This window comes from Drosophila sechellia, chromosome 2L (assembly GCF_004382195.2).
Source record: "Drosophila sechellia strain sech25 chromosome 2L, ASM438219v1, whole genome shotgun sequence".
NCBI classification, from domain to species: Eukaryota; Metazoa; Arthropoda; class Insecta; order Diptera; family Drosophilidae; genus Drosophila; species Drosophila sechellia.
In genome coordinates, this window is record NC_045949.1 from 14,554,264 (window position 1) to 14,835,674 (window position 281,411).

The following is a 281,411-nucleotide window of genomic DNA, read 5'->3' on the forward strand; positions in this document are numbered from 1 at the left end:
AAAAGGAGAACATAAGAAAATGTAGTTCAAAATGATTCCGCACTTCTGAATGCTTATTCTATGAGTGTGCCGCTTCAACAGTACAACTTTCTTTTGCCGGGAGAAGCTGCAGAGTCCAGTATATCCATGTCCTGACCGCCTCAAAGGATCCCTTGGTTTTTGTGGCCAGGCCAGAAATCATTTCAGACCTTGCCCAATCCCTCTCTATCTCCGACTCGACTCCGGCTACTCACATGTTATGTGCACGGTAATCTCCTTTATTACTGCGGCAACTTTTGTGAGGAGCTGGAATGGGAGTTGGGCATAAAATAGTATATGCAGGAGCTATGCCAGAGGACTCTTCGCCGTCCTTGTCGTTTACAACTTTTGCATAACAGGCAATGGGACAAACTGTGAGCATTACGCAAATGTTTATTTGCGGGTTCAAAAAGCCACGGAACCATAAAACAAAGTTTTCCTCAAATTATATATTTGACAAATCCCATAAATGTTCCAAGCTGAGCGCTAATTGAAAATGATTCTGGGCCACTTATTTGTCTTTTTTCTGGTGCTCAGTGAACGGTAGATAGTCTAGCTCTTCAATGGTTTCTTAAATTGTTATAAATATGTCGGTAGATGGACTGAATTATTCAATTGGTTTAGTCTGATCGGGATGACACTTACAGTGGAAGGAAAAAACCAATTTCTTTCTTCTAAAGAAAAAGAAGTTTTCGTATTATTTTCATTTTCTGGTACCTCTCCTTTATTTCGTTTCTTTTTCCCTTATTTGTCACTTAAAATACTACTACTATTAACATTTCTTTTTTATGTAGGAATTAATGATTAAGAATGATACATTAATATGTAATCCAAAAACTTGCCGGATACAATGTCAAAATTCAGACAGCCATAACTAGTTTAGTACAAAGAAAATATTAGAGGATAATAAGAACTGCATTAAAAGCGCCCTCGGCTTCCGGAGGAGCAGTGAAAAGTGGCAGGAGGAGATGCAGCAGAAAGCCGCCATTTTTCTGGCTTGTTTGACAATTGTTGTGGTTGGTGCATGGAGCAGGGAACTTGGAACATGGCCGCTATTCATCGTCCGTTCGTGCGGAGCGCCGGCCGGAAGCACCACCAGATGCTGAACGTGACCATGACAACGATTCCTCCAGTACACTCATAAAAACATACGGTATTTCAAAGTTCGGAAATTATCATCGATGATGAGATCATATTTTAATTTAGATAAAAGATTTTGGTATTGAATCTTAAGCAGTTCCACAATTAAATTTTATATCAATCATACGCAGTGTTGCCCTTCATATGTTTTAAAACTGAAATGCCAATGTTAATATTATTTAAGTTTTCATGTCGATTTTGGTTTGATTATATTCCCTAAAGCTCGAGACCAAAACTTTTTAATAATAATATAAATTCCCTCAGTGCATCGCTGTATGGATACAAGACCCAGCGAACCACTAATGCTGTGCTAGTTGTGTTGACTGTTGTTCGACTCAAAGAGGCATGCAATGCAAGTTGTTATAGTTAGCTGACTCTTGTGGTGCGTGCAGTTCGCAAGTTTCTCGCTGTAAGTTGGGTGTTCTTCAAATTCTCGGACAGTGGCTCTGTCAAACCAATTGGCTCGGCGAGGAGTGCAAAAAGTGTAAACTTGGATTTCGAGAATTTTCGGGGTATACACACCAATAACTTGCTGCGTCGTTAGGGCCCTTACCTTTCGTCGATCCCTCCCGACTGAAAGCTAAAAGTATTCCCTAAGACAAAGCCATCGTTTTTTTGTATTCTTTTGACTGCTTCCTTTTTAAGGCTTCTTTTCGCTTAATTGTTTTCGGCACGTTGAGTGTGAAAATGGAAATGTGTCTGAAAGGCGTTCAAGTTGTCAAGGGTTAAGGCGCTGGGCGAAATCCGAGCTCGCTTAGATGCATCGCCAGACTTTTGTCTTCTGCTGCCTTTGATGGGGAGCGCCTAATTAGCAACGGGCCGAAACAAATTGCTTGTTAATTAAATAACGCCAAAACATGAAAAGGATTTCGCCTTTTTGTCGTTTCTTTCATGCAAACTGCTTCAAGTGGCATCGAACCCATTGACAGGCACTTTAGAATCCGTTGGAAGGGGAATGAAATCAGTTTGGAGCAGTCGAAATGATAGGAATCCGTCCTAAGAATCTGGCAATGAATATAAGAAAAAGTTAAAAAGGTTACCTTCAGTTATTTTTAGGATTCTTTGATTGCTGTAAGAGAAGTAGAGAACGCGGTAAATCAAACATAAATGTTATGCTCTTGCAAATTAAACTATACAAATATCAAGTATACGTCATGTGGACTTTAAAGGCAGTCCAGTGGCACGATTCTTATCCTCGTCCAGAACTAGAAATTTCTATTGATACTTAAAATGGGGATAAAAAGAGACTTGACTTGAGCGGTTCTAATTATATTTTCACCAAGTTGAACTGAAAACTTGTGCCACTTGACTGAAAAAGACACCAACGTCTGCGTTTGAGTGACCAACTTCCGCTGCCCCTAGAAAATTAGAACTGCGAACCGATAAACTGCAATGACCGTCTGTATACTGGCTTGTGAATGGGCCATCGAGTGGTTTGGGGTTTTGTCCGTACTGCGATGGCAATTTTATGTCAGCTGCAGTGCAATATGCAAAAGGAGGCGGTGGCCCGAAATTTCGTAAGCGTCCATTGTCGCGGGTCATTAGAGACACGCGATGCCTGCAACTAGTGCGAGGAAATCGTAGAATCGAAACCAAAAAGGGTCTGGCTGGCGGGGAAAAGGGCCAAATTGGAGCACAATACGAAAAGCAAACCGCAATTGATGGTTAGGAAAATGCGTAGGAAAAGCTGACCGAAAATCGTAGTTTTAAGTGCCTCGAACTGAAATCAAACATTAAAGGCAGTAACTATTTATTTGACGATTTCTGCATTTCTTGAACCCCAATACAAGATTTCACCTTTGTAGTCCTATACCATTGTTGTGCCCACATCTGTCGCTGTCGTTGCCAGGAGGGCATTTCTGTTATTGCCATTTGTGATGTTGTGGCTGTGAAGCAGCAGGTGCACGGATCTAAACGGTTTCCTATTCGCTTTGGCCTAATGCGTGTATGAATGTTTGGGCGGGTGTGCACGTGAATGTGAACTCAATTCAAAAATACTTAACAAACATTTATTTGAATTTTTCCCTACCCATACCCGTCTTCTTTTATTATTTGCAGCTCCAACTGCGCTCGCAGTTGTTGTAATAAAAATGCAAATAACTCGAACTCGAATGGGTTTTGGCTAGTCGTATGCAAAGTGCCAAAAGCTTCGAAAATATCTCCCTTATTTTTCTGAATATTTTCTGTTTCGCTCACGAGCATGCACATAATTTTAATGCCAATTCAATTTAATGGTTCATTTCATATGAAAATTGTAAAAAGTCATTGCTGCTGCGGCCGAAAAAAGGGGAGAATCCAGTTCAAAATTTCTTCGAATATTTGGTTGCTGCTGCTGTAAATATCGTTGTTGGTGGCTCTTTGGCATTTTGTCATGCGTGATTTTAGGTAAGGGGTTTTTTGGGGTCTGCGTATTTTCTCTATTGTGTTGCTGCAACCAACAACAGCAACGGGTCTTTGCCTCCGAACATATATTTTTCCTATTTATTTTTATTTAACTCATATTTTTGTGCGCTTGCTAGGGTGCACTTAGGAATAAAGGTCGATAGGACTTAAAGATTAAAGACAGATTACGATAAACTAAGTGGTGTTGGATGCAACTAGGAAAACGGCGTAATGATAGCAAAATATTTTATTAAAGCTTCAACTTTTAGGGTAGGTAATTTTCGAATCAAAAAACATCATTCATACTTTTTTTATCGGGCACGTAATAAATATGCGGAAATGCATTTGCATTTTGATTTTCCCACGGCACACATACACAGATGGTCTTTACATTGTGTAAATATAGCCCATTATATATAAATTGAAAGCACTCTTACATGCATTTCTAAATATATGGATGAATGAAAATTTCCCACCCATCTACATTTTTCTTCTGCTTTTTGACATATTTGATTTATTTTTTGCATTTATTTGATTTCCATACAAAATTATATTCAATTATTGTTGCTATGACAGCATTCTTGCCATCTGACATGTCAAACAGTTCTTTCTGCCGATAAGGAGCAGCATGGGTAGCAAGGGGCATATATGCTTTCATCCATTTTTAACAATAATTATATGCGTAGTTATCAGAACAAACTAACTAAACGTATCAATCGTCAAAGTACAAAAAATATATATGTATATAAAGCCACCAATCTCTATTCTTACAACTTAAAATAAAAAAATTCTCTTAAATATATAACTATATTTGACAAAAAAATATTTATTTTCGGTAATGTAATATCATAAAATAAAATTCACAAATCATTCTTCGTCTTGAGACTTTTAATCAAGCGACTAATCTACATATGTGCTTCAAGAGAAATGTTTTTTCTAGGACTGGTTTGTTGGCATTTAATTTCCCTTGAAAAAATAATTTATAACACGTTCTTTACAGGGAACTTTGTTGGGTTGAACTTTCCAATTTGTTGCAGCCAAACAAGCGTTACTTACTTTTACTCACATTCACCCACCCTACGCATGTTCTCAGAAAGTTGTATTTTTTTTAAGTCCCGGAATAATCCTGTTTCTGGAAGTCAGCACCATAACTGCCGTTGGTGAGGTTTCTCAGCAATTTGTTCGTTGCATTCTTTTTGCTTTTTCTCGTGGTGGGTCATGGGGAAAGGAACCCAGATCAAAGCCGCTGGAAACTACATTTAGCTAGTTGTGATTGGAGAGAGCATCAGGTCTTGATTTTCTTCTCGATATGTCATATTCGTCCAGGAAAAATGTTAAAGCAATGACAGGTAAAAAAGCCCGTTCGAAATTTAGTTTGATTATCTTATTTTTTGATTATTTCACTTCAAATTAGGTTTCTTGAACACTAAACTACTTTAATAATCAATTCCATGTTATGAACTTAAAAGGAAAACTTTGCCATGCAGAACAGGTACTGAGAAATTTAACAGTTTCCCTCGGTTAATTGATACTCTACCCCAAGGGCTTTAATCGCCAACAGTTTAAATCCTTTTCATTTTCAGTCCGCTACACAAAATCCGATGCTCAGTTGCGGCCTTAAAACTTTAAATGGCCTAAGTAGGGTATGGCTGGGAAATATGCGCTTGGCTAATGGATTCTTTTTTCTTTATTTTCTTTTTATTTGGGATGGGGGTATTGGTGGCTCGTTGTTGTTGTGGACTAATGGAAGCGCCGACGACGACCTTAAAAATGTAAATAAATGTTTCTCTCGTTTTGTTGTTCACGAGCTGGCTACCTTGTGCTTAACCCCTTGAAGCCCTCCAACACACCCAACAACACACACACTCCTATTCGTTTTACCCCTGGGGCTCCTGGTAGTGGGTTTCGTTTGGCCGCTTTTAATGCCGCGTAAATTTTGCAGGATAATCCAATAAAGAGATTTTCGTTGTGGCTGTAGCCGTGGGGTGCATACACCCAAAACTCACTCAAAAAACGGGAAAACATTTTCGCTGAGACACGACAAGCAAAAAAATCGCGCTTGTGTTTGTGAAAAGAATTGATGGAACCCCCAACGACGGAATTTAGAAATGGTGTAGACAAGTAATTTCTGCAGCACAAAATAGTGACATGCTGGAATGCAATCGAAGTGAATCAGTGTAAATAATAAAACTAAATTATAAACTACTCGATTTTTTATTAAAAATAGCAACATTTAAATTATTTACTTTTATTCATTATTTATTTATTATTTATTTAACAAAGGTGAAGAAAATAAACTTTATAGGATTAAACTTTATATAAATAAACTCATTCCTACATAAAAAAATAAGATTTTATATATGAAACGTATTTAAATAAATATAGTAAAAAGCAACTACTTCCTTTGTCAGTTTTCATTTTTTAAATGGCCAGGAAAAGCCCGTAAGTGTACTTCACCTCCACTCGAAGACCTCCTACCACTTTTAATGTCCATATGTATATTTAGCCATTAATAAAACAACGACAACAAAAAGAGGAAAAACAAAAAATTATATAAAAGTTAAATTAGTTTTCGCACAACTTTTTCCACACCTTAAATGCATTGATGTGTAAGGATGCCAATATTCATGCTTCTCAGTTAAGCATAGGAAAAACTACTTAGCTTAGTTAAGTTGTAAGCCGAGTTTAAGAGAAATCGTTGGTCGAATTCTCCTATTGATTTTGATAATTTAAGTTAATTGCAGCTAAGCGACTAAAAATTACACATATTTGGTTTTCATGAAACACAGTTTGTTCGCTTGTCATGACTTTTAAATTAAACTTATTATTACATTTAATTTATATTTTTCCGGTCAAGTATGTGTATTGGCTTCAAGGTAACTGACAGTCACAAATTGCACCATGGCTACAGCTCAGTCACACCTAAACTAAAGTCAAACGCCAAAAGCAAAACTCACTCGCTTTTCCCATTACATTTCAAATTTCCTCTGGCTGAAGGAATCGTACAGTTGCCGATTTCCAAGACAAATCAAATAGCAAACGAAGCGTGTCGAGCGAGAATTCCTAGCGTTCTCCAAGGGTAAAGCGAAAGAAATCAATAAATTTCAAAGGAAATAATTAAGCAAGTAATTGACTTGGATTTCTTTTAGGAATTCCTCCATAAATCTCCTCCAGCTAAGCTAGCTCAGAGCGTAAAGAACCTAAAATACGAGAAGGGAGGCAGGCATCGCCGACATCTCCTCCTTGTTAGTTATATGGTGTTTGTGTGAGGAGGCCAAAAAGGATTTCCAGATTAAGTATGTGGGAGGGTGGTACACTATGTTTCAGCAACATAAGAATCTTTCAAATCTTTTTAAATAAAGTCAAAGCTTAAGATATGGTTTACATTTGCTAGTACAACTTATCTGCAAAGTAGCAAATAAAAAATGAATTCAAAATGCTGGAGAGAATGCTATCATTGTATTGCCGAACTTTAATTAACTAGATTTCGTACTTGATATTATGAAACGTACTGTAATTATCTGACGCTCGTTCGTATATAACCAGCTGCAATTGCATCTTGGGTGGGCGGCGGAAATGGGGATGGCAGCATCTATTTTACAGTTTCAACACGCCCGGAATGCGCCACACTTACACTTGCCACTAGCTGCTGGCATTCCTCGTGTATCTGTGTGTGGGATCTGTGTCTGGGATGCGGAAAATAGGATACATATGGGCGGGAACTTGGGATATAAATAGACAGAATAAGACCAGCGCCTCCAATGCCAAAGACGTCGCCCGAAATTAAAGCCAAAGGCATTTCGGCAAATATGTTTGTTTGGTCAAAGCCGAAAGCCATGGAATATTTGCACACACTTGCCTTCGAACGGGCGAACTGTTACAGTTCCCGACAAGTGTTGATTGTTTGGTCGGAAAGAATTTCTGTTGCAGACACCGAAAACGTTCATGATCGTGCTTTAATTGCCTCAATTAAGTTTTCCAAAGAAAAATACATGGCAACTAATTCAGTTTTACAATACGCACTTCAAAATTTCACAATGTCTGCTTATTACTCTAAAAATAAAATCGTATTTAATTGAATATGGAACAAATCATGCTAATTAATAAAACATTTAATAGAATAACCGTTACTCATGGCCGTAATTAACCCATGACTATTAATTTTAGCACTTTTTATTTAAAACCAAATCAATAAAAATATGTTTTTGTGTTTATTTCAGTTTTTGCCACTTATTGCCGACACAAGTGCACAATAAATATATTTTGAGACCTGCAGAGGCTTAAGTGGCTTTATAGTTTGGTATATTGATATTTTTTAGTTATTTTACCTTTTAAAGGTGCGCAAGCTTTTTCAATATAATTATACTGCGTTTAATTGGGCTCATAAAAGCTCATGAATGCGATGGGCAACCCGCATGAATGCAGCCCTGTGTGACTCCTTCCCATATCTTGGCTTCTCTGTCAAATTGTAATTTATACTGGAACGCAGCACATACACCGCCGTCTGGAGCTTAACTTTTACAGTACATCAATAAATTACATTATCCTTAATTTCCCGCGTTTTTACCGGTCAACACAGCGCACAAGCGACAGCAACGACATTTAACCCTCCCGCAGCCTTCTGGTCAACGACTCCTGCTGAGCCAGCAGTGTGCTGAAACTTCTCGGGTGTGGGGCCAAAACTTCAGAGGAGGAAAAAAGGCCCTTAAGTGAGTTGAAAAATCATGGAAAATAGGTTTCATTAAACTGTAACTACAGATATAAAAGTACGAATAAGGAAAATTCAATTGGATAAACTAAAAATGCATAAAAAGCCCATTACAAATTAAGCTCATAATGAAGAATTCGAGGCATGAAGAGAACATCTGAATTTTTGTTATAAATCAGTATTTGTAATTTGTATGTTCCGGAAATAGAGATTGCGGTCTAAATTTCGATTGATGATTTGATTTGGCTATTACCTGCTAAAATGGAGCAATTGCATACCTGCTGGGCATGGCCAGGAACATTACCAGTAATGCGAGTTTTGGGATTGTAGTATATTGAATGAATTTTGGCGATTGGTGAACATGTCTGCGTACACGAGCATGTGTGGGTAAGTCCATTCAATTGAATCGGGGATTCGGGACGGATTGAGGTGGATGAAAACGAGGACTGACTAACAAACCTTAATTAAGCAACGATGTATTGCGATTATCTGATATTGAGCTGCCCGCTCACTCAGTGGAGGAATATTGAATACTTAAGCAATTGAGTAATCCCTTGAACACTACGACTTCACCCGCTTTAATAAGATCTGAGTTGTGCAAATGAGTTTATGTTTGCTTACCTGCATTTGTGGATGGGTCCATGCTATTGCAACGAAATTTAAGCTTATCTGTAGTCTGGTTTCAAATATCTATACCTGACGAACAAGTGGTAACTAAGAAACTCCGTAATATTAGTAGAGTTCGGATACAAATACTATATTTGGTTGTTCCTCTATTGTATTTACCGACACGCCCTACTAATCGTTGGGTATCCTTCAAATTGTTTAGTGTCACGCAAAAACAAAATTAATGCCTCTAAGGCGCTTTGTATTATTAGCTTGTTATTGAAAATACCTTTTCTAAATATAGAAATCATCAGTGCTGTTTATATATGTATTTGCCCAAGCCAAGGTATACTATTTTTGCAAAAAGTACTTGAGAGGTATTCTTTCGGCGCAACGTACAGTATAGTTACATTGTTTTCTGGGAAAAGGGAAAAGGTTGATTGTGTCCTTTGTCCTGGTGAATTTGACTTTTTTTATATTAATGTCGACAAAGAAATCAAAATCAACTTGTTGTCGATGTCCGCTGTTGGGGCACATTTCTTGAGGGTGGACTGTGGGCTGGATGGCATTGTTTGTGAGTTTGTCGTCCTTTCTGTCGTTGTCATTCGTCAACGTTTCGCGTGGTTGAGTTTTCGGGTTAAATTAATTAAGCGTGTGCGTTTTTATTGTTGATTGAATACACCAACGAGGGCGAGGCCATTTAAACCAGCCTGAACAATAAGCTGTTTGCATTTATATGTACAAAAGCTATTGACTTTTTTACTAAGTTGCCTGCTATTTGCACGGATTTTGGGCAAGCAAATGTGTTAATTTCAGTGCATTTACAAGCTCCGCCATTTCGTTTAATGGAAAATGCATAAATTATTAAAAATCATTTGAAAAATCCTTTGAAAAAATACAACAAAATATATGATTCTACATAATAAAACACATTTTGCGATCTTCGTTAAATAGGTTCGTACTAGTAACGTGCCATGCCAGCTCTATGTGTTAGTTGAGAATTAATAAAATTACCATAAACACTACAGTATCGGATCACAGCCGAAAATGGGAAATAGAACAAAACCACACCGAACTGCAAATTGCGAAATTAAAACTACCGCATCGCAGGCGGAAAGGACAGCCAGGACTGCGTTGTCGTTTGTTTTTCAGTACGAATATTTTGACTGCAGCAGAAGTTTGGCATAAAATTTACTAATTTTATAATGTGGCAGGCAGACATTTATTTCGACGCTAATTACAAACATTTAAACTTTTAATTAGTTTTCAAACAAGCAGCGCAAAAATGCAAAACGAACGCAGCGAAGGCTTGGCTAAAGAAAATTCACCATCGAAAGCGGAAAGTGGTATGATATACATATACATATGCAAGCGAAGTTCTGCAGATCTCTGAACTTATTATGGTTGTTGTTTCTGATTGGGGAGCGTGGGGTATGCAAATTGCAATGTATTTCTATGGCGAATGGAGAGCCAGTTCACTGCTCATTTATGGTAGCAGGAGCAAAACAAACAAATAAAAGGGAAGATAATGGAAATAAAAATAAGCATGAAAATACCATAAACAAATCCCAGCTCAAATTGCCACTCAAACTAAAATGGAAATTGGCTACAAGCAAATGGCCATAAGCAGCTTCCAAAATGTTGAAGAGATCCCAAGCAAATGGAGCAATGAAATATATAGAGGGGAGTGCGATAGAAAAAGTTTTGAATTTTTTAGCCGTCAAAAGTCAGAGTATCTGATTCCCCATTTCCTGCTGGCTCAGCTCCCCCATTTGCAACTGCCCATCAAACTAATTGAACAAGTAAATAGATAGGGATGTCAAATTAGTTTCTAAAGTAAAGCCCCTATTGGGGAATATAAGTTTTCCAGCGTGTGCAATGAATTTCAATTGATGTCTTCCGATCTAATTATTTTAACCAGACGATAAGTTTGCTATAAAACCGTTGTGAATAATGGTACTTTATTGGTCCAGTAATTCTGAGCAAGGGAAAATGAAACAAAAGATACATTTGTAATGTATTTCATTAAATTACCAAAAAATTAATTTTCACGGAACCAGTTTCTAAATTAATATCCCCTCAGTTCATTACACATGCTGGCCAATTACACGAATAAATTCAAGAGAACCTGCGCAAAATCTCGAATGGAATGGATATGAATATTTCATGGGGATATTTGGTGGCACCACCTGACCGCAGATTCCCTGGGCCACAAGTCATAAAAGTATTAATGCCGTTTTAAGTACTTCCGTACCGAGCACTAAATACACCACACCACATATATAATATACATACATATGCATATGGATGTGAACAAGTAAGCGAGATAGCGAAAAATGCAAAGCGCACTAATTCTAACTGCAGCATAAATTAAAGCTCTCATGAATAATAATTCAAGGCAGTCGGGCCGGGGAAATGCCCTACAACAACAACAGCAGCAGCAGCAACAACAACTGGAAAGGCAGACGCACAGTATGAAAGAGCCACTTGAGTAAATGCGTTAGTCGTGCGTTCTCGAATTTGTATTTTGACACCAAAACTCATCAAATCGCAACGGAAAGGGGTATTATACATTAAATGACTTCAATTCTCAACTTAAAATCCTTTTGAAATATGTACAAACATTTAATTGTAGGGAATACATGATTGTGCAAAGATACAGTCTCAAAAGATATCCACAAATGTAATTGGATTGCATTTAAGATTGTATTTTTCACCAATCTGAGCATTACTTCGAAGTGTACTTGATGGTCATATACTAAATATTTTATATGCAATTCCAATTCCAGGAACATTGCTCACTTTCGTAACTAACTCAGCTTGTGTCGCAAAAAGCCAACAAAATTTTATAGCTGTTGTCATTATTTCATGCGCAGTGCCACATAGTCACGCCCCAGCCACAACCCTGACCGCCCCCTTTTCGTCCTGGCAGAAACACCCACAAACACACAGCCACCCACATACACGTTGATCATACGCAGCGTTGTGCTTAAAAATTTCAAATGCATGGCACTTTGCTTCAGAGACAGCCGCATCGCATCTCGTGCTCCCTCAGAAAGCAAGTGGAATAACATTAACAACACCAACAAGGACAATTTTTCGTGTCTGCAGCTATTGTTGGTGTTGTTGTTGCCGTTGGTTTTCCTATGCGATTTTCATTTTCATATTTATTTATATGTTTTTACGCTGGCTAAACTATGAGTACAAGTGCACACTTGTCTGGCGCCAAAAACGGGTGCTGTCCCAGACATTTTGTGGGGGCGTGGGGGAATCGGGCTTAACGCTCTGCTTGCAACTGGCCTGAGGCACTAGTGCCAGTAACCCCAATCTCCGCCAGCACTCTGGCAGGAACGCTCTACGATTGTCTGTGCATTCATTTAAATTCACTGTTTGGCTAGCCAATTTAATGGATAGTCTTTAGTTCTCGGCTGCAGCCAGTTGGGCCCTGGATAAAATGTTTAAAAACCAAACTAATTTCGTTTTAAGAGGGGCTTTATTCATGGCCAATGACAGAGGGTACTATTTAAAGTGTCACTAATTTGTTTGACATAATATATTTTTCTATACATTTTAAGATATAATAAATGTTATGGATAAAATCATTTGCTTCAACCTTAATTTCAAATTATTTATTAAAATACTTACTTTAAACAATTAGCGCTGCTCAATTCGTGCTGAATTCACTGGACATGAAAGCATTTATCTGCCTTTGTTCCCTTTTGCAGCTGTAAGCTTAATCATACGGTTCTTAAAATTACAAATCACCGCCATCAGCGAGGCGCCAAGGACATTGCGAGGCTGGTCGGCTGCAAGGATAATAACAGACAACCTGCTGCACAAGATTGAATTCCCGCTTTTCCCTCGCAAGTGTCCTTAAGAGTGACCATTTAACGATAATTATTGCAACACTGTGGCACATTTTAAGTGCTCTCGCAGCGAACTTTTCATTCGGCTCGTCCAGTTTGATGGTCAACACCTGGCCAACAGCCAATTGGCCCACCTGGGCTGCATAAATTTCCGGCTCAGCATTTTACTTAATCCCGTCTATTTTGCGAAAGGATTATCAAGGCAACTTTTTAATTCGCCGACCAAGTGGCCGGGCTACATCGGCGCCATCGGTCGTGATGTCAGCAGTTTTGTGCGGTGGCCTTTTAATGGGCCCCCACTCCCATACCCTTTCATCCATCAGCAGCCCGACTTGCAGGTAGAGTCGCCAAGGCTCCTTTTAATGCCCATTGAGGGGCCCATTTGATGCGTGGCCAACTGAGCGTGCTCGGGAACTTGCCAACTTTGCCAGCAGGCGAGAAGATAATAATTTGAAATGATGGATTAAAGTAGCCGTTAAATTGAAGGAGGTAAGCTAAACAGAAGGGGACGTTTGCGGTCCTTAACAATTGAAAAGCGTGAATAAGGACGAAATATGCCCGAGCCGTCGTGACTTTTATGTATTTTGAAAAATTTGTATTTATTTAACACTTACTAGCAAATATTTTTAGCGTTGAGGGACAAAATGGTAAAGTATTTGTCAGTACACTTGAGTTGCGAAATTCTTTCAGTGAAATGTAATGAATAGTCTAACAATCCATCTTAAGTATGCCATTTTTAGAGCATACCGACATTCTCAAGCACTTGCCAAGGGAACAAATAATAAAAAATAGCAAATATTTGCACACATATCTGCATCGCAATTGACTTCAGCCCGAATTCGTTTCGGTATACAGCATTATTCAAAATGATGGACTTAAGTAGTCGTTAAATTGAAGTGGGTAAGAGAAAATAACAAAGCCAAAAGGGGGAAAGATAAATGTTTGCTTATGCCAGCGCGTGTGTTTGTGTGGCTTAAGTTTAATACGCCATTCAATCAATTTCTGCACCGCAACCCCGATCCACTGATGCCTGTGTGCCGGGCAGCCTTATCCTGTCGATGTCCTTCCTTTTCAATATTGTCGTTTGCATTTGCAGGGGAAGAGAATCCAGCGGAAAACGAACGCGTCATTATCCTTTCAGGCAAACAAAAGCGTGGCTGCTGCCCAGGACCTCATTCTCGCACTTCTTTAGTCGTCGTGATTCGCATTCTGCATCTTGGAGCTCGTATCCTGGCCAGCCAGTCCTCCTTTTAAGTCTTTTGTCTGGCCATTTATTTATTTATTTATTTATTGTCATACTTGTTTATTGTTTCGCCTGTGATTGCCTTTGGCTTCGCTCTCTTGATTTCTAGAACAGAACACTAGATTTCCGAACACTCCTGTTTCCTTATTTCAAAGCATACATATGCATACGCTACGACTTGATGAAGTTTATTAGCTTTGTGGCAAATGAGTGTCATTTAGAGGTAAGGACGAACTCATTTCTCTGACTGTAAAAACAAAAACAATAACGAAAAAAGGGCAAATGACGGCATCTAATAAAAGTTATTTTGCAATAATTTTGGCCTGAAGCCAGTTAACTGTGTTACCTCGTAATCTAATATATCTAAAATATTTTACCATATTGCTATATTTAAAGAATTCATATGCTCAAATAATTTTTTATTGTAAGCTCGTCAATAATAAATCTAAAATTATATTTTATTAAATATCATAAAATATTTAGAAGTTGGAGGACACAGAACGAATTTATTTAGCACTTTTTTCTTAGCTAATTATTTTGTGAATTTTTTAGCCTGCTCAAAATTCTTTTCAATGCAAAACAAATTTGTATATACCTCCGGAAATCACATATTTCCGGTGAGCTCTTGGCCATTCGACGTGCTATTAATGAGCAGCACAATTAAATTTCACTCTCAAAATTACTCGAAAGGATGAACAACAATCATGCATATGGAAAGTTGACTAGACATTGCTCTTTCCATTCTTTTAAGTAATACCATAATTTAGTTATTAAAATAAATTTACGATCACGGCTGTCGTTAAGTTTTGATGGATATTTTTAATTAATACTTTTCGAAATTTACGAAAAGATCTTTTTGAATTTATGAATTGCCCCTGGAATACCAGCCATTCTGTATACATTAAATGAAAGTTATGCAAAATTGGGAATGTGCCTACGTGAGCGGATGTTTGTGTGTGTGTGGGCTGTCCTTTATTTTCCCATGGCATAATATAAAACATCCTGTTGTTGGCTCTCACATGCCTATTGTCATAAATAACCCGTCCTGAAGGTATGTTTATGTTTGCGTTTGGCAGTGTGTGAGCTTGTCTGATTGGGTTTTGTACATTTTTGTGACTGGCTTAAATTTGTTGCGTTATTTGCGTCATTTCCGAAGCAAATCAAAAAAGGGGTGAAATGCGAAGGCCAGACAATGTGCGGCAAAAAAATAAATAATGGCAGGAGAAAAAAGAGCTACTATGTGTGGGCGGACTGTGTAAAGTGTGTGCTTAATCAGCCAATCAATTTCATATACATATTTTAACACTCCAATGCGTTGGTAAAGAATAAAATTCCAATTCCGCTTGAGTTGAGCCTCGGGCCACAACAAAATGCCTACCGAAACATTCCAGAGAATTCAATTCGCATTGATCGCACAATGCAAAATAGTTCAGCATTATATGGCTATTTGGACAGGCAATCGTATTGAATATTTACGTTTTAATTTTTAATTATCGGCAAGAAAAATATTCCATTCATAGCCAAATGCGACTGCATACTTAGTAGCTTGTTCTAAACTGGTTTTTAACAATAATTGGAACGCAAATTCCGCAGTTTTATATTCCGAGACACATTTGAGCACCTGGAGTGGGATTGACATACGATACTTTAAATTCCCAAATTTAAACTCTCAGGCAATAAATCACCAACGAGAATTGCTAAATCTTCCGTGACATCATCAAGTCACTTAAATAATTTCATATCCTGAAATTTCACAGTTTTTCGCAGCAATCTAATACACCTATAGAGTTATTGCTACCCACCCACCCACACATGTGAGGAGTAAAAAAGCACATCCCCATAAAGTTTCCTTGCTTAGCGGCATGTCGAAAGGACCCTGTGGGAACTGCTAAAGTGCAGCCACTTAGCAGGGTTCCGTAGTTGCAGCTGGCATCGCCTAACACATCGAACGTTAACGTATTTATGGCTGCACTCAGCCTGACATCCACCAACTGCATTGGCATACAAAGTGGGTGGCGATGGCAGTTTGGGGCAACATAACTTAAACTGGCGACTTAAATTTCCCGTCACCATAGCATCCATTTGGGGCAATTATAACGTTTCCTGACTTTGCAACCAACAAGGCGAGAATACATTTGTATTCAATGTTTGTTTCTTTCGCTCGGTTTATATTTTTTTTTCACAATTTTCGTAACATTTCCGCCTTTTTGCATTCAATTTAATTTAACATAAACATTTATATGCTTATATTATTACCCAACGCACACGCTGGCAGCGCAGCTGATGTTGTGCACTGTGCAGAAGGGTTTCATGCTTCAAGTGAGCATACGTAGCGTATACGTAATGTGCAATTTTGTAACGGACTGAAGGGGTTAATGCAGTTAAAGGGGTGGCCCCAGTTTATGAGGGGAAAAGTATTCACTATAAATTTTGTGTGCGCACCGCTTGCAACAACAACGGGCGAACGAGGACGGGAACAACAGCAACAACAACTTAAATCTTAAGTAGCTCAACTTGTTTATTTATCGAAGCAGAAGTTAATGCGATGGTGGTGCGAGCGGGTTGCACGTTGGTCGGTTGGTTGCATGAAAAATGCAGCAATGAGTCAACTCATTGTTGCTGTCGTACCCACATTATTTACAACTGTAATTGCAGGTGCAGCTCGTAGGTAGGCATTTTTGTTGGCTTTACGCTTTAAGGGTACAGGGAATTTATTTTTTATTTAAACGGACATTGCTCATACAAGGTAAAATGCATTACTAATTTAAAGAAAAATGTAGTGACTACTCAAAATATAAAGCCATAAGCTGCGGACAAATGCGCTACCACATTCTAGATAGATACAAGCAGATACAGATACAGATACGAGGACATGATGTGGCCAACTCATGGGAATAAAAGATAGAACAGCAGGATGAGGCAGAGTTGCAGCAGCAGAGCTTTTAATTTTCCAGACACGTGCAAGCGGCGTAAACAACAAAACAAGTCCGACATATCAGAGGACAAATAAGCAAAATTTGTTTTGATATCTCTGCTTGTTCTGTATCTCTGATAGTACCCAGTTCGTGTGAACAAAAGAAGTATATCGTGTTTAGCCTAGAATAATTGTTCATAAAATTATTTAAACAAATGACAAATTTATTTAGATATACAATACCTTTTTAGAGCGTGTCTCGTAGTCGGAACGCTAATATTCTCTGCAAACTACCCATTTTTTTGTCTGTATGCTTGTTTCTGAAGATTGTGCAAGCATGACTTTAATGCAGTTATGAGAATGGCAGCACAGCATCAAAACTATCACTAAAGATATCCCAGCTTGCGTGCTATGAAATTGCGTAGTCGATAGACTCCATATTCGAGACTGGACAAGGACACCAGAACTATACTGAGATATGTTACGGTTTTTAAAACTATCTTTGGCCTAGCAAAATTCAAAAACGGATATATATAGTGTTTTCCGTCTCTGAAAAAATAAAACTAATAAATATTAGAAGGCCAATGCTAAATAAGGATCTTACAAGTTACGACCGCCAAGGGCATAGAATAGTATTGCGAAAATTCCGTAAGTATGGAGGAATGCCAGTGGATAAACAAAGTGAAGAAGTCGAGCTGGTTGCGCCACCAGAAAGTTATCGATGGTGAAGAAAATAGGTGGCAGCAAGTGAGTCCATATGTTATACAAATCGGAAACCCGAGTCGGATTAGTTAACACCCGATCCTTGGGATATATGGCTGTCCAATAGGCGAATGCAATTACGCACGCCAATGTGATGTTAGTCCAATAGCAAGCCCAATAAACCTTAATCAAGCAACTCGGAGGAACTAAAAACAGTAGAGTACTTAATGTATAATACGACCATTAATTAAATTAATTATTAATTTCCTACCCCAGGTTTCCGGCTTGAAGTGATAGATAGTCACAAGTATTGCTCCGGTAATACTGGTAACGCCACACAATACAAATCCCCAGTTGGTCAAGAATATAAAAAAATTTCCGTTGTTGTAGTACTCAGAAATACAACCGACCACGCCGGCACCAAAGAATCCGCCTAATGCCCATCGGTAAGCCAAGAAAATAGAAGATTTTGGCCCAGACTGCCACTGCAAGTACAATTTTTGTAAGAACATATCGATGGAAAATTAAAACAGAACCAACTTGCGAACGTAGGAAGTCCGTGGGAAAATGATGATGTAAGCCGAGTCTACGGAATCGGAGCTCATCCCGTAAACTTAAGGGCTCTTGAAGATTGCCGGAGGATAATTCTGGCTCAGTTCCGGCCAACAAACGAAACATTTACTTACACCAATAATTTGCTTATATTATTTCGAATCGTTTGTAATTCAACAGAGAAATGACTTTAAGTTCAAGGCCCGCATGGGCATCGACTTTTCCCATCGCATATTCCCCTGGACTCCTTATCTCGCGGAGCACGCGGCCTGCCCTGCATAATTAACAGATACATGCGATTCAGTTGGGGTCTCCAGTGCGTGCGATTCAGCCGGGGTTCCGTGGTTCGTGGAATCCCCGCACCTCTCGTTCCACGCAAATTACGACATGTGGCTGACATCATTTTTCTTCCTCAGCCATTCAAAGATTACGGTGGGCGGAAGTGCGCTCCGAGAAGAATGTTACAGGATGTCGTTTTGAGCCAAGCAGACACTTTTAATTGAGAGACACTTGGCTGAACTGTAGCGTGCAATTAAAATGCCATTATATGTCAAAATAAAGCATCAGCTGCACAGTGGAATGGGAAGCTCTAAAGAACATACGTTATTCAAAAAATTCGAAGACAATTGTTATTAATGCTGTCATTACTTACAAATTAAATTTAAATTAAATACTATATTCATAATGATTAAAATTGCCCTCCAAACTTTTGTGGCACCTCTGAACCACAGTGCCGCTTTGCCTAGTAAGTTCCAATAGGAATGTTTTGCGATTCTTTCTAGCTTCTGGCATTGGTGGCTCTTGGATGATTCTCCTGTGAAAACAACTTTGTTGGCCAGAAAGTATAAGTACCTAACACCCCTCGAGATTCCTGGAGGCGAAATCATTCTTGTTGTCCTCCAGACTATTTGCTCAACTCTTTTATTTTCGACACCTCTTTTCCGTATACTAGTCTGCATATTCCGTACAAATCACGTCGAAAGAATCACATAGTTGTATATTTCGAAATAAACATCTAACGCCCTAGTCCACCTTGGGATCATTTAATATGCAAATTTGCTGCCAACATTCACTCGGTTGATTTTGCCGGAAAATTCACATTGTTTACGTCCTTTCCTGCTTTGTGAATTTATTTTCCTAGTTTTCATTTTTCCAATTGATTAGCTGATTCTTACATCAATCCACAAATATATTTTTTGATGAGACAGGAAATTTCTCCGGTATTCGAGTGTTGTTGGATCAAAGACAATTTATAATTTGACAATTGCTGCGGAAATTATTTAGTTTAAATTATTTACAGGCTCAGTAATAGTTTGAAACCTTTAAGAGTGAAATTGTATTGATGTCGAACTAAAAGTATGCAAAGTGCACTTAAATTTTATTTGTGTTAGATAAGTAACTACGGTTATTTTATTACGATGTCGACACCACAAGCTGTTGAGATTTCGATCGAAGCACTTCCTTAGCTCAAATCAGAAAAGTGAGGGTTCAATTGAGCTCCATGAGCCTGGGGATAAATTAAATTTGCCAGCGGCGAGCCCATTGGCGCGCCCTACTTTCTTCCGCCCAAGGAAGTCAACTCTTTGGCAGTTTGCCATCAAGTTGCGCTTTAAAAGTGCGTGCTGCCATTAGGGTGCTTTCGTGTAGCAGGGTGAAGTCAAGGGTTAAGTGTTTTAAAGTGAGACGCCATTCAGGCCATTTCTATGTTATCGCAATTTACCAACCACTCCTGGCGCCCCATGAGGCGATACCTCACGTGTCATTATCTTAATATAAAGGCAGTCCTTGCCCCGATCGTCCTTTCCACATGCCTCCCGGTTGATAGAGCTTCTTTCAGCTCCCATATCTCTTACTTGACTACACAATTAAGTGGCAGGGCGTTTGCCAGTGTGGAGTTCGCATGTGGGGTGGCTTAAAATTAAATTTCTCATGCTTAGAGTGCGAGGACCTGTGCCGTTGCTCATTATTATATAGTCACGTGGCTGGATGGATACGAATACGGATACGGGTTGTGGGTCGTTACTACGCGGCTATATCACAACTTGAGATTCGTCGAGAGCTCTTCCACTTCTAGTACATCACTCAAGCTGGGTAAACTAACTATGCGATAAAGAGCAAAAACGAAAGAGGTGCAAAAAAACCTTAAAAGGAAGTAAGCTTGCGAAAAAGTAACTCAATAAACAAAGAGTTTAAATACTCTAATTACAATGATATTAAATGATTTATTAAAAGCAACAGTTAATATAAAAATATATTTCCATTATATTAGCTAACCCAAAATAGCCTTTATCTAAAAATATGTTCGGCATTAATAATAATCAAATCTCATAGGGCATCTCAATATTCATATGCCTGATTTGCACAACTTTTTTGCATTCTTTTGATGTTATTAGTGATGTTATTCCCAGCAGGGAACTTCACATGCAATTTGCAATCTTTCCTTTTTGCCACTACAATTCGTATATATTTAGTGTGTAATTTTTATATACTTGCCTTATTTCTGTAGATAGCATAATGAGAAAGGTTTTATATGACTGCTCTATTAAACAATATCAACATTGTATTTGAATTTAAATTTTGCAAGAGAAATCAACAGAAGTGTCACTTTCATGTTAACCTAAATAAATAGCTTTATAAATGAATCTGTTTTTGATATGATATTTGTTATTATTATTTATATGCCAATAATCTTGACTTGGTACGGTCTCAGCTATATTCCAACAATAAATTTATCTAAAATCTCTAAAAATTTTTAGTTTTAAAATATGTGATATATCGAAACTCTTCAAAAAAGCGTTAAATAAGAACTAAACGAAGTTAATTGAATGATGAATGGTGAATGAAACAAAACTTGTTGATTTTCTGAGAAATGCATTTAAAAGTCCCGCAATTTAATTATTACCAAAGAAAGCGCAAACACAACACGCCAACTTCGCAATGCTCTCCTCTTGCCCTCTGCGGAAATCAATGCATGCCAAAATGCATCTGGATCTGAATGCATATTGAAAATGTGCATAAAAGCTGGCTGGGGCGAAATAAAGGGGGTGGTGACAATGCCGTCTGCTCGGTATTTTTGCAACTCGCACACCCACAATCAATTATGCAATATGAAAAGCCAAGGCTTGTCCGAGGAAAACGAAAAATCGAAAAGCATTTGCGGCAATTTCTCAATTCAAAGTGAAGGCAGTTGGCATGGCATGCAGGGGGCTGAGTTGTGACCCAGAGGCGCCGAAAGGGGGCTGCTTTCCATGGGGAAAGAGATAGGGGCAGGGATGGAGTGCTGTCAGGACGGACGGCATCGTAACCGGACCCCGGGCTACGTCGACGTCTGCATTGCGCCATGCAAACTCGAGCTGCGGCAGCAACAACTCATTTTTTCTCATTTTGTATTATTGACAAAGAGGGGGGTATGGCGACTGTCGACTGCCGATTTTCATTGAATATTTTTCGGCCAAAACGAGGCCCTCTTCAGGCCTGGAACGTGTGGAGCTCAGAGCCCCAGTCAGAGTCATGGCTCCCAGACTGTGTGTCGGGAGTTTGTGCCAAAGGCTAGCAAACAGTTTGCACCACCACCAATAGCAACAATAAGGCTCGAGACTCTTCTACTCGACATTCTGCTGACCTCAATATTTGTTCAACTTTTCAGCAACAATTTTGTTATGCGATTTTCTCAGCAGCGCCCCCGTCGCCTGGCTGTCACAAATGCCTGCAGTTTGGCAGTTTGTGCAGTGAAAGTGATTTTCGGATGGGTTCAGTTGGTTTATTGCTTTGATTGGCCGCTGCTCCTGCTACTGCTGCTGTTGCTGTTGCTAAACTTCTGTGGTGCTGATTACGATGGATGGGGTGTGGCTTTTGGCCAGCAATCAGTGCCGGCAAATCAAATTTCATGCCTCAAACAAGAATCCACTGACTGAGCTGAAGGAAGGCGGCTGAATTAAAGAAAGGGGTTCCACATCCACAAAATGCGACTCGGGGGGGTACTTACCCACACGCGGCCCAGGAGGCGGCACACCAGGACCACTTGGGAAACGGGGCCCAAACACACGATTGTGAGGAGGCGCAGGCTGTGGGCGTGGCCATGGACCCACAACAGCTGACAAATGGCCGAGGCGAAACAGACGAACAGCACAAAGTTGGACAAGAGAACCAATGTGCTAATGAAGGCCAACTTGCAGCGCTGCAATGAAATCGAAGAAGTGCGCCGACCACAAAGACAAAAGGGTAATCACTTCTTACGGGCACCAGGAGGGCCAAATTAAATGGCAACAGCAGGGCCAGATGATGTCTGAAAAGGACCTCAAAGAATTGCCAGCTGGATGTCCTAAGGACCTCATGCCAACTCTGATGGCGTCCCAAGGCAATGTTTTCCTCATACATCAGTGGTACGTAGTAGAATGTGTTCACCGGTCCGTCCGAGTTAATCGATGCTGTCAAACAAGAAGTTTAAGATTCTAGGTGAATCAAAAGTTTATGGAATCTACCCTGGGCCAAGTGCTTGAACATATTGATCACGTAGTACAGCAAAACGTTGTGCAAAATAAGCATCATAGCGTCTTTTCTGAAGGGGTGGATTGATCGCTAATCATTAAAAGCAATTAATATAGCAATTATTAATACAAGTATCTCATAGCTTACGAAAATCAAAGTAATTTGGTAGAGGAAAATAATGCAAGTCACAATAAGCTCATGGAAATCGGCCATTATAGCTGACTCTGCCTTACAAACGTATCAATTTTGAATCAGGTTTCCAAAACAAACAAATTTAGACAGCTAGACACTGAAATCGTTGCGTAAGATCAAATGATTTCAAAGCACCCAGAGCCTACACTTAAGATTATCCAAGAAAATAAGAAGTTCGCAATAGAAATAAGCAAATGTCTTTAGCCAACTGAGTTAAATACATTGCCCAAAGTAAAAGATAAATTACTCTAGTACGGCTTGAATTAACCCAAAATACCTTAGCCTTGAGATATCCCAGCCTTTCAATTGTAACTCTTCCACTCTCAGGATCTCTGGCCACGCAATTTATCAAGATGCATTAACATCTTTCCTTGATATCGCCTCGATTATTATGCCTACAATTAAGAGTATTCGGCCGCAGGTATCTACAAACCTAATGGTTTACAATTACCAATTAACAAATTATTCCAGTGACCAAAGTGCCTGATGAAGATGGAACATCACAGTCAAGACGATGCAATGCTAGAGAGCAAAGCATAATAATTTAATTTAAATTTCCAGCCTATGTGCAAATAATGTAAAACATTCCTGCACATTTTAAGTGCTGCTGCAAATTGACTGTCAGTCAGGCAAAGCGGCCACAAACATCAGAAACTGCAGCGACAACTGCAACAACTTTTGAACAACTACAGCAACAGCAACAAGAGTTACGAAAACAATAACCACACAATGACAATGCAAGGCAATATTCGCATATTATACAAACAATAAACATTGTTAATTAATTTACTTCAACTCGAGCGGCAACTGCACTTTGGCCCACTCTACCGAAAAGGATGACTTTAAGCTTGTGGAACGCATGCAAAGTCACATAAGGAAATATTCCCAATATTTTCAGGGCGAACTTCTGTGATTAAAAAAGTTAAAACTTAAAACCTCATTAATAAAAATAAAATATAAACAACATTGAGAGTGTTTCACAATTTTTTCCTTAAAGTGCCAAAACTCCATTGTCATGTCCACGAAATAACTTTCCAGAACACTCATCGAAGCTCTCATGGAATTCACTTATTAACGCTTATATGATATGGCGCTTACTTCGGGCTTTTGATAACTTGTGGCACGAGCAGTGGCTATGCCTCATGCAAGCGGTATCATTATAAATAATGACTCTGATTAAATATGATGTAATCCTTTGCCAGGGCTACCGAATCGGGCATTTTTTAAATGCTGCAAACTTAATTAAGCATTTATCATAGTCGGCAGAGGAAAGGGAAGTGCTGGATGAGATAAGGCGATTGGAGGATGGAACAGACAAGTGCATTAATTAACGGTCTGATGTCCCTGGTAACTGACCATAAAGGATTTGCGTTATTAATTGAACGATTTTCGGATCAATATTCTACAATTCGCATTGGGAGCTGCGCACTCCCGAGCCACACCTTCCACATTGCATTATACCTTTTATTTTTAGTAATTTGTTCGTTTGGGCCAGTTAAGAATAACTGTCACGTACGTCTGGCATGGCCAAAACACACTTACCATTTCATCAAAGTAAATCGAGCTTGAATTGATTTCGCACACATAAGCCGTCCGTATTAGCCTCCTTTCCACAAAAACTACCTTGGCTTGGCCCTAATGTGTGTCATTTGGCCGGCAGTTATCTTTGGGCCAAATGCACAAAGGAGCGGTAATTTTCCGAAAATTTCCTTTTTGGCCAAAAACAAAGGACCACGGCGGATGTTTTTTTTTTTTTGTTTGATTCGATTTTCTTTTCTTGTTAGATAAGTGAATTTTTATTTGCCATAGCTTTTAGTAATTGTCCATTATATTTATTCGATTGGGGACTTTAATATAATTTCATATATACTTCAGTTCTTATGTTCATTGCTAATAAAAGTTTATGAAACTGAAAGTGTAGAATTTCAAATTTAAATAAGATAAGGGACAGCGTTGAAATTCATATATCAGCCCCATTTTCAATCAGAAAACGCAACAAGTTATAACCGAAAAAGCCAAGCTCTTTTAATTCCATTTCTGCTTTCATTTCAATTTCACTTGCAACAGAACTGAAATAAAACGGCGAAAACTGAGACTCATTTACACATTTATGTGGGAAAATGTCAGCTCCTGAGTAATTTATGCACACAACGGCATTTAAATGCCTTTTATTTCCTTTTTTCGAAACAAGGCCGCTTCAGTTCGTCACTGTTTCGGGTTCACTTTCATTTTTCACTGCGCCATGTCCCTCTGAGTAAGAGAAATGAGCTGTAATGGGTGCCAAAAGCCAACGACAGGGAAAAGGAGACAGGAGGCCACCACCAGACAATTTATGCGAGCCTGGGGAATTGTTTCGAAAACTGACAAATTATGGTCGTAAGTGCTGCGATTAGTCCGTTCCGTTCCATTCGCCTTTTCGTTTGTTACTTTCGCCAACTGTCGTCCCAAGGTTGTCTTCCCAAGACCACAATGTGCATTACATTCACTCACAGAACAGTTGCAGGAACGGGTTTATGGCATCCATAACATTGCGGGCACTGCGTGTTATTAATAATTCAATTTAGCTGTCTCGCAACATACGCCGGGTCAGAGAACTCTGGAAAGGCTGGGAGCACGCAACTCCTCCCCATATCTTCCAATTCCCCATTGCCGTGGCCATTTACCGCTCAGCCTTAGCAGTTTTCCCATTCCATTTCCTCGGATCACAGCTCATTATCTATTCATGCAAGTTAAGTGCGAAAGCTCATATAGTGGAATAATAAATTGAATTTCGCCGGGCATCTGGAACAAACACAAATAGCGACACGTGCTGTTCCAAAAAGTATTTATTAATTTATTTTAATTCCTAAATTCATCAAATGGTATCAAATCAATGTAAGTATATGCCTGGACTTAGCTGCATCGGACTTTTTCGTATCTCAGTATTAGTTGCAACAAACCCGTCGGCGCCTGTGGCGCTCACTGGTGGTGACCTTGCACGCCTGAAAGGACACAAATTAATAGTCTTTATAATATAAAAAATAAATGCTTACCATCCGGCGGTATCGATCCTTTATATGCTCCGGGAGCGCGGCCCATGCTTTAGCGGCCTCTGCAATTAATTGCCGCGGTTTCATGTCACAGTGCTTCTTCCGGAACGAGCGTATGAAATTCAAATATCCGTTGCTAGTGATTGGACCTTGCTTGCTGCACTTGGCCTTCGTCGCACACCGACTCTTGACCTTAGGCCGAGACGCCTTGCCACAAGCGGCCTTTCGTTGCGGCTTTGCACAGGTCTTTACCGGCTTACATTTGGACGGTACACTTCTCCTTGGTTGTTTACACATTTCAGTGAAACCTTTAGGACTTTCATCTTTTGCAGAAATGGTAGTTATGCCATTACACAGGCTCTTGCAATCATTTGCATTGTTTGAACTCATCGTACTACAATTATATAGAAAATTTTTACAATTTCTGAAAAGAAAAGGAGAGTTTTTGGGATTATTTGGGATTTATTTGATGTGTACGATGTCGGCTATTAGCTGTGATGGAGTATGTTCCTCCTGCATGTGAGTGTGAGTGTTGGCCCCAGAAGCCGCAGAGTTGCGTCCTAGAGAAGTCACTTAATCAGTGAGGAACCCGAGTCTAAAACAAGAAGTAAAGCCCAAGCCCAAGCCCTGCCGACCAGGATGAAGACCTGAACAGCAGGAGACAAGCGGTTGCAAGTGCAACAAAGCCCATAATTAATATCAGTTGCAAGCTGCCTCCCGACAACCGACGTTTAGTCACCATGTGTGGGAGCCTAAGTGGCGGTTCTTAGCCAAGACCAATGGGTATTAAGAACTGGTTATTTAATTGTCATGAAAATCGACAGTAGTTTATAATGAAAATTAGTAACCGGCAGCAAATGGGCAGCGTTTAATAATAAATAGAAGGACTCCCTCCAAGGATAAAAAAGCTAAGCCAATATCTGTATAATTCAAGATTACTCAAGTTTCCACAAATCCGAGTAATTAATTTGCCACCCACAGCTGATATTTTGGGCATGACAAATATTAATTCGAAATATTAATTTGAAATCGTTATGGATGTGTACAAATTACAATTGGTGACCAGCTGTGCCATCGCACCACACTGACTGCATTGTCTTTCAAACCCCACTGAACACCCAGTTGGAATCCAAAGTTCCCTTTAGCTAGAGAGCTTCATTCAAGGCCCATTATGCTCCTCTTGGCTTTCCATTCGAACTTAAAATTATCTTGTGGATCAATATGAAAAACAGCACGAGTTGAATGGGGCTTCGCCGGGAGGAAGTTATCTTGAAAACTATTTTCCTTCAATGAAAGGAAGACTTGATTGATTAAGTGCTAAACTAGCTTTAAAAGCCAACGCGGGCAGGTAAAACTAAGTAGGAACCGACAGGAGCTGAGGGCGTCGAGTGATTATCATTAGTCGCCAGAGTAGTTGCCATTTAGCACGCACAACGAGATGAGTGCCAGCAACATCAGCAGCAGATGCAACAATGTTTGAGTAATTGTTTGCCGTTGCTGCAGCGTCAACAGCAGCACAAGCAGCAGCAGCAGCAACTGCATATGCAACAAAATTTGCATGCAAACACAAGTCCCTACTCACCGCCCCTTAGCCCACAACCCCACTCATTGCCCCATTTGGCTGCACACGTAACTGAACGGTGGCAACAACTGCAGCAGTAATTGCAACAAACAATTAGCGTCACTTGAATTTATGTTTACGAGCGGCTGCCTGGACATTTTCGGCCACAATGACAGTGTGCCCCCTGCCTACTGCCCTTTTATGGTTGTCAACGAGCAAAAAGTTTATCAATCAGGACGTGTAATTTATTTACAATTTCACTCGGGCAACGAAAGAAAGAAAGAACCAAGAGTTTCTCTTCAGATTAACTCGATCTTTCTTTCGGTCGAACCGCGTGAACCGCTATGATTTATTTAATTGCCCGCGCTTGCTGCCAGTGTTGTTGCAGCATGTAAATGACGTCATTACAAGGCGTGGGGCGTGGCAAGGTGGTTGGCTGTCGACGGACTGCCCCCGGCATTAGTTTAAAGCCAGATAGGAGGGCCACATCCATCCGACATCTAGACAAACACGCGGGCCGCCACAAAGGCGTGGCCGCCGAGTTTCCGCTTCGACTTGCAACACTTTGGTGCAACACGCCCCACAACCTTGCAGTCGACAATAATTTAATCGCGTCTCAATGAATTTTACAGAACTGAATTTCATAAAAGCTTCTTTAAAAAAGAATTTTGAAGGTAAACTTTTTGCAAACTAAGTTTATCGAATCTGATTGGAATACCAATAGAAAATAATTATGCGCTTGGTTTAAAATAATTGAATTGTAGGGCCGGCCATACGATTACACGTTGTTATTTTGTAAAAATAAATCGTAATCAGTTTTTTTTCACTTACCCCTATGAAATTTTTTATAAAAACCGAACTTTTCTCACAACTAATTTTAAAGAGTGTAAAAATAGGACTGTCAATTTTTGGAAAAATTTTGCTTGTGAACTGTTTGTGTACCAAGTTACAACTAATGTTTAGACAAACCAAGTGCTAAGTATAGGGGTGTACGGCAAAACCTACGCCAACTAGATGGAATAAAGTTAGATTTGATCGAAACGACGCCGCCGGATACGCATCCTGGGAAACATCTTTCTGTTAGGTGGGTACGCCCCCATGTTTCCCTTTGCCGTTGGCAGTGTGGCAAGTTTTCCTCATAGGTGGCATAAATTATGTGAAACAATTTTTATACCCACTATTGCTCGCGCCAAACTCTCTGCGGCTTATTAAAATTTCTAGCCGCCGGGCTAACAAACTCGGTGTGGCTAAGAAATTTTGGGCGAAACGTCTTGGGGATTCCGATTGTTTGGACATGTGTGAGGTTTTCTATTATCTGTAAAATGTTATGATTTATTATGTGCGGGCTCAAGTTGATGGTGCGGCCATAAATTGCGACCCTTTGGAGTCTCTTGCCTTTGGCTTTGCCTCTGCCGTTGGCTTTACCGCTTCCTTTTCCGTCGTTTCATCTTTGGTCTCTGCCTTTGCCAGCAGCAGTTAAGTCTATTAATTGGCCCTAGATTTATTAGTTTTTACCCCGCCGTTCGTCGCGCCTTTAGCATAGGTGCCGTGATTTATTGTTGCAGGAATGCCAAAACAACAAAGGGAAATTCCTCGGCTTTGACTTTGGCACGCACGCAGGGAGAGTAGTAGTCAAAGTGACTGAGGAGGTGTGGCATTTGCATATAAATATATATGTCAGCTAAAATATGAACCACATGAGTCGGGTCCTGTGTTCTATATTTTGTTACTTCCGCCTCGCGGCGAAAACGCTTCCATTGCGTGTCGCGATAAACACAAATTTCAAATTCTCCGCTCGGACATTTTCCATTAAATTAGCCTCAGTGTCAAATACTGACACCCAAACTGATGTACCCAGGGGCGGGTAGGACACTCATTGTAGCCTAATGCTACGCTACTGAATTATTAACTGGTCAAAGTAAGGGCACACATAAAAAGTATCAGTGTCCGCATCTTATGAAACAAACTGTCAGGAGGTCGACATTTAGCTCGCAAGGACGGGGACATTCGGGTAGCGAAACAAGGCAATTATTTTTGTACTAAGCTATTTTAGGTTAAAAATTATATTAAAGTAATTGTTATTACATCGGGGATCGAATGATAATTAATAAAAAAAGGTAAACTGATTTGTGTTTATTACATCATTGTTATTTGTAGTTTGAGCTTCATTTAAGCCTTTTTCGTTGATATTCCATCAGCAATTTAACTTTAAAAAGTGGGAACGCTATATCATCCGTTAGACGGACCAGTCCATTTCAACTCGGCTATTGATCCTGATCAAGAGTGTATATATGTTACCCTTTTCTCTAAGAGTAACCGGTATAAAAATCAGTTTTAAATTTAAAAATCCAATCAATCACATGATCCCAAATAGCAATAGGTTTCCAAAACGTGAGCGACGGAAGACGAAATGATTTTCATCCAAATCATGTTGACAAATTTGGCTATAGGCCAAAGGACATCACGTCATCACATGGGCCAAGTCCTCGATTCAAGTGCAAGGAGTCGCATATGTGAGTGCTCGCAATGACGCCCAGATTATCATCGCTGCTGGATGCTGTTTTCCTGCTCCCCGAATGCTCCGTTTGCCATCGGGTTGCCGGTGTAATAACTTAAAATCCCATAATAAAGCTACTTACTGCCTTCGTCGTTGGCGATGTCCTCGTGGCTCTAACAATAACTATTTTTCTTTGGATTTGGCTGGCGATGTGGCTCGAATTGAGTTCCAGAGGCTTTCTGCCACCGCAAATGTGCAAGTCAAGTGCATACGTCACTGGTTCCATTCAGCAAAGCCATACCTAAGGTCTAAGTGCACAGCATCCATTTGGTCTTATTTTGCTGTCGTTTCCCTACTCTTGTTAGTTACTTTTCTGTCTATAAAAAATATCCTGCCGAGCGACTGGATTAAGATTGAATTTTTCTTGGTTTTGGTACATTTTTTTTTTTTTACTTTTTATCAGTTTTCTTTGTCGAAGCAAAAATTTTTATCTGGTCGTCGTCAGGTGAAGAGTCGTTTAGATATCCCACACAAAAGGCTGCTAAAAATATTTTCATGTTGAAATAGAAATATTTTTCCATTGAAAATGGAAACGATTTTGCCATTGTGTTTGGAATTATATGTGTGTGTGTACATGTGTATGCAACCGGATGTTGTACAGTTATTGGAATGTCTCTTCATTTCCACTACCCATTCTCGAGAATCCCTAGAAACGGCTTCGACAATAGACTATTAGTTGGCATTTTTCTAGTATTTTTGTCGTCCTCAAACTCCTTGTTGTAGTCGTCGACAGGAAATGGTAAACTGATTTCTCTTATTAATTTCAGTTGGCAATTTGTGCAGATAAATCAGCGCAGTTGTTAGTGCCACATTGGCATTTCGTTCCATCCCTCGTTCTTTTGTACCCAAAGCCAATTCAATTCCTCTGAAAAGTAAGCTAAGCAATTGCTCGCATATTTGTTAAGAATAAGCATTCCGGAATTTTTCAAGTAAATTAACCTTTGCCTGGCACTCGTCCAACTGCAGAAATGACTGGGGATATTGGTTGGGAGGGAGTCCCCATATTTGTCAGGATGCAATTGAAGTTCTAAATGGAATTTTCAAGTAGTTGCATTTAACTGGCCAGGAAATTACTTGATGGCAGTTTTACTGCTTTTTATATTTTGCTTTATAGGGCTTAAATATGAAATCCTTAGGCATATTTTTCTTTATGGAATACGTTTTTAATCACGTGACCCCCTGAAGTATGCAACGTTCCGCCGATTGCAACGGTATTTTTAATGGTTTCAATTAAGCCGAATGGCCGATTCGAGGCATTATAACAACATTAACAATAATAACAGCAACGACGTGACTTTTGTGCAAATTGTTAACGTCGGTGCCCCCGCGACATTGTTGTTGTTACTCCTGCTGTTGCGCTAAATATTTTAATTAAAGAAATAATTACATTAAATGCATTTCCTGCATAACACGCGGATCGCGCTGACAACGCCCACAGGCAGTTGTTATTTTTTAAAACTTCATTAAGCGAATTTATTGCAAGCAGGCATTGGCCATCGGACAGTTTCGAACAGAATGCAATTTAAATCCAACGCGCACACACACACACACCCGAAATAAAAAAATAAAAAAAAAATCGAATAAAAGTGCTACAAATGAATGTGCAAGTGTCACTTTTGGGTCATCAATGAATTGCGCACCTTCGGCATTTTCCGCGCTTAATTATTTCAATAAAATCAGCATACGAAATAATCATCAGAGAAACAGGCATCGAACAAATTATAAGATAACTCGAAATGCGGTTAACACAATTATATTTTCAATTTGCTGTCGTACGGAGCGGGATAATCGTAGTGAAGACTATTTAAAGTACGAGTATTTGCTAAATGCAGCGGGTTTATTTCTTTTGTTTATTTTCGTATGGATACCCAGATACTAAAAAAGGTTTCTTATTACAATATGTATATACAATATCTGCAATCACATTTTCCAAACATGCTTCAAAATGAAAAAGGAGCCTAGGCATAGATTCAAGATTGTACAAATTTTGCCTTGCCTCCTTGTTGCTGTTGCTGCTGTATTCTTGTTTCCATTTGCTGTGGCATATTTAATAACAGCGCATTAAGATGCGACACATTTGCAGTCAAGTCAACAAATTGCCGGCAGCAATGCCACCCCAGCTCGCACCACCGTGCCACCCGCACCACACGCTCAGACTCTAAAATCTTGACGACGTGCGCGCTTTAATCTTGTTTAAAAATGCGCAGCTGTAACAACAACGACAGGAACGCGAAATGCGTGCTTGTGTGCTAAGGTGAGGCAACTGAGTCACAGAGCCAAAAAGAAGATATGGGAAAGTCGAATACTGGCATACTCTATATAGGGCTTACATATTCACGAAATTGTAGAAATTCAAACTATTTAATATTTAGTTTTATATTTTTTAACCTTTTAATAGTAATATCAATTTAACAATTGAGCCATATGAACCTTTTCGTGAAATTTTCATGACCATTAGAAAGGGTAAGCTTGAAAATGAGGTAGGTGCGGTGTGGTTGGTTTCCAGGTGGGAAAATGCTAGCTGTATTTAGGCGGACGTCTTGTCAAATCTGCGCTGTGAAGCATTCTAATGAGAAGTGCTCTGCTCCAAGTTTTCCTGGCTCGTCTTCGCTACAAGGCCAAAAAGAGAAAAGGAAAACAACAAAGCTGGGCTATCACAGCCACATAATCAAAGGGCAGCCACTTTGCCTGCCTTTTTATGCTCGCCTTGGAATTTCATGTTTCCTTTTCTTTCTGCGCGGCGGTTTTTTCAGTCTTCTTTTTACGTGAGATATATAATTTCATATTTTTTAAGATAATTACGTCGATAAGTTGGAAAAAGGTAATGCATGCCGGTAAATAAACCAAAATGAGGATGCCTGGCCCAAGGGTGAAAGAAAAATCATAAAGAATTGGTAACGGGGCCAAAGAAAAAAAAAAAGTGGAAGAAAAAATCACGATTACATTGTAATGTAGGTTATTTGTAATGAACAATTATTATTATAGATATAAAAAATTTACAATTAATTTTTAAACTATGTTACTATATTTTTCGTTTTAAACATATTTGTATATTTGTACAGAAAGTCAAAGGACACTCACATCCTTGAAACATTTCTCATTGACTGCCTAGATAGAAGATATTCATTCCCAAGCTTAATTTGCAGCTAAAAGAGAAACTATGGAAACTCATTCTAATTCAAGTTATTCTCAAGAATTTAAATGTCATCTACAATCTTGTTGTGCAGGTTGTTGGTAAAAATACTGTTAATGCTTGAAAAATAATTTAATCGAAATATAGTGTGGGGAATATTCGTTTCTATTCTATTTTATGAAAATGTGGGTTCCTATATGTTTCGCAGAGAAGCCCTGTCATCATCCATCCAACTTAATTAGTCTGCCCGATGTCATTGGTGGCACGCACGCCCTCTGGTCGATTTAATCAATAGCTCCAATTATGCGTGCACCGAATATTGCAATTTAGAATGCGGAATAGTTGCCACTGGTCGCAGGATCAACGGGGAAAACCTCAGCAGCATTTAGCAGCGATGCATAAATCATAGCATACTTAACAGGGCAAACACGCACGGATGGAGGCTGTGCGTGTATATAGTATGGCATGTATCCGTTTGGCAAAGCATCCAAAATTTCCAGCTGGCTCGCGGTTGTTTTGATATTGTTTGCAACCTTTAATTAGAAATATTGCCACAGACTAAATGAACAAATTAAATAATGAAAAACGGAATAATAATTATGAGGATTGTATTGAGTGCTGAAACCGACACAGAGAGAGGGAGAGTGATGGTGCATTAATACCAGGAAATGCAGTTAACCGCATTCGTACATTTATCTATGTATTTATGCGCAAAATTAACTAGTTTAAGTGACATGAAATATTTTGGTTATCACTCGGTTTCCATTGACGAGCAGACAAACAAAGCTTTATTATCACATTTATGATGCTGGCACTGCATTGAATTAGCCACCAATCGAGTTTTAATTGAGTTAGTCAGCATTTCTAAATGGCATTGGCAGGAAATTAGACGATTAAACTTATAAGGCAATACAGACAGAAACATTGAAAAATAATTAATCTAGCTGAGAAACAATAATCCGGCTTGCTCTAAATAAAAGTTTGTTAATTGAATTGCGAACGCGCAGTATTGGAAATAGTATTTCAAGTCATTCTAAAGTTGAAACCACCACTCGGATTATCTTCCGCCGTGGAGCTCAGCACTTCACACAAATTAAGATGGAATTCCTTCATGAACCGGAATCTCCCGCAGGGATTCTGGGATAAATCTCTTGAGTCTGGCAGTAAATCAAATACAAAATACTGGCACGTGCCGAACGTCTGCGCGATAACTAGTCAACCAAGGGAGGAATAGGAATAGAAATTCAGTGCCGATAAACCTGAGCCCAAGTTGAAAAAGTTGCGAGTGCCAAAGGTTAGAGAACTTATGACAAAGCAGTTCGCAAATCCAATTGATAAATTTTTAAACTTAAATATTGTGCAGGTCCTGGGTGCGGTCACCAACTTTTTGGCCTAGTCCTCGCCACTCTCGCCCTCATCGAATGTCTTGTGGGTCAGCATCGATTATGGGTACGTGTATATCAGGCCATAAATCACAGGACAAGGCCAAGATCTCTCGTCTCTTTTGGTCGTCCTCTGCTGTTGTCTACCACTCTAATCGCATTAAAACCTAAACGGCAAAATCCTTACTACGTGTTCTTGTTAACTTTTCCTGGGAACTGGCACTGGCATGAAGCTATAAGACAACTGCTTGGATTGAATTGGAGCTGGGTGAATTATTCTCTGGGTGCTGACATTTGGCTAAGCTATAAATACTTGAGAAACCGGTTACCGCTATTGTTATTTTACCTTCGGTAATATCATAAACTGTGTGGAGGAGGACCATCTTAAGACACTCAGAGCTTAAAAGCATCAATTATTATTATCAATAAAATCGATTGCTTCTAGCTTACTGTAATGTTCATATAAAAGCACTATTTAACATAAAAAAAACATGGAATTTAAGAAACTTGCCGCACTTTTAAGGCCCACTCTGCTAGTCTATTAACTTTCATAATTTGTAAAAATTAAGTTATAAACGCTATAAACCAACTGGTGAACCGTATAAAGTTTTTTGCTGCCGAATAGGGCGAAAATGTAATTTAAATTTGTTTCGTTCTCATCGCATTTGTCACAGTTTTGTCAGACAGTTGATGCGGATGTTGAATGGATTTCTTTTTCATTGCCGGTCATTTTTAGTCCTTGTTGCTGCTGTTGTTGCTTGGCCCGGGTTTTGTTACCAAACTCTCTGTTCATTTTTTCGCTTTTTGGGACAGAGCAGGGTGCCTTGTGGGTTAAGAACTTTGAACTTGTGCTGTAACTTTTTCGTCGCTGGGGCTGGATGTGACAACATTTGATTGCTCATGAAATCGATCGATTGTGGAAACGTGTTGATTGTATTGTTGTGAGCTCAAACCCAAAGGTCAAAAGTTTTCAATTCTCTCGTAAAAGTTGCTCGGTCTCCTTTACTGTGGCATATAAAATGAAGTGTCCTCGTTACTGTTGGCTTTTCTGGAAATCATTTAAATACATCTCCGCTTCCGCAACACATTAAAATTGCATGCCGAGGTCCCAAATGTCGAAAGATGAACATAGGACGGCAATGGCAAACTCTCTTCCGTCTGAATAGATATCAGCTTCAAATTCGGACACCATGATTAATATGTCAATATGGATGCAGAAAGAGAGTTGACTCTGCAATCCCAATCATATTGATATTCGACTCGACACATGATGGATTTGAGTGACCAATCAATTGGCCAGCACAGCGCCATCATTCCCCTAATTAGACTGATAGCCAAACGGATATTAGGATAGCTTTTTGTCACATTTTGGATTAAACTGATTGATCGCTTGTTGATTCTTTAACAATAGAATTCCTCACTTATGATGTAGCTTCTTTCGCTCAGCTCATCGCTCATTGGGTTCTGATTCATAATTTCGATTAGGCAACATAACACAAATACCTTTCATTCTTTTATTCTCTTTTTAAATTTTAACCATATTTTAGTAATTCATATTGAGGAAAAAAACACAGCCTAATGCCACTATTGTGCACACACATTTACCGACTTAATTACCAGTTGTGTTTCAATTCTTTCTGGAATAAGCTTTTAATTTAAATTGGCTGACCGACTATAAATCGTAAATGCGGAAAACAATTCTTGCAACTGTCGTAATATGCAAATAATTCGGTTAACATGTTATTCTATTTGATTGCACATATTTTAATTTGCATAAACATGGCCAATTGGCGGGGCACCATCCAATGGTTTATGGGTGTTCAGGTTGAGGTGCCCATACTGCTATCTTCTTACTGCCTCACTGCTCCGCTGCCCGATGCTGCGTGACACGCAAATCCGACACGTAAAATAATAAGCGGAAATGTTGAAAAATTCAAAGCGTTTCCGTTCTTCCGCCAGCTGTCCTGGTCCCGGCCAAAATGAGCACCTGAAGTCTGGGCGCCATTATCGCATTGATGTTTTCCCCGGGAAGTCAAGATTTGTGCGCATTAATGGCAAACGATTGAATTTTCAATATCTCAGGCACGTGACTGTCGCGGTCGCATCGATTTCATTGAAACCTGACGTGCCCAACATGTTTAATTGCATCTGGGGAACGAATGGTGATGGGGTGATGGGTAAATGGCATATGGATGGGTATGAAAAGAGAAGCTAATGCCAATATTGAAGCTACGCAGAGAACGCGAATTTTCGGATCATGAATAGAGGTTGTGTAGACAGCCAATCGGTGGGCCATAAATTCGCAAAGCAATAACAGACAAAGCCGAGATACCATAAATGTTTGAAACGGTCTGATATGTGACGAAAAGATACGCTTTCCTTAAAATTTGCAGTCAAAGGTTAAATTCAGCAGAAAATTTTAAAATACTAGTTAGACATAAACAACCTAGACATTTAAGTTTACGTACACTACTAAAATATTAATATTTTTTATAGAGCTTGCAACTTTTAAGTTAATGTCCCCTTATGAGCCAGAGAGTATTCAAATTATTTTGCCTAAATATTTTAGGGATACAGGGCTTTTGTCCTGCGTCCACTTTGTAGCAATTCCCCAAACACTCCGGATCTTCTTTTAGACCCAAACTGGGCCTTTGCACATCATACATTGGGCGGAGATTAATAGCCGCACTGAGTGCTTGGCACCTATCAAATTCAATCAGGGGTATTCATCAATTTTCAATTTGGCATTTGCTGGTGGAACGAGGACGTAGGACATCGGACGGCAGAGAGAACTGAGGAAAAACTACGGAAACAGAAAGATGGCTCTGGCTGCTTGGGTTCGATTCCTATGTTCGTGTTGGCGGTATCGAGGCCAGACATCAAAGCAAGCCCGAAGGAGCGCAAAAAAAGTGCTGGAAAATATGAAAAATCGTCGCTGACCGCAGAGCAAACACACTCAGGCACAGACCTACAAGCACACACACACACACACACACCTCACACCCAGAGCGGGAAAATTGATTCAATGTCATAAATTAGATTTGAAATACTGAAAAGCTTCACCGGCGATGGGGACCATAAAAATGTGTGCGAAATTCACTTTTGTCGTTTGGCATTTCTGCTCGTTCATTCGCACTGAGAATCGAGAAGCCGCCAAGATGGTGGGGTAAACGCAGTGAAGCACCACAAAATAAAGTAAATTATATTTACGTATATTTTGCATAGCAATTGCGCTGTGATTTAATGCTCCCAATCGAGGGTTTTTGTTTGTCTGGCTGGACTTCTGGGCCACGAGGCGTATGCGGAATATTTCCATTCACACGACATTTCCTAAACAATTCGATGGGTGCGACGCGTGTCTAATAAATGATGTACAATCAATTAATTTGCGGCCTATGTTTACAAAGCGACTTAGAACGCTGCATTGAGGGTGATATTTTGCTATGTTTTTGGGGGGCTGTAGCGAAAGCACTAACAAACACAAAAGTAGCCTTCAAAAAATTATGCTCAATTTGGCAGGAAATGTTGCCGGCACTCGCTTTCGGCATTTATCACACTTGATAGGCAAAGTGTTTTTGCTAATGATGGATGCCCTGCCGCTTGTCACTAAGAGCAGAGCGATTTATTTCCATTTCGCATTGGAATCTTAAAACGGAATTAGATAAATTACAATAGAATTTATTAAATAAATTTACCAAGAAAAAAAGCAACATTAAGATTTATGTATAGTGTCCACAGATTAAAACTCCGTTTGTACAAATATTTTGCTTTACGACCGTATTATTGAAAAGACTATGCAAATATATTTCTTATCAATAAGAGATATATGATTTACATTGCTCCTACACAAGCACACATCAATCTAAGTACTTGGTCAACAAACAAAGCGATGAAGATGTCAAAGTGAAACGAGTTGAAGGATCTGCAGCCCCGTTTTCCATCCGAAATTTACCTCTCACTCCATATTCTACGAGGCCTCGCATAACCCAACGTTTTTATGACTGCAGTAACTTTGCGCCATAAAATAGGATTTCCTACTGAGCCTATTCACAACTTTTCGCATTAGACTTAAGCGCAAAGCCCGCTGCCAGTTCGCCACATCTCCTCCTCGCCCTCAGATCTCCCCTTTCGACCCCCTTTTTTTTGGCTTGAAAGCGCGAAGCGTTTGCCTCTTGGCCAGCACAGCATTCATGGCAATAAAAAACCTATACACATGTGAAATGTGAAATTCTGGCGGGATTTATGGATGCGACGCCTTTTGCTTGGCTGTTTGTATTTTTTTTAATTTTCTGTTGCGCTTTTTCCCCATTTTTAATAACCAGTCAGACAAACCAACAAAGCCAAAAAACCAACACCCAGTTCCTGCTGTTCATCAGCTTTGCGGTTTTAAATAAAGAAATAAAACATTTAAGAAATAATATTTTAAGCACTTATAAATGTGTTGATATTCTTGACAAAAATGAATTTAAGTGTTTCTAAGCTAAGCTTCTCGAGTTTTTTTTTTTGGTATTCATTTGTTTTTAAAGGGTATCGCTGAATAGTTTTATTCCATTTCAAAAGAAATATTATCTTTAAGGAAATTAAAGTTTTTGGTAGAAACTGCAGTCCGGAAATAACATTTTTGAAGCCCTCAAGCTAATGAAAAAATAAAAAAGTATTCTTTTAGTGTGAAATTAGGATTACGGTTCCATCCTCACCTTTATTGGCGTCAAAAAAAAAAAACAAGGCGGCATTTTAATTAAATAAAATTCGTGCGAAAACAATTTGAAGAAATAAATATTTTATGCTTCGAGGCGAGGAAAATAAAAACTCCAAACAGTCGAAACGTGTTGTGACCAGCAAATTGAGCGAAAGCCCGGTTAGGAAATAAAAGGCTTTAGCCCCAGATATCCTTTTAAACATTACCAACAGCACAGATGGACCAACAACAGCAACAATAACCGGGAATTGAAGAGGCAGGCAAGCAAATAAATCAATTCTGATAATATCGTGCGTGTGGCCCCCACCCGTTTTATAATAAAAATGCTTTATATGTTTTGATGCGATGCCCTGGCGCTTGGCAACTTCCGCCTTTCCCCTTTGCTGCTGATGGCCTTCAAGAAAATCCCAATAAATTGAAAAACAAAATCATTCAATTCAATGGCAGCAAATCAGGCGAGTAGGCTTGGCATCTAAAAAAAAAAAAAAGGGTTTCGGTTGGGGAATTGGACGTGGAGCAAATAAGACATCAGCATTTCAGGGTTTCGGTAATGCCAAGTGAAAAATGCGAGCATATATGCAACATTTTATTTTGATATTAATAGAGTCATTATATTAGTAAGTAGGTATTTGTTTTAAAGCCTATAAATTATATGTATTATAGGTATCGTCATTGATCACCATTTTTTTGTTTTAGTCTGGGAAAACATTTAAATTTAATATTTTGTGTACATTATACACAATGTTAACCCAATTTAATCCCATCATCGAATTTCGGCTAAACATTAAGTTTTTAAATTAAAATCTACAACAGGTGTCTGAAAACATTTCCCTTTTCTTTTTTTGGGGATTTCCCATCATCGGGCCGCTGCATAATGAGAGGTGAACTCATAAATTAACGGCAAGCTCGAGAGGCTGTCACAACTTTGACCTTCGCAGGCTCCCCAGTTTTAATTTAGTTTTAAGCCCCAACACAGGAGATGCTTTGGATGCAAAGGTCATTGTTGTTGCTATGTTTGTTGTTGGCATTGTGAAAGTTTTCAACTTTGCCATAAAGTTAAGTGGCGAACATTTTAGTCGCTGTCGAAAACAACAAAGAAACTAATTGACTTGGATTAACGCTTTGTGTGTGTGTTGCTATTCGGTAGTGTGAGTGTTGCTGCCACTTCTCCCATAAATCTTTCAACGGAAACTTTGGACACTACACAATTTCGTCTCAAGGTTGTCGCGTGGTCGTTATCCTGGGAAATTCTCGATTCGTTGGCCTTGCTTCCAGTATTGCGCATACGCCATGTGAGCAGAGCTTGATAACCCCTGCCTGCCACCCGCATGTAGATTCTCTGACTATGAGCTTTAACTTGATCCAAAATCCGAAAATCAATAAGCGAACCAGCACACTGACCACGCCCCAAATCGGCAACGCCTTCCGGAAAGCGTCTTCCGTTGATTCCTGCTGGCGTTGGCAAAAATTTATTGTGTGTGAAAATGTGTTGACTTCACTCAAAAGTTGCTAGCCCCAATGCCAAGTTGGATTTATGTATATACAACACCCCTTTTGCCGTTTCCCATCCAACGCCATGTGTCTGTGATGTTTGGTCAAGTTATCGTGTGCGGCTCCTTCGCTTTCTCGAATACCCCAAACCGCCCCTATATACATTGCATTCGCACTTTCCTTGGATTTATTGCCTTTGATGTTCAAACTCCTTTTGTTGGTTGTCTCCATTCGCTGACTGGGTTTTACCAGAAAAATCTTAGAGATGATTTCTATCAAACAAATGATGTAAATGGGAAACTTGAGCTGGGAAAATGTCGCCCGTCGGCTATTAAAAATCACTTTGAGCAGTCGGGCGCAAGGCAACAATTCACTCATGAAAAAATTATGATAAATTGTAGTTTAATCTGCGGAAAATTATGCAAATGTAAGACGCAAAACAAAAGGGCAATATAGATGGAGAAAACTAAACTTTGAATGCTCTTTAGCAAAACTTTAATCGTAGAGACAAATAATAAACCGTGTGTTATTTATTATTTAGCTAAACAACTGTACAGTTTTAAGTAATTCACATAACATAAGCCAATATGCACATAATTAAGTTAAAATAAAAAACCTAATGCGAACTAAGAATGGTTTTATAAACCCAGTATTTGGAAGAGTATTTCTTCCAGAAAAATGTGTTTGCGACAAGCCCAAAAAAAAAAAAGAAAATTGCATAAAATGTCAGCGGCCTACGAAAAGGGTTACCCAAAGACCGGATTTAGTCTCATTATTTGAATTTTTCATTTATCATTCAGGATTGATGTAAATGAAATGAATGTGGGATTATGTCGTAATCATTACACCCACTACACCCACCCATTGCCGTCAACTGGTATATTTTTCATAACAGTAAAAAAATAGGATATACAATTAAAGTCCACTAGTTAAAGATGAATTTGCTGGAAATTTCGTGGATTTATGGGCTAAGCACAGTATGCACACAAGGAGTGTTTCTCGCGACTGCCCGGTCTGTCAATAAATCAAGCCCCCAAATGAGGACCGAAGACAGGCGACCAACTGTGAGGCGGGGCGAAAATCTAATTGTAAAGTTTTCGAAAGCGGGCCAAGAATTAGGAAACTCCAACATGCCGCTCTGTCATTATGAGCGCAACGGGGTTTCCAGAACAAACTCACAACAAAACCGCCAGACATAGCCATAACCACAGTATCGCCAGGACCTTCTGCTCACGCTAATCCTGTCCACCGCACCAAAGTCCTTGCCCCATGTTTCCTCCTTGGCCCCATTTGTTTGCTCGGCCGTTTCCCTAGCTGCCTTTGGTCTAATTTTAAAGCCATAAATTTGATGGCCTTTTGAGCGCTTAAAGTGTTGTCAGAAATGTCGAATATTTGATATAACAATTATATAAATGCCGGCTACTTATATGCATCAATGGGCAAGCCAAAGTCCAAGCCAAGGCCAAACAAGGAGGAGAAGTCAGGGCTCAGGGGGCAGTCTCAAGAAGAGATAATAGCTGCGGGCAAAAGAAAACATGGCCAATTCCTCCAGAAAATTTTTATTATATTTTATAAGTCTATCAATGGGGGCGGGTAAAATGAACGCATTTCAGGGCTGAGCGAAATATATTCAAGTATTAGAAGTTAGACATATATTTATGTCTAGTATGTTCTTAAAGTAATAATAATTAAAATAGCTTTTAGGCCTGTTTATCCAGGAATCAATGAAAATCCACCCTATTATTCAATAAGGTGATTCGAGAAATAGATGAACTCTTAAATCAAAATTTGTCTTACTCTTATTCTTTCCCATATATTTTATATGCCATTTCATCGATTCTAATTTGTGGGTGCAGAGATTTCATAGATGACTTTTATGTGATACCAATACGATTTTGCAGCCCTGAAAACGGGAGCGGGAATGCGTTAGTCGTGTCCTTGGTAGCCGCCTGCTAAAAATGCGCAGCACAACAAATCCCCAAATCCCCGCCAACAAATTTATTTTAATTCACTTTTGGACGCTGCCTGTCGCTCTGTTCTGTCCCGTCTCTGTTAGAATTCCCCTCTGTTTTTTTGGATCTTATTATTTTTTTTTCTTTGGTTTTGGCATTGCCAATTTCCTGAGCCCTAACTTTCCACGGCCTGTGGTCCGATGTGGATGCTGCCCACATCTTGGCATGACACTGGGCGACATTGAAATGAGCACTTTAGGCAAATAAGCCGTGGGCTAGGGGGAGTTTCTGAATTTCTCCAGTATCGGGGATTAGGGAATTGCAGGGATTGGGGAATCGAGAGCAGCCCACACAACGAACTAAACACCGAAAACAGAAGTCGTCGTCACTGTGTTATCAAATGTATTTTTATGCTCTTTTGATTTTTATGACCACAGCGGAGCAGAAGCTCTCCGGGCACATGATAAGTGAGCTGGGGAATTGGTTGTGCCCCTGGGCGATTATTTTGCCGGCCGCTTATGACCCAATGGCAGTGGGAATAGTTTGTGCCAGGGGCTACTTAAAATTAAACAAATTACTGCGCCTGACGGTACTGTTTATCCAAGTGCTGTCGTCGATTTGTCCCCGCCATCGTCATCGTCAACTTTGTTTTTTAGGGATATTCCATTGCCATTTCTCGTTGGCAGGCGCGTGCTGAAATTAAATGTGCCGTGAAATAAATCCGGCAATGACACAGTCAGACTCTCGGCCAAAAGCGCTGCCAAATGTCCTTCACAGCGACTGAGTCTGAGTCCCATGCTATGTGTGTATTTTGTGTCTGTGTGTCATTAATAGAAACAAAAAGTGAATTGAATCCGAAACCAAACAAACCGGAGTCGGAGAATTGCTAACAAGCCGGCGCTAGAAAACAAAGATAGAAAACAAAGGCGATGTTCGTACAAGGAGAATAACAATTTTGGCAGGCCAGAACATAACCGTTCTTTAATGGGGATTAAGTCCATCCAAATTATTCAACAGATGCTCCAGGATGTGCAGAAATACAAAACATTTTAATGACAAATAACCATTGTGCACTGTAGCATTTATTATCCCGCGAGGCCATCGGATACAATGTGAAAATGTTTTCAATATTAAATTAAATATTTACAGCAAGGAAACGACTTTATTTTCAATTAACAGAAACCAAGAAACATTTTCTGCTTCAACTTAGTTATTCGTGCAAATTTTGTACTTGTCGCATACGTATTTGTAACATAAGATATGGAATTCCATTTTTCTCATTTATATCTTGAATTATTAAATCGGAGCTTTTGTCAGTCGAAAAGTATATTAATTGAATGGGGAACTGCAACAACTACAGCGCTAAGTTGTCTTGCCAACCACCGACCCACCGAACCCTCAATCCGCAATCGCCCCATCCGCCCACCATCCACTTAACCCATGAGAGCAGCTGGAAACCCTGGCAACAAATGCCAAGGAACTCGCCCAGCCACAAGGACAACAACATTTATGCGGGGGTAAAGAGTGTGTGTCTGTGTGTGTGTGGGTGTGGGTGTGTGTTTCCTGTGGGCCTCCTCTGCCTTATTTATCTCAACACAAAGATGACATTTGTGTTGAAACAGGCAAATTAGTATTTAATGCTTTTTGCTGCTGCTGACATATTATTTTATTTGTTTAATTAATTTACCAAAAAATGACCACAAAGCAAAACCATCAGCATCCATGTGTGCCTAAGTGTATGTGTGTCTGTGGGTCCTTCCCGCTTCGTTGTCTTCCTTCAACACTGTTATGTCATATGGCATATGGCATTCGTAATAAATAAGCAACAGATAACCGAAAAGAACAATTAAAAGAGAGCCAAAAACTTGGGTGCTCGTAAATTCTGCTGCCTTAGTTTGAGTTGATTTAATGGTTTTGCCTACCCTCCGCTTTTCTCTCACTTCATCACCATCCCAGTCCCCCACACACGCACACACACACACACAGAGTGAGTCCACATAATTAAATCAACTAAATATTTAACGGGACATTTGTTTGGCACCCCTCGTTCATCGTCCTTTATCCATCGACTTGGATTTTTATTACATTCCAGGAACATTAAGTGGGCTAGGGTGGCGGAATTCCAGCAGTTCCTGCCCATAAATTAACAATCGCAAGGACAAAATTATATTAAGTAAATCATATGAGGACAAGGCCTCTTTGGCATTCAGGCTTTGTTTAAGAATTGGGTTTTGTTTTGCTTTCGTTTGTCTTTACAACAACAAAATAATTAAGTGTGGTCTTGGGGACTCTTAAAGCTTGTGCATTATAATAAATGTTACGATAAGTTCCGAGAATATTTTTAGTATAATCAAGCTGTTTTAACAAGCCCTATTTCGTAAATAGATAGAAGACCCTTTATTTTTTCAAGCCCCTTTATCAAATCCTTAGCCATTTAGCTTCAGAAAATGTCATATCTTCCACCAATAGTCAATTGTCTTATTAATTTATTAATTTTAATTTCTGTAAAACACACCATACATTTTGGATTCTGGGAAAAGTAAACTTTATTCTGAGCAATCTTATTTCAGGGACTCCCCCTGACAATTACTAATCGCATCTAAGTGAAAACGAGCATTTTATATAAGGCCGTAACTTTTGCTGGACTTCTGGGCGTGGTAGCAATGTCAATTCTCCGAAGCCACTTGCAACTTTGTCACTTTATGGGTCACAAACGTTTTGCTGCATTCGCTGTCTGGAATGTGTGGTAGTTGGTGGCTTGTTGCCTTCTGTTATTGTTATGGCTAGTGTTGCTTACAGCTTCGCGCTGTCCATAATAAAGCAAACATATGACAAGCAAGCAACGAGGGAATTCTTGGTAAAATCGCCAGTGTTTTGCCCGGCAGGCAAAAGCTGGATGAGCAGCCAATAAAGTCCAAGCAAGCCGAACAAAGTCATGAAAAATGTTGCCAAAAACACAACAAAAAAGAAAGTAAACATCCGAAGAGTGCCAGCCAGAGAAAGGCAAGGATTTTTGTGGAAATGCCACAACGAGGCGGGAATGTATATCGGTGTTATTATTATTTTTACTGCGAGGCATTCGCATAAAGGACATAATCATATTTTTCATCAAAGTCAGCAGCAGCGATAAAAGCTACAAACATACTCAAATTCACAGACATGCATACATACATACATTCTTTCTGCTCATCCTTTTGCCTCCACCACCCCCACTCACCCTCTCCTGGAGCATATCTATTCTGCAGTTGCTGTCAACATTTTTCATATCATAAACACTTTTAGTGTTGATATTACCAACAATAACTTTCACGCTCCTCACACTCACACAAGCTTAACAGCAAGGATATTTGGCATGAGCGACACGCCCACCCGTCGTGTATTTGTGAAGGTTCATCCTTTCCCTGCTCGAATTTGGGTTTTTGTGCCCCTGACGCGACTCTTGCCCCAGATATTGCACAACGAAGTGTTCGTCTTATGTGGAAGCAACCAAAGTTGTGGGTGACTTCACGCTTGTAACGTCCAGTCTCTTAAAGAGTTCAAGAACATTTATAGAGATGCAACTTTTTTAAACAAAATATTGAATAAAGTATTCAAATTTTTCATAAGGATTGCAAAACATAATTTAATTTAATTGCACTATACAATTCGTGACACAAAGAGAATTGCAGATGTAGGGAAGTCGGTACAAATAGCTAGATTTTGCATCATTTAAGTGATAAACCCTTCAAGGAAAGACACAGAATTGGGTTTATAGCAGTTATACCTCTTTATGTCTACTCTTGTACCTTTTTTATTCTTATCCTTGGCTTAACGTGCAGTAATGCGGTAACTTTATTTCGTCCTTGTCCGCCAGTGTCAAAAAACTATACTCTATCTATCTATAATCACATAAAACTTAATTCAAAGTATAGACCTTGAAATTTATATTACCCTTTAAGATTAATAATATATGGCAAAATTTTTTTCAAAAAATTTGTTTTATTATGTTTAAATTTACCCAGTCTTTCGATTAAGTTAGAGCATTAAAGTTCGGCTTGCAACCAAAAAAAGAACCCTTTTTTATTTAGTGTTTGTTCGCGTACTTTTCATTGTTGTTTTCATTTTTTTTTTTTTTTGGTCTTAGAGAGATAATTACGAAAAATGTTTTGCGTGCCGCGTTCATTGCGCGATGGGCCGGGCATAATTATGACGCCTGCCGGGGCTTCCCCACAGGATTCGAGGGGGGAAATGGCAGTAAAGGGTTAGTGTGCGGCACACTCCTTTCCTCTGTACAGTTGAACACAATTTTTATTTTTCGCCGTCACTTGCTCACTTTCGTTTCGCAGCTTGCTTTTTATGTGTGGCGCGTGTGTTTTGTTTTGGGTAAAATTTGTGGCTTCATTTCGAGAAGCAGTCCACGTAGATAAGACATTAAAAAGTGGCAGCCACCGCAGAAGGAACTTAACAAACAAGAGCCGAGATAAGTAGGGAAAATGAGGAAAAACCGAGCACAGCGAATGCCTCCGAGATAATAAGGCAAAGGACAATTGTCGAGCAGAGCGGATATGGTTTATGGAAATTTTCAATTTGCTAAGCAAATAGCTGGCCGGAATCGATTTGTGCTGAATGGACAAACACATGTTGCTCCGCCTTTCCTGCAATCTTCCCATTCCATATCCCCTTCCGTGCCATCCCATCGCATCCTGTCGTATATCCTTTTCGGTTGCAGTTTTCGGTTTAGATACTGAAACAGAGGCAGTCGCTGCAGGTTCAGTTTCAGACTCACTTCCCCCTGCCTTTGTGGTGGCTCGTCCATACCTTTGATGGCTTGCCAAACAGTTGGAATATGATTTTTGCAATTTTCGCATGAACTCAACCAAAAAATTAAACTTGACTACACTGCACAAATTGTAAAGTTTTTAATACGTTCTGGGGCGCATCTCCCTGGCGAGGCAGTTGCTCCTGTCATGGTTGTCAATCTGTGCGCCACTGGCAGTCAATGGAAGGAAAAAATTTGTTGCTCCACCGTCGTCGCTGCTGCCACTCCGATTCGTTGATATTTGCATCGTGCCACATCGGCCCATGTGTGTGTTTGAGTGTGCGTTAAAACTTTTTACCCAGCAAAATATTTGAAAATTATTTTAATTAAGGCATTTTAATTAACACATACACGAGCTCACTCACACACACACACACACACCCTTGTTGTGTTGAAATACTCTTATTTCTTTTCCCTTTTTTGTTTTTGCATAAATTGTTACGTAAGGACGACTTGGCAACATCTCACCATGCCGCGTGTTGACACAGAAATTAAATTTATTTTTCTTGTTGCTTGCGTGATTATTTTCACAGTCTATTGAATTAAATTTGCTACATGTTCACTCGGAGAGTCCTTGTCTTAATAATAATAATAATACATTTTTAACTTTTCGGCCAAAATCAATATAAAGCTAATATAATCCCAAGTATAGTATAAATCACTTCAAGCAAGTTACATTTATTAAACAATGGTTTTAAGTTAGAGTAACAGCCGGTTAATGAAACTTTTAATTAGTTGATTTTATTAAAGATAATATTTGCATTAATCAAAAAAACCACTGATAGTTATGAAAATAATGAAATGCCAATATAAATACGGTTTCAATAAAAACATCTGTTGGTTTTGCTTAAATCGATACAAACAACTGATTCAGGCCTGAGCACTGCGGTTTGGGATAATTTTTTTAAAAATTTCCATTTCGTTTTATATAACAATGTTGCTCCTCTGCCATTAGTTCAACTCCGGTAGGTCGGCGAAAGCGAGGCCTGTAATTTATCGACATGGAAACCTACGTAACTGGTTTTTTTCCTATATATATATAAAAATATACGTTTATACTTTAAGGCAAAACACAAGCGCGCTTAGCCATAAATTGTTGCGTTGAGCGACGCACGGAAAAGCGAAGAACGGCATAAAAAAAAAGTTGGAGCAGCTCCGGGAAAGCCGAAAAACTCAAAAACAAAGAGCATATGGAAGGAGGCCGTTGCGCTAAATTTCATTTCATGCAGCGCTGCGTTCCCAACGACATCGAGTCGACTCCGTTGGGGTCAAGTTGAAAATGTAGGCTGAGATTTATGGCTTCGCCAGTGCGGGGACCAGCGCCACCCTTTGCTGCGATTGGGTTGACAAATTTGCAAAATTGGTGCGGTCGAGTCGCGGGTTAATTGAGTTCAAATATGCAATTACATATGCATTTGTTTACGGCGATTATTGCGGCCTGTCAGATGATGCAATAAATCAAATAATAAAACCGTGATGTTTTAATTAAAACGGCCAGCTGACAAAAAAATGGCCATGCCAAACAAAGTAGCCTTCTTTTACGCGCCCTTGCCCATTAATTTAGCTGGCAAAGCGTGCGGTTGGTTTTAAATTAAAAAGCGCTAAAAACAAAAAAACGAAAACCATCATTACAATTCAAATTATAATAAATTCTAAATGCTTCAATTATGAATGTGACCTTGGACGGAGGGAAGCGAAATATGTTTCAATCCGCCACCTTACGCAGCGCAGGACGACGTGCGAAGTCATTTGAATGCTAAAAACAAAAACCAATATTAACTTTAAAACTGCTAATTGCGTTGACAATGTCCGGAAACAAAGAGGTCAGAAGGCAAAAACAGGCAGGCAGAGCGAACTGCAAACGGAAACCGTCGAACAAAGAAAGCGGCCGGGGCGTGGCTAGCCTTCTGCTAATGAACATCGATTTGGCCTCAGCTGCTCGAAAAACGCTTTTCCCGTAATCGAAATCGGAATTTAAATTGACTCATTAAAACGGAGCAAAAAGCGGGTCGCACGACAATTAAACAAACGCCCCACTCCCATCGCCACCATCAAACTCCCGATTCCCGGCAAGCAAACGCCAGGAAAACCCCACTCTCCACAACTTCGATCCTGTTCTTAGCCCCCTGTATCCCCCGACATGGGGTCATTAGTTAATTTGCCAAAGCGGCTTCCCTGCGGTAATACTCTCTGCCGGCGGCTTTGGCCCTGCAAGTGTTATAACGTTATAACCTCGGAAAGTTCGATAATGAACAAAGAAAGCATCCGGCGGGGAGATTGCGGATTACTGGTCTCTCCCCTTGTCAATATGGCATTAATGCTATCGGTGAATTTTATTTGTTCATAATTACCAAATTAAGCTGTTACGTATAAGCTCGTAATATGTGTAACTTAAAACACATTTATGAAAATTAAGACGTTCATTTCTGCTGGAATGAGTATAAACAAAGATGCTGTTAATCTAAGTAAGTTTTAGACTATATCTTCATATTTCGCAAAAAACTAAGGCTTCCGATTCTGTTTTTTTCCAAATGAAAAAGATTAATGATTAAAAAAGATTATTACTAAAATTATTATTTTTTCGGCCATTAAGTCCAGTCTACCCCATTTACCCTATTCACTTTATTGAAAACTTTTCAAGTCAATCAGCCCAGATATTTCTCAACGGGTTCAAGCTTTTTGGATCACTGACGTCAGGCTGTCACTTTTGCCATTTATAACGATGCCTATTAAATTTAGCCACTGCCAAGGACGAGCTTTGTCCCCGTCCAGTAATTTATGATTACCACCCACCCAGGCCAACTCCCCGAACTTTTTTTTTTCCCCGCTTAGGTTGCCTTGGTGCGGTGCGTGCCGAGCCGCAATCTGCCGGGGCTATTAGATTTTATTGAGCCGCTGATTTACACAATGCGCTTCAATTCAATTCGCTGGTCGCCGTCAGCGGTTGGGGGATTGGAGCTCTGGGGCGCGGTGCTAATCGCTAATGGAGGGAAAACGGCAACTGTAAACGGGAATCTAATTTTCACACATAGTTGAGGCGGAAAAATCAATATGGCCAACACACGAGCTGTCTGGTCGAGAACAACAATGGCATAAGTCACATGCATAATTGAGTCGATGTTTTTTTGCTCAGATTTCTCTCTTAAAGGCTTTCTCCATTTGCTGATGATGGTGGAGGGGGGGAGGTCAATTCATTTATTTACATTTTTTGACCTCAGGGCTTTCTTTGCTTGGCTTTATTCTTTCCAATCCCCTGTTATTATTGTTGTGTCTGGGTAATTTCTGACACGTGTGAAGAGATTTCCATTAGCCGACGACATGAAAGCAAATACCAATCAAATACGACCAGAACAGCAAACTACATATTTGGTTTAATAAAAGGCCACAACTTGACATGAGGTTTTTCATAATATTTGACGCAAAACTTTAAATAATGTGAATTGTCTAATATCATTAAGGACATGAAGTCTTTTCTTATTTAATTTATATATTAATTACTGGCGTTATTTATAAACGCTCGAAATATATTCATTATCATAATTTACGCTCCATACCATGTATTTGTTAATTAATAGTCAATATATAATATAATATATAAATAATATAATTATATAAAATATATAAAATAATAATTTCATTGTCACTGCTCCACAGTATATGTGAAGTTGTGGGAATCCAATATTAAATTTCTATCTACCAGTCTGCCGCTTTTTGTTTTCCCACTCGGGCTGTCGATTCAACTTGGCTCCAACGTTCCATTCGGTTGACCATTTTAGTTGGCTGAATGGGTGAGTAGGCGTGTGTTTGGTCCGTTCAACCGCCCACGTATAAATTTGATTTACTAATGAGGCAAGTCCGGTGAAGGGGAAAACAAGGGACGAGGAGCATATGAAATTTTAAGTAGTTTTTTCGCTTGGCACTTGCGGTTTGTCTTGCGGGTGTTGGGAATTGTGGTTGCCATGCGAACCGCAGGAACGGGTTGAACCTCCCCGTTTGAGTGGCGATTTAAATTGGCCAAGTGGGGCTGAAAAAGATTTCGGACATGTGTCCGGAGTGTATCCACAAAAAAGTGAAATTAAAATGAAAACCAACCATGTTGGTTTCAACTTCCAAATTAGATTTCAAACAAATAAGTTCCCACCGCACAGGGTTTTGCAAATAATTAATTAACTCTTTTGGTTTTTTTGTAGTTGATCTATATTTACTTTTCGCCCTTTGTTTACATTCCAAATAGTCAATTTTGTTTTGTCACACTATCTTTCGACTTAGCTTAACATATTTATTGATATTTACGCTTAATTCTGTTAGCCTAGCACAGTTTAAACTCTTTCAATTTCTTTGATCTTATGTATCTTAATCTAGCGCTTTCCATTCTAAACATTTAACTTCAGTATTTCTTGTAGCTCTAAGCAGGATCATTTGCCGTTTTAGACGGCGACTCAAACATAAACTTTGATAAATTTACAATAATTCATATTTATATACAACAACAAATGATATTTAGGTGTGCTTGCTATTTCTTTTTATACAATTTACCTATTGACTATGCCACGTCTATATATTATTTATATACAAGTATTCCTATCGTGTTTACTTTTCATTCAGAAAATATTTTAGCTACAAAATATTTAGCTACTAAATCGTTTGAGTCTTTTTGAAGTTTCCTTAAATTAGAGTGTGTGTTTAACTGTGTTGTAAAATGATGTTAATCCAGTTAACCATATGCAATATTGGTTGAGAAAGAAATATACGTATTCAAATTCAGTTAGCAAGTTTCATGTTTTCAAATGGCAGGCATTGAGCAATTTTTGCTTTAAAAATATATCGAAATTAACTCTCAAGATACGCATTGATATTTCATTCCTTCTGTTTTAGTTTGATATAACAAGGGATATGCTATTGAACCAGAAGATATGATGCTTCCTGTCACTTGATGACATATACTCCCAGAATTTACATTGCACTTAAATATAGGGTTAAATATGCACAGCACCTTATCGAGAAGAAAACAGGCCTATTTCAGTTTTCATATTCCTAGAAAGGTCTTAAATGAAATGTAGGGATCTAAAGAAAATAACACAAGCCACATAAATTAACTTAGTTACATATTTTACACATTTTTCAATAAATTATAATAAAATATTACTTTTTTTAATATTTAAATGAATGTGAAAACTTCAACAGTCAACTTCTGACATAGATTGATATTCCTGCAAAGTAAATACATGTATCCAGCCTTCGGACTTAGACACAACTCTCGGGCACTCGCTGCGTCATGAGGCAGTCCTTAATCGCATTTATATTGATGTTATCGTCCAGATCCTGCGAGGAGTTACACGAGGTGGTGGCTGTCGTGGTGGATCCCACAACGCCCATCACGCTTCCAGCACTTCCCATCAAAAGACTTGAGCCGGAGTGGTGTGGGTGCTGGTGGTGCGGGTGGTGGTGGAGCTGCTGCTGCTGGTGGTGATGCCTGTTCAGGGTGGCGGTGTGGGTCGCTCCGCCTGGCACTCCACCCCCAGGTGGATGGTGCAGTCGCCCGCTGGCATAAGCGTTCAGTATGTAGCCACCGCCGCTTCCGAGTCCTGGTGGCAATGTGCCCACTCCGCTACTGTGCGCCGGCTGCAGGTGGGCTGCCAAAGTGGCAGTCGACGATAACGACGTGGGCGACCCGATGACCGTGCCACCCACTCCCATGCCCAGGCCCATGCCCATTCCCATGCCCAGCGGCTTGCCAAGGCCGCCCAGGATGCTGCTGCTGGGCGAGATTACGGTGCTGCTGCATCCACCGCCCACTGCAGCCACCGCCGCCAACAGCTGCGCCCGTTGCGCGTTGATTTGATTGTAGGTGACAGTTGCATTCACCGCATCGCCGGTCAGCATCGTCGTCGTCACCTGCAAGGCAGAGAGGATGGAGACATAGGTACACTCAAAAAAACGAATATAACAAGCTGAATGTTGGTAAATATTCATATTTCTCAAGTAGCTACATATTCATATGTTAAAGACAAAAATTAAAAATGATATACGTGTTAAAATTTAGCGTATAACTAAGCTGTTCTTTATTATCTAAGATACCCATTAATATATACCCTATAAGTATTTCTTTTATTGTGGCCATTCTGACACTGAAAGTCATTCGCCTGGAACCAATTGTTCTCTACCACTCTAGAACTTTCCACGCGAATGCAATTATATTCTTATGCTTGCCGATTCCCTGAGCAATTTTCAACTTTTAAAGAAACTAAACAGGAAAAACCTACAACTTCATTTCGTGCCTTTTTAAAAGTAATTACGGGCCTCCAAAGTGGTACAAAACGTAGTTTTTTGTACAAATGCAGCAATTTTTTCGGTGCAACATAGGTAAAATCCGATTTTGGCTTGACCACAAACAGTTAGTCCATTCTTAAATAAAATAGTATGGATTCAATTTGAAATCCCCTTGACGCTCAAAAACGTATTCTGCAGATACGTTTGTGAAATTCGATACAACGATGTTTTGATCTGCCTCTCACTTCCGCCTCCGCAATCCAATTAGCTTAAATGATTATACCGAAATGCTCGATTTTCGACTAGAACATCTAAAATGCCGACGACCAATACTTTGTTATTTTGCATTTTATTTTACCGGCTGGCAAAGCGAAATGAAATTCTAATTGAAATCTCAATGCAATTTCCAGGTGACGGGCGAGTGGGGGAGTATTGCGAACACTGGCATGTTCGGCTGTTATGGTTCGCAATATTTAAAATTATTTAATTAACGAATTGAGTTATGCTGCGATTGCCCACTGGCCGCCATTGCCGCCCATCCAACCGCATTGTAAGCCTGCCTGGAATGGTAATTTAAATGTAATTGAAATCTGCGCAGCAAATCCCATTTACAGAATGAAACAAAAATTCCCTTTCAGCCCGACTCCGTATCCAATTTGGGCTCGGAATCGGATACTTTGTTATCTGGTTCCGAATGCAATGCGGCACGGAGTGGGTGGAAAAAAAACCGCAGAGTCGGCTGATTTCGGCGTTTTTCTGCATTGCAAATTGTTTCGCGCCCAGCGGGGCATCGGTTTTTCGGGCTAATGTTTTTGGCCAGATTAGTGATATATATACATATATTCGCGGACTGGCAGTCAATTGGTCATGCCCGATGCATATGGCAGTTTCCCGGCCTAATCTCGTTCGCACAGCTTATGGTAATGGCTTTCTCGGATCTCGACCGTTGTCAGCGCATAAAGGAGATATATGCATATACACATTTATATTTGAATATTCATATGTGCAATATATATAGACAAGCGGGGGTTGGTTATAAATAAATTCTAATTGCGAACTTAATGAAATGAAAACAAATGTGTTTTGGCCGACACTCTAATCTCGAATGAATGGCTCTGGCAAAAAAATGTGGCGAAAAAGTAAAATAAAGTCAACGTGGTAATAAAATTTATTATACGGAAACCAATTGGCATGGTCGGGATTTAATTTTTGTGGGAATAATTTACTAAATGATTCAAGAGCTACTATTCGAAATCTATTTACTGAATTAAATGAACTTTTGCATTTCAACTGAAATGCATTTAAATCGATTGTAATACCGTTTATGTTTCCTGAGCACTGTGTGCAGATTGCTTTCTTAAAACGAGATTCCAGGTGCATCGCACACTTCAGCACACCTGTTGCCACTCTAAGAGCCACCCCATCCATCAGCTATAAAAACAAGCTAAAAAATTGCAATAGCTCAGGCACTTCTCCACGGATTTGGCCATCCGATCCAGAATTTCGTGCTCAATACAAATGCAGAGCAAAAATTGATTGATTACGGCCCTCTCAACATGATATATTGTGTTTTAAAAATCTCACAATTACCTCACAGCCCTGACTGTTGGGTGGGTGGTAGCCACGTTGCACGTTATCCCCGATTTAGCCAATGGATTTTTATTTATAACCTGAGTGGCAGTGCAAAGAGTGGGAATTTCGAAGGAGCCGTGACAGTTAAAAAGCTTTTTTTAATACAGTCGGGGGTGTTCGGGGAGACCGAGATGAAGGGCCAACTGACTGCCGGTAGCCAGTTGCCGGTTGCCGGTTGCCCGGGATTCTGTTTAGCAATTTGACAATTTGAGTAGTTGATTGCTTTCAGTGCACCGCCCAGATTGCCAGGATAAAGGGACATCGGGACCACGAAGTCTGGGCAATAGAAGCCCAGTTAATACGAACCGCAACTGACAACTGACAGACGTTAAACGCTCCAACTGGGCTGGCTCGGATTGGATTCAAGAGCCATCTGGACTACCTTTCTGCTCCGAAAGGCACTCACAGACAGACTGTTTGCAACAAAACTTGCCAAATCAAATTGCATTACGGAGAATAAAGCAAAGCACAAACGGCAAAAGAGTTTGTCTAACTTTCATTTGCAGTTGCCTATCCCACAAGATTGAATGCGCCAAAGGTGTCACGTTTTCATTATTTCACAATCCATCACTAGTGATGAGATCCTGCTGCGATTTTTCCTTTAAAAGCCACTAAGGATATGGTGGGTTTTCTCTGATTTAATGTAACTTAAACTATTCCTAGATAGAATAGCTATTAGTTGTTAAATAGGAAGAAAAATGTATCTTAATTTTGGGAAGTAACTTTCCTATTGCATCTGCTCAAACTTTACAGATTTCTGTATAAATGCTTTTGACCCACTTTCATGTCCCCAAAAATACTATTCCCCAGTGAAACAATCGCTTGTTTAAGTACTTACATTGCCATTGGGTGACCACTTGGAGGCCCCGCCTCCTGCCGCCGCTGTGGCAGATGCACACTGATGTCCATCTGTGGCAGATGCTGACGATGTAGCTCCTCCCGGACCTGACATCGCTGATGCGGCCGCGTTGGCGTTGGCCACCACCGCCGTGGAGGTGCTGCTCCCGGTGGCGGTGCCAGCGGTGGTGCTGCCCACGTTGGAGGCATTGCTGCCACTGCTGCCGGCGCTGCTGCCACCGACTGCTTGATTGAAATTTATTGATGAGCAGGCACGTTGCGGGGTCGTCGTGTCCATGTGTTAGATTGGCGGGTTCCGTCGTTAAAAATATTTACGATTAAAAGAAAATTGCATTGGTTGATTGGATTAGATTGGATCGGTACAGTTCGATTTGGGTTGAATCGGTATGGTTTGGTTTGGTTTGGCGTCGGTCGTATTGTTGTTGTGTTGATGAGATTGATTACGATTGCGGGTCGCCAAAGAACAACGGAGCCGGATGTGCAGATAGCGTATTGCCATTGCGCGATTGCGGGTCACATGAAAGTAAATGTCGGAAAAGTGGCCATAAAATTTGATTAAAGTTTAATGCTCGAAGTGCACACTATAAAAAAGCTGCTTTATTCTCGGTTACTTCAGCGGACACTTGACTCGCGCGGGGTGACATTAAAAAGCAAACCGAAATTGAGCTATACGCGCAAGTGACTCCTACTCGCCCTACACTGTACAAAATATTGAAACTTTTTTTATTATTTGAAAATTCTAAATATTTTTAAATATTCTAAATATTTTAAATACCTACCAGTTGCTTAAAATTCTCAAATTTATTATCTACATTTATACACAATAGAATATAATTGTGACAAGCTCCGCACGAGTCGAGTGCCCCCAAAGTGTCAGGAACTGTTTATAATCTTACCGTATTGCGATGGTATTACGTCCGGATCACGTTCGTCCTCAACCAAATCCTCTGATGATTTCGTTTTTATGTCCGTGTGTTGCCATCGCGGCTTCTCCAAGTTTCCGCCCTACGAGAAAATAATACGTACATTAATTGCTCGAAAGCCGTCGGGGAATGTGGGTGCAAGTGATGGATGTGGGATGGATGGATGGTTGGATAGTGGGTGGAGAATGGTGAATGGTAGGTGCCAAGTGGTAAATCCCTTTCATAACTCCAAAACATACCTTGAAGACATCGCTGGGCTGGGCGGTTACTCCGGCGGCGGTGGCCTTGCTGCCATGATGACGATTCCGCCGCAAATTGTGCACAAATGTCACCACGAATATTCGTATCGCGATGGCCACACCAATAATTATGATGGTCAGGACACTGCCGACAATCACCGGCGACAATGTCAGTGTTACATCGTCGTCTGTTTGTTGTATTTCGCGTAATTACAGGTTGACAATCATCGTTCATAAATCATCATCGAGTTTTAGTTAGATTCCCATCACAGCAGTTCCCACGTACATCAAATTGATTGGAGATGGAAGTGGTAGATAAGGCGTTGGATTCCACCGACGACCAGAACGTTAAATTTGTCGACATGTGACGGTTTTATTTTTGGAGAAGAAAAAGCGCAGAATATATTCCATGAGTGTGCGATAAAGCCATAAAAAGTGGGCGGTAAATTTTGATTAATTGGTTAGGATGGGGTGGGCAAATCCCTACATGAACCAGTTGGCTAAACTTTGTAATGTTAATATGTTGGCAAAATGGATTAAACTTGATTTTCTATGCATTTCATTCTGAAAAATTTTCTAGATAAGTAAGTTATGATGAAATTCTATGGAAAATTTGCCTTCCAAGTCTACAATAGTTTACCAATTTTAGGAACAATTTCTGTAAAATAGCTAATGGTGACTAACTTACTCTCTTAGAAAAGTATTTCCATTGTAATTCATTTCATACAATTGATATTTTCAAAACAAAAGTATTCCTGACTCCTTGCTTAATGAATTCTCGGAAAACTGGTCCACAGTTCAGGATCAGCCCTTGTTAAAAAGTAATTTTACACATGTTTCACGCCATCGCATGATGGCAGCAGGGAATGTGTCCTTCAGGTAGGCATGTTGATTGGAGTAAGTACTGCAGATGACTGGCGGAGGAGCCCACCTGTCAGGTGTCACAGGCAGAGGGACTGAGAGGTGGTTGGTTGGCTTTGTGTTTGGAGTCGAAAGTGAGGCCTATTGCCTGTATGGGATTAATGCACGCAAGGAAATCAGGAAATCTCTGGCTAGGCCAAAGAAGCCTATATAATGCTCCGCACCCAGTGTCCATCAGATGCGAGCTGCTCACTTGTCAAAAGCATAAACCCGCCCGCCCACGTTCAATCTTCAATCCCACCCTTGCCAGAATTTCCAGCATCCTTGCATCATCCATCAATCAAGGCAAATTGTGCTGTTCGTTTTTCGGCGGCGCCATCTGGCTGCTGGTAGTGCCACTCACCTGTCTTGTAAGCTGTTGAGCCAATTATGAAATCGGGTAGCAGATAAGCGGCACTGCGGCCCTTCTGGTTGTACGAGTAGATGCGTAGCCGCAGCGAATTATTCTCCTGGACCATCATCGAGGTCAGGGTGTCCAGGTTCTCCAGCGAAAATAGTGCCTCCTCGGCGTTGCTCAAATTGAATCTGCGAAGATGAATCAGACGGACAAAGGGTTGGTTATTGGCCGGAGGGGCTCGATATGATTGCGAATTAAATCAAACGAAATGGCCAGGAAATCAACGGCATTAAGCCCTTAATCAAATTTTCGATTGTATGTGTGTGTGTGTGAGCGCGGCCTGAGTAAAATCCAATGCCGCAAATACTTTTTGGCAGCCCTTTTCCTTTGGCATTTTTACGGGTTTTTCGCTGGCATGTTTTCCTAACCCCAAGCACTTTTGCCGCTACCCCCTCCTATGCTCCAGTCCTTATAAGATATGCGCTCTTTCCAATCATGACCTCAATTTGAATTTGATGCCTCTGCCAACGAATGCGGCTTTGACTTGTCTACCCTTCGATTCCAGGCAATCCTTTCCTCGAAAAAGTTCTGAAATATTAGGGTTCAATGTCTATATATATTTCTGCTAAACATTTTAACATTGATGACGATGTTTGTTGCGTTTGTTTTTTTTTTTTTTTTCGCTGCCCAATGTGGGTTTTCATTTCCTTCCGTTATCTTTTTTGTTTTGCTTTGACGATGTCTTTGTTTTTAATAAGAAATGTTTATTTGCCTTGGTTGAAGCCCAAAAGAAAATTTGGCATAAATTTATGCGAAAGAAAAATGAAATGGAGACATCCTTCGCATAATGTTATGTGCCATATGAATTTCATTTCCCCATTTACCATAAACATGTATACGCATTTAATAACCACTATGAATGCAATGGCTCAAGGACCCATTTCAGGACAAACACAGCCTGCCCAAGAGCGAGCTGTTTCACGCCTAATTACACACCTGCATGGAGTGCTATATACATGTGTACATATCTCAGAGGTGAAGGCACTTGAAATACATTTGCCAGAACTCGAGTCCCCAACTCAACTCACCCAAACTATTATTGAATAAAATCATGCTGGTACATCTGTCTTTGTGGGGTGTCAAGACCAGATATCTTTCCACTTGGAAATGCGGTTGTGGGGCTGCAAAGGCGTTCAGCTAAACATAGTCATGAATGCATTATTATCAGCCCCAAACCTAACTGGGGACTTGGGCCTATTATTCAAGAGTATTTGTCCGGAGTTACTCGTTATTTTAACTCTGGTTTTCTTACTCGTTATATTTTTAAAACGACTAGAAGCTATAGTTAGTTGAGCTTTCATAAATCAAATAACATGTAACCCAAACTAATAGTTTTAATAAATAACAATTAAAATAATATCTAATATACATACAAAATAATAATAATAAGTCATAATTCTCGAGAACGTTATTAAGATTTAGGATCGAAATAATAATTGATATCCCCAACAGGTAATTTCGCATACTTTATTTGATTAAAGCTAGTGTTATTTCTATAGCAGCCCGGAGGTCAAATCCCACGCACATACATGAATGCGAAATGTGCGCTACCGAAACGATATGGAGCCATTTGTTTGACATATGTTCCATATCTGGACTCCGGGTCAAGTCGGACCGGACATAAGCGGCTTAAAATCAAGCCCCCAAGCGGAAGTGGTGGCGGCTGTGGGGGTGGGGCGGCCCGAGCTCCTGGCAGCTGTAGTTATAGTTGATTAATATGCTTACCTGGTGATGCCGGTGCGTGTTGAAAACATTTCGAGTACAAATATTTGCGGCAGGCCGCCGTCATAGCCCGGTATGCACTGTATGTCAACACTCAGTTCAGTTCTGTTGAAGACGGTGCAATTGCTGACGGCATTCGGCAGTGCTGGAATCGGAATCGGAACGGGGTTTGCAGTCCGCACACATTCGCATCCAGAAATCAGATTTATGTTGGTCCCCGTTACGCAGGAAATTAACAAGCAGCAGCAGCAGCAACAGCACCGAGAAAAGTCAAAGCGTGGAACATGAGCATTGGTTTTGGTTTTGTTGATTTTTTTTTTTTTTTTTTGCTTTTTTTTTGAATTGAAGCCCAATCCCCAGGCTCCCAAAATGCACAATGGTCCACAACTCTGGTTTTGTTGGTTTTCGGTATGACTCTGGCCTGGTCCGTCCGGTTTTCCGGAGCTGTGGCGTACTCGGAGTACTCTGTGTTTGACTGTGTTTGCATGCGGCATTAACATGTTAAGGTCAAATTGCACGTAATGAAGCAACGGCAAACATACCCAATGGGATAGGAAAAGCCGGCAGTTGCCACTCGGAGTACATATGAGGATTTTAGCTGACATAAGGATTCTTTTCGTAATTATCCAAGAATACAGCTAAGGCTTAGGCTTTTTAAGAAATCCTTTTGTTTTCATTACTTTTTAAAACTTGGAGAGCTCCTTGCCTTAATTTTATAAATACATTTATACTTATTAAGAAACTTTCTTAAATACATACATATACAGAATATCTGAAACTTGCAATTCTTATAATGGATACATTTGTCGAACATGACAAATACTACTGGTATACGAATTCTTAAGCATTATGATGGTATAACCAGAGCTTGTGAACCACTGACAGGAAGGACACTTTTCCCAATCTCCACGTGAAAACTTACCGGCTAGCACGACTTGGAAGAGGCAGGGGTGCTGCTGGGTGCCCACCTCGTTGGAGGCCCAGCATGACAGTGTGCCATAATCCTGCAAATACATATTTATTTATTATTTAAAATGCGGCTCTTGCTTAATTGCCCGGAGCTGACTTCGGTCTCCACTGTGGACATAGCCAAACATATACATATATATATATATATGTATATATATGTATATATAAAGAGGGAAAGAGGGGGCGAATTGGCGTGTTTACCTGATCTGTGACTGGTGTGTACTTTAAAATGCTGCGGCTGCCGTTCACGCTGAATCGTTCACTGCCCACGTCCAGAGTTTCGCCCGAGTTGTTGAATTTCCAGCGAAAAGTCCTGCAAAATGTTTTTGCACATGTGTGAGTAAGTTGCGTTGACATTTTGACAGTTGTGTGTGAGTGTGTGTGCAGGAGGCAGGAGACGAGCGACAGCGGCGGAAAAGGACAGGTAAAATGGGGAGCCGTAGCCGGCGAGTGAAACATGTTTGCGAAGTTTTTCATTTTTAAAATAGCTTGTTAAAATATTAAATGTTAAGCGGACACACACAGGATGGAGGCCCCGGTCCTCGGACCGAAACTCACACATTTGGAAGCCTTTTAAAAGGTTAATTATCTCTGGCATATTCGGTCGGACGCTTTCGCATCTTGGCAGTGCCAAAATAAACGTAAATCAATAAAACAGAAATCCATTTAAAAATCTACAAGAGGGAAAGGTGAATGAAATCAATAAAATACAGAAAATATGCGGGCCGATTGGAGAAACCTCGAACGTAAGTGCTCGATGTCAACAACAATGCCGGCATTATTGATTTATTTCTGGTAATTAATCATCCGAAATGTTCAATATAACTTTTCTTTGCGCCACAACTTTTATTTCAACACAATACTTCTGCTGCTAGAAAAATTGAAATATTTCATATTATTATTTCATAAGAAACTGATTCATCTCAATGGCTTTAATTTATATAATATTATACTGACTTTGTTTCGCTCCTTTTTTAGCTTTGTCCTTAAATTCTTGAAGTTCTGCAACAGTTTCGATTAAATTTTAATACATTTATATGGTGTGGTAATACATTTTTTACCCCGCCGCTTGTCAGGCGCTTAAATGCTGATAAATTAACTTGTCGCCCCCGAGTCCTACTACTTCGGCCCCCAGCGCCTTGAAGCTCGCAGCAGCTTTTTAATGTTCACGCTATGCTCCAGCCAGTTTCCCTTCGATATTTCCCCGCTTTTCCAACCATCATCCGCCAGCAGCAGCCACAACAATTACACGGCGCCGCATCTGGCTTGGCCTCGGCCTCGCATATTTTCCGCCGGCTAATGATTAATTATTTTAGCATAAAGCGTCAGCACAAGACGCAGCTCAACAGCGGAGCGGCGAAAAATACAACAAAAAAATTTTAAATTAAATACAAGACAAGACAGGGGCAGGGACATGGCCAGGGAGGGCCTCAGAAGCAATATACAGACATCTCGGACTGAGCTAGAGTGGCAGCTGGCCGGGCCTCAGTGGTGTGGCCTCATTAAAAAAACATTAAAGAGGGCCACATTCTCGCTGTCAGACTAAATCCAAGCTTCGGCGACTGCGATGTGGATGGTAGAGCGAGCCAGTTGCACATTTAAAATGAATTAAAATAAACAATTTAAAGTCCGGGGAAACGAATAACAAAAAAGGGCGACAAACAAAAACCGAATAAAAGGGAAAATCGCAGGGAAAAAATACAAACGGAATACAGCAAATAAAAACAACAACACAAAATTGTTAAATTTTCTCACATTTCCTACAAAATAAACAGCATTTTCCGTTACGCACACACGCGCGCCCGCACACACAATCACAATCATTTGTCAATTTTACAAACTTCCTTTCAACAGGAAACCGGAAGCAATCGCCTACAAACTCAGCGAAAAACCTTTATGAGGGCTCAGAGGAGATGGGGGGTAATGGGGTAGGAAACCGGATAAGCAGGAAGCTTTTCCGATATTCTTGTTGATTTTTTTTTTGTTTTGAACTTACCGCGGCGGCGGATCGGCTTGAATTTCGCACACAACCTCAACAGTCTCGTCCTTAGAGGCGCCAATTAATATTACGCGGTCGGCGTGCTTGCACATGGGCGTGTCTGTAATGAGAGATTAAGATAAGTCAGTGGAGAAAAAAAGGAAAAACGGCTATAAGGATATTCATAAGAATCAGCATCTATTTTAATCAATTAATTAAGTCTTTAAAAGTACAGTCTCCCAAGATAAATTCTACTCAAGGTAATTAAACATGTAATCCAATCAGCATAGTTTATGAAATTTTGAAAGTAAAGTAATTGTTTTATCACAAGCACTGCAAAATACCCGGCTCAAGCATATCAATGTCACTCAAAGAAGCTCGTAAAATATTTTATCAATATAAATTCAAAATAAAACCAATCCGTTCGTTCTCAATCTCCCGAAGCTTTGTCTCTGTAAATCACGGTCTTTTATTTTCTGGCGTTCACTTCCGGTCTCTGGCACCTGTTGAGTGACAAGCCAGATACCGTATCGGCGGCAGGACATGGAAATGTCCCGAAAATCGCTGGGAAATGAGCCGAAGTATTTGGTTTGTGTGGGCGTGGCAGGTGAAAAACGCACAAAAGTGATTTAGACAGCAGGGACCGACCGAAAGAGCGACGCCTTCGCATCAGTCTGTCAGCCAGTCAGTTATACGGGGACGGAAAAAAGGGGTGCTAGGTGGGAAAATGCCGATGGAAAAGTCTTCGAGTGGAGGGACCCTTTTCTCGTTTACGGGAAATTAATTAATGTGGCAACATGATTTAGTACTTCCCAGGTAAATAGGCGTTCCATAAATGTTAAAGGATTATTAGCTGACGGCACACGTGACGTATGCGTAATTTGCTGTCGTCAACGTGCCAACTTTTTGCTTTTCTCTTTCGCTCCCTTTTTGGCACATCCGCTCACACATTTTTGAAGGCAACTTGAATTTCTGATGAATTGTTTATCTTCAAAAATGTACACAAAAACCAAGGGGCGTAATTAATTAGCCGGAAAATTACTCCCAATTCGGGTAACATTAGCTAATGTTGTTGTTGCCAACTTTGGGGTGGGTAAAGTGTGTGAAGTGATTACTCAGTCGCTTTGCTAATTAAGCCGCACTTGAATGACTGAAGGGCAGATCCTACCTACATAAAACTGACCGAAGTTATGAGCCGAATTCAATGGGATACTTTGTGGGCTAGCGGCTTGGGTGAAGGTACCAGCACTCTCTGCAAATATGAATTCTAGCATAAAGGACGAAAATTAAACCGCATTAAGATTTCCATTTTATCTATGGCTCAATGATATCCCTTTCAATTATTTGAATCAATTATTATGTAACTCGTGTAATGTTTAATTATAACCTTATGCCTGTAATGCCTCAACTTAGGCTCATCATCCAAGTTATGCGTTCAACTGACTTGGAACTGCGCTCATGTGGCTCAATCAGCACGGAATTTAATCCCAAATTTATGATGCACTGTTAAAACCCGGAGTATGATGCACTTGTAATCAGTTCAAATGTGTTATTTTCTTTTTTCTTTTTTGTGTAATTTTTGGGTTATGCAGGATTTTGTATTTTTTTTAAGTTTTTAATGTTCCAGAAGCAAATGCATCGATGAAACCTGCATTATTTTTGCTTAAATCTAATCAGCTATAATTTAATGATTCGAAATTTCATTTTTCAGTGCAAGTAGTGTACAAGAATCCTTGACGAAGACACTGGCAGAGGCAAAATCCAGCTAGTGGGATGGCGGCGCACTCCATTTAATTTATGGCTCGCAGCAATGCGCCTGTCAAAATGTGAGTGTCTGTGTGTGCAGTACTTGAGCTTGAGCGGCAATTTGTATGGCTCAGAGCTGAGGAAAAAGCACTGGTACACAGCTACATGTGTATCGCTCAGCTGCAGAATCCGGCTAGACTAAGCCAGTAGCAGTGGCAGTGCCAGTGCCAGGGCACCCGACTCATTACAATCATCCTCATCCTCATCATCGCCATCCTCCTCATCAGGACAGGCGTCTCTGTCAAATTGCTTAAATTTGGGGATGGATTTTTAGAGTGGAGCTGGGGCTCCATAAGTTGCGAGGCGGCAGCAACTTTTCGCGGGCTGTTAAATTCAAGCATAATTCCGACTGCAGTTGCAGCTGCTATGAAATATGGCCAAAGCCAACGCATGTGGCAAGCATATGAAATTCGCAACAGCGCTCCAGACAAACGAAGCCAAGCAAAAATGTTGTATTTATGCAAAAAGCGGAATGAAAAATATTTTTTTCGCAGCCTTGACGTGCAACTGCGCCAAGACTCTCTGCCTCTGAACAGTACAAAACAAGCGTAAAAAAAAACAAGGGAAAAAAATAAATAAGAGCAGCCCCAGAGAAGAAAAAGGCAAATTGCAATACATCAAATGAGTCGTGGCTATGGGGAAAAATGGGGGCTTAGTCGGGGTATGACAACTGCGACGGCTGCAGCCCTGACTTTATGATAAGAAACCAGAAAACAGACGAGCTCCGAGTGGCAGGAAAAGACGGGGCACGAAAATGCACAGCGTTTCCAGATAGATGATGCATTCAAACCAAGTGCCGCTTGCCAAATTTATGCTTAAAATCGCTGATGCATCACTGTTTCTGTTTAAAGGGCTTGCCGAAACATAGGGACGCAGTCAAGGACTACTCACATTTCACCCGCAGTGGCAACTGATTGCTGACCGTCTCGCCCTCGTCGTTTATGGCACTGCACGCATAGTTCCCGGCGTAGTGCTTCGTAATCTTCTGGAGTACCAGGCTCTGATTCGAGCGAATGACACGGGCGGATGTATTGTGCTCCAGATGAATACCCTGAAATTAAATATATACATTATGTTGAACGAAAATGGTAAAAGATAGTTTATTGGTTAAATCAATAACATGAGGATGCTTATAAATGGTCTCTAAACTGGGTTTCTATAGTATTTCCTAGATAAAATAATAGCACAAAGTAATTAACACTTTTGAGCAATATCTTATAAGATATTTAAGAGTCTGTTGTTAGAACTCCGAAATCTGTAAGTCTATTAGCAAAACTGAACTAATACAGCAATGGATAATTCAGCCATAGTGCTGCCCAACAATAATCCGTTCTAAAGCCACTCGGGTTCGAATTTCAATTTGCCAAAATCCGCTAAGCGCATCCGAAATGCAAAAATTCCCCACACACTCGTGCAAAACACACTTCCTCCCCCAGTGGAGAGGAAGTGGGATGTTGGCCATAGTTTGCGGACTGTGGGATGGGAACTTGGCCTGAGTGATTGCCAAGCGACTGCGGATTGCAGTTGAGCGACGGCAAAATCAATGCCGCAAATCCCAAAACTATTTTACCCAAAATGGCACCACCCCACCTACAGCCCACAACCCATACCGGGCCAAAGAAACCACTAGAATGGAAATGAGAAAATGCAGATCCATGCATCAGGACAGCGTCGTCGGCGGCCGCCACTGACGGAGGAGCAGCCACCTCAACGCATACGCAACCTGCCATGTTATTGACACTTAACCAGAACCGAATGCAAGGAGCCAGCCAAGCAGACGCCTTTCAGGGATGCCAACCGGTGGCTGTGGATTGAGCCGGATCCGAATGGATGGGTCCCCGGGTCGGTATGACTGCGCGGCTCACTCCTGCCCAACTCGAACACACTGCGACCTACATTATGCAACCACAACAGTTTCCGCCATTGAGGATTCGATTGTACGTGACACTCGAAGTAAACATCGTCGCCTTCCTTGATATCATCCGGTGTCAAAGTTGAGCCCAAGCGTAACGTCACCAAGGGAGGATCTGCAAAGAGGAGCAAAGAAGGAAGACAATTAGCCACTGGAAATTCAATAATAACCTAAGATAGTAATCTAGAACCTACTGCGAACACTTAAATACACTTTCTATGCACTTTTTGGTATAGACAAACTACTTTAAACTACTTTAAAAGGCTATTAGATACTTTTAAATATAAAGGACCTGATGTAACAATCGTCCTTGAAATATTTTGTGAGCACTTATATTTATTTCCTGCATGGGACATGTCATTAAATGTATAGCCTTAGAAAGGCTAAAAGAAAATCCGAAATAAAATGTAAAAAGGCCTATTAACTCAATGTCTTAAAACCAAAGTCTTTTCGATTATTCATGCCCCGAAGTTGTTGTGCCATACTTTTTCCGGCTGTGCAACTGTCTTGTCATCGCCCAGAATCCCGCACATTGTCATGATCAAGCTTATTTAATAGTTTTTGCAAATATGAGCGATTTAGAGCAATAACTGGAACAAAGTGAAGCATCAGCCAAGAGTTATGAGGACATGGCAACGACATCCCGCCCATCGACCGCTGTTTGCCAACATGTGTTGCCGCTTAAGTCGTTTGAATTTGCTTAACGAGCCACAAACTTTGCGACAAACAGAGACCAGAAGCGGCAAGAACCCAGACCCAGCCACGAGACCTAGTACCACGACTGGAACTGGGACCGGGACCAAGACCACGAAGAGGACCTGGAACTGGGACAGAAATAGGAGAAGGATCGGGAAAAAGGGGACGCACGTGCCAACCTTAATATTGTTGAGTTATTGGCGGCCAAAACCAAACGTCGACAGTCAAGAGTTGGGCAAAACGGAACCCAAGACCAGACCCAAAACCAAACACCAAGCCAAAGCCAAAAAGTTCCCTTCCGCCTTCGCCTGGAAACTTTAGAATGGCCTGGAAAACTTTTGCCCAGCCGGGGGTGGTGTTTCCCCGACGCCCACTTCTGCAGTCCCCTCGTTTCTCAGCGTCTGCCAATCAGGCAAAGTGCCCAAAGGGCTGTGAAAACTCTTTCGCTGGAAAAGTCGCGTCGCGCATTTCCGCACACATGTTGCAGGCCATTTTTGTGATTATCATTTACCGTTCCACCACGGATACCCTTGCCCCCATGACCCTTGCCCCGTAATCTCCCGACAAACTCGTTTCTTTGGCCCAAAACGACCATCGATCGATGGCGGAGCGGAAGTCAACGGTTGCTCAGAATTTATGTGCCATCGTGGGCTGTTGTATTATGCCAACTGACACACGGGATTTGCCAGGGCTGCAAATATTAAAGATGTTTTGGCAAGGTAAGACATTAAACTTTTTCTACGATATTTAAATTGGTTGCAGCAATTCAATCAATTGAGCACTCATAAATAATAAGCACATTCTTTTGGGCCAAGCACATTTTGCAAATATGTTTATGAATCATACTATTATTAAAATTTGAAAAAAAAAATACTAAACAACTCTTTTATATCCTAAAAATGTAATTTGCTGCCTTATTAATCAACTTAATAGGCTATGCGAAATTGGGCAACACTATACTCGCATGAAATAGCAAAATTTTCCTCAGTCGATGAGATTGCTTCCGCCAGTACAAATCGGCAGTTCTAATTATAAATCCCAAAAAGTGAAAAACTAAAAACCAATAAGTTTTCTTAAATCTGTGAACGTGAAACTAGCGAAATGCCGTGTAAAAGAAGGTCAGCTAGTGCCCTAGTAGCAGCTAATCCTCGAGAGAGCGAAGAGGTCGTTGTCAAAAAAAGGTCATATTCACGTTTAAGTGCCACAACATCGAAGGTCTCGAGCGAAACCACCAATCGCGACGTTTTACATCCAACCAGAGGTAAGAAATGTGAAACCAATCTGAATTCCAAAAATGTTTCGCAAAAAGGGCAAAAGTCACAGCTTATGACAGAAAGCGCTGGAAAATTTGATCCGGAGCCAAAGGGAAAACGGCGGGCTAAATCCTCAGCTTCCAAGTCCCTACATTCTGATGAGTTAGCGAACCCACGTGATTCAGATAATTATGCCAGGCAACTTCGAGCGTTTATGCGAAGTACTACAAATACGGACAATGAACAAAAGTTGTATGCACCTGCACCAGCACGTGAAACTTCATGGCCAAGTCGTTCTAGATCAAGGCGTAGATGTACACAAAAGAATGAAAATGTAATTGATTCCAATGAACCGGATCAAAATACAACTTTTAATCAACCGGAAGTTTCTTCCAATATAGTTTTGGAAAAACATAACCAGAGGACTTCAACGTCTAAAGAAAATCAAAATAAAGCCAGAAGCCAGAAAGAAAGCTATATTCCACCGCAATCGGACAATCAAGTTTTAAACTTAAGCCAAAAAGGTAAAAATGACTGGACTACGAAGTTGCCTGAGCCCATTCCAAAAAATATATCGAAGAAGAATTTGCATTCAAAGTCCAGCGATATAGCCGAGGCGGAAGAACGAACATATTTAAAACGTCAGTCTGAGAAGAATTATTATTCAGGTTACCATTCGGAAGAGACATATACCACGCCGACTAAATGTTCTACAGCTCAAATCAACTCAATACCATATCTGGACTTCGGTACTACGTACGGCCAGGCTCAGAATTTAGTCGTGTCCGAAAACGCCAACATAACACAAAACCCGAATCCAGATTTAACATCGCGTTATCATCATTTTAAAAAGCCAGAGTCTCCACAGCCCATCAACTTCGCCCATCAGAAGGAAATGCATATGAGAAACGAACATCAATATAATCCCGATCGTACTCCTAGTTCTCTAGAAATGCTTTCTCAAGCCGAAGGTAAAAAAGAAAGTAATCAAGGCGCTAAAAAGCCAACGAGTAATAAAGTATCTAACGTTTCTCAATATCTGATCGATCTCGGGTTTACTAGCGGTAACGACGATAACAACAGCAATGATGGTAACGAGGAGCAAGACGATATTGATAGGCGCCCGAATGCTGATATGGAATCTTTATTTGCAACTGATGAGCTGGCACGTCCACCTCCGCCTCCACTAGCAAAGATTCCAACAAAGAGAAAGGCAGCTGAAAGATCAAATTCTCGGCTATTGGATCCCAAGAAAATGGAAGCTGATATGGATGCACGCCTCCAGGCGGAACTGGATTCTCTACCCGTGGTAGCAGTATCAGCTGACGAGACGAAAGAAACCCCAAAGGAACCATTAGGTGAAACTCACCATCACATATCAGTACCTACAATCAAGAACATGTCGGAGAATGAAGCTTTTCCGAAACCGAATCTGGTATGCATTCCTCCACAACCAGCTATTCCTCCGCAACCAGCCATTCCTCCAGCACTAACCAATTGTATGGCCAACAAAGCCATGGAGACAGGAATATCTAGCGTTGTTCAGATGGCAAATAATCCGCTTGCTTCAACTCAGCATCACGCCTTGCCACAAGTGCCGATAGTCACGCGACTTAAGGTTGGTCAGGGTGAGGATGTATCCGTTAAATTTACCACTGGTGCGGATGGACTAATTACCAATGTGCAGTTGGTGCCATCAACGATGGCAATGGGTCAGCCAACAGTGAAGGCCACCCAATTAGAGAGTTTTACGGCCCAGCAACTGAATAAGTTATTACAGAGTGGGCAGCCCTACCTGTCCTTGCCCATGACTGACTCTGGAGTTCCAGGTGCCGTGCTACAGGAAACGTTAAAGACCAGAGATGCACCTGAACAAGCGGTCGAAGATGAGGAGGTCGACTATGAGGAAATAGGAGTGGCCGACACCTTTGCAGCTTACTGGCCCAGCAAACTGAAGTTTGGAAGGGCCCATCCCGATCCCGTGGTGGAAACGGCCACTCTGTCCTCCGTTGAGCTTCCCAATATAACCTATGAGTTGGCCCTACCCCAGAAAACCACCGAATGTTTGAGTGCCCTGCAGCTGGAGGCAGTGGTCTATGCCTGTCAGGCTCACGAGAAGTACCTGCCAACCGGAGAACGAGCTGGATTTCTGCTGGGCGATGGGGCTGGTGTGGGCAAAGGTCGCACCATTGCCGGCATTATTTTCGATAACTACGTGAAAGGCCGGAAGCGAGCCCTTTGGGTCTCAGTCTCCAGTGACCTCAAGTTCGATGCAGAGCGGGATCTAGCCGATATAGGTGCCCACGAAAATATCCGTGTAGCGACAATCAATAAGTTTAAATACAGCCCCATTGATTCCGAAGAAAATGAAACCTTCAAGCGCGGCGTGATATTTTGCACTTACACAGCTTTAATTGGAGAATCGATGACGACCAACTCGAAGTACAAGACTCGTTTTCGCCAGTTGACCAATTGGCTTGGCAGAAATTTCGAAGGAGTGATCGTCTTCGATGAGTGCCACAAGGCCAAGAACCTAAGCCTGATGAATGTGGGTAAGTCCACCAAGACGGGAACGACTGTTCTGGATCTGCAGAGAAGGTTGCCAAACGCCAGAGTGGTGTATGCTTCAGCCACGGGAGCAAGTGAGCCCCGGAATATGGCCTATATGACCAGATTGGGCCTGTGGGGTACAGGTACAGCTTATCCAGAATTCTACGAATTTGTTAACGCCGTGGAGAAGCGCGGCATAGGAGCCATGGAAATCGTGGCCATGGATATGAAGCTAAGAGGTACTTACATAGCTCGTCAACTGAGCTTCAAGGATGTGAGTTTTCGTATCGAGGAGGTGAACATGTCGAAGGAATTTCGCAAGAGCTATAATTTGTCTGCCGAACTCTGGGCCGAAATAAACAAGAAGTTCCAGAAGGCCTGTCGCCTAATGTGCGTCGAGAATAGGGTGCAGAAGATTATAACCTGTCAATTTTGGTGCGCCCATCAGCGTTTCTTCAAGAACCTGTGCATCGCCTCCAAAGTGAATCACGTGGTAAAGATGACGCGGCAGGCGACACGAATGGGCAAGGCGGTGGTCATTGGCCTTCAATCTACTGGGGAGTCGCGCACCCTGGAGCACCTAGAACGTCATCATGGAAAACTAAACAGCTTTGTGTCCACCTCGAAGATGATCATTCAGTCGTTTGTAGAGAAGCACTTCCCAGCTCCAAAACGCGACTCGTTTCATCATTTACTGAATACGGGTGAGTTTGAGCCTGAGGCACGTTGCCGCCCACCCAGACAGAAGAAGATGAAAATGGATACCGAATGGGTTGAAGATGATATGGATGCCGAGGCGGTCGAGAGCGACATCGAGATGTACGATAAAAACGGTAATGTGGCTGTTGCTAAGCCTGGACAAAAGCGGCGAGGACGACCGCCCAAGGCGGACAAAGGTAGGTTGTTCTAAGTGTTTTATTTTGAATAAATATTAATCATTTTAATTCCTTAAACAGTGGAGAAGATTACCATGCAAGAGCGCATTCTGGAGCATCTTCGCAATAATATGAAGGAAGAGGATAACGAACCGGAACCCACAGACCCTTTAGACAATACCAAGCCCCCAAAGACAAACATCACGGAGCGTGATGTAGAACGCTGCATAAACATGCGTGAGATTCTGCTGGAAAAAATAGATATTCTGGGCAAGAAGTTGCCGCCCAACACGCTCGACAAACTAATCTCTGAACTGGGTGGCACCAATTTGGTGGCAGAGATGACGGGCCGTCGTGGAAGAGTTGTGCGAACGGAGTACGATGGCTACAAGTATGAGCCACGTTGTGAGAACGACTCCACTATGGACCTGGTCAATTATCGGGAGAAGCAGCGCTTCATGGATGGCAGCAAGCACGTGGCCATAATCTCGGAGGCGGCCTCCAGTGGAATATCTTTACAGAGTGACAAGAGGGTTTCCAATCAGCGGCGTCGTCTGCACATTACTTTGGAACTACCATGGAGTGCAGATAGGGCCATACAGCAATTTGGGCGCACCCATCGCTCCAATCAGGTCAATGCACCAGAATATGTATTTGTGATTACGGATCTGGCTGGTGAGCGTCGATTTGCATCCACGGTGGCCAAGAGACTGGAGAGCTTAGGAGCCCTTACCCAAGGCGATCGTCGCGCCACCGATGCCCGTGATCTCTCCCAGTTCAATATCGATAATAGCATCGGGCGCATGGCCCTTGAGAATGTGATGCAACAGCTGACCAGCGGTAAACCACTGGACCGGTCTCAAGTGCCTCAATCCTATAAAGGAAACTTCCTCTACGATTGTTGCGTGGCAATGGCCGGCGTGGGAATGATCAATGTGCGGGAGGAGAACAAGGTCAAGGTGTTCACCGTGGAGAAGGATAGTAATAATATCTCTAAGTTTTTAAACCGCATCCTTGGTTGCCGGGTGGAAGTGCAGAATGCCCTTTTTAAATTCTTTCTGGACCAGATGTACTCACTGATCATGCAACTGAAGCGCACAGGACGCTTCGATCTGGGGATTCTAGATCTGGATGCCCATGGAGCAAGTGTAAAATCCATCAAGCTGATGAGGTTCATTAGGAATCACGCTACAGGAACGGCGGCCACCGAACTTCACACTGTGACAGTGGAACGTGGTATGTCCTTTGAGACAGCCCTAACCAAGTGAGTTGAAATTTATATGGGTAAATGTATTTAACTAACTTATAAACTCCAATAGATACCGAAAGGAGGGCCAATACGAACACGAAGGCTTCTATGTTCTACAAAAGCTGCGCCAAAACAAGAACTCTTCAATTTTATGCCTGCAGGCACCGTCCAATTCATCGGATGTATCAAAGGGGAAGATCAATTTGCAAATCTACCGACCCAATACAGGTCCCCAAGTGCGATTGGAGACACATGCCTCCATTTCATCACGATATGTGAAAGTAAGCCCGGAAGAGGCCCAAACATACTGGGTGCAGCAGTACGAATTGTGCTTGAATGTGTGCTCACACCTCTACTGGAATCGGCCATGTCCAATGCCGACGGGCTGTGAAGTGGGACTACGAATGCGCACCTACCACGTGCTCTCCGGGTTAATGCTACCGATTTGGGACCGGATCGAACTCATTATCGTGAATAGCGGACACAAGATCCAGATCATACGCATGAAGACCGATGAGAACAAGAAGATAGTGGGCACGGTGGTGCCGCATGCCGCATACGATGACCTGGTGGACGATTTGTCCACGGGTTCCATCGTGGAGAGCTATTAAAATGTGTATGGTGTGTGTACGCCCAGTGTATGGCAAAGCACACAGCACTTCTATTGCCACTTTAAAAATATCAACCCAAATTGCGGCATTCAATGCAATACATGTGGCGTAAGCTTTCGCTTTTTCAAAATGCCAGGCACGCTCCACCAGCTCCACCCAGAAGGAGCCCGCCCATGTTCCCGGCCATAAACAATGGCCACAGAAGCACATACGGGAAGACACTTACAGCTCGTCTGCGTGCGTATGTGATTCATATGTATTGTCTGCTACGCTACTGCTTCACATACACTAAAAAAAATAAAGCCACACAAAAAAAATCGTCTTTTTTTTTTTGATATATTAACTAATTTCCAAAGGCCTGGTAATTGAAAGGTGTTTTGAATTGCAGTCTGGCTTAATGGCTTAATTGGCTTAATTTTAATTCTGTAATTATAAATGAAATGAAACTTTTTACTTTGTTAACCGCAGTGCTCTTTCTTTTCCAACCCTGCGCTCTTTGGGGATGTCTGTGATTGCATTCCATGTTTTGTCTTGTTTCCATTGCTAGGAGACCAACTAAGGCTGCCCCGCTCGGTTACATTATAAATTTTAAAACGACCCAGTTGCTTGCACCCTGCCATACATGCGAGATATAAACAAAATTATACAAAGGGAGGGAAGGATTGTGGCGCATGAGACGGGCAACGTGTGGCATAAACCATGACCAAATGGCCTTGGCAAATGTCGTGCCTAAGGAGCCAAAACGCAGTTGGCATAATAACTCACGCGTGATGCAGATATCGTATTCCAACAGCACTGGCAACAAAAACAAAGACATAAAGATGCCGAGGCATATAAATTTAGTTGTTATCTAAATAAGAACAAACTGTTATCTGCCCATATGAATAAGGGTATGTGAGGATCTCTAATGAAGTTTAGGCCAACAATATTTGCAAATTTCAACGAGATGCCTACCATACGCAGTTTTCCTAATCCTTAATTTTAAAGGAAAACCATAATATTGGTTTTGAATGATTGATTATCTGATCATAATTTGATTTCTTTTCTGTGGGACATCGAAGTCTTATATAAATGAGCAAGTTTAAAAGAATGTTCGTGAGATTTCGCAAGCCTGCCCCAACAGAAGAATTTTTTCAAAAACACAAACATTTGGGCGCACATTTATGTGTATATGGCTACGTGCCGATCATAAAGTTTATTTGCGCCAACGTAGCAACAAACACAAAACCGTAAGGACGGTACAAAGCACCGTCAATTGCTATAACGTGAGCAAAAACAAACAAATAAAAAATAATATTCTAAAACATAAAATATGAGCCGGCAAAGTATGTGTGCGGCATAAAAAATATAATCATATTACGCCTATACATATACACACAGCCGTATGCAAAAGCACACAAACGTACTTTTTTCTTTGGGCGTAACCGAAACTGTTCGGCGGAGGCGTGGCAACCTCTTTCAGATTGAAGTAAAGAAAATATTCATATTTTAAGAAATGAAAAGCAAAGAAATGCTATTACGTGTTGCCCTTGGAAACAGGAAAAAAAAAAAGAGGAACAGAACGGAGGGCGAAAAATGTTGACTGTGGCATACGTGGCGGATACGTAACGCCAGTGAGTTCGATTCGTTTTCCCTATCCGGCACTTTTGTTTCACACTTTACGATGTCCGCAGTACTTCCCCAGTTGGTTATTTCAGTGCTGTTGACTACGAATTAATGTGGCTTAAAGTGGAAATTACAATTATTGGGAGATTTTGTTCATCCTGCAGGTGAAATCTGTGGGCGGCGAAACCATTTCGGGTACCCAGTTTCAGGTCTCCACTTTAGGTCTACGTTGCAAAGTTATTTTTTATTTATTTTTATTGAAACGGGGCCACAGCTAAAGTCCTTCATTTAATTTAAGCGACTGCCATACATTTTGTTAGCCCACATATTTCATTTGTGCCTGTGGAACCCCTCCTGGCCACCACGAACGCTACAGTGTTTTGGCCCTTTGGCAAATTATTCACAATTTGTCATTTGTCTTTGATTTATTTGCATTTTAAAGGCTTTCAACGGCAGCGATGGCGACGGCGACATCGCCGCCGTAATAAATTTCGTCCTGGTCTGGTTCCCGAACCAGGCCCAGGACTGTCTACCTTTTGGTAGCTGTCGGCAATTCCTTTGCCTGCCCCCCCGATTTCTTTCTTTTCCCTTTTGGTTTCTTCGGTTTTTGCCCAGCGCTTCCTTCGGGAAGCCTTCATTTGCCACTTCCATTTCACTCATACTTTAGACTTAAGCACAATTTGTAATACTTACAAACGACATTCAATTTCCACATGGTCTCCAAATACAGGCCATTCACATTTGGATTTTCCGCACGGCATGTTATCGATTTGCCATCGTCGTCTGTGGTCGGCACAAAGCTCAGCTCGGAGCGTGTCGAGTTCTTTGATATGTCGTCCTGCAAACAAAAAATAACAAGAAAATAAGGGAAATCACAAAAAATATAAGAAAATGTTGCTGCATTAATTAAGTTTTCCCGCCACCCAGTGCCTAAGACCCTGGCTAAGACCTTGAGGCAAAGTTGGGCGTTTTTTGCGTGCAAATTTGTCGAAATATTTTATGTTTGCAATTTAAAATTTATTGGAATGTTTGTTCGGGTTTTATGTGTGCTCCACGTGTGGGTGGTTGTCTTCGTGAGTGTGTGTGTGCTTTTGGGGTATTATAAATTTAAAGGCAGACAGGGACACCAACAAAAGGCGTCACACAATTAGTCGATGCTCCAACCGCCGCCATATAGTTGGTATGGCATGGCCATAAAGTGTTTTTCCCCCATCCCTCGCCATGTGGCTCGCTTTGTTAGCACTTTACACATGGCTCAAATCGCTCCAAGGCAAGGCATTTGCCATTTGGTGGGGTGTTAAAGTGCTGGCAGTTAGCGGGAATATAAATCCTTGTCTTTAGGGGCGAAATATGATCGATTGGATTTAATTCGAAACAATTTGGGGTCATTTTACAGGGTTGAATATAGCGTGACGATTTCAACACTCTAAGAAATATAACAAATGTAACCAAAGCCTAATGGCCTGAATTGAGTAGGCGAAATTACAATTCACATAAAAAATAAATTTTGCCGTGGTATATAGCTTAACTTGTTAATTAGTCAGTAAATAGGATTTTTTTAGAACCTTAGGCGTTTTAAGAACCTCCATTAACTGTATCAGTGAAATATTGAAAAAATTTCCATTTTTTAACATGCTCGTTCCCTTTGCACAGGCTATTTCAATTCATGGGCCAAACTTCTCAATTAGACCGTCTGCGGGGCTTTGATTAATGCCCGAGGCTTCCACAGCTAAAACATTCCGCCTGAGCCCACCCACAACCTGGCAAAAGGGGGCAGACACAGACATATATTAGAAGCCCCAAAGTAGGGTACGAAAAGGCATGTAAAACATGTGGGATGTGGCAGAACCGAGGACATCGGACGGCGGCATATGGGCAGAGGAATCGGGACCTGTGCCGCATTACGGCAACTTTATGCTACATGAAAACTACTGAAAAACATTTCCGGTCTTTAAAACATTGGTTGGCCCAGGAGCTGGCCAAAACGGCAAAGCAATCAGCGTGTATGCATATAAGCGGATAGACATGGACATAAACAACAGCCCAGACCGTAGAAGCCCAGGTTAGGATATAGCTAACCAGGACTCGACTCGGCTCGACTCAGCTCGAGGTCCCGACACGCAAAAATGAATTGCAACAAAATTGCGCCAAAACTCCCATAAATTTGTCCAAAGTTGAAGAGAAAAAAAGCAAAGGAAGAAAACAACAAACAGAAAAACTCGTTTTCAGTACCAATGTTTTGGGATACCCTAACAAATGTGTTTAATTCTTTAAGAAAAATCGCTAAGTATATGTATCCCTTTGAAAAAGGTCTTATATATGCTAAAGATAATTAATACTTTACAATAACTAAATGAGAAATAAATAAAAACGGTAAATGCAAAGCTAAAATAATAATTTTTAGAAGTATTATAAATATCTTTTAGCCATGTTTAGAAGACTTAAGCAAAATAACTTTAAAAACTAGGGTGAAACCTGAACCAGTTTAGTTTGCCGGACTGCAAGCAGTCCGTTGAAAGGGTACAAACAAAAAAAGAAAAGTGGGTGGGCCAAAGCAAAATGCAAAGCGGACTAGAATCGTTTGTGTATTGTGGAGTTTATATCACATTATCTGTGTTTATTCTAACCAAGTTGTGGGGTTGGCTGGGGGGCACTGGACTAGGACCCAGCTGCGAGTGTGAACCACGCCCAGGGACAACAAGTGGGTGGTGGTCTGTAGTTCAGGTTTTGGTTCTGGTTCTGTCTGTTTCTGCACTATGATATCCAACCGACTGTGGACAGGGTACGAGGGTGGGTCAGGAGTTACGAGCTCCGTTTGTTTGGCATGACTGTGCAAACACAATAAGTTATCGAGCTGAACGTGAGTCAGTCAACAGCAGCATGGAACCGGAGGCAGGGACAGAAACAGCCAACTAGCTGCGTCAATTGCGGTCACTCCACTCCATGGAAAGTCCCTTCATAGCTATACATGCATCCATATATATATATATATATATATATATATATACTCCCACTAACCTTTGTGCGTCGTAATTGCCGTTTTCCCTTGTACCAGGTGATGATGGCATTTGGCCGAGAGCCGGAGGATTCGCAGGACACCTCGTAGCGCCGATCGGCAATCATCGAGCTGGGTGGCTCCAGGATTTTCACAACCAAAGGCTTCACTGTAATTGGACAGGAAGAACATTCAATTCAATGCAATTGTAATTAAAACTGTTTACCATAATATTTCATGGTCTCATAATTGCAGTTCGTTTTGTAAGGCAATCATTTTGGACCCCCATTCCCGTTTTCTTCGTACAAAGCTAGGGCTGTGTGCTCTGTGCCCCACAGTATCAACAACAATTTGTGTCTATTACGACTCGACAGCTCTCAAGTGCTGCACTTCCTGGCAGGATTATGACTTTGTCCGGCCTTCCGATGCCGTGTCTGCTGCTCGTTGATGACTGGACTCCTTGAGCTCCTGCCGCATTGTGTTCCACCTGGATTGGTTGGATGGATGGAGTGAACCGAGGCCACGGGCTTCTGCGAACACGAGTGCCTGACATTCGAGAGTTGACGCCCCCCATCGACTATGTTGTTTTCTCGTCAGTTGGCATATAATTATTTAATGGCCCTTATAATGCTACATTTAGCATTATGGAAAGTGTGCGTTGGCCGGAAAGTCATGCTAAAGGTTTGGCCGTTTGAAATTTTGAATTTTCTTTAGCAGAAGGCTTTTAAATTAGAACCTACATACATATTTATAAGCAAATCGATTATATATATAAATCCGAAATTGGAAAATGTAGTTTATCAAAATATACAAAAATATAGGTAAAGTTTTATGGAACAGGTAAACAGGTAAATAATCTTTTGAGTACATCCTATCTTTTAGGTATTCAAGATATTGGTGCCAAGGTATTTCACAGGATAGTGGCTTTCAGTCCAATTTTCCGACTTTTAACAAATGTATTAGGTCAAAAATCAACGCGACTTACAGTGCATATCCAGTATGAAGCTCTTCTCCTTGGGTTTATCTAATTGCGTATTCAGTGCCTGACATGTGAATACGGAATTCAAATCGTTGCGCTGCACCGATGGCCACAACAGACGGTTCTCGATAACATCGCCGGAATTGTGCTCGTTTTGATTGTCGACAAGCAGTCCATTTACAAGCCAACGGACTTGCGGTTGCGGCCGACCTATTGGGATACCAAAGACAAAACAAAAAGAAAGGGGGACAAGAAGTTAGTAAGCTGGTTGTAAAAACGAAAAATGGTGCAAATTAAAAAGTCAAGCTTGAAAAAATACCACAAGCCAAGCCGGAGCCAAAAAGTAGTGCAACCCAAAAGCAGAGCACAGACTTTGTGATATTTTCATTTGCAGCACTTTTTCTTTGCTTTTTTGCCGGTCAAAGCTTTTAAGGAAATTAACAGGAAATTGTCTAGCCGAGCATACGGATATGGCTCGTATGGATGTATGTGGGTGTGGGTGTGTGTGTGTGTGTGGGCGAGTGTGTTTCTCTTGTGTATGTATGTGTGTATCGGGGTATTGGGGTTAAGTTCGTCTTTTGTAGTCAGTCAGCTTAACTTACCGCCCACCACACGACAAGTGATAACGATATCATCGCCCTCCTGCTTGGGCCCCAATTGAGTCCCATTCAGCTGACGACCCCAACGGTCCAGGATGATTGGCTGCTCCGGAAGTACTAAGGACAAACAGGATGGTAGGAAAAAACAACACAGATGGATGGGTTTTTCAATGGCACTCGAATCTCATGAATACAATTCGAATTTCGAATGCTTTATTTTATGGGCAACACTCACTTATTACTGACAAATTGAAACGGAAACTTTGCGTTTGACTGGTGCGAAAATCCACACGACAGCGGTAAATACCCTGATCATGTCGCTTGATATCCTGCAAAAATTGTAAGTTATTATTTGTGGTTTTTGTGCTTTGATGCTAGTGAGTAAACGGGGAATTAGCATGCACACAGTCAACCAGAAAGCCTGGCTTCCCAACCGTATAATTTTCAATTATTGCATGACACTTGAGCTTTTGCGGTTTTCCCTCGAGTGGCCTTCAAATGCCAGAATAGAAGTTGTCGTTTGTCACTTTTTCACAAGAGTCCTTATGGGCCTTTTCAATACCTGTGTAGTTTTCAATATATGCAATTTTTCAGCATATTGTTCTCTCAGGAGTTTTGCTCTTTTTACTCGAATTAATTCACTTATTTAATAATTCAATTGAGCGAGGAAGGACGCCTTCCATTATTTTGTGATTCTCTGCTGGTATTTTTCCTTGTTGCTTAAAATTGAATCTTAAAATCTATGGGTGTTAATCCGCTTCTCTAAATATAATATTGCAGAACTGATTCAGATTTTACGCACATTCAATGCGGATTATTTGTTGACATTTTTCTGAGATGCAATCATCAGGTAAGGAGAATTTTATAAATTCCATTTATTCATTCTTCTGGTAATAGTTCATATTTGAATTTTAAATAAATGCGAATCGAATTATAGATTTAATTTTTAACCGCTTCCCAAGAGCTACTATTCTTAGTTGGTACAGTTACGATTGATTGGATCAAGTTATTCATGCGTAAACTATTAATTACAAAATTCGTGAACAGATGACACCCATTGGAAATACTTATTCGTCCATTTAGTTTGATTCTCGATGCGTGAGCAGACTCTGTGACCTGCTTCACTTCGATTTGAATATGACTCTTTGAAAGCGAACACCATGAAGGGCTATTGATTATATGAGAAGTAGATAGCACCCGTCCCTTATATATCCTAGACTCCTGTGTTTGCTGCCCGCTCATAAATTGCGTCAAGTTAATTGGCTTGCAATTGAAACGCAATTAAAATTCATTTATAAGCTCAGCCCCAAAGCCACTCCCCACACTCTCAGACCAATTTTAGCACATAATTCATAAATAACAATTTTTGCAAAGACTCCTTACATTTCGCTCACCCTGCTAAACATTGCGAGGACTTTTCGCCTGGCGGATTTATGGTGGCCGCCTCTTCGTGTGCATTTCACATTCATTTCGAAATGCAGCTCGTTAACGGAGTCCCCGAAAACCCCCATATTTCCCACCAAGCTGGCTGTTTATTGCTTAACTCACTTAAGACCTTAACTAAGTTGGCCTTTAAAAAGTCAAATGCCAGGGCAGAGACAAGCCCAGGGCAAGGAAATCCAAGGCGAGACGATGCGATACGACGAATTGAAGTAGCAAACACATTGCATAAGGACGAAGTACGTTGCGATGTATGTTTGTTGGCATGTATGTATGTATGTATCTATGTATTGCATGACAGAAACGCTAAATCAAGTTATCTGTAAACATGCAAGACATTAATAAACATTTCGCGTGCGCCAGGCAATTTAACAACTTTTGATATCTAAATTTGTTTTTCACATTCCATTCAGCTCCTCGACTCTTCTTGGCCATGTTTGCGCCATTGCTGCTTCCGCTAGTTGGTTGATTCTCTGTTTTTGGCCAAATCTGTGCTTCTCCTTTTTTTGATGTTTTTCGTACGCATTTCAGATTTTCATTAACTGTATAACACTCAACTGTATAACACTAACTGTATAACGCTTCGTTGGAATTGTATCTCAAATTGCATTTGTCTGGCCAAAAATGGAAGACTTTAAGCCGAATTGTGCGATGCAAAATGAAACATTCACTTCCGATTTGTGTATATATTTGTATTATATCAGGCCACTTTGTGTTATTCCTATTCCTTTTTTTCTGCCTTAATTTTTTCATTTTCTGGTTGGACATTTATTTATTTAAAATGCGCATTTATGCTAACAGTTTTTCTATAGGCAAATAAGCATGACCAGTGGCCCAAAAAAAAGCCTGCAGAGAATGCATCTTTTCAGGTGCATTTCGATTGAATGCATTATTTAATTCCAGGTAATTTGAAATGTTAAATCCCCGCATTTATTTCATTATCAAGCAACTGAGCCAAATTAATGGGTACGGATTCACGATTCCCACGGGAAAATCTCACCTTTATTTCCAAGGTTGCTGGCTGCGAGTCAAAATGGAATTTGGCACGTGAGCCAAAAACCTCCGGGGCTGACCAATGTCGGGGCTGCTCCCGGCTCTCCTTATCGCGCACATCGAAGCTGTGGATGGTGGTAGAGAAAAAAAACAGAGAAAAGAGATGAAAAACACACAAACACATTAAATAACATGAAGCCTTGAAAAATGCCCCGCCCATGCCCCATTAATATTTAATGTGGGCGGGCAATGCGAATTAAATCAAGCCCCAAAATTTCGTCCAGCTCGGAAATTAATGAAATCCATAGCCAATATAATTCAACCGAGAGGCTCCTGCCCGCGTTTTCCACACGCCTCTGAACTTTTCGCACGAAAATTAGCGTAATTTATTTTGGTTTGCTCATTAGGCTGGGTGGAAAATGCGATGGCGAACGGCGTTTGTGTGTAAGGCCTTGCCAAATGCAATTTATGTGCTGCAGATAAAAATTCATTTTTTTTGTTTTGCTTTTCAGGCATTTTGCTCCTCAAATTGTTCTGCAGATTTAAGCCAGCATTGCATTTAATGGGCTAAGTTTATGCCTCCTGAGAGTTCACAACTTTCCAAGTACTTCGGTATTTAAAAGACAATATTACCTTGGAATGAGAACCGTTGAAAATACAAACAAAAAATGCAAATAAAAAGAAGACATAGTTAAGTAGGGCTATTTTTCTTAATTAAAGCCTTTGTTAACTTTTTAAAACAAATAAATAAACATGATAAAAAGAGCACTGTCGGCTAAAATGGACACGCACTTGCAACGATTTTCAGTTGTGTTTATAGTCACTTTAAGCAAATAACTTTAAATGTAAATAATTAAAATACGTGAAATATTTGCAACATTACGTTGGTTTGCATTTAATTTCATTAAAGCCAACTCTGTCAATTAACGTTTTTCGTTCCGGCCAGTTCGGTTCGGGAAAAAATTCGTATCCTCAAATTTCAAACCAGACTGAGGTCTCTCAATCAGAAGAGGTCCTTTTCAGCCACTCTGACCCGCTGTCTCCCTCTTTCTCTCCCTCTCTCTCTCTTTCTGTGCTTTCTGAATGGCTCTTTCGCTTTCTACCAAATTGTTGCAACTGCTGTTGCCATTCCAGCTGCGATTGCAGCCACTTTCGAATATTTCTGCGGCGAGCTGAGCGTTAAGCGCCCTTTTGTATGCAACACACAATAATTTATGCGGGAAGCCGTCGAACTTGCACTCGTTGCAAATGCAACAACTTAATTGCGCCACGGCCAGCAGCCGACTCAAGAGCGGAATGAGGGCCAAAACGCGCCCCCCTCCCTTCCTCCACTGCCAGCGTTAACCCAAATTTTAATCGCTGCTTTTTTTTATTTCTCGTCGTCCTTTGCGACGCCGTTTTAATTAAAAACTAAAAAACAGTTGCACTTTGCTTAAATGGCAGCAGAAGCGCGACAGAAGGAGAGCGTGTGCGAAAGCGAAATTGCAAAGCGAGTGCCCAAGTTAATAATAGTTCCACGGGAGCCTATGCAGCAAATGTTTATGCCTAAATAGTACGCAACGAACTGGGCTGCCAGTGACGCGACTGCATGCAAATTGAGTGTAATAAAAATGCACCGGCGGCACCAGGAGGCGTTGCTGGGAACTAAGAAACAGGACGACGAGAACGGAACAGGATGTAAAGTGCGCAGACTGATTGAATTTGGGAATACCCTGAAGGATAAGCGAGTTGCCGTTGCGGCGAAAGTAGGAAATCGAATTCATGTGGGCTGAAGTCTTCGAAAGTAAATTAAATTTTAGCACAGTAAACTATTTCAAATGGGTTAGATTAACTTTTATGGTTCTATCAAAATTGTATTTTAGAGTGGCATTATGGTTGTTATTTTATGGGTTTCCTAAACATAGAGTAATAAATTATCCAACCCCATTCAAATAAATTTAAACCGCTGCCAGACAGCCTAAGATACCCTAAGCGAAGGCAAAAGCAATTATGTAGAAAAAAAAATCTATGGTTGACAACCAAAGGGAGCAACGTGGCGTGAAATGCCGTGAATGCAATTAGAAGTTAACACAGTGCAGGTTCTCAGCCAAGGGCCGTCAATTACGGTCACTTTATTAAGGACCCGACTTTGGTTGACTTGCGATCTGACCTGCGTTTACTTGGCAATTTTACCGTAATTTAATCGACGTTCTACTTGAATATTTTCACCGGCACATAATTCCTGTGGTTTGTCATGGCCCGAGGTTAATCACTCTAAATTAGGTAAACATAATTAAGTTAATACCCAGGCGCAGACAGAGGAAAAACAAAAGTCAAACACAAAAAAAAAAAGAAAAACGAGGGGAAAAAATTAAACAAAAACAGGGGACGCTAAGCTAAATCACACATCCTTCAAACGCACACTGACAATCAAGCACACACACACACACACACACGTACGGGCATACTTAAAGAGGGGGAAATCATAGCATACTTATGTGCGCCAGCGCCCCAAATGATTTAAAAAAGGTACCAACTCTCGAGACTCTCGTTTGCATTTAATTATATATGTGCCCAGGCCGAGACAATGGTCCAATTGAGATGTCGTCCTCTAGGACTCACCTATAGAGCGGTATGCCGGCATTATCGCGGAACCAGAGCACCATATACACATTATCCAGTGGCTCTGTGATGGGACAGGGCAGCGACACCGATTTTCCCTCGACGGAATCAATGTCCTTCGTTTTCACTGCGGTTCCGGGCAAATTATGTTGTCACGATTTTTGGTCGGTTTATTTTTTTTTCGGTATGCGGTTGGTCATCGTGAGCAGCAGCAACATCAACATCATCAGCGTCGTTATGAAAATAGAAAATAAATGCGTAAAATTTGTTAATTAAATGCTCCATTTTTCCCAACTTTTCCCCATCATATGCGTGGCTGCGTCGTTGCGAGTAAAGCTTTTAGCAATTAAATGTTGATGGCGGCTTAATTCCTACGTAATTACAAATGCGTAAATTTGAGCCGCCCTTTACGGCCCCAAACATTCCGCACCCATTGGCTTAGCAACAGCCTGCGGGCGGCCATGTTTATTTATTATGCATGTGCAAATGCGTGCACCAATGTTTTTTCCTCTTTGGATTCGACAGGCTTTTAGGCCCTTTTATAGGATCAAAACTTGCAAAGCTCAACAAGCAAAGTTAAAGTTTACTTTGGATGGTGGAAAAAAAAAAACACCAGCGAAATTAAAGCAAATAAGCAAATGCCATTATAGTAATTAATTTTATCATTACAAACAAATAAAGTACCTAACTATTTTCGATTAAAAAGGACATAGTCTATATAATAATTAATGCCCGAGGATTGTGCTTAACAAATGGCGCAAAAAAACGAAAATGTCAAATTTTTAACAAACGAAACGTTTTAAGAACTAGTTGACATATCACTGCATTTATTTATCTCGCTAAGTCAGCAGAAATTTAATTGTTTCTCTCTTAAATTCCCCTATTTTATGGCTCTATGCGGCATTTTAGCTGCAACAACATTTTGGCATTGAATCAAGCCACACAAAAGCGGCAAAAACAACAATAGCTGTCACATGTGCTGCGGCTTTTGCTGCTTTTCTTGTTGTTGCCGCTGTCGCGCGTCATCTCGTATCAAATGTGTATAGATAAAAGTATATATAAATATAAATAAAAATGTCTGCGCTGAAAATATTTCGCATCGTATCAAAAGCAAAAGAGGCCATAAAAAATCGCTGTAACATCCTTCACAAACGCCTTCCCCACATCCCGCTAAGCCTATCCCTTCCCGTTCCTCTTTGCCTTCTCCATTGACTTTATGTGTAAATATGAAAAAATGTCATTTTATTGCCACAATGCGTCGAAATTTTGTGAAAATTTATTGCGCATACGCAACGTTGTACAATAAATATGCGCTTAAATGCCCCCAAAATGTACGGGCATGGCTTTGGGTGTGAGATGGTGTGGGTGTGGATGTGTGTGTGCTTCGGTGTGTGTGTATGTTTTATGCTTTCTCTGTTTGCTTAGCACTGCGGCACAGCATCACAACCAGCAGCGCTTCAATTCAAAATACTTGAAAATCATAAAACATGGGGCAGCTCTGAAGAATGTCAACGCTCATGGCAAATTGCTACAAGATCGTAGCAAAATTTTAAACCATTTTTGTTTCGTATTGAAAACGCTTGCCCAATGCAAATTTTAATATTTCAAATCGACTCAAAGTTGCATTCATAAACATTCCCTAAGGAGACAAAACCAAAGCAGTGTTATTCTCAATTCTTTTAGAATTAAATACTAAATAAAGATTTTATTCACATAACACTAAAACCAACACCAACAACTAGTTTATTATGGTTATTTTTGTCAAATTTAATGTGAGGGACTTTTAAAGTTGATGCTGGCAAGAAAAACTAAATATTTTTATTTTAAAAACTAAAGTTCTTTGAATTTGGATTAATGTCCAGAAAGCACGCACTTCTGAACTACTTAAATAAGGAAGATGTGTTCCAAAGAGATAAAAAAAAGAGTTTTAGAAAAATTTAACACCATTTTTACGGTGCCATTAGTCTGGCAATCCGAACTGCTTGCATTCCAATGCATGTTCTAGGTGATGGTGCATCAAAGGAATGGCAAGGCGAAATGCATATAGTTGGATGCATTGCTAAAAGACTGGAAACTGCTCAACCCTTCTCTCGCCAATTTCAAAATTTTGTCTGCTTGGCTCTCGCCTTTTTTGGCTGCATTTTTGTGTAGCCTTTGGTTTTGGCCTTCACTTAACTACAGCAGCCAGCTCGACAGCTCGTGCATGTTAAAAGCTATTTAAATATGCTCTCTTTGAATGCCTTGATTGGCTTACTTGGGCTCTCTCGCATCTCGGGATGCCATTCCCCCTGACCTCTGACCCCTCTAACCTACCCGGCTCTTTTGGCTTGACTGGCGTTCGGTTTGCGTTTGCGTTTGCTTTTGGCTTGCCTTGACTTGGCTGCTGACAAAAATGGAAAGAAAGCCAAATGAAATAACAACGAACGTAGATGGAGAAGTGAAGTGCTGGAGCTGCATAACCTTTTTGCATGAATTAACCCCATAACGACCAATGAGCATTGACGGCTAAAGTGATTTTGCTTATCGAGATCAAAGAAAGCGATTACCAAAGCCATTTGCAGGAACATTTGCGAAAAAACTGGCATGCGCTCTAAAAGCAAGCTCTTTAAGACAAATTCCTTATAGTAAAAAGAAGTGTTTAAAATGGTTTTACTTGACTCACTAGAACAAGGTTTTATACATATTACTTTTATTATTTACATATTTGTATATAAATCTTAGCTTATATTATACAATTCCTTACACATAGAAAATTTTAAAATTTTGTTGTTTCTTGCAAGCAGCCATTTCATTATCTAGCTATTAAAAAATTGATAATATTTACCCAATTGCCATTAATATAGAATCATTTAAGACTTCATTGGCAAACACAAATTTATGTAAATTGAGCTTTAGCTGACATCTGTCAGCTTGCAGCATTTCGTTGCACTTTGTAACCTCAGCTCTTGCCATTAAAATCTGGCTAGTCTAGGGTTAAGCTAACCTCAATCAGTATCAGCTACCGCACACGCAGGACACCCACACACTGGCATAGTCAGTAGACACAACAACCACTACAATGCCACGCCCCATCACACACCACACCGCCCACTGCCACGCCCATTGGCAACACCCGCACTCAGAAGCTTTCTGGTGATGCAATTTCAAATGCAAAACTTTAATGGAATTTTGTGCTGGCTGTGTGCATGTGTGACAATAGTTTTGCACAACTTGACGCTCCCGCAACTTTTATGTCAAATGCATTTCGCACATATTTTGTTGCATATTTCGAAGTGCAGGGGCGGGGAGAGCAGAACTAGGCACGAGGATTAACTTCTTGTGATCCAGTCTAATTGATATTTAACAAGGAGTCTCCAGTCGCCCAGTTATTTCTAGTCATACAGACATAATTGTCGAAGGACCTCGAGCCCAGCAATTACCTACGATGGTAAACTTAACCATGACGCAACTAACTGCCTCTACTTTCTCCAACTGTACAGTTTATTAATTTCTTTTTTTTTTTTGCCATGTTCGGTGACATTAACACGTCACCAGACTGAAACTCAGCGAGATGGAAGGTAGTTGTTTGCTGTGGCATTTTTCGATTAATCGTCGGCCTCATTAGTGGTGAAATTTTTTATTATGACCCATGGGGATTGAAGGCACTTGCAGTAGAAGCGGGTGTGGGCATGAAATTTATATCCAAGCGTTTTTTCGTTGGCGAAGGGTAAAAGGTTATATGTAAATATCAAATGAGCTTTGGTGGCTTATATAAATAGAGTGATCTAGAGCGTTAAATAAATATAATTAACATTATAAGCTAGGCATACAAATAAAAATAGCAGTATTTTTTAGTTGTTTTTTCACACACTAAAATGGCAAATAATATTAATCATAACCTGAATCCTTATATATCATAAATATTTAAAATAACGCTTCAAATTCTGATGTACGCAGTAAAGGCTTTAAAATAAATTCCTTTAAATTTCCCTTACTTGTTTTCCCCACAGCCTAATGAGCAACTTCCGACCACTTCTGTGTGCATGTCGGTTGACTTTTTGAGCCGCTTTCCCGACTGCATCCCGTGGTCGGCATTATAAAAATTACGAGCATTATGGTTGGGCATTAAGTACGCTGCTGGAAATTAACGTGCATCGTGTGTGTCCTGCGGTCAGGCAGTCAGTGGCAATCCTTTACGCCGAATTCCACTGTTTCTGGGCATCGCCAATCCCTCTCTCTACGCAAATGAATGTTTGTTGTGACCTTTTTCATTAAGTTGGATTATCTGAGGGGATTGCTGATATTTTGCTCTTCCAATACCCTAACCGTCTGTGACCCACTGACTTGCTCATGATTCTCAACCGTAGCAAACGCTGTTTTGCAAAACTAAAATGCGAGGCAATAAAAAGGATGAATGGCAGACAGCCAGACAGAAGCAAGGAATAAAATGGTTTGCTTTTATTATATTATATTTTGAATTTAATCGAATTGAAATTTAGGCAGGACAAAGAATAACGACAAATTGGCAGACAGCCAACATGAAAAAAATTTAAATAAATTTGCCAAAGGAAAGAGGGACAAAAAATCAACGCTATCAGCTAAAAATATTCAAATCTAGTGATATTTTGACATAAAATTCAATTAAACTTTGCAAAAACCTTTTATTGGATTTGTGGCCAAAAATGCAAATCGAAGTTGCTGCCGAGGTATTCGATTAAGAATTGGAATATTTACGGTTTAACATGAATAACAATCAAATAATATTTTCTGGGCAATGCGCCTATACTAGATAAAAATAACAAAAAATCACTTAAAAGCTGAGTTTACATGATTCGATTTATATTTAATTAAAAGCAAACATTTTCTGTTATGATATTGTATGACAATATTTCTGCACATTTATGTCTAGAGGGGCAGAACCCAATAAGCCAAAAGACAAGAGTGCTTTCTCAGTTTCTCTTCGGATATATCACAATAATCATCAAAAATCAGAGCCAGAAAAACTAGCCGATAGCAAATGGAATACGAATGCACTTTCGAAAAATGCTTTAAATAAATTCAGCAGGATACGACTGTTAAATAGAAAATGTTGCAGCATCCACATCAATTTTGGCCAAAGTGAAAATGGAATCAATTCCAATCGGTGCAGCAATAACTGACCGTATCCAATAAAATCAATATAGGGAACAGGGGGCAACATCTGCATAAACAGCAGCAGGAGCAGAATCCCCAGAAGCAAAAGAAGCAATCGGGGCAAACAACTAAGCCCAGTTTTATAATAAAGTAACAGAAATCTGTTGGATCGCCTTCACCAGCCCCCCTCTGGCTTTTTGACCTGACCTGGACCTACAACTTTGAAACAAGGCTTTGGGGTTTCCTGTTGTTGGATAGTTGTGGGCAAATCCAGTCACTTGTCTGCAGAGGCGACAGGGGCGTTTTCAATTTTATGCTAAACGCTGGCAATGGGGCATTTCTGGCGGCATAGTGCGGCCAGAAAGTTCAGAGGTGCTGACCATGTTGGGGGCAAAAAACCATAGCGAATATTGAATTTGTTTTAAATGGCAGGCATAATGAGAGGAGGAGTTGGGAAAAAGTTTCCGTTGTCTATTTCCCCCACGAACAGCCAAGCAGCAAAGTCCTGGGGTTCAACAAGGTCCTGGTTGCGGCCAGAACAGGGCAAGCCAAGCCAGGACGAGCAATTTATGGCTCCTAGGTGTGCTTTCAATGATACCAAAATTTAAATATAATTTGTTTGGTTGACTTTTGTCATGTGAATCGGAAAAAGAAAAGATAATGTTTAATGGCACATTTATTAGATATTGGGGGAAACTTTTTCCCTTACCCAAAATCGCAGCTAAATACTTCAATTTAATTTCCAATGCAAACGATTAGTAAGGCTTAACTAAATCTGTGATAAAGAATTTATGCTAAACTCGCTTGGCCCAAGATGCAGTTAAAAATGAATATTTTTAATTGAAATTTTTATAGATTGTAAAATATTTCTTAAATATACAATGTAAGGTAAGCCCATGTTGGTAAATTTCCAAAATATTTTGAACAATATAAGCTTTTACTCGATTTTTTTCGTTCATACCCAGCCCATATACCTCTGGTGGCTTTTCAATTGGGCCAATACAAATTTTATGTTTTCCTCGCCCCGTATGAGGGCAATAAAGTTTTACGAAACAAACTTAAGTCATCATGTGCTTGAGCTCGTATTCCATCTCAGTTAGACTTTGGAGCAAAGTCTTTAAGCTGGTCGTCCTGGCTGAAGGCTGAAGGAAATTCGACTTAATAACCCAAGCCACCTGCGACCTGTGCCCCCGCAGAGAGGTTATGGAATGGGCCAGAGATTTACATACTAACATACTACAGTGGTGAGCCACAAAATTCAACCAGCTCATAATCTTAAATCTGGGCAATATGATGAGCGAGAGGGAAAGGCAATTTCGAAGGAAGCCAGAGAGAAAATGGCTTCAAAACTATGTGAGTTCTGGATCCTGGATGGAGAAAAACGAGGCTTTCGGCCCGGTTTCTGTTCCTTTTGCCAAACACACACATAATGATATGCAAATGCGAATGAATAAGTGTGCTGAAGTGTGCCAAGTGAGCAGACTAACACTTATTCAAACATACACACTCAGGACGCAACACTGAGAAAAATTATCTTTTGAATTTTATGCATTGCCAACCAATTGGTATACAATTTTACAAGCAAATATGCACATATAGTTTCAATATTGAATATTTTAACTATTTCTTTTAAATGCAATACATCACATCGTGATAATCTGACTTAATAATCGACAACGATAGCAATCTGTATTTTTAATATTTTGGCGAGCTATAGTACTGTGCTATTTTTCCCTGTGCACTCAGAACATCAAAGCGAAGTCGAAGGCCAAGTCAGCTAGTTAGCAGCTAGTGGAATAGGAAAGGAACTCCTCCTTTGGGTTCGACGTTAATGAAATGTGCAAATGTACCAATTGACCAAACCACCAGCCCCAAAACCTCACCGAACAGCCAATGCCAATAGCCTCAAGACGCTCATTTAGTCATTTGCATATTAAAAGCTTTTGTCGCACAAAAGGTTAAATCAAAAGATAAAGCGTAATAATTTTTTGCGCCTTTTGGCTTCCTTTGCCTTCCCTTTTTTTATTCTTATATTTTAGTCCTGTGGCCTGCTCTTGGTCCTGGGCACAGACCCCTCCTCCCTTTTTTCCGTGCGTCCCTTTAGTTGTTAACATGCGAATCGAGTCGCGTTGGTGTAGATTGGCTGCAGGGGGTGAGATGCGGTTGATGAGATTGAGGGTGTCGGCATGTGCGTGTCGATAAAATATTTCGCTTTGACGCTATGTAAACACTTTTGTGGCATTTCTGTGGAGTTTTTTCTGCGGGCCAGCGCCAGTTATGATTGAAGTAGAACTGTGGGCGGAGCGGGCGAAATGCGGATTTAGAGGGCAAAAAAGTGTCAGAAATGCGAATCAGAGCACATTTGAAGTTGATGGCAGTTGATTGGGTATATGTGGGTTGTAATGGTTTATATGAACACAAATTGCACAGAAATATTTGGAATAGTTTGAAAAGTTTTTAGCGAGCGCTAGTCTTAAATCATTTGTATATCTTTAAAGACGAAGCAACAATTTTTAACTGATATTTTTTACTATTTACTCCTACCAAGTAAATATGAGTAACTATGATACTACCTATCACTCATGGATTATTTGTACAGATTCATCTATCGCAAGGCCAGCATAAGCTCTATAAGCGGTCAATATTATATCTACAGTTCATATCGATTTATTTGTATGTATTTTTATGTCCCAATAGGACGACCGCTGAGGTTTCAGAATATTACGAATACTGTCCACAATTGTTATGTGTTAAGTCTGGCGATGATCTGAGCAGACTTAAAATGCCACTACAATTGCAGACAGATGCTGCCTCGAAATGTTTAGCTCAGCATAACACAGCGATTGTCAGCACAGAAGGCATACGAGTAGAAATATAAATACACAGTAGAGTCTATATGTTTACATACATGTATGTGTACATCCAATATCCATTCCATATACTTCCCGCTTTTATGGCCATAAAGTTCAATAGCGAACCCTCGCAGCAACAAAGACCACCAACCCCTCACCCGCAGGATTTCTGCCGGCAGCTGTGCGAGCTGACATGATGAGCGATTTTAACACTTGTGCGGCAATAGGTTTAAAGGGGCCGGGGCAGAAATATTGCAAATATTCAACCTACTTTCCTGTGACCTTACCACACCAACACCGCTAGCAGCAACCAACAGCGATGGCATCAAAAAGAAAACCAACGGGATACACCGATGTGTAGTTATTATGATGGCTTTTGTACCCCGAACGGCTTATGGCAGGAGGACAGAAAAAGCCAGGGTATATTGGGTCCTATGTGTAATATTATGAAATGAGATTGCTCTTTAAGTCGAAAGCCTATGCCAAACAAATTGAAGATACTTTTCATTTGATTGCAAGCTCGAAATACGCTATATTTTAGGCTATTACCAAAAATGACATAATTTTATAAAGAAAAAAAATATATATATGATTAAAATATTTTAATGATTGATTTTGAATGATTGATTTCGTAATATTTTCTTTGCCCGATTGTGAATTCTTGACTACCCGACTGAAGTTTAGAGTGTTTATCAAATAATAACAAAAATATAAATTTCTATTTTATTGTTATGTGTCAGCAATGTTGTTTCTTGCTGTCGCCGATGCCACCGATGCTTCTGCGGAGTCGAAAGCCACATAACCAACTGGCAATGACATTTGACAGCCCACACACATACACACACGCACACAACTCTCATACAGGGATACGCGTAAGGACATGTTTACATTTCCAACTGGAAACCACCGGCATACGCGTATACATATAGCACATACATAATAAACAACAATAGCGAAAATAAGGATAAAATGAAACCAAACCGTCATAAAAAAAGATAACATGTTATGTTTTTGTTGTTTGAGTCCTTGGGGGGATCCTTCTCAGTGGGCCAATGCCTTTGCAGTGAGCGTTGATTTGTTTAGCTCTGCTGGAGCAGCGTATTTACACTGACGACTCCCCGAACACAATTACTTTTAATTTATTTGCGAGCCGTAAGTGCGTGCAGGAAATCCTTATAAACACCAGCATACTCATCTCTGCCAGGGAAATATACACGAATTGCGACTTAAATTTAATTAACTGTCTCGGGAAGCTGCAGAGAAGATAATTATAACACTCTTAAAACTTTAAATCCCAAGCTAAGTGCCAAGCTGTAAAAGAAAGAGTAAAATTATATCGTAAAGAATGGGGTCATCTGGATCTGGTCCATCTTCATCCGTGATCGTAATTGAATCAGCATTAGCTGCTCTCCTTCTGCTCCGGCTCGTTTATCCTGTCCATGAGGTACTGCACCATCAGGATATAATATAGTTGGGATGTCACGACACTAAAGTCAAACTAGCCAGCAAGAGGACACTCCGGCACTCGCACACACATGAGACGGCGACTAACGAGGTCAATTGTAAGTTATTTCCTCTCCACCATCAGCACAGGACATCATATAAAGGAGCGGCAGGATAAAAAAAAAACAGGCGACAACAGAAAAACAAAGCAGGAATGCGGAGAGTAAGCTGAGGTCCAGACCAGGAAATAGCCCAGCATGAATATCATTAATAGCAAAAGAGCGTTAAAGGTCATTGTTCCTGTTAGCCTTCCGCTTTCTGAAGAGGCAGCAGAAGTCGAGGCGGTAGAGCAGCCAGCTTAGACCAGAAGGACAAACTAACTCATTATTATGAGTCCTTTTCCTGGGCTCAGAGATGTTTTGTGAGGATATATGTGTGTGCACGGGATTTAGTAAAGGGGATTAAATTATGACATCCATGAAGAGTTATTCTGAAGAGCTGCATTTCCATGAAAGCAGTAACGAAGTTGCACATACTTTAAGTTACATGCCTCATTGTTTAAACTAACAAAAGATTTTATGAAAACCTTCAATTACAGCTTGTACACAATCTATGACTTTTAAGTAAATCCTAAATGATTTAAAGTTATTTTCTGAACTCAAAACTTATAGCCATTTGTCCTTAACGTACCAAGCTCAAATCTAGTTTTATAAAACAATTTGCAGTCTGATGGAACAATTCTCGTTTCAAATACCATCAGAAAGTGCATTTTAAATTGGCGAAAAACAAAAACAGAACATAAATAAAGCAAAACTATGAGTAGAGTGAAATTGTGTCACCTAATTTCACAACAGCTCTTGGCTACGCATTATTGCACAGGACAAATATCACACATACGCCCCGTATGACAAATTGTCAGACTGTGTTAGAGTGGAATAGGGACAGAAGAGGAGAGCGAATGAGACAGTACTATGCACCTAAGCTGCAGAACAACAAGAGGAGCATTTGCATTGAATATGAGTTGCAGTCGGAGTTGTAGTTATTCCAGCTGTAACTTCCCCTCACACGAAAAATGGAATTTTCTCTTTCGCTCCGACGAGACAGAGATATAATTGTATGCATATTTAATAATTCATAACTTTTTCTAGATCACCAGAAATATGAATATTCAGACACAACAAGAGTTGACGAAAAGTAGGGTGCAATAGTGGCGAAGTACAGTAGTCATCAGAGTTGCAAGACCACAAGCGGTTGTGCCAGAAATTTCATTCGCCAAAAACTTACTAAACAAAAAAATGTCAGTTTTCTGTCTTATTTTTTGAATTTTTTCTTTGGAGTTTGTGGCAGCCTAATTTTGTCACCCTCACTTCCTCCTTCGCTTCTGTTGGAAGTTTTTTTAAAAAGTTTTCCTGTCGTCAACATTGTCGCTGCTCTTCTAGCCATATCTGCAGCCACTATAGAGCTATACTATTATTTTATTCTTTTTGAGATTCAATTGTTTAAATTTGGGTCAATGTGTGTGTTCCGAAAGAGAAATGGAAAACGGCTGACTGACAGAGATTCCTCTTAGCTTTTGTCTCCGGGCGACAAACAAACGAGCAACAAAAGGACATACGGAAGGACAATGGCAACCGAAACATTCCACATACGTGCTTTGTGTATATCAGTGCCAGGTTGAGTCCTATTCTGCTTGGAAAAAAAAAACAAAATAAAACACCCACACACACCAAAAATACGTAAAGCCCAGAACGACAAATTTTATTTTATGCAAAATAGTTATGTGTGTGATCCGTTGTACAATATAAAATTTTGTTGTAAATGTTGCACGTTTTTGAGTGGGTTTTTTTTCTTCAGTTGCTGATATATTGATTTTTGCATTTTTAGGTCGCACGATGTTACGATGTTGGCTGCTCTATATGTGTGTGTGTGTGTGTGGGTGGAGCGGTAAAGTTAGTCGGAGGTGCTGTGCGCGCCACACACGTTTAATGAACACAGATTTATGATACGAGTCACCAAACTTGGCTCCAGCACGAACAACCCGTCCTGGGAATTTGGGTTAAGGTGGCCTGGGCTCTGCTCAATTTGCCCTCAAATCTTTACAAGTTTAGCTCTCCTTCGAGCCAACCTAACGATTTCAATTTTAAATTTATATTTCTCTATCAGCGCAGTGGCTAATTCGGATGCTTTGATCTTGCGGCCCCCGCAAAATGTTCTCTTAAAAACGCCCTTGGCTAATCTGACCCCATCTATAAACTGAATAACCCCAAGCGTTGCCTACTTGTCGGCCTCACAACTCAACCCCGAACTTTAAAAGCGTAAAATGGCAAAAACCTGCTGCTTCTGGTAAACATTAAATAAATTTTTAATAAAGTTTTGCCCTAGAAATTGTTATTTTTAGCTGCAGACTCGGGCAGTGTCAGCGGGAGTAGTTGTGGGAGCAGATAAAATATGACATTTATAGCTGCCTGAATACGTAAAAGTTGAACGCACCCCGAGAGCTTGGAGAGCCGGGAAATCAACAGCGAGCTGAGTTTTATGTGGCTTATGTAACCCAGCGGGCGGGTGGATGAATTTGATTGTGGTTGAATATACATATATACATTCATATATATAAAAATATTTCATTCAGGGCATTCGTCGGGACGGATTGAACCAAGTTTGTTTTACGACAAGGTGGAGTAATATCATGATGTATCCTCCGCCAGTAGAGAGATGTACCTGAAGGAGTGGAAGGAGGCAAACCAAATCATCGACTTCGATGCATATTCAGGTGAAGCCACTTATTTGCATAGCCAAGCTTGATTCACGCATATATAAATATATACCCCATTGGGCGAGAGCCCTGTGAAGTTTTATTAAGTTTTTGCCACCTTGGAAACCCGACACTTGGATATGTAAATTACACATGAACAGCGGGAATATTATTCGGAGCTAACAATTCTACAGAGGTATAAAATTCTGCAATTCACAGCCTGGAAAAATGGAACGGAAACCAAAATCATAGCTTGACAACTAAATGTATAATTCATCAAAAAATAAATATTAAATAACTTAATAAATAAAAGGAATCAACTTCAAATTAGAATACAGATCATTTAATATTTGAATATATTACTTAGTCAACGGCGTTTTTGTAAGTGTACACAACGGCACAGACCTAGCGACAAAGGACATTTACGCCAACACCTTCTAATCAAGCAAAGAGCTTAAAATAAAGTAAAGCCAAAAAGAATGAAATGAAAGATATTATGAAATTTGAAAACACACCCTTAGACAGACACACAAGTTCTACAAAAATAGCAAAAGGCACAAAGGACTTGTGTGCGGGTGTGTGAACATGTGTGCGAGACTGGCTAAATGGCAGCCCTTTTTGGCTAAAGCCAAGCACCAAGACAGAGGCAGAGATGGTATAAATATATACAAAGCACACATAACTGTCAACCTATCCTTATACGCCCAATACACCCCCAGGACCTGCCATCCTTTTGGTGCGTGTTTGTTAATGAAATGTTTGCCTTTCGCATTTAGTTACGCTACGTTAGACACTTTTGCTTATTAGTGCAAAGCGCAATTTAAACGTTGGCCAAAAATATCAAATATTCAAAAGGACACGAGGCAAAGTGCTAAAGGAGGAAGAACAACTTGGAATGCCCTCATATATATATATAGGGTGTTATAAGACTTTAGTCTAGTTAGTCAGAACTCTGCTATTTTAAGATACTATTCAAATTTATATTCATAAATAAGGAAAAACACATTGAGTACAAACAGAAAATTAGCTGAAGAATAAACAATTATTAAAATAAAATATTATATATCATATTTTAAGACCAAAAAGGGTAAAAGTTGCACAACCCTCTCTATTTAGTAGAGTATGTATTTATACATTACCAACGTTTAGGCGCCAACAGGCGACATCAGCAGCGACAAAAAAAAGAGACGGAGACAATGTCCTTGTATTAAGTTACGACAAAGGCCAAAGGCTCTTGTTCATTTCTCTGCTCCTTCTTCTCCAACTTTTCCGACTTATTCTCCTTGTTTTTCCGACTAAGGTTCAAGGTTATAGACGTGTGGGGCCTTGAGTTCCTATTTTTTGTTTGTAGATTTGTCGCAGTGCGATAATTTCCACAGAATACGTAAAGTGTTGTATGTATATGCACGTTTTTTGGGCAATTAAAAATTAAATTGCGCATACATCACGTACAAAAAGGGAAACACAGAGGAAAGCGACGCCGTGCCTGGCATTGACTTTTAAAGTTTAATTGGACTTTGAAAGCCGCTTTGGGATTCGAAACAATAAATCTGGGGAAGGCATTGTCAGTAATATTTGATAGACTAAGTGAACACAAAGCAAAGATAGGAAAATATTTTTGATTCAAATAAACAGAAAAGAATTGATAAATTCTTAATTCCATTACGAATTGCATTTTGCCAAAAATCAAAGCATTTGTTTTCAAGTGGTAAAACAAAAGATGATGGCTTTTTGAAATTTCAATCAAAGAAAACACATGTAGGTCACACTAGTGAAATGTAAGTGGCCAAAACTTTGAAAATAATTTGTTTAAGTTTTGGCTTTTTATTTAACAACGTAAAGTAGGTTAGATAACTTTTCCAGAAACAACCACTAATTCATCAATTTATATTTAATCCCAAGTCTTTCGCTGAATTGGCTTCGATGGCCACCACTATAATCCCTCAGGCTACCTTGGCAATTTCAAGTTTCCTTGGAGGTGGCACTAAAAACGTCTAAACGTCTTTGGTTGCACGGCTAAGCCACAGCAGGTCGGAAACACCTGGACTGGCCCATAACCACAACAACCTCATAGAGCCGGCCCACTCTGCAGTTTATTTAAATTAAACCTTTTTTCACAGAGGCATCCGCTTGGCTGGCTCTCCTACGGTGTATTTTGTTCGGTTTTTTTTTTCAATTAACTTTCTAGGCCAGCCGCAAAACAGCAACAAAATACAAGCAAGTAGACAAGCAGCTGTTGATGATAATGATGATGACGACGATGTTGTCGACGACCGAGAAGAAGACCAACAAATTGCAAAATCCCCTCCAAGCCATACCAAGCATGACACCTAGGGCAGGGCAAACATCTTTCAGCCCTTTGGGCAGGTGAGCTCAACTTGACTATGCACTCGGTGCGTATACTTAACGTAAAACCGTAAACCACTAAAACCACCAAAGGAAAACATCACTAAAGTACACAGTCTCGTCATCATCAACAGCCATAGCCGTTTGGTTTGCGTAGTTTACTGGCCAACGTAGCATTTTATTTAAACTGCAGTTAATTTTCGCTAAAACATTTTAATTGTATTTTTGCAATCTGTCTCTTACAAGTTTTCCACAGGGTCAGCCAGTGTGGAAAGAATAGCAAGTGGTAGCAAAATGCTGAAGGGGCAATAGCAGTCAAGGCAAAAACGGACGAGAACATTGGGTAAAGGTCAAGGGTCATCAGTTAAATGCTATTAAATATGTGTGTAATTTAATTATATTAAATTGTTCAAGCATTTTAAATAAGCGATTCCTCTGTCAGTTAACTCATATGAAATAACCACGAAACAGGAGTTTCTAGCCTTCACTGCATCTCCCCCTAGAGATACCGAGTTATATAACCTTTTATATCCACAAAAGTCTAGTTTTCACCAACTCTGAACCACTGTGGATGGGTTTTTCGGTTAAGACCAACACCCTGAGATCTGAGGTCGCAATGGCCAAAGCCACTACCATTTTTAATGCAATAAAAGTCAACTTAAAATATGCAAATTACGGTAGTTTCGGGAAATTTTTGCAGGCTCCGTAGGAACCGCGAGGGAGGGACAAGCGAAAATGGGAGGGTCAGAGTCGCCGACTGAGGCTTATACTAAACTTCTTGCTAGTCCACTCTGTGGCAGTCTGTTGTCATTAACATTTCTCTGGGCCATGGACTTTTAATTGTGTCTACGACTGTGTCTGCAAACGACTCGGTCTCCTTCACTCCAGCTACTGGCGTTTTCGGGCTTGGTTGGACGACTAGAGAATCGGTGACCCCAGGCCGTGTCACTCGGGGTGTTCTTTAGCAGTTGGCCCAAGACATTAATGTATATTAGTGTCGCAATAAATTAAAAGCATTTTGCTGTTCATATTTACCAGCGAGCCAGCCGCACTTAAATCTAATTGCAACGAAGCAAGAAGAGAGCGCCAGACGGAATGGCATTTAAATGGCCACAACAAGGAGCCTAATCAAATGCTAGAAGCTCGTTCTGCTAAATCTTTTAATGAGCCAGATAGCATTACCTTATGGCAAGGGAATATTGTTGTTCTGAAAATTAGGCTCATCAATAAAAGGTCGGCGAAAAAGGGTGGCCAATCAGACAAGGGGTCGCCAACTCTTGACTCTGCGACTAAGCTGCTTAACCGAAGGCGAAGGTGTCAAGTTTAGGAATCAATTACTACAGAGTATGCAAATGCGTAAGCCCCTTTTTCGCCCTGTCTCTTGGCCTTCTAAACAAACTTTTAACGCGGCTTACAGCTAATGAAACTTTGGCGAAGAAACAGTCTTTGGACCTTTGACAGTTTAATCGATTTGGTGAAGGCAAGCACTCGCAGATAGCCTGCTTTGATAATGGCTCCAATCATTTTCCCAAGAATTGGAAAGCAGAAACACTTTCATGCAATATGTATTTAGTTGCAGTGAACTATTTTCGTATGCTTTCTTTGATCTCATAACCCTCCTACGAATCAGAGCTTGGGAATTTAGGCGAACAAACATTGCTCGAGCAAAAGCTTTGCTGGCATTTCCTGTTTCCCCTCCGAATAAAAATCCAATAAGCCATTAGAAACACATGCCGCAAGTGAATGTTTGTGGGGCACATTCAAAGCATATTTTTGAGGCTCCCGGCGCGTGTTTTGCCCGAGTTCACAACTTAAATTACGCAGCTAGCATACGCACACAGGCACCCCAACTTTTTACCCATTCCGCCGGAGTTCATAGCCTTTGATTGATGAAGAGGCAATTCGTTGGGAGAAGCTCGTCGGCCACGCCAGTGTTAAACACTAATGGCAGCTTAAATTAGATTACAGAAGACTCGTTTCCCCAAGCACGATGATGAAATGGTGGAGTGCCTGAGCATGACCAACGCATTTGAAACAAATTCCTCCGCCTCCGCACTAGCATTTGTATTTTATAGCGAGCATTTTTTTGCTCGATTCCAGTAATTCGACAAAAGTGAACCCCGCCAAAATTCAGCTGGTATCAAAAATCAGCTCATAAAAATCGCACAAAAAGACATAAATAAGATTTATTGTTATAGTTTTCCCCCACCTCACACTAGCGCACCTCCAACAGACGGGGTTTCAATTGCCATTACGTATACGCAGCGTGTGCTTCCAAATGTCCAAACGAGTTTTTTGCTCGGCCCCAGCTGTTTGGGCTTTTATATTGGTGTTAAATTTCACGTAAAAAGTGCACTAAAAATTAAATATAAATATTTGCTTAAGGCCATTAAAATACCCTAAAAGCTAGTTATATGACTTTCTAACACAAGTTGGGGCTTCTTTCAGGTGAAACGCTCAAAGAGGATTGGTTACCTACTTACTCGCAATATTTTTTAGTTATTTAACAAAGTGAATAAAAACATAGTCAAAAAGTTATGTTCTAATACTATATATGAACAAAATCTGAAATAAACTGTACATGCAGCGCATTAGTTAGTCGTTGTAAATATGATAAATACTTTGAGATTTGGTTTTCATATCATGTTAAAGTCAAAACACGAACCTAAATCCTTTATTATGCAGATAGCTCGGCTAAGTTGGGTGCTACTTGCCTGCGGAATTTCATGGTTACAAATAGTTAATGTACAGTTAATTATTACATAATCACTAACCAGCACGAAATGAGGCGGAGTACCCCATCTGTAATTCTACACAGTAGGTATGGTCAAGTCAAGTACATTGACTCGCTATATACATTTATTTGTGCTTCTCACACTTATATTGTTTTATTTCCAGCCTGATCTCCCTATCCCTCCACTTCGTCGTATGTTTGCTGGCCATAAATATTAATTATAAAACACGATATCCATTATATAGTTCTTCAAGCACGAATTCATCATCATCAAGAGTAGCAACAAACTAAAGGGGTTGTTCGTATGGACTTCCAGGTACTCAATTTGAGGGTAAATTACCTATTGCTGAACCCTTAAATAGGCAAAGCTATGTATTGTATGGGTAACAGTGTTTGTCCTATTTTTAAATTGCCTCGCCTAGATTCAACGTATTTTTATTTATTCATGAATGGAATCAACTCATGAACGTAAATGTTTCTTGGCTCAGGTGGGCAATGATTGAATTTCTTGGAAAACAGTAATTGATTTAGATTTCAAATAAATTACAATTGAAATCGTGAACGGGAAAAGCTATATTCTTAAACACTCATATTATTGTAATTAGTTATAAACGGTAGGACTTAATTATTTTAAATTGATGCATTATTTTATTCAAGTCTTCACAATAATCACGACAAAAATTAAGGATTAAAATTGTTCAAGATATATTTAATTACATATTCTTAGAAGTTTAAGATTCCCTTACTGTTCCCAGCAGTTTTTTAAAGTGTGGCAACCTTAAATATATAAATTTGGCAACACCTCTGAAAATGCGATATTTTTCATTTGGCTTGTTGCTCTACCAACGCAGCAGCCCGTTTTGGCCAACATGCCTTTTCTCATTTTCTATGTATTATGTAATAACACCGTAAAATAATTTATCGCAAATGAAAGTCACAAAAATGCGAGAACTGGCGGCCAGGCAACGGAACCGAAAGTTGGTTTCTATTACCTTTCCCCCTTTCGTCTTTCGTAAACCCTTTTCCAAGGCGACTCTTTTGAAATTGTCGTAGTACATTTTTGGACGAACTAAGACACACAAATACAACCAAAAAGACGCCTTGGTAGGACATGTAAACTTTCATTTTCTACGCGCTTTTGGCCAGAATTTTCCTTCTAACCGTGTCTAGAGCAGGTGCAAAAAGAATGTACGGTTTATACTTTTCATGTATCAAAGCTTTTGTGATCTTTCGTCTAGCCTTTCTGCCACGCCCCTTCGTTCTACGCCTTTGTCGCTCAAAATGCTTTTAACGTTTTTTTTTTTGAAATTTTGGGCAAGCCTTTGTTTTAAAAGCTTTTGTTGCGCATGCTTTGAATTTTTTGCCTTTGCTGCTGCTGCATTTTAATGTTTGGCGAAAATTGCGCGACAAAATTCACAAAAGAGCCAAAAATGCAGCGAGTCCTTCCCCCATCAAACCACCATATTAGTTTCACCAAAGCGAAGAGAAATATTCATTAAAAGGGTAAGAAAAGTGTACTTTGTTTTTGAATCTTTTGAAAATCTTTGAATTTCACTTACAGCTAGAAAGGAAGCTGAAGATGGCAAGCTGAAGCTTAAATGCCCTTCAAGTAATTATATATTTCATCAAAAAAGAAAGCTAGCTTCGGATGCAACTAAAGAATGTTTCCTTTTCAATTATTGTTTAAATTTTTCAGAATTTTTCAATGACCAATATTCCAATATTAATCATAATAATTTCGAAATTTTGCATTCCAACCAACCCATTTTTTTAGAATTTTCTATGGCAGCGATCAAAACTATACGTATGTACCATATAAAGGTAGCAAATGTCTGCTTTTCTGAGTTACCAGCTTCTGACTGAAATCAATATAGGGTCTGTGAGTATACAAAAAGGTAAATAAATCCCGTGTTAAATATTTACGCCGCCCCCATTATAAAAAGTGACAAATATAAAGAGTTCACCCCCCCCCCCCCCCCATTTTTTTATTAATTAATGCCACAGATTCGTGGGCGTGCTTCAATCCCATCTGTTCTCCTGTGAGCACCTGTCAACCTGCTGTCAATTCATCCCTTGAAGTTGCCCCCTGCACTGTGAACTTTACAACTTCCCCTCAACGGGTTTGTCACTCACTTAAACTCAAACAATTTGATTGGAAAAGGTATTTTTATAGAGCCTAACTTGTGGTTGCTGGATCAAATACCTGGAAATGTTTTAGTTTTGATACCCTTAAGGGGTAAATATAGAATCAAGTTTCATATAAATGATTTAAAACTTTAAGCTTTCAAACCAAAACCTCTTCATTACGTTCGTATACATAACTGAATAAATAAAACTGAGCTCTGAAAAGGTGAGAACATTCCTACTTATCAAGATGGTTGGTTGAAAAATCATAAAACTTGTCAGCGGCCACTAAAACCCATAAGCTGCATTGTGAAAATGCAACATGTTGAAGTCAACTATAAAAAACCAACTCAATTTCCAGCCACACAAAGCAATTTTAGCGGTTGGCTTGCTTGGACGCCGTATGAGGGGTTAATCCTTCATCGTTTCGAGGATACAATTTCGGCAAAAAGCGTCAATCGTCAGATCCTTTGCTTGTTTGTTTTTGCTAAAGTTTTCTATTTCTTTCTGTTTTATTTTTTTTTTTTTGGGCGACCAAAACGTGCCACAAAAGTTTACCGCCCGAAAATACGGCGAAGGTGATGTGATGACTGGCCCCGTAGTCCACATTCTTTTCCCAGTCCGCGAAGCATACGGTAACTGCTGCAGCTCGGCGCGTTGACAAGTTTTTGAAAATCGTTGGCGCGGAGTCAGCAGAAAGGACATTCGTCAGTTAGTCAGTGTGTCAGTCGAGTTTTCCCAGTTCGTTGCATACTTTTGGCCGCCTGTTTAGCGAGAATGCATTAGCAGGAGGTGGAGATGGGGACAAAAGGAGTTGTAGCAGGCGAAGGATTTCCCAGGCAACTCCTTAAAGATTTATTATGGTCTCTGTTGTTGTTGGCCACTTTCGGGTGGTAGGTTTCGAGTGATAAAATGCTTGACACTTTTCTAAACGGCCAAACTTTTTGACTGCCAAGAGATTGTCCCGCTCCCTCTCGGTCCTTGCCCTTGGTCCTGTACTTTTTAATGCTCCATAATGCTTGTTCCCTTCGGCTCCAGCTCCATGGCCAACACAGGTATCTTATCCCTTTCCCAGCTTCACTGTCTTTTTGTTTCCACAGTTTGTTGACACTGTCTGGCTTAGAGAGCGCATGAAGTGGAAATGATTTACACAGTTCACCTTGCTACCAGAAGTGCGTGTGTGTTCCTACATCCTGTGGGCATAACAAATAGCCCCAGCTTTTGGTCTGGCAGTTTTGTCAAATAGCTCTTCGGAGCTCAAAACACCTAAAAGCTGTTGTTTTTTTCCATGCCGGCCCAAGACTTTACCAAGATCTCTCCATGGAGGGAGCTTAGCTTGGCATTCACCGCAGTGAAGAACAGAGCGCGTGTGACAAGTGCAAAAATCTTGGAAATAAAGTTTTCAATCAACTGCGCATGTTAGCATGGCTTTGATTTGTGGCATTTTTTGCACTCCTTCCTAACACATGTACAAAAGCTCCAGAAATATATTATTAATACGCTTGTAAATCCAGAAGGTGCCTATTATTCATTAAAAATCTTAGCCATTTCCATTATTAAACCCCCTGATAACTTTGTCAAATATGAATCAAATATGTCCAAACTTCCAGCATCGCTTTACATTAGCTTAGATCGCATTACTTTAAAAGTACGTGTTTTTTTGTGCTGCCACCTTCATCTGGGGTCTTACCTATTTTGCTGCCCCATCCTGTTCAAAATTCTATAAGCATTTGCTTGGGTGCTAATGGACAGTTTAGAGAGGCAACCAAACGAGAAGCTACTCGTACTGTGGAACTTGCAGCTGCACTCGGGGCAAAACTTACAACGGAGCGAAATGAAATCATAAATGCCAGGACACGTGCCAGGACAACGTGCCTCCAGTTGCAACGAGGTGTTAAAGTTTCACCACCAAGCTCCCATCTTTCCCAGAGTTCAACTACTTGCTGTACTTTTTGGCAACACCCGACGAGTCGCGAGTGGTTCCTAGTCCGAATGCCGGTTAGTTAAATATTTAAATTTATTTATTGGACTTGGCAGGGATTGGATGAAGGTCCAAGCATCCTGCAGCCACGGCCATTTAAAATAATCAAAAAAAAAAAAGAAAGTGTAATAACTAAGAGGGATAGAGGTGGACTTACCGTGTGAATCCTTCGAGGATATGCCTCCGCTGCCGGATCCTCCTCCGCCAGGACCCATGCTGCTGCCTCCGCCGGACATTCCTACGCCGGAAGTGGAATGCAGGCGCGCTAATGTGACCGGCATTAGCAGTGCCATGGCCAGAAGCAGGACCATAAAAATTTTCCACATTGTTAACGTGGCCATTTGACTTTTATTGCACTTCATTTTCCCCCCTTCTCCCGCCTTCCCTGTCTTTATATATATATTTTTCTTATAATTTTCCTTTTGGATCTTCGTTCTCCGTTCAACCTTCGCCCGGTTGTTGATTTTAATTTGATGTGACTTAAGTTGGATTTGGTTTGCAGATTTGGCGCTGCAGTTTTTCTTTCTTCTCGCCGACTTCACCAGTTTCAGTTTTCCGTCCGTCCTTCTAATGGAAGCACATTTTCGATTTTCTCCTGTCTCTGCTTTTCTCGGTGGCAGCAGCTGCAATTGAGAAAAAAAATCAAGAGGATGAGGTGAATCCATTGGTTCCATTGGCTTGAGTATTGAAAAGTTTTTAGTTTGGAGGCTAGTTAAAAAGTTGAACAAGTTTCCTTGCTCTTTTATTCCACTTCCATTTTATATATATATATGTATATATGTATATATATATATATATGTTTTTTTGTTAAAGTCAAGTTGAAGCCGCAATTATCGAGTTGTAAGGCGACGCGCCCCGTTAAGACCTCACACAGATGTTCATGTTCACAGGGTGGGGAAAAACTCAATTTCGGCCAAGAAAGTTTCTCAAAGAGAGATGAGCAAGTTCGTCACCTTGCCGGAAAGTTTGGCCGCTTGTGGAGGTGAATCAAAAGGTGGTTTGACAACATTAGTCATGGAATTTAAAGAGTGTAATTATTGAAGCGAGAGGTTAGAGTGGAATAATAAAATATTACGAGCCCTAAACTTTTAATTTTGTTGGCGAAACCGGTGGCTTACGTAATAAGGCACCTTTGGTTCTTTTTGGGATTACACCTTGTAACAGAGTGGCGATGGCTTATGGAAACTAATTAAAATGTGTCCTTAAGTAATGACGATCAATTAATATATGTAATGAAATTAGATATATAAAGGAAAACTATCTTTCAAGCTCAGACAAATTTAAAAACTCTCTTTTATTTAGTTTAGGTTTTTGTAAAATCCACGTTTAATACAATAAAATGTAAAATGCTTCCGAAGTAAAAATACCATACTTATGTTTCTCTTTTTTTCATAAAATAAATAAACAGTACAGTTTGCTGAAGTTAAAGATAAGGTACTGAGCCAAACAAAAAAGTTTCCATTTCCGTTCATCAAACCCCAACTCATCCAAACCCCTAGACTTGCCCTCTAACCATCCTTAGATTGGCAGCGAAAGATAAAATTCGCCATAAGCAATATTCAACAAAGGACAAGAAATATGGTATTTTACCTTGAAAAACAAAATAACTGACATAAAATAAAAGGTTCTTAAATTGGCACACAACTGGAGAACAAAAAAGTCATCCCATGTATCTCTCTTTCGGGTAAGATGTCCCCAGCAAATAATAATGATTTGCAAATATACATATAAAGCAAGGGGTATGGAGCAACCCAGAGGTGAGCAGGGGAACGAAATGCTGACAAAGGAGGAAAAGGTACCGCCAATAAACAGACACAAAAGGTAGCCAGAGAAGGTTTGTGCCTTTTCCATGAATAATGATGGAAAAGATGTTAGCCCTGGGATGCCATAGAGCAAAACAAAAAAAAAGGCAAATCAATAGGCTAGAAAGCGGTGGGAAAATATCAACCCAAAGATGGGTCGAAATTTTTCAAGTTTTCCGTGCCAAGGAATCCCACACTTGGTATCCTGCTTCTCCTCCCATTTATACCATTGTCATTTTGTCAACGTGTCCGTCGAGTGTCGTCAACTTGGCAATGGAGGGTGGAACCTGCCTTTAATAATGATAAGAATGTAAGACAGCGCAATAAGCGACCAAAATTATGAGCAAGAGATAAGCGACAAGAGGAAACCGCCGGAAAGGTGCCAATGTGAGGCAATATAATAATAATATTAACAAAAGAACTGCACCACCCTTAGCAGGAAAATAATAATGATAAAACTAATGGTCCGACTGGCAATTATAAAAAAAAATTTGCTTATATTTTCTTCGTCGGAAAAAATGGCTGCAAATATATAAACTGTGAGGGGAGTGCAAGAGGAGAGATGGCGGCTCAACTTGAACTACACTTGAGCAATTTGCGCACAGTCGAGTGCGCACATTAACCCACACAAAGGACGCGCACATACAGTCCAAAACAAGCAACAAAAACAACAATGGAAAATGGCAAAATCAACATGGCGTACAGTGAGCGGAAACGGAAACGTTGGCCGGCCGAGCTAGCGACCAGCAACAGAGCCATCCAACCAATAGACAAACATAGAGGGGCAGGTTCCGGGTCCAGGGGCAGCGCAAAGAAAACCGAAAAAAAAACCAAAAACATTGCACAATGTGGGCATATAGTCCGAATATGGAATTTCCTTGATGCGTCTTAATGAAAATTTCCATATTCTATAATTAAAAAAGCAGTTGTAGGAAAATTGTCTTCTATCATATTAAATCTTTTAGAAAACAGATTATTAATTCTTCGTATAGGAATTTTAAGCAAGTCAAGCTGTATTACGTTTAAAAAGTAGTAGAAGTAAGTTTACATTTACTTTTTCCATACATGTGGTTAAATCAGAATTTTTCAATTGTCACTTTTAATATATAAATTTCCAGCAGAATATTCCTTTAACAAGTAAAGCTACGGCCTAAGCGAAGTCAGCTAGTTACCGAGAAGAGGGCATTAAGCATACGTAACGTTGGAGTTAGAATAAAGAGATACATTTGATAGACACATTTTATTGCATGCAGTCGTCGTCAGTGGCCTGTCGCTGTTTCTATTCAGTGGCTGACAGACTGGAGAACTGGGCAACTGAAGTGCCCGGGGCAAGGATCTGGTGAAGCCAAAGCGAAGACTCATATACTCAGACCATCTAGACAAAATACAATAGTTGTGGCACTTTCTCCCCAACCTTCTGTCAATGGCTGCCTGCCACTTCCTGACCCTCGGTTGCCCTCTCACTTTGTGTCGGTCTCGAATGCCTGTTGTAGTTTATTATTCCCGCCAGCCTCATTCTTTTCTATTTGGTCTAAATAAATTTTTATCATGTGCAAAGGGCCATGGAGAACAAACAATTCCGTAGTGCCTTTATCTCGGACGGACTCTGGCTAGTCCGTCACTTCAATCTGCCATGCACTTGGTACCTCATTCCGAACGCCAGTCACTCATTCAGTTATTCATTCATCCACTTCCTTCCACATCCCTCCCCATTCATATACCCATCCACAGGATTCCGCCTGTTTCGCCTGTTTCTTATGGCCTTTGTGGTTATTGAAGCGATCATTCGGAACATGCACAGAGTTTTTTCTCTATTTTCTGCTTTATTCCTCCCCCAACATTGGCCAAAAAGTTATTAATGGCGAAAACGTTTAACATGCGAAAAATTTAAGAAATTGCTTTCATATTACGACATTAATGGAGGCGCGAACGATACGATTGTACCATATCTGATTTTTAGTGCCGTTGAGATTAATGCTTCCGGATAAAAGTACGTCTATAGAAATAAATCTTTAGCCATATATGTAAAGACAAGTCTTGGTTGACACATGGCCAACACATAAGCCACTGGCTTTATGCCTCAGCAACCGTTGAAATTTATGTCCTTGCAAAGGAAATATCTTCTCATGTTGTACTTCCACGCACAGTCGCACATTTATGTATAAATATTTATGGTTTATATGTACTTGCGGTCAGCCAGACGGCGTCAAATTGTTTTCGATGTTGTGGCCTAGTTCGATTAACTTTGATGGCTGAGTTAACGATAAATGTTAGCAACGTTTTTCTGTATTACCACGCTTATGGGGGAAATTGATTATTCTAACAAACCTTATTTCACGAACAGTTAAGTTCATGAACTGAGATAAAAAGAGCAAAACCTTAATAAGTTATAATATTTAAGGGATCTACTTTACAGCTAAATTCTTATCCTTGAACTCCTATTAAATAAAAGATACAAAATTTGCGAAAGCCGAAAAATTATGAAATGGATTTAGCCAAGGAAGAGCCTTCGATATACAAATCAAACAGATGCCTCAAAAGAGGGACAAAAAGCCAGAATTAAGCCAGGGAAGACTCCTTCTATGTTTTCCTTCCCCTTTTCAAATATCACCCTCTCCATGGCTGTTTCAATAAACTTATGCAAATATTCAATTTGGGGAAGTTTTTTTTTTTTTGACAAATGATAAGGCCAAACAAAAGGCAGCCAGACAAATAAAGTTTTCACACCCGAAAAAAGGCGGTTGAATAAGGGATAAGGAAAGAGATATCCGGCGGTTTGCTTAGGAAAATTAAAATGGGAAACGCACATATATGTATGTAAACGTGAACGGGAACGGAAATGGTGAAGAAGAAGGGGAAACGGAAGCCAATGGAATGAGCGGAAATGCAGAGTTCTAAACAACTTTTCACCGGGTTTTCCATCATGTAAGGCCCACCAATCAACCTAAACAACTTATTCGTGGCTCACAGAGCAGCATATCCCTTCCCGATCCCCTTGTAAAAGTAAACCGAAGTAAATTTCAATTTAACCTTCATCGAGCAAAACTCATTTATATTTATAAATTCGCCGACAACGATGCAGGAAAAAAAGAATAAAATAAAAAACAGTAAGAGACTGAGAAAGAGACGGAATATGTAACCAGTATAAATAAATGCCAGGCGGGCGGGAAAAAGGAAAAACACAATAAATAAAAATGCGTGTGTGTCTGTGGTGGCATAATAAAATTGCACCAAAAGCAGCAACAACCCAAGAAAATATACAAGCAAAACGAACACGATCCACATTCAAAGAAACCCCCAAAAATGGTACAGCATAAGGTTAAGGACGAAGGTAACGAATAATAAAAGTGAGGCAGGCCCACACGGAAGTGCGGCCAAAAGGGATAAAAATCCATCAAACTTGCAAATAAGCCACAAGACGAGCAAGATGAGTTTCAGACTCAGCTCGTAGAAGTCCATATAGTTATATGCCGAAAATGGAAGTCGCACTGAGCCCCCTCAAAGAATTCCCCCTTGGCTAAAGGCGGACATTGGCATCGTAAAAGGCAAAAATATTGCGCAAAATAATGTTTCATTTCGGTAAAATAACATACTCATCATTGAATATACAATATAAATGCAATGAGCAAGTCAAAGCAGTAAAGGCCAAAATGGGGAATATTCAACCCACGTTTAATGGCAAACTTGGGTGAAGGAACTTTGACTGCTTAAATTATACTTGAACCGAAATTTCTATGATTAATTGCGCACATTTATTAAAATTTTACGATGTCTAGCAATTTACAATAATGGTTTAATTATGCATATTTATACCTTGATCATAATAAACTTAGAATTGAAGTTAAAACGTTATATCGAAACTGGACTATAATGTTAAAAACTTTTAGGCACTTTGGAAAAATCCTACGAGAAGGAAATGTAACTTATTAAAAATAATATTTTGTTGAAGAACTAAAAAAGTATCTCCCGAATTTAAAACACCTTTTAAGCGTATTATTTTTGGCACAAATCAATCAATTTAAGCAACGCCAGACATCTCAGAAATGGCAGCCTATCCAATTGCTCTGAGCGACTCCAATTGCATTTTCTTTTCCAGGAACTTAACCAAACTCCCAAAGGACTGTGCTACCTACTCAAACATCTCCGGCAAAAGGTGAAAATTGTTTTGGAATCATCGCAGACACAGCACTTTTACCCGTCCGCCAAAGTCGGAAAACCTCAGAGCAGACATCTGTTTGCTTCTTTTGTTAATATACAATTTTTTATGCCGTTTCATTCTGTTATTGTTCAGATCGATTACGGTTACAAGTGCCAGATACTTGAGCGTGAAATTCGGCGGAAAACGCACGTGTCTACCAGCTGCCTTTTATTCAAGTTGATATTCCTGTTTTCCTTTTGGATAGTCTGTCATTAGGAAGATGGATTTCAAAAGCGTGGAAAATTTTCCCAATAGCACCTTTTGTTATGTGAAAAGCAACCACACGCAAAGCATACTCATCCTTCTTAATAAGCGAAGTGGAATTTGTGGGATTGTTCATTATGTGTTCCCTACATGTGCTGGTTTGCGAATTACTACAATACTTAATTAATAACAATATATACAATCATTTAAATTAGTGTAACAAATTTTGAGGGTAAATTCCAAAATATCTTTATTTTAATAACCCAAAAACGTAATGAACAAACGAACATTTCAAGACTTTTGTACCATAGCTCAATTTAAAAATGTTGCTTACTTTAAATACCGAAATTTAACAGAAAAAAACTCAGAGCAAATAAAGATTTACATTTCAATTTGCATTAGTGCAGAAGGCAAAGAAAAACTTTCTTAATGCACGCATTAAAAAAGAATGATGAAATTGCATAAAACTTTAACTGAGTTGTAAGCAAAACTGCGGTGGGTTTGAAGGAGTGGAAGGGTAAAAAGTACATTAAAATCACATTAACCCGTCAACGATGAAGGTTGGTTGGGTGTCCGTAACTTTTGTTTATACGTTTCGGCTTAATGCCTTTTTGAAGTAAGCACACACTCGTGGATAATGTTATACGTACTCCTGATAAGCCATATATACATATAAATGCACGTAAACTAACCCCTAACTGCTTACTCCTTTGGGAAATGTATCTTTTCCCCTCTCCTATTTTTGTTGGACCCATTGCACGTAATTGACTTTTCGCCATAAATTTGTACTCCAACAAATGCAGGCTTTTCCATTTCCCCCTCCCTTGGCAGCTCAATTAGCCATTAAGCTTTTCGAAATTATCAAAAATGTTTTAAGGGGAGCAGTACGCCAGCACAGCCAATCAAAAATTCAGACTACGCACTTGTATCTCTACATTTGTATCTCGGCATTTGTATCTGCCTGAGGCAGAGGACAACCAGAGCTTCGGTCAAATAACGCACACCCCTTCACCGTTATCTCCGTTTTCGGGGTAGCCGTGCGTGTCCATTTAGACGCTTTGCATTGGCCCTGCTGGTGGCTCATTTGCATATTTTAATTGTCCAAAAATGAGAGGGAAATTCGTAAAATCACTGCAAGACTTAAATATTAACTTTGCCAGCAGTTTGTAATTTCTCACTCTTTCACTTCCATTTACTGAACTAATTTATTTATTTTCTCCGAAACTAAGCAGCAAGTACTTCGTCTTGGCGGAGGTTGAAGGGAAACTCCTGACGTTGTCACTTTTCTCTAATGAAAGACGGCATGCAAATTTAATAAACCGGCGAAAGGCATGAAATTTGGGTCCTCTTCAGGTGGGCTGTTCACAACTTTAGTTGGCCAGAACTCGAGGTAGTGCAACTTTAGTGCCAGGACAGGGACTGCTCTTCTTGGCAGTGCTCCATTATTTGCAACAAAATATAATGAAATATCTAATAAAATTAATTTTTATTTATTATCTTAACATCTGTAACACTTTCTTTTAACTGTTTAATAATAAGAAAGTTGTGTGGCTTGCAATTTTTGAAGTCATACAATTATTTCTTTAAAGACAAATAAACAATGAACCTATTTTATTTAATAAAACAACATTAAATTTACATTAAAATTATACTTCGAAGTAAAATTCAAATATTGGTAAAAAGTGTTGATATTTTACTTCTGCAAGAAATTATCAGAAGCATTTACTTATCTTTTTGAAAGTCTTTTTGTCCATTTTATACCACTACTTTATTTTGCATTGCTAGACAAATGAATGGAAATAAAAAAGATGAACAAGACGAAAAAAAAACAAGTAAATAAACTTTAGGCAAAAAGTTTTTGGCAACTTTCTGGAAGTCAGTTGGCGCATTTTAAGTTATGGCAATCGACCCAGTGGCGTAACGGCGAAGAGGAAAAGAGGGGTATCACGGGGGAATACAAGTTGCGAGCGACGGGGGAATAGTGAAGGGGCGGCAAAAGTGAAAAACTGGCGCATCGAGACAAGAGCTTAAACCGCGAATTCCACAGCTTCAACACTGAGAAAATACCAGCCATGTCTGCAGTAACAAAAAACGAATCAAAAAATTTTTTTTAAATATGTAAATTATATATAAAAATAAAAAAAAGCCTAATTTTACTTGATTACTTTTCTCACAGTCGCTGTTAACTATATCAGTCCAACCAGACGAACAATTTTAAAACGAGCCATTATTCCTGTTCTAATTATGCACTTGAAATAAGAATGTAAAAAGAATTTTGTAACATGGCAAACTCAATTAATTAATTACTTGAAAGTTACCGGAAGCTTAATTTATCTGAGCCGTTTTTCTCTAACTGCAGCAACTGCGAGGGCGGTTGGCAATTTCAACTTTAGTTAGTAAACTTTTAGGCAAAAAGTCACTCTTAAAGAGCAAAAAGTGAGCTCGACCAACTTACCTGGCGAGCAATTTAAATTTGTCCCACGCAGGATAATCCTTTATTGCAGTTGTTGCTATTTGTGTTTTCGGCTGCTGCTGTTGCTTCTGCTGCTGCTGTTGTTGCTAATATTATTGTTGCTACTGTTGCTGGACTTTTGTCACGCACAAGAAGGCAGTGGGCCAAGCCAACTTTGAACTGACCACGTGACCATCAAAACACAAACAAGCACACGGTAACGAGAATACACACACCGGGCTACACGAACAACAACAACAACACGCACACACACACACACACAACGAAGACACTGGGCCACTTGCAAATACTTAGTTGCTGGTTTTAATGTATGCCCCAAACGAGAACAGGGTAATTAAATCGCCTAAGAGGAGCCTTTGTGTAGCCTTTTGTGTGTGCAACGATATCAGCTGCTCGCTGAGTGAGTCGCATGATTTTATTTGCCTTTATTATTCTGAAAACCAACAGCACGCAAACCTCAATGCAGTTCAAACCCCCGACCAAATTGGCGCAGGTATATTCTAATTAGCTCTTATTGATTTCGATAATTGGTCCTTTCTGGCGGTACGAGATTTATATTTATTCGCGAAACAGCGCACCCGATTCTCTGCGTTTGTGGGTGGGTGTGTAAGTGTGTGTGCAGGACGAGACCCGATAACTTCGCTAATTCGATGGCTGCCGCAGCGAGCGTCAGCATCCCTGCAAAACCACGTACAAAACAGTCCGACGGCTGAGCTTCAACTGAATCGGCCTGGCCAACTCAGAGCCCCATAAGCCCCACAAGCCCCACAGACCCCACAGTCCCCCGCCGGAAGTCGGCCGCCCGAAGCTCCGCTTCTCGGCAGCCGAACCCCGAAAACGAGCCCGATCCGAGCTGCAGGATAAGAGCCGAGCGCAGCAAAGGATAACACGAGCGCAAAACTCACGAACATCTCGCTGGGCAGCTGAGTAAAGAGAGCGAAATGAACTGCTAGCTCTCTGTGTTAACAAAATTAAATTATTAAAAATGCAATCAAACGCTTTTGCTAATCTTTTTCAACTCATTTAAAAGTAAATTCATATCGTTAGCACATACCATAAAAATATAGCACATATATAGCTAAATAACTTGTTAGCAAGCTTAAAAAAATATTTATTATTTTTACCAACATAACCTAAGCAAATAATATATATTTGTTTATCTACCGTTCACCTTATTTACTTTATTACTTACTTACTTTAGTAAGTTTTGAATAAAACCTTTTCTAAAATTGGCAAAAAGGCAAGTTATTTAATCTTTAATAAGATTACCTATTGTCTCTATTATCAGCCGCCTATATTTTGATCGGTAATTGTGAGATTTAGAAATTAGAGATAAGAAAACAGGAGATTTTCATGCAGTAGCTGAATTCAATGTTTTAAAACGAATAATCTCAGAGCAAACTTAAAGCAAAGAGTAAAACTCTTATACTTTCCTCAAATTTGGTATAAAAGTGGTTCAATGTCTTGGCTAAGTTTGGACTCCATCCACTATGTAAATGTATGTAACATTTTGTAAAATGTTGCGTTCTTCAAATTTAAAAAATTTTTCGCATTATGTTAAATGCTGAAATAATAATTAGGCAGAAAAGTTAAATAATAAAAAGTTGAATATGAAATGTTTCATGGATTAATAGCTATAAAAAGCATAGAGAATACTAAATAATTGAACTCTGTCATATAGCTGAAAAAAAAAAGAGATTTGATTTTGATTTTTTTCCTGCCGCTTTTACCTTTCCATCTGCCACCAATTACAGATCAAATCCAATCAAAACTAGGGACTACCAGCTAATTAACTACAGAGTTACCTCATCCTCTTGCGCCATGGCTCCTTCCATCAGTTTTATCAACCATCGTCGCATCGCTTTTAACTGCAATCACTCAGAGTAAAAATTGTCGTCAAGATACGTACAAACTCATACAAGACGCGTAAAAAATGGCAAGCGAAGGAGGCAGACAGAAAATAAAACCCGAAAATGAATTGCAGCGAAATGTTCAAACACACTCTACGAAATTGACTTAAATAAATAAATGGCATAAAAACAAAGACAAAACACATGCGCAGCAAGAAAGTGAATCGAGAGGCAGGGGACAACGGCGTGTCATAGAAACAAAGTGCATTCCCAGTTGGAAAATTGGGTGGGAAATTCCTAAAGAAGAGGCGGGTTGACTTGGTTGTTGTGTTAGCTTGTTGCAACATTTTCATTTCATTTTATTCAGTTCAGTTCAGTTCAGTCAATGCAATGCAATGCAACGTTCGAATGCAACAATTGCAAGTGCAGCAAAGACAACGCTTAGTAGCTCATCCATTTTCATTTGTATTAAGCAAAAGGCAAAGGACATGGCCAAGTTGCAGAGGAATCTCAATCTCCTCGCGTTTTCCGCTCGCGTGAAATAAAAGCGTTGGCATTACTCAGCAAATACTTGTTTGCTTGCTGCCTTGACAAAAAGTCTATAACCCGCCCCCCCTATAACCACCCCACAACCCCCTTCATTCCACCATTTTATGCTTTCCCCGGGGCTGCTGCTCGTTAGCACAGCTGCCAAGAGAATTTATCTTACTCTCCCACGAATGCAACTCGATTGTATTTTATTTTATTTTTGCCCTCATTGTTTCTGTGTGGCATATTGGACGAATTGTTAGCCCCACAATGATCGATGCAAATTGATGCGTATTGTTAATGGAATTTCCTTACATGCGCAAGAACAGTATGGCAAAGTATGCAACACAAATTGGGCGGAAAACAAAGGGAAACAAAGAAAGTATATATTGTCAAGCTCACATTCGGCTTAGTATGTCATGCAACTCTCTAGAGATTTTGACATTGCTTTGATTTAAAGACAAAATATCAATAGTAACTATATGAAATGTATGTATATTTAGCTTTCAAACATACAGTTACTACATTTTCAGCATTTATCCGATTACCTAACCACCCAAAAAATGCCTTTATTTATACCTTTATTTCTCACTTCGAATTCTTTAAAGGCAAGTAGAGAAAAAGGAGCCTTGAAGATGCCAAAGAGTTGGAGGAAACAATGTCATAAATATGAACGTTTGCAATTTGTTTATATTAAAATTGAGAGTCAAAAAGCATCCTAAGGTGCTGGGTTGCACGGTGTTCTTGTATCCTGCGCCCAGATTCCCATTGCATTTGCCTCTGCCAACTGCTCCATATCCCTGCTCCTCCGTCGCTTCAGTATCGCCTGCTGTTTTGTGAATTATGCGCCTTCCGTTGCATGCGGCGGCATTTCCCAGCCCGAGCCCAGGCGCAGGCCAGTACACTGAAAAAAACTGAGCAGATATGGCAGGATTGGGATATAAAAATGAGAATATCGCGCAGGTATCATAGTTAATATCACTTATTAAACTGAAATATAATAAACCCACATATGTTTCTAAACAGCATTATTCCTTTACACCTCATTCTTGTAATCTTGTAATGTATGGTCTGCGATGTCCTTGCTAATCCTTTTCTGCATTTTCGCCGTGTAGCTGTTGCCGCTTCCAAGGCCCAAGTCCAAATAATGGCTTGACGCGCCTGGCTGCATATTTTTGAAGTCAGCGTAGTGGCGGAATGTGTGTGCGAGAAAGGGGAGTGGGGGAGGATGGTTTGGAAAGCCAGTCGTCCGCCCACAACTAACTGCGCTCGTTTTTGTAATAAAAATATCATAAATCTTGATTCCTTGAACTCTAAACCGAAAAGCGTGCGATAGCGACACAGGACATCGCTCTAGCCTTCTCGCTTGCTCGCGCTGGCGCAAGTGGGCGGTCGAAGTGGGTGGGCAATATAACTGTCTATTTATGCTCGCCTTGCATATGAAGTACATTTTATTTGTTTTTATTTATTTGCACTCGCCTGCAATTCTTTGTCCTACCCCAAAGGGCAGGATTCTCTGCTGGGATAATTGATTTATTTGACTAGTTTAAGTGAGAATAAAATCTGGTTAGGCGGGCTTAGAAATGCACACTTAAAAACGGAATTTATACCAAAAAAACCATGGGAAATGTAGCAAAACGTTGGCGATTTTCAAGAGAATCAGAACATTGGTACATTTTTAAGAAACTATACCAGCTTTTGTATCTACAAATATCACACCCAAGAAATAATTCGACTCAAAATGATTTACGTCATTGTGTTTTTTCCAATCTTATCGTTTTTAAACATGGTCAGCTTATACATTAAACTTAAACGGATTTTACACATATTGTTGTCAACTTATTCGTTATAGACACTGGCATTGAATTCAAATTACAAATAATAAATTACTTTAGAAATAAACATTGATTTTTTTGCCATAATTCTCGCTCCTGTATGTGTCGATTTCTCTGTGCGCGTGTGGCAGGATTGTCTTATCACAAATAAACATCACTAAAAACATTCTTATATCTAAACTTGATGCGTCGATTGTTATTACATGGTTACCTTAACGTTTAAAATAATTTAATTAAAAGTACAGTTAAGTTTAACATCGCTTTCGGTATTTATGTTATATTATCAAAGTTAAAGTATGTTATCTGGTCAATTATAAAATATTTTTCATCCGAATTTGTGTTGCTTTGTTTTGTTTAAATTAAGAAATTATCACAAATTGTTTTGTTTTAAGTTTTCCTTTAAAATTATTTCCAATTAGTCAAGATTTATGTAAGCCCAATAAAAATAGACGATTTTTATGGTTTGTCCAATGGCAATCACCAGTGATCCATGTCACGAATACGCTCCACTGGGGGATTTCTGTAGGAAAAGAAATTAGAAAATTATAAACAAACGTGTAATTTTTTACACTTCATTTCATGTTTTCTGCGTATTATTAATATTTATTCCCCCCAAAATTGGGAACGTGATTTTATGTTAAATTGTGAACTTACGGCAACATCCGCGCCAAAGCGTGCTTGTGCAGCGGGGAGATTTGCACGGCTGCCGAAGCAATGCTGGATCCAGAATCCTGCGACATGGTGCGCTGCATATGATGCATGGGATGCTGCACCACCGGACCGCCCACGAACTGCAGCTGCTGCTGATGGTGGTGCTGGTGGTGCTGATGGTGCTGCTGCAACGGATGCTGATGCAGTGGATGCGAGTGCTGCTGCTGCGCCAGTTGCTGCGACCTTCGGAAGGGATATCTCCAAGGACTCTTTGGTGCATCCGACTGGAAGCCCTTGTTTTCCACTCCACCGCTGCTGGACACTCCGGCAGGACTATCGCGACGCGGTGCCGTGCCAGGTTGCAGATCACGTGCCTTGGAGCTGAGGCGACGCAGGATGCGGGAGCCCAATCCAGGTGGATCCTCCAAGCTGCGACTGTTGCGCGGCTTGCGATAACGCACATCACTGGACTCCTCCAGAATCACATGGCGATCGTATGGCGTGCCGTAGTAAACCTCCAGCACAGTGGAGAAGGTGTGCGGCCAAACCAAGTCAATAATGGAGATCAGAACACCCGCAATAAAGCAGAGAATGCCTAAATGATAAGCAAAATATTAAATAAGACAAACAAATAAGTTAAACACTCGTTAAATGTTATATCTTCCCCCCTTTCCGCATATTATGAAATCAAGTGGATGCCAATTACTCACCTGCCACCAAGACCAGCCAGTAGCACCATCCGAAATGAAACTCCAGGCGTCCGCCTTCGAGGTGAATGGACAAAGGCCTCTTCGGGAGCAGGCAATGATAGCCCACCGTGGTGCAGACCAGCAGCGCACCTGTCAAAGCCTTCATATAGGCCCCATATCGGGGTACCGCTATCAGCAGCAGGTTCATCAGCAGCCACGAGGCCAGCGAGGCCCAGAGCATTATGCTCGCAAAATATCCCGCGGCCCGATACTGTCCACCCCACGAGAATCCCTCACGGCCCAGACTAAAGTATTCGGCCACGGTCAGTATGGGAAAGGGGAGACCCCGCTGGAGGGCGTGGCGATAGTTGGCACTCATGTCATTGGCTCCCTCCCAGGTGAAGCGTTCGTTATAGTCTATATCCGGCGGCGTCCAGTTTCCAATGGGTATCGCTGTTGACAAATGCAAAAAACAAACAATTATTTATTATTTTTAGTAACATAAAGTAAAGCCAGTAAAATATTGGAACAATTTCAAAGAGAAGGGAATGAATATGAAATTATTTGCTATTCGAAGTATAAACCTTTTCAAATATATTTAAACGCTTAAAATTTTCATTAAGTAGCACAATGCTAAGTCACCAAGGAAATCATTTTCCAATATGCACTTAGACATGACCACTTGACGACCACTAGACAATGTATACCTGTGTAAAAACAAGACAACCATCAACCGTTTGACAGCCAGAACCTTTTATTGCAATCTGACAAATGCCAACTGCCAACACCTTCAAATTGCACTCAATCAAATAACCTTCGCAGCAATTACAGGCAGAAAACTGACAAAACAATAAGCAAAAATCAAATAAACATTTCCTGTTGCAGGCGGAAATGTCTGCTGCAATTGCGCCCATGCCCGCGGCACACTGCGTATGCGTAATATGTTGATTTTCATGCCGCTCCTCTCACTCCTCGGCCAGCAATTCATTGTCAATGGCTTAAACGCGCTAACCTTACACAAGCAGACTTAAGTGAGCGGCTTAAAAGTGCAACACCAACAACGAAGTCGCATAATCAATGTGCAACAAGTACACTTTTCCGTAGTTTTTTTTTTTTTCTTTTTGCTGTTTGCATATTTTATTAAGATTTGTCAAAAATTTTTCCGGTTAGCAAAGCGCACGCGCTTTTGGCCCGTTTCGCGTTTTGTTTATTTATTTTGGTCACTCTTGGAGGAGAGTGAGCGAGATAAATGCTTAACAAATACGCAAAATCATTTGCATAATTTATAGACAACTTTGCACACCTCTCGTGCGGCCAAACAACTTAACCATGTGATTCCGCATTGGTTGATTCCATTATAAAATACAACAACTGCAATCAAATATACACTAAGCTATAGAATTGTGTGACGCATGGGTATATACGAAATATACAAAATTTGACTAATGGGGTTTTGTTTGGTATTGTTTGTGAATGGTGGAGAAACTCAAATGTGATTTCCTTTCCAAAAACTATAAAACAATAAAAGGAACAAAATGCAAATTAAAGTTTCTGCCCACCAAAAATCGTAAGAATTGGTGACTTTAAATTCTAAAAGCTCTTTAAACATATATGCAAAAATCATTAATCTTAAATTTTTGCTTTGCTTTGAACAGCTAAAAGGGGTCTTCGTCGGCAAGAAATTAAAAATGATATATGATTGGTATGGCATGCGAATTATCAATTGCCACAGTGTCTGGCACCGGCTTATAAAAATGCAAAGCGAAAAATAAAAATGAATAAAATCTTTTGACTAAAGTGGTCAAAGTGGCTGCTCAACGTTTTTTAATTGGCAGCTAACGAATTAATATGCAAAAACAAGAACAAGCAAACAAAGATTATGTTAATTTATAAAGCTCGGTAAAAATGCTTTAACGAATCAAATTACAAATAATTCCATACTTATAAAATTTAAAAAAAAATATATTGACCTCAAAGAATTTTTTATATTATATATATATTTTTTTTTACATATATACTTTATATATTTTGGTCAATCAATAAATGTTCTTCGTAATTTAATAATTGTGAACCTTCTTCACTTCCTTGTTTATTTATTTGTTACGTCTTTAGACGCAAGAAACTTAAACCATATTATTTATACAAATATTCCCACGCTCCATACTATCAAAAGAGTTTACCTAACTGAATGACTCACCAGAGAGACCTAAGCCGACAAGCGGTCTAAATTTATGACCAAAATTGGCTACCTACAGCCGAAGTAAGCTTACAAATTACAAACTCAGCGCCACGAGAGAAAAAAAATGTATATAAATTACATAAATCGTCAAAAGTTGTCATATAATATATGCTTTGGGGCTTGGCCTTCGACGCGGGACAAGGTTTTGGCCTGTCCTCCGGTTTTCCCCTCCACATCGCGATTAAAACTGCACCGAAAATGGCAACCCCGACCTAAGCCAAGTCCGCAAGACAACAAGTCTATAAGTCTACGCACCGTCTACGCACATTGTGGATCGATGGTGGAGTCATTAAACTGACAATCGTTATGATTTCCCACTTGGTGGTGACCGGACTGACTTGTTTCACCTGGGGTCTGTTGAACGTGGAAATGCTGCAAGTTGAACCGGTTCATACATTTTGACCATTTGAAATGGTAATTGCAGAGCTCTTTTGATTTAAACGTGGCTTATAGTAGCACCGATACAGATCTCGCCAAGGTGGAAGTAAGAGTTGCTGGCTTTTAAATGCTACAACCAATAAAATCACAGATTAGGCAATGTGGGTAATAAAATACTTGAGATCAGGCATGGGATATTTGAACAAAAGTATTTCGTGTATAAACTTTTTACACAGTTTTAAATTATATGATTTATAAATTTTACTATTCTGTAGATGCGAATTTTTTACTTTATTTACCAGTATCATTAAACCACTTGGATCATTAACAACTTACAATGCCCCATTGTTGTTAGCGCCCAGAACGAATATATGCTTCCGCAAACTTCAAACTTCTTTAATGGAGCCAAAACTTGTTGTATTGAAAATGAAGCGTTAAAACAACAATAGCAACATTAACAAAAATTACCATATCTACATATACGAAATTGACGTTTTCCCTACGAGATACTTGAGACGGATGACGATGATGTTGGGTAGCTCGCGCTTAAGTATGGGCATCCGTAGCAGCAACAAAAAATATAAATAAATGTAAGCATTTTTATGCCTTTTCATAATTTTAAGTGATGATTATGCTGATTTTCGTGTTTACTTTTGCACACAACGTGGACGTGAGAGAGGAGGTGGGACTTCTGGCTGGGACTAAAAACAATTTAGCAGCAGTAGCGGCAGCGTTAAGAAAAACCTAAATTAATCATGACTTAACAATAGACAAAGGCACACGACACATAAGACACAGCACAGAGACAATGAATAAGCTCAACTGTATTTTTTTTTTTTTTTCCAAATTGTTTAGTCCTCAACCCCATGAACTTCAAGAGCCGCCATGTGTCTGCACAAAAATAAATAAATGTTCCATTTCTGTCATGTACTGTGAACGACGATGCTGGAGTGAGTAGCCAATGTCCATCTCCATTAGGAAAAAACAAGAAGTCTCTAAAGCCGATATAGAAAATCAAATCACAATTAATTTTGTTATAAATAGAATGGGTTTGCTAAGCAAACATGTGCTGGGAGTGACAAAATAGTGACAACTTAATATAATTTATAGAGATTTTTTTGGCCCACATTTGTATCTAGTTTATATATTTATTAAGCGTATCATTGTCCCATATAAATTAAAAGTGTTAATAGAATAATGCATAAATAGCTATATACCATTCAATCCCATTCATTTCATTGAGCTACAGATAACCGAGTGCATTCAGAATTGAAACAAAGCTGCTACTAACAAAGCCAATCGTAATTACCTGCAACACCTGGTACCCCTAATGCCCCACTTCAATTGCCGTCTAAGCCGGCAAATAAATTGGCTAAACGCCGCTGTTAATTGAGCTTGCTGCACACACCCACAACAGACATAAATGATTGAAGCATATACATATATATAACCATAAATATGCCGTAACCTATTCGAGTCAAATAAATGCCAGACCGCGACGAGAAGAAAAAACTGCAACTCAAATGGAAGTGCACAAAAGTCATAATGATATATAATTAAGTGCACAAGAGTCACCGCAGATTGGTCCAAAAAGTACAATGTATAAAAAAGCATGCCACAAGATACCAAAAAGTGTAATCATTATTATAAAAAGATCATCATCATTGGGTTATTTGATGATTGGACCGAATAAACCACTGGCACTCAAGCTTTGACACCCGAATTTGACATTTGCCTGACTTTGATTTGGCAATGGAAAATGCTTCAGATCCCAATTGAAAAACCGCATGAAAAGTAACTTTAAGCCATGCTCATAACGAGCACAACAATTAAGTTGTCAGGCCAAAGACTAAGCCGTATATTCAACTACCACTCACCAATTGACATGCGCAATTATCATATTCAAAATCGAAATTTATACCAGGAAAAAGGCGTAAAGCAGCAGCTGTCAACTTGGAGCTACATTTGCCCTTTTACCATCGAACACAGCCGCCCACCAGCAACAATAGAGAATAATGAAAACACGTGAAACAGTTTTGGCAAACGTCATTGACTTAGCATGAGTTTGTGGGCGGTGGGGGTGGTGCTGGGCTTAGGAAAAGCTACCGAAATAACACTCTAACGGCTCAGGGAAAGGGGCAGGCACTCCACAAATCTGTATTAGTCAAAACCAATATGGCAACCGACATAATGCCCACAGCCAACAGTTGAAGGGGCAACCGGGCAAATATATATTAATGCATACACATATGTGTACTTCTCAGAGTATATGTACACAACTTTTCGTTTACGCTTAACACTTGGAAAAATATTACTTTAAATTCGGCAGAAATTTATTAAAAAAACCTTCTTTTTTTTAATTTAAATTAACCAATTATCTCCCAAATTTTAATAAAAATATATTTATGATTAAACATATATTTGAAACCATATATGATTTCATTGAGACTTCAAAGTTTAGTTGTTTTGAAATCAACAATTTCACAAATTATAATGAAATATTCAACAGAATATTCTTTTAAAAGTACTAAAGTACATAATCATGAGAGATATTGCCAGAACCCTTTATAAATCCAATTACCCTACCACGAAAGCTACAGGCACTGCAAATATTTAGATTTCTATGCCGAAATCGTTTGCCCTCGAAGGGCAACATTAAGTTTAATCTCCCAATATGGCAAACAAAAAATTATAGCTACCGGATCGAACAATTTCAACCTGGCTTGAATACACCGCCTTTTGCGCCCGGGCCGTTGGCAAGTGGGGGTTAGGATGTGATAGGATTGGATGGCTCGGATTATTCGTGCTCGAGTTGACTTGAAACTGGCATTCCAATTGATTCAGCTGGGGTCTAAGGTAGCCACGGCTCAAACACAAAAGCATTTCACCTTTTCGATGAGCCCAAGTAGTGAGTGAGTGAGTAAAACGAGCAAACAATCAAACAAGCCGGCGAATATATGTTTGGATAGATATGTATATACTACACATAGGTACCTACATATATATGAACATACATATGTGTGCACAGAGGCCTCCTCAACGAGCGTTTGCTATTGGAATCGAATATTTCCGCAGGTGTCGAGCTGAGCGCGAGTCGAGTGGCATTTCAATTTGTTGTTGCTGCTGTTGGCCACTATTGTTGCCAAGAATCGTGACATGCAACTTGACTTGGCACTTGGCAGGAGCCAACAAACAAAGCGGCAGCAACAACCGCATCTGACGTCACCGCCCACACTGCGTTTGATAGCCAAACAAAAGCGAACGGCACCAACAAAAATTATCGCCAAAAAGATCAACGCCAAAGTTTTGAAATCAATTAGCCAGTAGCCTAAGTCGAGCCCTAAACTTCAACTACTCCAAGGAGCGCAAAACCATGCAGCGATTTAATTAAATTTTATATATACATCCACATTTTACATTTTTTCTGAAAGGAAAATTACTCAATTGTTCACGTTGACGCTCGTTTTTTATCTCTCATCAGGGTTTGCCTCGAAAAATGGGGGCGTGCACGGTGCTGCCCCAAAAACTCAAAAATCAACAGACAAAACTTGACGATCGGGGATTATTTTGCCTAACCATTCTAAAACTCAGTTGGACATATGTACATAAACATACAAGCAATTTCTACAATAGCTATTCAATCAACGATTCAGAGAAAAAGTTGTAATAAAAACTTATTGAGTATTAAAAATATGAAAAAGATTTGTACGACATTTAAAGAAACCTGATAAATTCAGTTTTTCATATACGGAAAAAAGAAGTTTTGTTTTACTGGATGGAAAATTATCAAACATTTTTAAGGGATCTACGATTTCGATGTTTTAACGACAATTCAAAAGTTCGAAAATCCTTCCTTTAATTTCCTATAATAATAATAATAATTATTAATCCTTCCTTTAATTTATTGCAAATTGAATTTACAAATGGTATGTATTTCCTTTATTCCTATAAATAAAATGAAACTATATTTAATTTAAAATTTAAAACCTTTACAGCCGTACGAGAACCGCATCGGTGATGCCGATATAATCAAAGATGACAACCCATTCACCCATGGCAGAAGTACCTACTTGTTGGCGGATTCGATTGGATTGGATCGGATCGGATTATATTGGATGGGATTGGATTGGATTGGCAAACTTACCCGTCAGCGTCACATTGACATGCATGAGGCCAATGTGGGTGCCGATGCGCGCTGGGAGCTTCTCGCGTGAGAAGGCTTTGTATGGCGCGATGATAGTTGCATGTGCCACATGCCACGCGGATCCCAGGCGAGTGACTGTTGGATAAATACGTGGAACGTTAGCGTTTCCCAGGTTGGGCATTGTTGTTGATTTTAATGCAAATCAAATATAATATTGTGCTGATTGAAGGTCACTCATTCTATACTCACTTAGTATGACTAGACCCACAAAAAGGCTCAATGTGACTGTCGAAAACGTTGTGAATTTCTGCGAACGGGATAATATTTAAGACAAATTAAACTTAATCAAGCTACAAGACAAACCATTCAGAGATTGCAACGCTCCAATAAAACGAACAAATGAATAGAGACCAATGGACATGAAAAAAGGGCGCGCCTATAGAAAACTGGTTTGCTTTTGAGTTTCTCATTAGAGGTTTATATATATATTACTTTAAGATTTATCTGACTTCTGTTAAAAACGTGCCGGCGATTACGGCGATGCCAAGTAGTTGGCACAATTCAATTAAACAGACCAGCTGGCAACAGCGTGAGAAAATTGATTCCAGTCCGACTAATACATGATACGGTAATAAATACTCAATAACTTGGCATTCACAAAGTAAAATAAATTTATTAATTTGAACCAACGAGCTCTCTTGACTTTTATTACCAATATTTTACGTCAAATTAACTTAGTCAGATATTAAATGCAATTTTGATATATGAGCAATATTATTAAATGTCTTCTATGGGCTCTATACTCACCTGTTTTCTGACACCCGGAAAGATGACTAAAAATGCCACATAGAATGTGGCAAATAGCACTGAGACGGCCACGATTGAGACATCTCCGGTTACGGGTGTTCGATTTGAGAAGGAATATAGCGTTGGTCCCCCATCGTCTCGAAACGCGTCGAACCAGCCTTTCATGCTGGTTGCTGTTGCTGATGTCGCGGTTTTGGGATCTATGCGAGCAAAAAAAATTGAGATATTATATAAAAAGTATTGCGGCAAAAAAAAAAACGCCAAAATTAATTTGATGGATATATCTGTGTGGAGTATTTGGCAAGAGCACTTAATTTAAAAGATTTGCATTGCAAAATCATGCGAAACTCGGCACAACTGATCTCATCGCATCTTGCAGATACCACGTATCTGCAATTCGTGACTAAGCTTTTAGGTAGCAGATACTTTAACTTCAAGTGGCAGGCACCTCAATGCAAAATTAGTTTGGTAAACAGACAGATATATGCAAATATTTTTGTTAAGTTCATTGGGTATGAGTATTTAAGAGTACCACCCGGAAATGTAAAATGTATAAAAGTTAAGTAATCTACACGAGGTACGACAAATGTTCTTTTAGAAACAGAAACAAACCAAATTGATTTGGCTGCTCTACAAAAATGTTTGAAAAGTTAACAAACCAGAAATGAGACCTAGAACCGGATCTAAAGACAAACAAATTACCAATAAAACGCTAAGTCGAAATCTTTAGAAGCCATGTGGGGGGCTTGAACAATTAAGAAACCAAAACAGCAACTGAAACCGGCGAGAAGCCATCATCAGCTTCGACTGCTGATTTCTGCTTCTGAGGCAATGACGTAGGCAAAAGTTATAATTAAGTGTCGATAAAATTGAATGGCTTAAACACAATGGCTGTACGGTCGTAGCGATTTTATAAATACCCTGGCAAAAGTGAAAAACATATGCTAATGTCAGTCTAGAGAGGAACTCATGTGTCACGAATAAATCAGTATATGTTGTCTTGGTAAATGAATAAATAAATACAAAATTATTAATCTAAGAAAAAATACCCAAGAATGTACTACTATGTGCACTAATAAAATAACGATTTAAAAACCTGTAACCATTTGTAGTCTTGGTATATTTTTGACTCTAAAGGCCCACGTTATTTCATCTTCATATTTGATAAATAATAACCAGTGTTGCTAAATTTAATACTACACCCTCTACAAACATAACTCTTGATTGAAGGAGTATGGAAATTGCGCATACGCAACGTGTTACGTGCTTAGGCACGCGGATGTAGGTATCTTATACAGACATTAAGCTTGCCCTCAGTATACTTCAGCTGGGTTTTCCCACTCAGCACGAGTTCTGACTTGTGAAAGTTGAGAGGCTCGAGGGTAAACCACCATGAGGAATCAGAAAGATCGCTGCCTTAAGGCTACAAAGTTGTCCAGTTCCGCAATGATTCTATTGTTCCTATTTTTAAATTTGTTTGCAAACCATTATTTCTTCATTAGCCGGCGTTTATTGCGGCAACAAATCATCGAACATTTATTTTATCATTCAGTCTCATTCATCAAGTCTTAAAGTTCACTTACCAAACTTGTCAAGAAGAAACCGGCATACAAAATAATTGTTATTAACTTTTCGTGTTCACTTAGTTGTTTATTTTTATTTATTTTTGTATAATCCAATTTTGATGTCCAATTTATAGCTTCGAGTTAGCCGTTAAGCCGTATCTAAACAATCAAGAAATTTGCATTTATGATTAATGAATTAAATAATATAGACAGCCACACAATTTTACACACACATCGCTTATGCTTGTTGAAATATTTTGCCAAAAATATTCTTGTTTTCACAGCTGTAAACATGTATTCAATTATTTGATTTTAAACGGTTTGATATATTTCAGATACATTTATAGAGGTATTTATGAACTACGTGTTCATTAGGATTTTTTATATATTGCACTTAGTTGATTTATTTTGTTGTGTTATATAACGACTCTTTTGTTTTATTATTTAGATGTATTTTATAGATTTCAAATAAATATATTTGTTAAAATTGTATTTCATACATTAAATATTTTGTCGAATTCACACCTTAACCTTAAAAAATTTTTTTTAATTTATTAAGAATATTATCCTTTGTTTCTATTCATAAAATTTTTACTATTCAATTAATTATTAAATTTAAGAAAAATTTTTTCCTTGCAGTTGCATTTTACTGTTGCTGACTGCACCCCCATTGAGTCAATGGTTCTTTTTCCATTTTTTATTGCTGCTGCTGCTGCTGGCAGTCAACCGGTTTAACTAGTCAAGTCCGCCGCCGCCGTCGCCAGACTTTGCACATAAATTGCATTTTATTTTAAAAACCCGGTAATAAATTGTTTCATTTATAATTAGAATTTTTGCCAAGCTGACAGTCCGTGAAATCATGTTTGAAGGTGCGAATACCAAACATACTCGTATGAAAATCCACTTGCGGGAGTTCTCAACTTTTTTGTTATGGGTTCGATTTTGTTGCTGTTGTGGGTGCTGCCCCTCTGGTTGACCTTCGCATATTTTTCGGACAGGAATTTGTAAGTCGCTACGATTCGCGTCAGTTTATTGGCTCAATTGCAGCAAAAAAACAATGAACGTCGACGTTGGACTTGGCACCAAAACGTAAGGCGCAACGCATCGCATGTGGAAATCTTCGAGTACATTACGTTATCACGTTATAAGCGCAAAACAAAAGCGACAGCCAGCAACAATCGGACAATGGGAAAAACAGACATTACAGTTACAAAACGAAACGGAAAATATGCGACGAGTAGCACACAAAAGACGCCGGCGCACAGTGGTAATGTTTTTGAAATGATGGTAACATAATAATCCTTGTATTGACGTATGCACATTGCAAAACTCATATTATTATTCTTATAAAATCAACAAACTATTTTTTCAAACAAATATGAAAACTGAGAGTATAACAATTTATAAACAAAAAAATAATCTTTTAAAACCTCCTTAACCATTCTATTTGTTATTCCTTTAAGATTTCATCACATTTCTGAAAAAATTAGGTGAAACTTTTATTGTACATTACTCATTACTATACGACTAGTCAGCCCGGTTTTTAAAATATATTGTATATGAAAAAATACGGATTAGTGAAACGAATTATTGGCTGAGCCCAAAGTCACGATCCACAGTCTTATGCTCAAGAACATTAAATAGCAATAACCCACGGTGCAGCAACGCCCCACAAAGCAAGTGACGCATCAGCAGCACCAGCATCCAAGTACCGTATGCAGCACACTTGCTGTGCGCACTCTCACTCTCACTTGCTTTCCCAAGCTCCAACCTACTTCCATCTTACTCTATTAATCCCTCTCTCTCTCCCTCTCTCTTTCTCGCTCACACTGCTACAGAGACTGCAGCTTTTATTTTCAAGTCCAACGAAAGTGAAATTTCTGGCGCACCCCTTTCCGCCCACTATCCCCCTCTCGCTCACACCTTTGCCGGTGGATTGAGGAAATGAAGTAAACATGAAATTGACATAATCAACACGCAGCTGGAAACTCTGCAAATGTCTTTTGACGAGACAGAGACAGCACGAGAGGCACCAAGAGCTACAACAACAGGTTTCTGTGTCGCCCTGTTGCTATTGCCTTTGTTGCTGTAATGCAGTGAGAGAAAATAATTACGCGGAATTGTATGATTTATTTGATATATGAACATCTTGTTGTAGATATATCTCTTAATATTTCTTTTTGCAGTACTGTTATATATCAATATGATCCTTACTAATATATTAATAAAAATATTTGTAACTGTTTAAAACAATTTTTTGCCGTGTTAGCTTTGTTGTTGCTGCTGGCGGCGTGTGTTCAATGAGCGCTGGTGCGTGTAAATATGTAAGAGTTGCCTTCAACCGGCTTTTTCGTGCAACTTTTTTTTTAGTTTTTTTGTAGCAGTAGTTTTTGTTTTCATTTTTGCGCTGGTCAGTTTGGTTTGAATCATCTGGCCATATAGGAAATGAAACGGGAGATGAAGTAATCCCAACGCCTGACATGGAAATTACATAGTCAAAACGCATCACAAAAATCAACCTGATGCACACACGTCATCAAATTCAACGACAACTAAAAGGGCAGGCAGGAAAATACAGAGAAAAGTGGGGGATATTGAAAAATACGCTCTTTATGTACGCTTTCGCTGAGTAGTTTATAAAATAAACAACACTTTAAGAACAGAGTTCACAAATTTGTGTAAAATGTATTTATTCATTTTGCTTAAATCAATTCTTTTTCAAATCAAGGTTCGTGTTTAAAAAAATATCAAAGAAAGGGTAATAAAACACTGTGTTGAGTAATACCAAAGGAAAAATGTGCATTAGAAATTACCAACACGATTTTCCCGCTCCCACCCACACACATACACCCATCACACATACGCTTGAGGAATGGCGGACTCCCTCTTTAGAAGTTTGAGAATTTTTTTGTTTGGTCTATCATATTTTATTTTTAGTTTTCGGTTTCTGTTAAGTCTCGGCAATCAGTTTGTTACCCAAAAAAATAAATAATTTATTATCCATTGTTCAGCATTCTATTTTTGCTTGAGTATACAAACTATTTATTTACATATGTTATTGTGTTTTTGATAATATGGATTTTGTTATTTTTTTATTTATTTTTCTATGGAGAAACTTTTATTTGTATTGCTTCAGAGAAACGTATTTATTTATTTTTGTATTGCACTGAATATTTCGCACTTTAGTTGCAAAAAAATAAATTGCAACATTTAATTGCAACCAAGTTGATTAACTTTTTTATGTTTAAGGCAAAAATTTGCTGGCTTTAATTATATTTTATGTGCCCGCAAATTGTTAAGGTTTTTCGACACTGTTGTTTGTTTTAAGCTTTTTTTTATTATTTTTGCAGACAACCACGAGGCGCAAAGCATAAATACAAATAACTAGATGAGCTTCAAACTTAATACCGTTATTTGCGTTATTATAACGCGGCTTTTGCGGTTTCTTTTTGTTTTGGCAAACTTATTTCGGCTTGAATTTTCGATTTTTGATTTTTCTCCACTTTTACGAACACGGTGGTTTTGTGCATGGCATAACACACAGACAAAACAAAAGCAAACAAATAAAAACACACATCGATTTCGTCTTCGCTGACTCTCGTTGTTTTTATTGTTGCAACTGATTTAAAATGCGCATGCGCGGCGGCGACTTACAAAAATCTGCGTCCGTTTCGAGAGCTTGCCGTCGATCAACTGAACGCCGAGAGCGCTGAGCGAAAGACAAAACCTTCCCAAAAGAGAGCAACGGAGCGCTAAAGCTCCAAAGCGATGGGAGCTTTTTGCTCTACCGCTAATTGCAGGCTTAAGTGAGTGTGAATTTATGAAGCAGTCATGTCGGAAAGTCAGAAAATCAAAAAATTATAAAACAACAAAAAATCCGACAGGGAACTGGGGCTATATCGCCAGGGCTATTCCTGATCAGGGACCTTGTCCGACTCTAGGCTGCCACACTTTCGAACCGCAAACTGGTTCATCTTGGGCCTGGCCTCACACTAAATTCACAGCCGAGCGGCAAATTATAAACTTTAATCAGACGGGCGAGAATAGCAAGGCACCTGTCACGAGGAGAAATAATATTAGTATAAACAGCTGTGCTCAGAAAATATTAGAACTTGCATTGTCACAAAAAAGGAACCAAAATAAAACCTTCAAATGTAATTTCATCATCTGACATTTTAATTTGGTTAATATGAATTAAAGCCCACTTAGAATATTAATTTATAATGCAATGCTTGACATTAAAAAAAATATATTTATTTATAAGCTAGTAAACAAAAAAAAAACTCAATAAAATCTCATAAATAAATGAAAAATTTATTTGTATAGACAAATAATTTTAGGTATAAAATTTATAATTTCAAAATTTCAAATTATTTATATTGACAATTGCAATTAACACCTTTTATACAACATTCTACCATTTAAAAAATTATGTCAGCAAAAAATAGGTGGCAAATATTGGATAATATTAAAACAAATGCTCAAAAACTCCATCTTCGCAGCATTCCAACTTAAATACCCGCAATACTTTTTCCTTTATTTAGTTATTTGCAGTCGACAAGCTGCTACTATTGCTAATTGAATTAGCATAGAGACCCGTCTGGTAATTAATATTTAATTTGCTAATTGAATTTTTACTAGCGACTACCGTGGCACGCACCAAAGCCAAGCCAAATCACCAAGTTAGCCTCCGTGATCTCTGTTTATGTCCAGTCAATCCATCCGACTCGTGGATCTCGACAGTTGCAAATTTGGCTGGTCGACGCCAAAGCCACTTTTCAGCCGCAGTATGCTAGACTTTGTTGTCTTTGCTTTGGTAGTGAATCTTTTATGATGTGCAAAATTAGCCATAAAAACATACATAAACAAAAATGTAAATATTGCTGTAAAATCAGTAATTCATTATACGTCAGGCTCCCTAGAGTTTAGCCGATGTACTTAGTCTTCGGATCTAAAAAAGTATTATTCCGTGTTTGAACAAAAATGTGTTGATTGAAGCTGGTTAAAAACTACTAAAGTCGTATAACTATTTTTACAGCATGCAATTTATAAAGGAAGTATCTAAAGTACTGAAATATTTACTTCATGTTTAAAATGTTTTAAAAAAGGTTTTTTAAACTGTGGTTAAATTTTAGTTTATTGATAGAAACTATATTTTTTAAGTCATTTAACGCACGTATTTCTTTCCAATCGATTCCCTAGCAACGAATACACTTCCGCTACGCAGTCCAATGATTCATTCCCATTAAAATAAATATCTGCGGGCAAACCAATTCTTTTAACTGTTTTCACAATGAATTCGGACACATGTTTAGTCACCTCAAGTTCGTCGCCAAAGTCTTTTGTTCTAGCGGCATTTATATGCAAACCCATCACCTTGATGGGCGATAAAAACCAGAAAAGTCTGAAAAACATAATCAACAGCATCCCGGACCAGTGCTGCAAAGCGGTGACCACAAAGTTGAAATTAACGAAAATTCACGCGGCAAGGTCAAATCAAAGCGGTCATCGACTGCAGGCCACACGGGAATGGCCAACATGAAATGCCCTTTTTCGAACACCAAAAATTCTTGTTCGCACTGATTTTTCGATTGCAAGCAGTTAATAAAAATTATTCAGCAATAAAGGCGAAATATAAAAATTAAAATTAATCACTCGACAAGGGAAGATAACTTCTGAGCTACGCATAATGCGGCTACCGTTTAAGACTTAAATGAAAATAAAAAGATGCAAAATCCGGATGTGTCGCGATGCCTACGGAGTTGGAATGCCCAGACCGAGGACGGTCGTTGGTCCCTGGTGCCAAAGAATCGCCGACGAAGTAGAGCACAAAAAACGACGGACACAGTACGTGTCCCATATCAGGAATGCAAACCACGCGGCGGTCACTTTCGGTTGGACATTGTTTCTGTTATTGCCGATTTTGGAACTGGTCGACTGACTCAGTTTCGGCGAACCTCCACTAAAAGCATTCATAACTCAACTGCCAGCTGTCAGCGGCAGATACAAAATATCCCGCGGTTCGTACCCGAAAAAAAGGGAAAGGTCAGTGTAATGGAAAATTATAATGGAAATAAAGCGATTTGCCGTCGAGTGCGCTGATGCTCTCGGAGTTACTTGGCAATCGCCTCAAGTTCAAGGTCGCTCGATTTTGCCGTTCAGAGCCGAGGATGATAGTGCATTAAATGTGCTGCGATGGGAGATTGTTGTCTGCCGATGGAATGGTAATTGTAGTATAATTATAATGGATTTAATGGAAGACCCAGTGCTTGCAAATAAGCAGATTGCTTTTAAAAATTATAATTACTTACTGGATTTGCAGGGCTTGTGAATAAGCTACGATTATTAATATGTTGCAAACTGCATGTGCTTAAGATTTTCTGTATTTTGTATTATAATCAATTGAGTGATAAAGTAAATATGTTTATTCTTTGCTATAATCGCATTTCACGCTCCAAAAGGCTTGCCCATGTTAAACGAACTATGCGTCACTAAAATTTACTTAAAACCAAATAAGGAAGTAATCAACTTGAATGTCAATTACAATTACATACGCACTCAGACATGCGCCGCGTAATAAATTAATCAAGTTGCGCATACGCCATGTAAGCCGGCCGACAGTCGCCGAAATTGAATTCAGTCGATTCAGCCGCCTTGATTTCAGCCCGAAAAACTATAAACAAACGAAATATACGTTACGCACAAATTAAATTCATGAAGTTCAAACTCAGAAATTCCAGCAAAAACAGTGGCTAACGAATTACGTGGCATGCGGCATGCATGCCGCCTTTTCAGCCCCCGAATTCCCACATTTTATATATTTCATTTTTTTTTTGGTCCGAGTGCTCGCAATGAGGAAGGTCAAGTGCAAGCGCCAAATGTGTTTTATATTGTTTTTCACATTAGTCTCAGCTTTTTGTTTAATTAATTTTTAATACAATTTTGTGCGGTGGCTTGTTTTTTTGACGAGCGCGTTGATGATGTGACAGGCGGCGGCACACACACACGACTTGGGTGGTTCTGGAGGCTAATTGTGGCATTTGATGGAAAGGGGCACTTAAAAGGTGCTTGGGCGCCACAGGTGCGACCTTGACGAGGTGGCAATGTGAAAGAATTCAGTAAGCCTAATGGCAATTTTGAAATAAATGAAATCAATGTTTAGAACTACAATCAATCAGAAATTCTCTTGTAGTCATTGGTAAAGATAAATTGTTTAAACAAGAACTTATGAAAACAAATGAGGACACTTTAAATATAAATGAAATTTCCTTACATATATAAATTCTTAAAAATATCTCGTAAGCATTTAGTTTAAAATGTAGTTAGTTGTAAGAAGTAACGCCAAGTCGTTTTCTTTATCGCTTTGATTTTCCCTTACTGATTGACCTCGGTGCGATACCCTTGCCACTAGTTCACAGAACCCCCACAAAATAATTACATAGCCACCATTGACCGCCACTCTCGTTGTTATCGAATGGTTAAAATCGAATTTAATTACTTCCACCCACTAATAACTTCCGAGGCACACTTCGCACGGAAGCCTTGGATACAATAATAAGCCCAGCCATTGAGCACGCTACCTATATGGAAATATATGCTCATACACTGCGGTTATATGGACAAACTGGAGTTTGATTGTCAATCATTGTCAATCAGACACCAAACAGTGGGCCACCCAGCGAGAAACCAAACGAATGTGACACTGAGTCGCTGGAAAACCTTTAAAGTTCAATCAACTGACAGACACAAGAGACTTAATCACCTGTTTCTCAGCTAAGTGGGTTGGAGGGCTTATAAACCGATACCGATACCGATCAGCTATCATATTTTATCGGGCCCGCTGAAAGGCGAAAAGGAAGTGGAAACAAGCCGAGTCACAACAAGAAACCAAATTGAATCAAATTATACATGTTTAATACCCGAAATCCAGCCCGATCCAAATACGAGACTGAATCTAAATCGCAGCTCGTGGCTCGAGGTTAGCCTTGCCCATGGCATACAAAGCTGAAAATTGATTTTGGCTTATTTTTTAGGTCTCTCGTCAGGTTCAAAACTATTAGCGCCCGCATGCAAAAAGAAAAAAAGAGTAAGCGAAGTCCAATAGAGCAATCAAAATTGGAACAATGCAATAACGTAAGGCAAATAAGCTACGAGAAATGCATTATGACATAAAAAAATTGTAAAAAAGGATAAAAGGATTAATGGAAAGACTTCCTTGTCAAAACACTGTTTTTCACTGATCAATCAAGCCTCTTTAAATATCACTTAAATTCTCAACACCTGGTCAGCTGTCTTGGTTCAACAGTGTGATTTACAACTATGTTCCACACTGTAGCTGCTGTTGTCAGCAATGTTGTTTCTGGCGTTGTCGTGCGTTGGTTTTTTGACAGTTAACTCTCTACTGGTTTTGATTTTTTCGTGTACCGAACGGGGGCCACTTGAAATTTGATTATGATCGATTTTGGCAAATAAGAAGTAAAAAAAAAACAGCAACAAAAGCACGGGCAATCGTTATTTAATGCGAATTCAGCCTCGGGGCAGAGTTAATGTTTTAATTAGCACAACTTGGGCAATCTGAGGTCGCTTTTGGGGGCACAGCAACAAATTGCAGCATGCCACGCCCATCCAAGCGTATCCCATAGGGGGCTGTGGATGGGAAATTGGTTATATACGTACCCATAATTTGTATTATAAATATTCGCCACATCAAAAGCGCATTCATTTGCTCGATTCACACAATTTCTCATTGCTATTTGTTTGGTCGCGCTGAGCTCAAGCATTGGCAACTCCAACTCCAGCAGAGTTATGGAAACCCCCTCCCTCGCAAACCGTTGAGCTACTGTCATTGTCAGACAATCGTTAGTTAGTTCTTGAACTCGGCTTTTGAACTGAGCTCTCAAAACTTTGCAGCTAATCGCGAGCTACTCGTTTCGCGTTGGGATCTTGACATGAGGAAGCCATTTGGTCACCACATGGAATTGTAATGACTGTAATTAGTCGAAACCAAAAAGTGCTTGGTCGCCCAGCACTCCAATGCATATGTTTAATGGGGTTCTAAGGTAGAACCATAATATATCACGCAATACATTTTCTAAAAATTGAAAATTTTTACACGAAAGTTGTCGTTCTGAGAAATGAAACTTAACTACTAGCTATGCAATTATAATTTCAATAAAATATCTATATGACTCTCTAAAGAAGGAAACTTTAAAATACTTTAACGTAAAATGGGACAGTATATAAATAATTTAACTTTTGGAAATTCGCTGTGTTTAGTTACTATGTTAGTTACATCAATAATTAAGAGAATTTTCTTGGCTAACCATTTATGGCCAGAAAAGTGCATACGCAAAAGATCCTTGAATTACTCACATTCCGAGAATCCGATAGTCACCTTTGTTCTGTCAATTTGAACATTAGTGAATATATGCAACTACACATGTGCAGCATACACACCAACATAGGCAATTATCTGCGAATTGTCAATAGATGTATGTTATCGATTGAAACAAAATACTTGAACAAAAAACTCGTTTCACTTGCGGGATTTAATTTTTTTCTTTTTTTTTTTTGTCGGTCAACCGGGGGCAAAAAGTGAAAATATTATGTAACATTCTCGAGCGCATTGAATGCAACAAATATTTTCTCAATTTTGCTAATTCCAATTAATTTCATTTGTCGTTTCACCTTCATTATTGGCATTATTACAACTCGCCTGTTCTTGGCCAAATCACATATATGTATGTCTGAGTATATATATGTAAACCATTTGCAATTATTCAATTAAACATGACATGACTCTAACTGGATAGCACTGGCATTGTTTTAGTTTCAGCGCAATTTCCATTCAATAATTATGCGATCTAGTGCCGCCGGTTTTGTCTCGGAGAAAACAATTCAAAAATTTTATGGCCATAGAGCATTAAGATCAATGCGATCGTGAGCGATTGTTTTTTTTTTTTTTTTTGTGGGGCGGTGGGAAGGGCAGAGTGCGTGTTTCTTGATCTTGATTAGCTGGCCATTTAATAATAAGTTTTCCCAACAACAGCCACTTGATACAACAGAAACCAATTATCAAGGTCGCGGATGAGTTAGCTATTGTAAATATTTACATACATACATAGCTCGCGGCCCTCCTTCGTGGCTGCCCAAGGTCGAAATGTTGCAGAAGAGCTTATTCGATCGCTGTTGGACTAGTGTAACGCAAACACTTGACTACACGTTCTACGAAGTCAAGACCTTCGCGGCCATGGACTTCTAATTGCTGGCAGGGAAAGTTACAAATATTACAGATAAATTACCTTGAGGTTACAAAAATACGTACGTTGATTTCGAATTTCGAATCTCCCTATATCTTAAATCACTTTATCGTTTAGAAATGATTAAAGCTGCTTTGTATATTTAATCAAACACTTAATTAATAATCGATTCATCTCGGTTTCGCCTTGCTGAAAATCACACTTAACAATAGACACCATTTTTAAATCCGAAATGAAACAAATTGGAATAATTTGTTTGATCAACCGATTGAAGAGTTGTTTGTGTGCACAACTCAATTAATTTCCAAACATTATTCAAGTTCAAGTTTATTAACCTTAAGTTCAAAAGTGCAAACACCAAACAGATTAATAGATTCCGATGCGGTTTTTCTCGCCGAAGGTTAAACGATTTCTGTTCTTTGCTTTTTGGCGGATTCTTCAAAGCTTCAATAGACTGGCACAATTGTTTGCAGTAATTGGCATAGAAAAGCAATAATGGCAAAGTTCAGATAGTTCAAACTAAGAAGGTCAAGTGGGGGGGGAAATTCATTGTACCTATGAAAGGCAGTTGTTCTTAAAAGTCGTAATATAACAAAAGATATCTACGCTAACAAACATTTTGTAACTATTTCTCCATATTTAGTTAATATTTTCCTAAAATCTGCTAAATAATGTATACAAAATGATAAAAAATTACAAGAGAGTATGCTATAGTCGAGACTATCAGATACCCGTTACTCACCTAGTGGGAATGCAAACGCAAAATTTCATCCTTTTTCGGGTATAAGAATCATAATTATTTACAAACTAGAATTATTAATTATCATAAATACCTTCAATCTTACATACACATTTTTAGTGTTGAATTGAAATTCTTTAAGCATAGTTAAATCATATATGGAAAAACCCACAAATGCATACTTTGCTTACTTCTGCAAAAGGCGAAGAGCCAAACGAAGAAAATAGCAATAAAAACATAAACAAATTAAAATGCTGCCATGATTAGCCAGAGCTGCCGCCCCCCCGCTTGAGGCATTCGAGCGTGCCCCACGAAGGTTAAGCCAATGGGCTGGGTCTCGCGATTATTAAGGAGCATTAATTGGAACGGGAAGTTTAAAGTTTTGGAAGGTCGGTGCGTCAATGGGTGGCGGTTGAGCTTACTGCGCTTTTAGCCACCAGCAGCTGTCTGAGTCCCATTATGCACATTCTTTTCGTTCTGCCAGCAGATTTGCGCCTGAAGAGCAGCTGTCTAGATGTGCATCGTGATTGCAGCATTATGGCTAAAAGTTCAGGGTCAAAGTGGGTTAAACACCTGGGTTTTCTATGCACCCGCCAAGGCGGTTTGTAATTTGTAAAACTTTGCGTGTGTCTAATTAATAATTAGATATAATTCATAGCTCTTCAATGGAAAATCAGTAGAATGCAACGAATTTCAATTCAAATTTGGCGCCAAACTAATGTGGTTTAGGTCTTGACTTAACGCGTTACATTTGGTATTTTACCAACTCTACACGACGACCCCACTCATCAGCTGGTCAAAACATTTTCGCAAGTGCAGTTTTTCCATTTTATTTACTTAAATATTGTTCATAAAACTGCCGATTAATTATGGAAATTCCGGATACCTACTACAGCAAGGATGAATACGTGGAGACGGCAAGTGTTTGCACTGACTCCCGCTTTGGGATTCCATTTAAGCAGTAAGAGATGACCTCATCATGACCAAAAACTGATTGTTTACAGGCTTCGGGGAACAAAGTTAGTCGCCACACGGTGCTCTGTGGATCCCAAAACATCATTTTGAACGGCAAGGTGATCGTACAGAGCGGCGCCATCATTCGCGGCGATCTGGCCAATGTCCGGACGGGAAGATATTGTGTGATTGGCAAGAACTCCGTCATCCGACCGCCGTACAAACAATTCAGCAAGGGAATCGCCTTCTTTCCCATGCACGTCGGTGAACATGTTTTCGTGGGCGAAGGGGCCGTCGTCTCGGCGGGCACCATTGGATCCTATGTGTACATCGGCAAGAATGCCATTATCGTAAGCTATTACTTATTGTTATACCTTTTTATTCACGTGTGCTAATCCTTATACTTTTACCATCTTTCAGGGCCGTCGCTGTGTTTTGAAGGACTGTTGTGTGATTGAGGATGGTGCTGTCCTGCCGCCAGAAACTACCGTGTCCAGCTACATGCGTTATACCGCGAGGGGAACCATCGAGGGTGGCCAAGGCAATCCGTACTTTGTGCCCGCCGCCATGCAGGACGAGATGATCAACTACACTAAGTCATTCTACGAGCATTTCGTGAGGGCTCCAGCGCCAGCCAGCTGAAAATCATAGATATTAATCCACCAGGTGTCTACCAATTCATCGAGTAACCACGGCACCAGCCCGACAGAAAGCATTATTTATGAAATAAACATTATATTAGTTATTCTATAAGTATGCACATAGTTTGACTATTAAGTGGTTAATCTATCAGTCCCGTTTCGCAGTCGTAGGCTTCCTCGCCGGACTCGAAAATGGGAAAACTCATGCCGGTACGTCGGGCGATCACCGAGGCCAATTCCTCAGAGTTGTTCTCCTTGCGCGGCAGGATGTTTCGGTCCAGCAGAAGGACCGTGGCCGTATTACGACAATTGGAGACAGTGGCGGTTATGTGAAGCGGCGTCTGCTTGCCGTCCGATTCCGCATTTACTTCGGCGCCAAACTGCAGCAGCAAGTGGGCGCAATCCGCGTTGTTCCACTTGCAGGCGGAGTGCAATGGCGTCCATCCCAGTTCGGTGCGGGCGTTGGGATTGGCACGGTACTGCAGCAGCAACTTGGCCATATCCACAAAGTTATTATAGGCAGCTCGGTGCAGCGGCGTGTATCCGTCGTTATCCTTGGCGTTCACGGTGTCCGCGTCCAGTTTCAGGATTTCCCGCACCTCGCTGATGCGGTTCTCGTTCACCGCCCACAGAATCATGCGTTCAATGCTGCCTATGATAACGTTTAATACAACTATTTCGATAAAATGTATTCAACTTACTCTGTGGGTTCTTGTCCTCCTCGATCAGTTCGTCGGCATCGTCGTCCCAGCCGCTCACGAACATTCCGCGCGGCACTTTGGCGTGGCGCAGCTTCTCCACCTGGGATTTTTCATCATCGGAATCGTAATCTCCCATTTTGTGGTAATATTATGATAATTAGCCGGAATTTAAACAGCTTAAATTTTTGTTTTCTATTTCTCAGAGTGACCGTTGCTCTGCCGCTTAAGTAAACTTTTAAGAAAATACTAAAGCACATTTAAAAATATACTAAACGAAGAGGGGAGTTTTAAAGAATAACAGTACATTTGGTTTTTCAAATAAAAAGTAAATTATTTATATAAATATTGATAATAATAATAATAAAATTATTCTTTTTTTTATTAAAGTCTGCCACTTGAAAATAATAAACTATTATTATTATTATATTCATCGAAATCAACTTAATAAGCTAAAGATTATTAAATTATTAAATTTGTTTTGAATACATAAATGAAATATATAATTTTAACTACGTCTATTCCTATATATAGTTGAATTAAATCAGTTAATAATTTCATGTATTTACAAAAACAATAGTTTTCTATCCCATTTTTCTGTTAACAACAAACGGTCACCCTAACACAATATACTACTATTAAATCGAAGAAAAACATCTGCTCCCAACTTTGTTTGTTTGTTTGTTCCTTGAAATCAGGACGCCATGTCGAATCCGCAGGAAGAACTCCTGCCGCCCAGCGCCGAGGACGACGAGCTGACCCTGCCACGGGCCAGCATCAACAAGATCATCAAGGAGCTGGTGCCCACGGTGCGGGTGGCCAACGAGAGTCGCGAGCTGATACTCAACTGCTGCTCGGAGTTCATTCATCTGATCAGTTCGGAGGCCAACGAGGTGTGCAACATGCGCAACAAGAAGACGATCAACGCGGAACACGTCCTGGAGGCGTTGGAACGCCTGGGCTTCCACGACTACAAACAAGAGGCGGAGGCCGTTCTGCACGACTGCAAGGAGGTGGCAGCCAAGCGAAGGCGCCAGAGCACGCGCCTGGAGAACCTGGGCATTCCGGAGGAGGAGCTGCTGCGCCAGCAGCAAGAGCTGTTCGCCAAGGCACGCGAGGAGCAGGCGCGCGAGGAGCAGCAACAGTGGATGAGCATGCAGGCGGCGGCCATGGTGCAGCGACCACCGCTGGCCGACGGCTCCGTTGCCAGCAAGCCAAGTGAGGATGACGACGACGATGACGACGACGACTACTAGTAGGAAATAGTCTTTCTATGAGCTTAGTGTAGATTTAATCTTAAAATATATGCCATAAGTTGAACTTTCAACTATTAGCTACTCTTCATTACGGATCATCCGCTTGTCCTTAACTACAGCAGCCTGGGCACCGCATCCTCATTCTCCAGACGGGAATTTTAATCATAAAAATCTAGACTATTTGTTATTTTATCAGCTGGTACCGGCCAGATTTTGTGGCTCCTCCGCCTCGTCGTCCAGTTCCTTGCCATTTAGTTGCATCTCCACCAATCGGGGCAGTGTTTGTGGTGCGTTGTAGGTGCCAGGCACATATTTTCCCAATATTTCGGTGTGTTCTTTCCAGAACTGCGAAGATATCAGATCCTCGTGCAGCGGCACCACGGCCTGCCTGCTCTTTTCACCCAATATCACTCGCTTTCTAAGCAGAATCGTTCCCTTTCTGTACATTGCTGGCAGATTGTTGTAATTTATCCCGAATTCCTGGAAGAGCAGCTCATTTTTGTCCGCCGAAAAAGTTCCACGGAGTTTCGCCTCGGCTTCCTGGTTCGTCAGGCCTTTTTCCAAAACGAGTTTCCAAAAGGCGGTGTTGTACAGGTTGTTCACGTGCACATCGGCCTGTCGCCAGCTGAGATAGTCCTTTAGATTCTGCTCCGAAGGATACAGAACAACGCGACCATCGAAACAGGGGGCATAGGCCAATGGCAGATTCATCCACTTGGACCATTGCATCACATAGCTTGAGGAGAACAAACTGGTGACGTAGGTGAGCAGTTTGGCGGATCGTCGCTTGAAGGTTGCCGTCTCTTTGCGAAAAACAAAGGAGTACTCATCACTTTGACCGTAGGCGAGGACAATGTCCCGAAACTCCTGCATCACCGCCGTGGCAGCAGCATTCATCACATTGAGAGCTAAAGCGAATATTTAGTGTGATAGTGTGAGAACTATGATGTGTGATTTTTCTTACCATTTTCATCGTTGGGCTTTTCAAAATCGTGTGTCTTGGAGAACTTGTGGAACTTTTTGCCGTCTATTCGTATGACTATCCACACATTGGGCAGTATGCTGTCGTCCTGCTCAAAGGACTTAACGTACTCGAATCTGCTGCAGGCCATGCTGCGTTTTGGGAAATTCCGGGCAAGGGAATAATTCAATAATTTACCAAATTTATTCAAAGTTCCAAGCAAACGCATTTAAAATGTTGATGTTAAGAAAGGCATGAGTTGTCAACAGCTGATTGCTCTTTTCCATTAACAGCGCTGTTAACTAGTGCTTGTCTAGTGATGGTACTTTTAAAATCTGTTTAGCTTTAATCTTGAAAGTAGCTAAAAAGTAGCTTTGAGAATATTGGTTTACAAAAATGAATTAACAGGAAAAATAAATTAAAATCTAAAATCTATATTTATAATCTGAATACTTTCCGCGCGAAATAACATCGAGTGCCGATAACACTCGTCCACTCATTCCTAGCTGACCCGATAACTTCGATAGACAATGAGTTCTTCATCCCGCAAAACAGAAAATTAATAGAAGCTATGAGCCTTAATTACGAACAAAATGCGGCAGACGAGCAATTCGCCCGCGCGCACAAGGCGGTCAGCCTGTCGGACGACGAGGAGAGTGAGGGCCAAGCGGAGACCACGTCTTCGGGAAATCAGGAGCCGCATGTCAGTAAATCACCGCGGGAGTACTACGATGAGCCTGGCGGGAAGGGCAATGGAAGTGGAGCAGATGATCAGGAGGAGCCGGAAACGGAGGCTGCCAGCGGAGCGGCCAATACACATGTGGTGGCACACCACTACAACGAGCTGAAGGAGGGGGGCCGCAAGGATCGCCAGAAGTCAAAGATCTTCTTCATGAGGAACTTTAACAACTGGATCAAGAGCCAGCTGATCAACGAGTACATGTCGAAGATCAAGCAGAACAAACGCATGGGTGATGCTCTCAGAGTTCTGGACATGTGCTGCGGCAAGGGCGGTGACCTCCTCAAATGGGAGAAGGCTGCCATCTCCCACCTCATCTGCACGGACATCGCAGAGGTGTCGGTGGAGCAGTGCCAGCGGCGGTATCAGGACATCCTGCAGCGATCGGAGAAGTCGAAGTTTGCCAATAAGTTCACCGCGGAGTTTTTTGCCTGCGACTCCACATTGGTGCGCCTGCGGGAGCGGTATAAGGATCCTTCGCTTCAGCTGAATCTCGTGTCCTGTCAGTTTGCCTTTCACTATTGCTTCGAGTCAATGGCGCAGGCGGATTGCATGATGCGGAATGCAGCCGAGTGTCTGAAACCCGGTGGCTTCTTCATAGCCACAATGCCGGATGCCTACGAAATTATACGCAGGCTTAGGGCAGCCGGTCCGGATGCCCGACGTTTCGGTAACGATGTGTACAGCATTGAATTTGACTGCGAAACGGATCCGTTGCCCCTTTTCGGAGCCAAGTATCAGTTTCACTTGGAGGGCGTCGTCGATTGCCCCGAGTTCCTAGTGCATTTTCCCACGCTGGTCAAGCTGGGCAGAAAATACGGTCTGCAGCTAATGAAGCGCTCCACTTTTGCGGATTACTACAAGGAAAATCTGTACCACGGTCGACATCTTCTGCAGCGCATGTCCGGCTTGGAGTCGGTGCAAGCGCAGCGCTGCGAGAATGATGAACAGTTCGCCCATGTGGTGAACTTCCAGGGAGCACAGCGTAACAGGACGGTGGGAACCCTCTCGAAATCCGAATGGGAGGCGGCAAGTGAGTTTAGTTCGCATCAACTTCTGAATTCCATTGCTCAGTGGTTATTTATTTCAGCTCTTTATTTGGTTTGTGCCTTCAAGAAATGCAAAAACACCTGGGACACCAATGGCAAACCATTGTTTGAATTTGACGACTGATTATTGCCAAAAACATTCACGTTATAGACTATTATTTTGTACCCGTGGCTTAGCACTTTTAAAGTTTACACTCGAAATCATGAACAGATTATTAATTTCAGAAAAGATTAGCTCATAGGTTACATTTCGTAAAGCTAAGGGGATGTTTGTTTGTGTTCATAGGTTTCAATTCAAACTTTATTGTCCAAATGTACGTAAAGGACAAAAGCCACCAACCAAGCTACGAAATTTGAATGTAAATCGAGAATGTCAAGATCAATCTTAAGGCTTTTACATACTACATTTTTTAAAGAGAGTGCTAATAAAAGTATTTGATTTAGAAATATGTTTTACTTTTGAGTCCGTACTATAGTTAGAAGAGATGTATTTATAAATATACTTTACACGCATATAAATTCACAGGCAAGCAGATTTACCGCTTACGGAATATTTCGTAAGCTAATTAGATGAAGAGTAATAAAATAATATCAATGGAAAAATCCGTTTTTAGTAAAAATTCTTTAAAATTAAATTCTAAACTACTAAAGTAACTGGTTAACTTTTGTATGGCCCTCGCTTGAGCCGCCTTTCAATCCGCCTATTTCGAAAGCTCTGATAAGAGGGCTTTGGCCAAGTTCGAAACTGGAAGTGAGATGTCGAAGAAAGCTCCGCAGTACGAAGCTCGCTGGCCGAGAGAGAGCGCACAGCTGTTGCTTTCACAGCGACGGCGCCTTTGAAGGACATCGGGCAAAGGTTAGTCCTGACGTTTACGTTGCCGGGTCGTGCCCGCCAGCGACCCAACCTGTTCAGCTCAGCTCCGGAGCGACCCCAACCAGTCGGAGGCGAAAAGAGAAAGCGTGTCGTGCCAGGCGCTCGATGCATCAATGAATTATTGTAGCTGAAGTGTAAATAAATATTTAATAACGGGCCGAAAGTGGGCATGGTGTTGAAGGTGGTGTTGGTGCCCTGGTTCGCTTTTTGGTATGCTGATGTGCGATGGGGCTGGTGTGGGCGGGGTGGGTGCCATGGAGAAAATAGCGGCATAAATTACACCATTGATTGGTTTCGAAGCGACTGCAAACTTTATATTGGCCCAATCAGTTAGCTCTTTCTTTCATTATCGCTTAGGGCTGAGCACTTTGGCCGTCTTCCGTCGCTTTTGCTTGGCCTCGTCCTCTGGCCAACTTCTTGTCAGATAATTCCATTATTTAAAGTTTCGCTCATAAAAATCAACTTTGGGTGTAAAGTTTAAATTTGTTTTGCACATACTGACGCACAACACTGAGGACGGCAGGACAGGCACGTGTACGTCAGTGGGTGGTGGGTGGATGGGTGTGGTGGGATAGGGATCGGGAATGGGATAGGGCGACTACGCTTTTGTTTAAAGTAGAGCGTGCGTATTTATAAGGCAAACAACGGAGCCAGGGCTGCCCGAGCTGTTTACGTTTACACACACGGCTTGGCCAGAACCACCTCGGCCCAACTCAGGCCACCTTTAAACGTAATGAAACTACCTCAACCACCCAGCCCAGCCGTCAGGCGGCCGCTTTTGGCCAGGTCCTCTCCGCATGTCCTTCGCCACGACTCGCTTTGCACTGATTGGCCCTAATGAATCTTTTTGTTACCTTCTCCATGCGGCCGCCTGCGCATTGTACCATGCGGTCTATGTAAATTAGTTCACTTTTAACCCAAACATTGGGGATTGGCAGACATCCCACCCCAGTGCATCAAATTAACATTTTAAACTTTCAGGCCGACTCGAATTACAAGTTTTTGCAGCCCTCAAGAATCAGTTCTAATTGGACGTCTGGAATTAGATCAGTTTGCTTAATTTGTGATTTCTTATTTCTGAAACTATTTATTTGAATAATATATAACTTGTTTCAGACGCAGTTTTTAAACAGAAATAATTTTTAATAGGGTCTCTCACCCTTAAGATTATATTTCTTATATGCGCGAATTCTGTCCTTAGAGGACCGTCCTGAAAAGTATGCTACATAATCATATTTCAAGTAACAATTACAATCGATTGTAAAATACTTTAAACACCTTTGGAGTTGTTATGTTTGATTAATATCAATAAATATTTTTTATAAATGCAATGATGGTATTGCCAACATATATTTTTATGATCCGATGATGCAGGCTAAAATCTGCCAGCTGATCAAGGGTTAAGGACTGCTGTCCAGGCCGAGCTGAGTAATGTGCATATGTATGTATGTACGTGACTGCAATGTGTTCGTGTGGAAGGCAGTGTGCCGTTGTGTTGGTGCTGCTGGGCACTGGCAAAGCGCAGGTAGGAAATGTAAGGACCATAGTACGTATACGCAGTGTGTGCAAACAGAAAACATGCCGCAATGTTTGTTTTGTAAGCCTGTCGAGGCAAGCGAGCGAATAAGTGTCTTTGCCTCTCTTCTCTCTCTCTCTCTTTCTATCTGCCTCGTTCCCTCGCTCTCTTCTCTCTTGGTCCTATTTGTGCAGATCATAAAATGCATGAGTGTGTGTGTGCGTGCCTTTTGACGGTATGTGCGTGTGTGTGCGCGCCTGTGTTTATTCAACCGCATGAAACAATGTGAAAAACGCATGCCAGGCGTGCGACTGTGTTGGTGGCTCCGTGTGAATGGCTGCGAGCATGTCTGCGTGCGTCTTCTGCTATGCTAAACTTTTTACAAGGATTGCCCCCGAAGCTGGTTGGCTTGGTTAACGCAACAATTTAACACAAAACCAAAAAGAAGGTAGAGCGAAACAAGAGAAGAAAAGTTGAGCGCACCGAGGGAAAAAAAGAAAAAGAATAATAATAAGAGATGTATAAAAAATGAAACGTTCCACACATATTTGTGCATGCCACACATACATATGCATACATATGTGCCCAAGGACTTAGCGGCGCCCATTGAAAGGATGTGAAGATGATGAGCTGCAGCTCATCGCTCGGTAATCTTTTGTGGTTCTTTCCTGGCCAAAGAGAAACTTGAACCCTGCTCCTGCTCAATGCCTGAGTGTTGCCACATTCGTTGTGGTAGTTACTCTTGGCTCGGTCGGATGCATTTGTGCAACCACGACAGTGGGGCATCTACATTGCCAACTTGGGGCCGAATGTTGGCTCAGTAATTACATTTAATTCTATGGCTTGGCAAGGGTTTTGCTTGCGAATTCTATGCACACTCATTGAATTCAAATGTCATGTCAATATGAAAGGGTTGTCAAGCAGTTACTTCCGTAATCTTATGCCTATTTACTTATTCTTTTTCTTTACAGTATCTTCATTTTAAAAGAATGTATTTAAATATTTACCATAACATATTATGTATTTCTTTTCAATTAACATTATCACGCTTTTTCATGTCGATTGCGGATTTTATTTGAGCTGTGGCAGCCAATATTTTAAATCACCCATTCAATAATCACTTTCATTTTATTGAAAAGTTTCAGGGGATTACCATAATATAAAATAAATATTCTATTCAAAGCAAATTCGCTAAATATTTCGCTGAAAACATTTCTAATTTTAAGTAATTAAAACGCGAATTTAGAATGAACTAGAAATCAAAATCCGAGTTCAAAATAATCGCCAAAATAACATTGCAATACAGCAAATTCATACATAAATCATCAATTTATCAATGCATAACAATTGCGCAATGTTAATTTTCCAACTGCTGTTTACCAATTTGCTCTTGAGAGGATTTGGTTTAATTAGTACCGTTTCTGCTCTAACTGGCTATGAAATCAATTCAAATATCAAACAATAAATGCGTCCTGTAATCTATTCGACAGTTCAAATATAGGCCATAACCCATAACCCATGCCCCCTCGTATTCACACATCTGAAAGTTATTTAATCCGCTCAGCAGTTTCGATAACCATTTATTCACTGGCAGAGTTCAAGACAAGTGCATTTCAGCATGCCCGAATTCCACATGCGGACATAAATATTTGAGTAATTGATTTCCCAAGTCGACGATGGGAAACTTCCAATTTCTTGGCTTGACTACTTTCGAGCCGATGCAAATGATTTATTTTTGACCGTAGAATCCTTCGACTTGAGCGGACAGTTGAGGTTCTCAAACTAATTGCACAATTGTCAATGATTTATTCAGTTGGCAATTAAGGTGCCAACTAACGGTGTGGCACGGCCATATCGATTTGAAAATATTCAATAATACCGGAGCCTTGATAAGCTCATCAAACATGCACATGGCCATCCGCAGGGGGGTCAAGTTTGTATTTAGAGCCAAGTGTGTGTAGAGGGGTGTGGTTGGTGTATTTTCAGGGTTTCCCCTTTTTTTTGTCGAGCGGGGGGGGACACAAAAGTACAAGTTGCTATGGATCAAGCTCAAGGCGTGGCAGTTGGGCATTAGCTGTATGGTGGAGCACGACAACCAAGCGAACAAAGGTCAACTCGACAAGTGAGTTAAATGACAAGGACCTCACCTTGCCTTCCTTGGGCTTTGGCCCGTGCGTGTTTGCATGTTTGGCTCGATGAGGCGACGCGCGACCCCAAAAATGAAACTCAACTTTGGCTTTGACTGCGGCTCGGGATTGTGGCGTGCAAGCATTATGGCCTTTCGCTTTCAAAACAATGCCCCCCATCCTGTTTCCCGGTTGGCCTAGTGGCACTTGCCTCTTGTTGTTGGTTTTTGCATTGCCCTTGGCCAATTGCGAGTGAATTTTGATGTTTTGACTGGCCATTCCTGGGGCCATTTGACAACTCTATAAAACCGGTGTCCTTAAGCCCGCCCTCGTCCTTGCGCCCAACCCCCAATTACCGTCCAACTACCACCCCCCACACCCGCTACCCCGGCTACCACCACCCACAAAGTAACCGTAATTGCCCGGAGAGTTTCGCGACTTTCGACTTGGCCAGCAAACTGTAAAAGCGAAACTTCAAAAAACCCGACTTGACTTGGCAACTGGAAAAGCGGAAGCACGAGCTTTCCCACCAGAAAGCTCCCGTGCTCTAAGCTTTCGTCCTGGCCAGGCGAAAACGTAAATGTCAGTCATGGAGTTCCAGTCGTCGGATACATGTGGAACACAACGAACACAGCAGGAGCCTCTCGCGTCTCATCCCCCGAATACAATGCGAAAAAGTCTGTACAGAAAATAGACAAATAAGGAGCAGGAGCAAAAACACCACTCTGTGCATAAAATATAACTCCCGCAGAACTGAATACCTGCAAAGAAATACGCGTTGAATGGAATTACGGTGCGGGAATTGATAAAGTGAAGTGTGTTACAGCTAGAAAGCAAGTGAAATATAACGAATACATTAATAATTCATGCCCCTCACAGCCAGAAGCTTACTAGTTTGATAAGGAATTCAACGTAAATCTGATATAATGTAGAAAACTTGTACAAAGTAATATACATAGCATATAGCATATAGCACAGTACACAGAACACACCGCAAACTCAAACAAAGTTGACAAGTCTCAGTTCTTTCTCGAATTATTTGTGAAAGTGCAACAAACATATATAAAAAATAAAAAAAGAAAGGGAGGGGAGCAAAAAAAGGCAGTGACAGCAGGACCTGCAAAGGAATTGCCATCATTTGGGGATTACGGAATTATCGGGATCCGTTCTCATTAAAATGGATTTAAGGCAATGCCGATGTGCTGAGCTGCATTTGTGCATGGGATTATCGATTGTAATGCGCAGTCATCAAATTATGTTTGAAAAACGCCGCCGCGACAGCGATAATAGCAACAACAACAACAACACCATCAACAACCAAATCAACAACAAACACTGAATTGGCCCCTGACCCCCTTTGGCAGCACCCCCTCCATCCAACACCCCCTACGCCCCTGCCCAAGCGAAAGGAGCAGCGAAAAAGAAGAAGCGTCTTATGAAACAATTGAAGCACCGGCCAAAGGAGCAAAGGAGCAGACAAAGACAGAGACAAAAACAGCGGCAAAGGATAAAGCGGAGACCGAGAAGAAGAGGAAGCAGTAGTAGCAAAGCAGGAAACAACAACAACAACAACCGCAACATCGCATTTTTAAACGGCAATACGCAAAGTAAGTGAAGTGTAAAGTGAGCGAGATGGTAATAGAAAGGTGTAGAGTGCCGCGAAGAGAGGCGGAGAGAATACACTTGAAAAAAAGCGAACAGCTAATTTCAAGGGATGCTCAAAAAAAAAATGAAAACCCTCATGGTTCAAAGATTCTAGGAGATGGATAAGTGATGAATGGTCAGTGTAGATGGATGTATGTTTTAAGCCAAGTGATTTAAGGAGTAAAAATAAAAGAAAAATATTTAGATGATTGAAGACTCTTCTATAAAACATAGATCTTTATTGGTCGTCGTATAGGAAAATAATAGTTAACATAATATACCGGATTGGTGATCATGCTACAAACCGCTTCGTAGCTCAAATTAAATTATTAAAATTACTTTTCAATACAAATTTGATATATGAACTATTTGTTTTTCACCGCCAAGATGCAAAGATCTTTCAAAGAATCTGAAAATGCGTCTATATCCTTTTTTATATTGACTATAAGAAGAGCAAACTGATCATCATCTACGATTACTTCTTTTTGTTCTGTGTAGGGATGAAGAGAGCAGGTGGGAAGGCAGTGAAGTGAAGTGAAGCATTTGTCGCATTTGTGCAGAATTCCCGACGTAATTAATGTTTTAAGTCTGTGTGTGTGTGCGAAGGTTTGTAAACTAGGTCACTAGGAAGTTAGCCCCTTGACGACCATCCCCTCTCATCAGCGCCTCTTCAGCGGCAACTCTACGTCAAAGGTGTCAACTCGCCAAATCTGCAACCACACCTTAGTTAAGTGAGCCACCCCGTGTAGCCACCAAAACCACCCACCGCACCACCTTTTTGTCCTTAACACACCGCCATGACTAACGCGCCTCAGTGCGATTAACTGGCAAACAAATTTGGAGTGGCGCTGCGGTGATGGACATATCCATACATACATATATGTACGTATGTTTGTGCTATACCGACAGCATTTCCATTCAATAACACACGCCGCTCGAATGCAAACACTGTAAAAAGGTTTTATGCTAAAAAACACGGCGTATTTGTGCATGAAAAACTGTCATTCATCATCCAAGCAACACAAATAACCGGTAATGGCATCGCCACATTATGGCTTTGTATTTTTATACATCCTCAAAAAAAAAAAAAAACTTTAGTTGATTTCTGACTTGCATCGCATTCATCACCCACTAAAGTCGAGCAATCAACCCTCAAAATACGTATACGCACTGTTTGTTGAGTTGATTAATAGGCTAATTACGATGGAAACTGAAGGAAACACTAAATCAATAAATCCTAGCAAATTAGCAGCGGTATTTATTTATGTTAATGCAAGTCAAGTTTTCTATAAATTTTAAGTACAAGAATACAAATATGTTGAGAAATAAGATATATTTCAAATGGAACTATGCTTTGTTTATTCAAGGGTTTTACAACTATAAAAGATTATAAATTATAAAACTTAAATCTTCGAATGTACAATCTATTTAATATTCACTTACAAGCAGATTTCAATCAGAGCCACTCTTTAATATGATAAATTATGTCTAGAACAGCCGGGAAGGCACTCTTAAATTAAATATTTTAGTACCCTAATAAATTATGAAACGTGCTGACGGTAAAATATATAATACAATTCATATTTTAAGTTATTTTTTTTTTTTGTTGCCCTATATGGTTTTATGTATCGGTGTGTGTGTGAGTACCTCGCACACGCAGGACACAGAGATAAAAAGGCTTCTCCCACATAAAAGTTCTATTCTGTTTTTTTCTTTTTTTTATAGAAAAATATTGCTGGCAGGAGTTTAGAACACTGCCAAAGGGGATGCGGACAGAAGAAGGGGCGGGCGGGGGCGTGGCGGGTAAAAGCCATAAAACTCAGGCGCCGAGTCGCAAAATGCCCTTGCCCTGAACAAAAAAAAAAAAGAAATTGAACAGCAACAACAAACAAACAATAAAATACAAACTGCTTATTTATTTATTTGTTTCGACAAATCTCAATTGAAACAAAGCTTAAAAGCTTCGAAATCAAAACTTAAATAGAAACCACACACACAGAGACATCCAGGCGAATAAAACGAAAACGATAGAAAACGCGAGACAAAGAGACAATTACTATTAAATCCAAGTTCAATTCTGTTCGCAAACAATTGAATTTGTTGCAGATTTGATTTGGCTTCATGTGGATTGCGATAACTATTTTCCTGGGATTAGTATGGGCTTGGCCGCAGTTTGCTTCCTAATGAGATTTGCTTAATTAAAATGAAATTCGATAACTGGAATTCCAATGAATTTAAATGTTAGGGAAACTCCAATTCGGACTTTTGTGGTTAGCCATTATTTGCAGCAAGCGGGGACATAAAAAGCATTTGGCTTTCGTTTGGATTAGTCAGCAAGGTCAAAGTCGAAACTGACCTAAGCTAATGCAAATTGACTTTTCCTGTCAATCACGTTCTAATTTGATGCAATCGAAATTTTCTGCCACATTTCTTGCGCTCTGAATGACAGTACCCATTTATAACCAAATTAAGCCAAAAGTACAATAAAATGCAACTCATTTCAATTTTAATAATGTATTTGCTGGCGGCTTACTTTGTTTCAAAATTTTGTTATTTTCTTTAGAAATGTGCGCATACATTAAGACGAACACAAAAACAAGCTTTGGCTCAATCTCTTAAACCTTTAAAACGTTATACGCACAAATGAAGGAAAATCTCCAGCCTAATTCCTCATTAAGCTACAAGGAAACACATAACCCAAAAGTATGCAACAGAAATAAAATTTAAATCAGCACGTTTATGAAGTGGATTATTTGAACTGAAATGCTTATTCAACGTTATTAGACGAGATTTATTGTGAGGAGAGCATTTGAATTGGCAGATTATTCGGGCCACCTCAGTAATGGCCACTATATCAAACAAATCAGTTATCCTTCGATTGCAAAATACACATTGCAGACAAATAAACTAAACTGGCTTAGTGATAATCAAAATCAACTTTAATTATCAGCTGACGTGTGTGTATTTTAAGAAACAAAAGTGCAATATGTATGAACGAATGGTAACAATATTTTTAAATATAAAGGCTAACGATGTTTTTTTTCTTTTTAGTATTTATTTATCAAATTTTTTTTTTTTATGAAACGAAAAAAAAATAATAAGTTATATAAATATATCATACATGTTGAAAGGTTAAACGGTTTTCTCCCCACCACTCTCTCTAATAATATGGTATATAATATTTAATATAAAATCGTATTTCATAATTTCATTGCCATCCAATTCCGCATAGTATCTGGTATACCCCATCTGCAGGATGAGACAACGAAGTGTATAAATTGCTTACGTTTGCCCATGTAGTCATAAAAATTGCTTTGGCACATAAAACGAAGCTTAACGCTCGCTTTTGGTTTTGGTTTTGGGTTTTGGCCTGGTCTGGTCTGGTTTGGTTTCATTTGGCCCCTCACCGTTCTTGTTTCCTTTGGTTTCCACCGCTGGTGGGCTTGTTTTTTCCGAGCGTCCTGGCCGTGTCCTTCTTATATTTCGATTTCTATTTGTATTTGTATTTGTATTCCCCGTATTTTGTTCGCTCGCCAATTCGGTAATCACATTTAAAGCGTTTTATTCGTCCTGATTCCATACTGATTCCATTGCTGATTCACGTTTCACGTTTGTGGTCCTTTCGCCTTGCAGGATATGACAAGTGATGGTGCTGTTACGTTTTGGATATTTTTGCTTTGTTTGATCGCCTCGCCGCACCTGCAAGGGGGCGTGGCCGGGAGGCCAGATGAACTGCACATCGGCGGCATCTTTCCGATAGCCGGCAAAGGAGGATGGCAGGGCGGGCAGGCGTGTATGCCTGCCGCAAGACTGGCGTTGGATGATGTCAACAAGCAGCCGAATCTGCTGCCGGGCTTCAAGCTCATCCTGCACAGCAACGACAGCGAGGTGAGTAGTCAGTACACTGAAAGAAAACGATATATACCTAAGGATATTTAGAATTTAATGCGATGCAATAGTGGTACAGTCCAAGTTCGTTACTCAAATAGTTTTTTATGGTTCCTCTTCAGCTGGCTTCAATATGAATAAAAATTTATTGTAATTTTCGAACTTACTTAAAATTTTCATAGGTAACTAATATAGTAAATATACACTATATGCGATATTTAACATTATTATATACCCAATAACTATCAAATGAACTTCCAAGTATCCAAAAACATGTTTGCATTATTATCCATATCACTGCAATTAATATCCTGTACAGAAACCACTCCTGATGCACTGAGTTCTGTTTGAGCCTTCTGTTCTCGCATTTTCGCTCAGTGCACTAGTAAGTTGGAAAGCGATAAGCTCTACTTATATGCAACCCTGCTGCCTCCTCGGCTGCCCTGCCACATACCCTTGGGTGCCACTTATTTTGTTTCGTTTTTGTTTCTGCTCACTGATGAGTAGTGGAGAGCTGGCTGAGCACTGGCATTCATTAGCATATTTCTCCAGGGGATCAGGCTGGCGCTGGGGCTGGGACTGGAGCTGGCCACTGTTAACAAAGGACAAACAGTTTTATTATGCCGCATTAAAGGGTATTGCTGCGCGTGTGTTCCACAAATTGAATTCGCCGCACAATCCGCCATGTCCAACAATATTTGGCAATGCCGCTGCTTAATGACCGCACATAAATTGCGATTGAGATTCGGACTGGAGCACGTTCGCAACGTTGCCAACAGCAATTAAATTGGCTGAGTTCGGTTAATCGGGCTTTTATGCGCGTGATTCGTAATTGATAAAGGGTATTTAGCATTAAGAAAAATATGTGTGTATATCTCGAACAAGGTCGCGCAATAAATGTCGCCTGTTGTTCATTATATAATAAATGTATTTACATTAATCTTGTAAGTTATAATTATTTCAACGCGAAAATCTCTCATTTCCCAGAAAGTTTCTATGAGATCAATAAGTAAAAGTTTTTCCTATAAACTTTGAACTTGCTTTTTGCAATCAAAAGTTTTACCCATTTTATCGTTAATGCCAGCAGCACGAACTAAACTTCTATAAAAGCTTTTCTTGAATAAATCGTTATAATCAATGTGAATACAGTATTGATCATATAGTTATTATTGATCCTTACTCAAAACTAACAAATTTTTGCATTTTGTAGCTAACTTTAGGAGCACGAAATATATTTTTAGCTGTCAAATTCGTTATAAATGGTAAAAATAGAGAATGGGCACGCAATAAATCAACTTTTCAATAGTATACATTTGTATGGATTCTGCAACTTCTGTTGGCTTTTAGCGAACCAGCTATTAAACAAATACCCGCCCTCCAAGCGCTCATGCATCATAATAAATGGCCAGTAACCGATGTAGTTTCCGTTTTCCAGTTCCCAACCAAGTTGCGCGCTATCAATGCCCCTTGGCGCGTATCTCTAATACAATACATAGTTACATATAAAACCAAAACCAACTATCTTTATTCATTTTCATATTTCGCACATATATTTTTTTTTTTGTGAATTTCACATTTTAAGGGTCTGCGGTACAGTTGTTGCGGTTTCCACTACTTCGGCGGCGGCTGTTTTGGGCCTGCCTATTTTTAAGCGCGAACCTCATTAGTTTTAAGTGAGCGAAAGCTTAACTACTTGTTTTGAGTTTTGAATGAGGTCACTTTGGCCCGGCCGAGCCGTAGCTCATCATTTGAGTTATTTTTATTCAAGGCTGCCAGGAGGGACAGACACTACTACTACTACATATATCCTAGGCCACATATATATGTACATATGTATACACGCCCATTTACGAGCCAGATACGGACATATAGATAGGAACAGAGCCGGAGAGGTAAACCAAGTCCTAGCCCTGGTCATATCTCTGTTCCTATCTGGTCCTGGTCTGGTCTGGTTAGTTGAGTTCAGTTCAGTTCGCTTCGCTGGACTGAGCCTGAGCCAGGCGCGTTATGTTTGTGGCTTAGGCAAACAGCTTCCGTTAAATGCTGCATAATTAGTTGCCATCTCCAGGTCCCATAGCCACCTTCTCCTCCGGCACATCCACATCCACACTCACTCCCACCGCGCACCACCCCACCCCGCCCACATCCACGTCACTTGGCAAGCGACAAGGAGCAAAGGTCGCACGCAATGTTTGCCTTTGCCGCTGCCTTTTGCTTGACCTACTTTGATGTGTGAAATGTCCCAAAGAATCCTGCACAAAAGCACTGAGAGTTCAACAAAAAAAATCTATAAACAAGGCAGCATGGTTATCCTGTAATAAGCGAAATCCCTGGTCGGCTTAAGATCACACAGAATAGGTGAATAAATTGTGGCGAATTTCAAATCGAACTTTGATTTTTTAATGGCCAAAAATCAGTGTTGAAAAATCGCATTATTGCATTTGCAAAGCTGTCACTTTCTATCGGCTAAGTGCCTTCATGCGAAACACTGAAATGGCTTAAACCGGTTGTCAAGCTTTTGGAATAAGCCGGAATTTGATTTAATAGCGTTGGGATAAAAATATGTGCTCCCGAAAGGTTTTTGCTTTTCTTTTTAAATTAATGTTTAATTAAATCACAACAAGGCATTCAATTATTTAAACTCCCATTTTCAATTGCTGTACTAATAAAAAATAAATTGAATATTTTTTTGTGCACAATGAATATATTCCCTAATATGCTTTGTATTCATAAATCATTTAGCTATTTTTTGTTAAAATTAAAAGTACTATAGTTATGTATATCAGGTTTATGCTGCTTAGTTGTTCTATAAAATTAGCATGCCCCTGCCCACGAAAAGCGCAAAGGGAAACTATTAAACTAGAGCGGACATCGTGGCATGCCTCGGTACCCAAAGGCGAAGCCCACACCCAGATCTGAATAGATGGAGTAGTATGAACAGGATAATACTTATGCATAAACAGGGACTGGACATGAGAAGGAAAAGAAAGAAAAAACCAATTAGAATGGTTGTTTACACGCAAGCCAAGTAAGAAATATGAAAATTGTCGTCAGAATGGGGGTTTTGGGCCAAAGTAAAGGAAACGAGTTTGCCTTGTAAATGAATGAATGCGAGAATGAATAACTGAATGAATGAATCATTTATGTGGCCAATGTGGATGGATACACACGTATGCACACGTATGTATGTATATCACAACTTCGTCACGAGGGAAAGGGGAGCACACCTTCGTGAATTATTCATTGTCATGAATGAATCTTGTTTAATTGATAAATGCTATGACATGGGGATTAATGAAAAGCATAATGGAAAAATATCAACCAGGTGGGACATAAATTAGCCAGGACTTGAATATGGAAATTTAACTAGCTACATAAATGTTGCTACAAATTCGTTATTAAATTGATTGATTATAGTTTTTAATTTTCTCTGCCAGCAAGTTTATAAATAAGCGGCTTTTGTTTTTAAATAGAATTTGCCAAATGCCAGTTGATTAATTTTCGTTTTCAATTATATTGGCGAAAAGTGGGCGAGATGACGAAAATTCCTTCTGGGCCAATTGTGTGCATTAAATTCAATTTAAAAGCCACGCCAATGTCATAAACGCCTCGCATGAATCACATAGCCAATTAATCATATCAATAATTATCATCCAATGAAGACAGACACATAAATAACAGGAAATTCGCTATTAATAACTCCTGAAGGGTCGTCGTTGCTTAGCATAATCATAATCAATACTTCGCGTTGGCCATCAAGCGAAAACCTACATATCCGCCCATGTTTATGAATATTTATCGAAGACCGAAGGAGGAGAGTATAAGTATTCTTGGCAACTTGGCTAATTCCGCTCTCCCCATCCCCATACCCATCCCCCGCCCCCTTTTCATTCACAGTGTGAGCCCGGTTTGGGCGCCAGCGTGATGTACAATCTGCTCTATAATAAACCGCAAAAGCTGATGCTACTGGCAGGATGCAGCACGGTGTGCACCACTGTAGCCGAGGCTGCCAAAATGTGGAATCTAATTGTGGTAAGTGAAATTTGCATAACGCCAGCACGGCTGGTATATACATACATACATACCCCGAAATACTTTACCTATATTCCTATATCAGCTCTGCTACGGAGCCTCGAGTCCGGCTCTTTCGGATCGCAAGCGGTTCCCCACTCTATTCCGCACCCATCCATCGGCCACGGTGCACAATCCAACGCGCATCAAGCTGATGAAGAAATTCGGCTGGTCCCGGGTGGCCATTCTGCAGCAGGCGGAGGAGGTCTTTATATCGGTTGGTATCGATGCTAACTAACTACATTTCAATATTAACTTCAAATCACTTTATGAACAGACCGTGGAGGATCTCGAGAATCGATGCATGGAGGCTGGCGTTGAAATCGTAACTAGACAATCATTTCTATCCGATCCAACAGACGCCGTGCGCAATTTGCGACGCCAGGATGCACGCATCATTGTGGGACTCTTCTACGTGGTGGCCGCCAGGAGGGTGCTCTGCGAAATGTACAAGCAGCAGCTATATGGTCGAGCCCATGTATGGTTCTTCATAGGTAAGTACAAATTATACCTTTAATCTTTAAAAAATACTTAAACTTAAACTTTGAACTTAAATGATAAAAAGGTATCTTTAAAAGATACAACTTAACTGGATATGCATAGATACTTTCATAGAGTTTGTTCTACAGCCTGTACTTCCTGTAACTAAACTACTTTTTTGTCTATTTTTTAGGCTGGTACGAGGACAACTGGTACGAGGTCAATCTGAAAGCGGAGGGCATCACCTGCACTGTTGAGCAGATGCGAATAGCTGCCGAAGGACATCTGACAACGGAAGCGCTCATGTGGAATCAGAACAATCAGACAACTATATCCGGAATGACTGCAGAGGAATTTCGGTAAGTAATACTACATAATCTATTGCTAAAGTTTATGCTTCATTTTGCCTTCTTTTCGCGCAGACATCGACTGAATCAGGCGCTTATCGAGGAGGGTTACGACATTAACCACGATCGCTATCCGGAAGGCTATCAGGAGGCGCCACTCGCCTACGATGCAGTGTGGAGTGTGGCTTTGGCTTTCAACAAGACCATGGAGCGATTAACAACCGGGAAGAAATCTCTGAGGGACTTTACCTATACGGACAAGGAGATTGCCGATGAAATCTACGCGGCCATGAACTCCACACAGTTTCTTGGTGTCTCGGTAAGTTTGTGAATCTTATTTAATAATACTTAGTTAGTTACTTATTTTTTACTTGCAGGGTGTGGTGGCATTCAGTTCTCAGGGCGATCGTATTGCTCTTACACAAATCGAACAGATGATAGACGGCAAGTACGAGAAGTTGGGTTACTACGATACTCAGTTGGATAACCTATCCTGGTTGAATACCGAACAGTGGATTGGTGGCAAGGTAAGCAAATCAGTCAGCGTTGAGAATTCAATCCTATAATCGAAATGTCGGACGATGATAAAATGCAAAAGAAGACAAAGCATGTATCGACTGATCCGGAAAAGAACGGAAATCCGTCCAAGGACGAGGCTAATACAAGAAGATCATTAACCAGCTTAAGTGAGAAAAATTATGAATCCAAAGAGCCAATATCATCTGTAAGTCTTAAGCAAGGTCCTAAGGTGGCACCAAAACCGAAAAAGGTGTCAATTTCGAATGCTGGTATAGACACAGTAAACCAGAAAGATGAAAAAAATGAAGAGCCAGGCTTTTCCAAATCATTTGAAAAAGAATCTGCAAATAGAAACAGCCGTGCATCAAAAGAAGATCAAAAGCTATTAGTAAAGACCCTACCCGGAAAATCCCTTCTAAAAGAATCTGACGATGAAAAAGTGGAGCCATCTAGCCGCACAAAAAAACAGCCAGTTGCAAAGAAGGTCAGTGAGCCATCTTCAACGAGGCGAGTTCGCGAGCCATTTGATTCATTTGATAGGGAAAAGTATCTGTCCGATATGATCGATTATGATCGATCGTCCGAAGACGTGCCGGAAAAAAATCGAACTTGGGAACCAGACAGTACACTTCGACGTCGTTTTCCCAGCAATAATGAGTGTCATTCTAGTCTTGAAGGTGAGGAGGAAGAGATCGATCTGGATTCAGTTGGATCGGCGACAATGCGAGGTAGCTATCGAATGCCACCGAATGCCGAGGACGAACGACCTGTTATCCTTGCGGAAATAATAAATATGGGGAAGTTAAAGGAGCTCAAGGAGCAACGCGAGTCAACTAACGTATTTCTTAAGACCCGTAGAGATGATAAAACCATCGATGAGGTCAAGGGTTCCAAGATCACCGGAACCAGCAAACACCATGTTGAGGAAGTTAAATATATGGAAGACGCAAGTAATGATGATGAAAATGCACTAGTAAAACACATAGGCACAATCACAAAAATCTTTAGCCTTGCTCAAAGAATGAAAGAGAAGAAAAGCTCCAAAGAAAGTGAAGAAGACGAGAATAAGGACGAAAATCAAGCTGAAAACAAAGAGGAAACTAAAGACGAGGAACAGAAACCTCCTCCAGAACCAGAGATCGAATTGGATGCAAAGAAAGCTTGGATTTTTCCGATCGCGGAGACATCGCCTGATATTCCTGGAGAAGATCAGATTCTGCAAGAATTCCAAAAGCTTAAAATTGGCAAAAGAAACAGGAAATACAGATGTATAGGAATAAATACGGATATAAGCAGAAAATCAAAGATTAAAACACTTCCCAGCAAGTCAGCAGGTGATGACCAAGCAGTATACCATGATGATGGAAGATTCCGAGACATTGGACAAACCACTGAAAATCTTAAGAATCAGCGGAAGAATTATAAACGGAAAACCGAACCTGATGATGTTCCCGTTGATATAGGACACAGTGATGATCGGGTAAGAGAAATTGGAGTGAATACTAAAGTGTTACCAAAAATCATAATTCCGCCGATTGCCGAGATGCGTGTGCACAAAAGTGGCAAGTTAAGGGACATTGGAACCAGCACAGATAAGCCATTTTGGCCAATCGACGACGGAACTGATGTGATCTACATGCAACCCATAAAGACTGATAGAAAGAAACTAAACAAACTGATTGTGGATCCACCGCCGGATAATGGGCCCTACAAGATGCCAACCAAAGAAGATAGACGAAAGTACTACAAAGGTTGCGAATACCATTTTCCTGGCCGAACTGAGTGGCGCAGGCTTTTCTTCAAGAAAACCCATGGAAAATACAAATTACGCCGTCCAAGTCATTGGCTCTACACACTAGTTTTTTCCGTTTTATATATTTTCTTTGTCATTATCTTTTCCATGGCCTGGTTTGATTTAATCAAAGATGATGCTTCCAGAAAGGCACCCATGATTAAGATGGCCCAACCATTTATTAGTTTCACTCCCATCGGACCACGAACTAATCCCAAGACGGTATCCTTTGATCCTAGAAACAGCACAGAAGTCATGGAAAAGTACGCTGGTATAATGGCTCTTCTGGAAAAATACGGCGACTATGGAAAGAATCCGCGTTTTGGAACTTGTACTGCGGATGAAAAGTTTGGCTATCCAAGCGGTGAACCGTGTGTTTTTCTAAAAGTTAATCGGATTATTGGATTTAGGACCGAACCCTACAGCAATTCTGATGAGCTTGTCAAAGCCAAGATCGATGAGGTTGAATTTACGGCCTTAAAAAGGTTATTGGATAATACAACATCAGAGGAGGGTCGTTTGAATCGCACTTGGATTACATGCCGATCAGATAAAGATACGAATGTTTTGATTGAATTTCATCCAGAGCCGGCGATAAGAACGGAATACACCGATATTGAAGAGAAAATCGAGTATATTGCGAACGAGGGTAAAAAGTCATTTTTCGGCCCAAACGATGTGAATCGAATCGTGGCTCTGAAGATCAAAAATCTGAAAGCAAATGAACGTGTCCACATAAATTGCAAAATCTGGGCTAAGAATATACATCATAGGAAAGAGGGTTATGGCCAAGTTTCGTTTTTTGTGTTATTAGCTACAAATGAAAACCGCGAGAGGGTGGAAAAATTGCTCAGACACGACTACTCGTTATAAAGTACATAATACATATAATTTTCTAATAAAATGTGGAAATTTTCTAGTTTGGTTATTATTATTTATTACATCTATAATCCAGGTTCCTCAAGATCGCACAATTGTCACCCATGTTCTACGCACCGTGTCCTTGCCATTATTTGTGTGCATGTGCACAATATCCAGTTGTGGCATATTCGTTGCCTTCGCCTTGATCATCTTTAATATATGGAATAAGCATAGAAGGTAGTTTCCTATTTTATTGGCAGTGCTCATGCAGAACTAACTTGGGGTTTTATAATTTCTAGAGTAATACAATCCTCGCATCCTGTTTGCAATACGATCATGTTATTTGGTGTCATCATCTGTCTAATATCTGTCATCTTACTGGGCATCGACGGACGCTTTGTCAGCCCCGAGGAGTATCCAAAGGTGCGAGTTCTTTACCTTAAAATTGTCTTCATTTTTTGATAGTTAATTTGATATAAAACATCCATCAGATATGTCAAGCGCGGGCTTGGTTACTATCCACCGGTTTTACACTAGCATACGGTGCTATGTTCAGCAAGGTCTGGCGTGTGCATCGTTTTACAACAAAAGCAAAAACTGACCCGAAGGTGCGTTTTTAATTTAATTAACCAAAAACTACATATATTAGTTGCTAATCATTTCTTGGAATTGCAGAAAAAAGTGGAACCTTGGAAGCTATACACCATGGTTTCGGGGCTATTATCAATAGATTTAGTGATATTACTCTCATGGCAGATCTTTGATCCGCTGCAGCGTTATCTCGAAACATTCCCACTCGAAGATCCAGTATCTACTACTGATGATATTAAAATACGTCCAGAGCTTGAGCATTGTGAAAGTCAACGCAACTCCATGTGGTTGGGTATGTTGTGATATCGGTACATTAGGAACATACATATAATATATTAATATTACTTTGCAGGTCTTGTATATGGCTTCAAGGGGCTAATCCTGGTGTTTGGCCTCTTTTTGGCCTACGAGACGCGCTCCATTAAAGTGAAACAGATCAACGATTCGCGTTATGTGGGCATGAGCATCTACAACGTGGTCGTCCTCTGCCTGATAACAGCTCCGGTGGGCATGGTCATTGCATCGCAACAGGACGCGTCCTTTGCCTTCGTTGCTCTAGCTGTGATATTCTGTTGTTTCCTAAGCATGCTGCTGATATTTGTGCCAAAGGTCAGTCACTACACTGCGCCTAAATGAAGTAGCACATTTGTAATGCTCTCTATTCGCACAGGTCATTGAGGTCATACGTCATCCCAAGGATAAGGCCGAATCGAAATACAATCCCGATTCAGCCATATCGAAGGAGGACGAAGAACGCTATCAGAAACTTGTTACCGAAAATGAGGAATTGCAACGATTAATAACACAGGTATGCTAAGTTATGGTAGATTAACTTAATACAGTTTTATTTTATTTAATTTTTTTTTTAACGTGAATCTAAAAGTATTTCGGTCTTATCATCATTTGAACAAAAGTTAAGGATTGGAATTTCCAGCGGCCCCAGTGAATTCCATTCAGCATGACTGTTTCACCTTCTCTAAAATAAAGTCCATTTAGCGAGCTGTAATATGAAGTATTATTACATAATTAAAAACATCTTATATATGCAATTGTAATTTTATTATTTACCTTGACAAACAAGAGTGAAACCACCAACCCCCGCCATGCTCGGCTGCACAATTTTTACTAGATTCATCATTATCACGATCAAAAGTCGAGAACCTTTTATTTATGTGGTATCTAAGTGAGTCGCCAGCTGTTCCAGAATATTTTCCCACCCATTCCAGTTTGTATAATTCAGTTTCACCGCCCACTTGAAAGTCATCAAAGTGAGCGTATACTGTAGCGCCAGTACCATGCTTCAATTGAATGAAAAGTTCGTGTGGTTGTTCTCTAGTCATCAGGTGAAGCTTCTGCAGGCCGATGAAAAATTCGCCATTCGGATCGCCAAATCCATCTTTGTAACTAAGCCACGATTGATTGAAATTAACACTTCCATCTAGTCGTCTTTGAATGACAATCCAATCTCTTGCCGTCGTTTTGCACTGGGTCACTTGGAAAGGTTCTTCTCCTGGCAACTTCAGCTGGTAAATTCCATTTGGACTCCCACTGGGACACGTGTGTGGTGAACTCTGACCCACTTCGAACAGCAAAGTCCATAAAAGTAGTACAACGAATAACGATTTCATTATACTCAACATGCGTGCTGATAGAAGATCGGTGGTTTACTGAAATATATCTACACATATCTGCTATTTAAAAGGGGAACGCAGTTTTGTGGTTTTAAATAGAAACTCAATTTGCAACCTTTGACCGCATTGCTTGATATACATTTATTCTATTTAGGTCGACATTTAAGCAAATGGATTCCAAAATGGTGAATGCACACTTGTTTTTAGAAAAAAAAAATTAAAAGATAGAACTACATTTTTATTGTTTAACTGTTTGTTTGTTTTGCTTATTTGTGGTTTTTATTGTTTTAAAAACATTAATTGAATAATTTAATCAAATCGAATCTTTAACATCGTTTTTCCCCTTGCAGAAGGAGGAAAAGATTCGTGTCCTCCGACAGCGGCTTGTGGAGCGGGGCGACGCCAAGGGCACAGAACTGAATGGTGCAACAGGTGCCGCCTCCGCCGCCGTTGCAACAACTTCGCAGCCCGCTTCCCTCATCAACTCTTCATCCGCACATGCCACGCCCGCAGCCACACTCGCAATCACACAAGGTGAGTACCTGGTGGAGGGAACTATGCATCCCAATTGCCCCCTAGCCAGTTGCATGTGGTAATCGATACTAGTTACGTTGGTTTAGCTTGACGTTCTTAATCGTTATGTTCTCGATTTTAACTAGAAATCTTAGCTCTATTCGTCGGCATTGACACAATTGATTAGGAACAACAATATAAATGGAGTTCAAAGGTTATTTGCTTATGCTAACGCTATGTAAACTCGATTCTCGCACATAAAACCAAAGACAATTTATCAGTTTCTGTAATGTCAATAGCCTTTCTGCATATGTATCTTAAGCACTTTTTTGTATCTTCAGCACTTCAGCACTTTTTCAATAAACATCACTGCTTTTGAACTTCTTTCACATTTTAGCAAGATGTTTTAGATCACACTTAAGAAAAACATACTGCACTATCTAAATTTTATAAGTACTAATTCGTAATATATCTATCTTGCAGATACTCATGAGCATCGTACATGAAAAAACTTGTCAATTTCCTTTGCGTGATAGGTGAATTATACAAAAGATATGAAATGCAAATAATGATGCTAACGGAAGATGGATTTAAACAAACACGTACTTAAAGAACTTTGTATCAACTTTAAGCTGAGCTAAATAAGTGAATTGGTAGCAGCAATTTTGTAGAATAATGAAATATGTATTGTACCTTAAACGTGTTTAGCATTAATATTGAAAACGAAGTAATTTTAACTTAAAAGAAAACAAACAAAAACTCGACACTAGCATCTAAACTAAGCGAATTGTTAGGCTTTAAAGTTGCAACACAGAAACCAAAAAAAAATTCTAGCAAATCAAGAGAATTCATTACGAAAAGATCGTGTTAAAGTTAGTCATTTTTAAATGCAGGTGTAGGGAAGACAAATTGTTGATTTTGTTTTTAGTAAATACTGTTTTTGAGTTAGACGAATTATACTTTCGAACCTCATTTGCTCAGCGCTGTCTCCTAGAGCTCTTTCTACTTAAATATAGTAAATCTACATAGAAAAGGCGGCCTTCTCCCGATTCTTAGTTTTTATTTATGTGTACGTGTCTTTTCTCAACCAGGTCGCGGCAATACAAACCAAACTCCTAGACTCCGGGAATCAAACTAGGTCATTTTGTCCTTCTCGGCAGGATAATCGGTTTGGTTCCCAAATATGTTAGCTAAGTTAGCTTTAGGCACTTTGTATAGATCCATGTGTGTGTATGTGAGGTGTAAATGTGCACTCGATAAAAGTTTTAATAGTTTACATTTCAGCAAATCGTAAAAAGCACAAATCGAATGAAAAGTCTAGCAGATATTAGATAATGAAAGGATATGTATACATTTAGCTTAGACTAGTGTAGCATCAAAAGTTAATATATTATATTATGGATGGGATGCTGAGTGCTCAAGGAACGTTTTAATTTTTATGTACTGTTATACATAGACAAATTAAATGGTAATGAGACATTTTTGAACCTACTGTAAGTTCTAAAATCGCATTTATAAAGTATATATATTATACACAGGAACCGAGGAGAGACCGAGCATAATTGAGGACGTCGTTATATAGGAATTGACTTTATTTAAACTAAAACTAAACTGAACCCTATTGACAAATGATTAACTTAGTCACATGCATAACATACTATCACTCACTCACCACTCAGCCCTCAACGAAATCGAATCTTTTCAATTCAAATTCAATTCAAACTCGCTCACATCCAAGTAAAATGGAATTATAAAAAAGAAATCCATCACAAAAAGTGCTATAAGAAACATACATAGACAACATCAAATTCCTACGAAATGAAAGACTTTAAAATCTAAGCCGTTAAAAAAAAGAAAGGAAAACCAAGCAAATGAAATTAATACTATACACACGATAAACAATGATTATATATAAATATTGAAATATATATATGAAATTTACACATGGCAAAGAACATCTCTAGTACATTTGTTAGGAGTCGTTGGAATTTGTAGTTTATTTGGATTGTATTTCATACACATACATATAGGGAACGCTGTTAGGGTAGACGTGTAACTCGAGATCATGTATATTGTATATAGAGCATTTAGCTGCGCCTACTAAAAACACAGAATTGAACACAGCCACAAACAGCAACCAAATCTACAAATGCAACAAGTAATCGACATTTATTTTTTGAATTTTCAAATCCGAATCAATTATTTGCTTTTGTCCTCGAATCACAGCCGATTGAAGAACTTCTAGCCAAGTAAGACACAGTTTAGCCAAGCTAATATTGTTGTATAAATACGAGTAAATAGAAAAAGCAAAGGTTAAATAAATCCAGAATTATTTCAATGGAAACACACAAGAAAGTGAAATTCTACTGTTAGTGACAAATTAAATATGAACCACGACAAAATGGTAGCAATATGCAGGAAAAACAAATGGTCAAAGTAATGAAAAACTCGGTATGTTCTTATGAATGTAACACTAACGAATTAATTTAAAGTTTAATAAAACGGAATAAATGAGAATTTTACTGAATAAAAAACACAAAACAGAATTGAACAAATATATCACTTTTATTTATTGGGTTGTGTGCTTAATGTTTATGTCATATTAGTCCTACTAGTCGTAATTTGTTTTATTTGTGGGATTTAAGATTAATTAATGTGCCTTTAAAGAGGTTAAAAGTTCTTACGCTTAATTTAAAGGTAACATTTTTAAATTTCAAGTTCATTTGCTTTTGAATTTTTAAACTCAATAATCAGACGTTGTCCACAAATTCGTTTCTTAAAATGCAAATCGTTCTTAAAAGCAACACACATTTACTTCGCATCCCACTCGTGCTGCATTTTAAATGAGGGAATCAATAACCTTTATTCATAAATCAGAGTTTGAATTTTTTATGCAGTTTAATAATTATTATATGAAAATTTCTTAAAATTATTTTAAATATGTAAAGGCTTCGGCAATATTATTTTATTTCAAGTACAAAATAACTCTTTTTCATTCTTTTATATATTTTTATTTTTATATATATATATATTTTTTTTATTTTATATTTTATATATTTTTTTGTATATCAATGCAATAATTGACCCATTAGTTACCAACTGAAAAGAAGGTTCACTGTTCGATTGATTTTGTTCGAGCGAGGAAAAAAGTATTTTTTAAGTATTACCAAGTAAATTCCAGAGCTTCCTTCCGGTTATGTTGCTAATTTTAAGTCCCGACCCATCGCAATAACCATTAACTTGCAGCTGGGCATTGGGTATAACAGATTATAACAGATTATAACACCACGGGATCGAATATCTGTGTACTGAGCTTAAAGCTCTGCTTGTTCGAGATCCAAGCCAGCATATTAAGCCCGACTCCATACTAAGCTCTTGCAGTTAGCGCACTGAACTCGAACTGAACGGAGGTCAAAAACGAGGAATCCAAAAAATAAAACAATTGATAACCCCAGCTCCAAAATGAACCCACTAGGTATTGTGAGCCTGGGCTTGATGGTGTGCCTCATCGGCGGCTTTAGCCGGATTGCATCGGCCAAGCTGGAGGAGAAGTTCTCGTGGAAGCAACTGGCCTTCGATTGGCCCACTCCGGAGGCCGAGGCGGAGGCCAAGTCGAATGGCCACTACATCGTGGAGAACAACCTGCCGCTGGGCGTGGAGCGTTGGCAAAACAGAATCTTTGTCACTGTGCCAAGGTAAGTCACCAAATTCATAGAGACAACAAACATACTGCTACCTGTAGTTAACTTTTCTCTTTTTCTTATTATTTACCTTTTTTGTTGGCTTGGTTTGTAATTAAATGTCAAGCTAGACTTGCAAAATCATCGAGCGTCAAAAGGGGAAACCGGTTTCCTCGCTGGCTAGTTAACTTTATCATTTTTTCCCTTTTGTGTATGTCTATTTTGCATTTTAAATCGTGGTTTCTAAATGCAAATCGTAACATGAGGTTAATTATAAATTAATAAGAGAAAACACATGATCGGAAAATTCTATGGAATATTACGGATAACATTAAAACTAGGTAACTAGTAAACAAAGTCTTTATGACGTCACCTTTTTGGGATTTACCACCGATGCGCTTGTTGGCCAAAAAGCCCCGAAAACCATTCTGATTTTCGGGAGATATGAGTAATCAAAACACATTAATTAGGCAAAATTGCATATTAAAAACATTTCGAAAATTGAGCTACATTTTTATTAGTTCGCAATGCATAATTAAAAGTTTATTTTGTTGGTCCCCATTAAAGTAATGTTTTATTATGTAATACAGTGTAATTAAACCAGCTATAATTGCCGGCAAAGTTTTAACTGATAGTGCTAAGATATAAATTAAAACTAAAGCTTATATTTAAACCATATCCAATCAGTCATAATAAATGCGCAGGTGCATTATTAATTATTTACTTGCCAGTGTCAGGTTTCAATGAAATCGATAACTAAACAAGTCTGAAATGTAAATTAATAGTTCTTAATCTTAATTTATTGCTCCTCATTGTAAAATGATTTACTTTACCTTTAGATGGAAGGCTGGTGTTGCTGCCACTCTCAACTACATCGATATCAATTCGACGGAGAAGTCGCCAAAGCTGCACCCATATCCCAGTTGGGAGGCCAACAAGCTGCCCATCGATGTGCAGCCACAGGACCAAAAGACACCATCCGGCGGACGTCTGGACGCGGACAAGGCTCAAGATGCCGGCATTCAGCTGAAGGACAACTCCACTGTCATTTCCACCTTCCGAATTCAAGTGGACGTGTGCGATCGCCTCTGGGTGCTCGATACTGGCTTGGCCGACATCCTGGGCAGTCCCAAGCAGATTACGCCCAATTCCATCCTGGTATTCGACTTGAAAACGGATACTTTACTACGCCGTTTCACCATTCCCGCTGATCAGACCAAAGAGGACTCGTTCTTTGCGAATATTGTGAGCATGCATAGGCGCATTATTCAAATTCCAAACTGATAGAATTAATCAATAATTAGGTTGTGGATGCAGACCGCTCGGAGTGCCAAGATGCCTTCGCTTACATCCCGGATTTGGGTGCCTACGGTGTGATTGTGTACTCCCTGAGGAACGACAAATCCTACCGCGTCAAGCACAACTTCTTCCACTTCGATCCACTGCAGGGTGATTTCAATGTCGGCGGCGTGAACTTCCAGTGGACGGACGGAGTTTTTGGCCTGGCCGTGGGCCCAATGAATCCAGATCACTCCAAGGACATTTATTTCCATGCTCTGGCCAGTACCAAGGAGTTCAAGGTTTCCAACCGCGTGCTGCAGAACGAATCACACGTGACCGGTGGCGATTCGTATTACGATTTTAAATACGTTGGTGACCGTGGCATGAATGGCCAGTCCACCGCCGAGGTCTTTGACCCCGAGACCGGCGTCATCTTCTATACGCAGGTGAACAAAGACGCCATTGCTTGTTGGAACATCAAGCGTCCATACACTCCGGACACCCAGGGGCTAATCGATTCCGATTCGCACACTCTGGTCTTTCCAAATGACATGAAAATCGACAATGAAGGCACTATTTGGGTGCTGTCCGACAAGATGCCGACGTATTTGTACAAGGAACTCGATCCCTCGGCCGTCAACTATCGTATTTTGATGGGCCAGAACCGCGATCTCATCAAGGGTACCCCATGCGAAATGTGATCACTTGGATATTTAAATCTACATGCTGTGTTTATGACGCGGTGCATTTTTGTATTTACATTATGACATTATTGTTTGTTAGTAAGTCAGCTTAATAAACTATTTGAAATGTGATTGATTGGGTGTACCATGGTGAGCGTAAGTTAAATGTCGGATTTCAGGAGGTTGTCGGCCAATTGCACCTTCTCGCCGGGCTTAAAGGCGGGCATGCCCAAATAGGGGCACGTAGAGCAGCGGAAGGCGTCGCCCAGATAACACTGTGCATATAAGAAATCAGTTATAATCGGGATTAAAATTAACTTATGGGATAACTTACATTTCCACAGCTGGACTTAGCATTCTCGGTGGCCTTCTGGCTCTGTTTTTCAGTCTCCAATTCCTCGGCTAAGCCGCAGGAGCAGTTTTTGCACGCCTTGCGCTTGCCCGTGGTGCTACAGACACGCAGACCAGCCGGATCCGGCTTCTGTTTGTCTTCCTCGTCCAGCAGCTCCTCCTCATCGATCAGTTCCTCATCGTCACCGCTTATCTTCCACACATTGGCTGCATTGGCATTCTTCTTTGCGAAGGACAGCCTGGCTGAGGATCCTGTCTCGTAGCCCGGCTTCTCGGCGCTCAAAGCATCTGGAGAGTCCTCGCGACAGTTTATGAATCCGGATAACTTGATCTCCTGCAGAAGACTAGCCGCCGGACCGATGAAGGACACCAAATGCAGTTTGCCACTGGGTTTCAGCATGTGCAGCAGTTTTACGTAACTGTCGGTCAGCTGGGCGCACTCGATCACAATCAGGTCGAAACTGGAGTTGGCATAGGAAGCTGGAATGCATAAACACCACTGATTTTAATCTGCTGACTCACTAGCTAGTCAAAAACAGCACACACACACCGCACCGCACGCAACTTACAAAACGAAAGACGGTGCACATTTTCCAAAGCCACATCGCCGCCTGTGGCCGCCTTTAGTTGCTCCACGCGCTTGTCCAAGTCGGCGCTGTCCGTCCATATGTACAGGGATTTTTGTAGACCCTTAAAGTTCTCCATTGTGTATGTGTTTCTAGAATATCTCAAAAGTTCAAGCACCGAACGGAACCGATTTTTGATTTCACAAGTTAGATATGGCAGTGCGGCGAATATATAGCGGTGATATCGATTGTACCTGTCTATCGGATTAAAAGTGATATTCAGTGATTGTAGATTTTTCCACTTAGCACTGTGACTGCTAAAATAAATGAATCCCTAAATGTACTGCACCAGCTTCGTTTTTTAATGAGTTACAGCCCGCATTCTGAAACATAATTAACAGCTTTTGGTTGCATAGTGTGTGTTTCTGCCACTTAACTTTATTCAACGGTTACATTTAAGCTCAAAGTCGCGAATTGTCTTTTAAATTTATCCATGTGATCTTTCCCACGGCCCGTTTTAAAAATGCATGGGCAGTTAGAAAAGAAGGTTGGTCGCTTGTACCTTGAATTTTAAATGTGGGCGCTCAAAATCAAAGTGCTCAATGAAAATCGATACCAACTACTTACAATTAAAAGTATTTATAGCGAAAATAAAGAATATCTTTTACAGTAATATGCAAAGAATAGATGTAAAAGTGTATTCAGAAACTACTAAATAAAAACAAAAAATATTAGCTACGCCAAGTTGGCTATAAAATAGCCAAATGCCCACGCCACCCAAATGCAGGCACAGTGCTGCAAAGCGCCGAACATATAGCCGGTAGGCAGCGACTATCATAAATAATATAAGCGCCTATCGGACTATCGATACAACATCAACATCCTCAGTCGCTTTTTTAGTTGTAGCATATTATAAATATAACTGGAGCGCTAGTTGCAGCCTTAAACAGAAGCCAGCCGCCACTACCGCTAGTCGCTAGTCAAGATCTGCTCGAAACGCTGAAATATGTGTGATTAGTCGTGAATCGCAGCTAGCCGCAAATCCAGCCAGAGCTACAACAACAAAGCCAATCCGCGATTAAGAGGAAGAGAGTGCGTGAGAGAAACGACAGCTGCTCTGCGTGTGTGTTGGTGCAGCAGGATAACAAAATAGAAAACATACAGCAGCAGCAACAACAACAACAGCACCAGCGAACAGTGTATAAAGTGCCAAACGAATTTGCCAAATAGACAAAAACGAAATAGTAGAAAACATCCAAACAAAATTCCAATCGGTTCAATGCAAGGAGACATGTGCATAAATGAAGAGCTACAGCCAATTTAATTTAAACGCCGCCGCCCCGCCCGCCATTGCCTACGAGACTACGGTTGTAAATCCCAACGGCTCGCCACTCGATCCTCACCAGCAGCAGCAGCAACAGAGCCAGGATATGCCGCACTTTGGACTGCCCGGTCCGCAGCCGCCGTCGTCGCAGCAGCAGCAACAACAAATGCAAGTGCACCACCAACAGCAGCAGCAGCAACAACAACAACAGCAGCAGCACCAACAACAAATGCAGATGTCCTTGCTGCCGGGTCCTTACCGGCCGCACATCGAGGAGAAGAAGCTGACGCGGGACGCCATGGAGAAGTATATGCGCGAGCGCAACGACATGGTCATCGTTATCCTGCACGCCAAGGTACGAAAGGACTTACACTTTTAAGACGGTATTAGCAGGTGCCTGGACTGGATTTATTATTCAAGATATTTTAAAACAAATAAGGGAACTCTTGAGAAGTCTTATTTAGATTATTTGATGCTTGAAATACATTATTTTAATATCATTAAAAATATGTTAACCCAAAGTGAAGAAACGTAGGATATCCTAACTTTCATTTAAATCAAAATCAACTTAAGTGACAGTTTTTGTTAGAAACTTGCTAAATTACTAGATTTGGTTTTGATTATTTGGCATTGATTAAATACCGATTATTTTTCTATTTCAAGTTTAACGATGTATCCTTTCCTTGAAAAAATCATTACAAAATATTTCTTTTTCTTACATTTAATTCTAATATAATCGGTCAGTCCGCAGCGCCAAAACCACACCCACTATTAAAAGGTGCTAGTGTTTCCATTGTCCACTTTAAAGTGTTACATTTTTGCGGTTTTTGGCGAGGGCAGACATGAAAATGGAATAAAATTGTCGCGGTTGCTTTTAGCGGTGGCGATCTTCAAGCGGCGACTGCCGCCAAATGCGAATCCTTCACACTCGACTGCCCGCAAATTGAGCAACGCGAGCGCGGTCCAGTCCGCAATGAAAATAATTGAAATTAATTACAGAAAATTAACAAAGCTGCATTGCTTGCGGTTTTGATATGATTTTCCGATAATCTGGACGGCAATTTGTACTAATTGAATTTTCCCTGCACCATCGTGCGCCTGTCTGTCTGTCTGTGTGAATTCCAGGTGGCCCAAAAGTCCTATGGCAATGAGAAGCGATTCTTTTGCCCACCGCCGTGCATTTATCTGTTCGGAAGTGGCTGGCGCCGGCGGTACGAGGAGATGTTGCAGCAGGGCGAGGGCGAACAAGGAGCACAACTATGCGCTTTCATCGGAATCGGCAGCAGTGACCAGGACATGCAGCAGCTAGATCTCAATGGCAAGCAGTACTGTGCGGCCAAGACGCTCTTCATTTCGGACTCCGACAAGCGAAAACACTTTATGCTGTCGGTAAAGATGTTTTACGGAAATGGTCATGACATTGGCGTTTTTAACTCGAAACGGATTAAGGTTATATCCAAGCCGTCCAAAAAGAAACAATCGCTGAAGAATGCCGACCTGTGCATAGCCAGCGGCACCAATGTAGCCCTGTTCAATCGCCTGCGTTCCCAGACTGTCTCCACGCGATATCTTCACGTGGAGAACGGACACTTTCATGCGTCGTCAACACAATGGGGAGCTTTTACGATACACCTGCTGGATGACAATGAGTCCGAGTCGGAGGAGTTTCAGGTGCGCGATGGTTACATTCATTACGGAGCCACGGTAAAACTGGTGTGCTCCGTTACGGGCATGGCCCTGCCACGTCTGATCATCCGGAAGGTAGACAAGCAGATGGCCCTGCTGGAAGCCGACGATCCCGTTTCCCAGCTGCACAAATGCGCCTTCTACATGAAGGACACAGATCGAATGTATCTCTGCTTGTCGCAAGAGAAAATCATACAGTTCCAGGCCACGCCGTGCCCAAAGGAGCCCAACAAGGAGATGATCAATGACGGCGCCTGCTGGACCATCATATCCACCGACAAGGCTGAGTACCAGTTCTACGAAGGCATGGGTCCCGTGGCGTAAGTATAGCTTACTTACAACTCAATGGATTAGTTTTCATTGCGTGTTTCCTTCCAGTTCCCCAGTCACTCCAGTGCCAATCGTTAATTCCCTTAATCTCAATGGCGGCGGGGATGTGGCCATGCTCGAGCTGAGTGGCGACAACTTTACGCCGCATCTGCAGGTGTGGTTTGGCGATGTGGAGGCGGAAACCATGTACCGCTGCACGGAGACATTGCTGTGCGTGGTGCCGGAGATTTCACAGTTTCGCGGCGAATGGCTTTGGGTAGGTTTGCCAATGCAAATCCATTTAATACATACTATAAATTTTTACATTTAATGGTCCTTGCAGGTACGTCAGCCCACGCAGGTGCCCATTTCGCTGGTGCGCAACGATGGAATAATTTATGCCACCGGTCTGACCTTCACGTATACACCTGAACCAGGTCCTCGGCCGCACTGCAACACACAGGCCGAGGATGTGATGCGAGCGCGACAGAACAATAACAATAATAACATCACCAGCATTAGCAACAATAATAACAGCAACAATGCGGGATCGCCGGCGGCCGGCGGTGGCTTGCAACAACAACAGCAGCAGCATCAGGCTCTGCCCTCCATCTCAGAAGTGCAATGGAATAGTCATGGTAGCGGCTTATCCTGAGTGCAGGATTATTGCATCGCACACATATGTATCCTAAGTTATTTATAGTTTTTATTGAAGACCTTAGTTTGTAGATTGACAATTTTTCTCATACTAATTTTCAACCCCTCGTGACGTAAACCAAAATGTGTCCCCTCCTCTCTAAAGTGAATCATCCTTTACACATGTATCTAGTGCTAGTGCTAGTTCGGAACCAATAGAATTGTAAATGCCACATAAAACTCTGTACATAACTCGAAAAGCTCACTGACATACATGCATACATTTGTATGTGCATGAATATACCTTTACACAAAACATGTAATTCTAGTTAAATATACAATTGATGTAAGTTTATAGACGATTTTTAGATGCGGTTGAAATATTTATGATTTTCTTTGCTATGAATTTCCAAAGACCTATATGAAAAAAAATACTGCGAAATATATCAGAAATTTTTAATATACACAAGCCAGTAGCCACGCTACAAAAACATTCCATTTCCCTCTTTAACTTTCTAAAAAGTCGAAGGGAAAAATTTGTTTCTGTACATACAGTTTTGTTGCATTTTTTTATTAACCAACTCTTTGGAAGTTCGTAGCATTCAAAATCCGAATAATATATTTTGTAAAATAAAATCGCAACCAGACAAAACAGCGATTTATTTAAGTGTAAGCAAAATGCCTAACATAAATAAAAAAAAAAAAAGAAATCCGAAATGATGACAAAGAATAATCAAATCATGTCAGCTTATGTTTTTTTTTAGCGTGATTCTTCTGGTTCACCATTTCTCCTCTGTGGTCTGAGGTGGAGCGGTGGGTAGGATTGGTTGCCTTAAATTGCTGTGGGAATATTACCCAGTATCGTGTGAATATTTTTAAACAAAACAAGTGCAGCTCTTCCCACGATGGCTTGCCTCAACCCCCTTGGACGGGCCGACTTTAATTATAGTTTGGTCTGGAATTGCTGAACGCGGAGCTAAGAAGCAAATATACATAGATATATAACACACTATTGTTTCCGTTTTGGCCAAGTTAAGGAGCAGAATATTCTCACAGCCCGAAAATGCCGCTGCCGAGCTGCTGTGAGAATTTTTAGTGCCTTTGTTGAATATTTATGCAGTCGTTGCTGCTGCTGTCTTTACAGATTTACAAATTAAGATTCGCAGTTTTGAATTAATTATCGCTCACTTCCGCTCGACGGAATCAGAAGGTGAGCGCTGGCCAAGCATTTAATCTCATCTTGCACTTGGGAGACATATTTCTTATCAGAGTCAGCCAATAGGAACTTGGCTGCAACCCCTAAGATTTTACTGCACCGGGCGATGGGAACGAATAACTTAAACAACGAACTTTGGTTGCGTGAGGAATCAAACTGCCGGCCTGTGTGTTCGTTCATTATGATGGAAAAACCACCACCAAAAGTTCTGGCTCTGGCAATTGGAACTGCAACCTCTTAAGGTCGTCGCCGTCTTATAAGAAGCTGAATATGAAATTAGTTTGGAATTTTTAATGAACAATTCCTTCACATTTCCCCACGCCTCTTTCTCCCCCACTGTTTGGATAGGCGAGTGCGATGATTGTGGTCGTTTTTAGAAAGGGGAAGACAGCAATTTCTAAAAGTTCTCAGGACTGCTACACAACCTCATACCGTCTACTAAAAAAGTTAATTATCTTGAAAAATCTAAGTCTACCTGCCGTCTTTAGTCTTTAGCTTGCCGTGCCGACTGCTGCCGTTTTTCACACGCTGGGGAAAAATGGAAATTCTCGCAAAATACAATGCGTGGGAAATCGGTGGCGTGGGAGTCAGCCAAGAAAATCAAGGGAAACTATATAATCCAGTCCTATATACAAATTTGTATTCACAAGACTTTGGACACGTACTCCCTGCCATGCATGGTAAATCCAAAGCCGTAGGTCAAGATTGGTTAATCGATTGAAAAATCGATCGGATTTTCAAAGTTTATAGGTCGGTCGTAATCGTCACTTCAACTTGTTTAATTTTAATTCTATAATAAAAATAATTAGTCTTATATAAATATCTTTGTTAAGTAATAATTAACAAAGATATTTATATAAGACTAATTATTTTAATTATTAATGACTTTAATGAACTATTAACACGTGTGCTTACACAGCATTTTTTGTCTAAAATAGATTTTAAGTTAAATTTATCAGGCTAACTCGCCATAAAACGCATGCATAATTAAATTACTTTTGAAACTAGGCTTTATTTGCAAATACTAACAAATTGTTCTATACGAACCAACTTAAGACTTGCCACAAGCATTTGTTCAAGTATTAAGTGTCCAAAGTTCGTTGGTTTGTTTCTAAACGAAATGAATTTAAGACATTTAACTACGTGTTTTGCACCTGTGTCCTAAGTTTACTTTTCTGACAGTTGATATCGACATGAAATTTGCATTAATTCAGGCCAATGAGATGACCTTAGCTGCCATCCGATTATATTAAAAACACCATATAATTTGTATATAATTTATTAAATAATTGAACATTTCTATGTATTTGATACAAAACGTCATCAGTACAGATATGCAGTTAGGATATACAAAGAGATAGATGCAATATGTGTAGATACAAATGCTTATCTAAAAATATGTAAGACCTTTTCTTCATACAAAAACATTGCATTAATTGTATAATTTAACCGGAATGTGCCATAAGAATACCTAAACAAATACTAAAAACAAAAGTTGGAAGTTGGTTTGGTATTATCGATAGCTGAACAAGACCAAAATTGGAATGAATTCTCTGGGGGAAGGGAATGCAATTAGAATAAAGGGAGGTGGGTATTAAGTATGATTTAAATCTATAAAGTACTAGGCTTTTATAAGTTATTGCAATTGTAATTTATAATTATTATAAATATTTGCGGTATGTGTAGGTTTTACTAGTTGGCTCGAATGGTTCGATTTTTGTTCATATTGGTCAACATCAACGAGATATATGAAGTCAGCAGATCGTCCATCTTGTAGCCCAGCGACGTTTCACATAACAACTTCGAGCCCCTAACCAGATTTCCGATGGTCATGTGGAAATATGTATTGCCCGATGACCAATTCGAGATGCGTGTAAATGGATGCGTTACCAAAATGTCCTGAAAATTAAAAAAAGCTATTAAATCAAGTTTCAATATTTATTATTTTTTATATAAATGTTTTAATCTTCTAAGTTTATATTGTAATAGATTTTTAAGTTCTTACCTTGGTTACTGGATGTATGAGACTCACGCCGTGTTTGTTAATGGCTATCAAAAGCATTTCGGGATAATTCGGTTCAGTGGTTTGCTTCACCTCAAAGAAAGCGGAGCCAAAAGTTGGCCATCTGTTTAAATATATTAGAAAGGTAGTTAAAACGTTTACAATTATGATTACGTTGAGCTACCCACCTATATACAATCTTCAAGAAGGCCACCTTCGCGTCTTCGGAAGTCATGCCCCCATCCTGGTTATAAGATGCAACAATCGATCGTTTCCATTCGCTAGTGCTCTGCATTTTCATAATATCCGATGGAATAAGTTCCCTCAGCATTTGTCTGCAAAGTATTTGTTCGTTATTTATTTTGTAATCGATCGTAATAGAATGATCTGTACTTACGGTATGGCCTGCAGTTCTTGTTTATTTTCACCAAAGCGCACACGGAAGACTAGAGCGGCCAACTTAGCCGCCTCCTCCCTGGAACACTTGTGATAGCCACGCAACAGCTTGGGCAACTCCTGGTGATAGTGGAATATAAGATCGGCATTCCGATCCTTGCCTGGCACTGTGTTCGTCCACAGTTTCTTCATGAAGAAGACCTGGTAAGTGAACTGCGGATTCGCTCCATCTCGTATGGGACGCGCTTTTTTAATCCAGTCGGTCAAATGGCGTACGAAATCGAAGAAGAAATCACCTTCGGGCACAGAAATGACCTTATCGGCGATCTTCACAAACAGGGAGAAGCCCTCGCTGGTGCGCAGCGAAAGGCGCTGCGAGATGTTGTTGCAGAAATCCTTCGCCCGTGTGGAGCTGTCCACTTCGAAGGCCTCGTCTGTGTCGTCCGGGAAGTAGACCTTGTGGAAGATCTGTGTGGTTTTATGCTGTATGGCTTCCACCTCCACCTGATGCGGCGGATATTTGCGTTGTCCATGGCGTATAGTTTTCTGTAGTCGATGCATTGAATCCTGTGAGATGGGATGACGCCTGGTGCGCAGGAATAGTAGCAATTCCTTGAGCAAACCCTGTGAGCAGGCAAACAGTCCCGTGGCCAACCACATCAGCTCCCAGCCCCTCTCCTCGGACATTCGGTTGCGGTTGTCCGTTAGCTGCTTCATCAGTTGACAATAGATCTCGTCGCGCAGAATTTCGTGCTTCAGGGGTCCATCAAATATGTGATCGGTTATTTCGTTGCCCATCCGCGGACGCTTGGAGGGCAGATCTCCCATATACTTCAGTATGGCGGCAAAAGCGAAGCAGGCCTCCTCGGCAAACTCTTCCTTGCTTTGCAACTTGCGCAGCAGCGGCGCCTTAATTGGATCCCGGGAGTAGCGCCACAGTTCCTCACTGCGTTTTGAACTGAGAGTGAGTGTTTTCGACATTGTTCGTTTCGGTGGCAAACGGAAATGATCCAGGGCATACTCCATCAGCGTATGAGGTCGATCCCTTGGTTCCACAGCACCACCATTGGAAGCCATGCTAAGACGTCGTCCATGATGCGCCTCCTCGATGTTGAACAGGGCCAAAATATCCTGCGGCGGTTTGCTAAGGGTGGGCAGCACATACACAGTTTCGGCGGGGAAGTCTCCTCGCTCCTGTGAACGATCGCAGCGTCCTATGCACCAGCCGTTGTTCAGTACTGATTCTCCACAGGATTCGTCCTCTAGAATGATCAGATCTCCCTTAAAGAAAGACAGAAAACTTGTTCCATCTGAAGGCGCGCGATAGTCCTGCAAGGCTATGACGTATTTCGATCTAAAAGCAAAGATATATATTATTATTAGATGCTCCTACTGCTATATGCAGGGGCTCCTTACCGTTTCTTCAGGCCATCTAAGAAGTAGACAACCAGATCTCGGATATCCTCAGCATTGGGGCTCTGGAAGGTGAACTCCTCGCCTCGAACAGTGGAAAGGCTGAAAGTCTGGGTGAAGACCTTGTTGGTCTTCTGACTGGACACGGCAGTTATCTCGGGGAAGCTCAGTTCCAACAGGACCTGTTCCTGATCATCCACCACATACACGCCGGTCCAGTTTACCGCAATGATGACATCGTTTTTGGGCAGATTCGGACCGGAGTTTCGATACGCTTCGTAGAAACGAGAAAAGAGCAGAGGCCACTTGTACTTGGCGTAGCTAACTATATCCTCCTTAATTTTTAAGGGTGCAATCTTGTCCTTGACATAGTACGATTTCTTATAGGCCTGCAGAACCAAAGCTGCCCAACGTTCAATGGCCTTGTCCACTCCGCTGAGACAAAAGTCGGGTATGAAGTTTGGCAGAAGGGTAAACAGCCGCTCCATTGACATATCGGTAGAGTATTCGATGAAATATTGCTGCGCAGCTATCATGGCCAAGTCTTCCTCCTTATCGCACCGGTATTCGCCAAACTTAACGCCTCGCACCACCTGCTGGTAAATAAGATTGGTGGCAACCTGATCGTGTGTGGGTTCGTGCCAAGGAGCAAAGATTTCCTTGCGGAAGAACAGACGCCACGGTGCATTTCGCTCCTGGGCGCCCTGCTCCTTTGCATACTGCTCACATTGTGAGATGGCGTCCATCACGTGGTCCCCGCCACTTCCCAAAGAACTAACTTTGTCGAACAGAGCTATGTACAGGGAAAACCCAAACTGATCTTTGAGACTTATCTTGTCGGACAGTTGATTGCATAGTTCCCGGGCCGTGGTGGCCGAATCAGCCAACAGAGTCTTTGTATTTCCATCCATAAAGGTAATGGGCAACATGATGGGCTTTTTGGATTTGGTGGCCTGCAACTCCAGCCACGATGGCGGTTGATTGCGAGTTCCATTGTTAAAAGTTCGTTTCAGTCGCTCCTCGCAGTACGGTGCATATCCAGGTGGACCCTCACGGATAAAGGCCCTCAAGTAGTTAACAAACTTTTCCGATGGAGCAAAACATCCGACGCACAGGGATAACAGAATCCAGCCTCTGGCATGTGAGGATTTCAAAGGATTGTTCGTCAGCTGCTTGCAAATCTGGCAGTATATTTCGTCACGCAGCTCCGCCCGCAGGATACCATGGCCAATGATAAAATGCAGCTTTTCAAGGTTGGAGGTTGGACGGGATTGGAGCCACGATTGGTAGCTATCCGCCGTGTATTCATCATCTTGCAGTCGGCGACGCACATCCTCACCCAATTTGTTCTTTCGCTTCAACGTCAAGGATACGAGTTTGTGGCGGATCGACCGTGGCTTTTGCTTCAGGAAAGCATCTGGATCCAGGCCCATAAGCTGAGCCTCTTGGAATTCCTGAAAGGATAAATGTAAAGCGAACCACTTAAGTACTGCTTTAAGTTTTAACTCACCTTACTCCTGATGAAATTGCGCCCCAAGGTGGCAGTGACCTTGGACATGACGGAAGTAGTGTCCATGCGATCCATTGTGTGATACTTCGGCTCCGGCATATCACCTGTAAACCTCAGAATGGTTATCCACAATGCCTGGGCGGCAAGTTGATCGCCTTGCGTATGGAGCGGAAGTAAGGGATGCTTCAAAGCTTTCTTTGCATACTGATGATTAACATTCCCTTGGAAGTAGGTGGCGGCGAATTTCTGGAATTTGAATTCCGATAGATCCTCCTCATCCTCGGATATGTGTATGGGTGCAATGATATCGTCCTGGTTGACATTTTGCGCGTGAGGCAGATCGTTAAACACGGACGTTTCACGTCCACCATGCGGAGTAGGGGCATCGCTACTGGAATCGGGAAGGAAGTCAAACATGGCCTCCACGAGTTTGCCATCGTCCACCGGCTCCTCCTGCTTGCGAGCTGCATCATTGATAATATTCATATTGACCTCCACTCGACGACGATTCTCCAATTGCTCCTGAATTTCCCGACGCTCCAGCTCGTGCAATCGATCTCGGTAATGCTGCTCGGCAATTTCACGGGCATGCTTATTGCCACGATGCAGCAGTTCCTGCTCCTCCAGTTTGCGCAGCTGAAGAACTTCGGCAAACTGTTTATGTTCCAAGCGAAGTTTCCGGTAGCGACGCATGGCAATCATACGCCGCACATGAGACTGGATCTTAATGACGGCCCACATTTTGTGACCATACTCTCGCCTGACCAAATATCCTCGGGCATGGGCTTGCAGACCGACAATGTGGCCCCTCAGATGGCGGAAACGATGTGACAGAACCCTAGAACGGATCAACGCTTGCAAACGCATGTAGCCCACTCGCATGTTCCGGTATCGTTTACGTTGAGCATAGCCCTTCCAGAATCGCTGCACAGTGATAGCAGCAGCTCTCAGGCGTAGAAACCTTCGTCGGTACACCCAACCTCGAATGCTGCGCTGCAGAATGAGGATTTTTCGCGTAAGCACGCGATCTCTCTCCTGCTCCAGAAACAGATCGTGGGCATCCTTGAGGAAGACCTTGGTGTGGCCCAGCTGATAGTCGGACTTGCCCAGAACCACGGCACAAATCCTCGAAGTCGCCGCCTGACAATCCGTGCGATGAGCTGGTGGAACTCCCGGTATCAGGAAGCGATAACGCTCGACGAACTCTCTGAATCCATGCCGAATGGGATATCCAGCGCGACGAATTCGGATCGTTTCCATCATGCCAGAGTATCGCAGCTGACGACAGCACAAGCCACGGTCAAACATCATTGGCTTCTTCAGCTCGTTGGGTTTGATACAACGAATAAAGAATGGCTGACAACTGCTGAGCGTCTTCATCAGCGCATCGAGAGATTTTCGAAACTGTGTGGAGAGTGTGGGCGTTCGCTTTCGCGTCTCTGCACCCATCTCTATGTCCTGAGCAAAGATTTGTCGGAGGAACTTGTTCGTACTCTGGCTAACCAAATGCAAAAGATCGGGACTGAAGGTGTCCCGGTTTTTATCTAGAAATCCTCGTGTGTCGTAGAACACCACGCCGGCAAAGTGATTCAGTCCAAAGCTGGTGTTAATATCCGACTTCGGCTTCAAATAGTTCTTGTGCGATCCATGGGTTTTGTGCAGTTTGGCCAGCATCGTCTGATCCGTGCCCTTGGGAAACCGGGCCTCCTCATCGATTAAAGCCATAATATTAAGCTGCTTAATAGCTATCAGGTCGAGCGCATCCTGATTATCTACGAACTCAATGTGTTGCCAGTTGATGGCCTCGTGGTTATACTCTTCCTGCTCAAGTTTAAAAATATGCTGCACGAAGAACTGCTGCAGATTCTCATTGGCATAGTTGATGCAAAACTGCTCAAAGCTATTCTGATCGAAGTTCTCAAAACCAAAAATGTCGAGAACTCCGATGGCATTTCGGGATGTGCCGCGCGGCTTGAATATAGCCGTGTTGATCTTTCGAACGATGTGCACAAACATACGTCCGTATATGCCTTTCACAAAGGCATCGCGCACATCCACGGATTGATCGCGCGACAGAGTGGACACCACGGTTTCTCCATGAGCAAAAAGCGTTCGACGTGTTAGAGCATCAATTAGCGGCTGAATGGGAAGTCCAAGTAGCCCGGCAACACGCTCCACATTTATGTATTCCGGTATTTCGGTAGCATCCAGATTATCCACCACCGTCGCCTTATATTTGATGTTACCGCAGTGGAGAAGGGCAGCCAGGAGTTTAATTATCTCCCAGATTTCCTGATCGGAGAAGAGCAAAACCTTCATGGCAGATCGAATGTCGGAGAACTCGGCGGCATCATCGCGTCCCTCGCAGGTAATGCTATTGCCACCAGTCAGATATCTATAAGTTAGTGAATTAAATCAAAATCAATTATTGTTTTCATTAGTTGAAGGCATCTACTCACTTGTAATCAGCAGCCATGGCAAGATCGAGGCGGCTCTTCTCATCTGACGATAGTCCGGCCAAAATGCAGTAAAAGACATGATAATTGCGTTCGCTATGATTTTGGGAAACAATTCGCGACTTCTCCAGCAGGTACTGCTCGATTTTGGCTCCCTCGATCACGCCATTGGCGCTAAAGTGTATATCTATGTATTTGCCAAAGCTGCAAATAAATTCATTTGATTATTGACCGATCAGGTGATGAAGGTTCTATGCATATAGTATTTACCGCGATGAATTATCATTACGAATGGTTTTGGCATTTCCGAAAGCTTCCAAAATGGGATTCGCTTCGAGGATTTGCTGTTCGATCCATGAGTGTTTGCCACTAATCGCAGCCAGATACTGCAGTATTAACTTTGTGCTCTCCGTCTTTCCAGCTCCAGATTCTCCGGAAATAACGATACACTGATCCTGGCGATATCGTTTCATATGCGCATACGCATTGTCGCCAATCGCAAAGATGTGCGGCGGTAGCTCTCCGATTTTCCGCTCCTTATAGAGCTTGATCTGATCGCCCGTGTAGATTGGCAGAATCTGGTAGGGATTAACGGCAACCAGTATGGAGCCCGTGTAAGTCTGAAATTATACAAGTTATAAGCGTTCAATATCATATATATCATATAACATATTTGTGATTTTAGAAAGATAACGCCTGCCGCCGAATTGATTCTTTCAATTTCTTATAAATGAGGCACGATAAGGAATGGAAAATCACTTAATATTAAATGGTTACCGATTACGCAACATAATTGGATCTTAACGAGCTCATTTCATTATGTTTACATTCAATGTTTTTAAGATTAACTTTAAATTGGTATAGGGGCAATCCATTAAAGTGCCTTTCTTTTAAATTCTATGTACTATAAAGATCAACTTACGTATATCAGATTCTCCTTGTAGCGGATGAGTAGATTCCGCAAGATGCCAGCCTCGTGCAGATCACCCAGGGATATCATGTCCTCCACTCCCTGAACGGAGGACGCGTGCATGGCCTTGATGCGGCGCTCGGGTGCCAGCCACACCTCGTCGCCATCGTCATCGCGCACCTGGATGCGACGACCCTCGGCGGAGACGACACGTGCTCCAATGGCCACATCGAATTCTCGCCCAGATGCGGGCTCTATCCAGATGTAGTCACCCTGTCGATTAGAGGCGCAATTACAAGTTTCCGATTTTTAACCATTTTACGATTTTACAATTTGACATTCAGTTCTTTACGAGGCAGCCGCATTCGGTTGCCATGGACATGGGTGCCATAAAGACTATGGGCTGTTTGTTGTAAGAGTCACTTGAGCGGAACGCAACAAATATAGTAATACCAGTAACAGACATGGACAGTGCACAGTGATGGCCGGAATTGGATGAATATGCAAAGGTTTTACGTAAAAACCTTATAGAGAAGGTCTAGAACAGGGAAGTTAGTATAACACTGATAGCTAGCCAATTATCTTGGAACAATTTGAATCAATTAGAAATTCATTATGAACATTAATTAAATTGTATTATCCATTTTAATTATTAAATATATTTTTATTTTATTTGATTTACAAATGGATAGGAACCAAGCTAGTTAAAGAACTAAGCAGAAGAATTACCATCAACCTGTTGCTTTAACCCTTACAAATATTGCCAGCCACCACTGTTGAATAGCAATGGTAGTTGAAGTGAGCCATGGCGTGGAACTTCCGCTTCTTTGCTTCTGTTAGCTGGTGCTGGTGGTCATGGGGCGGGGAAAGGTGAGATAGATGGAGTGCCTCGATAAGGAGTGATACCCCCGCTGTCGGCTAATGGGGAGTGAAATACTTACACGTGTTACGATCACCATGTTCGTCGTCCTTCATTTACTGATCCTGTGTTGGCATCCAGGGACAATGGCCCGTTCCTCTTCGCTGCTGCCGCTTGGTTTGTTCTTCTCTGCCGAAAGAGAGAACAAGTGGAAGAGTTGGCCATGAGCAACAATAACAAAATACTAGTTAGCGCCTGCGGCAACAAAAACCGGCTTCGAATAGGAAAAAAATTAAGGTGAAGTTTACGGTAAATTGAAAGAATTCACAACTTGTCGCTGTCTTCGTTTGTGGTCCGTCGTCTTCTTTTTGTTGTTCTTGCTATCAAATCGCTTTCCTAGCTCGAGGTAAACGTCTTTCTTTCCACGATTTGGCCAACACACTCTAGCCAGCAAAAGTGGCAACTCATTAACAACACAAAATCAACAGCGAATTAGTCATCAGACTTAAATGCATCCATAAAACTCATACTTTCGATACTTCTTTTCTTCTTAAACCAAGGGAAACCAGCGCGAACCAAACGAATACGTGACCGAAAATCCTATAAAAAAGTAAATAAACCTTTACACCTTTAGACATGCAAAAAAGGCCATCCAACTATTTTCACTTTTTGAGTTTCGGTCGCTTCGAACAATCAGTTTTGGCCACAAGAACCAACCGAAAAAGAGCGTCTAACCGAAATCGAAGGTCTCAATGAGCTGCGTTTGTTATGCAAATTGCTTGGTTTTCATTGAAAAAATTTACTTTCATTACTTTGTACGGCCTGGCAGTAGCTAAACAATGTTTTCGATTTAAGGCAATAGAAAACTAAGCCATCTTCAATTAGATATTTACGAAAAGAAAATAGAAAGGTGACAACTTATCGATGTGGAAGTTTGAACCTTGTAATTGACCTCCAATCTTTAGAACTAAAGAAAATAAGTATTGCAATTATAGTAACCAGTTCTAACTCCGACTTACAAGTTACCAAATGAGAGTCTGATTACAACCATAATTCTTTAGTTTAATCATTTAATCTTGAGAATTCCGCGAAAACTCATCTAATCAACATGTGGATCGGCTTTTTTTAAGCGAACTACTTAATTTTCGAAACCAGCCGTGAATCAGAGTTTCAAGCTGGCGTCATTTCCCAGTCGGTTGCCATCGAAGCCGCCTTTCAATTGGACACCCCATCCATCATTTAGCACATGGACTAACGGCTGCCTCCGCACAGGTATAGTTTGGTGTGGCATGGTATCAGCCGTAGTGTAGTTACTCATTGGAAGGCGTCTCTCCTCTCCACGGTAATTGCAACATGCCAGACAAAAAAAAAGCAGCAACAGCTACGGAGCAACCAAATTTAGTGGCACACGGCGGCACGTATACTCGTACACATACCAGTCTGGTTACGCTCTGCCGGTCAAAATACGAGTCTGGTGCACATAGGGAACCCATCTATCCGCGATCCACACTCGAACCACAGCCATATAGCGACCTCAATTGCCGGCTGGAGTTCAAACATTTAACTGAGACATACATACATGTATTAAATAATATTGCTCAATGCTCGTTGTCCTGTTATCAGCAACCAATTTAATAGTTTAATGCCCCCATTGCCGTCTAAGTCCCCACTATTCTCAAATACTTAACTGTAGAACGCGGAAAAGGTTTCATTGTATCTTTAGGATTGATTTTTAGGTAAACGTATATATATATATATATATATATATTCGTACTTTAACTATCTACTCGTACTTTAATCTTTTTTAGGTACTCTATCCACAACTGTTTTCAAATTGAAGAGAGCTGTTAGACTAAGCACAGTCATGGTTAAATTATTTAAAAACGATTGCCTAATTGCCGTACGCGCTGTTATCAGAATTTCCCTGCAGTGCAAGTGGAGATAAGCAGCGAAACATCAAACAAGGTGTAAATCGAGGTGTGAGGCAGACATATGTATCTCTGGGCATGACCAAAAACGATTAAAAAACTTATAGAATCCAGCAAAGAGCGTCTAAGAATTTCCGGCTCTGCAGATTTAGCATCGAATAGTAGTGATAGTGCACTCAGTGACGAACGATTGGCACGTATCTAAGTGCATATATATGCATATTTACTGCATATATGTATATATGTGTGTATATATGTATGTATATAAGAGAGTGCGTTTTTAGTGAGTGATCCAAAAGTTCATCGAGAGTCATTAGTGAAAGTTCGTGTGTGGCAGCCACGTACAATTACGGTTTATGCCAGCTACTCTACATACAGACACTCGGCCATATATTATCTATAAACATATGTACATATACATGTACATATGTATGTATGGCGTTCATACCAATTGTTTAATATAACCACTTTTTGTTCACTTTGACTTTGACACTTGACATCATGTTTTTGTCACTTTTGAGCAATTTGTGGCATAAAAACATTTCCTACACGACAAAATTCATGTTTGTCTTATTTAACAAAAACATGCATTAATAATCCTATGGAGTTTCACTTTATTTATAAGTTTATTGGAGCAATTTAGTTAAACCCTTATTGTTTTATTGTTCAATTGAAATATAACTCTCAAGATAATATGGCTAATAATAAATCCATAGTAAAGGTAAAACTAAGGAATACGAACGGATTCTAAAATTTACAAGCAAATGCACTTTTTCAATACACTTTTACATTATTAATATTACTTTTTTGAAATTGAATGTAAAAAATATTGATTATCTGTTGCGTTTAGACCTTTTCAACTTCAAATTATAAAGTGTTTCTTAATAAATTTATAAAACCCCATTAGCTGCTTAGTTTTTTGAACTTTTTTCAGAGTTACTTGCTAACAAAATTCGTTTCGCAAAGCTTCGTTTTTTGTTCTCACAATTTGCTTCTGGTTTAACAACTGAAATCTTCTACCAAATTTAACGACTCACCAGCGACAGCAGCAAAAATAAAAAATGGGCAAAGTATTATGTTCATTTTTTTTTATTATGTATTTAGAGAAGACCTTAAAAAAGTTTCACCAAACAAACAGAAAGTCGCTGCGTGCGCGAAAGCCCCCAGCAACAACAAAAACAAAAACAGCCCAGCAACCCAAATGGAAACGCAAAAAAAAAAGGTTGAGATGGGAGAGAAGAAACAAAAACCGGCTAATGAAAAGCGTTTATTTGAAAAAGGGTTTTCCAATTGTCCACACACGAAATGTCCCGTTGTGCAACAGCAAGAACAACAAACCGGACAAACAAGTGTGCCCGCGTTTTTGTTGTTATTGTCAATTTCAGAACTCTTGACCGCTGCACTGCAAGAAAAAGCACACGCTTCATGACCGATTTGCATTTATGCAAATTTAAATGCGATATACAAATATTTAACTTGATTGTTTGACATTAATAAAGAATAAAAGATAGTACATGCTGATTAGATTAGATTTACACAGCAAAGGTTAAAGTATTTCATATATGTATATTTTTCATAATTATTTTTATAGATAATAAAAAAACGTTTTCAAATGATTAATGAAACGCACTTAGTCACTGTTTTAAGGTACGTGTTTTGGCGCACGTACTTCCATAAAATACAATTCAAATCATTTCAAATTGACATCGTTTTTTTCTCAGTGCGGAAGCCTGGTTCAAGCTCAAGGAGAATGAGACGGAGAGAGCGCACTGGCGAGAGCGGGTGAGAAAGGTACGTTACAGAGGGGGGAGGCGGTAGCAGCACCCATGAATGTGTTGCACTGTGAGCCGCTCTTTACGCATCTCTCCCTCTCGCTCGCTCTGCAGCTCCACGGCAGGTGTACCTGTCCGTGTGTGCGTGCAAGAGAGCGGGGCTGCGCTTGTAGTGTGCATGTTAGTACCGTTCTAGCCAACGAAACCTGAAGCGTAGCTATTTAATTTGGTCACTCGCCTAAAGCAATAAAAATGCAATGCAGCCACGTCTCCGTCTGGAAATGCAATAAAATCGATGATGTTACACTGAACCGATGCTGTGACCCTTGTCATTTTCCCCACTGGCTTTTCTAGCCACAAACAGACACACATTTACACACACCGTTTGGCAGGGTTAATGCACTCTTTTCTTTTAGTTTCGTTTCGTTTTATTTCTTTTCTTTTTTCCAATCACTCTCTACCTTAATTGGCGCCTCAGAATTTGCACTCTCCGCTTTTCGGTCACCGATTTCGAATTCTAATTGGAATCGCTCTCGCCACGACCGTTTAATTAACACTTTTCCGGACCCGTCGAAAGCGGGATGTTCTTTTTCAAAAACAGGTTACATAAATAGGTCACGCACCAGCAGTCGCAGGAAAAGAGCAGCGCGCCGAAAGTCCGCTTTTCCAGCACAGTTAAGCCGAGCAACAGGTGGATCCCAGTCCTACAGACCACTGATCATTTTGGGGCTGTGCGATTTGTTTATTGTTTTTTTTTTCGTTGACCGAGAAGACAAGACTTGAAGCGAAAAATAACAACCGATAAACTGATCAATAAGAGTGACCAGGTGGTGGGGCCAGTTGCGAATGGCCTAAAAAATGCGCGGATAACTAATCTTGTTATGCTAACGAGTTAACATTGCAGTTAATTTGAAAAACCGCGTATCTGGGCACATTGTCGCATAAGCAGTCTGATCGATAGGCATTCGATAGCGTCGATAACAAAAGGCAAATTTATCGACCAGCCTAATTCCGGCGCGAATTTCAAAATGTCTGTCATAAGCTATTTTATTTTTCAAGAAATCTCTTTTTTCTATGTCAATATATTGAATATGCCGTCATCATCCTTTATAAGCTCGTTGAAACAGTTTTTTGATTAGCTAATTATCTATACGAATTGCGATAAGTAGTCATCATGTCAATGTTTTATTATTTTGTAATTAAAATCTAATTACGCCCCACTAATAATTGTATTTTTGGCAACTAGTACTCCATTGTAATGGACCACCATCGCGTAGAGTTGACTAGTCCAGACTACTAGCACCGATGAAGTACCTCTTGTGGATCAGCTTTCTTTTCATTTGGGAATCTCACGGATACGTGCGCCTCACGAACCTCAAGTGCGAAAGCTATGACAACACATTCGTCGTCTTTCCCGAATGCCGACTAAAAGTGCTTGGCAGGGGAATTATCGGGGCCAACATACACGTAAAGCTTCTGAAACTGCCAATAAATAGGATGGTCGTGAGATTCACCACTTACCGGAAGCTCACCGGATACCATCCGTTTCTATTTAATGTTTCCGAGGAACTCTGTCGCGCCCTAAAGTATCCAAATCGTCTCAGAGTCTTCTACTATTTCTACACCGCCTTTATGCCCTTTTCCAATATTAATCATACATGTCCCTATAATGTGAGTAGTTTCGCCAATTTGATATTCAACCATATACGTTTTAATATCTATTTAAAGGATGATGTTTACATAAGGAACTGCACCTTGGATGATCGTATGTTTGCCAAGGTTCCATTGCCGAAGGGTATCTATAAGCTAACCCTCGAGATGGATGATGGTGTCATGAACTGGGCTTCCATCATAAACATATACTTTGAAATTGATGTTGACTAAGGGGAAAACAGGCGCGTATTCAATATGGCAATATATGATGTTTTTAAACTTGAATTGCATGTGATATATGTTTCGAATTAATTGTCTTTATGACAAAATAGCTCATTTGTGTGTTTAAAAACTAAGGTTTGCTGTATGATCAAAAACAACCAAATTCTCATTAGTATTCTATTATTTTTTGACTGTTTATATGTCATTTATATGTATATATATAGCCCGAAAGTTATCAAATTAAGCCCAAAATTATATTTTGCAACAACATACATATTAGAACACCTAATGATCAATTACAACGAGCACATATTTATTTTTTTAATGCAAATTGCTTTAAAACCGACTAATTTGTTCGGTTGTTAATACTCTTCAAGAATACATACACATGTGTGTCTCCTTTACTGCGCTACAAGCTTCTGCTTATAATATATTAATATTTACTTTGCTCGATGCTCAATTTATCGCCCCGCAGTTATCGGCGTTATCAGCCGCGTGGTCGTTATCACCGGCGTTTTTAAAAGACGTCTCCGTTTTATCAATAGTTAATGTTTATTGAAATTTCTTTTCTCTCGTTTAAGGTTTAGGTGGTCAGAGTAAGCGCCTCCGAAGTTGGGCAGCAGATACAAAATGTGTTCTCGCGTGTCGTGTCTTTACAATGATTCATTTAAGAATATGAAGGATGTGTGGTGTGTGCTCATTTGGATTGATATTTTGGAACAATTTTGGGAGTTAGCAGAACTTCCATCGGTTGCCGCACTCGTTGCACATGACGAAGGTGGTCATAGGTTCATCGGCGGAACGAGTCTGCAGCTGGTTGTAGGTGCAGTTGCGCTTCTTGCACTTGGCGCACTTGAGGAGATCGGTCTTGGTGCCCTGTACGGTGGCCAGCTGGGCATCGTTGATGGCCTCCTTGACGAACTTCTCGCGCAGCTTCTTCATCTCGTCGCTGGCCATCTCCTCCGGCGTCATTCTGGCCAGCTGCTTTGCAGTGACGGCGCCGCACATAAAGTTGCCGCGCAATCCCGGATTCTTGGGATCCTTCAGATTGGCCACGCGCGACCTAATGCGATTCTTGTACTTCATATCCGTGTTATTGAACTCGGAGTAAATGGCATCCTCCAGTTCGGCGGCCATTTCCTCCGGCTCCCCGCATCCCTCGGGCACTTCGCCAATCTTCAGTGCGGTGGCCAGCATTTCGCGGCACTTGATGCGGACCGCATCTGTCATGCCGCCGGAGGGAAACGAGGTCTGTGACGAGGAGCCTTTCTTCTCCTTATCCTTGGATGAGCTGGATGAACTGGATTTATCCTTGCCAGAGAATGACGACGACGACTTGGCGGCACTCGTGGACTTCGAGGCACTGCTGTTGTGGGAGGAGCCCTCCTTAGCGGAGCTGTTGTTGGCAGTGGTTGGCGCCGGGCTGGCTAGAAAGCGCTTCCAGTTCTTGATCAGTGTTTTGGCCAGGGCGATCACCTCGTCGTCCTTGCTACTCTTGCGCAGCTCGTTTACAGTCATGCCGATGCGCGTTTTGGTCAGAATGTCGAGGTTGATGTTAAGTGTTTGCAGGGTCTTCAGCAGGTCCAGAGCCTGATCCTGTCCCTGTACGGTGGATATATATGCACGTTTGTGACATGATGCGCGGCACGTTAGCTAATCCCGATACTCACTGTGCCGTCGCTGGCCATCTTGCTCATCTTCTTTTGGATTCGAAACACTTCGTCTTCCACGCTCATTTTGGCCCACTTAATTTGGTCAGAGGTTAGGTCGGCTGGCGTCGGCTGTCGGCTATAATCGGTGCTGAGGGTCTGCGGCAGTTGTTTATGTGGAAGCCGGGCTATTACTATTTTTCCCTCCAATAAAAGTTGTTTACTATTTTTTTCGTTTCTGTATTCTCAGAACGAGTTGACAGAACACCCTAACGCGTTTTAGTGTTACCGGGCGGTGGCTTGTCAAGAAATACCTTCCCATGGCTAATACAATTCCCAACTGGAAGTAGTTTGGGTTTCAGAAGTCAGCAGTGTTACCGTATTTTAATGTACATCTGGCTTTTAAGCGAGTACACACACACACAGCATTGCGATGTTTTTTAAACTTGCACTGCTTGCAAGCAGGGCTGCATTGTATTTCTATGTTGCGCGTTTTTAAATTATACTAATAACCTTCAAAAACAGTATTTACTTCTTTTTCAAATTAATTAAATCGTTTAATATTGTGAGATTTAGGAATTAAGGTGTGAGTTTAGGTGTGGTCTAGAGATATGTATTATGATAAAGTGGGAATGAATGAATGTTGACATCGCAAATCACCAAAACCTGCCCTTAGTAAGAGAACAGATCAGGCGAAGACAAAAGATGCGTCATAAAGGAGATCTTTGCACAAGTGGAAGGCAAGGACGCGAGTGCTTTAAAACTACCCAAAACTATTATCTAATCTAAGTTCTTATTCAAAATTGTAGTTCATCATTGCTGTTATGTTTCCATGTTATCTTCGTTGCCTTTGTTAGTTACTACGTTTTAAATTCATTCAATTGGTTGCTTAACGTAAAATAAAAAAATATTGTATCAAAATAAATAGGCATTAACCTATAAATAATAAAAAAAAAACATATATAAGAATTTCCCCATGTAAAAATTACATCATTTGAACATTAGTATTTTATTAATAGCTAAATCACATTTGATGTGTTAGTGGAAAACGGCTGTATATGGATGTTATCGAAATTTTGAAAAGTAATGCGATAGCACCATGGGATATTCCACCACTAGCTCTGGATTACTTTTAACAGATCCTTTTCGGTTTTGCGTTGTGCGAGGTGATCGAGTTCAAATTTAAACTTAAGCTTAAAGTTGATACATAAAGTGAAAACGAATTAATTTGCTCTTCAAAAGCACGGTAAGTAGGAAGAGACTATCCTAGTGATATGCAAATAGTTTTCATTTTGCGACTTAAAAAATAAGCTCATTTAAACTTGTCTAAATTGACTCAACGAGTTTTTTCTTTTCCTTTTCCAAATTTTAAAGCCGCAACACTAAAACCAATTGAAAACTTATTGCATATCATATTATTGCCCATATAATTTTTAATTCTTCTATTCTAAAAACCATCGCATTTGAATGTTAATGTTACACCCATTTTCGTTTTACAATTTTCGCATACTTACTTTTATTAAGCTCCTTTTGACTTCATTCGTCCATTTTCGGTTGTTTTTAGAGTTGTCAAAGCACCTTTTTGTACTTGCCACGGATTTTTCTGCTTATTTGACTGTAGCAATTAAATAGCTTGGCAACCCTGGAACATGAGTTCCTAATTTCGTTTCCTCTTTTCGTTCTATTCTAACGGAATCTTATAAGGTCCAATATAAAATAGAAATCGGAGCGTAAAAAGTTGATTCATTTTTCAATAAGAAAATAAGTTAAAATTAAAAATTGGCCCATTTTTTAGTTTTTCGGATCATCTTTGTTTCTTATGCGTTTTTTGATTTACGCTTTGAAAAGTTATATTCGGCTTTTTCATTTTGGGTTATCTCATTATATGCTTTTCGCATATTTGCTTGCTTTTCTGTTCTGTCTATTCTAGTTTGATGCGTCGTTCGCCTTGCGTTTGTGTGCAACTTTGTTTTAGATTTTCCTATTCGTCTTTTTCATTTTTAATTCTTTTTTGCTTTTTCGCATATCTGCTTGCTTTTCTGTTCTGCCTATTATATTTTGATAGGTCGTTCGCCTTGCGTTTGTGTGCAACTTTGTTTTAGGTGTTTGCCAATTTGTAACACTTTACCGTTCAAATTACAAGAACAAGCACAAACCATAATTCATTCACTGTAGGTTTTCCTGAATAAAATTGAACACTGCATTAGATTTGTTTAGGTTTTGTTTCTTTCCCCCATTTTCCCGTCGCCAACAACCATTCGCTTTTTGATCTTTTATGATCTTTTACTCCTCGAATTACAACTCGGTCTTTAATGGATTTTTCATTCTTTTTTGCCCCAAAATTCTCAAAACTGACATCAAGTGTTTTTTTTTTTTTTTTTGTTTCTTTATTTTTATCAAATAAATGTTCTTGTTTTATGATTAAACGAGTTGCTCAACATTTGTTGAATGGTTTCTTTGGGTCAAAATACAATACAATATTTCAAAAATGTCGTATTTTCATCTACGTTTTCCTCTATATTCTTCATTTGCTCTATCATTTCTTTGCTTTGTGTGTTTGTTTCGCCGTCATAAAATTGATTTTACCATGTATGTACGAATATATATCTCATATAATTTACATAGTTTCTAGTTAATTATAGGCAAACGATTTTACAGGGATCTTCAAATTAGCGTTTTCGGGAGTGGTTCTCTCATATGACTCGAAATGGATTTCTTTGAAAGCTTCCCTCCAACTATAATCTACTTATTAAAGGTTTCTAATTTGCTCCAATAGTTAATCAATATTTTTTGTTTTTATTTCTTTAATAATGCTTAAATTAATATTGTTTTGTTTTTTGTATTTCAGTGTGTGTGTGTGTGTGTGTGTGTGTGTGTGTGTGTGTTCAGTTAGGTATTTATAATTAAAAGTAGTATATATGATGCATAGTCCGCTGTTTAATTATTAAATTTAAATGTTTAATCATAGAATTTGCATCCAAGAAACACAGTTACAAAGGTTTTAACACTTACTATTCTTTCGGTTTTGGGTTTCTTTCACGAACTACAGATTTTCATATTTCTCCATTTTGTTTTTCTTTATTTTAAATAAAAGTTAACATAGTAAAAATAATAAAACGTGCCTACGAAAATGTGATTCGTAATTGAACAAAAAATTTATGAGTAATGAAAATGCTTTTACTGTTCTCTCGATGAAAACAAACTATTGTAATAGTGAATTTTGCTTCTTTTCAAAGAAGAATTTATCAGGCCGTGATGTTGAATATTATATATTATATCTTTAGTTTATTTTATTCGCCTTGTTCACTGGTTAGCGACTGTAATTCGTTTTCATTAGGTAGGATGATTTTTTGATTAAGTGAGTGGTAATAACAAAAAAAAAAACAAATTCACATCATGTTTTTGTTGATGCAATAAAACAATTTCCATGACCGCCCCTGCCGTTTTAGAAAAAATCTCGAAACAAATCTCGTATCGTGAACAGTTACTAGATATAAAATCCATAATGAGGATGACTTAGCCTGACACTGACTAGTTTACACGAGGTCACTTGCTTGATCGCGATTTTATCGTGTAAAATCTGATTAGTTTGGCCACGTATAAACTAAAATTGCTTTTCGTGTGTTCTCTTTTCATATATTTTTAAACATATGTATAATTTATTATCCGTTTTTTTGCTTAGCTTGTTGGTTGGTATTTTTGTTGCTTTTGGCTTATATGGCGGCTACAATTGTTTCGTAATTTCCCCATTTTTCTTTTAGTTTTTAAAAAGTTTGTTGTCTGTGATACGTGATACGTAATGTATAAGTTTTCATTTTGGTAACTTGCTGCTTTCATTCTCCAACGTCAGTCACCAAAACTGCAATTTGAGGAACTACTCCTGCCCAAAACAATCGATTTAAGCCAGAGTGGGGAACTGACGCTCATCGTTGACCTTGGGAGCGGTGTTCTGTTGTCGCTCAAAACGCTTATTTGGACCTGGACCGCTGTTCTGATTGTTGTTCTGGTTGTTTCCCGGACCACGACGATCGATGGGTGGCCTCTGATTTTGAGCGGATGAAGCGCCGCCCTCGTTATTATGCTGTTGGCCATCTCGTGGGCCACGGTTTCCACCCTCACGGTTGTCTCGGCCGCCCTCACGGTTGCCGCCATCGCGGTTGCCACCCTCGCTGCGTGGTCCGCCTCCAAATCCACCGGGTCTGGGGCCTCCACGGCCACCGCGTCCACCGAAACCGCCTGGTCCGCCACGACGACCATCGTTGAAATTGAACTGAATGTCCAGGACGCGCTGCTGCCTGCCCACACGCTGTGGATAAAGGGCAGGATCGTACTCGAGCTCCTCTTCGCTGTCGTTCTCCTTCTTCTTGTTGCTAGTTAGGACGACCATTTTCTTCCATTGTGTGGTGTCCTCACCTGCGGGAAATATTGATTGTAGATTATTTTCTAGCTAATAGGCCATTTAGTTTACTTTTTTAAGCTAAGATCGTTTTCTCTGATTATTAACTTTGATACTATATAAACGGATTTTAGCTCAATATGATTCGTAACTTTTGTTGTTGGTTTGTCGAAAAGGTTTCTTCTTTGCTTGACGGAATTCAAATGAACTATAAAAAATTATGCATTGTACACGCACCTTCTCCAGCCTTGCGGATGTTAAAGGTTGGCTTGATGCGCTGTCCTTGCTGTGCCTTCCACTCGTCCAAGGTCAGCTCTTTGGCCTCCTCCTCGGCGGTGGCCTGCTCGGTTTGTGGTTCAGTGCCAGATTCATCGGCCTTGGCGCCGCCCTCTGCATTGGTCACATTGGTTTCGCTTTCGTTCTTGTTCACATCATCAATAGCCTCTTTGACCGATCCCCAGTTGTGGGAGCCAGCTCCATCGCGTTTGTCAATTGACTTCACACCTGTGCATAAAGTATTAAGTATTAATAATGATTTATGTCTGCTTGATTTCAGAAACGTCAAGAAATTTGAAAGCTATAGTGCAACTTGCCTGCAATCCCTTAAGTAAGTTTTTTTTGCTTAATTTATTAACTTATTAGCCAAATAATTGTCTATTCTATCAGTAGGAACTAATTAGGTCAATTGAAATCTAACCACGATAGGACTTTTCACTGCCCTCGCTCGCATAGTGACAGATAAGCCGATAGTAGCAGCCCCCGTTCACTGTAATCAGATTCAGCGGGGGAACTATCCAACCCCTTTTCCCCCCAATGAGTATGCCTGCAAAGGTCACCTACGAGCACTTGCGTTAGACGGGAATGCCGCCAAGATGATGGGCGAACTATTTTTAACACATTTTCTCTTTCGATTTGTGCTTCTTGTTTCTGTTGCTGCCGCCGCTGTGATTTTAATTTTGGATATTCCAAAAACGAAGCGGTCTTAAGCAGTCGGTGGAAAACGCGAGGAAATAGATTTCATTCAATGGAAAGAAGTGTGATGTAGCTTGTTGAATGTTCTGTCCGACCATTAGTATTGATTTGACTCACCTATCCCCCACGTGAGTGGGAGATTTGCCTGCCTCTTTTGACCATTGCCCATAAGTTCATCGGGATTTTGTGTGCCACAATTGGTTTATACCGTTCTCCCGCTCTTTTCGTGAATTTGCTTGGCATAAACAATAACTATTGGAACTGTTTCAATATTGCTATACATTAAAAAAACTTACAATCAACCAAAATCAGTCCGCTCAGAGCAAAATAAATATTAATGCAATATGTTCCTTTATGCTTTGAAATACATCAAATTAAGAATTAAGATTAGTTAGAAATCTTATTACTGCATCAATTGATGAACATTTCACATTTCAAACACCGAACGAATTCCAGTTTCTTTCTTTTAAATATTTGTTGGATACACAGAAGATTGGAATCATTTTTGCTTGAAGGCGACTAATAATTTCCCATGACTATAAACATGGTTATTGGCTACGTGTAAACTGTGGATGGAATGTGTTTTTCCTGCGTTGCCTGCTGAGTTTGATTTTCTGGTTGTCATGGAGTGTTGTTTTTGGTATAGTTGTTAATTTTTTCGTATGGGTGGGCGGGCGCGCTCATTTTGTGGTTATGTCTACCGTGCCCCTAATGGTTCAACTTTAGTTTCGATCTGATCAACAGAAACATTCTAACTATTCATATGCGAACAATGGTAGGAGGTATAAGATAGAATTATAAGAAGTATGTATGTACTTCTCTGTGAAGACTTAATGTGATCTCTACACTGTATCTACTTGACTTGACCAAACCCATTTGGTACCCCTTAATGCCTTAATGAAATGACCACACACTCACCAGTTCTATCGGAACCCGACTGGCGGTCGAACTCGCGCTTCCTGTTCTGGCCATCGTAGTTGCGGTTCTGACGCTGGGGACGATCTCCGCCAGCACCTGGGCCTCCACCTGGTCCGCGGTAAGGTCGCGACTGCTGGCCATCGGGTGCTCCGCCGTTTTCGCGGACATTGCGGCGATTGTTGCGCTGCTCACGAGTCTCGGCATTGCCATTCTGTTGACGGAAGTTTACGCTGCGCTGCTGCTGGCCACCTTGTCCTTGACCCTGTCCTTGACCGCTGCCAAATTCACGTGTCCGGTTGGCGCCACCTCCTTGCCGTGGAGCACCCTGTTGTTTGTTGTTGCTGCTGGCGTTATTGTTGTACTGCTGTTTGTTGTCGGCCGATGGAGTGAACTTCTTGCCATCGGTTTTGTTTAAAGCATTATTGGGCTTGTTCTCCTTTTCGGCCTGATTTGGTTTCTTGGCATTGGGTCCACCGATATTGGATCCTGCGTTCGCCTTGTTATTGCCGTTGGCCACTTTGTTGGCGGTCGTTTTGGTGGCCGCTGCAGCAGCAGCTGACGGCTGCTTCTTCTTGCCAGCTGCTGCTACGGCAGCAGCGGCCGTCGGCGCCACAAGATTATCTAATGGATCGCTGACATCGTCGTCCATGAACAAAAGTTCATAACGATTTTTACCGGCGCTGTCCATGATTTTGTGGGTGTGTGTGTTTTTCGTTGCTAGCTGGCTGCCGCTTTAATTGCCTTTTTCTCTGTAAAAAGAAATATTTACACACAGTTTTAGTGGGAATTGATTGATTTTCCTTTTTCGCCCGCCGTCTCTCACACCCTGCGAGATTCGATAGGATTTCTTTTTCGTGTCACAAACTATGGTCTAATGTGGCACATATTCGCTGGTTTTTGTGGTTTACGACGTTAACACTTCGACTAACGTAAATTTTCTCAATTTATTTAGGACCTTCGGGTGGATTTTTCTTACTTTTCTGCTGGCTGTTTGGTGGCTGCTGCTCTCTAACCTTAATTTTCAGTGTTTCTTCTTCGCCTTGCTGCTAGTATTACCTACACACACTGCCTCACGCGATTCCACACGCACATGGGCCGAATCACGCACACAACCAGCACGAACAGAGCGCCCACATGTGTTCTTGGTATACATAGAAAAACAGAAACTCACGTTTTTCAACGCGTTTCGCGGCGAATGTCGCAAATCGATTCGAATGGCAGCTGTGTTTAGCGGGCTTTCTATTTGGCGGGCACTTCTTAGTTTAAACTGCAAGCCATGGTATTAGCTGGAGAATATGTGAAAAATGGAGAAAATTATATAAATTGTGGGAGTATATTATAAGAATTCAAAATTCAATACTTTAGAAATGACCGGCTTAAGTAATTGCTTTAATACTTATATAGAAATAATTTTTTTTTTTGTTTCAGCCAAATTTAAAAAAAAAAAAACATCAACATGTCTGACTGGGAAGATGAGGTTGTTGAGGTTGTTATTGCTTCGTACAAAGAATATTTGCCTACTAATACCATCTATTTTAGCCCTTTGTTGATACTAACGGCGCCCGCGGTGGAGATTGGAGCGATGGTGAGAACAAGGGCAAAAGCTTCAGCGGCGGTGCTCAAGATGGCGGTGCTGGAGGCGGCGGCGATGGTGGAGGCGGCGGCTACCAAGGACGAAATCCAGATGGGTTCGGAAGGGGGTTCAAAAGGGGCGACGCAGGCAGGGGAGGAGGAGCTGGAGGTTATCGAGGAGGAAATCGAGATGGAGATGATGATGCAGGGGGATTCCGCGAAGGAGAGGGAGACTTCCGCGGTGGACGTCGCGAAGGAAAAGTCAGCTTCCGCGGTGCAGAAGGCGGCTCCCGCGGTGGACGTCGCGAAGGAGAAGGGGACTTCTGCGGTGGAGCAAGCGGCTTCCGCGGTGGACGTCGCGAAGGAGAAGGCAGCTTCCGCGGTGGACGTCGCGAAGAAAAAGGCGAAGAAAAAGGCAACTTCCGCGGTGAAGAAGGCGGCTTCCACGGTGGACGTCGCGAAGAAGAAGGCGGCTTCCGCGGTGAAGAAGGCGGCTTCCGTGGTGAAGAAGGCGGCTTCCGCGGTGGACGTCGCGAAGAAGAAAGAGGCTTCCGCGGTGAAGAAGGCGGCTTCCGTGGTGGACGTCGCGAAGAAGAAGGCGGCTTCCGCGGTGGAGAAGGCGGCTTCCGCGGTGGAGAAGGCGGCTTCCACGGTGGACGTCGCGAAGAAGAAGGCGGCTCCCGCAGTGGAGAAGGCGGCTTCCGCGGTGGACGTCGCGAAGAAGGCGGCTTCTGCGGTGAAGGTGGCGGCTTCCGAGGTCGGCGGTACGAAAACGAGGATGGTGAGTAAACCTTTTTGCCGAAACGTTAAATTTTGGGTTATGGTAATTTGAGTTGTTCCTGCTGAATTCCATGTGTGTGCTTTGTTTTGTCAAGTAGTTTGTTTTCTTTCGTTTTGTGTATGCATATTTGCCCAATTTGTGGGAAATTGGCCATCAACTAGCTACGGAACTGCCGCCGATCCCATCGAGCTGCGATAAGGATGAGGTGGGCGCATTCATCGATCAGCTGGACCTGAGCAAGTACACGACCAGCCTAGCATTGATTCGGAAATTGCGTGACTACTTGCTGACTGCATTTAAGGCTTTGGTGAACCAAGCATGGGCTTCTGTCGTGAAATTAGCTCAAGAAAAGCGTGTCCAAAAGGCACATCAGATACGGGAAACAACAGATATGATGAATCGCCTTATGGAGGACATGGGCCGATTGATTTGTGAAGGTGAACATGAGGAAGCGAATGGGATTGGACATTTTCAAAACATTGGTGCGGATTGCAGAGCTGATCTGTCGAAATGGAGGAATTTGCAGCAAATTGTGGTGCCGCAACCTTCGGAGATCAGAGATGGACAAACAAACAGGACAAGCGGTACTGAGGACGCTCGATCAGGAGGTTTAACCAATGGCGATGACTTAACCGAAATACAAAGCGCCGCATACGCCGTTTATCATCAGGTTTTTGATCGAGGTTACCAAACCGGTCGACGGCTGTATGATGATAATCAAGGAGCATTGAGAGGAGATTCTATTCCAACAGAAGACCGAGAACACCCAGAAAATAATCAAGTGGATGGATCAACATATGGAGTGACTAGATTTCTGCACTGGCTAAGTGAAAACTTTGTCACTCGGCATGAAATAAGGGCAGTACGTTTTGGCAGTCCGCAAATGGTTTTTCAATCGTATGCCTGGCCAGAGTCTCCAAAGCAGCACATTTCGACGGTCCATCAAAGAGGCATATTTTATTCTCAACCCTTAATTAGGACACGCATAAAAGCCACTGTTGCGAGCGAGCCAAACAATTCGAGTAGTGGTCAGCTCAGCAGTATGGTAAACTTGGCACGACATCAGCGGTCGCAAAATCAGGAAACGCCAGATGGAGTTTACGTTAGTCGCTACAATGCAACTGGAGATGAGGAGACTCCCTGCTCCGCAACGGGAGTACCCGGCAGAGTGGTGGCTCTGCGTGCTTCGAGCACCCCAAATGAACATAGGAGCGATCCAGGGTACTTAAACCAACTAACTAGTACTACGCTTTTCTTTCTTACCATCTATGGATACTTTTTATTCACTTTTTCCAATAAGCGGTTGTGTAGAAAAGAGCAGATTTCGAACATTTAAAGATAACATAAAAAAAAATAACACCAAATTTAGCCAGACACCGAAACAATTTATAGGAAATTTGATTTGACAAGAACCTTAATGCAGTATAAATGTAGCTTACTTTTCTATATGTATTTCCCATCTCTTCGCTTACTTTCGTTTCCTTCTCTATGACCTAAATGCATACATAAGCTAAGTAATGTCCGTTTCACAGCTTGTCTTTTATACCCAATTTGACTTACGAAGATGGGACCATGTCATCATTGGCAACAGGCGGCGCTGCATCGACACCGTTGGCTCCATCACTGCCAGGAGAGCATTCATTGGGGTTAGAAATGGATAGCGGCACTGTGGTGCTACCAGCTGATGTGGATGAAACCCGTTTAGTCGGACATCCAGGATCGACAGTGGTGCGTTCTCGGCTTGGAGGCGCTCCAGCATCAACCCCTTTACTATCATTCCGACCTAGACTGCCGGTCATTGACGAAGAGCTTCATCTACGCTTTACCAGGGTGTCACGCGAGCTGCAGATGAGTATTGGTTTCCCACCGGAAGAGACTACACTAAGCCAGCAACGTGAGTGGGGCTCGATTTTTCGACCACGTGATGAAATGGTTAACTATGCCGAAGGTCCACCTCCTCGCCAAACACACACGGCTCGTCGTCGCTTGCGTACACGCAGACGACGTCATCGTATCGCTTCAGCAGCCAGTCCGCCACTAACACCGGAACGAATTGTCCGTCGTGAGGAAGCCTTCCAAAGCAGCCGACATATTGCAGCTACTTTTATGTCCAGCTTGCTACAAAGCGCAGCTGGAGAAGTGGCGACTTCAGGTCTGGCAATTACCCGTTCAGTGGAAGATATAACGACATCAATCCATATCACCCGAAATGGACCTCAGGAGGCGGCACCACCGACCACAGAAGCAATCACCTCCCTAGAAGTTGCCCAGGCAACAAGATATTCGGATTCTGGGGCTTGTATGCAATCTGCAGCGTTCTCTCAAGATCTTCCTGTAGTAGCTCCTTTGGAGTTATCTGGAAATGCATCAATTGACCAAGCATCATTTGATCAAGCTTTGGCCATATTACCTCCCATAAATTCGACTCCAATAGGTCAGCATCCAATTGCTGTGTTTGGACCTAAAACCGAAATTGAAATGAAACCCCAAATAATGAACATCTCTAATATGATGAATACTTCGGTTCCACATATGCCAATGGAAGTCGACGAAGTTCCACTGGAGGTATCAAACACTTTGGCCAATATGAGCGATCACGCTTATGTGACTGATATACAGATACTACCGTCGTTGCAACTCAATACTTTTAATATTGTTAGCACGAATAATACCAAGAATGCAGTAAATCTCGCCCCATCGGCATCAACAAATGATTTGCAAACGCCAAGTGACCGCAGAACATCAATGCAAAACCAATTGTATCGAGTGTCCATGAACGATTTGGCATATATTTCACAACACGCTAATGTGGTTCGCCTGATGGTGGATCGTCAAGAGGAACTAGGGGCCCAGGTTAGCTCCCTGGGGCCTTTTAGGGAAAATAGACAAGGCTCGTTAAACTTTAGTACTATGCCCGCTGTTAAAGTCTACGATCCACGTATAATTCAGAACATTCAGAAGGATAAGATGAGAATAGTTCATGGGCTCTTCGGTGCTCTTATCAGGCAGTCCCAGGTTGATATGCACAATGCACCATTCATTCGCAATCGCAAAGATGCGTTGATGGCATATCGCTTTTTACTTGAGCTTAAGACTGCAAATATAATAAGTCTTAGCTCGGATGGTAGATTCTTCGGGCTGCTGTAATCAAATAAGAGGCATTTTAATTTTAAAAATAATAAAATGAATAAATAATTTAATTAAGTTGAACGTGGTGGTATTAGAAGCATCGCCATTTCTTATTTTTCGTTGAATTTAACTCATTGTATTGTCCGTGATTAGCTGATTTGGACCAGAAACAATATTAAAATAAAATACACAATTTAAAAATGAGTTTTGGTTTTGGTTATGATTTTTTATGAACTGTATTTCGTCTTATAAAATTGAAGTGAATAAAATTGTTATAAAAATTACATGTTTATTAAAATCAAATATTTTCTAGGTGATGAACGTCATGGAAGACGCGAAGGCTTTAATAAGGAGCCACGCGGTGAACGTAACGAAAGAGGAGAGGCTGGTTTTGAGAGGCGCCGTCGCAATGAAGACGATATAAACAACAACAACGATATCGTCGAAGACGTCCAGAAAAAGCGAGAATTTTACATTCCGCCCGCGCCGTCTAACGACGAAACGGAGATCTTTAGCAGTGGCATTGCTTCCGGCATAAATTTCTCCAAATATGACAACATACCGGTTAAGGTAACAAAATGTTAAATTTCAATCAATTTATGTTAAAAGATCTTCAATCGGTATGTATCATATTCATCTTTAGGTGACCGGCAACGACGTTCCACCAGGAATAAAAAATTTTACGAGTGCTGATTTGAGGGGCATTATTGTGGAAAATGTCAAGAAATCTGGTTACAAGGTACCGACGCCGATACAAAAGCGTGCTATACCTGTAATTACCGCTGGCCGTGATTTAATGGCTTGCGCACAGACTGGCTCAGGAAAAACTGCTAGTTTTTTGTTGCCAATTATCAGCAAATTGTTAGATGATCCTCAAGATCTGGAGTTTGGAAGACCGCAGGCAGTGATTGTATCCCCAACTAGAGAGCTGGCAATTCAGATCTTTGACGAGGCGAGGAAGTTTGCTTACGAGACATATCTAAAGATCGGCATTGTTTACGGAGGCACCTCGTTCAGGCATCAAAACGATTGCATTACCAAAGGCTCTCACGTATTGATCGCCACTCTGGGACGACTTCTGGATTTCGTGGATCGGGCTTTTGTCACGTTTGAAGACACTCGATTCGTTGTGCTGGATGAGGCCGATCGCATGCTAGATATGGGCTTCTCAGAAGGCATGCGAAAACTCATGACGCATGTAACTATGCGTCCACAACATCAGACATTGATGTTTTCCGCCACGTTCCCCGAAGATATACAGCGATTGGCGGGAGAATTTTTGAATAATTACGTTTTCGTGGCCATTGGCATGGTGGGCGGAGCTTGCTCTGATGTGAAGCAGACCATATACGAAGTCAGTAAGTTCAACAAGCGAGCCAAGCTAATGGTAAGTGAACCTAAAAATTAAAGCTTAACACTAATTTGTTATATTCGCTTTAGGAAATCCTTCGCGAGGAAGCAGATGGCACCATTGTGTTTGTGGAGACAAAGCGAGGCGCCGACTTTTTAGCTTCCTACCTGTCAGAAACGGAGTTTCCGACTACCTCCATTCATGGCGATCGTCTCCAGAGTCAACGCGAGCAGGCCTTGCGTGATTTCAAGAACGGCTCCATGAAAGTTCTCATAGCCACTTCAGTTGCTTCTCGGGGACTAGGTAAGTTAGGACGCTCACACGTTCCTGAATCAAATTTCATTAAGTTCTTTTTCATCTTGCTAGATATTAAAAACATCAAGCATGTGATCAACTATGACATGCCCAAAAATATCGATGACTACGTACATCGCATTGGACGTACAGGTCGTGTAGGCAACAATGGACGTGCAACAACCTTCTTTGATCCTGATCAGGACAGAGTTATTGCTGCGGACTTGATAAAAATCTTGGATGGAGCTGGCCAGACTGTTCCGGAGTTTCTACGCAACTTGGGTGCGTGCGGTGGTGGGGGTTATTCCACTGAAGACTTCGGTGGCGTGGATGTGCGTGGCAGGGTGAGTAAACTGGAAACACTTCTTTTGTTTTGCACTTCCATCTTGCTGAATTCTTCCTTTTTTTATGCAGGGAAATTACGTGAACGATGCCACCAATGTCGAGGCAGACGAGGACTGGGAATAGTCCAAAACCACTTATAATTAAATGTTATCTAATAATTAATGTAATTAGGCGATATATAACCCTATATAATAGCCTATTAAAATGCATATTTACAATATGCAAGCTTTAGAACAAGCCATTCAATTTTCTATTTTTAATTTCCTTTTAAGACGAAATGTATAACAAAATATTATTTGGAAAAAAAATGTTTTAGCTCTAATTTGCTGTAAATCAAGTCCTCATTCGATTTCTTTCAAGTAATTTGTATGTATTGCTTTTAATAATTAGCGGTTGCTGGTAATTTGCAAAACTTAACAGAAACGTGTAATTTGATCCCAACTAATACCGTGTACTACCATGTGTTTGTTTTTAAGTACTCATCCTACGTGTTTCGTTGTTTGTTGTTTGCCTTGCTGTCCACTTGGCTCTTGCGCTCTCTCTCTCGCTCTCCGTTGGAGCCGGCTTTTTGAATGCATGCCTCGCCCTGCTCGCGCCCAGTCCTCCCCCGAACAGCATACCGACCAGCAAATGTTGCCCTTTTGTGTTTGCTGTCTTTGCAGACGCAAAATCAATAACTGAGAAATCCACCACACTGCTGCTCTTCGTGTTGAATTCTCAACTTCCGCAGCTAAGTGAAAGACATTTCAGTCTCTGACGGCATTTCGTAGCGTGCAAACACCTTCTTCGCGTCGCGTTCCCCATGACACATTTCCAAATAAAAGGAAAAACCTGTGAAAGTAATAGTGGTTAATTGTTTTTAAGTAAAACGAATTTCTGTTGGAATTAAAGCGTTTGGTTTCGTTGCGTACGATAGTGTTTTTTCGTTTAGTGGCAAATAATATCGTGCTCTTGTTAATCTAAAAATTTGTTAACCTAAATGCGCAAAGCGATTATGAAATAAGAAAGACATTTGGATTTTGTCTTTGTTTTTTGGGTTTTTCGATTCACTGCTATTCACGCAACTTGTCTGCGAAACCGCCTTAGTAGTTTCGCTTTCCGAAACGCATTTAGGATCGGTCTTGGGGTTGTGCGTAATGTCTGAACCCACCCCATTTCACTCGGCGGCAATGCCCCAGCACCGACCAACCCACTTTTACTAGCCACCACATCAGCAGTAGCAGCAGCAGTGGCAACAACAGCGTCCTTTTAGCCGGCAAAGTCTTGGCATTCTGTTTTTTTTTTTTTGTTTTACACATTTCTTTGCGAATGGCGTGATGCTTAAGTCCACTATAGCCTTTTTCTTCAATCACGCACTAAATTTAAGCATTAACTTATTCGTGATGGTAGAAAAAAGTCTTGTGCCATAACAAACTTGCCTTTCTGTTGCCTACTTTTTTGGGCCATCGGCTTCATTTAACATTATTGCAGTTTATGAGCAAACATGCTGAGCCTGTTATCGTATGCCAATTGGTAAACACAAACACTGAGAGCGCCCAAATTAACCAAGCAAAAGTACACTAATTAAATATAAAATAAATCACCAACGAATTCTGGCATAAAATGAGCCAAACTTTTAAAACTTTAATGCACGGCACCGAAGAAGGCAGAGACGGAGCTCCGTACTCGGAGGAGCAGCAGCAGCAGTCGTCGGAGGATTTACCGGACTCCACAGCGACAACAACGGCGACTTCAACAGCCGGCGACATTGGTGGCGGGCCAAGGGATGGCGGCGAGGATGATTTCACCGATGACAACAACTTCGAATCGAATTTGCGACGTCGCAAAGGCAAAATAATTTCCTGTGCCAAGGAGACCATCGAGAATGGTGAGTGCCAAATTCAGAACGGAAAACAAAAACTCCACAAATTCGGTTGTATATATATGAAGTCATGCCCACAGCTTTTTATCTATTTGTATTCGATAGCAGCTGAATATTTGAGTGTACCGCCTTTCCACCGTAGACAGGTGAAAAACAAACTTTCAACCTGTTCATTTGTCATAGGTATATACTAAGAAATTGCTGGTTGTGTCATATGAATAAAAAGAAAGAAAGTAAGAAGAAAGTATATGGAAACTTGCACACATAATAGATTTTCCAACCAATATGCTTAATCACTTAATAATTTAACACTTCCGTGCGTTTGTTCTCCCTTGGGAGCGACATGAAAGTTTTTATATGGGCAACTATCCAATTACGCTGAAATTACTTTCAGATTGGCGCACATCCTGTCAGCAATAGACAAATAAAAGAAACTTTTGCATGCATTTTACTCAGACGTCGCTGTGCATGTAGAGTAGTGGGTAGGTGGGTTAAAGATGCCTCATTGTCATTGCCCCACTCGAGTCCTTTGTGCAGCGGAGCTATTGAAAAGCGCCGCCGTCTGACGGAAGGCGCTATTTGAATTATTTATGCGAAGATGACTAAGGAAATGCGCCGCGAGCCTTTCACATCACCGCCGACCGAACAGTCGGATATTCCCCATCGGGTTACTCATTACTTGATTCGGCGCCGTGCTGGCTAATTTTGCACCAGCCTATCCCCATATCGATTGTCTTCTCCTTGGCTGTGGCACTACATTAGACTGGCTAACCTAGTCTAGTTCAAGTGCTCGCCTCATATGAAGAGTCCTGCCGCTCTTCTTCGCCTATGTTTACTTGCGGTAACTGGCTTAAGGGTAGTTAATTAAATTCATTAGCTTTTATGGGTCAAGGTTGCGTGTGTATTATAATATATGGGGTGTCTGTATTGGATTGATGGCTGAACGACATTTGTAATGACAAAAAGAATGGGAATGGACTACAATATCGGCTGGCATAAGGGTTGGTTCTATTTACTTTTTCATGTCGTGACTTCTGACAACGAAAATGGAGTTATAGCATTCACTTAGCCAACTTTAATGCAATATAGAAGACTTGAATAGTAGATGATCGTAGATAGATAATACATTTTCCTTAAGCTTATGTAAACATCAATCTTGTGAAATATTTCTTGCAATTTGCCGCGCTAACAAGTACCATGTCCGCTTGAATTTCTAATGGAATCACACGGTCTCCCACTTCGTTAGCTGTGAAAATTACACAACAAATTTAGCAGCATGTTGTGGCGTTTTTCGCGTAAGCTCATGAGGACTATCCCTTCCACCCCCTCCACGATTCCTGGCCTCGATTGGCTCCTCCTCATCAGCCAACCCCACTGGGTTGTTGGCGCGAGTGTTGGGGGTTTAGGAAGTGCGCGGATTTACGTGTTGCCAAAATGTCAGACATGACTTTTAAACTTTACTGGCAATCTGGGACGAGCGAGTGACGTGGCCAACTCACTCACGCTCCTCCCACCGCCAGTGTTCCATTAGCCGACCAACCATTTGACTGAAAATGCATTCCGTGCGCTAGGAATTAGAAGGAAATTTGGCCAACATCGTTGGGAAGTTCATCGATTTTATTTCGATCCCACTGTGCTGCAAAGCGCCTGCTAATGGAATTGAATCATACTCACTCATACCTAACGTTGACTTTTGTGAGCCCCCATTTCTTTGCTCTTGGCTCCGTTGTCTAACTGCCTGGATTTGTTGTATTCCCATCTTTGTTTGCCTTCGCTAAATATTGTTTTGTTGTCATTTTTATTTGCGTTAGCTTCAGGGCATTGCCTGTAAATTTGTTGGCCTGGCTGCCAGCGGCATTGACAGCTCCCCTGAATGTTGGGGCCATAGATGCGCCATGATTCTGACAGTTAACCCCTTTTATGGCATTGTTGTCAGGGGTTCAAGTGGGAAATAAATTTGTTGTGCCCGCCGTCGTTTTCAAATTATTGTTTGATATTTATGCTTTTTTGTATGCTCTGAAAGAGCATGGAACTTAAATTTTAAAACATTCTGCAATAGTTCTTTTCCTTTTTGTGCAATTTGTGAATTATAAACCGCATCTATTTCCTAGACAGTTAATACTGTTTTAAATAAGGCTGTAGTAAGAACTAAACTGTCTGCGAATGTTTACACATGTTAGTTGTGTATTTTGAGCAAATCAGCAGCACATAAACAAAAACCAGGCTAATTGTTTGTTTAGTCGACTTTTTTATAGGGTTTTTCCTTCGAATTTATATTAATGGTTTTTTTCTAAAGGAAGCTTATGGCTCAGCAAGGAGCACATACATTAAACCAAGGATATAAAAGCTTTATTTGTGTCAGATTTGCAGTTTTCTTGTTGGCTTTTGGCAAAAGAAACGCCAAAGGGGAATAAAGACGTTCTTTGTGCTCGCTTTCAGTTGCACTTGAACTTTGTGGCATATTCAAAAAAAGAGGTCGTTGCAAGCCCTACAATATCAGACCTTTCAAAAAGCTTACAAAATGCTCAACCATTATTTTTCCATTTACTTTGTCAAGATGAGAAAACTGATTTCTTAAATAAAAAAAAAAATTAATGACATTTTCATTGTTTGTGTTGCATACTTCATGGCGCTTAAGTGCGCATTGCACCCAAATTCCCTTTACTTCCGTTTCCTCTGAAAAATTGATGGCTGTTTCTTTTGGTATACCAAAGCAATTGAATGAAACTGAGTGCTTTAGAAAAATATGTTTTATATAGCCGCCTTTTCTTAAAGAGTGTAAATGGTTTCGTATAAATAAAATAAATTCTTTAAAATCCCTGTGCTTGGAAGTCTATTATTTAGAACTTATACCCCGACAATTTGAATAACGATATAGCAAATTTTCAAACTACTTATCAGCCAAATCTGCTATTGTAGTTTGTTTTTAGCAAAACCGCAATTGAGCTGAAAATCTTGATATGTAAATGCGTAGCAAGATGTGTGCACTTGTAGCAACTGAGCCACATACATATAGCCATAATGCCAACCAGGTTCAGCAGCTTCTTGCCCGCCGGCGTCTGCAGTTTTCCCGGGCGATGCTAGTTACAGGCAACCGGATGTTTCTGGGTACGTTTCCATCCGATGCATGGCTACCATATGCTTGGGAAAATCCTGCCTAAAGCGCAGACGACTGACTGACACCCGACCCGATGTGGGATACTTACAGGCAAAGAAGCTGAGCTTGCATTCGCCGGCAATCCCAGCCACAATTCGGTTTTCACCTGTGTGTGGTTGTGTTTTAAATTGTTAAATTCATCGTGGGCAAACATCAACGTGGCTTCTGTTTCGATGGCATCGAGAGCAGCTTAATTTCCGTGGAAATCCCCTGTGCACCCACACTTTTCGTTAGTTAGGTTTCTGGTGAATCGGGTAGCATTTTCATTTGCGTAGCTGTTTCCCGGTTATGGCTTACAGCTTTGATTGCCTGCTAATCTGATTGGTTTCTGTCAACTTTGTGCACTTTTTGTCCAGAACGAACTTAACTGTTTTTTTTTTTAATAATAGCTTTGGTTTAAAACAAACATTTTGATATATATATATGCAAAAGTCGAGTTAGTTTAACACATCTATATCTGATTTAGCTTTAATATGTGTAACTTCTCCCGACTTTTTAACTAAACTAAAGCACAGATTAAACTTTGATTTCAAACAAAGTCTGAAAAGGGGTAGGTACACTAACTGTGAGGGAGTTGGCCTAGATTGGTGGGCTGACTGGAAAGCCAGACAATCTGACAATCTTACCTGCATTCCCGATGCGCATAACATTGTTGTCTTGATGATGCTCATGTCCGGATGGCTTAGCCAAACCCGTAACCTGCTTTGCAGGAAACAATAGACGGTATGCAGTGCACAAAACCCAATTCCATGGCAAAGGAAGTTGCTCCTGCTCCTGCTTTATCCTGACAGACCTTCCTAGCACCTCTTCGAGCGACGTGCTTCCGTCCAAGTTGAGCTGAATCGCCCACGGCATTGCTCTTCGTTTGCTACTCAGCCAAAAAAATGAATATAAAGCTAAAAAAAAACGTTGTCTGTATTTATATTGCATGTGGTGGTTTTTCGCCACGGGATTTGGCTGGAGTCCAATATACACCGCATCGCGAATCCTCGGATTGCGCGGCACTTGACACGAGTTCCTTAAAACTGAAAGTTTACCAAAAATCATTTCAATGTTCCAAGCAAGTAACTTAAGAAACATAAAGCATTCCATAATTACATATAGTATAGTATATTACAGTATGTTTCTATTGATTTCATTTATATTGATGAATTTTTCGTGCAGTGTAGAAATATATATTTACAATTCGTGCCGCAAGTGCACTTTGAAATTCTGCCGAAAACGGCTGAAATAGAAATTGAAAAATCAATGAGGCCAAGTAGAAGTTGAATGTGTTTACTGTCTGCGGAAGAACTTTATTAGATCCAGTTTGAAACTATAAGAAACCTTTAATATTGGCATTTCGGTTATTTTCGCTTTTATATTTTCGGCCGAGAGAAGTTTGTATGTAATTTTAAGGTTCAATATACTCTTAAATTCTCTTCATAGCCTCGTGATACCCAAAATCCTAATAGGTATGCTTTAAAATATTTTTATGCCAACTATTTATTTAAACTTTAACGTTTTTTTGCGATTTTTAATAAATTTAATTTAATTTCCGATTGCTTGGAATTTGTGATAAAATGTATTTTCATATGCTTATCATTTTTGCGGTTGGTTGCAAATCGTGTTATTTGCAAATTTAGTTATTTAATTTACATCAGCGCAAAATCAATTTCCGTTTGCTGTCAGTGTCAGGAGAGTCATAATGTTTATTTAATATAATGACGGATAGTTTCGGACAGTTATGAGGAATCTCTCTGCAGTGGAAATCCGAGGCAACTTGTCGAGTGGAATATTATTTGTAAAAACATAATTGAAATTTAATGCATGTAACCGACTATATTATGTTTTTAAACCGAAGTGGTTTTACAGTACTAAAATTAAATTAAATTAAATCATACATTTGTGGATAAGAAAATAATATGTTTTACAACACTGGCCGAGTCGATTTATCCATTTGTGTCCGATATTTATAAACCTTTATAAACCGTATAAACCTTTAGATTTCGGAATCTATAAGGACATGTAGGAAATGTGTAGTGATAATAATACTTAAATTCTAATGACAAGACTTTTTCTACGAGGTCTCACTGTACAAGCGATAGTGTGTCCTATCTTATCCGCCATCGATTGCTTCTTAAGTGGTTTGTCTTTGCGTGTTCTCGTCATACATCTTGTTTGCCTTGTTGCTGTTTAGCAGATGTCCAAGTAGCAGTAAATCAATTATGTTGGTATATCTAGAGAGTAAATATAAATATATGATTATCACCGACTTCCGTGGGCCTACCTTAAGTGCTTTGAGCTAAAGTCGTCCATTTCCTTGACGGTATTCTGTCTTGACATCTTTAATGGGTTGCTATATTGATGGGGCTTTTGGCCAGTTTGTTGTAATCTGAATAAGTTTGCAATTGTCTCCATTTTTAAGGCTCTTAACAGTTAAAACTAAATTTGCTAATTTTGCCTTTCACAGTACATGGTTTTATGGTCGTTCGAAAGAGTAATAAATCATATTTATTCATTTTATCAGCACTTTTCATTTTCCAAAACAGAAGTTATGAAATACGTGCCAAACATGAAAATTTATTTCAAGCTCAGCAATAAGTCAAAAGTCTCAATTGTGGGGTTTTTTTAGCCAGCTGAAAAGCAGGTTTATATTTTTATAAGCATAAAAATCCCCATTACTTTACTTACTAAATACGTGTGTCAAAAAATTCTTTTTAAATTCAAGACGTTGTTTCTCTGTCAAGGGGGCTATTAACTAAAACATTAACAATGTTCTAAGCCACATTACGAATGCGTTATGGAAAAAGGAAAATATGTCTGGACTACTCACAATTTACATTTAGCTTATCGCAGATTGAATTACAAGCAAAATGCGATTGCCTCGCCCTCAATTTAGTTTAAACCAATTAAAATTATTAAAGTCACGACGGCTGCTTGTTGCATCTTTAGAAAAGCCATTAAAATGTTGCATATTATACTGACAGCTTGTCCGCTGTTATGTGTATGTATGTGGACGGGTCTTCGCGTTATAACATGGCAGCACTGACAAGCGAACGGTGTTGTTCGACATGGGGAAACACTGCCTCCCACTCACGTGTCCTTCGAATTTCCTGCTTGTCTGGCTTTCGGCCTGCTCGCCTGTTGTTATCTCGCATCCGGCTGTTTCGTCCCTGTCTGATTTTGGTTTGACCTAAGTGGATTTTCATTATAAACGCAAGAAAGATTTATGATTTAATTTTCTCGCATAATGTGTAATTATGTCTGCAAGCTTTTTCTTTTTGGCAACACTTGTACCCTATTAGCGGTATAATTAAACTGGCCTAAATGTAAGACAGCAAAAGGGAACATCAAAATTAAGGATAATACTTAACCTGGATTAAAGTATGCGTTCCTTATAAAATGTATTATTATAAAGAACAATTTTAAGAACTCACTGTTAAATACTAAAAATGCAATTGTTGAGATTTAAAAATACATATTGTATTTCTTCTTTTCCAAAATGCTTTCACAGTTGTCAATTAAATCCTAAGGGAATGGAAAATGTAAGTTGTGAACTTTTCAAGTTGTCGCCGTTAGCCCTCATTAACTTTTTCCTTAGCCAACTGAGCAGAACGCAAGTTCTTTACGTTGATAACCTTTAGCTATTTGCGTTCAAGTCTGACATATTTAAGCAGAAGACTTGTAACTTAAATGCTAGATTAGGCTTATCTAAATATATATGTTATTGAATAGAACTGGGACTCAAAGTTGCCTCTCACTTGTTTTAATAAATTATGTTTTGATTCCGACGAAACGTTTTGATTTTGAAGCGGCAGCTTTCAATTATATATGCAGATTCAATCAATATAGTCGAAGCTCGCTGAAGAGCTCGTTTTGCTGAAGAGTCCCTAACATTTATCCCCTTTTTTCCGTTTTCCCCTTGTCGTTTTACGTGGCCATTTTGACAGTTTGAGTGGTTTTGGTTGTCAGTTATAGGATTCGAGAGCAAAAAGAACTGAAAAAGGATGTCTATAAAAAACCCTTTTGCATTAAAAATTATCACAGACTGTGAGGAAAAATGAAGAGAGATAGATTATGTTCGTGAGTGATCTTGTATATATATCTTAAAAGCCTCTTAGTAATGAAAAACATTCCGGTAAAACAATAATCTGACTTGAAAATTCGAACCAACATAACAGTGAGCACCTTAAAGCCGCTTGGTAACTTATTGCATTAGATTGATAACTGACCACTTTCACTTAACATGATTAAAACTCAATTAAGGACTTTTCACTCTGCTGTTCAAAAGACACATATTCATGCCGGCGATAAAGTTTCACTGCCTTTACTGCTATATATTCAGTTTCTTGTGTCCCACACACAAATGCAATTAATTTATGCTGACCAAGCTTGGGTCCTTCAATGCTCACTGTCCTGTCAACCACTTGGGCAGCAAAAGTTGCAGATTAACTACCCAAAGGGGGAGTGCGACTGGATAAATGGAGGCTGTCGGCTGGAGAGTGGGCACGATTAAGGCGAACTCAGTTTGGGGACATTAATCACAACAAGGACTCGGTGCATCAATAAAAATGTTTCCCGCAAAACATGAGCATATCCTGCTGTGCAGCAGGATATCGTGCCACTTAAACGTGAAACGGGAAAAAAACATTTCAGACGGTCGAATCTTAGTGCAACGATGTGTTAAATTCGCGGTATTAAATATTTTATAACAAAGGATTTTATGAAGCACGCGTATGTCAGGCATATTAACTCTATTTAAGCTTGTGTCATTAAGAGCAATTTGATGCGGGCGGAATGTAAAATTTACAATTTAACTGCATATTGAAGAGAAACCATTCGAGGCCATTAAGCATTCGCCTGTAGCCAGGTCTTCAAAACAATTAGGTGGGTAATTGCAGATGGTATTCTGATATATATCAAACAATTAAATGAAGTTATGCTGAGCAAACTTAAGAAATTCAAATTGCTTTCAGACAATTTGATGAGCATACTACATTTTGCCAAGCTTTAAAGCCAAGTTAACCATCTCCCACATCTCATATGCGGTGGAAGGACATCGTGTCAACTATAATAGTGAAGTGAAGTGTTCACTTCCTAGAACGGCTACCTGACTTGACTCAGTGATGATTAGATGATGGCGGTGATGACGCCAGGATGTGCTCCCTTTTGCGATGATGTTGCTGAATTGATGGAATGTTGGGATGGGGTGGGTCATCATCAAAATTAGATCATCTAGTTTCAATTAGACGCAATTCAAGCTGGAGCCAATTAAGTCTGCGAGTGTTGAAGGTTTGCTAATGAGCTTTTGCAGCTCCTCTGTGGCTCTCGTCACCATCAAGGTTAATTAAAACATAAACGGTTTTAACTGAATGCTTGGGAATGGCGAGGCTGCAGCCATCAGACACGAATCTGCTGATTAAATTTGAGCCATCACACTCCTTCATCCCGCTTATGCAACAAATTATGCGTTGCTGTGGCTTCATTTTGGCGCCCAGCAGAAGAGTGTGGATGGGTGGGTGGTTCGCCCAAAGCCGATTTCATTAATTATTCAAGGCACAGTCCGCCCCTTAAGGGGTCGCAGTGCTGCTGATTTAACAGCCGAAAGCATTAGCTGGCACTTCCTTCGCCGGCTCGACTTGCTCCTCCAAGTGGAGTCGTCCTCGTCGGTGTCAACTTAAGCATGTGCGGACTGTATAATGAATTGTGTGGTTCATGCTGATGGAGCAGCTTTCTGCTGGCCTGCTCTTGATGTCGTGTATTACTCACCAAAATTGGTTTGGTTTACATTGGATTAGGAAGTGTGGCTTGATTGCACTTTTTGCCCACTTTTGTTTATATTAATAAATGGAAACATTTATTTATATTTACTCAGTAAGTTCTCTTGCGAGGACTATTAATGTGACTAATATAAGTTGGAAATGTTCTTAAATAATTTAGGCTCATGTGCTATTAGTTTTTATATCGATTTTCAAACGTTCTTTATTAAGCTAAATCACGTGAGGTAGCGAGCAAATTTTCCTTTTTAAGGACGACCCATTTTTTTTATGGCTTGTAACCCTTATTAGCATATGCCCCTGGCCGGCAATAAAGTGATTTCTAGTCGCCAGTGCTAGCTTTTTATTTACTTACGATGCTTCAGATTTTATTTGCAAATCCCGCAGGATATGGCAACTATGCACAACGCGTGCTCTTTTCCGCAGAGGTCCTTCCGACTGTGATCCATTCTTTTGTCACAATTTTTTTATGAGCCGAGCGTGAGGGTGCGATGTCTAAACACATTTGTGTGTTTAGCATATCAAAATGGCTGGCAATCGTAGAGAGCGGTTACATTGATTGCGTATGAGTTTATATTCCTCCGGGTCGTTGAATACCACTGGCAAATTCACAGCTCATTTGCAATGCAACAGCATCCCATTCGGTTAAAGGTTGGCATTTGGATTTGGAATTGCGTTCTTCCTGTTTTATTTATGGAATTAATTACGAAATTCCGCATTACGTGATTTACTCTGTTGCCCAAATATGCAGACATCAGTTCGTGTTGCTCCTGCGGTTTGTTCATGTCGCTTATAATTAGTTTTATACATATCGACATACTTATAAACGTTCTAAATATATATCTAAAATTTGCTTGCTCTAGGCACCCTAATTAAATTCAAAGCTGAGTTTAAGCTGTATAATTAAGTTTGTTACATAAATATCTAAATATTGTAATGAGTGCGGATAGGAACTTAGCAAAATGTTACGATGTGTAATTAATGATGAGCAATTTCGCCTGTGCAAAACCAAGCTGAATAAGTCATTACGAAATGTGGTCTATTTGAGTTGACGAAAGATTTTTGCGAATTAAGGGATTTTGAGCCTTTCAATTCAATTAGAATATTTATAATGATGAGCGTTACGCTACTTCGAGTCTTAATGAACATGGATTTTGGAATGTCCCATTGAAATTTAAAGCGTATTTTTATATTTAGCGACAAAGTATTCAGGGAGAATTCTTGCAAAGTACTTTTTTACAACCTTATCGTTTAATGGCGAAAACATTCTGACCTTCGTAATGAGCTCGGCGAACTTAGAAAGAACCAACCATTATTATTATTCTTATCGAAAGAAAACATTGGCAAGGAACCAAGTCAACGCTTGAGGTCACTGCAAGTGGCATTTGTCATTAGCCAAAATTCAAGTGAAAGCTGTTGATAGTCGCAAGGACATTAACGGTGGCAGAATGTCCTTGCTCGCTATCAATTTTAGTGCAGCTTCGACTTTTTGTTTTTGCTCCGTGCTGAAATATTACTTGCCCGGGCGAAAATAAGTTCATCATTAATTACGACACCGAGAAGCTGTTCGAAAACTTCCAAAACAATTTACATTATGAAATAATATCGAGTTTTTCATTTAAAAACTAAGTTTGGTAAAGCACTTAAAGTTGTAATTGTAGGTTGTTATCAAGAATAGTGTAAATTTTCAGTAAAGTTTGTACTGTTGAAAAAATTTAGAGTGTAATTATTTAAACAGTCGTTTTTTGATCAAACCCTGTTGTTCACTTGATTTTCTTTCTTTCGGGGTGAAATTTCTTCTCTGCTCTCCCCCTTTCACCTTTTGCCTTTTGCATTTGTTGATGTTTCTATCTTTTCTAATTAAAAGTTCCGGCAATGTTGTCATGTTTCCATGTTTTAACCATGTCAGGTTGGCCTCTTTGGGTTCGTATTCTTTTCCTTTGAGCTGCTTTGGTCTGTGTTTACTTGAATCCCCCCGTATTTTTACCTATGCTGTGTTATGCAACCAATTTTTTTGGATAGAATGGATCTATCTCAACTAGTCTGTAAATTTAATATGATTACTTTGCCTTACTTTTTCCAGCTTCCCGCCAACTACGCCGCAAAGTGCCCTACGCAGGTCATTTGATGACGCCTCGTCGCCTTTGGCTCAATAAAATTCCCACACAATGTGATGTGGTTATTGAATTTCCTGAGGATGCACCAGACGAAGCGCTCCGCTGGCTCCTAGCCCGTATCCGCTCGCAGCCGCCGGCTGGTCTGGGTCTTTTGGTCCAGGTCAAGGCGCACGAGAGTACGCGCCGAAATGCGTTCTATGTCAGTGCTCCCGTTAATGTGTAAGTGGAACCGGAACCCTTTATCTATTTACCCTTTCTTATTACTATGAATAATGTATATACATACATACATGAAAACAGATGTTTAAATAAGCTATCACTTAAAGTTGTAAACTAAATCGAATTAGAATAAAATATAATCTATTGTTTTCAGACTGTTTAAAGCCGCTGAAGAAGCCCGCCTGCCAAAACGCCTGCGACCGGATTTGGGCGGTGCTTTGAGGGAGTTCACCACCCGCGAGAGCCATTGTTTCCAGCAGTTGCGCGGCGATGTGGGAAGCACGGCACTATTCACCTCCCAGGAGCGCCAGTGGCTGGTCCTCCAGGTGCTGCAGGGTCTGCGAGCCGGCTGCAGTGACATCGATGCCCTGCATGGCCGAGCGGCTGTCGCCGAGGGTCAGAGCATCGTGGCCACCTGGCAGGAGTCCGGCCTGATCACACAGGTCTTTCCGCTGCACGAGCCCAGTTCGCTGACGCAGCTCCAGACGCATTGGGTCAAGCAGATATTCGCACCGCAACCTCTGGGTAAGATTGATTATACTACGGATTCATCACTCCAGAAGTTCAAAGTACTAGGCTTGATCCTTATACATTTATCATTGAAACGTTGAATGTAAATAGAAGTCATAAGGGAAATATTATCCTTTCAGATGACATTGCTGCCTATTTTGGCGTTAAGGTTGCCTTGTACTTTGCCTGGCTAGGTCATTACACCTGCGCCTTGGGCGTTCCTGCTGTGTTTGGCACAATTCTCTACTGCATTCTATGGGGCAAGGGTCAAACGGCCCAGGACATGGGCCACGTGCTCTTCTCCCTGTTTAATGTCGCCTGGGCTTCACTGTATCTGGAGGCCTGGAAGCGCTATTCCGTGGAATTGGCCTTCAGATGGGGCACTTTATCAACGCCGCCAGAGCTTTTGGAACCACCTAGGCCGCTGTATAAGGTGAGCGTAACAGAAGTTATTGACCATTTCTTTGATTAATCGTATAACGCGAATCATTGCTCCAGGGTCCTTTGGAGGAGAACAACGTGACTGGTCGTTTGGAGCCCAAGGAGGCGCCGGCATGGCAGCGTCGAGCGTTTCGCTATCTGGTCAGCTTTCCCATAATTGGATGTTGTCTGTGTGTGGTCTTTGCTGTGATGTTTCTCATGCTGCGTTTCCAGGTGAGGATAAACCTTAATGACGTGTCTACATGTCCCCAAATGTGTATGCCTAAGAATTGTCAGAATGTCCTAACAAATATTGAGCTTTATGGAAAGAAGAATTTGACAGAATCTGAATATTAACTGAAGATTTAGTAAGCCTTTTCCAAATTTATTTTATTATTTTTAAGCATTTCTAGTGTCTGATATACCCATAAAGCTTTATTACTATTTGAAAGGGAATTCAAAGCACTTTCCTTATCACGACATCGTGTTCCACAGTGCGTATACTTAATGCCAATTTGAATGCGCACGAGTGATTGAGATGGTGTGCCTGCTTATCAATTTGTGTGCAATAATCATATCACTCCCATGCGCATATATATTTTCCCGATTTCCGGTTCCGGTCCATTTTTCTAAGTTGGTCTTAATTCTTTACACTTTACTTTCGCAACTAAAACACTGAAAGATATAAGGCCAAAGTAAAATAAGTCTATCACTAACACACATCATTGAATTGTTTTCACATTTTCCTTATCATTTATGCTTTCGTTTTATGTTGTTGTTTTCTATTTTTGTATACTTCACAGGATTGGCTGGATCACCATAACATACCAGATAAAGGAATTGCTCAATGCATGTATAATTTGCACAAGGTTCTTATTCATTTTTCAATTGCATTTCAATAATTTACTATGATTAATGTATGCTCGAACAATCCACGCATTTGTGTTGTAGTTGTCATTTGTCATCATTCAAAAACGCACATAACGCAATAATATTTATTGCTGGGTATTGATAAAATTCCCATTGTATGGTGGGAACAAACAATCCAAATATTTTGTAGTTCATATATTAGTAGTATTTAATCAAAACAGTTTCGATAAAAGGTGCGGGGTGCGCGGTGATGTTTTTGAGTAGTGATGAATTGAGAAACTGCAGGGTGGTACATTCCAAGGGTTTTTTTTCATTAAAAGTTTTCACACATATTCACTTTGGTAGCAGTATTTTTGCAGTGGCTTCAGGCCATCATTTTGCATACGCAATTTTTTCCTTTTTCCAACCCAAGCTGACGTTAATTAAAATGCTCAGCTGGCGAAAAATAAACTGCCTTTGGAAAACTGAAAATAGATACTGAATGGGGAAAAGTAAGAGTGCTGGCGAACGCAACCTCGACGTTGATAAAATACTTGTACTATAAAACTTTGCTTGACATTAGAAAATGTCACGCATAGTTGAAAGTCTTGACTAGTTTCATAAAATTTGAACTAACATATTTTCTAAAATCAACTCTATTCTTCTTTGGGTTCGAAAAGTAAATTCAATAAATAGCACCGCTTTAAGTGGTCATTTCCAAATCAGATTAGATGGCTTAAACGGCTTTAATTTTTTATGCACCTCAGTGCTAGTTGATAGAAGTTAACTACTGAAAAGCTTGTTTGCCCAGCCTGTTGATAAAACTGTTTAACCTTTACCAGCGAGTATTTACAGTCTCACAGTCTGTTCGTGTCATTAAAAAAAGTTAAAAAGCTGCCAGCGCAGTGGACAAGCTCCTGCACACATCCCACTAATCTGAGAATGGACCATTTGGTAGTTGTTGTTACCATTCGGTGTTTGCAGGTAGTTCATGTGGCTTAATGCGCACCAGGAGCCAGAGGACAATGGCACTTTTGGTACGGTTCGCTTTTTAGTGTTCAACCGAGCAACTAAATGTTGTCGTAATCAAGCGTATGGGGGCGAGGTGGGGCATCGTGTGCTAGTATGTGTTTTGGTGCGGCTAAAAGCGCTATTTGTCAAAAGCAGACTTGTGGTTATAAGTACAACCTGGTTACCTGGGACATCACACGAATAATAATAATATTGAATTCTTTAAATGGGCTAGGAAATTGGTTAACCTACGACATTTGCACAGTAGGATACCATTTAAATCTATTCAACATGTTACTCCAATTAGTTGAACTGAATAAACGAAAAAGTTAAGCATTTAAATTGACCAACTAATATGTGGTTAATTAGGTTAAATTAAGAACATAAAACAAAGGTTGTGATATACGTTACAAAACAGCAAGTTGCTATTGTTCAGATTTTTAATGGGGAAATGGCGGGAAATGTTATAATTGATCGTCGGAAAAAATTGCAGTTAATGCTCGGAAATGATTTTTAATTTAATCAAAGTGCGTAAACACTCAATGAGCTCTTCATTAGCAGGGTGCAGAAGGGAGGTGGTTGAAAGGTCAGAGAAAGAATGGGTAATAATGATGGGTTAATTAAGGGAAAGTAGGAAAAGCTAATGGAAAACTCGAGTATGAGTGGGTTATGCCTATTAATATTGATGTTATGCGTGGTCAGCTATTAGAAAACTATTTATTATTAATTTAATCCAACTGTGTGTGTTTTTAACACCCACAGGACTGGTGGGACTCCAAGTTGCCGGAGGAAAGTGTATTATGCTGCCTGAGTGTTATACCAAAAGTTTTGCTGGCAGGAGCCATTACATTGATGGACGAGGCCTATTTTAAGTTGGCCGTTTGGTTGAACGACCGCGGTAAAGTGGATCCAAATAATCAGATATGGTTTAAATCTTTAACATCGCTTATTTTCCATACAGAAAACTACCGCCTGCAATCGAAATATGAGAACCACTTGATAGCTAAAGTGGCTCTTTTCCAGTTTGTCAACTCCTTCCTATCGCTTTTTTATATAGCGTTCTATTTGAGGGATGAGGAGAAACTTAAAGAGGTAAGTATCTTGATTATTATGTATATCAATAGATTTTGTAAAAATAGCTCTTCATATTGCCGCAGCAACTGGCTGGTCTGCTCATCTCCCGCCAAATCATTGGAAATTTACGAGAGTCTGCGATTCCCTATTTTCTTGAACAATGGAAGCTGGCCAAATTGAGCTTCAATATGTGGGGTGCTCTTAGCCCTACGCAAAATGTGACCCGTAGTTTAGCCGAGGAACTGGCCACTGCAGAAGCGGAACTGAAGGCGGAGTCCACTGGAACGCCCACCAAATCCCACCAGTCGGAATCGGCAAGTAAAAGGAACATTGGACAGGCTGAAATAGAGAGCTCGTTGTACAAGGTGATTGACACATTTCAAGTAGTGTATCCTTTGTGAACTGACTTTTCGATTTATACTGCCCCACAGTACGATGGCACTTTTTCTGACCACTTGGAGATGCTCGTTCAAATGGGCTATGTGGTGCTCTTTTCGGCCGCCTTTCCACTGGCTGGAGTTTGTGCTCTGATCAATAACCTGATGGAGATTCGGTCGGATGCCTTCAAACTGGCCCATGTTCATCAGCGTCCCTTTGGGCAACGTGTGGCCAACATCGGAACTTGGCAAAATGCCCTGAGCATCCTGTCGCTCGCCGCTGTAATCGTGAATTGCGCATTGATTGGCCTCTCTGGACAGGTGTCGAGGCTATGGCCAGGATTGACCACGGCACAGACAATTATTCTAATTGTTACCCTGGAGGTGAGTTCTGTGCACAGAGTGGATTTCTGGTTATCTGGAAGGGAGCGCTATAATTGAGACTCAACTTACATATACTGCTGTTGTACGACATTTACTTATTTACCAATTTATAAAAGTAATATTTGCTGAAACCTATTAACTACATTTGCTGACTTTACAGCACATCATGTTGGGACTGCGGCAAGCACTTACCTGGCTCCTACCGGAGTTGCCCTCGTGGTTGGCAGCGGAAATCGCACGTGCCGAACATTGCCGGCGGGAAATGCAGTGCAAGGGCACCTCGCCGCGCCCCACACCACCCACTCCGCAGTCGACCACGTCGACGCAGCCGGAACAGGAGGGCCCCGCCGGATTGCAAATGGAGAGCGGAGCGAATACCACACGAGACCAGTCCATGGAGAGCCAGGTGGCCGAGGATATACTTCTCTACGGACAAGAGTTCGCTGGCTACGGGCGTAACATCGAGGCGGATGTCAATATTTATGAGAATCGTGATTCATCACCGGATTCGCCGCCCTCGCAGGTGAATTAATGAGCTGTGTAGGTGTGGACTTCATATGCAATTACATTTGTACTCCACTTTTTAGACCAGCACCATACTGATTAGACCGCTGCATGAGTCAACGCCACCACATGGTGGAGCCTCCCTGAGCAGTCTGCACCAGGACGGTAATGGCGGGTAAGTGCCTTTTCCATTAAGCTACTACTAATAAAGGAGTAAGGGAAAACTTAAGTATTTCGAACACGCCAAAGGGCCGGGGAAACCCCTAATGGCCACTCATCGCCCCATGAACTGTACGAACATGCACCGAACATACATTTTTGACATTCGATTTTTCTCTCTTTACTTTATATGTATTAGTTACCCATTTTTCTAAATTTTCGTAAAATCTTTTTGGTCCTTTAAATTAAGCTAAATAATTTTGTTTTTTAATAGAGCTTGTCAGAGTTGTGTTGAAAAATCGAAAATGTTTATACCGGAAATTCCACCACACCTGGGCTATTCAGTGCGAAATTTAACAACTTTTGCTGGTAACAATCCAAAAATGCAACAACATCAGAAGCTGCAAAGCGGGTAAATTATGGTTGGATAGTTGTTGGTTGGATAGATAGATCGATGTGTGTTTCGAAAAATGTTTTCAATGCTTTCGACGCTGTAAATTTATGGGACTAATACTGGCTTCAGATTGCTAATTCCAGTATATAACGAGCAACTGAAACCAGCATTAGGTATGCTTTCCTTAACTTTCTTCATGTTTCCGAGCTTCCAACATTCTTGCAACGAAAACTTCTAAAATTGGCTGACCTGCTCTATCTTAGTGACCTACTTAATATAATTAAAAAAATTCCTATATCTTTTTACTCCTTTTTCTTACACTACTTACTTTTTGTACTTCTCGCTTTTTGTGCGGCACACAGAGCTTCCGCCAGCACGCTAGCGCTGAACTCGGCGGCATATGCAGCTCGCATGCAATCTATGCATATTCAAGAAATACCGCCCTTCCGAAAGAAATCAACCGATTCAGCCGATCACACAGGCAGCAGCGCCAGTAGCAGCCCCCAGCGAACCACGATGCGGCAACTATCGGCGCAGCGGGAGCCGCAGCAGCAGACGATCCCTGAGATACCACCGTACAAGACGCGCAAGATATCCGCGGAGAGTGCCATGCATCTGAATATGAACGTAAGATCTGGGCTTAGACGTTGTAGTCATAGCATACCTTATAAACAGGAATTTTTCCCCCCCAATCACAAGAGTTTCCTTAGTTCTTCAAATGACCTACTGTGTCTGTGTAGCTGCTCAATGTATTTATTGTGTCTGTAGACTCTTGCATCAACTAACAAAAGCCTCTATACTGGTTACCTTACTAACAACTTGTAGATCCACCAAATCACCGGCCTACCTGACCTTCTAACCATCAACACTTTGGAGTTACAGTGTATCAGTTTGAGATTAAAGAAGATACAGTTCTGAAGAAGTTTATCCAATGTTAAGGCCTTTTTAAAGCAGTAATCTTAGTTTTTCTTAGTAATGGAGCTAGGAATACTTTTTGTCAAAAATATTGAATACGTATAGCACTCCCCTATTCTCCCCCCACTTTTAACCAAACCGAATAGCAAATGAAATACTCACTTAACCTACAACCTCGCTTGAATTTCGCCTTTTGAAGGACAAGCTACACATAAAACTTCATGCACCAGAATGGATGTCACGTTTGAAAGTCAACGACAATGCTAATCTGCATAGAAGCATAGATTGTATTTCAAAGGTAGTGGATAGATAAATACTATATATAACATATGCATATCAAACCGGAAGTATATACTTAAGAATGATGTGTTTTGTTACTCGATGTGTGTTGTTGGTATTTTATTTGTGAAAATCGCAGGATCAGTAGAAATGTACACCGTAGTAGTGAATCATACTGTTGACCCGTGTTAAATATCGCTTTTATTGGAATTCAAGTTGGGCAAAGGGCGAATGAAATACGAAATTTGATTGGCATGGCAGAAGCTTTTGTACACGCAAATCCACGCTGGCTTCCCTAATCACTCACATATCCACTCACAAACAAAAGGCATGTATTACTAGATTCATACATAGATCATAGTGTAATTTCTATAAGCTTTCGATGTTGATAGATAAAACTTTTATTTACCCTCACAAAATACAATGCTAATAGTATCGGTTTATTTTTGATGCAACTTAAGGAACTCGGAAACAGCGCAGATACAGCAGACATTTTGAAGCCAGCTCCATCATGGTGCAATGTGGCCATGAGATCGGGAGCAGCTGGCAGTAATTTGGCCACGCCACCAGCTTCACAGCACCAGCAGCAAATAGTTGCCTCCTCATCCTCGTCCTCCGGCGGCGGTGGCAGCGTCTTTAGCCCCAGTGGCCCTGGGCCGGCTGGAGCTTCCGGCGGTGGGATCAGCAATTCCCAGTCAAGACCTAGTGTCGGCGCACTATCTAACTCTTCATCTGGTTCATCCCATAAACAGCAATTAAAGCAGCAGGCCAAGGAGGAGAAGGAGCGGGCTAAGGAGGAGAAGGAGCGTGTTAAGGAGGAGAAGGAGCGTGTTAAGGAGAAGGAGAAAGAAAAGGAGAAGGAACGACTGAAGGAAAAGGAAATCGAAAAGGCAAAGGAGAAGGAGAAAGAAAAGGATGCCCAGGGAGCAGCAGCATCCACATCAACAGCAGCCACTGATGACGAGGCCAAGGGTAAGGTTTATACATTACAACAAAGAATAGTCAGATTTTTAAATATAAATTTTAAATGGTTATAAGGAGTTGGTGTCCATTTGAAGTTTTAATGGCCATTTAATTGATTCATTTTCAGCTGCCGAACTGGCCGCCAAGAAATCTCGTCTCAAGCAGAAGCTGGTGAAGAGTGCGAGGTCAGTGGCCATCTTCTCGCTGAAGCTCAAGGAGCGAAGACAACGTGAGGCGGAGAAGGCAGCCACCATAGCAGTGGAGCATGCCAAGGTAGGGCTAAGAAGGAAGTAAAGTCAACCAATAATTCTTGTTAACTTTGTCTTTGTAGGCTCTGGCCAAGCTGCCCATGCCACAGCCAGTGGGTGGCGAATTGTCTCTTATACCCATCGAACAACTTATACAAATTGAGGATATCATACCTGCGATGAAAGCTGCAAGCACCTCGGGTGCACCCACATCGTCCAGTCAAGCCGGCCCATCGACGTATCATCAACAGCAGCATCAACAACAGCACTACCACCCACCTTCACATCCACATCCGCACACGGATAATTAGGCTAGTAAATACCAAGATTGATGGCCACCCTTTCGCACACTTTGTAAATAGTTTTCTATGCACCCGCCCCCCCATAAAGCCGAGATTTTATCAAAGTTACTGATGATATATGAGCAAATTTGCTGAATGTGTGTCTTGTCCAGAGTTGGAAGAAACTAATTAACTATATATAGTGTTTACCAATTAAGTTACTCAAACAATGTTTGGACAAGATTAGAACTTTATTTGGTCCAAAGCTAAACAATACAGAAGTTGAATGAAATTTACCTGTAGATTAACAATGCTAATAATCTAAAGGCAAATTTCACTTAGATTTTCTAATGTTTAGTTTTGGTCTGTTTTTTTTTGATTTCCCCAGTGAAAACCGAGCAAATTTTTTCCAAAACCATTTCATATACAAGTTTATCAAGTTTTGTATGAATGGAGTTTATTTGAATACAAAACTAAATAATGTTTATGGCAACTTAGACTTTCGGGTACAGTGCATTAGAAGTGCATCAATAGAAATCGTAGTAAGCAAACAAAACAATAATTTTTAAGAGTTGTGAAACGAATTTTGTGTTAGCGTTTTAGCTGTTAATTCGTTTTCGTAGTCATTGTTGCTTAGCGGTTTAGTCGTATAAATCACTTTGTTACATACAAAATGTTGAAAATGTTGAATTTGCATTTATGTTGCCAGTGAACGAATACTTAATAATTACGCAATCGCTAACACTCTCACATAAAAATCGAAATCAGACAAAACAACGACACGCATAACTGTGAGATAATATCGTCCATTGTTCCTTCCATATAAAGGATAACGCCTTCGCACTCGCTTTTAGCTATGGTACAACAGATCAGATGGAAACTATTACTAACTGCAGCTAGCTATTAACGCTGAAAACTAAATATTACTTGCTGCAAAGTTTTTCCTCGTTTTTCTAAGTGTGGTCCTAGCTTGATCAAAGGGAAAACAAAAAAAAGCACACTTTATCGACAGTCTAGTCAAAGGACCTACACTTTAACATAGATGCACCCAATCACAACTGCTATTTGTAAATATATTGTAGAGATTAAGTGTAATTTAAATGAGGTATACAAATTATATTAATGTAATAATTAAACGTGCTCTTGTGTTGAACAAAAATTTCAAGTAAAAGCCATTCAATAAAGAAATTGTATTTGACTGGATGGGCAGTTGGGTGTGAAACTTTGCTAAATCTTCGTAAAATAAAATAAGCATACTTTTGGGATGATAACATATTTTGCGGATATGAAAGATTAATTTGAATTTAAAAGGACTCATATGTTTTTTAAGCATGTATATTTATAAATATCTTACTTAATATTATTATAAATTGGTAGATATTATCATTTTATTTCCATATAGATAGATGACTTTTAGTTAGCTACTTAAAATTAAATTAAATTAAATTAAAATTAAATTCTTCAAACAGATTTACCTTGACAATGTGATGACTGATAAGTTTATGGAGTTTTTGTAATATCATTTTAAATGTCGCTTTATATAAGTGATTCCATTTATGACTTTCATGTCCATAAAAATACCTTTGCTTCGACAAACACTTTATCATTCCTTTCAATTGTTGTGTTACCGAGTAAGCCTGTAAGATATGTAAATCTTGTACACGTCTCAGATAGAGCACGCACTTTAATTAAACGGGTCAAGGATAATGGAGGGTCAGCTGTGAAACTTTTCCAGAACTGATTGCACTGCCACTTGCATCTGCCCGGCTGTGGTTTAATCATTACGTTTAAATCAGATAGAACCACTGCCCTCACCACAGACAGCACTCGATGGGTACAAGTGTTTCGCCTGCCTTTCTTTTTTTTTTTTGTTTTTTGCAACAACATTTTTCATTTTGTTTTATAGCTAAGCTTAACGAATGGTGGACACGGGTCAAGTCAAGTCTCGACACACATGGGTCTCGCAATTCCACGTACAAAAATCCCCAACCTCAGACCCCATACCTCGTTCATCGGCACCGTCATCGTCATCGTCATCGCCATCAACACTTGTCATTGTTGCAGGTGAGCTGTGAGCAGTAAGCAGTCAGCACTGATTTCAGTTGGCTGATAAAATTTCTGAGCCAAGCATTCGTTGGCCATTTGCCTGCTTGACAAACGCACTCCGCACGTACGGCTAATTAACGCGCGTTTTAAGGCCTCGCTCCCGTAATCCCCAGCCCTCTCACCCATTACCCCGATATCCAATATCACGGCTCCCCATCTGGCTGACTCCCCCTGCTTTGTCCCACTGGGCACGAGTCGCATTACGAATGCATTGTGGTACGACGCTCCGGATCTGGCCAGAATGTCCTACCAACGTTGATTGAGGGGGCATATGTTTTAATAGTTTAGTAGTTCACGTACTCATAGCGTCAAATATTTATATGTTTGATTTGGTTGAAAGGCAGGCAGAAAATTTTGAAAAATTTTACGAAAACTACAAATTACACTTTAAGTGGTTTTAAAATAATAAAATAAATAAATAAAATTAATAATAAATAAATAAATAAAATGTATCTATATAAGGAGGAAGTCTATCTATGGCTTATATGCATCTTGTAGTAAAGTTGAAAAGTGTTATATATAAAAGTGCAGAGCTGACCGACCAATCAAGATGTCCAACTTGGCCATAAATCTGCGCAACACCCAAACGAAATGAACAAAAACAGAAAAATAATGGCACAATGGCGGTCTGAGGAAATAGGTAGTTATGTTATGTAGGAAACTACAACGAGCCATAGTTGCTATATGTACAAGTGCTCAGTGGAGATCGCGAAGGTTGGCCAGGTGATGATGATGATGATGGTGATCATGATGGGAGGGAATGGTGATGCGAACAAGGTAGCCACCAAACAGAAAACAGACAACGCTTTATGGGCGATATTACCGTAAGATAATGGACCACCAGTCGGAGCCAAAAAAAAAACTTTTGGGCCTTGTCCGCGAGATACAGGTTGGTGAAATCTCGTCGGATTTGGATTTGGATGCGGAGTCTGGAACTGGGACTGTGACTGCTTCTCTGCACCTGACCCGAAAATGTTTCACATTGCGCGAGTTACAGTTAAACGCCATCTTTTCCATTGAATTTTGGCTGTTACTTTTCGTGAAGATCTCTTGTTACGGCGAGAAAGCAAGGTGCAAAAGGTTTTTTTTGAGACCCATCCAGTAGCCGGCAATTTGTTTGTCCAAAATGGCTGGTTGGGCCATTAATATGGGTAGAAAACACGGTCGCCGGAGGATGGCCCCAAAAATGAAATGAAACGACAGAAACGGCCACGCCTCGAGGGCGCAACGGTAAATGCCCCCCAAGACTGAGTTTTTTTTTATTATTTTTTTTTGGGGGTAGTGCTTACTTTTTCGACATTTTTCTGCAGTTTAGTCAGAGTTGCGAGTCGGATCTGATCCATGGTTTATTCACCTGTGCTGCTCATAGCCATTGTGCGCTTAAATTAAAATTTAAATTGCTATAACATTCGGTCTGTGGAGTGTTCGTTGTTGTTTATCTTAATGAAACTTTTAAAATCACTTTTAAGAGCGTCGGTCGTTTTGTCGGTCGGCGACTATTAAAGCATACGCTATATTTAAAGCTCACACTCTCTCGGATCTCTTTGATTTAAATGCATTTAATTTTGAGGCATGTGAAAATTAATTACATTTAATTAGTCTGGCCCCCAACCCATCCCATCCCGTTTCGTTCCGTTCTGTTCCCCAAATACAAGTTGCCGTTGTTTGCTTTTAATGGTTTGATAATTTCAATTTTCGTTTGCCCAATAATGAAAACGCCCGGCAACGTGGAAACTAATAAAACTTTAAACCCATCCAGTAGCACCGACTTTATGGCCCCTTCTCGAAAATATAAAAAAAAGTAGGAGTGTAGAACGATCTTGAGTTTGCATGTAGAGGGAAGGAGGAAGGTCACACGATTCTTTAATTGAATTTCAAACGAAATGTACTTGGGCTTCTTTTCAAAGCTAATCAAATTAAACGGAAGCAACGTTCTATTTTCTACTTAGCCTCTGTTTTATAAGTATTTAAAACGCATTTCAACGCAAATCAATTTGTATTTAACTCAATTGAGGTCAACTATTAGGGTGGTAGACCTTCTAATCTGAATCAAGGAAATCTGCTTTCGGTAGAATCTTACAAATAGCCAGTAAAGCTTAGGAGAATCAAGAAATTAACTTCAGTTCTTTATTGAACTTTAATGAGATCTTTCCATTATACTGTTCTTTCAGCTTCATTTAATTATAGTATTTGCGTTCAGTCAGTGTAAAGTCGCAAGTGGTAAATTATTTTTTTGTTTAAAACTATAAAGTCGTTTCGTTCATTATAATGCCCCATAAGATCTTCACATCTACGTATTTGCTGTTTTGACACCTGTCATTCGCCATTTAGACGGCGATTCTATTCTGAATGTGACACACAGAAATCTTGCCCCATGGGTTAATGTCTATCATCTGACTTTTGGCAAATGACAATAACTTTTTGTTCTCGAACACACACTTGAAATGGAACTTGTTTGGGCTCAGAGACCAGCTAGAACTACACAGAATGGCAAAAAGCAAGAATACTTTAATGTGCAATTAACGTAAATTTAATTAAACAGCAAACGGTGAACAGTCTAGTCGTCTAGAGATCTCACATCTAGTGACAATTTATTATGGCGCACAGTTTGGCATTCGTATAACCAAAACGTGGCACAACCGGGCGATTGGAGTTTGGAGATCGCCAAGAGCGTCGAGATCTCTTCATTTGTGGCACGCTGAAAACTGTCAACAATTTTGATGAAAATAATTGGCCAGCAGCTGTGGGCGACGACGGTACCAATTATGGTAACTGGGGGCGATAAAATGCGTACGTGTTCATAAATATTGTCAATTAGCAAAGGGGCCCACCGATCGATGGGCCCGAAGATATAGCAGAACCGAAAGGAGCCAGGGCTAATTGCAACCAGCAAACTGCAACTGCAACTGCAACTGGAAACAAGTTACGCAACAGTCATCAATGGGGATTGAGTTACATTTACGATCGGCGGATCGCTCGGGATGCCCCAACGCGGCGGCTGCGTTGATTGATCAAACGGTGACAATATGGCACTTACGGGTGCAATCAAAACGAGGATGGATTGGATTGATGGGATGCGCCCGCAATACTCGATCCCGATCCGAATCCGATCATTATTTTATAAAGCGTGCTGACTGCATAGCAAAGCGTTGCCATTGCTCGAATGCCGCTTGATTAGCTCCCGGTTATAGCGTCCCAATCGAGTTTTTTTTTATTTGCGATTGATGAGCACCTCGAGCTCCCCCAAGCTATTCACATTCCTCCCCTTGGTGGACATTTTCGGTCTCGGTAGTTAATTAAATTAATTAAATGTTGCAATTGCTGCTCGGGGGATTTGAATGGTGACGGTGTACTCAGAGGTTCAGGAAGTGAGTTATTGTTGTTGGTAGTGCATAAAATTGGATGGAGTGTTTCTTTATTTATAAGGAAGCTGAAGGGAAAGTTGGGTAGTAAAAAGGGAGTTCCTATGTTATGTAGGTCATATATATCATATGCAATTCAACACATTTTGCAGTTGAATTATATTTAAAAACAATCTTATTTATGAAATTAAGTAAGGCTAGCTACATTAAATTATTTCTTTTCTTTTTAATTTTCTATTGGTTTCTATTGGAAACCATCTTCGAAATCTTCGATTTCGAAAAAGTAGATGTCTTACACAAATGTTTCTGAAAGTGTGCACCATAAATGCACTTTCAACTGAGGACAGTTTTAGTTCCGGCTACTCAAGCGGGAAAAACGTATTAAATAACTAAGTCAAATAACACAACCATAAAGAGATCTCAGAATGGGTGTTAATCAATTATACGTCACTGGAAATTCGGAATTCAAAAACTTGGTAATAGCGACAATGGGCCAGCTCTGTGTCCAAACAGACATTGGCTTTTTGTTTTGTGTGGAGAAACGGTAGCTTTTCGATCAAATGAAATATTGCTACACAATGTTCGAATATTTTTTAGCTGTTTTTTTCAGTTTTATTGGGACGCTAATGAAAACGTCGGATTGCATTGTTCGCTCAAGAGAGGGCCGTAAAACATGAATAAATAAATTTGAGACTCGTGACGTTTGTAAAATATTTTAGCAACTCAATAAACCCAATTTCACAGCTACTAGGGCGACACGCTGGGACCACCGTCGACTTTTAAAAATTATATCCATACATTTGAAACGATAATTACTGGCTTACTGGCGCCAAAGTCTGTGGGCATCCCGGAATGGAACAGGACTGCGATTTGTGGCTTTTTGTCGGCTGGTTCCGCATTTTTCTGTGACCAGGCGCTCGCCGATTGATGGTGAAAATGTAACCGTCACTGGCTACATATGAGGAGCTGCGATTGAAACTGACTGACGGGCAGACAGATCTCAGCTCCTCCGGATGTGAAGCCGTGAGGATGTTGACGTTTAACTGTGTCGCTAATTGGGCGTTTTTTTTTTGTGCTTTTCGTTTGCGTTTAGCCTTCTCGTGCCAGCCAGTCCACGTCCTCCCCAACCTGACCCACCTGGCCAGCCTGGTGACAAATGACAATCAGCCGTGAGACATGGCCATCCATGTCCGCCAGACAGAAGTTGACTTCCTCTGGAGGTTCGCGATGCCTGGCCTAGCGGTTCAATAGGAATGTAGGTCGCATTAAACAGCACTAATTAATGTTGAAACGCATTAGCTGTTTCAGCCCATTAAAATTCCCTAGTAAATGTGCTTTATTGGAAAAATAACGGGTTGCAACGGTTAAGGGACTTGCATTAAATAAACACAGGAACTAAAAATATGTAGAATATTTATATATATTTAAAAATATATATAAATTTTGTAAGTAGTTTTCTCCCTTTCAACTAACTTCTGGAATGCCTTCCATTCACTTTACTATTTACTTAACTTAACTTATTCATACGAACGTCTACAAAGAATTTGACAAGCGCATAGCTCGCTAAACGTTTTCCAGAAATAGCCAAAAGCAAAAACCTTTTCCTTTCATTAAGCTCTGGCCACTCTTATGATTGACATGAAAATGCTTAAAGTTTACTTTAAAGCAATGATAGAAATGTTGACTTGGTTTCAGAGTCGTCAGGGGTCTACAAACCCAGAGTTATCCAGCACCTGCTCTGACCTCCTCCTTTGGTTCATTACACGAAATCTCGGCTTCTGGGTAAAACATTTTTTAATAAATATTATAAAATGGAAGCTGTCGGTGGCGGTAAAGGAAAAAAAGTAAATAAAACAAACACTTTGCGACAGAATTCATTTACAAGAAAAACAATTAAACAAAAAAGACAAAAGCGTTGACAAAGGAACGCAGTTAAAGACCCTAAACAATGTCAACTGTTTTTTTTTTCACATCGCCGCTCTTGGAAGCTGCTGTCGTCTGTGATTTAAGTCGGATTCAAGCCGCACCAACTGGCATCCATGGGCTACACAGACCGAAACCGAGATGGAGTGGGTACATGCGTGCACCAGCTCCTGGCCAGGCGGTCCAGGCCCGTCATAAAACAATTAAGTTTAATTTTGTCACCGTGCCCAGGCCACAAAGTAGCACCCATATCCCCAAGTCTCTTGGCAATTAACGCATGTTTCATAGTTGTTATTGTCGTTGTTGCCCGGGTAATTGTGCACCTGTTGCCGCCTTTTGTTACAACCGATGTGGTCGAGGTGCCACATCAAAGCAGTATACCACTATTTTGCCTTATATCTATTTTTTACATATAAATATGGTTTAAAGACTCCGCAAAACAGACGGCCATTTTGAATTTCATAAGTCCTGTCAACGTATATACAAAAATATATTCTTTAAGTTCTTAAAAATGAAACATGTATTACTTTCAAATCTCAGCCAAATCTATCTTAAGTTGTAAAAGGTAGAAGTTACAAAGATCTTTGGTATTTGCATATTCTTTGCAGCTGTATTAAACTTACTATAATGTACTAAACGCACTTTGAATAGTTGAGAAATTGTAGTATTGCTTTAACAGCATATTTCAAGAGCAATAGTTAACAATTCCAGTTAATTTTGGTTTGTGCTAACATTTAACATACTGCAGACGATGATTTTTTAGATCTTTCTTTCTCTCAGGGGAAAGACTACCCAACAATTCCTTGGGTCCACTGCAGTCGCTTATTAACTTTTTATGATCCTGTTTTAGTTGGGTGTTTTTTTATCATTTGTTGATAATAATTATGGTCATTTGTGATAATTGTGGGCTATTGTGTCATGTCTTGCAGGAGCCACTGGTTTATTTCTTTTTTTTTCGTTTGACGCGCACTTTAGTAATAATTAAGATAATTAGTTAACTGGTATGTGGCCCGGCCGCTGGTCGTTGGAAGAGTTTTCAGTTTATTAAATGAAAAGCTATGACGAAACACGGAGGCAGCACAGCGATCCAAAGATTTACGATGCCAGATTAGACGGTGTTTAGTCTGAGAAAAGTGAAAATCCTTTTCGGAAAAGGTCGTAAAAGTTGGCCACCAACCAACATATGATCGTAAAAACGTATTTGGTGAATGAAAATGCGTTTTTAATTGTGTGAAAATGAGGGAAATTATGAAAGAGATCGCAATGCTGGAATCATTCAATCCCCGCTCTAGATAAGATTTCTTCCGAGAATCGCCAACATGGAGAGAACAATGAAATGGAATGACAACTTCCTGATGGATGGCAATTTGAGAGCTATAAATCGCGATTGAAGTGCTCGTTTATCTTATCCCGATTGAATCGAGCACCACCCAAATAGTTGCCACAAAGAACTCTCATAATTAAAATATGCAAATTTCGCACTCTCCGTTCGTCGGCGCCATCAAAGTGAAGCAATAAACCACCAACACCAAATCAAGTCAACATATATATGTTTGTATATAGAGTCTGTTTTTGGGCGTTTTCCTTTTGGCGGTACTTGTTAACTTGTCACATCGTTAAAGATTTGATTGATTTTGCTCAGGAAGCCAAAAACATCTGGGCGGTCGCCACAAGATCTTAATGAGAAAATAACGTAGCGCATTTAAATGTGTGGCGGGGCCACTAAAGTTTATTGCGAAAAATGTCTACTTTGTGGTTGAAAGCCTGCACTGAAAGAATAAATATTTAATTTAAATTGAAATTTTAGGGTTGCATTTTCGATATTATGCCCGCTATTCCAAAATACTTTATTTAAAGGGGCACAACACGCCAGTTTAGAAATCATTTAAAATTTACAAAGTTTTTAAAGATATTCAGACTTCAATATTCTGCAAAAATAAGTATTTCTTGCAGTGACATCCTAGTTTAATCTATGCTCAAATTTGTAGTTAATCGTTCAATTTATTTTTTTTTTATTTTTTTTTATTTATTTTTTTTTATTGCTGGTTTTCAAGATTTATCACTATTCTTCACACAATTTCTCAATAAGCAGATCAATCGGCGCTCTCGCTCGCACACTTAAGTAGCCGTCTCGCTCACCCATGGGATTCCAATGAAATGTGTTTTCGAATAAAAATGGTCCATGCGATGCGATCGAATTTAAATTGAAAAATTTGATTTTAATTCTTGCATTCGAAATGTGTTTTCATTAACATAATTAACGTCCGATTAAATGTTTAGTATCGCCCTCCCGCTCATTTTGTGCCGCCATCCCCCTCTCGCTTGCGCCGTCTACTTGTTCGTTTTCGTTCGAATTGTTGTAAAAATAAAATAAATTACATTTTAACAGCAAAGAAAGTTCGCTTCAAAGACGTTGACAGCTATTCGTCAGTCCATTAAATTTGGGTTCGCTTTTTTTTTTTTGTTTCTGGGGGCTGTATTATCTGTTTATAGGATGCATTAAAAGTCAAACGATCTCGGGCGTGTTTGTTTCATCACTTTCGTGTGTTTTTCAATATGGGGGGTCCATGGGCGATTCAAGCTGTTTAAACAGGGGTCGAGGGGGTCGAGGGGCCTCCCCCCTTGATTTATGTTTGTGGCTCATTTATATTGAAATTTGATATATTCGAGCGCACGCTGTTCATTTTGCAAAAGCCGCCGTCTCCACTTCGTATTTTATATTCGAATTAATTGAAATGATTGTGATCTACAACATTGCCGAGCCATACGCCTCGCTTATACACACATATATAGTTTAGCCACTTTGGATCGGTATATATACATATATAGACGTGCATATATAATTCACGAATATCGCTTTGTTCGCGCTCTACTCTCCTTTGTCTCTGTCTCGTTTTCGGCGAACTTTAATTCCATCCATATAAATTATATCGCGGCTAGACAATAGTATAACACCTCCTAAATGCTGTTGTTAGGGCCCAGTTTTAGTTTTATTGCCAAGGCCTGACAAAATACATAAGTTTGGATGGGCGTTTGCATCAATGGGAATTGGGAGGTGGGCGTTACTTTAGAATTTTCATGCAAATTTTGAGCCATTTCCAAGCACTTTCAAGTTTGCCGATTAGTATTGAAAGTAAAGTGAATAAAACTATTTTTATAACTTTTTTTTTAAACATTTTTGGTTTATTTTTATTTTTATTATTTTTAGCTTTAAATATATTTAAAATAATAATTTTCGTAATTACTGTATTCATTTAACTCAAATACATTTCTTGGCCAACAAACGTGTTACCTGGAAATTCAGAACTTTATACTTTTGTTGCTTTCAGTTCGCCTTGAAAAATCAGAAAGTCCAAAAAGGTCGTTCAATCTTATTGCCAAAATGTTGGACCCACCATCGCTGGAAATAAACTTGGCAAATCAACACATTTGTCAAGCTACACATAACAAGGCGCAGACGAGAAGGTCCAAACCATCCAAAGATCCAAAGCCCCAAGAGCGAATAAAACCAAAAGGAAATTAAACGGAATCCGTAAGGAGGACAAACCCGAACCGGAGCGGTGAAGATCGGAGTTCGGAGGGGAAATCCCAGGCAGAGTTGATCACCCGCTGACAGAAAATCACTTGGCAACGCGGCTGATCATTAACCGATAACACATGACATTAAAGAGTTTCACAAAGAACTTTTAAACGCACACAAAATAAGATAAATGCCGACCACCCCAATGAGGGGGAACCAACCAGTCGACTGAACCAACCAACTCAACTCACAATCCCGACAATAACGAGCGGAAAATTAATAGTGTGAACAAAGAAGAAGAACCGTGGGGAAGATCGGTAGGTGGAGATGGAGATGGGGATCTGGGCATCTGAGATAGGTATCAGCTTACATTGGAGACGGCCCCAAAACGACGACGGTAGTAAGGAGTTGGAAATTTGTCAAAATGTCAACGGGTGAAACAGTTTTGGAGCGTTCATGCGAGTCACCTGGATGCGATGCGATGCGATGCGATGGGATGCTACGGATGGAGATGGAGCTGGCGATGGCGATGGCGATGGAGGGACTTCGTATGGGGCAGCCACGTAGCTTTTGTAAAACAAACCATTAGCAGCTAATAAACATTAGTCATGCTACAAAACAAAGTCTCCTGGAGTCTGCGCAGAGGCCCGATGATTTAGTGAGTGTAATTAAAACTTAAGTTTCCTTCGCTTCGCATATGTAAATTATGTGGCGGAATTCCACGAAATGCCAACCGAACTGAAAAAACGAAATACGAAAAAGAGTTTTTCAACTAAGGTTGAACAAGTTTAGTGGTGTTCGCCCGGTCCTCATATGTATAATTATAATGAATCGCCTGTTTAATCCAAATTTATGCAGATCGTGGTCAACCAAAGCGAGCAGCGCGTGTTGACAGTCAAACCATTATCAATCACTGGTGGCCAGAGGATCGGTAGTTGGCTAGCTAACCACTGGGCGCGGAGGATTTGAAGGGGCTACTCCGCCCGGTAATCCTGATAAGATCGTTTTGTAAGTGATCGTGGACAAATCGTGTACAAGATTGCGCCTTGCGCATTAGAGTCTCTATGCGCTTATTGGCAATTAGGAAACAGAGACTTTCATCCAATCCTTGTGAGTCAGAATATCAGCTCCATTTCACCGGATCTCATTCCATGTAGCTGTAAATGTATACCACTTCATTTGTATCTGCAGCTTCCTTGAATTCTCGTGGTGTGTCACCATTTTACTTCCTCCGAGTCCTCGGCCTGGATACCTTGTTATTTATGCGCCTTTTGTCCAATCACAAATCACTTGAGGAGCATTTTGTTTTGCACATTTTTATGGCCGCTACTGATGCTATGCAAGTCGAAGAAGTGGTCACAGTCCCTCCCGATATGGCAACTGAATTTAGTGGATCAAGTTTAAATGCTTCAGAATGCTATATTAAGGATGCCCTCTTAATTGGCATAGGTTATTTTCATAAATTTATGGAAAACATTAAAATATAATTATAGTTGCCTAAAAATTACATTTACTTCTAAGCATATTGTATTATCTGCTTAAATATAATATAAAAAATGATCGATTTTGGATTAATATTTTAATAAGACAACAAGTCCTAAATAAATACAATAACTAAAGAGGCTTAGAAACATATGTTCGCCCATATGGGATTATTTAATTCTTTTGTGCTAAGGTTAAGTTTTTTGCCAGTGTGGTCAATCATGAACCGTTAGCAACACTGTTTAAAATCGCAAGAAAAATACCTGACTTCCTATACACCATTTTGGCCATCGTGGCGGTTATGTCATCTAGTCCCTAGCTTCAATTCCTTCCCACACTCACACATGGCTAAGACTGCAGAGCCGTGACGAACCGGAGTCACCTCAAAAGATGATCGCTGCGCATGCGCATAACCGTAAGATTCACACATGCCTGGGAATCGGATTCGGAATCGGGCGAGGATGTGGATGTGGATGCGGATAAGAATGTGTGTGTTTGTGTGGATGAGGAACAAGAGAAATACATTTTGAAAATTTAACGATGCGCACATTTTATTACCGCAATTAATTACAAAAACAACGCGGCCAAAACGAAATCTTAGTCACTTTATCAGAGAGTGAGTCCAGTGGATACAAAAAGAAAGAGAGAAGTGCAGGGAGAGCGATCTGAAAGGAGCGATAAGCTTTATGATAGATGTGACTAGTAGAACGCTGCTAGCAAATGGTTCTGGGTCTGCAGATTGCAGCTCCTCTCGTAATTGGAGGCGCGACAGTTTGTCTCCAGCAGTCAAACTTGGTTAATTGGAGAAGAGACTCCCGGTCTACAAGAGAGAGCGATGCGGAGCGAGACCGACCTGTACGGTCAAACCTGTTTCTCGACCAATTAAATTCGAGAGCGGGAGCGCAAGCCAGGCTTTAGGCCCGGCCAAAAGACGATGACGGCTGCTGTGGCCTGTGAGGCCAAGACATTTCGTGTTTCGACGCGTAACGCGACAGTTGCCCGGCTAAAAAGCGCATCCGCCTCAGAAAATAGCCATCCAAAGCGGTACCGCCAGCGGTCTGTTAGTGATTCTTCGGCTTGGAGAAGAATGGGTTTCAAGCACGCCATGCTGCAGCGCAGTTACGACCTCTCGCCCTCGCCGGCGCGTACTTCACCCACCAATGGAGTCCAGAACTTGGGAGCTGGCGCACAGTTGCCACCTGCTCAAGTCACTGACTTTAGCATCAGCAAGATTCTGGGCAAGGAGCGTAAATCCGCTCAGGATACGAGCACGAATATCCTGGATCTCTCAAAGAGCAGCGGCAGCAGTATTAGGAGCCCTCAGGCTCTTGGAGGGCTGGCAATGCCATCAACTCCTTATGGCGCTGCCTACTCCATGTTGCCGCCAGATTTGGTGGCCATGGCCAATGCCACCAAGTTCTATGCCCAATTCTTCCCGCACTTACTGCCCGCCTATGCGGCTGCTGCAGCAGCTGCCGGCCTGAGTACTCCTCCTACATCGCCCTACCAAACGCATCAGCATCAGCAGCATTTGCCAAATCAGCAGAAACGCTTCTTTGCTCCCTATGTGATCAATGGTTCGGTTCCGCCACCACCACCACCGCAGCAGCATCAACAGCCTCTCATCCGCACCAAAAGCACCGCATGCACTCGTCCGGATTGCCCGGAGTGCTTGGATTACTACCAAAGATTGCAGACTGGTGGCTATAAGCAGACCGCACCTCTCATTTCACCCGCCGCCTCCTCGGTGAGCAGCTCCACCGGATCAGTACGTCCTGTAAGGGATCTGATAATGAGCGCCACTGGAGGAGCCGCCGGCACTAACATCTCACTGACCACCGTGACCAATCTGAGCCTGAATTCGGTCCAGGCGACGGCCGTCGGAATGATGCCCAAGATGACCGGAGGACTGATCACCACAGCCGTCGGCAGCAATAGTGGAGCAATCGGTGGCATCGGTGGATACAATGCCACATCTGCCGAGGAGATCAGCTACAAGTGCCGGATTTGCGAGAAGGTATTCGGATGCTCCGAAACTCTGCAGGTGAGATTTTATTATAACTATTTTAGTTTTATTACCATGGTGTTTTGTTTAAAAGTATATATATCACTTATGACAACCAAAGAAACCTTTAGTTATTAGTTTTTAGCTTTAGAAAAAATTATATTTTACTCCTAAATCCTAATCCTTTTCATCCTAAATATGTTTCAAAACTCAAAACCAAAGAATCAATATAATATTAAAATCTTTCAAATACGAGTAACTCACGAAACAAATTTATATATTTACAAAGTAAACAAAGTTTAAATTTTTTCTATTTCATTAGGACTACAACTATTAAAAAATATAACACAAATTTTAGAAAGAATATTCGAAATTCCCAACTAGAATTTAAGAATCAAAGGCTTTAGATTTGCCTGATTATAGTTTATTTTAGTCTGTTGCTGTTTAGTTATTAAAAAATACCACTAACAAACTTATACGTAAAGCCATTTAAGTACTTACACACAACCATTTGGCAAATGCGTATTTTTTAACAAATTATAAATGACAAAATATTTAATGATTATGTTCTTATCAACGAATTCGTATACATTCATCGCAAAGCGAAATGTGTTTTTGCGTAGTACTAAATGATTGAGAGTTATTATTGCAAAGCCATTTAAATATCTTTAGGAATTTAACTCCTTTCAAAACATCCAAGCCAAGAACAGCATTAACCTTTCACATGGCCATACATCACATAAGATATCGTTTGGCCGGTCCTCAAAGTCCAGAGCCACACGAGATCCTCCCAAAACGAGTTTCTTCACCAACAGATATACCATATGGATATGGGCGGGGCCTAAAAAACAGAGAAACCGTACTCCAATTGGAAGGCGGAGCTCCGAAGAAAAGAGTGGGGAGATTCAAGTGGAGTGGGGGAAGAGAGAGGCAGCGAAGAATTGAGTGCCTTATGCAAATCTCGCAAGCAACCCGTTCAAAATGGAGTCGGCCGAAAACAGAAACAGAAGCGGGCAAAAAAGAGAGAACTGGTTTTACGCATGGGTGCAGCTACAAGATACGTTAGAAAGAGCCAGTCGCCGAGCGAGCGAGAGGTAGTCACAAAATGGCCCCTTTGAGAAAGAACTCCAATTTGAGTAGCTAACTAACTGAATATTTTTGCCAGACACATTTGAAATTGCAACAAAATTATTACCAACACTGGTTAACATTCAATGTGTAACCGTCATATTTTTACATTTCTGGCTTACTTTGTATAAGTATAAATGTATTCAATGCTCAGATATCAGTTACTTTATATTAGAAATCTTCCAATCCTCACAAGAACTCATAACATACGGTATTCATTAAAAACTAAATTAAAATGTTGCTAGATATACTAATTTTGAAATCCTCTTTTTCAAAAACTAACAGGTTGAACAGTTGTAGAAAGTCTCTGTTTTATGGTTTTTACAACCGATTTTCAGTGGTTTTAATACAACTTTTAAATCTCTTACTATTCCTACAATATTACAACCTTTGCTAAGCAAATGTATCTTATTAAATGTATTAATCTTATTTGTCTATTATGTTCTTATTTCAGGCTCATGAAAAAACGCACAAATCGCCGCGTTACGAGTGTGCGGATTGTGGAAAGGGTTTCTCCCAGCTGCGGAACTACAAGTATCATCTGTCAGTTCACCGTGGAACCAAAGAGTTTGCAGCCGAATGTCCCGAATGCGGCAAGACATTCAACGATAAGGGATATTTGAGCAGTCACCTAAAGATTCACCGGAACCGGAAGGAGTACGAGTGTCCTTACTGTCCCAAATCGTTCAATCAGCGAGTGGCCTTCAATATGCACGTCCGGATTCATACCGGCGTGAAACCCCACAAATGCAACGAGTGCGGAAAGAGATTTTCGCGGAAAATGCTGCTCAAACAGCACATGAGAACGCACAGTGGTGAGAAACCGTATCAGTGCTCCGTGTGCGGCAAGTCCTTTGCCGATCGCAGCAACATGACCCTGCACCATCGCCTCCACTCGGGAATCAAGCCCTTCAGCTGCCCCCTGTGCCCCAAAGCCTTCACCAAAAAGCATCACCTAAAGACGCACCTGAACTATCATACCGGCTGCAAGCCGTATGTCTGCCCACATCCCAACTGCAACCAGGCATTCACCCAGTCGAGCAATATGCGAACCCACGCCAAGAAGTGCCAGTACCGTCCGTTGGATGGACTCACCGTCACATCAACCGCACTCCCAGTACCGGGAAAACAACAACCAGGTCCACCACCCACTTTGGCCATGGCCATGGCGCAAACTTTTCAAATGCCGCCACCTCCGGGAGTTCTAACACCTGGATCTGGTCCATCACAACCGCCGAGTCAGCAAGCCCTTCTCAGCAATCTCAGGACATTCTAAATGGGTGGAATCGTTGGGCCCGGCCAGTTTCAACCAAATTTGTGGCAATTACAAAGTACAGTACTTCCACTGTTGTTATTCATTTTACATTTATTTGCAATTAACGGTTTTGCTAGAAATAAAATTAGGAATAGACTTTAGTTTCTATCAAAATAAGCATATATATTTGCCAGTCAATAAAGTATAATATCAAATACAAAAGGCAACGGGGCTTCTGATTTTGGTGTCGAATTCTGCTCCTGAATTCTAGGAATTATATTTTGGATTGGAAATATGATTGAGAGTCATACTTTGCAATATCGCTTATACTCAGATAGCGCAGACTTATTTAATTTGAATCTGACAATGACAAAAATCAAAACAGTATCTATGTTTTTTTTATTAAACAAATGAACGAACCGTTGCAGTACATTTAAAATGTTTGTAAGTGCACTCTCACTCACTCAGATGGCGCCACCTGACAGTTTATCACCACTGTAAGTGTGCTGAGTAACAGAACGAAATCGTGCTGTTAAATTTTATTCACAGCTGTCCAAAAATCGAGTTGGCAGCCCTTTCCCCTCTAAAATCGAAAATCTGTTAAGATATCGATAGGTCGAGTCAATTGTCAGTGGTACCGTTTTGTGTGGTATGACCGTGTTGTGCAATTTTGTTAGAAATTTACAATATTAGCAAGCAAAAACACGCAGGAAAAGCGCAAAAAATCAGGAAAAAGTGCCTGCGGACTCAGGCTGCGGTGCGTCTAGTTGGCCGCTAAAGGCGTTCACCACATTCGATCGAACAGAGGATTCGATTCAGTTAATTTTTGCATTGGGCTCAATTTCACCACTGCACACGTGTCTGGAGCTTTCCCTGGGTTTGGTCACCTCCTCCGTGGATTGCGGACGGTCCCGTGGTAGCGCTGGGAAATGCCCAGCAGAGGGCGGCGGGCAGTTAGAGATTGTTCCGGCAGCAAAGAACCGGTCGCACCAAGAGACGCTGGTCACCAACGGCAGCAGCGGACTCTCCATGGCTGAGTTCTGGCAGCAGTTGACCAACGGCGCCGGAGAAGCGGGACCCAGCCATGAGTCACCCGCCATGGCAGACTGCAACGGAGGTCACGAATCGGCGCCAGCGGGTGGTTCCTACAACAGGCAGGGCAACAACAATTACGTGAACTTCAATCAGTTCATTATGCAGCACAATCTGGGTGGAGGAGCGCCCTCCAATGCCGCCAGCACTATGCAACAACCGCTGGGCAGCAGCTTCACAAACTACTCACTGGGCGCCGGTGGAGGTGCCTTTGGACTGAACCCACCAGTGGCCCCGAGTACCAGCAACTTTGTAAATGTGAGTCATCAATCTTCGAAGGTTTAAAATCAGATTTTTAGAATATATGTTCAATTCATTCCATTCCCTTTGCTTGAACGTATTTGAAATTAGGTTTAGTCCTAATCAATCAACTAAATCTCTATTCACCAAACAGTTTTACTCGCAGGCCATGTTCCCAACCTATCAAAATGGCGATGGCATCGCTAGAGTCACCCTCACCAGCAGCTATGGGTTGGACAATCCGAGCAACAGCACTTTTTCGAGTTTTTACACACCTTTTGGCACCAATCCGTTCGACTTCAGCGCTTCCAAGCTGCAGGCCTCGGCTCCGGAATTCGTGCCCAATTTCGCCAATCTGAGTCTAGAAGAAACACCGGCAGCCACTACGAACGGAAACAGCACTGCCAGCCTAGAGACTGCCATAAATGAGTCGAGACCTAGGACTCTGCGAGCTCAAGAACCACCTGAACGAGGAGCTAACAACCACCGCTCGAACAACAATTACGAACGGGAGCGTGAGCGGGAACAGGACCGGGACAGGGACAGGGATCGGGACCAGGACAGGGACCGTGACAGGGACAGGGACCGGGACAGGGACTCTAGACCCGGAAATACGCGACAACAACGCCGCTCCGACTATCGGGACGATCGGGAGGACCGGTACGAACGAAGCGATCGTAGGAGGCCGCAGAAGCAGCAACGCTACGACAATCATCGCAGCAACAAACGCAGGGATGACTGGAATCGCAACAGGGACCGCATCAACGGCTTTCCCAGGGCCGTTGACGATTTGGACACGAGCAATGAGAGCGCACACCCATCGCCCGAAAAGCAGTCGCAGCAAAAGCAAATCTCCCCAAGGAGAGGCCCACCGCAACCACCGGCGGATAACGAAAAACTATCGCAGCGAGAGAAACTGATTCGCGACATCGAACAGCGCCGATTGGAGTGCCTTGTATGCGTGGAGGCGATCAAGTCGCACCAGCCAACCTGGTCGTGCAGGAACTGTTATCACATGCTGCACCTCAAGTGCACCATCACCTGGGCGAGCAGCTCCAAGTCCGAAGTGGGCTGGCGTTGTCCAGCTTGCCAGAATGTGCGGCAGGAGTTGCCACGCGACTATCTCTGCTTCTGCGGCAAACTGAAAAACCCGTCGGTATCACGGACCGAATTGGCCCACAGCTGTGGCGAGGTCTGCTGCCGGATCGAGGGTTGTAGCCACGCCTGCACTCTGCTCTGTCACCCGGGTCCTTGCCCGCCGTGCCAGGCCAACGTGGTGCGCAGATGTGGATGTGGACGCAGCTCCAAAACGATGCAGTGCGCCATGAAGGAAGAGGTGCTCTGCGGCGAGATCTGCGACAAGGTGCTTAACTGTGGCGAGCATCGCTGCCAGGCGGAGTGCCACTCGGGCAAGTGCGAGCCGTGTCACGAGCAAGTGGAGCAGCGTTGCCACTGCGACAAGCAGGAGCGCAAGGTGCAGTGCACGCGAGAAACGCAGGACAAACGCCGCTATTCGTGCAAGGACAGCTGCGGTCAGCCGCTTCCCTGCGGCCACCACAAGTGCAAGGACTCCTGCCACGCGGGAAGTTGTAGGTAAGAATACCTAATCCAACTCATTTATAGTATAATTTTTAAATCTTTACTGCTTAAAGTTTTAATCTTTATATTTCTAAACCATTAACCACAAAAAATCGGGTGAAACCCGTAAATCTTCTTACCTTTCTAAAATATGTGCATTAACATCAGCATTGAATTTTATATGAGTCAATTTTATGCTAAATTATTCAACGTAGAACGTGTGCAATCGAGTCTTTGTGCAGAGTACTAAGAAACTCATACCATTAAACTGATAATTTGATTCTTTTCAGACCCTGCAAGCTGAGTCCCGAGCAGATAACCAGTTGTCCTTGCGGCAAAATGCCTATACCGGCTGGCCAGCGTTCAAGCTGCCTGGATCCGATTCCCACATGCGAGGGCATCTGCTCTCGGACGTTGCGTTGTGGAAAGCCGGCGCATCCGCATCAATGCGGAAGCAAGTGCCACTTGGGCCAGTGCCCTCCATGTCCCAAGCAGACTGCTGTAAAGTGCCGTTGCGGCCACATGGACCAAATGATCAAGTGTCGGCAGCTATGTAACAGAGCGGACGACGCCCGCTGCAAGCGACGGTGCACCAAGAAGCGCAGCTGTGGCAAGCACAAGTGCAACACCGAGTGCTGCATCGATATAGACCACGTCTGTCCACTGCCCTGTAATCGAACACTCAGTTGTGGCAAGCACAAGTGCGATCAGCCGTGCCACCGCGGCAATTGTCCGCCATGCTATCGCAGCAGTTTCGAGGAGCTCTTCTGCGAGTGTGGTGCCGAAGTGATCTACCCACCAGTGCCGTGCGGCACCAAGAAGCCAATCTGCAAGCTCCCTTGCTCGCGCATCCATCCATGCGATCATCCACCGCAGCACAACTGCCATTCGGGCCCCTCCTGTCCGCCCTGCATGATCTTCACCGCGAAATTGTGTCACGGCAACCACGAGCTGCGCAAGACCATTCCCTGCTCGCAGCCCAGCTTCAGCTGTGGCATGGCCTGTGGCAAGCCGTTGCCGTGTGGCGGGCACAAGTGCATAAAGCCGTGTCACGAGGGCCCCTGTCAGTCTGCCGCCGAGATCTGCCGGCAGAGCTGCACCAAGCCACGACCGAACTGTGGTCACAAGTGTGCAGCTCCCTGTCACGAGGGAGGCTGTCCGGAAACGCCTTGCAAGGAGCTGGTGGAGGTGCAGTGCGAGTGCGGCAACCGAAAGCAGAACCGCAGCTGCCAGGAACTAGCCAGGGAGCACAGTCGTATAGCCACCATCCAGCTGGCCTCGTCTATGGCAGAGATGTCACGCGGCAATTACATGGAGCTCAGCGAAATCTTGGCTCCAGCCAAAAAATCTAATAAAACGTGAGTGGTGGTATCTATTCAGCCGGACTAGTATTAATATTCGTACCATTTTGTCTTTAGTTTGGATTGCAACGACGAATGCCGTCTACTCGAGAGGAATCGTCGATTGGCCGCGGCCCTGTCTTCTGGAAATTCCGATACAAAGCTAAAGTCTCTAACCAAGTACTCGGAGTTTGTTCGTAGCTTCGCCAAGAAGAACGCAGCGCTGACCAAGAGCGTTTACGAGACATTGACCGACCTGGTAAAGTTGGCCAAGGAAAGCAAGCAACGCTCGAGGAGCCACTCTTTCCCCACCATGAACCGCGAAAAGAGGCAGCTGGTGCACGAGTTGTGCGAGGTATTTGGGATTGAATCGGTTTCGTATGACAAGGAGCCAAATCGCAACGTTGTGGCCACGGCCCATAAGGATAGGGTGAGTTCAACTTTGTAGAACACCAACTGAATCGTACTTATTTGGCTTAACTATTTGCAGTGCTGGTTCCCCGCCACGAGCATCATGGAAGTGCTGGCTCGCGAGTCCGGACAACGCCGCGTTCCGGTGCCCAGTAACAATGCTTGGGGCTTGAAGAAGTAAATCAAAGCCGTGTGGATAACTGTATACAGAGATATTCTACAGAGGTGGTCAAAAGTATTTTCACTTTTCACATTTCACTCAAATGCACTTTGTGAAAATAATTTTGACCACCTCTGTATATGTTTAATCGTTGGCGCTGGAAAATAACAGTTAAAAATGGATAGATAGATGATGAGAAAGGAAGCCAGGATGTGGATGACTTATTGATTGAACCTAAATGAGGAAAAGTTGGTGGATGCGCTGCGAGGACAATACAGAAGGATTATTGGCGTTACCACGTATATTTTCTAAATGATATCAAATGTTAGTTGAACCCTAGAATGCTAAATGTTGAATACTTGAATATGGAGTGAACTGGATAAGCAGGCACAAATGTGAAGACTCATGTTAACTAATCTGTTGTACGATGAATTTATCCAAATGCGTTGGCCACGTTGCATCTAAATACATCTAAAGGATAAATAAATGAGCATATAGAGCAGAGGGCCATTCTTGTGTTTTTTTTTAATTAAATAATTTCATGGTTTTAAAGGAAGAAATTATGGATTAAAACTTATTTCAAATTTCAATCGCGATGTTGCACCAAAAATCTTTAGTTGGAACACAATTTCTTTTATGTTGCAGCAATTAGCTTTCAACAGTGGTCAGTATTCAGTGCTGTAAGTGGTTGTTATTCAACGGTCGCTTGTTTCAAACTAAAGTAATTTCGCTTAGAACAGAAATCATTTCAAATTTTAAATAAGACCGGATTAAATATGTAGGACATACGGAGTACGTTGTGCTTCACCATTAGATAATTAAACTGGCACCGAAATGAAAATAACCCATGTGGAGGTGCTCAAGGGATATTCCACCTGCTGATCCATCCTGGTAGTCGAGGAAACTAGGAAATACCCCCCGGACTGCCCACAAGCCGAACTCGTTGCCATCTCGTTTCGGGCTATGGGCACAGGCCTCTAATTTGTTGCCATTGCCGTTGCCATTTTCACGAAAAACAATAAGCGGCGCCTGGGGAATAATGCCAAAATAAAGATGAAATGTTACGACAAGTCAGAGCGGCGAGGGATGAGAGCCCCGGATGAGGCCAACTCACGCACTCCGCCGGAACGCAATGGATGCGGGACTTGGGCCGGATCCGAAGGCGAAACGCAAGTCGTATATGAATATAGACCTGACATAATGAGCAGCCTATAAGCGAAATGGCTGCCAGCAACCCACCAAATGCCACCCACCAGCCACCACCCCCAATCCTCTTAAGATGTGTGCGTAATTTGAATTTAGTCTGCCGGGGAGTTTATTAACAAATACAAGGCAATCCCCCACGTCAAGGAGGGCCGAGATGAACGAAACAGAAAGAAAGAACGCCTTCAAGGAGAAACTGGCTCTTTAGATGGGCTGGGGAAAATAATTCCAGGGAGATTAAATTGTGGTTGGCATCTGTGGGCAGGGGGATTGTTGCTCCAAAAGCCCGCGAGATTGCAGGGGAAAGAGTTCATTTTGGGTCAATTGTAACCGCTGCATGTGCGTGGGCGTGTAGGTTGGATTTAATGTGTATAAAGTGTGTGCGTAATTTTAATTATGTGTTATGGCAAAAAAAAAAACAGAAAAAATATTGTTGAATAAAACTGGAATGGCAAATGTGCGGGCATATGCTATTATCGAATGATACTTGAGCCATTCAACATTCCAACAATTTCGAAATGAATGCAAGTATTTATTTATCATATATAATTTAAAACCAACACCAAATTTTAATTGTTTGAAATTACTTTTTGCGGTTAGATAAGTGTGGATTTAAATGATTTTCGTAAGCTAACTTTGATGGTGTGTTAAAATATGGGCTTATGTGCTATTATTTACTGCCAATTTCGTGTGCTTCTATAGCACCAATTAATTAATGAAACCGCTTTAATATGTCACAAATGCGCAATGTCTATTCAATTCGGTTTTTTTACAATCATTTTAAATTTATAGCTACTTGTTTGGGCTTGAGTATGCATTGGATTAGTAGTTTACACCAAAATATGCAGTTAAAAATTGAATATACAGACATCAATTCATTTACAGAGTTGCTAGGTTTCCAAAAACTAACCTCAAATTAAGGTACTCTCCAGTAGCTACTTTGACATTTTCTGTTGCCCAAAAATAGTAACTTGACTAGCATTTTATGCTCATTTGTGACATTTGAGCTGGGCCAGCTATCATACATCTATGTTATATAACATATGCAGTGGTATGTAATATGAAAGCTGTCCTTAAAATATTCATTAAGTCTGAGTGCAGTGGCTGAAATTATGCCTGCGTGTGGCTCAGTATCCTCCAGCTCCCCACCTCTTACATTGCTCAGAAAGAATGTCCTGCGTCCTGCGAGGACGTGACCCAAGCGAAAAGCAGGCGACCACAGAATCGGAAGAGGGACTAGTGCACAAGATGGGTGCCGCCGAGTGGCGCTGAGCTGTTGGCTTGGGTAGTCGGCGCGTTGCTTTCAATTTGCGCATTTTGGCTTTTTTAAAAATGCATTAAAGGAGCAGCAGCAGCAGCAGCCCCAGCATCAGACTCAGCCGCATCAAGGAGCACAAATAACGTGCCCAAAAAGATCTGCAGACAGACACAGAAAAAGTTGCGATGAAAGCGCGAAAATTACTTCCTAAATAGCCGCCTGACTGCCTGCCAAGACTACTCGACAAGCGGCGGCATCCACGAGCGGCAAATGCCGAAGAAAATGGCCTCCAAGCCGAAAGGACGACGACGACGACCATGTCCTGGGCTCAATAAAAGAGACACAGGCACACAAGCGCACATAGGTATGGTATGCAAAAGGGCCAGGAGTTAGGAGCAAGGAGCAAGGAGCAGGGAGCCGGGAGCCATAGGGCCAGGAAAGGGTCACAGACGACGGGTTCGGAGAGTCGAATTCAAATTGCAAATTCGCCGCAGATTTTTTATGCACTTTTCCCTAGCCGAAATTAAGCCAAGCGAACGCTGCGCTCCGGAACGATTTGCAGACGGGTACTAAGACCAGGAACAGGACTACGGACAGGACCGGGCGGAATCGGGATGAGGTGGAGGCCCAGGACGAGAGTAAGAGGACGACATTGCTGACGTTTTGACAGCGAAATAAAAAAAGGAAATAGACTGCAACTGGAATGGTAATAGGGGGGGGCAGGAGTTTGAGGAAAGGAGGCCCAACTGAATGCAAATATTATCGTATCTACATGGGAAGATGGAGCTCCAGGGGAATATCGAGGTAATCGCAGGGACTGAGAAAAATAGTTTTCAATTTTGAAAGCTATAAGGAAAATAAAAAAACTAGAGAAAAACAGTGAAATTTCTCATGGAATTAAAAAGTTGATTTAAAAATGTTAAATTTAATCCATATAGAATATAGGGAAACCAACTATGTATTATTTTCAGTGCATGCGCGCTGCAAGGAAAGCTGAAAAACCCAAGAGCTACTGCAACGACTAGTCTCGTCTTTCTATAAGACCATTTCTATAGCGAAAAGGTGACAAACTGGTCGAGCCACTTGTGAGTAACTGGAGGAGCATGGGTCACCACCAACACCACCCACTTTGTCTATCTGTCGCTGTAACCCCACCTTAGACTCCCTTCCGCCATCCAACTAAATGCATTTCGGTTTTTATTCATATTTTATTCAAATGTGGCAACCAAAATGGCACAAACACAGCGCAGTTATTTATGTAATTCGTTCTTTTTTCCCGCAGACGACATCCTTGTTGCACTGGAAGATGCAATAAGAGAACTTGGAAATGAACCAAAAACGAAGTACGTATATTTTTCAAGGAGCAGCAGACAGATTGGTGGGACACCAAAACCCAGTGCAGTTATTTTTTAGGAACTCTCCTAAAATGCTGATTTTTGTTAGTTCCTCAAACTAACTTAGTTGCCATTTTCAAATGTCACCATATTATTCGTGTGATGTTTTTAGCGAACGGGCAAGGAATTTTATAATTCTCATTGTTCAAGGCATGGTTCGGCATGGGTTGCTTATAAATAAAGCCACGAGACATCAGCTTTCCATGAATTGCATTTTCGCTTCGCCTTCACTCATCTGTTTTCCCCTTTTTTTGCCCCTTTTTTCCTCCAATATTCCGCCGCCTCCTCACCCGACGAAGCCTTTGCCTTTTTGCCATAAACTTGTCATCATTTTAATATTGGCAGCTTATAAAGCCACGTTAGATAAGGGGGTGGTGGAGGGGGAGGGGGTTGCTGGATGCCCGGGCTTCGTTCAGACCCGATTCGTAGCTCATAAAATGGAAGCGGAGCGGTACGACGACCCAAAGCCAATGTCAAGCCAAGTCAAGACAAGCCAACTCAGCAGCGGATTATCTGCGACAGCAGCATGGAAAGCGTCGACATGGCTAGTGGGGGGCGGAAGGTCACAGGATGTGGGTGGTGGATGGGGGTAGGTTGCTTTTTTTTTGGTTGGTTTTACAGGACAGAACGACAGGTCTAGCCTGCTCGCTAGCTAGCTAGTTTGTGTGTTGCACAAATTTACTGTAAAATACAATTTCCCATTTTTATAGCTCATTTCCAACAACATTTGCTTAGCCGCCGTCACCAGCGTCTATGGGAAAACAATTTTTATTGCATTTCACTGGCAATAAGGAAAATGAGCGGCGAGAAAAACTCGGAGTGGAGTGCCTACCAAGGCAGCCATATCCTTAGGTGGGTGAATGGTGGATGTCGAACGCTGAGGTAGTAAGTAAATATTACTTCTATTCTCCTTGCACTTACTCCCCCAGCTGCCGTCGGCAACACCCCCCACCCCTGACCCATCGCTTTTTTAAACACTTGGCATTAAGTGCAACAGCTGGGACGGGAAACGGTGGCCAGTCAGCCAACGTTTCCTGCGTTAGTTGTGCGCTCCAAGATTCAATTATAATGCAATAAAGCGCGAATCAGAGCTACAATAAAAATAACAAAAATGAGCAGCTCCAACGGGGCGCACACGAATGGAAAACGGGGATACAGTAGTGCATATATATGTATATATATATTTACATATACTAACAGATACTCTCGACCCCATATGCACGTCGATTACAGGGGGTGTTCTGTTTAATATGATACAAAAAGTGTAATTGTAGTTTTTTTAAGTGAAAAGAAATCAATCAAATATCTGTGACAATTTATAAAGCCATATAATTTAACGAAAATTATATGTTAAAACGAAAGAGTCATTAAATATATGGGTTATGCCATCCGAAAATTAATTTATATGTAATTTCATTACCGCAAAATGTGCACTCCTTCATATTTCAAACAATTGAAACTGAAAACATGATCTTATGCATGTTAATAAACTCAGTTAAATAGTGCCCGAAGCTAAACAACGATTTGAAACATATATTGTTAATTTGTCTCTTGATAACTGGCCGAATCTTAAAAAATCATTCGATTAGTGAACTTTGTGTAAGTAAACTTAATTAAAATCCCATCGGCAATTTCAAAAGCACAGCCACTGCTAAAACAAATGGGGAAATGAAGAACAGACTAAGAAAATTGATAAAACGAAGACCTTAAGCGATTTCTAGCTTCGGGTGGGAAATTCCAGGGAATCGCTTTTCTGGAACGTGCTTGGAATATGCAACAAAAAGAAAATCGCACAGGGAAGATAACCCCACCACTTTGCCAATCGAGGGGGGAGTTGATGGGTTGGGGAGGGCTAAGTGCTTAAGTGTTCTAATGTTGTTCCCGTTCTCTTTCATTTGCGCTGCCATTTCCCCCTATCCCCTCCTCCACTCCACCACTCGAGTTGCAATTTGCAAGGCGCCGGGCTTTTTACATAATTTCCACCCATCCCCTTGAAGAATCCCAGCCCAGCCTCATTTTAATGCAATTATTGTTGCTGTCTGACGCTTATTATGAAAATTATCAAGTTGCTGGCTACACCACCGAAAAGCAACTTTAAATGGAGAAACCAAAACAGACTTAATTCTAATTCAAATTTCCACTAAAAACAATCAAGCGATGAAAGAATTTGGATGTTTCGAAAAAAAGTATAATATATGCCATGAAATTGACTTGGGCGCTTTAATTATCCAACATAAGAGATGGCAAAGCCAACAAAATGCTAAACAGCAACAACTTCAACAATAATGCCCAGCAGAATTCAATTAAAAATGGAATCCCCGGAAATTCCTTGTAGTCGCCCAAAATGTCGAAAAGCCATATTGTCAAAAAATAAAATAAAAAAAAAACAAAATAAAAACCTACTTAAAAAGGCAGGGAAGCCCAAATTGTTCAACTCACGAAGGTGGCTAGCGAAACATGTGGCCAATAAATTTTGCCAAGACCGGGCCTAAAAAAAGAATCAACAAAAAAGGCGGATGGCGGCGGGGAAAACAGAGAAGACAAATCTGCTCCCCCGTAATCCCAACTTAAGTATGTAAATTGCCGCACGTTCATTTTTTGATTTTCCAGCATGAAATCAGTATAATCTGTTTTGCAGACCACCCGATTTCCTCTTACCAACGAAACTGACCAGTTGGGGAAAAGTCAACGTTGTCTCGCTGGAGAGCAAAATCAACTGGCCCAGAGTCGCATACACAGTACAAATTATTTGCGTTTACCAATACTGGTAATTTGAACACTGGGACATTGAAGTAACTAACAGAGGTATTTATGAGTAAAAGTTGTCGGTAGATATGCTACAATATTTTTGGTATTATTGGTTATTGGTTCTTTTTGTAAATTATAAAATATAATTATATAAAATAAAATTATAAAATATAAATTATAAAATGATTTGAATTCCTAAGAAATAATATTACACTACAATATGAAAGTTCATTTGAAAGCACTCTTTTTTGTAGCTAAAATACAACGAAGTGAGCTGACTTCCATTTAAAACAACTGATTTTTTAGCTTCTGCTGGACTAGAAGGTGTTCAAAGTTCATTGAATTGTTTTTTACCGAAGTTAACCCAGCTTACACGTTTTTTTTCGTGCATTCCCAGAGCCGTGATGTCCTTTGGTCCTGCTGTCCTGCCCAGGAGCGCTGATTAACGCACTCGAGCGCAATCTGCCTCACTTCACTTTTATGTAAACACAAAACAGAAAATATAAAGGCATGGGGCAAAAATAAAATAGAGCTCGTGGCCCTCCAACTGTCTGCTTTTCTTTTCGGGCCTATCTAGATGGCAGCGTGAAAAACTCGACTGCCCCCTTTTTCCGCGCCACCGTTGGCTGTCTGCCTTTTCACATTAAAGGTAATTTTCATATTTCTGCAAATGGCAGCCAGACTCAATCTCTTCTCTCTGACTGTTCTGTTCTGTTCTGTTCCGTCTGTTTGTTCTGGCCCGTTCATCTTTCGCCTTGGCACACGGCAATTCAATCATTTAAATTCAAAAATACACATAAATATATATAATTTATATGCATGTACATAAGTATGAAAAGTGGGTTTGGGTGGGCCAGGTGGCAGGAATATACATATATTGCCAACATAAGCCAACGACCAACGTTTGAGTGCGGAAAGTGAAATAGGCGAAGCAGGACGAGCATGAAAAGCTTATTGAAGAGGTGATGAAATACCTGATACTCTTGTTATTTTTCCTGCCAGTTTTACACCCACTACTCTGGTCACTTGGAAAAAAACAAGGGGAAACTGTTGGGATTTCAAGTGAACTTATAGATTTAATTGGCCATAGTCTATACATGGAGGAGCGAATGAGCTCCTTGACCTTGTTAATTAAATCAAGTGATTTTTAAAGCCGACAATGTTGTTAGCAATGGTGTTGTTAGGGGATTAAGCACTTTCGTACTTAAAAAATAAAATAATTAAGTATTAGTTTTATTTGGAAAAATTGCAAATAAGATTTCTTTTATAAATACCGGTTGTTAGTTCATATCGACATAAAATTAAGCAGATTTTATTTAAAAGTCTACATTTTATTTATTATATTAACTGGCTTAACTTTAACTAACTTTGCACTAAGATAAAGCTACCCATTCCACCACACAGAGCATCTGAGTAATAAAAATGGCAAAGCAACTAAAAAAATCTTTGGAAAAGCGACGAATAAAAAAGGAGAATGTTTTTTTATGCTGAAGCAGCTGAAGTGGCGCAGCAAAAAATATTTATTACTTTCTCCGGGACTGCATATAGTTGGCTATATGTATATGTACGTGTGTATGTGTGGGTGTGCCTAGTGGGAAATTGTTTGCCCTCAAGGTGAAAATATGCTAAGTAACAAATAAAAGCAGGATCTCTATCAGGGCCGCCCTCCCTCCCCCTTTAACCGCCCAACTCATCTTGCCAACCCCCCCCCCCCCCCCCCCCCGCTCCTTTTGCCACCATTTTGGGGCTGCAAATGTTGCAAACGACTCGACGAGTCTTTTGGCTTTTTACATATTTTTTTGAGGTTTTCCAAAACCAGCACACAGGATAGCGGGGGGCGGTGGGCGGTGGTGGGCGGTAAGCGAGAAAGATGAACGGCCAAAGGAAAAGCCGAAAGCAGAGCTTGTAAACAAATTAAGAGATTGCTTTTGGGCAGGCGACCGTCAAAAGCGTCGAGCTTGAAGGCCGAACAAATGGCCAGAACAGAACCGAGCTGAGAAGTCAGACCAGTTTGAGGAGGCGTTACAAGTTTACTAAAGATTTGAAAGGGGCGTTTCTAATCAAATCAGTTTGGCTGCATCCAATAAATTTTCCAGCTGCGAGTAAAAAATATATACAAACAACTCTGGAAACACATTTTGCGTTTGATGGGACGACTTTTTGCGTTTCGAAATATTTATTCACAAGTCTTGCTTATTTATCTCGGCAGAGAAATAGATTGAATCTCTCAAATCGCCCGAAGCAAAGGAATATTTAGTTTCTCGGCGTGGCTTTATCTAATCAATATGTGCAATTCGTTCATCTACAAATTTAGATACAAATATCTTTAGACCTCAATAAATATTATTGCTATCGAGAGTATTTGGTTGTGTATAAGAGTGTAAGTTGTGTTGCATTAGTTTTGATTACTTTCTATATTCTTCCAAAGCTAACATACATAATGTGTTTAAATTTAATATTATAGAATATACATAAACAGTTCGAACAGCGCATCTCCTGTATTCAAATAAAATTTATAGTCACAAATTTGTTAAATTATATTTATCAAAAACAATAATACAAACAATATTCATAACTGGGCCGGGAAAATTCTAATTAAATGAGACTCGCGACTCCAAGTTTTCGAGCTGGGCAGAAGTTCAAAAGTTGAGAAAGCGGCTCGCGGAATAGTTTTCTAATTAACTGTGAACTATGCGTTGCGAACTGAGCAACTGAAAAGCGAGGAGAGAGAGCGATGGATGGCGATAGCGAAATGAAAAGAGAGAAGAACAATGGAGTCCAGGTGGAAAGAAAGTGAAGCCGGTGAGATAAACCGTGAAATCTCATGAATTAACTGAGCCAACTTGTGACTCGGCGCTGCGAAAGAAACAAATAGAGAAGTGCAAACTATTTGGAAACAAAAGACAATTGCAGCAGAGTCCCAACGTTGCAACGTTCGTCGTCGTCGGGGAAGGGGTATGTCTGTGGTATGGGAATGTTGGTGGCAAATGGGTGGTGAAACGGTTTAGCCAGGACGGAAAGCGGAACGTCGCCAGCAAACAACTTCGAGTGCGGGGCGCCTTCCCACCATTGTTACCGCCATTGTACCGGAAATGCCGCACAAATGAGAAGTGGAAGGAAGTTGACAAGCCAGCGGGAAACGCAGGCGGAAGGGAGCTAGTTTGGCCCTGCCAAGTGTGAAGGCAGTTGACTGCAGGGCAACTGCAGCAGCAGTGGTGGCAGTAGCAACGGCGACGTGCAACACCAATGTGCAACAGCAACTTGCAACACCAGTGGGCAACAGCAACGGCAACGTGAGAGGCGTCAACATAGAGTCCCGTACACATGACAGGCCGGAGGAGCGACTACGGATGCGGGATGTCTGGGGTTAAAGGCGCTGGAGATGGCGAAGGCGTCACTTGGGTCACTCCTCTAATTAGCTGCAGTAATGGTGTGTCAACAAGGGAAGGAACGGGTGACAGCACAAGCTGCAGCTTGAACCAGCAGCATCACCAACTTGGGTCCCTAAGACAACAGTGGTCCTGTATAAACTAAGCAGTCTCTACGGTAACTATACCACTGCTCCAACCAGAGCCCCGGCAAGTGCAAGGGATGGCGAAAAGGACCTGGTCACGTGGGACAGGACGACAACCCGGCTGAGATGAACCAAAGTAATCGGCGTGCCGAGAGTGCAGCCAAGTCTCTTAACCCATTTAACCCAGACAGTGAATGGTCGCGTACCGAGCTTAAATGCAGCATTGAAAGCATTGCAGTTGGTCCTCTCGAATTTCATTCAATCGTTGGCATTGGCTTTCAACGTTTTTAGCTTCCTTGAATTATAGGAACGTTTTGTGGCAAAGTGCGATCCGATCCAATTTATCCGACCTCTGGGCATAAAGACTTATGGAACGAATAAATTTAAGGTAAATGTTGCGCAACTGGATTCGATATTTTCGTGTTAAAAAATGTCTAATAAATATAACTGAAAAACATTTTGTGAACTTTGTAACACTACATTCTCTAGCTGAAAAACTAGATTGCGTTTTAATTGTCATAATAATTGCTTGTAGATTAATATAATTGCTGATTAATTAAGATCATTTTCTAAGTATTTTATAGTAAATCCAAGAATTCCTTATCAAAGCGGGAAATTCTTGAAACTGACACGCCCCTATCGCATTGTTTTAAATATTGATTGAAGTTGAATAATGCAATTATTCCAGTTTTTACTTGATAAGACATAAGTATAAAAAGCTGCATCGGCGAAATAAAAGTATCTTTGCACTAAACTATTTCAACTAAATAACACCTCAGTTATGAAGCGTAAGTTAAGCATTAAAGATTTGGATGCTTTAATTTTCTAAAATTAAATTTTAGTTCTACTTTTCTTGAGCGCCCTGTCCATCGTGCTCTATGGATTTGTATATGGAAATCCACCAGGAATCAACACCGTGAAAGCAGCAATAAAACTGCATAACTGGTTGGCTCCATGCAGGGACCCTCCAAATACTTATATTTATGGATCCAGAAATGAGTGTTCAAGGAAATGTTCCGGACATTGCGCCACGTGCAATTCAACATGTATCTTTGGAAAGAGGTGTGTCTGCGGCACAGATACCTATTGCATGGTTGACATGGACTTAACTGTCGTGGCACCAGGTGAACCGTTGAGGCAAAAATGCTATCCCGTTTCCCAATTAATTTAGAGACATTTAAAGAATGCCACATGACAATTTTACGTATTTTCAATGTATAAAAAATTATTAACAAACGCATAATAAATATAAAAATCATCTTTTATATTTAAAGAACATATAAGTTTAGCATCAAGATTTTCATTTTCCGTACGGGTTAAGTACCCATTTGGCTTTGGGTATTCCAGGAATTATCCATGCAAAATCTGTGCCAAGCATTCAACGTCTTTTCTACCGGCAAACGGTCGAATCTTGGCCCAATTCTAATTTGGCTGACTTTTACATTTTTTTTTTGCCGTTGCCTGACACAAATAATTGGCGCATAATGAGCATAACTTAAGGAAAATTACGAGTACGGAGCGTGTGCTTCGAACCCTGAAGGGGCGGAGTAGGCGTGCCCTTGGGGCTGAGCTCGGTGCGGTGGCTCAGTGGTTTGGTTACGTGGGTGGGTGGCATTGGTGGCACCACTCTGCACACTGGACTTGTGCATATTTCAAAGCAAACTTTAGAAAATATGTCCCGTCGCCGGTTTCTGCAGCTCTGCGGTTTTCATTCCATTTCGTCTGGTCCCTTTTAGGATCCTACAACGTTTTTTTTTAATTATTCAAAAGATAATTACACTAAAAAATTGTTTGTCGCTAACTGGCTGCGAGCAGCCCAATCCCAAGTTACCGAGCCAAACCTATAGACTCCGGTGCCATTTCCAAGGCAGGAAAAACTTTGCATTTGCTCATTTTTTTCGGTTGCTTGGGAGGTAAAGAAAACTGGCTGCTAAAAATGTTATTTTTATTTTGCTTCTTCTCATAATTGCCCGCCAAGTAAACCGAGCATACGCACGAGCAACCGGATGCCAGCGAAAAGTTGCGGGAAACACAGCCCAGATACGGAACACAAGCGGTTTGGCACATAAGAAGATAGCCGAGATGCAGATACAGATACAGGACAAGCCACTCGGAACTGGCAGGCACATATGCCATGTTGCCAGGATGCCGGGATGCCGGGTTGGCAGGAAGCGAGGATGAGGACGGAGTAAATATGGAGGAGAAAGATGCAAATCGACCGGCTGGAAGACTGCCAGATTACTCGCCCACTTTTTAAAAGTGTCTCGAACGCTTTGTTTTATTTTCCAGACTTCACATCCTTTTTGGTTGCCTTAATTAATTCAATTTATATAAGAGATGCAATAAAACGACACGATCTGCAGATATGCAGTACGCTTGAGAACAGAATCAGTATTGATTTTATTTTTAACTACATCAGAAGCCACTATCTTTATTAATTATTTTATATACATTTTTGTGCGAAGATTGGCACTGCAGATTGAATCAATATATGGCGTATTTATTTATTACCCATAAATAGGTTAACATGGCTTAGAGTGCAAAGTTCACTGGCGAGGTGTTAAACTTATTTTTTGAAATATTTACCTCTGTAAAGGCAGAAATATATTTTTAATCAATATTTAAATCTTCCCCGTTGCTGCCAACGGTATGCACGTTTGGTTTTATGGCCGTGTCTGCCTACATAAAAGGCATCTGCATATTGACCGTTTCGATTTGGCCCACTCAATGTGCATTTAAGCATCTGGCCAACCGAACTGGCGACCACAACCAGTTGCGGGCTTCAACGGTCAATGCTGGCCGAGAAAGAGTTCGATAATTATCGAGACATATTTAATAATAACAAATAATAATAAAGAACCCACAGACAGTCCGCGGCATTTTCGTGTGGTTCGTCCCATATACAGATGGGCATTATGCATATATTCATCGTCCTTAGTACTTTTCATAAATAAATGTGAAACGCGCATAATTGCCAGAAATTAACGTAACCGTACAATCAATATTTATCGTCTCTATATATGCACGGATTCAAAAATAAAAGTACATATGTGTATGCGAACTTTATGCGTTTATGGCCGTAAAACACGGGATGTGTGTAGCAATTTGCCTTGCGCTGCGTTGGCATTTTAATTTAAATTCAAGTTGGCAACTGCAAAAGTGCTCAATATTTTTTTTTTCTCCGTTCGTTTGTTGATTTTGTCCATCAACATACAAAAATGGCACGCAAATTATGAACCGCAAATGTGCGTGCCACTGAAAATGGTGAAGTAGGGCTGCCTTTTTTATCACTGTGGGTGGCAAGGCCTTCCACCCACCGCGGTGGGCGTGGCGATTGAAAGGGGCGAACTGAACTGCACATTTGCATGTCCAACTGATGAGACTGGCGAAGCTGACTGACCCACAACGGCCACACATCTATTTTTAATGGACATATTTTCATGTGCCGGACCATTTCTTTTTTTGCACACCCACTTATTTTCGCCATTTTCATATCCGTTACTTTTAGAGTAGATGGGTATACTAGGTTCGCTCAAAAGTAACATATTTCAAAATCAGCGTTTCCGGCTGTATATGTATACTAGCCAAGTCGATCTGGCCATTTTTTACTGAAATGACAAACACACTTTGGAAATTAAATAAACCTTTCTGACTTTTCTTGCCAACTTCTATAGGTACAGCATATATAGAGAATGGTACTTATTCAGTCATTGTATATAAAAACATTAACGACCGAATCATTGAATTACAAGATATTTACCCATATCCCAAATTCCCTCGCACACCTTCTATGTAAGTAACAGGTATCTTATAGTCGAGGTACACGACTACAGCGTTCTTTCTTTTTATTTTGCTAGTGTGGGAAAACAACGCGAAATGCAAAAAAGAAGATGAAATTTATTTACGCAAACATTGCGGAGCTTATCTATGGTCATGGTTGGTTTAATGGCTGGGATATGGTCGCGGCTTGATGATTTTTTTATTGATGCCTATGTCGAGGTCGCGATTCGCTGATCTTTGTCAAGTTTACCATCGTTTGTTTTTGGGACTGTCAAATCGGTTCCGAAACATAAAGAAAGAAAATAAATTTGACAAAATTAATCTGCCAAAATTGCCGTTTTATTAAGTTTAATTAGTAGTGAAATGTGACAAACTTAGCATTGATAAAATGGATAAGTTTTTATAACAAATTGACATGTTCGCGTTAATAAGTGTAATTATAATCCCATATCAATCTTTACTCATAAGTCAAACCCTTTTATGGTGAATTATTTCATTGATATGCTAATATATTATAAGGGATAAGATTATCATGGAGATTTTTGAGTAAAAAAGTTATTCGCAACACTGGCAAGAAAACGCATAATTGAACCTTGCCAGGTGTGCGCTTCTGCCAGGTGTGGTATTCCAACCCACGCTCTCTTTCGAGAACCAGAGCTTAAATCTGGCGCCTTAGACCGCTCGGCCAACCTGGCTATGAAAAATCTCACTTTCAAATTAGCATTTGGATGCTTGATTAGCTAAGCTCCTAAGGTCCTTTATGGCAGTACATAGTTGCAATATGCTAAATATTTTGTATATTTGTAGTAAGCTTTCACATTTTAATTTTATTTGTTTAAAAAAAAATATATATATGACATTATAACGGCTACTGAACTAAGCGACGCAGCATAAATCCAAGCCCGACAGCCAACAAAATCCACAAATGGAAGTTGAATCAAATTACTGCCTTACACAGGTGAAACTTTGCCTGGCTTACTTTCCAACACTAATTGCTTTATACTTCAATGAACTTTATATCGTACAAATGTGTTCTCCTGGAGAACATCCAGCCCATATTCGGTTGGCAGTGCTGCAGTTTTATCTAAAGGCTGCGTCAACTATTTGACCAGGAACTTCAACAACTTGGCAGTAACTCATCAACGGCAGCTGAAGAGGCAGCAGTTGCAGCCCAGTTGCTGCATCACCGAAACCTACCGACCACACATGTCAGTTGTTGCCAGTGGAAAGTGGCAAGAGGCAAGTTGAAAGTGGCAAGTGGCAGACGCAACTGGTGGCCTTTGCGTGCCTATTTGCACTTGCCAAGTGCCAAGTGGGCAAGTTTACATTAAATACAATAAATACCTGCCACAATTTATGCAACGCCAATGGGGTGGCACGTTGCGCTGCGATAATGCGGTTGGCAAAGCTGATATACATATTTTATGGCCACCGGAAGCAATTCAAACTGCATACAAGATTCAGTTCAATCTATCTTAGATCCAAGGTATTATACTGAAATGTATGCTAAATATTCTGATGGCAGAGCGCGTACCGCTTGAATTTATCCACATGGCGCCGCTTTAATTTGGTATGTATATTAATTAAATATCAACCATTTTTTTTAGCTATGCGACCTTTAAAAAGTTAAATTTTTTAATTTCCTTTTTTATTCAAAAAATATGTGATTCCAAATACTCATATTGGGGGTTTAAACGGTGTTGCAGGTTAGAGTTACGAAAACGAATTTATTCCTTTGATGAATTCAGCTTTTGCCAGAAAAGTACAAAAAAGCAAAGCCGAAAATTGAAAATAAATTCGAAATATGTACATAAATAAAGCGCATGCAATATTCATAGAGTCCTTAACAACTTTACGCTTTGGCAAAGGACTCAACTCACATATCATAAACATGTTTCACACGTTCTCTGGCCCCAATTCACGCCACCCCTGTCTGCTAACCATTTACGTTGGCATTTTGGGGCGGCCACAAAACCCAGCCCGTCATCGTTCACTGTTTATCGATGATGTGCAAATTAAATTTTCCAGTGCAGAGGCGGCTTTGGAAATTGGAGGGCGTGGCTGTCCGTCCGGAATGGACAGCCGACAGCAGCATTGATGGATACGATGCGCACGTGTCATAGACCGAAAATATTTTTACACTTCAAAATTATGGAGACTGGCGGTGGACAAACAAACAAATAAATAAATAGAGCTAACGGAAAATTGTGGCTGCCACAGAAGGTTTGTGGTCAGAGGTAGGTCCTGGTTCGAGGGCCATGAGTTGGCAAATTTACTGAAAGTTGTCTAAATTTATAAAGCTGCCAAATAGCAAGCTGCTGGGAGTGGTATATGTACCTTTATGGAAAACCCGGAGCCAAAGCCAAACGAACCAAACAACCACCTTACAAATATAAAACTAAAATGCAACTAATTTGTAAGGCCACATAGGAGGGGGGGTGGGGTTGTCGGTTTATGCCAGAAAGGGCTTTGTAAGTGTTTGTTAAATGCAACTAATGTTTTTCTTGTGGAGCTTTTGTTGTTCGTCTGCTGCTCACTTTGACATACACTGACCAAATATGAATTGCTCACAGTTATATTTAAATACACTTGAATAAAAACCTAAGAATAATGAAAGGTTTTTAAAGAGAGTTACATTTTAATATAGTGCCATAAATATAGATTTTAAATATGAAATAATTCTATTTCATTTGAATACAAATGTACTATGCATTTTCATTTAAAAAATACATACTTGTAACCTTGGCTTTATTTAACTGTTAATTACTTTCTTAGAAGATGCGAGTTGTTTTCTTTAATCAATTCGCAATATAATTTCCAATAACTAAGAATAACACTAACATAAATGCAGGTTTCTGCGAATGTTTCAACTGATAAGCCATGCTGTGGCGATTATTAATTACAGCGAGACTCTTATTCAGTCCGCAGTCTTGAAATGAATACCATCGGAATCGGGATCGTGTGCCTCATTCTCCCTCTTCTGGGATCCGCTATGTTTCTGGATCCTGCCTGCGGGATTCGTGCTCCGATCCCTACGGTTCCACGGATCATAAATGGGGCGATCGCACCATTGAGATCAAGTCCCTGGATGGCATTCCTTCACACCACCGATAACTATTTTGTTTGCGGCGGAACTCTGATCACAAACCGTAAGTTTTATAGAACCATTTCGATTCAAGTTTATAGTTATTACTTGTTCCTGCAGGCTTGGTTCTAACTGCAGCGCACTGCTATCTGAAAAATTTCACATATACCAATCTGTAAGTTTAATGAAATGCAATATAAAATACAGATAATACAGATTGCTTTACCTTTCTTCAGAGTAGCTCGTTTGGGAGAATACGATAGGGATGATGTTGAGAAATGCTACGGAAACTATTGCACGCTTAGAATTGAGGGCAAAGTGGACAGGGGATTCAAGCATCGCCTCTTCGATCCGGACACTCTGGCCTACGATATAGCCCTTCTCCGGCTGAAGCAAAGAGTAGAGTATCGGGGTGAGATATATGCTGCTATCCGAGATAAAAATCATTATATAAATGATACTATATGAAATGATCATTCACAGATAACATTAGACCGATCTGCATTGTCACGGATACTAGGTGGAGGAATTACATTAACTCCTTGGATCCGCTGACTGGAACTGGCTGGGGAAGAACGGAAAAAGGTCAAGATAGTGGCTATCTTAGGACGGTGGACTTGAGCCGACAAGATCCTATATACTGTTTAATGTATACCGCTAAGCATATTTTGAAAACCCAGTTTTGTGCCGGAAATTTGGACAGCGGTTTCTGTAACGGCGACTCCGGTGGTCCTGTTGGTGCATTGATCCCTTATAAAAAGTCATCTCGCTTCATACAAGTGGGAATCTCTAGTTTCGGCAATCATCGTTGCGCAAATGCAAGCGTGTTCACGAATGTCATGAGCCACGTCGACTGGATCCTTTTGGTGCATAACAACTATACATAGTGATCAATCTTCCTAGTTATGCTAGGTCATTATAGCTTTCATCCAGCTCTGTGGCACTGAGATCATATCTTTTCTAAGAATTAGTTGGAATTTATACAAAAGATCTTATAATATCTCATATTGTTTGTAGGACTTGTTTTAAATTTATAAATTTGTATTTCAATTTAGACAAATATAAGTATGTATGATATTCATTGATCTTTCAACTAAAGAAAAGCCGGATTGTCATTTTCCAGATATAGCTGAATCGTGAGAATCGTCTACCAGGACCGACTCAGCCAGATCGCCAGCCATTATGCTGTTGACTTGCCCAGTTTCCCTCAGTTCTTTCATGCGTAACTTTCGTTTGCCTAAGCCACGCTTAAGCATTTGGCCAGTGCGTGTGGCAAGGCAGTATTAGCATCCGTTGCCGGGCTTCTGGGTTTGCAGTGTGTGCCGGCTGCTGGCTGGTTTGTTGGTGCGTTTGTTTGTGGCTGGCTAAATCCTTTCATTTTCATAACTCGTCATAGAATGTAAACAAGATTAAGTTAGTTTTCTGTGCTGCTCAAGTGGCTTTGGTCGCCCCAAGTGCCAGGGAGCGCCCGGTGTTATGGGTAAGGGTCTAGTGTCGAGACATAGGGATATGCAATATGCCCGGCTTGGGTCCCGGGCAACTGCGGCTGTCGTCCTGCCCACAACAAGTCCACCAAGTGACTGTTGCAATTGCTTTCGGAGCTCGGAGCTCTCCAGCTGTTGTTGTCCTTGCCGTTGCTGTTGTTGCCATTCTACTAAGCTTGGTAAAAGTTTTCGTATTAAAAAGTTGGACGTAGGGATTTCACAAAAGCTTCCGCCGCATTATATTGAGAGCTGATTTTGAGGATGCCCTTGCCCACTGCTGAACCGCTAGCCAACACTCTCATTCCCATTACCCTCCAACCCAACAGCAAACTATCCGGCCAACCAGCTTGCAACGCCTTCGTCTTAGCCTTGGTTTTCTCGTTTGATTGCCCAAAGTGACATTGCAGTTGTTGTTTGTTTGTCGTTCGCATAGTTGGCAGCACTAATAGTAATTAAAGTTATAGCAAACATAAATTAATATGCAGATTGGCGGTTCGCAGGCGGTTCTCCTACACCAGCCATCAATAGTCAAATTAAGTTGCCAAGTGCTAGTTTTGACTTAACAAATTAGTTCATAGTAATTTAGTAATGAGAATTTAATTGTATCAAAATGCTTTTAAATGCTGCATTTGTTGGAGAATTAGGTGTTAAAATGCATATTGTTTTCTCTTCCGCATATGAACAATGATTTCTACACTTAGTTTTATTTTACTCCCTTTCCTTAAATTATATTTACTATGGCTATGAATCCTATTCAAGGCCATTACTATTATTTTCAATGGGTTCAAACGCCAAAGACCATTATTTAACTTTAAGAGCCATTTATATACATATATTCAAAGGGTTATGGCTGCAACTCAAAGCCAGTAATTTTATCAAATGCAACCCGTATCCGCAAACAGAACTTATTCGCTTAACACCTCTGCCCCCTACTCATACGTACTTATTATGTAATCACCCGCATGCTCAAAGTCAGTATTGTAATTAAACTTATTAGAATTTCATTTTAAGCACATTCGTGCCCAAGTTGGAGTTAATCAATAAATTAAACATTCGGTGGGAGGGGAAATCTTTGCAACGACTCTTGCATAATTGCGTAGGCGTAATGTTTGTTTAGTTCAATTCACAGAATACGTAGACCTGAATGTTTAAATAGGGATATTTAATGCAAATCCTGGCATAAGTGAACGGAGAGCCAACTGTGCAAAACCTCGCACATAGACCGCACCAAATAATCAAGTTTTGTTTAGCCGCTCGATTGCGATTTACCGCAGGGACCAGAGCTCGGCTAACCCCATTCCCATTCCTATTCCCCTTCTCAGTATCAATCCCAATCCCAATCCCGTCGTGAAGCCCCATTTCCAAGCTCATCATCTGCGTAAGTCGGTGCTGCCACGCCCACTTACAGCAATTTGTGCACATCGCCATACATATGTGAATTTCCTGTAATAGATCTTGCGGCAAACATAAACTGCATGTTAAATGCTTTTGCCTCCAGGACAACTAAGCCCCGAATGGAGGGGCCTGTGGTGGAGCATGTTTCCTCCTGATGAGCTCAATGGCTTAATGCATTTGAATATATGCATGTGGGGTGTGGGGCTGGTTGGGGTGTATGTATGGCTTGTTGTGTGGGCGGAGTGCGTGCGTCATGCTCAAATGATAAATTGCTTCAGCCAGGAGGAATGAGTATGAGAATGAGGTGTGGATGCGGGAGCGGGAGCGGGTGCGGCAGCGGCAGCGGCAGCTCTGATAGCCAGGGATAACACACAGTGCACAGTTGATGCCACACAATTTACACATATTAAGTAATGCTCCCGGTAACTAGTCTATCAGTGCGTATATCAGCTGGAGATGCCTCTGAAGTGGGCGGTGTGCCGCCTGGTGCGCCATTGACGGAAGGCCATTGTGCTTGTGCACATGGACAAATTGCAACAAGATGGCTGAAATATCTTTGGCGAGGCAAAAGATATTCTAGCATATCTCCAAAGTCCCGAAATTGGTCAGTGGCGTGCATCAAATTAGTAAGCACATCGGTTAGCTGGGAGGCATTTCAAGTGTTTTTGATTAAACATTGCAGCACATAATCGTATCTTGACGATTTCTGAGGCTATGGCAAACGAAATTGTTGTTTTAAGCCCTAAATACGGTGCAATTATTTGCACTTCATCTGGGAAATTTTCGAATCTGTGCTCAAATTATTTAGGCTTCTATTGCACTCACTAAACCCGATTAGTAACCGGGCAACTAAAACGTATTAAACATAACTTAATAACAATTTGATGATGTTTGGATAAATGGCACAAATTATTGGTAGCTGACAGTAATTAATTTTTTTATTATAATAAAATTTAATATAATAAAAATGTGAAAATTAAATCCCAAATTGATATTACACTCTATGTATATACTGTTCGATTGGAAAAAATCAATTAAAAAGTTCACAAAAGAAGTGCAGTACTATTGTATGAGCCCATCTTACCTTTATTTCAGTTTTTATTTTGCATATGCTTGGAGTGAACGTCCTGCACTCTTATTTGCTACCTATAAATTGCGGCATTCTTTTGTGGGGCAGCCGGAAATGTATTTTTGATTTAAAATGCGTAGCATGCGTAGCACACACTGTGTGTGTGTGTGCGTTCTACTTTGTGTGGTCCTTTAAAATTTCAATCCTGTTCACTTGCACATATCCCACAAGTGGGAGTTCAGCCGAGTGGGGCTTCTTCGTACCGTCGACGTTCCTGGGGCGATTCATGTCAAGTGGAAAATTAAGATTGATTACGGGAGATAAGCCGTTGAATTTACAACGAATTTAATTGATTGCATTTTCACCCGCCTGTGCTTGGCTTGGCTTGGTGTGTGTGCGTGTACGACACGTCAGCCATCAAGTGCGACCTGTCAATTGCTTAGATGCAGTACAGTGCAATTTAATTGCTGCGCCAGTGAAAATCAAACACCCAGCTTATTTTTCCCACTTCAAAGCCAGTTGACATGGCGGCAATAGTTCCTCAACAAAAACTTCAATTCGCAACTCTCACAGCTCACAAAGGAAGGGTTGCGGTAATAAGCCGAAGATGATGATCGTGTGCCAGCCAAGCATCGACAAGCTGAAATTTCCCGAACTGAAACTCGAAACTGCCAAGTTTCGCTGCTGCGGAAAATGAGGCAAAAGCAGCACCCCACCAACAAAAGAAGTATCATTCTTAGGAGCATTTTCAGCAGCATCGGCAATGCGCAGATACAAAATTTGCGGCTTCGAATGCGGTTTTTGTACTCTGAAGACTACTAGAGGTACTTGCCAGAGTTCATAATGATTGGAAAATACTCTTTTGGGTTTATATTAACAAAATTTAGTTGTTTTTCTTTTATTGATAGTAATTCTTATGCAGCTAAAATCATTAAAATTACAAATTGCAGAGATATTGGAATTCTTTAAAAACTTTATATTTGTTGAATAGAAATCTGAGTCCAATGATATATTAAAGTGCCCAATTATTACGAAAACATTACCATCAAATTGGTGCCATTATCTCTGTACAATTTCATATCACTTTAACTTTATTATTCCGATAAACTGTAATAAGAAAAATAATAAAAATATGAAAGTGAAATTGCCTGCAAGGGTATAGACATATTTGGTATAAGGGTGCTATGTTACGAGGTGCTCATCATTGGGCTCCTTTGGTATTCCGTTCCTAATTAACTGATTTGCAACCTAATAGGGTATTGTTGTATTCCGTATATTTGGCATATCGACGCTTCTTTGGAGCAGAGCTCGGGAAATTCCCCACCCGCTCTACCAAACAGCTGGATGTCGTTGCTTTTGTGTGGTTTGCTGCTTGTTATGCCATTTTATACTTGGCGTGTTGGAGCAAATGTTTATGTTTGTTTACTTATGCATGCGTGCGAGTGTCAACCTCGCCCTCATCGTCATGCACTTGCGATATCAGCACTTGTATCTTTGTATCTATGTATCTGCGTGTGTGCGCGCTTGTGGCTCATTTCAATAACAAAACCAGCTCAACTCACTTGTTACCACAACTGACGCACTAAACTGAAAATATTATGCAGAAGACAAAACAAGGCGGAAACTGAGAATTGCGACCACAATTGTTTGCTTCAGGGGACCCCGAAGATCCTAGCCGCATTTCCGCCCATTTCACTCATGTGCACAATGACAGCTAATCAGGGCTTTTATAGGCCTTCCATCGCCCATTGACAGGTTAATGCAAATATTGTGGGAGCATCTCGAATCAATTGGTATTAAAATTCACACAGGGCAGTTTAAAGTTGGGAATTTGTGTTTGACCAGGCCGTAAAGGTGGTGTTTGCCATCGTAGACGGGGGCAGAATTGGACTTTCAGTCTTATCTTGGCCAGCAAAAGTTTGCCCCATGGAAAGCACTTTGTACCTGCATTTGTCACAGAATTTATGACGTCCGTGTGCTCTCTACGGGGCGGCAGTAGAGGACGAAAGGACTTCTAGAAGTTGTTAGGCAGGAGGATGTTGAATGGTATACGAACGACAAACGATGGCGCTGCAAAATTTCGTTCGTTTGCTGCTCACTGGACTTTATCTAATAAAATCTAAAGTGTTTAATCCTTTGCACTCGGCTGCCGTCGTTAGATGTTCAGAATGGCCGCAATCTGAATTTTGGCTGCTACTTTTACAGCCACGTTTATGGCTATTTCTTTGCTCCATGGGCCGTTCGTTCTAATCGCCATTGCAGATGCATTCGAATGTCCTGGGGAATGTCCTGAATTGGGCATACTAGCTTGATAATCTGTTGTGCTATATGTATATGTCTTGATATATGAAAGAATGCAGAGTTCAGTGTGGTAATCAAGAATATAATTTAATCAAAATGAAGAAGTAATCTTATTGTTACCATATTGTTGTGTTATGGTAAAATCTTTTGCTGCATTTTTAAGGGTATGCAACGATTTGCCTTCTTCCTCCAATAACGTACTAAAGAAAGGATAAAACTTTCATTAAATATTTTTCACATCAATATCATTGCTCAATCATCATCCTAATTACACATTCATCTCTCCAAAAGTGGTCTCTTTATAAGCTTACCACCAAGTTGGCCCCTCGAGCCTCGTTGTCAGTTTATCGTTCTTCATGAGAGTGGTTTCCGATCGAAAATCTCTTGGGTTCAAGCCCCCTTCAGCTTGGCTGGTGATAACCCCAGCAATTGCTTGGCTTACAACCATCTTGGCGGAGCTGTAATTCAAGTTCAGTCAGTGCCAGGTCCACTAGAGCATTTGCTCGTCTCCTTCTCCACCGGCGATTGCAAAATTTCTTCAGTTCTGACTACTTTGTGCCACCCTCTGAAAATTCATTTCGCCCATCTACAAAGAATTGCACAAAGAGAATACCAGTTTGCAGCTGCAGCTACAGTCGGTGTGGAAAACGGTTTCTGAAGTCCTAACCCACTCGATCAAATTACTTATTGTAGCTGCGCCGCAGGATGCAAAAGTGCCATTAATACAAATAGAGTGACACAGAAACGGGGAGCCGAGGATAGTGAGTCCGCGGGTATCGCCTTTGGCCAGGTGGAAACGGTGGCTATCGCCTCGCCTGGTCGCCTGCCGCGCTTTGTATTCCACTGCCTCCAGCTCTCGAATGCCATAACTTTGGCGCCCAGCAATGCTGCAGATTTGGCCAAGTGGAAGACTAATCTGTGAGTCCATGCTCGCGGGGCAGGCGGAGGTGTGAGTGATGGCTGGGGCTGGGAAAAACTTTGAACAATGGGCTGGAAAAGTTGTTTTTTCTTCGTTTTCCAGAAACTAGTTCTTGGCTGGGCGAGGTTGTCAACTGTGAGTAAGAACAATGAAAGGCATTTCGCTAGCCAGCGGGTGTCCTGGTGTCCTTGAGTCCTTGTGCCGCCGCCCCCATTTTTATACCTAAGTCTTAGCAGCGAGGCGTAAAAACAGCAGGCCAGAAATAGAATTACGTGGGGAGAGTCCTTTTCCCTTCCTTCCACCCTCTTTTTAGGTGCGTTGATAGATTTTCTGGCTTTTCTGAACGATTTGCATTTCAGCGTTTTAAGGACACCCTTGACCAGACAAATAGACGCGCGTATTACCATAGCGAAGGTCAACCAGGGGCGTGTGACTTTTGGTCCGAGCTCAGCCGAACTGGCCATCTGTCCTTGGATGGTTGTCGAGATGAGTTCACTCGGTGGCCCATAAAGTGTCTGAAGAGGGTAGATTAGCTAAATGTCTGGGTGCGATACTAGCCTTTAGGGGACTAGAATGCTGAGCCAGCCAAATTAAAGCAACTGAATGCTAAGGGATGCAATTTCTTTAAAAGGGTTCCACAAAACTGGCAGATAAGTAAGTATATTAAATACCAAATTGGTTCATAGACTTAAGCATTTTATTGCGGCGAAAACTAATTTCATTTACCCAGGTTGTATAAACTTCATTGTTTAATAAGTATTACTTATTTAAAAACATTTTTATGAAAATCTTTTTGGACTTTAAATAAACCTCTACAATGATGTCATACGTATTTCTTACCTTTTAACGATTTCAAAAGAAATTTCACAAAATTATTTATTGCTTTTTTCCGTTGAAACATATTTTTAGGGCAATCACAATAAGAACGCTCATATTTTCGCAACATATTATATTCTTTTTCTCATTTCACTCGTATCGTAATCGCAATTCACCATCCCATCGCCATATCCTGATTGCCCCATCTGCACATGTCACCCAGCAGGCTCAACGGAGGCTTCAGTGCCGCGTGCCTCATGCCTCTTGCCCTTTGGACCCTGACCTCAGCCCCAATCCGCAGCTCAGTCCTGCCGAGACCCCCGCAACGATGTCCCCAATCCAATAAATTTACAATATGCTGGCATTTAAGTTTGTTTTGTACTCTAACCGCAGGAGAGACACACGGGTGTCACTGATTTCTGATGATTTTCGCATTGCCTTTTGACGGGAAATCAAGTGGAAAGTTACTGAAAGTTGTGTGAGGTAGTTAATTAAATTATGTTAGAGATAATTAGATTAGAGATAATTAGATTAGAAACCAAACAAATAAATCTATTTTTCATGTTTCATTTATGTTCACGTGTGTTTTTGTTACATAAAACTGAATTAAAAATTGACAGAAATATTATTTTTTAGGCATATATAAGCTATCATAGATGAAAAGAAATAGATATAAGTTACATAAAAGATGAAAAGATAGATAGATAAATTACAAAGAAATGGATAGATAAAGATGTTAAAAATTTCTAACTAAGATATTTAGTTTCCTGTTCATTAACTATGCTGGACTATTTATTAGTAAGGGTATATTTGGGTTCGTTGAGGTCATTAATATTTTTCGATTTTCATGTTGTTACTTTTGCTCTACCGCTGCTGTCGATATTTTACAGCCCGTGGCGCAGAAATTTATGTTTGCGCCTTTGCGCCAAGTCAATGAATTGCAACAAATTTCGCTTGACTCCCCTTAACTACCATTGAATCCCCCCGCTCATCATGGCGCCCCTGATCCACCTTGCAGCTTGTTAGGCGGCATTTATTTATTTATTTATCGCGCGTTGCCTTGACAGTGTAATAAAGACACAAATGTGGGGTTTGCTGGGGAGGTCAGGTGTCGCCTGTTTGTTCTTCTGCGCTCTTCTCCTTCACCCCCTTTCCCGCCCGCTGTATGTGGTTAAAATTTTTAACTCCATGGGCGAGGTGGGAACCATGAGCGCTGGCTCATTCGGATTTATGTTGTGTTACGGATTTTTGTGGCCTATAAATCGTAATTACTTTAACGCGGCTAAATGAGTTTTGGACAGAAGGCATTAGGCTTCGTTCTTGCCATTATTGTAGCTGCTTTGCTTTTGTTGTAATGGCCGTAATTAAAATTGGTTGCCTTCATAATGTGATTGGCTTGGCTGCACGGCAATGAGAGCCCACAGTTGTATTTTAATAAAATGCCATATATCAAGAAGAAAAACCGTCGAACGTCTTGCGATTTATAGCCCTTGCCAGCTGTCAGTTGGTAAGTGGGTGGGGTTTTGGTGGCCAAGGGGAAACTAGGTGTGTTGGCCAGGTGAACAGCGCAGGTGAGTGAGCTGGAAAAACTTTTGCTCCACTGGTCTTTGCCAAACTGCCATCCGCACTGCACTCACTCCCCTTTGATCCACTTGCCACTAAACAAATTCACACGACACGAAACATTGCACACGGCCAGGGGGCCAAAAGGGGGGCTAAGGGTGGATGTGGGATGCCCGGGTTGGGGAAACACTTCAAACCACTCAACTCGTCATAGACTAAATACTTGTGAAGCCATTCGGCGGTGGGGTTCAGCTGAGCGGTGTTCGAGGGGCATGCGGGGAGTGAGCCCGGCCAGTTGGTGGCGCCCATGGCAAATAACATTTTGCAAAATCGGCCGCAATTGCCAAACTAGCCAAATTAGAGAATATGCAAATGCAAGCAACATTCACACGATGTGACTGGATGATGGCTGTTTGCCGGCCGGAATGAGAGGCGGGTACACTTTGGGCTGGAAGGACCAGTGATGGCCAACAGCAAGAAGTCGTACCCAGGGTGACTTTAACTGCGACGACGTCACTGCCTAATTTCATATACAAGTATTTCCACAAAATGAGTTTAAGAGTTTGTAAGTGACTCAAGGAAGAAGGCAAGTTATCCAATTAAAGCAAGCAATGTCATTTTGGGATTTGATTAAAAGCGTAGATTTAATCTATGCAACCAGATCCTTACACATTTATATATATTTATTATTATGATAAAATTACTGATAATTAAATAATAATATATATTTATTAGGTCATACATACTCTAATTTAATTTTTTTATAATCATAACACTTTCCTAAGTGTTATACGTATTTTAAATAATCAAAAGCTCTCAACTTCGCACTCCTCTGATTGAGCTCATCTCTATCCGGAAGATTGAGTATTGTTGCTGTCGTAATCATAGTCACAGTCGTCCGAGTGCATACCATCCTCGCCATAATCATCATCACCAGCCATCGTAATCGACAGACGGCATCTCATCGACCTTTCCCCTTGGCCGACAAACTGGACAAATAGTTGCCAGCTCAGTGGAGTAGCACCATGCAGATGGACTGGACAGCCAGACAGAAAGGATGGCGAGGTGATGGTGGGATGCCAACTCGAATTGAATGGAAGGATTGGGGTGCTGGTTCGGTATGGTCCGGTACAGGAACCGTCATTAAAATGCGCACAAGGAGCAAAAGGTTTATAACTGGCTGCTGTGGTCTGTTTG

General features: G+C 40.7%; 28 protein-coding genes and 1 non-coding gene across 45 annotated transcripts; 15 read left to right on the plus strand and 14 right to left on the minus strand.

Annotated features, from left to right (window-relative positions):
• Window positions 1-16,878: 16,878 nt before the first annotated feature.
• On the minus strand, window positions 16,879-18,341 carry LOC6611313 (protein rolling stone). Its single transcript, XM_002035824.2, has 5 exons — window positions 18,120-18,341; window positions 17,851-18,064; window positions 17,482-17,785; window positions 17,121-17,426; window positions 16,879-17,059 (listed from the first exon to the last, which is right to left on the minus strand). Exons 1-4 carry the CDS (start codon window positions 18,255-18,257, stop codon window positions 17,264-17,266), a joined length of 819 nt encoding a protein of 272 aa, XP_002035860.2. The 5' UTR covers window positions 18,258-18,341; the 3' UTR covers window positions 16,879-17,059; window positions 17,121-17,263.
• A 3,296-nt stretch (window positions 18,342-21,637) lies between these two features.
• LOC6611314 lies at window positions 21,638-22,913 on the minus strand. Of its 3 annotated transcripts, none has more exons than XM_032724878.1 (5): window positions 22,767-22,913; window positions 22,613-22,709; window positions 22,368-22,558; window positions 22,117-22,308; window positions 21,638-22,060 (listed from the first exon to the last, which is right to left on the minus strand). In XM_032724878.1, exons 1-5 carry the CDS (start codon window positions 22,830-22,832, stop codon window positions 22,016-22,018), a joined length of 591 nt encoding a protein of 196 aa, XP_032580769.1. In that variant the 5' UTR covers window positions 22,833-22,913; the 3' UTR covers window positions 21,638-22,015. The 3 variants fall into 3 exon arrangements, with proteins under 3 accessions (XP_032580769.1, XP_032580773.1, XP_002035861.2); XM_032724882.1 differs by having other exon boundaries at window positions 21,639-22,041; XM_002035825.2 differs by having other exon boundaries at window positions 21,639-22,046.
• Window positions 22,914-25,618: 2,705 nt separating this feature from the next.
• On the minus strand, window positions 25,619-28,388 carry LOC6611315 (protamine). Its single transcript, XM_002035826.2, has 3 exons — window positions 28,233-28,388; window positions 25,844-26,264; window positions 25,619-25,792 (listed from the first exon to the last, which is right to left on the minus strand). The coding sequence occupies exons 2-3, from the start codon at window positions 26,228-26,230 to the stop codon at window positions 25,736-25,738; spliced, it is 444 nt and encodes a 147-aa protein (XP_002035862.1). The 5' UTR covers window positions 26,231-26,264; window positions 28,233-28,388; the 3' UTR covers window positions 25,619-25,735.
• Window positions 28,389-51,586: 23,198 nt separating this feature from the next.
• On the minus strand, window positions 51,587-116,206 carry LOC6611317 (neural cell adhesion molecule 1). The gene is made up of 20 exons (XM_032723169.1): window positions 115,490-116,206; window positions 106,988-107,453; window positions 85,487-85,613; window positions 82,893-83,010; window positions 80,688-80,781; window positions 80,456-80,569; window positions 79,860-80,063; window positions 78,898-79,043; window positions 76,573-76,717; window positions 67,025-67,155; window positions 66,020-66,179; window positions 63,341-63,443; window positions 61,546-61,657; window positions 61,298-61,379; window positions 60,379-60,520; window positions 58,600-58,781; window positions 57,336-57,523; window positions 57,070-57,178; window positions 56,154-56,395; window positions 51,587-53,308 (listed from the first exon to the last, which is right to left on the minus strand). Exons 2-20 carry the CDS (start codon window positions 107,190-107,192, stop codon window positions 52,658-52,660), a joined length of 3,255 nt encoding a protein of 1,084 aa, XP_032579060.1. The 5' UTR covers window positions 107,193-107,453; window positions 115,490-116,206; the 3' UTR covers window positions 51,587-52,657.
• Window positions 68,755-74,575, plus strand: LOC6611318 (protein strawberry notch homolog 1). The gene is made up of 3 exons (XM_032723160.1): window positions 68,755-72,435; window positions 72,496-73,678; window positions 73,734-74,575. Exons 1-3 carry the CDS (start codon window positions 68,838-68,840, stop codon window positions 74,272-74,274), a joined length of 5,322 nt encoding a protein of 1,773 aa, XP_032579051.1. The 5' UTR covers window positions 68,755-68,837; the 3' UTR covers window positions 74,275-74,575.
• A 3,421-nt stretch (window positions 116,207-119,627) lies between the features above and the next one.
• LOC116802041 (dual oxidase maturation factor 1) lies at window positions 119,628-133,936 on the minus strand. 2 transcript variants are annotated; one of them, XM_032725056.1, is made up of 8 exons: window positions 133,848-133,936; window positions 130,212-130,352; window positions 128,629-128,828; window positions 128,071-128,128; window positions 127,822-127,956; window positions 121,082-121,513; window positions 120,375-120,966; window positions 119,628-120,240 (listed from the first exon to the last, which is right to left on the minus strand). In XM_032725056.1, exons 3-8 carry the CDS (start codon window positions 128,791-128,793, stop codon window positions 120,198-120,200), a joined length of 1,425 nt encoding a protein of 474 aa, XP_032580947.1. In that variant the 5' UTR covers window positions 128,794-128,828; window positions 130,212-130,352; window positions 133,848-133,936; the 3' UTR covers window positions 119,628-120,197. The 2 variants fall into 2 exon arrangements, with proteins under 2 accessions (XP_032580947.1, XP_032580953.1); XM_032725062.1 differs by having other exon boundaries at window positions 133,602-133,872.
• Window positions 133,937-141,968: 8,032 nt separating this feature from the next.
• Window positions 141,969-142,898, plus strand: LOC6611319 (dynactin subunit 5). The gene is made up of 3 exons (XM_002035830.2): window positions 141,969-142,108; window positions 142,196-142,495; window positions 142,566-142,898. The coding sequence occupies exons 1-3, from the start codon at window positions 142,061-142,063 to the stop codon at window positions 142,785-142,787; spliced, it is 570 nt and encodes a 189-aa protein (XP_002035866.1). The 5' UTR covers window positions 141,969-142,060; the 3' UTR covers window positions 142,788-142,898.
• On the minus strand, window positions 142,879-143,642 carry LOC6611320 (ankyrin repeat domain-containing protein 49). Its single transcript, XM_002035831.2, has 2 exons — window positions 143,488-143,642; window positions 142,879-143,438 (listed from the first exon to the last, which is right to left on the minus strand). The coding sequence occupies exons 1-2, from the start codon at window positions 143,621-143,623 to the stop codon at window positions 142,927-142,929; spliced, it is 648 nt and encodes a 215-aa protein (XP_002035867.1). The 5' UTR covers window positions 143,624-143,642; the 3' UTR covers window positions 142,879-142,926.
• Window positions 143,643-144,090: 448 nt separating this feature from the next.
• On the plus strand, window positions 144,091-144,811 carry LOC6611321 (protein Dr1). The gene has a single exon (XM_002035832.2). The coding sequence runs from the start codon at window positions 144,189-144,191 to the stop codon at window positions 144,738-144,740; it is 552 nt and encodes a 183-aa protein (XP_002035868.1). The 5' UTR covers window positions 144,091-144,188; the 3' UTR covers window positions 144,741-144,811.
• On the minus strand, window positions 144,757-145,969 carry LOC6611322 (probable tRNA(His) guanylyltransferase). The gene is made up of 2 exons (XM_002035833.2): window positions 145,705-145,969; window positions 144,757-145,648 (listed from the first exon to the last, which is right to left on the minus strand). The coding sequence occupies exons 1-2, from the start codon at window positions 145,928-145,930 to the stop codon at window positions 144,933-144,935; spliced, it is 942 nt and encodes a 313-aa protein (XP_002035869.2). The 5' UTR covers window positions 145,931-145,969; the 3' UTR covers window positions 144,757-144,932.
• Window positions 145,970-146,197: 228 nt separating this feature from the next.
• LOC6611323 (mRNA cap guanine-N7 methyltransferase) lies at window positions 146,198-147,936 on the plus strand. The gene is made up of 2 exons (XM_002035834.2): window positions 146,198-147,473; window positions 147,531-147,936. Exons 1-2 carry the CDS (start codon window positions 146,273-146,275, stop codon window positions 147,611-147,613), a joined length of 1,284 nt encoding a protein of 427 aa, XP_002035870.1. The 5' UTR covers window positions 146,198-146,272; the 3' UTR covers window positions 147,614-147,936.
• A 202-nt stretch (window positions 147,937-148,138) lies between these two features.
• Window positions 148,139-152,326, minus strand: LOC116802322. Of its 2 annotated transcripts, none has more exons than XM_032726487.1 (2): window positions 152,027-152,326; window positions 148,139-148,490 (listed from the first exon to the last, which is right to left on the minus strand). In XM_032726487.1, exons 1-2 carry the CDS (start codon window positions 152,149-152,151, stop codon window positions 148,148-148,150), a joined length of 468 nt encoding a protein of 155 aa, XP_032582378.1. In that variant the 5' UTR covers window positions 152,152-152,326; the 3' UTR covers window positions 148,139-148,147. The 2 variants fall into 2 exon arrangements, with proteins under 2 accessions (XP_032582378.1, XP_032582386.1); XM_032726495.1 differs by lacking the exon at window positions 152,027-152,326 and adding an exon at window positions 149,107-149,200.
• A 279-nt stretch (window positions 152,327-152,605) lies between these two features.
• On the plus strand, window positions 152,606-170,897 carry LOC6611324 (gamma-aminobutyric acid type B receptor subunit 1). Of its 2 annotated transcripts, XM_032714106.1 has the most exons (17): window positions 152,606-153,612; window positions 157,283-157,537; window positions 161,435-161,569; window positions 161,655-161,825; window positions 161,886-162,102; window positions 162,282-162,447; window positions 162,511-162,754; window positions 162,813-162,962; window positions 165,702-165,844; window positions 165,907-166,030; window positions 166,099-166,215; window positions 166,283-166,490; window positions 166,551-166,807; window positions 166,869-167,006; window positions 168,180-168,363; window positions 168,489-168,556; window positions 168,826-170,897. In XM_032714106.1, the coding sequence occupies exons 2-16, from the start codon at window positions 157,286-157,288 to the stop codon at window positions 168,527-168,529; spliced, it is 2,547 nt and encodes an 848-aa protein (XP_032569997.1). In that variant the 5' UTR covers window positions 152,606-153,612; window positions 157,283-157,285; the 3' UTR covers window positions 168,530-168,556; window positions 168,826-170,897. The 2 variants fall into 2 exon arrangements, with proteins under 2 accessions (XP_032569997.1, XP_002035871.2); XM_002035835.2 differs by lacking the exons at window positions 152,606-153,612; window positions 168,489-168,556 and having other exon boundaries at window positions 157,286-157,537.
• LOC116800229 lies at window positions 162,971-165,689 on the plus strand. Its single transcript, XM_032714105.1, has one exon. It carries the CDS (start codon window positions 163,007-163,009, stop codon window positions 165,617-165,619), a length of 2,613 nt encoding a protein of 870 aa, XP_032569996.1. The 5' UTR covers window positions 162,971-163,006; the 3' UTR covers window positions 165,620-165,689.
• Window positions 167,025-168,161, minus strand: LOC6611325 (angiopoietin-related protein 6). Its single transcript, XM_002035836.2, has 2 exons — window positions 167,267-168,161; window positions 167,025-167,198 (listed from the first exon to the last, which is right to left on the minus strand). Exons 1-2 carry the CDS (start codon window positions 167,836-167,838, stop codon window positions 167,075-167,077), a joined length of 696 nt encoding a protein of 231 aa, XP_002035872.2. The 5' UTR covers window positions 167,839-168,161; the 3' UTR covers window positions 167,025-167,074.
• An 820-nt stretch (window positions 170,898-171,717) lies between the features above and the next one.
• On the plus strand, window positions 171,718-174,118 carry LOC6611326 (protein yellow). The gene is made up of 3 exons (XM_002035837.2): window positions 171,718-172,037; window positions 172,862-173,267; window positions 173,327-174,118. Exons 1-3 carry the CDS (start codon window positions 171,805-171,807, stop codon window positions 174,002-174,004), a joined length of 1,317 nt encoding a protein of 438 aa, XP_002035873.1. The 5' UTR covers window positions 171,718-171,804; the 3' UTR covers window positions 174,005-174,118.
• On the minus strand, window positions 174,031-175,123 carry LOC6611327 (anamorsin homolog). Its single transcript, XM_002035838.2, has 3 exons — window positions 174,907-175,123; window positions 174,321-174,817; window positions 174,031-174,261 (listed from the first exon to the last, which is right to left on the minus strand). The coding sequence occupies exons 1-3, from the start codon at window positions 175,040-175,042 to the stop codon at window positions 174,148-174,150; spliced, it is 747 nt and encodes a 248-aa protein (XP_002035874.1). The 5' UTR covers window positions 175,043-175,123; the 3' UTR covers window positions 174,031-174,147.
• Window positions 175,124-175,781: 658 nt separating this feature from the next.
• On the plus strand, window positions 175,782-179,596 carry LOC6611328 (suppressor of hairless protein). Its single transcript, XM_002035839.2, has 4 exons — window positions 175,782-176,582; window positions 177,353-178,233; window positions 178,292-178,499; window positions 178,566-179,596. Exons 1-4 carry the CDS (start codon window positions 176,205-176,207, stop codon window positions 178,875-178,877), a joined length of 1,779 nt encoding a protein of 592 aa, XP_002035875.1. The 5' UTR covers window positions 175,782-176,204; the 3' UTR covers window positions 178,878-179,596.
• Window positions 179,597-181,337: 1,741 nt separating this feature from the next.
• On the minus strand, window positions 181,338-194,133 carry LOC6611329 (myosin-VIIa). 3 transcript variants are annotated; one of them, XM_032716351.1, is made up of 11 exons: window positions 193,944-194,133; window positions 189,703-189,809; window positions 188,774-189,034; window positions 188,122-188,471; window positions 187,855-188,055; window positions 185,396-187,790; window positions 183,889-185,339; window positions 182,474-183,826; window positions 182,265-182,411; window positions 182,080-182,200; window positions 181,338-181,973 (listed from the first exon to the last, which is right to left on the minus strand). In XM_032716351.1, the coding sequence occupies exons 2-11, from the start codon at window positions 189,718-189,720 to the stop codon at window positions 181,767-181,769; spliced, it is 6,504 nt and encodes a 2,167-aa protein (XP_032572242.1). In that variant the 5' UTR covers window positions 189,721-189,809; window positions 193,944-194,133; the 3' UTR covers window positions 181,338-181,766. The 3 variants fall into 3 exon arrangements, with proteins under 3 accessions (XP_032572242.1, XP_002035876.1, XP_032572238.1); XM_002035840.2 differs by having other exon boundaries at window positions 189,703-189,804; window positions 193,782-194,133; XM_032716347.1 differs by having other exon boundaries at window positions 193,782-194,133.
• Window positions 194,134-194,625: 492 nt separating this feature from the next.
• LOC6611330 lies at window positions 194,626-195,204 on the plus strand. Its single transcript, XM_002035841.1, has 2 exons — window positions 194,626-194,991; window positions 195,049-195,204. Exons 1-2 carry the CDS (start codon window positions 194,626-194,628, stop codon window positions 195,202-195,204), a joined length of 522 nt encoding a protein of 173 aa, XP_002035877.1.
• Window positions 195,205-195,728: 524 nt separating this feature from the next.
• LOC6611331 (transcription elongation factor S-II) lies at window positions 195,729-197,166 on the minus strand. Its single transcript, XM_002035842.2, has 2 exons — window positions 196,866-197,166; window positions 195,729-196,797 (listed from the first exon to the last, which is right to left on the minus strand). Exons 1-2 carry the CDS (start codon window positions 196,929-196,931, stop codon window positions 195,928-195,930), a joined length of 936 nt encoding a protein of 311 aa, XP_002035878.1. The 5' UTR covers window positions 196,932-197,166; the 3' UTR covers window positions 195,729-195,927.
• A 789-nt stretch (window positions 197,167-197,955) lies between these two features.
• On the plus strand, window positions 197,956-210,841 carry LOC6611333 (sister chromatid cohesion protein solo). 5 transcript variants are annotated; one of them, XM_032717380.1, is made up of 9 exons: window positions 197,974-198,090; window positions 201,797-201,847; window positions 204,559-204,616; window positions 204,670-205,483; window positions 208,926-209,182; window positions 209,256-209,999; window positions 210,053-210,266; window positions 210,330-210,601; window positions 210,672-210,841. In XM_032717380.1, exons 3-9 carry the CDS (start codon window positions 204,587-204,589, stop codon window positions 210,723-210,725), a joined length of 2,385 nt encoding a protein of 794 aa, XP_032573271.1. In that variant the 5' UTR covers window positions 197,974-198,090; window positions 201,797-201,847; window positions 204,559-204,586; the 3' UTR covers window positions 210,726-210,841. The 5 variants fall into 5 exon arrangements, with proteins under 5 accessions (XP_032573259.1, XP_032573267.1, XP_032573264.1 ...); XM_032717384.1 differs by having other exon boundaries at window positions 204,559-204,607; XM_032717368.1 differs by lacking the exons at window positions 208,926-209,182; window positions 209,256-209,999; window positions 210,053-210,266; window positions 210,330-210,601; window positions 210,672-210,841 and adding exons at window positions 205,645-206,704; window positions 207,016-208,636 and having other exon boundaries at window positions 197,956-198,090.
• LOC6611332 (plasminogen activator inhibitor 1 RNA-binding protein) lies at window positions 199,439-204,196 on the minus strand. The gene is made up of 4 exons (XM_002035843.2): window positions 204,107-204,196; window positions 203,131-203,879; window positions 201,478-201,744; window positions 199,439-201,257 (listed from the first exon to the last, which is right to left on the minus strand). The coding sequence occupies exons 2-4, from the start codon at window positions 203,816-203,818 to the stop codon at window positions 200,743-200,745; spliced, it is 1,470 nt and encodes a 489-aa protein (XP_002035879.1). The 5' UTR covers window positions 203,819-203,879; window positions 204,107-204,196; the 3' UTR covers window positions 199,439-200,742.
• Window positions 210,842-211,342: 501 nt separating the features above from the next.
• On the plus strand, window positions 211,343-233,286 carry LOC6611334 (anoctamin-8). Of its 5 annotated transcripts, XM_032724983.1 has the most exons (18): window positions 211,349-211,441; window positions 212,073-212,469; window positions 223,463-223,715; window positions 223,870-224,240; window positions 224,366-224,658; window positions 224,724-224,879; window positions 227,268-227,403; window positions 227,467-227,597; window positions 227,663-227,944; window positions 228,011-228,340; window positions 228,501-228,863; window positions 228,928-229,019; window positions 229,278-229,415; window positions 229,760-230,024; window positions 230,512-230,610; window positions 231,053-231,563; window positions 231,682-231,827; window positions 231,886-233,286. In XM_032724983.1, exons 2-18 carry the CDS (start codon window positions 212,205-212,207, stop codon window positions 232,111-232,113), a joined length of 4,059 nt encoding a protein of 1,352 aa, XP_032580874.1. In that variant the 5' UTR covers window positions 211,349-211,441; window positions 212,073-212,204; the 3' UTR covers window positions 232,114-233,286. The 5 variants fall into 5 exon arrangements, with proteins under 5 accessions (XP_032580902.1, XP_032580874.1, XP_032580882.1 ...); XM_032724991.1 differs by lacking the exon at window positions 230,512-230,610 and having other exon boundaries at window positions 211,350-211,441; XM_032724997.1 differs by lacking the exon at window positions 229,278-229,415 and having other exon boundaries at window positions 211,350-211,441.
• Window positions 233,287-244,610: 11,324 nt separating this feature from the next.
• LOC6611335 (zinc finger protein 585A) lies at window positions 244,611-249,054 on the plus strand. The gene is made up of 2 exons (XM_002035846.2): window positions 244,611-246,520; window positions 248,064-249,054. The coding sequence occupies exons 1-2, from the start codon at window positions 245,411-245,413 to the stop codon at window positions 248,883-248,885; spliced, it is 1,932 nt and encodes a 643-aa protein (XP_002035882.1). The 5' UTR covers window positions 244,611-245,410; the 3' UTR covers window positions 248,886-249,054.
• An 839-nt stretch (window positions 249,055-249,893) lies between these two features.
• LOC6611336 (protein shuttle craft) lies at window positions 249,894-254,192 on the plus strand. 2 transcript variants are annotated; one of them, XM_002035847.2, is made up of 5 exons: window positions 249,894-250,214; window positions 250,351-251,789; window positions 252,065-253,132; window positions 253,193-253,544; window positions 253,605-254,192. In XM_002035847.2, the coding sequence occupies exons 1-5, from the start codon at window positions 249,894-249,896 to the stop codon at window positions 253,704-253,706; spliced, it is 3,282 nt and encodes a 1,093-aa protein (XP_002035883.1). In that variant the 3' UTR covers window positions 253,707-254,192. The 2 variants fall into 2 exon arrangements, with proteins under 2 accessions (XP_002035883.1, XP_032575152.1); XM_032719261.1 differs by having other exon boundaries at window positions 250,363-251,789; window positions 253,605-253,706.
• A 10,354-nt stretch (window positions 254,193-264,546) lies between these two features.
• On the plus strand, window positions 264,547-265,035 carry LOC116803532. Its single transcript, XM_032727225.1, has 2 exons — window positions 264,547-264,590; window positions 264,645-265,035. Exons 1-2 carry the CDS (start codon window positions 264,584-264,586, stop codon window positions 264,971-264,973), a joined length of 336 nt encoding a protein of 111 aa, XP_032583116.1. The 5' UTR covers window positions 264,547-264,583; the 3' UTR covers window positions 264,974-265,035.
• A 3,158-nt stretch (window positions 265,036-268,193) lies between these two features.
• On the minus strand, window positions 268,194-268,277 carry Trnal-uaa. Its single transcript has one exon. It is a non-coding gene; the product is annotated as a tRNA-Leu (tRNA).
• Window positions 268,278-270,517: 2,240 nt separating this feature from the next.
• On the plus strand, window positions 270,518-277,838 carry LOC6611338 (chymotrypsin-like protease CTRL-1). The gene is made up of 5 exons (XM_032715101.1): window positions 270,518-270,731; window positions 270,788-270,842; window positions 270,904-271,079; window positions 271,151-271,553; window positions 277,610-277,838. The coding sequence occupies exons 1-5, from the start codon at window positions 270,518-270,520 to the stop codon at window positions 277,836-277,838; spliced, it is 1,077 nt and encodes a 358-aa protein (XP_032570992.1).
• The last annotated feature ends 3,573 nt before the right edge of the window (window positions 277,839-281,411 follow it).

Bases quoted from the DNA above. Each gene is read 5' to 3' on its own strand.
- LOC6611333 (XM_032717368.1), top strand. From the start codon at position 204,587: ATGTCTGACTGGGAAGATGAGGTTGTTGAG. The intron at 204,617-204,669 runs GTTGTTATTGCT...CATCTATTTTAG, and splicing joins GGGAAGATGAGGTTGTTGAG to CCCTTTGTTGATACTAACGG. The intron at 205,484-205,644 runs GTGAGTAAACCT...GCCATCAACTAG, and splicing joins GCGGTACGAAAACGAGGATG to CTACGGAACTGCCGCCGATC.
- LOC6611330 (XM_002035841.1), top strand. From the start codon at position 194,626: ATGAAGTACCTCTTGTGGATCAGCTTTCTTTTCATTTGGGAATCTCAC. The intron at 194,992-195,048 runs GTGAGTAGTTTC...ATCTATTTAAAG, and splicing joins ATCATACATGTCCCTATAAT to GATGATGTTTACATAAGGAA.
- LOC116800229 (XM_032714105.1), top strand. From the start codon at position 163,007: ATGTCGGACGATGATAAAATGCAAAAGAAGACAAAGCATGTATCGACT.
- LOC116802041 (XM_032725056.1), bottom strand. From the start codon at position 128,793: ATGAAAGGCTGGTTCGACGCGTTTCGAGACGATGGGGGACCAACGCTA. The intron at 128,129-128,628 runs GTGAGTATAGAG...TCCCGTTCGCAG, and splicing joins TTCCGGGTGTCAGAAAACAG to AAATTCACAACGTTTTCGAC. The intron at 127,957-128,070 runs GTGAGTATAGAA...TTTATCCAACAG, and splicing joins TGTGGGTCTAGTCATACTAA to TCACTCGCCTGGGATCCGCG.
- LOC6611331 (XM_002035842.2), bottom strand. From the start codon at position 196,931: ATGAGCGTGGAAGACGAAGTGTTTCGAATCCAAAAGAAGATGAGCAAG. The intron at 196,798-196,865 runs GTGAGTATCGGG...TCCACCGTACAG, and splicing joins AGATGGCCAGCGACGGCACA to GGACAGGATCAGGCTCTGGA.
- LOC6611325 (XM_002035836.2), bottom strand. From the start codon at position 167,838: ATGTTGAGTATAATGAAATCGTTATTCGTTGTACTACTTTTATGGACT. The intron at 167,199-167,266 runs GTAAATAATAAA...TTCATATTACAG, and splicing joins TTTCACTCTTGTTTGTCAAG to CTCGCTAAATGGACTTTATT.
- LOC6611317 (XM_032723169.1), bottom strand. From the start codon at position 107,192: ATGAAGTGCAATAAAAGTCAAATGGCCACGTTAACAATGTGGAAAATT. The intron at 67,156-76,572 runs GTAAGTATTACA...TCCTCTTTGCAG, and splicing joins GTGGAAATTGAATGTCGTTT to ATCCTCCCTTGGTGACGTTA. The intron at 63,444-66,019 runs GTGAGTAGTCCT...CTCTCATTACAG, and splicing joins GTTGCCACTGCGGGTGAAAT to ACACGCCCATGTGCAAGCAC.
- LOC6611319 (XM_002035830.2), top strand. From the start codon at position 142,061: ATGGAAATTCCGGATACCTACTACAGCAAGGATGAATACGTGGAGACG. The intron at 142,109-142,195 runs GCAAGTGTTTGC...GATTGTTTACAG, and splicing joins AGGATGAATACGTGGAGACG to GCTTCGGGGAACAAAGTTAG. The intron at 142,496-142,565 runs GTAAGCTATTAC...ACCATCTTTCAG, and splicing joins TCGGCAAGAATGCCATTATC to GGCCGTCGCTGTGTTTTGAA.
- LOC6611318 (XM_032723160.1), top strand. From the start codon at position 68,838: ATGCCGTGTAAAAGAAGGTCAGCTAGTGCCCTAGTAGCAGCTAATCCT. The intron at 72,436-72,495 runs GTAGGTTGTTCT...TTCCTTAAACAG, and splicing joins ACCGCCCAAGGCGGACAAAG to TGGAGAAGATTACCATGCAA. The intron at 73,679-73,733 runs GTGAGTTGAAAT...AAACTCCAATAG, and splicing joins TTTGAGACAGCCCTAACCAA to ATACCGAAAGGAGGGCCAAT.
- LOC6611314 (XM_032724878.1), bottom strand. From the start codon at position 22,832: ATGGCCGATTTCCATGAGCTTATTGTGACTTGCATTATTTTCCTCTAC. The intron at 22,710-22,766 runs GTAAGCTATGAG...TTTAATGATTAG, and splicing joins ACCAAATTACTTTGATTTTC to CGATCAATCCACCCCTTCAG. The intron at 22,061-22,116 runs GTAAGTACCCCC...TCTTTAATTCAG, and splicing joins GCCTCCTGGGCCGCGTGTGG to CCGCCTTCCTTCAGCTCAGT.
- LOC6611323 (XM_002035834.2), top strand. From the start codon at position 146,273: ATGAGCCTTAATTACGAACAAAATGCGGCAGACGAGCAATTCGCCCGC. The intron at 147,474-147,530 runs GTGAGTTTAGTT...TATTTATTTCAG, and splicing joins ATCCGAATGGGAGGCGGCAA to CTCTTTATTTGGTTTGTGCC.
- LOC6611338 (XM_032715101.1), top strand. From the start codon at position 270,518: ATGAATACCATCGGAATCGGGATCGTGTGCCTCATTCTCCCTCTTCTG. The intron at 270,732-270,787 runs GTAAGTTTTATA...TTGTTCCTGCAG, and splicing joins CGGAACTCTGATCACAAACC to GCTTGGTTCTAACTGCAGCG. The intron at 270,843-270,903 runs GTAAGTTTAATG...ACCTTTCTTCAG, and splicing joins AATTTCACATATACCAATCT to AGTAGCTCGTTTGGGAGAAT.
- LOC6611332 (XM_002035843.2), bottom strand. From the start codon at position 203,818: ATGGACAGCGCCGGTAAAAATCGTTATGAACTTTTGTTCATGGACGAC. The intron at 201,745-203,130 runs GTGAGTGTGTGG...CTTTATGCACAG, and splicing joins GTCGGGTTCCGATAGAACTG to GTGTGAAGTCAATTGACAAA. The intron at 201,258-201,477 runs GTGCGTGTACAA...TATTTCCCGCAG, and splicing joins CATCCGCAAGGCTGGAGAAG to GTGAGGACACCACACAATGG.
- LOC6611328 (XM_002035839.2), top strand. From the start codon at position 176,205: ATGAAGAGCTACAGCCAATTTAATTTAAACGCCGCCGCCCCGCCCGCC. The intron at 178,234-178,291 runs GTAAGTATAGCT...GTTTCCTTCCAG, and splicing joins GAAGGCATGGGTCCCGTGGC to TTCCCCAGTCACTCCAGTGC. The intron at 178,500-178,565 runs GTAGGTTTGCCA...TGGTCCTTGCAG, and splicing joins TTCGCGGCGAATGGCTTTGG to GTACGTCAGCCCACGCAGGT.
- LOC6611334 (XM_032724983.1), top strand. From the start codon at position 212,205: ATGAGCCAAACTTTTAAAACTTTAATGCACGGCACCGAAGAAGGCAGA. The intron at 227,598-227,662 runs GTAAGTATCTTG...ATATTGCCGCAG, and splicing joins ATGAGGAGAAACTTAAAGAG to CAACTGGCTGGTCTGCTCAT. The intron at 230,025-230,511 runs GTAAGATCTGGG...CGCCTTTTGAAG, and splicing joins CCATGCATCTGAATATGAAC to GACAAGCTACACATAAAACT.
- LOC116802322 (XM_032726487.1), bottom strand. From the start codon at position 152,151: ATGCTTGCACGCCACAATCCCGAGCCGCAGTCAAAGCCAAAGTTGAGT. The intron at 148,491-152,026 runs GTGAGGTCCTTG...TTTACACTTCAG, and splicing joins CAAAGCCCAAGGAAGGCAAG to CTACAATAATTCATTGATGC.
- LOC6611315 (XM_002035826.2), bottom strand. From the start codon at position 26,230: ATGAGTTCAAACAATGCAAATGATTGCAAGAGCCTGTGTAATGGCATA. The intron at 25,793-25,843 runs GTAAGCATTTAT...GTGTCCTTTCAG, and splicing joins AGGATCGATACCGCCGGATG to GCGTGCAAGGTCACCACCAG.
- LOC6611324 (XM_032714106.1), top strand. From the start codon at position 157,286: ATGACAAGTGATGGTGCTGTTACGTTTTGGATATTTTTGCTTTGTTTG. The intron at 161,570-161,654 runs GTAAGTGAAATT...TTCCTATATCAG, and splicing joins AAATGTGGAATCTAATTGTG to CTCTGCTACGGAGCCTCGAG. The intron at 165,845-165,906 runs GTAGTTTCCTAT...TATAATTTCTAG, and splicing joins ATATGGAATAAGCATAGAAG to AGTAATACAATCCTCGCATC.
- LOC6611320 (XM_002035831.2), bottom strand. From the start codon at position 143,623: ATGGGAGATTACGATTCCGATGATGAAAAATCCCAGGTGGAGAAGCTG. The intron at 143,439-143,487 runs GTAAGTTGAATA...ACGTTATCATAG, and splicing joins GGAGGACAAGAACCCACAGA to GCAGCATTGAACGCATGATT.
- LOC6611313 (XM_002035824.2), bottom strand. From the start codon at position 18,257: ATGTTTCGTTTGTTGGCCGGAACTGAGCCAGAATTATCCTCCGGCAAT. The intron at 18,065-18,119 runs GTTGGTTCTGTT...TTGTACTTGCAG, and splicing joins CGGACTTCCTACGTTCGCAA to TGGCAGTCTGGGCCAAAATC. The intron at 17,786-17,850 runs GTAGGAAATTAA...TACTGTTTTTAG, and splicing joins CTTCAAGCCGGAAACCTGGG to TTCCTCCGAGTTGCTTGATT.
- LOC6611336 (XM_002035847.2), top strand. From the start codon at position 249,894: ATGGCTGAGTTCTGGCAGCAGTTGACCAACGGCGCCGGAGAAGCGGGA. The intron at 250,215-250,350 runs GTGAGTCATCAA...TTCACCAAACAG, and splicing joins GTACCAGCAACTTTGTAAAT to TTTTACTCGCAGGCCATGTT. The intron at 251,790-252,064 runs GTAAGAATACCT...GATTCTTTTCAG, and splicing joins TGCCACGCGGGAAGTTGTAG to ACCCTGCAAGCTGAGTCCCG.
- LOC6611327 (XM_002035838.2), bottom strand. From the start codon at position 175,042: ATGGAGAACTTTAAGGGTCTACAAAAATCCCTGTACATATGGACGGAC. The intron at 174,818-174,906 runs GTAAGTTGCGTG...TATGCATTCCAG, and splicing joins TGTGCACCGTCTTTCGTTTT to CTTCCTATGCCAACTCCAGT. The intron at 174,262-174,320 runs GTAAGTTATCCC...TTATATGCACAG, and splicing joins CTAAGTCCAGCTGTGGAAAT to TGTTATCTGGGCGACGCCTT.
- LOC6611321 (XM_002035832.2), top strand. From the start codon at position 144,189: ATGTCGAATCCGCAGGAAGAACTCCTGCCGCCCAGCGCCGAGGACGAC.
- LOC6611329 (XM_032716351.1), bottom strand. The intron at 185,340-185,395 runs GTGAGTTAAAAC...TTATCCTTTCAG, and splicing joins GCAATTTCATCAGGAGTAAG to GAATTCCAAGAGGCTCAGCT. The intron at 181,974-182,079 runs GTAAGAACTTAA...TTTAATTTTCAG, and splicing joins TCATACATCCAGTAACCAAG to GACATTTTGGTAACGCATCC.
- LOC6611335 (XM_002035846.2), top strand. From the start codon at position 245,411: ATGACGGCTGCTGTGGCCTGTGAGGCCAAGACATTTCGTGTTTCGACG. The intron at 246,521-248,063 runs GTGAGATTTTAT...TTCTTATTTCAG, and splicing joins GATGCTCCGAAACTCTGCAG to GCTCATGAAAAAACGCACAA.
- LOC6611322 (XM_002035833.2), bottom strand. From the start codon at position 145,930: ATGCGTTTGCTTGGAACTTTGAATAAATTTGGTAAATTATTGAATTAT. The intron at 145,649-145,704 runs GTAAGAAAAATC...TATTCGCTTTAG, and splicing joins AAAGCCCAACGATGAAAATG to CTCTCAATGTGATGAATGCT.
- LOC6611326 (XM_002035837.2), top strand. From the start codon at position 171,805: ATGAACCCACTAGGTATTGTGAGCCTGGGCTTGATGGTGTGCCTCATC. The intron at 172,038-172,861 runs GTAAGTCACCAA...CTTTACCTTTAG, and splicing joins ATCTTTGTCACTGTGCCAAG to ATGGAAGGCTGGTGTTGCTG. The intron at 173,268-173,326 runs GTGAGCATGCAT...ATCAATAATTAG, and splicing joins ACTCGTTCTTTGCGAATATT to GTTGTGGATGCAGACCGCTC.